Raw genomic sequence first — 284,886 nt, 5'->3', positions numbered from 1 at the left:
AGCATTTTGTAACAAACGTTTTAGGAAATTAACAAATGTAAATTCTGCAAAATATTATCCTTTTTTTAATATGAAAAACTTAATTGTTTGACAAATCGAAATTATGCAGCAATTTTTTCCTTTTTCTAAAAAAAAATTTTTAAATGTTGGGGAAATTAAAATTAGAAAGTAGAAAATATTTTGCACATTTTCTGCTTCTCAATTACAATATTCATAAACAAAGTAAGTTCAAGTTTTAAGTAAAAAAAAATGTTATAAATCAAATTTTGTTTAAAACATTTTTATTTTATTTCGGAAAAAATATTTACAAAATTTCTATTTGTTAAAAACGATTGTAAAATTATTCGAAAATATCAATAACTTCTTTTCTAAATAAATATTTAATCATTATTAAAAATTATTTTCATCATTTTAATTCACCTATTATTTTCTAGAATTTTTAAATAAAATTCTTCATTAAATCAATTATTTTTAATAATTTTTGAAAAAGTTCTTTGAGAATTTTCAAATCCATTTATTTACAATTCAATTTTATGAAATTTCAATTATTCACAAATTCTTCAATTAAATACGTATTAAAAAAATAAACACTTCAAATAATTTCAGAAAAAAATCCAATTAAACTTTTTCAAAATAATTAATTCTACAGAATTGTTGGTTATAAGTATATTTTTAAATCAATTTTTATTAGAAAATTTTACGAGAATTCAATTATCTAATTGCAAAAACAAATAATTTATTGAATAATTAAATATCTCTTAAAATTGAAATCTCATGAAGACGTTTCTCAAAACATTTTTAAATAATTGATTTCTTGTGAAGATTTTTTAATAAAATTGTTAAGAACAATTACATTTTTCACAAAGTTCAATTAAAATTGTATTAAAAATAATTGAATTTCTACAATGAGTTTTATTTATGAAAATAATTGAATTCCTAATAAGAATTTTATTATTTAAGAAAATAATTCAATCCCTGTAAAAAATTTTATTATTTATTGAAAATAATTAAATTATTTTCAATAAATAAATTAGAAATTTATAAAAAATTTGTAAATAATAGAATTCATATGAAATTGAGGGAAATTTTTGAAGATAATTGAAATTTTTCCAAATATTTAAAAAAAATTGATTTTTGGCAAGAATTTTATTAAAAATTCTAAAAATAATTGAATTTCGGAAAAGAATTTGATTACTTTTAAAAATAATTAAATTTATGCAATCATTTATAATTTTTATAATATTCGATTTTTTTTAATTGTTTTTGAGTAAAATTCGTCTATAAATGCACTATTTTTAATAATTAATTAAATATATATTAACAAATTTAACAAATTTCAGAAGAATTTGAATTATTAAAATTTTTCAAAAACTAAGTAATCTTTAAAATTTCTAATAAAATTCGTTTCTTTTGCAAAAAAAATCATTACATATTCCCGTTTCTTAATATTTTTGTAGAAAATTTTCAATTTTCAGAAGGGAATAATTTACATAATTTCTATTTCTTAATTACAATTGTTTTAATAAAATTCAAAGTTTTTTTTTAAAATAAAGAAAAAAAATGTTTATAAATTCTATTTGTCAATTACAAATTTTAATTGTAAATGAAATTGAAACTTTAAAAATTTTTTAAAAATAAAGGAAAAAATGTTAGTCAAAAAAATGTTCTGTTACTTTTATTTACAAATTTCTTTAATTGTAAAATTATTCAAAAACATAAATAACTTCTTTTTTAAATAAATATTTAATTATTATTATTTTTCCATAGGAATAAGAATTTTCAAAAATTTCAAATTCAAACCTTTTTAAAATTAAACAACTTATAAAAGTATTGTTTATAAAACATGAAGATATCAATTGCTCCGAGTCGAAGACTCAGAGTGATTGATTTCTTCATGTTTTCTAATAATTTATAATAATTAAAAATTTATGAAAATAATTGAATTATTGCGAGGAAATTTATAAAAAATTTGTAAATAATTGAATTCCTGCGTAATTTTTATTATTTTTGAAAATAATTAAATGTTTGTGTACAATTTTTTAAAATTCTTTTTTAAATGATTGAATTCTTTTCGGAAAATTTTATTAAAATAGTAGATATTGTTTTCAATATCTTCTATTTGAAATTAGGACAAGAATTTTATTGTCAGTTTTGAAAAAAATTGAACTTGGGGAAAAATTTTGTGATTTACAAAGATAATTGGGATTTTGACGAGACTTTTTTTTTAATTTTGAATATAATTGAATTTTATGAGAAGAATTTTATTACTTTTGAAAATAATTAAATTTCATGCGATTATTTGTAATTTCTTCAAAATTGAATTTTTTTTAGTGTTTTCAACAAAAATTTGAATTAAAAATTTTTAAATTCTATTATTTTTAAAATTGCTAATTATATTTAAAAAATGAAGTAAAAAGTTAAAATTGTTGCTAGTTTGATAAAAATTTTAATTAATTTAAGTAATTTTTAGGCCAATTTTTTTAACCACAAAAATTGGCCAAAAATTGGCCTGAAAATTACTTAAATTAATATATTAACAAACCACAAAAAATAGTAATCGAATTAAAAATTTTAATTGTTTCAATTATTAAAAATTATTTTTTTCAAAACTTCAATAATTTTTTTAAATTTATTATTAATAATTATTGCATTTTTTAAATTTATTTTTGAAATTATTATATTTATAGTATAATAATAATTGACATTCATAATAATTAATTATTAATAAAAAGTTATAAAAAATTATTAGTAATTAATTATTATGAATAACAAAACATTTCAGAAGAAAATTAATTACCAATTAAAATTACATCATCATCAATTATGTATAGAAAAATAATATTTTAATACTGTTATTGGAAATTTTATCATTTTAAGCGACTCTTTTTGTATTACAATATAATATGTGCATAATGAGGCGTTAACAAGGGACGTTAATATTATATTCGCACAATATAGATGAGAGAGAAAAAAAAAGAGACAGAGAAGGCAATATCACAAGTTGAAGGAACATTTATCAATTTGAGGAGCATTAAAAAAGTTATTTAACAATTCACTGCAAGTGCCATTTAAATTAAAGAGGTCATTGAATGATTTAAACTCTACTTCTAAAGTTCATTGCACACAAGGGTCCCCTCTATTCAAGTATACATATCATTTACATTTAAGCTTTAATATACTCAAATATTAAAACAAATTTTCCTAATTTATTATTTTGTTGGGTAAAATTTATATGTCAAGCTATTTTTTCTTTTTGTAATGAATACAAATTTTTAATTAGTATTTTTTTACATTTTAATAAAAAAAAAAATTCTTGAGTAGTATTTTTTTCCTTTCAATAAAAAAAAAATTTAATTCATATTTTTTCACTTATTGATCGGTAAATTTTGAAGTTTCATTCACCACTTGACCTGCAATTTATTGAATTTTTTTTTAGAAAATATTTAAAAGAATAATTACATTCTTCGAGAAATTCGATTAAAATTTATTGTATTAAAAATAATTGAAATTCTCCGATGAGTTTTATTATTTTTGAAAATACTGAAAATAATTGAATCCCTAAGAAGAATTTTTATTACTTTTGAACAATATTTAATTTTTGCAAAGAATATTATTACTTGTGAAAATAATTGAATTTCTGCAATAATTTGTAACTTTCAGAAAATTGATTTTTGTGTATCTTCAAAATCTACTATTTTCATAAAATTTCTCAAAAGAATTCAATTATTTAAAAAAAAATGTAATAGGTATAATTCTTTGTAGGAATTCAATTATTTTCATGAAGAATAACATTCTTTAAAGGATTTCAATTATTTTAAAAAAATGTAATAAAATTCGTTGCAAGAATTCAATTATTTTCATAAATAATAATATTCTTCACAAGATTTCAATTATTTAAAAAAAAATGTAATAAAGATTCGTTGAATTAATTCAATTATTCTCCTAAATAATAAAATGCTTCACAGAATTTCAATTATTTTTAATACAATTTTAATCGAATTCCTCGAAATATGTAATTATTTTCAAAAATTCTATTAAAGTTCTTCAAAAGAATTTTATTATCAATTATTTTTAATAATTTTTGCAAAATTTCCTTTAAAGTTTTCAAATTCGTGTGTTTACAATTAAATTTTACGAAATTTCGATTATTCGAAAATTCTTCAATTAAATAATATATTAAAAAATAAAGTGTTCAAATAATTTCAAAAAAAGAAAAATTCAATTAAAATTTTCCAAAAAAAATGAATTCTACAGAATATTTAGTTAAAACTTAAAAATATGAAAAATTCAAATTTTCAAAGATTTTAATTTGAAACTTTTTCAAAATTTAATTATATCTAAAATTTTAACTATGAAATTCATTTTTTTAAATCAATTTTTATTATAAAATTCTACGAGAATTCAATTATTTAAATACAAAAATAAATTTGATCAAAAATTTGAAAATAACTGTATTCCTTTGAAGAATTTTATTATTTTCGAAAATATAATTGAATTCTTACAATAAATTGTATTAAAAATTAAGAAATAATTGAATACTTCCAAAGAATTTCATTAAAATTTATGGAAAAAATTGAATTCTTTCGACAAATTCGATTAAATTTGTATTTTAATAAATTTTAATAATATTTTTAAGAATTTTTTCGAGGAATTCCATTAAAATTGTATTAAATTTAAAAAAAATTGAAATTCTGCAATGAGTTTTATTATTTACAAAAATAATTGATTTTCTAAAAAGAATTTTACTATTTACGAAAATAATAGAATCCTCGTAAAAATCTTATTATTTATGAAAATAATTTAATAATTGTGAAGAACTTTATAAAAAAATTTGTAAATAATAAAATTCCTGTGAAATTTTGATTATTTTTTGAAAATAATTAAAAGTTTGTGTAGAATGTAATTACATTTTTTTTTTAAATAACTGAATTCTTTTAGAAAATTTTAGTAAAATATTAGATATTAAAAATCATTGAATTGAGGAAAATTTTTAAAAATAATTAAATTTTGGAGAAGAATTTTATTACTTTTGAAAATAATTAAATTTGTGCCAAGCATTTTATTAAAATTTTTGAAAATCATTGAATTTCGGAGATAAATTTTATTATTTACAAAGACAAATGAAATTTTAGAAAAGAATTTAATTACTTTTGAAAATAATTGAAATTTTGACAAGCATTTTATTAAAATTTTTGAAAATAATTGAATTTCGGCGGAGATGAATTTTATTAAAATTTTCGAAAATAATTGAATTTCGGAGAAGATTTTAAAAAAAATTTTAAACATAATTGAATTTCTGCAAAGAATTTTATAAATTATAAAGATAATTGAAATTTTGATAAGAATTTTTGGAAATAATTGAATTTCGGAGAAGAATTTTATTACTTTTGAAAATAATTGAAATTGTGCTAAGTATTTTATTAAAATTTTTGAAAATCATTGAATTTCGGAGATGAATTTTATTATTTATAAAGATAAATAAAATTTTGAAGAGAATTCTTAAAAATTTTTGAACTTAATTGAATTTTTGTGAAGAATTTTATAATTTGTAAAGGCAAATAAAGTTTTAACAGGAATTTTATTGAAATTTTTAAACAAAATTGAATTTTTGAGATGATTTTGATTACCTTTGAAAATAATTGAAATTTTGCCAAGCATTTTATTAAAATTTTTGAAAATCATTGAATTTCGGAGAAGAATTTATAAAGATATAAAATTTTGGAGAAGAATTTAATTACTTTTGAAATTAATTGAAATTTTGACAAGCATTTTATTAAAATTTTTGAAAATATTTGAATTTCGGAGTAGAATTTTTTTTTAATTTTTGAACATAATTGAATTTGTGCGAAGAATTTTATAATTTATAAAAATAATTGAAATTTTGATGAGAATTTTATTAAAATTTTCGAAAATAATTGAATCAAGTAAATCGTTTTCTCATTGTTGCACGTAAAATTATATTCCTAATATACCAGAATAGTAAAAAATAGCAAAAAATAGTCGCAGTTTCGATAAATTCGAGAATACAATTCATTTATATTTTTCTCCCGGTGTAAATAACATTCGAAAAATAGGCAATTTCAAAATGAAGCCATTGCACTGTCTTTTTACATTACTTCCCGTTGTATATATAAAATGACAGTGTCAAAGTGTTTTCTTTTCGTCTTGCGGAAAAAAGAAGTTTCAAGGGCTCCTTAAAGTTAAAGTATATAGAAGGTAAAATCGACATAAAGTGGTTGGGGGAGTTAAGGTCCTTTTTGAGATGGCAAAAAAGGAAAAGAAGAAGAGGGAAAAAAAGATAAGAGAAAAAAGAAACAAGAAAATGAACGAGTGAGGAAGAGAGAGAGAGAGAGAGAGAGAGAGAGAGAGAGAGAGAGAGAGAGAGAGAAAAAGGAAACATCACGAGCTTTCCAACGAAACGAGGCATCGTGGAATAAATTCGTATGCACGAGGCGGCAAGTCTGCGTGTCGTGACGTAAGCTTGTTCATCTTGCGTCTAAAGTGCAGCACGGTCTTTACTCCATAAGTTTTCCAAGCTCTCTTCGACCTCTCGGGGATTATACGTGAGTTGCTATCGGTCCCGAACAAAAGCAACTCGTTTTCGTTCTTACACAGAGAAAATAGATAAAAAAAAAAAAAAAAAATAGAAAGAAAAAAAAGCTATATAGTGAAGTTCCGTTCGAAAGTTCTTGCGCTTGAGGAGCCTTTATATAACATGAGGTTTTAAAGCATATAGGCGCAAAAGAAGAGAAAAAAGCTCCTTCCAAGCGCAGGTATATAAGGAAAGAAAAGAAAGTGATTTCTTTCGTAAGGACCAACCTCACAATTTACAATACATATGTACCATGCCTCTTTTTTACCCCGCAAGCTTTCCTATACCTAAGATATAAAAGTTGCCAAGAATATGAATTCGAGGAAAAATAAAAATACGAACACCATTTCTCCCCTTTTTCATTACACTCATCTTTTTTTTCTTCTTCTTCTTCTTATACAGAAAAGAGGAGTCGACAGCTTGAAGATTCGTGTTAAAAGAATATTTCAAAAATTTATATTTTCTCAATTTCTCCTTTCCTTTCTCTCGCACCTGTGCGAAATATTTCGTTTCCTCTCCATCACTGCGGTAAATTTCTCTGGTTTTTTTTATAGAAAAAAATGGTCAAAAGAAGAAAAAAGAAGAAGTGGTTTTACCGTTTAATTAAATACAAGATTCAAAAATTAGCGTCAAATATGGGGAAATTAATAACAGTGGGGTGTGTAACAGAACTTTAAAACTTTCATTCTGAACATTTATTAATTTTTATTCTCCAATCTTTGTAAATAAAAAATTTAAGAAAATTGTCTATATTTTCAAGATCGGACAACAAAAAGATAATAAAAATTCAGAGTCAAAATTTAAACTCCTGACAACTTATTACTGACACAAAATTTTAATTTTGTTTTTTCCCCACTTTTCCCTCATTTCCAGATAAAATTTTGAATTTTCTGACCTGATTCACTCTAAAAATTATTAGATACTCAAAAAAATTGTCTATTACTTACGAATTTCTTTAATTATAAAATTATTCGAAAACAACAATAACTTCATTTTTAAATAAATATTTAATCATTATTATTTTTCCATAGAAATTAGGTTCTTCAAAAATTTTAAATTCAAAATTTTTTAAAATAATTAATAACTGACAAGAGTATTATTATAAAACGTGATCGAGTGGTAAAATAATTATTTTATAATAAAATTTTTTTTTCAAAAAAAATTAATTCTACAAGAATTGTCAATTAAACGTATGAAAAATTAAAATTTTCTAAAATTTTAAATTGAAACCTTATGAAATTCAATAACAAATAAGAATATTGTTACTGTCAAATTCTTAAAAATTAATTTTTCCATCATTTCAATTCAATTATTATTTTTCAGAATTTATAACAATAATTCTTCTTTAAATCAAATATTTTTAATAATTTTTGACAAAGTTCTTTGAGAATTTTAAAATCCATTTGTTTACAATTCAATTTTAGACGAAATAAATAATTTCAACAAGAATTAGTTTTAAAATTTTTCAAAAAAATTAATTCTACAATAATTCTTAATTAAAAGTATGAAAAATTAAAATTTCCAAAGATTTTAATTTGAAACCTTATCAAAATTCAATTATTTATAAAAATTCACTCTATAATGCTTTTTAATATTCAATTATTATATAAAATTTAAATAAATTAATTTATAAAAAATTCAAATTATTTAAATTTTTAAATCAATTTTCATTAGAAATTTCAACGAGAATTCAATTATTTAAATAAAAAAAAGTAAATAATATATTGAATAATTGAATATTGCTTAAAATTCAATTCTTATAAAGACGTATATAAAAATTTATGAATATAATCAAATATTTTCAAAAAATATAACTTCAAATGTATTGAAAATAATGATTAAATTCTAATAAACAAATGATATTAAAATTTTTTTAATAGAATTGAATTCTTTCGAAGAATTTTAATAAAGTTATAAAAAATAATTGCATTTTTCGAGATATCCATTTAAAATTGTATTAAAATTAAAAATAATTGAAATCCTGTGATGAGTTTTATTATTTATGAAAGTAATTGAATCCCTGAAAAAAAAATTTTATTATTTTTGTAAATAATTGAATTATTGCGAAGAAATTTATAAAAAATTTGTAAATAATTGAATTACTGTGAAATTTTTATTATTTATGGAAATAATTAAATGTTTGCGTACAAAAATATTAAACTTTTTTAAATAATTGAATTATTTTAGAGAATTTTATTACTTTTGAAAATAATTGAATTCTTGTCAAGAACTTTATTAAAATTTTTGAAAATAATTGAATTTCGGAGAATTTTATTATTTGTAAAGATAATTGAAATTTTGTCGCGAATTTTTTTAAATTTGTTGAACATAATTGAATTTTTGCGAAGAATTTTATTACTTTTGAAAATAATTGAATTTCTGCAATAATTTATAACTTCTGCAAAAATTCAATTTTTTTAGTGTTTTTAACTAAATTTCTTCTATTATATATTTATATTTATATATATTAAATATATTATATTATAATATTATTATATTATTTTTAATAAAACTAGTTAAATATATATTAAAAAATTTAACTAATTTCAGAAGAATTTGAATTATTAAAATTTTTCAAAAACCTAAGTTCTTTAAAATTTTCTAATTAAACTCATTAAAAATTGAATTTTTATAAAATTAAAAAGTGAAACCCTTTAAAGTTGATCTATTTATGCAAATTTTAAACGCAACTCTTTTAAAATTCAATTAATTGAAAAATATTTAAGTAAAATTATTCATAAAATCATAAGGTAAAAGATGTTATTTGTTTTTTAAAAAATTAATCGTATTAGAATTTGTGGTAATTTCATAGTTTACTGTTTTGTATTAAAACTCATAATAATTTCATAGTTTATGTAGCAAATAAAAAAAAACACCTAAATTCAGAATTTTCCTTTGAATTCTAAAAATTTTATTTTTTCGAGTACTTTTTTTAAATCCCTGACTTTTCCCTGACCTGTGAAAACCCTGCATTAATTACCCTTTTCACAATTCACCAATTTAAAGAAGTTTCACACAAAGAATCATAATTTTCATGTTCTCTTTATTTTCATGTTCAAAAATTGAAATTTGAAATTGAAATTGAAACTGCAGTTCACAGTTGGAAATTTCGATGAATTTTGATTGAAAAGTGGCTTTATAGTAATAAATTCCATTATGAATGACAATCGTAAATGTTATTACGCAGAGAGAGAGAGAGAGAGAGAGAGGGAATTCGACAATCACAAATTACAAACGATAAAATTGTAGTTGAAAATGTAATTTGAATGCCTGTTCCTTCATTAAGGTTGAACTCTAATCCTGAGTGTCGATAGATACAGCACAATCGGATTGGATGATCAGCGTTGCATGTGTGGTGCGGGCGGGAATCCAATAAAAGCGAGGGAAATGAATGGGGCTTTTGAACGTGAAGCAGATCCGTAAGTGGAGAACGCGAGCACGAAAAGGCTTAATGAAAGTTGCCTGTTGCTTTCCTGAAAATAGCCACAAAATTGATGAACAGAGAAAGAGGAAAAGAGAGCCAGAGAGGGTGGAGGGAGAAAGTGAGTCAAGTCAAGGGAAAAGAGAAGGAAAAAGAGGAAAAAAAAGAAAAACGACAAAGAGAATGAGAAAAAAAGGGAAAGATAAAGAGAAAGAGAAAAAGAAAAAGAAAAAAGGGAAATATAAAGAGAAAGAGGAACAGGAAAGAGCAAGAGACAAAAAAATAAACATGAAAGAGAAAGAAACAAAGAAGAGAGAGTGGGGGAGAAAAGAAAAAAAAGAAAAAAGAACGAGAACAAGGGAAAGACAAAGAGAAACAGAAAAAAGCAAAAGTTGAAGAGAAACAGGAACAAAAAAGAGGAAAGACAGAGATAGAGAGGAAAAAGAAGAGAAAAAAATGAAAGAAAGATGAACAGTAAAGAGTAAGAGAAAGTAAAGAAAAGATAAAAATAAAAAAAGAGAGAGAAAGAGGAGAAAGGAAAAGAGAAAGAGGAACCGATAAATATAAGGAAGAGGCAGAGAAAGAGAGGAAGGAGAAGAGAACAAGAGAAAAAAGGAAGAAAGGTGAACAGTAAAGAGTAAGAGAAATAAAAAAAAGAGAAAGAAATGAAGATGAAAAAAGAAAGAAGAAAGGAAGAAAAGAGGAGAGAGATAGAAAGAAAATAGAAAAATAAAACAGAGAGAGAAAGAAAATAGAAGAAGAGAAAGACAGAAAGGAAAAGAGAATAAGTGAAAAAGAAAAGAAAACTAAAAAAATAAGAAGCAGGAAGAGAAATTAAAAAAGAGAATGAAAAAGAAAGGAAGAAAGAGGAATAGAAAAGAATAAGAGAAAGAAAGAAGAAAAAGGAAACGAGTTAGAAGAGAAATAAAAAAAAATAAGGAAAAAGAAAGAGGAATAGAAAAGAATAAGAGAAAGAAAGAAGAAAAAAGGAAACGAGTGAGAGAGAAATAAGAAAAAAGTGGAAATAAGAAGAGAAAAAGAAAGAATAGAAAGACAAACAAAAAAGGAAGAAAAATAAAAAAAAGAGAGAAAAAGAAAGAAAGGTGAATATAGGAAGAGACAAAAAGCAAAAATAGAATGAGAGAGAGAGAGAGAGAAAGGGAAAGGGAAGAGAACAAGAGAAAGGGAAAGCAAGGTAAAAAGAGAATAAGAGAGAAAAAGCTCCACATATATAAGAATTTCCTTCTAAATATCGTTGAAGAAAATCGCCTTTAGATGTACGACGATATATACGACAGACGATCGCCAAAAGGGCAATCCACCTCCAGACTCACCGAGGGGATTTCCAAAATGTCCACTGAAAAAGAAGACGAAAGGGATTTACCAAAACCGGAAGTTGCCCACGGCTCTCAATAACTTGGTAAACGTAGACATCGTGTATAACATGTGCAAAGAGAAACTCTGTTTCAAACAGATTCTCCATATATAAAGTGTCACACACACTCTCACAATAAAAAAAAGGATTCTCTCTCTCTCTCTCTCCATATAATATATTTTTTAAATACATATTTAAACACTTGGCAAAATTTACAAAATTCCATTACCAGTAATTAAGTGCTTACCAAATTATTTAATAAATTTTATTCAATTTATACTATAAATAAATAAAAATTTAAATTCAATATTTTTGGAAGTCATAAAATTATATTATAAATAAAAGATGTTTTGATTCTTATGTTTGGCCCCTTAGGCCAAACAGAAGAATCAGAACATCTTTTATTTATAAAAATTTAAATGCTATTTTTATTTAAATTAAATTATTTCTTGTAAATAAAAATTATATTTGGTTCAAAAAGAATTTTACTTGTGACAAGTAAATATTTTATTTGACTGACGAAAACTACTTTTCCTTAATATTTAAAATATTTATAATATTGTGACAACAAGAATAATGTTAATAATAATAATGATTCCGACTTAAAAATAAATAAATAATAATAATAATAATAATAATAATAATAAAAATAGCAAAAGTAATAATAGTAATAACCATAATGCTAATAATAATAAAGAATAATAATTAGAGTGAATTATATTATATTTAATATATTAATAAAATTCCATTATCAAATAAAATCATTAAATAAATTAATTTTCGTTCAAATTAAAATTAATATGGTATTAATTTTAAATAATATGTAAAATGATATTAAACTTTGTGATCAATATTTAATAACTCTTTTACATAATACTAATATTAATAATATTAATATCAATAAATGTAATTACATTTGATTATTAAGATTATACATTATTAATAACAATATAAATATACATATATATTGTTGTAATAAATTTTACGAAGCCTTATACGGTTTAAACAATTTTATTCATTTTGACGACATAATACACATAATACACATATGCAATATATACATATACGATATTATTAAAAGTTACTGAGAAAAATAATTTTAAAAAGTTTTTACTTTAGTTTCGCGTTAAACAAAGTAGAAAATTGCGAAAGTTTCTATTATATTAATATCGGAGAATTTCATTGGTATTTCGCGATTATTTTACTTTTTATAAACTTTTCAGGAAAAAATATCATGCTTACATATATATATATATAGAACACATTGGAGAATGTTAAAATCTTTATTACATTATTTATAATATTAATTTACTCTTCATACTTATTTACTCAAAATTCACTGTTTCCATTTCTTTTTATTTGTACTTTATTTAATAATAAACTTATAACATTCTTCTTCAATATGAAAACAAAATTTATAAATTTATTTTCTTCTCAAAATTTAACAGTTAATTAAATTTTTTTAATAATGGAACAATAATAAAATGATTTTTATCATTTTGGGCTAATTCTACATAATTAATTGGTCGAAAGGGAAATAAAAGCTCAAAGTTTAGATCAAAAAGAGAATAAATTTAAAAATTTAGGTCAAGAAGAAAACATTTAAAAAATACGGTGAAAAAGGAAACAAATAAAAAGAAATGGGTCAAGAATTAAATCCAAAAAATTAGGTCAAAAAGGAATCAAATCTCAAAGTTTAGATCAAAAAGGGAACAAATCAAAATTGACCTTAAAATTGACCTAAATTTTAAGGGTACAGGAAATTGTTTGTCAAATGTTGACGTCTAGGTCAAAACTGTCCTCAAAATTGACCTAAATTTTAAGGGTAGCGGGAATTCTTTGTCAAATTTCGACGTCTAGGTCAAAACTGTCCTCAAAATTGACCTAAATTTTGAGAGAAATTTTGACGTCTATGTCAAAACTGTCCTCAAAATTGAACCTAATTTTTGAGGGTAGCGGGAATTCTTTGTCAAATTTTGATGCGTAGGTCAAAACTGCCCTCAAAATTGACCTAAATTTTGAGGGTTGCGGGAATTCTTTGTCAAATTTTAATGTGTATGTCAAAGCTGCCCTCAAAATTGACCTAAATTTTGAGGGGAAAACTACAGGTCAACTCTTGACCTGTAGGTCAAAAAATCTTGAAACAGCAGCGGCGGCGATATCTTTTTGTAATATAGAGAGATATATATATGTATAACTTCAACTAAATTGTACGCTTCTCTATTTTCTATTTAACCTAAATTAAAGTCGAATTTAATATCAAAAATTAAAAGTTAAAGCGAAGTTTAATTTTAACACTCTGTATTTAACTTCCTTGAATAATTTTCAAAACATTAAATATTCTGCACTGTGAAATTTGCTTCAATTAATATTTTCCTCTCGAAATTCTTTACTATTCCCAACTCGATGTTTTAATACTCTATCCGTGTACATCAATACAGATATTTTATATATTTGGAAAACTAAAAAGAATTAAAAAGATCTAAACCTAAAATCTAATAAAAAATTACCTAATCCTCCTGAGAGCCTAAATTTATATTCCTTTTAAAAAAAGAATTTTTCTTTTTGAAAAAAAAAGTTTCACATAACTTTTTTCTAAAAATATTTCGCATCTTCTTTTTCAATCGTTTCACACAATTTTTCCTTTTTTTCTTAAAGTTTCGAATAATTTTTTTTTTTTTTTTAAGTTTTCGAACAAATTTTTTTGATTGTGTGCGCGCGCAAACATTTTTATTCGCTCGGTACTTTGTACATTTAGCAGTAGCAGCAAAAAAAAAAATTTCTCTCTCTCTCTCTCTCTCTCTCAACTCCGAAAGGCAAACACTTTACTTTCAACAATGTAAAACAATGTCATTTCGCCCATAAAAACTCCTCTATTCGCGACTCTCATTAAAAAAAGACACACACACACAGACCCACACATAAATAAAAAAAGACAAAAAAAAATGTGTAATAAATCCCTGCATCACGAGGCTCTAAAAAGCCATAAAGAAATTTCATTATTTAAAAAAGAAAAGAATTTTTTTCTCCCAACTTTCATTGCACCACAATTTTCTTATATAATATGTACACGTCAAAAGAGAGATCATTGTGCGACAAAGTAGTTGGTATACTAATTTACGTTTATGAATTTAATTAATGACATTTTTCGCAGGGTTAGGAAAAAAAGAAGAAGCAGCTAAACCCTCTTTGCTTATTTTCCGTAAAAATAAAAATTAATAAATTAGAAATACTTGTGTGGAAATTTTTCTAAAGTCGCCCAATAATAATGGAATTAAAAATACTTTGAGATTCAATATGGAGATGCCATTCTCCACCTGTGAACGTCAAGGTCACCACTAGATGGCAGTTGACAAAACCAGTTTTCACGCCACCTGATGGCGATCTTGGCGTTCTCAAGTGGAGAAATTAAACCACCGTTTTATCCCTCAAAATAGAAGTTTGAAATTTTTTTTATTTTCCTTATTTAATAGAAGAAAAAATGCAGTAAAGTTATAATTAATAATTGAACGTAATTTTATAATTTTGTATATAACGAATTAATTAAACAAATTAAAATTGTAAACAAAACTGCAAATTCAATGACACAAAAATTTTTGTACACACAGAGAAAACTTTTTTTTTAATTCAAAAACAAGTAGCAAACCAAAAAAATATATTTGAATTAAACATATTTTATAATATTGAATTAAAAGTAATTTTTTTAATCAAAATTATGTTCAATTCAAAAATAATTTTTGGTTATTGTAATTCATCAAAATTATTTTCATCATTTCAATTCAATTATTATTTTCAAGAATTTTTAACTAAAATTCAAGTTCTCTTATTCAATTTTACGAAATTTCAATTATTCGTAAATTCTTTAACTAAATATATATTAGAAAATAAAAACTTGAAATAATATTAAAAAATTCAATTAAACTTTTTCAAAAAAATTAATTTCAAAATTCAATTATTTCTAAAAATTGACGCTATATTGCTTTTAATATTCAATTATTATTATCTAAAATTTTAACAGAAATTTATTTTTAAATCAATTTTTTTAGAAAATTATACTAGGATTCAATTTAAAAAAATACAAAATAAATAATTATTAAACAATTGAATTAAAAATAATTGAAATTCTGCGATGAGTTTTATTATTTGTAAAAATAATTGAATCCCTAAAAAGAATTTTATTATTTACAAAAATAATTAAATTTCTGCGAAGAATTTTATTACTTTTAAAAATAATTGAATTTCTGCAATAATTTATAACTTCTACAAAATTCAATTTTTCTTACTGTTTTTAACTAAAATTCTTCTATAAATCCATTATTTTAATTTTTTAAATAATTTTTGAAAAAGTTCTTTGAGAATTTTTAAATTTATTTCTTTGCAAATCAATTTTACAAAATTTTTATTATTCGACAGTTCTTCGATTAAATATACATTAGAAAATAGAAACTTCAAATAATATAAAAAAATTCAATTAAACTTATAAAAAAAATTAATTTCACAGAATTCTTAGTTAAAAATATAAAACAATTCAGATTTTCAAAAGATTTTACTTTGAAACATTTTCAAAATTGAATTATTTCTAAAAATTCAGGCTATAAAGCTTTTAATATTAAATTATAATCTACAATTTTAACTAAAATTCATTTCAAAATCGATTTTTATTAGAAAATTCATACTAAAATTCAATTATTTAAATACAAAAAACAATGTACTGAATAGTTGCCTGTTTCTTAAAGTCGATTTCTCATAAAGAATTTTACCAACGAATATTAAAATAGTTGAATTCTTTTGACGAATTTTAATAAAATTTTTAATAATTATATTTTTCGAGGAAATCGATTAAAATTGTATTAAAAATAATTGAAATTCTGCGATGATTTTTATTATTAATGAAAATAATTGAATCCCTAAAAAGAATTTTATTATTTACGAAAATAATTGAATCCAAGTAAAAATTTTATTATTTAGGAAAATAATTGAATTATTGCGAAGAAATTTATAAAAAAATTTCTAAATAATTAAATTCCTGTGAAATTTTTATTATTTTATGTAAATAATTAAATGTTTGCGTAGAATTTTATTAACACTTTTCTTAAATAATTGAATTCTTTTGGAAAATTTTATTAAAATACTAGATATTGAAAATCATTAAATTAAGGAAATTTTTTTAAAATAATAAACTGAAATTTTGCCAAGAATTTTATTAAAAATTTTTGAAAATAATTAAATTTCAGAGAAGATTTTTTATTCAAATTATCGGACTTTACGGACCTTTTTGCAATAAAACTGACTTTTACGGACTTCAAGGAAATTTACGGACCTATAGTTCGAGTCCTGATTATTTAAAAACCTAATCATATTTTTTACTTATTCGATTCAATATAGGGAGATGTTACTATTCTTCACCTGAGAACGCCAAGGTCACCGCTAGATGGCAGTTCAGTTTCCAGGAAACAAGATTTCACGCCACCTGGTGATGACCTTGGCGTTCTCAAGTGGAGAAATTAAACCACCATTTTCTCCCTCAAAATAGAAAATTTTTTTATTTCGTTAAAAAAATACAGTAATGATAAAAAATAGTGGAAGAAATCTTTTTCGTCACTCTAGGCAAAATAGTTATTAGAAATTAAAAAAAAATTACAAACTAAAAAACAGAATTGGATTATTTATGCGATGCTCTTAGTCAACCACTATATTTTATATTTATTTTGAGAGTAAATAAATTTAGGATTTGTTTTCAAATTAGTAGAGTTTATTTTTAATAAAATAAAAGTTAATTGGGAAACCCACTTTCGGGCCAGTATTAATTTAGCCCAATAAATTTTTTCACACAGTAGGTGGGAGAAAACATTAAGCCTAATCAATTTTTCCACACAGGTGGGAGTAAATTTTTTTACACAGGGAAAAAGATAGAGAGAGAGAGAGAGAGAAAGATAAAAAAGAAATCTCATTGAGGTTGCAACTATTGTGTGTGACATAAAAACGAAAAAAAAACATACGCACGCAAAGTGTAGAAGAAAAAAATAAAAATGGTGAATGGAGAGAATAAAAAAAAAGAGGGGAGGGGGCGAAGAAAAAATAAAAATCGGGTAAGTATTCTTCTAATGCAAGGGCCTGGACCATAAAAGACAGGGATACCAGTACCTCCAACTCTTACACCCGTATACCAACAAACCATCCAAACCACCACCCCCCCTCCCCACCATATCTACCTAACGCGTCTATGATGCTCGTGAAGGAGCGAGAGGGCCATATTGAACCCAGGTAGAATGGGAGAGAGAGAGAGAGCTTTCTCTCTCACTCTCTGTTTTTCTCTCTCTTAACAGAGAGCAGGAGAGAGAGAGAGAGTGAGTGAAAGAGTAAAAGGGAGAGAAATAGAGAGAGTGAGTGAGAAATAAAGAGAGCGAGAGAGTGAGTGAGAGAGAGAGGGGAAAAAAATAGAAAGTGTGAGAGAGAGGAACAGAGAGCAAGAGAGAAAAACAGAATGAGAGAGAGGGAGAGAGAGAGAAAGGTAGGTAGGTATACGTATACACGGGTAGATACATAGCACAGCTTGCGGAGGGCACAAGTTAGTGTCTATATAGGCAAGAGATCGATAGAGGACAGAATCCCGGGACATCCCCAGCGATCCTGTTCTCTTATTCTTGCAAGAAGCGTCCTAGTAGCGTGGCCCTCGTACCTTTCACGGGCATTGCCGTTCATGTCAAGACACAGGAGTCACTTTGAATTATCGTGTTCCTTGTAACAATTCGCACACACGCGATTATTATATGATTCAAAATGCAATGAGTAATATGCCATGTGTCCCTTTTCCGGTATCTCTTCCCCCTTTTCTCTCTCTCTCTCTCTCTCACTCACTCACTCTTTCTCTCCTACCTCTGTTTTTCCATTTCGCTGCAGAAAATTTATCCCCCGAATGCTGAATCAGCTCGAAAAATTATTCCATTTACAATATATATTAAAGTTTATTTTTTAGAATTTAAATATAGGTACATATATGTAATTTTTTTCTAATCTACATATTTCATGCAAGTGACTTTCTTGATTTAATTCATTTCGTATTGTTGGTACTTTTTATCAATTTGTATATGGGGCATTCCACGCCAAGTCGGACACCTTTTGACTTTTGCATCTCCGATTTTTTTCAAATATTTTTTTTCTTTTAGTGCTCGTTGAAATGAGCTACCATGATTTTTTTCAAATTTTTTCATCAAGCGGTTTAAGAGATACAGGTTTTTGAAAAATCACGTTTTTTACGTAAATTTTTTTCTGAAATGCTTAAACTCGGACAAAAATTGATCAATTTTGACGTTCGATATATGAAAATTTTTGTTTTTACACGTAGTTTTTGATAAAAATATTAAAAAATTTTTTTTTTTAAATTTACCAAAAAAAATTTAAATTTTAAAAATAAAATTTAATTTTTAAGAATGTATGTATCGATCGATTTTTTTCAAAATTTTTTGTGAGAAACTGGTACTAAATTAAGAATTTTTAAGCATAGTCTGATGATGGGCAAACGATGGGATCTATTTGTTTCTGATTTTTCAATTTTTATATTTATAGCTAAAAGTATGAAAAATGAATGAATTATCGTAAGAATGCGATAGAGAAGGACAGACAAAGCTCCTGTCCTCTTCTATCTCATTGTTTTGTTATAAGTTCACGTCTTAAGATTTTATTGTGCGTTGGCCTTTTTCTATTTTACGCGCTGCGTTCATCCGCTACATCTCAAACCTTTAAAATATTTAAACGGTCACGAAATTAAATGTTTTTCTACATATGAATATGCTTTCTCAAAATTACAATAAAGTAATTAATATCCTGAACGTCTTGTAATTCATTTTTCATACTTTTAGCTATAAATATAAAAATTGAAAAATCAGAAACAAATATATCCCATCGTTTGCCCATCATCAGACTAGGCTTAAAAATTCTTAATTTAGTACCAGTTTCTTACAAAAAATTTTGAAAAAAATCGATCGATACATACATTCTTAAAAATTAAATTTTATTTTTAAAATTTAAAACTTTTTTGGTAAATTTAAAAAAAAAATTTTTTAATATTTTTATCAAAAACTACGTGTAAAAACAAAAATTTTCATATATCGAACGTCAAAATTGATCAATTTTTGTCCGAGTTATAAGCATTTCAGAAAAAAATTTACGTAAAAAACGTGATTTTTCAAAAACCTGTATCTCTTAAGCCGCTTAATGAAAAAATTTGAAAAAAATCATGGTAGCTCATTTCAACGAGCACTAAAAGAAAAAAAATATTTGAAAAAAATCGGAGATGCAAAAGTCAAAAGGTGTCCGACTTGGCGTGGAATGCCCCATATATAGTAATTACAATATATTGTTATAATATTATATATTGTTATAATATACTATATTATTAATGTAACAATTAAAATTAATAATTAATAATAATTGTCACGTGTACTGGAACATAAATAATTTTTCGCCTACTATTTACAGAAAAATAATAATTTCCTTGTCAATTTGATTAAAAAAACAAATAAAAAATTATAATTATTACGTGTACTTGAAAATAAGAAAATAAAAAATTGTACAGCATCTAATATCTACAAATAAACAATTAAAAAAATAATTGACTTGTCAATTTGATGATAAATAAAAAATGACAACAATAATAATATTGTTGTCGTGTACTTAAAAATAAAGAAATAAAAAATTGTAATAATATTTGATCGTCTATCTACAAATAAACAAAAAATAAATAATGTATTTTTAAAATAAACATTGAATCATTATTTTTCCATAGGAATTAAGATTTTCGAAAATTTCAAATTTAAATCTTTTTGAAAAACTTTTTGAAATTCAACAACTTATAAGAATTTTGTTATAAAACATGAAGATATCGATCACTCATCCGAGTCTTCATTATTTTATATTAAAAAAATACTGTTGCTATAACTTCTTCAAAATTATTTTCATCATTTCAATTTAATTATTATTTTCTAGAATTTTTGACGAAGATTTTTCTTTAAATCAATTATTTTTAATAATTTTTAAAAAAGTACTTTGAGAATTTTTCAAATCTATTTGTTATTATTTACAATTCAATTTTAAGCAAATTTCGATTATACGGAAATTTTTCAATTAAATATTATATTAGAAAATAAAAACTTCAAATAAGTTTAAAAAAAATTTCAATTAAATTTTTTCAAAAAAATTAATTCTACAGAATGGTTAGATGAAAGTATGAAAAATTTAGTTTTTCAAAGATTTTAATTTAAAACATTTTCAAAGTTCAATTATTTCTAAAAATTCAAGCTATAAATGCTTTTAATATTAAATTATAATTTAAAATTTTAACTGAAATTCATTCTTAAATTGATTTTTATTAGAAAATTCTACTAGAATTCTAGTAGAATTATTTAAATACTAAAAACAATAATTTATTAAATAATTGAATGTTTCTTAAAATTGAATTCTTATAAAGAATTTTATCAACAAATATTTGAATAATTGAATTCTTTTGACGGATTTGATTAAAATTGTATTAAAAATAATTGAAATTCTGCGATAATTTTTATTATTTATGAAAATAATTGAATCCCTAAATAGAATTATTTATTATTTAAGAAAATAATTGAATCCCTAAAAAGAATTTTATTATTTACGAAAATAATTGAATTCACGTAAAAATTTTATTATTTACGAAAATAATTGAATTATTGCGAAGAAATTTATAAGAAATTTGTAATTAATTAAATGTTTGCGTAGAATAAAAATAAAAATAAAATAAAAAAAATGTTATCATTAAATCGAGGAAAGTTTTTGAAAATAATTGAAATTTTGCCAAGAATTTTATTAAAATTTTTGAAAATAATTTAATTTCAAAAAAGAATTTTATTATTTATAAAGGTAATTGAAATTTTGAAGTGAGAATTTAAAAAAATTTTTGAACATATAATTTATTGAATTTCTGGGAAGAATTTTATTATGAATGAAAATAATTGAATTATTGCGAAGAAATTTATAAAAAAATGTGTTAATAATTGAATTTTTGTGAAATGTTCATTATTTATGAAAATAATTAAATGTTTGCATGGAATTTTATTAAAATTTTTTTTAAATTTGAATTTTTTTAGAAAATTTTATTAAAATAATAGATATCGAAAATCATTGAATTTCGAAAAATTTTTGAAAATAGTTGAAATGTTGCCAAGAATTTTATTAAAATGTTTGAGAATAATTAAATTTCGTAGAAGAATTCTTTTACTTTTGAAATTTTTGAAAATTAATAATTTCTAATTAAATTAATTCAAAAATGAAATTTTATAAATTTTTAAATTAAGATCTTGTGAAGTTCATCTATTTATGAAAATTGTAAATACAACTCTCTTAAAATTTTATTACGTTCGAAATATTTAAGTAAATTTAAATAAATGAATTTTTTTCGGGCATTTTTTTCGGGAAAATTAAAAAGATTCGGGTATTTGAATTCGGGCAAATTTTTTTCGGGCAATTACATTTTGGTCATGTGTTTTTGGATTTTTTTTATCTAGAATCAATGTAACACTTCTTAAAAAATAAGAATGTTAATTTTTTTAAACAACAATTAATTATTAATTTTTCACTAAACGTGAAAAAAATGTTTATACAGATGACAAAGAAATATAAAAATGTATCAATGTATAAATACCTTCTTTCCACCTACGATGCTTTTACTCTCCTGTAACAAAAAGAAAAAAATTTTATTTAACATAGTAATAATTTCCCGGTTTAAAAAAAGGAAAAATTACCATAATTGCTTGTTTCCATTTTTCATTAAAGATATTCAATAAAAATAATTTGCTTAATCTGTATTCTTGAAAGATTAACTGAATTTATAAATATTTTAACAGTTTGAAATTCTGTAATTAGTAAAACAAGCTTACAATTGAAAATAAACTCAAAGAAAAATTAAATAATTCAATTGTCCTTTCTCCTCTGAGACAAGAGACGCGCATATATATATTGTTAAAGAAATTCAATATTAAAAATCATACACTCAATTTGGGTAAATTCAATTATTCATGCTTGCTTTATCGCAGAGACGTCATTGTTTATTGAGGAGTCTCGACATTAAATTTTTCAATGTACTTTTAAAATTTGCATGATTAAATTATCAAAAATCCTATATATATATATATATTGTCCCATGAACGTATATTATATACTAACCGTCAAAAAATTCAAGTCACGAGAAAAAATACATTTTACTTTTACAATATTTATCAACGTTTCCATTATAGTGTATTTTACATTAAATTTTTAACTTAAATTTAACAAACTTTAAATTTTACAAACCAACATTTTTTAAAAAGAAAAATCTTTTCTTCAGAATAAGAAATTATTTTTTAAATAATAAATATTTTTTATTAAACAAAAATCTCTTCTCTATTATTTTTTAAACTTTTAAAAAAGGATTTTGATTATCAGTTATTATAATTATTTAAATAAAAGTCAATTATATTCAATTGTTAAAAAAAAATTGTTAAATTTTCTAATTAGTAGCAATGCTTTTAACGATAATTTTTTTTTATTTCTTTAATTTTAATAATTAAAACAAATAATAATTATAACAATTAAAGTAAATATTAATTACAATGAATAATAATTAAAACAATCAAAAATTATTATTATTATTATTATTATTATTATTATTATTATTATTATTATTAACAATTCAAACAGGAAAAATGTGGAATAAATCACAATGTACAAAGAAAATAATAATCGACATAAATTCGAATGGATTTTTTTCTATTTAGAATAAGATTTAGGGGATTATTTTCAGTTTCTCCCCTAAGGAAATCCGAAACTAATTCGTAAATCTTCTAAAATATTAGTTTGACATGTCGTAAGTGGTTCGTTGTTTTCTTTAAGAGGGTCTTAATCAGCCCCTCATATCCTCTTGAGAAAAGCATATGTTTAATGTACAGTGTCAATTAGGGTACTTAATGAAAAATAAACTTGACTAATTTGAAAACAAATCCTAAATTTATTTACTCTCAAAATAAATATAGTGGTTGACTAAGAGCATATATCATAAATAATCCAATTCTGTGTTTTAGTTTCTAATTTTTTTTTCAATTTCTAATAATTTCTAATAATAATTTCTGTTCAAATTTATTAAAAATTTATAATCAAATTTAGAGAGCTTGACAATTAATATAAATGAATTTTAGTTTGGAATTCACTTTAATTTGCTATTTAAAAATAGCAAATTAAATGTTTTTCATTGCATGATAGTCTAATATTTTTAGGTTTATTTTTCTCTTAGAATTAAGTTGTGAACTAAATTGAAAAAATTTTTTATTCATCAAATTTGAATTAACTCTTAATTCGGATCAAATCAATTTTGACTTGACACACTGGTTCATCCCATTGTGTTAGAACTCATTAAATAAAACAAACTATTTAATAAACGAATCTACAGTTATAAATAGTTGAAAAACCTATACTAATTTAGATTTAGAATCAAGAGGCTGAAAATTTAATATCGTTTTATCGGAGATGTGTTTAGTTTTGAGGAAAATGAAAGCAAAGTTCCCACGTGCGGGTTAAAACTTGTGTGGGATCATGGGTGTTGATAATATTTCGGAGAAGGTCTCTCTTATCCCGTGACATCTTCAACGAGTAATGAGCTCGAAGGTTGCACACAGAAGGTAATCTCTCCTTCGGTTATTATATACCGGCACCTAAGCGCTGAGAGAATCTCGGCACTGAGTTTATGCCATTTAAATTATCCCTTCCCTTATATACATGTACATATATATACAGAGCGAGTCTCCTCGTTCTAATCTCGTTAGGGTGCTTCGAGGGCAAAAGCATAGTGGAGGCCTCGACATCCAAAAGCTAAAGCATGAAGCCTACATTTCCTTGCAGAAAACAACCCTCTCAGCATCATACTAATATATACGGATATATATGCATACTTAAATGTGTGTTTAGTTTCTCTCATATACATACATATATAAAACCTCAATTCTGTGGTTCCTTTACTTCTGTTCCTCGTAAATTTTCCAACTTGCTGGAGAGAAAAAAATTTAACTTCACTCTAAAGGAGAAGGAAGTTTTTTTTACAACTTTAAGGGAAATGTACCTATATTTTCAACATATTCTTAGTCATTTGCAAAAATACGTATGGAGCTATTTTTCTTTTTGTCTCCCAAAGGGACTTTTGATTTTTAATTGAAAAAATTGGACATTCCTATGCTTTAATTTAGCATAATTCATAATTTATACTACAAGGGGAAAAAAAATGCAGGCCTTGGATTGAATTTGAAAAAATAAAAAATAGTATCAAAAGAGTAATAAGATAATAAAATATTCGTAATTTAAAAATAAAATTGTGGTTCAATTTATTCACTTGAGAACGCCAAGATCGCTACTAGGTGGCGTGGAAACTGGTTTTTAAAACTGCCATCTAATAGTGACCTTGGCGTTCTCAGGTGGAAAATAGCATCTCCATATTGAATCTAAAGGTGTTCATCAATATTCGTAATTTTATTATTTCTTCTTTAAATCATTTAGTTTTCGAAATTTCGGAAAAGTTCTTTGAGAATTTTCAGATCCATTTATTTACAATTCAATAAATTATACAAAATTTCAATTATTCGGAAATTCTTCAATTAATATTAGAAAATAAAAACTAGAAATAATTTTTAAAAAAATTCAATTAAACATTTTCAAGAAAATTAACTCTACAGAATAAATCAAAAATTTCAACTGAAATTCATTTGTAAATCAATTTTTGTAAGAAAATTCTACGAGAATTCAATTATTGAAATTTAAAATTTTAAAATACAAATATATAAATAATTTATTGAATAATTGATTACCACTTAAAATTGAATTTTGATAAAGAATTTTATCAACAAATTTTTAAATCATTGAATTGCTTTTACAAATTAGAATAAAATTTTTAAGAATAATTACATTTTTTGGAGGAATTCGATTACAATTTATTGTATTAAAAGTAATTGAAATTCTGCGATGAATTTTATTATTTATAAACTCTCTAAATTTGAATCAGCGAAAAGTCGCTGATTCACCAGCCCAGAGTATGCAGCTGATGAAACAGCGTATATACGCTGGAAAATCAGTGCATATACGCTGTTTCATCAGTGTATATACGCTATTTCATCAGCTGCATACTCTGGGCTGGTGAATCAGCGACTTTTCGCTGATTCAAATTTAGAGAGAAAAGAATTGAATTCCTAAAAATAATTTTATTATTTATAAAAATAATTAAATGTTTGCGTATTTTATTAACATTTTTTTAAATAATTGTATTTTCTTGGAAAACTTTATTAAAATAGTAGATATTAAAAATCACTGAATTGAGGAAAAATATTGAAAATAATTGAAATTTTGCCAAGAATTTTATTAAAATTTTTGAAAATAATAGAAATTTGAGGAAAAATATTGAAAACAATTGAAATTTTGGCAAGAATATTATTAAAATTTTTGAAAATAATAGAAATTAAAAAAATTTAATTAATTTTGAAAAGAATTGAAATTTTGACGAGAATTTTTAAAATATTTTGAACATAATTAAATTTCTGTAATATTATTTCTAACTACTCTATACATAACTTTTAGAATAATTGAATATTTATTAAAACATAATTTTGATAAAGAATTTTATGAACAAATTTTTAAATAATTGAATATTCTTGTGACAAATTTTAATAAAATTTTTAAAACTATTACATTTTTTGAAGAATTTGATTAAAATTGTACCCAGGCGCGAAAGACCAATGCTGACGATGGATTGAAGATTTATTGAGCCTTGAACGCCCAGCCTGGGTAACCCAGTGTTGAAGCAGTCTTTATACCACTGTCACTCAATGTTGATTCAGCATTGGACACCAATGTTCGTTCCATGCTCGATTCAAGACTCGGTCAATCTTCGTGAGTGAAGCTCGAACATCTGATCTTAATTCAAGCCTGAATCAATCTTGACAGTTTATTTATTGACGTGTGCACTTAAAAATATTAAATATAAATATTTATAATTTATAAATTAATTAATATTAAAATATTTTTTATGATAATTTTGTATACTATTTAAAAATTATTATTAATTATTATTATCAAGATATCAATTGGTAAATAAATATTAATATTTATTTAGTGTATAATATTTATATTAATTATTAATTTATTAATAATAATGATTATTATTATTATTATAAAAAAATATTAAATTAAAAATAAATATTAAATATTATTATTATTATTATTATTATAATAATTATTATTATTAATTATATAAGATTTATATAAATAAAGTTAAATTATACATTATTATTTTTTTCTTGCACAGTGTCAAATAATTGTATTCAAAGTTCAAGAGTTTCGTTTGTCTGAAAAATTTTTAGTGAAAAAAATGTTTATTAGGGTGTAATAAATATTTATGCCTAGTAGTTTTACACTAGGATTAACTGTTTAGTAAATATGTATTATCAAAAAACTATTTTTTGTCAAACGCGTGCGATTAAACACAAATAACCTTGAGACTTTAGCATTGCCAACTCAAGAGTTTAACGTATGTGTTGAGTTGGTAATGCTGGAGTTTCAAGGTTATTTGTGTTTAGTCGCGCGCGTTTGACAAAAAATAGTTTTTTGATAATATTTACTAAACAGTTAATCCTAGTGTAAAACTACTAAGCATAAATATTTATTACTACCTAATGAACATTTTTTTCACTAATAATTTTTCAGATAAACGAAACTCTTAAACTTTGAAAATAATAATTTGACACTGTACAAGAAAAAAAATAATATATATAATTTAACTTATAAAATTATCATAAAAAATATTTTAATAATAAATAATTTATAAATATTGATATTTAATATTGTTCAGTGCACACGGTAATAAAGAAAGTGAATATTGTATCAAGATTGACCGAGTCTTGAATCGAACATGGGACGAACATTGGTGTCCCATGCTGAACAAATATTGAGTGACGCGCCGTATATACAGAATATACGGCGCTGGCATTGAAATAGTAGATTAGGCGAGGTGCCTTCCAGCCTTCTGTGGCCGAGCGGTTTAAATGCGTGCGTTTAGGACTTCCGGTATGCGTTAGGGGCGGGGTGCGTGAGTTCGATCCCACATGCGAGCGAATATTTTTCATTCTTTGTTTTAAGCGTTATATCTAATAATAAAATTGTGTGTTGTGTTGTGAATAAAAAATGTGAATATGTTTGTAAATAATATTAAAAAGTCTGCTGAAAAATCGAGAAAAAAATGTACCGATTAACAGAAAAATTGTTTTCTCTTACTAAAATTATTTTTTTAATATTACTATTTCAAATGACATTTATTGTTAGTAATATAAATTATTTATATGATAATAATATAATTATTATAATAGTAACTTAATGCCATTAAATTAACAAACGCATATAATATGAATAAAAATAATAACAATAATATTCATTACTATTATAATTATAATTATTACTATTATTATTATTATATACAATTCATATATCCATATTATATTGAATGAGCGCGAGAGACGCGTAAATTTGGGAACAGTGGAAGCAGCCTTGTTTCAGTCCTGCATTATAGGGTTCCGCAGCATTGATTGAACATTGAACGCCAATCTACAACAAAGACTGGAGCGTCAGTCTTAAATAAGTGTTACATTATAGCTAGAAGCAACCTTCGTTCCGCCGTCCCACCAAGGCTTGATCAATGTTGACCAAGCCTCAACGAAGGTTCCGTAAAGCCTGAATCCAGCGTCAGTTCTCGCCTGGGTATTAAAACATTAAAAATAATTGAAATTCTGGGATGAGTTTTATTATTTATAAAAATAATTGAATTCCTAAAAATAATTTTAATATTTATATGAAAATAATTCAATCGCTGTAATAAATTAATTTTTTTTATTGCGAAGAAATTTATAAAAAATTTGTAAATAATCGAATTGCTGTGAAATTTTTATTATTTATGTAAAAATATTTGCAAAGAATTTTATTATAATTTTTTGAAAATAATTGAATTTTTTTGGAAAATTTTATTAGAATAAAAGATATTAAAAATAATTGAATTAAGGAAAATTTTTGAAAATAATTAAAATTTTGCCAAGAATTTTATTAAAATTTTTGAAAATAATTGAAAGTTTGCCAAGAATTTTATTAAAATTTTTAAAAATAATTGAAATTTTGCCAAGAATTTTATTAAAATTTTTGAACATAATTGAATTTCTGCGAAGAATTTTAGGGGCCGTCCATAAATTACGTAAGACATTTAGGGGGGAGGGGGGGTCAGCAAGATCTTACGAACAATAGAAAAAATGGCGCTAATGTATGTAAAAAATCTTACGAGGGGGGAGAGGGGGGGTCAAATTTTCCAAAAAAATGTCTTACGTAATTTATGGACAGCCCCTTATTACTTTTGAAAATAATTGAATTTCTGTAATGATTTGTAACTTTTTCAAAATTCAATTTTTTTAAAATGTTTTTTTTTTAAATGCTTCTATAAATTAATTATATTTTTAATAATTAAATAAATATACATTAAAAAAAAATTCAACTAATTTCATAAGAAATTAAATTCTTAAAATTTTTCAAAAGCCTAAGTTCTTTAAAATTTCTAATTAAATTCATTCAAAATTGAATTTTTATAATATTTAAAATTGAAACCTTTTGAAGATCATCTTTTTTTGTGACAGTTGTAAACGCAACTCTTATAAAATTATTAAAATTCAATTATTATTTTATAAATTTTCTAGTAAAATTATTCATTAAATAATATATAAGTAGTAATTTTATGATAGTTCTTTAAGAATTAAGTTATTTGAAAAGAAATTATTCACAGAAATTGAAAAAATTGAAGGTTTTAACAAAATAAAATTTTACTTGAACAAATAAAATTTTACTTGAAATAAATAAGAAGCTCAGTGGACTCTGATTTATACTTTTTTCTATGTAAAGAACAGAAGAAGTAATTTCTAATTAGATGACAAAGCATTTAACTATAGTTTTTAAAATCATTGTTCGAAAATATTTTCAAAAAAAAATACTAACATTAATTAACTTTAATTAAGATATAAATTAAAAAAAATGTAATCCATAGTAAAATTATCAGCGACTGTAATTTAAATTAAATATTTCCTCTTCATCACATATAACATACACTTTTCTCGATATTATTTAATCAAAAAATTGATATTATATATCAATATTTCGGAAATATTCAACCAAATAAATATAAAATAATGATTTTTAAGTGTATGCATATATATGCGTATATATAACAATAAGCATCGTTGAGTAAAATATGCGGATCCAATGTATACAATAATTGACAAGTGAATTGTCAATTGATGGACATTGACGAGTACGAGTTTTTATCAAATAAGAGCCATTCACATGATAATTAATCCCTTCTCTCAAATAAAAAACATCATTCGTTTTACAATAAAAAAAATATATATATATTTATATATAGAAGCTGAAGTATTTTTTAACTACGATTTTTGTTAATTAATTAAAAAAACGAATGATTGAATACTTCCTATTCATATATACAAATACACATATATATATATATATATATATATATATATATATATATATATATATATATATATATATATATATATATATATATATATATATATATTTACTCATTTTATTTCAAAATAAAAATTTAAATATTAGGTACAGTTTTACAACAATTAAAATTTTCTGCCATTATTATTATTATTATTATTATTATTTATAATAGTTAATAAAAAACTTATAAGTTATAAAAAATATAACTATTATTATTAGTTATAAAAAACTTTTGTAATTACTATTGTAATTTTATTCTTTTAAGTACTTTTGTACGAAAGGGCATGTCCCGTTTATAATGGTAAATAAATAAATAATTTATTATTATTATTATTATTATTATTATTTAACGAAACATTTTATTAAATTAAACCTGTACTAAAAATTTAAAAAAATTTATAAACTTTGAATCAAATTATGATCTCAAGAGAAAAAAATGAGAGAGAGTTGTGGGGGGGAGAGAAGAGATTCAATATATGTATATAAAAAAGAAACGTTACACGAAAACTGTTTGGAAAATAAAATAGGTAGAAGTTTTACTCTGATTAGAATTGAATGGGGGCATTTATTAAATCCCCGTTGATCTTGGTTCAAACGTGCTTTGGAAAGGGGGTGGTAATTCTTACCCATTAAAAGGATCAGGATTATAAATAGACCAAATAGTGTTCTTTAGATGAAAAGTTATTTTCAACTTCTTTTCCACTTTTCTAAATTTCAATTCTATTTTACTTTTTTTTTCTTTTTTTTTCGAAGCTCAAATTTATATCTATTGAAATAATTAGCGCGAAATCGTATTTTCAGAAATCAATTTTTCATTATTACTATTTTCAATTGAAAAATTTACAACGGTTGATGAATTTTTTTAAGAGCTAAAAATATATTTTCATTTCGAAAAAAAACGCAAATTTTTCCTCAGAAATAAAAAAATTGATATTTTATGAAATTATATTAATTTATTTTGTATTCTAAAAATATAATGCAGAGTCCATAGAATCATAAATAGTTTGTTTAATTAAAAAAAAAAGAATGATGGAAAATTTCCAGGACAATTTGTGTTTTAAATTGATTTTTAATTTAATTAAAAAAAATTTATATTTACCATCACATTGAACTGCAGAATCAATCCGGGAAAAATAGAGAATCATCTGAAACAAAATTAAATTTTTTTTTATTAGACATTGCGGGTGAATAAATAATAAATAATTTTTATTTAGTTATTTAAATAATATATATTTATTTATTGTAAATTATACGAACTAACAATTTAATTAAATTTTTTAATATACACTTGAAATAAATTTAACACATTTATTAAATTATTTTAATCCGAAATAAATGTAACAATTTAATTAAATTAGGTACTTAAATTTAAAATCATTTAAAATTTATTTCAATATTCAAAGTGAAATAAATTTTAACAGACTTCTGCACTTTAAAATTAAATTATTTAATAAATTAAAATAAATCTAACAATTTATTTATTTTATTTACTTTATTGATTTAGTTTATTTTATGTACTTCATTGATTTATTTTATTTATTAATAATTTAATTAATTTAATTAATTTGATTTATTTTAATTAATTTAATTACATAATTTTTAACAAATTTGAAAATAAAATTCTCTCCTCAGTTTTATATGCGTAATTACGTGACCTAAAAGAGATATATATATGTGTACCAAGTTAAATGACATTAAAAATATGTTGCCAGAGGCGTCAAAGAATAACACAGAGTTGTACGGTAACTAAGGAAGAAAGGAGGAAAAAAGAAAAGAAAAAAAATATTTTAACGAGTGAACCTTCACTTTCTTATAGCCTTGATGCTGGGAAGGATGCGTCGTAAAGGGAAATCTAATTTGAATAGAAATTTGCTCACAGATTTTATGTTTTCTGTAAAATAATCTCAAGATTTTCTTGTTTATCACACTATTGTGTGCCATAAAAATGATATAATGTTTCTTTAAAGAAAAATTACAATATCTTCTCTTTAAAAATTACACCAAACTTTAATTTGCAATTTCTTTTTCTTTTCATACTTTTGAGATAAAGTTTAATTTACACAAAAAAAATATTATTTTTTTTAATCCAATTTAATTTAATAAGAAACGAGAGCAATAATTACTGATTGCTAATTATTAATTACAGTGCGTGTACTTTCGTCATTATTTAATATTATATAAATGTATTTAAAATTTTAATTACGTAAACGAATGTAAATTAATTGAAAAACAATACAATTGATAAAGCTAACTTTTATTGTTGAAAAATAATTTTTATTATTGAAAAATAATTTTTAATACAGAAAAATAATTTCTTTTCTTGAAAAACATTTTTTTCAATTTAAAATTAATCGTCACAAAATAAAAAAAACTAATTTCTCTTAAATTATAAAATAATTTACAATTAAATTTTTCTTGCCATTAAATTTCTTTGAATAAATTACAATATATTAATTAATTAAATAAAAATCTTATCATGCAGTTAATGACAATTAATATTATACACCATAGGCGCAAAAAAGTAATAAAATATGGAGTATATATAAAAGTTTTTAATGAGCTGACTAACAAGCTTTTAATCACTTTTTATCGCCAAAAGGCTTTCTAACATTTTAATCATATTATTGACTTCGAGATTTGAAGTGCCAAAGTTGCTTCCACAGTTTTAGATTTAACTTTTTATAGCTCCCCCTCCCTCCTTCGCTTTAAACCTCCAAAACATATAAACTTTCCACTTTTATGGCAGAAATTAACCCCGAAAATACTCCAATTTCCAAACTTGAAAATAGCATCACGTATATACAACCAATTTAATTCTAACTCTATTGTTAACCCTCAATTTACTTGAATTTTCAATTTACTTAACACACTCATAGGCATTGAATATTTTAATTAGATATTAATTAATTTTACGCAGTGAATATTTCCTCATGATTCTATTATTAATTACTTTATAATAAATATTTCACAATATAAGTAAATTATTAATTCAATATTAGGTAATTAATTCATAAATTAGATAATCATTTAGATAATCAATCAAGGAATCAATCAATCAATTAATTACTTAACTGTTTAATTAAAAATATTTTAGAATAATTTATTTATTTATTTAATTAAAAATACTTTTTAATAATTTAATGATTAATTATTAATATTAATAATATTGGAATTCAGTTATTGTCATTAATAATTGATAAATATTAATTACATAATAAAAAAGTTAATAAATCCGAAGAAATTCATTTTCAAATATAAAAACTAAAAAGAATTATTCTAAAAAAATAAGTAGTAAAAAATAATTTTGTGGAATATTTGAAAACGAATAAATGTTTAAAGGGACTATTTGAAGTCATTCAATAATTAAGTGGTATAAAAAAAAGAAGAAAGAAGCGATTTTTTCCCTTTTCTTCAATCGTACGAATTGGTTTGGTTTTGATTTCTCAGCATTCGCGAAAGGAAATGACTCTTTTTTTATGGCTATTCAAGAGAAGATTTAAACCCTGCGTATTAGTGATCGATAAAAAACACTTGGACGAACGTTATATATATACACACACACTTTGTTTTATCGTATCTAAGAGAAGAGTAAAAGACCTCTTTTTATGTAATTTTTACCTATATATATCGTGCGTAAAAGACATTTCTAAATGGTATACCATTATAAATACGGTAGGGAAATTTATAGCAAATATATACTTTCCAGAGAGTATAATTTACTAATAATGAATAATAATTTAAACAGTTGTGATCTCTTTTTTTTTTAATGCGGTACAATCAAATGCTTGTTATATTTTATCATAATATTATTTCTTCTATTTAATAATTTAAATGCTAATATTTTTTTTACATAAATCTACAAAATTATCAAAGTGACAAAAAAGAAATAATAAAAAAATATTTCTAATTATGTATGTAGCAAGGTATTTATATTATTATTATTATTATAGCACTGAGAAAACGATTAAATTTTGTTTTTCTCTGACTTTTCCCTGATTTCAAGACAAAATATTGACTTCTTCCCTGACCCTATATTCTGATTTATTTTCAAAATTATTAGATATAGATATAGATTTTATAATAATTAAAGATGACCGAGTGTTAAAATAATTATTTTATTATTATAAAAATATTGTTATTTTATAGAATTTTTAACTAAAATTCTTCTGTAAATCAATTATTTTTAATAATTTTAGAAAAAGTTCTTTGAGAATTTTGAAAATCATTTTATTACAATTCAATTTTAGGAAATTTCGATTATTCAAATATTCTTAAATTAAGTATATTAAAAAATAAAAAATTCAAATTAAAAAAAATCCAATTAAACTTTTTAAAAAAAGTTAATTCTACAGAATTCATAGTTAACAGTATGAATAAAAATTCAGTTTTTCAAAAATTTTAATTTGAAACCTTTTCAAAACTTTACGAAATTTCGATTATTAAAAAGTTCTTCAATTAAATATATTAGAAACTAAAAAATTTAAATTATTTAAAAAAAATTCAATTAAACTTTTTCAAAAAAGTTAATTCTACAGAATTGTTAGTTAACAGTATGAAAAATTCAGTTTTTCAAAGATTTTAATTTGAAAAATTTCCATAATCTTATACGAAATTACGATTATTCAAAAATTCTTCAATTAAATATATTAGAAAATAAAAAATTGAAATTATTTTTAAAAAATTCAATTAAACTTATTCAAAAAGTTAATTCTACAGAATTGTTAGTTAACAGTTTTTTTATTAGAATTTTTTATAGAAAATTTTATAAGAAAATTCTACGAAAATTCAATTATTTAAATACAAAAATAAATAATTTATTGTTTTTAAAATTTAATTCTCACAAAGAATTTTATCAAATTTTTAAGAATTATAATTTAATTATTGCGAAGAAATTTATAAAAAAATTTGTAAATAATTGAATTGCTGTGAAATTATATCATTTGTAAAAAAAATAATTAAATGTTTGCGTACCTACAATTTTCTTCAAATTTTTTTTAAGAATTGAAATTTTGCAAAGAATTTTATTAAAATTTTTTTAAATTAATTGACTTTCAGAGATTAATTTTATTATGTATAAAGATATTTGTAATTTTGACGAGAATTTAAAAAAATTTTTAACATAATTAAAATTTTTGAGATAAATTTTCTTACTTTTTTTCTATAATTAAATTATTTTTAATAGTTAATGAAACATATATATTAAAAAATGTAACTAATTTCAGAAGAATTTGAATTATTAAAATTTTTCAAAAATCAAAGTTCTTTAAAATTTCTAATTCAATTCATTAAAAATTGAAATTTTATTTATTTTCAGATTAAAAGCTTTTGAAGTTCATCTATTCATGAAAATTGTAAACGCAACTCTTTTAAAATTCAATTAATTTCGAAATTATAAGTAAAATTATTGACTAAATAATTTATGAGTAATAATTTAATAATAGTTCTTTAAAGAATTAAGTCATTTAAAAAGAAATTATTATCAGAAACAGAAAAAATTGAAGGTTTTTTTAGAATTCGGAAATTTCTACAGTTAAATGACAAAGCAATTGGCAATTTTTTTTAAGTCAAAAAAGTAATTTAAAGTAATTATTGTTTAATTTGAAACGATAAAAGTAATGTATAAAAATTAGTCTATCAAAAAAATCCAATACAAATAATCTCTAAATAGATAATCAATAAACTAAAAATAATTTCCAGTTTAAAAAAAAAGTATTTTCTTCTCCACCACCACACCTGCTCTTTTGAACTCTATTCCCTTTTTAAGTGACTGGTTCCACTTTTTTTTTTTAAATAGTATTTTAACTTCATTTCTCGCTAAAATGGCAGTTTCGCTTTGAACAAAGAAAAAAACGAAAATTGCGAAAAAAAAATCCCTCTATTTAAATTTGTACACATAATGAAATATGTTAGGTAATTGAAAAAAAGGAATATAATAGAATAAAGTAAATTGCCCATAAAAATGAAGTTTAGAAAAAAAGAAATAGGAAATAAAAATGCAAAATACAAGGGAAGAGTTTTAAAGCTTATTTGATTTGCATATGTATATACCACGGTAATTTTGTCAAGGACCATGTATGTAATACGTGTTCAAAAAAAAAATTTGCGTATATAAGGAACATTTTTTGATGCACACGGAAGATAATAATATAATAGAGATTTTTTTCTGAATTCCAGAGGAAAATCATTCGAAAAACATATTCATTTTTATATGGGTCATTGTTCTGATAGTGCTGCTTTTGTACTTCGATTTATTTTTTTTTTCGAAATTATATTTTTTCTTTTTATATTTTTTCTCCTTTTTTCAAAATTTTTTATTTCTTTCTTTATTTAACTTTTTTTCTCATTTGATAATTTTTTTTTTTTTGACATAGAGAACAATTTTTATATTATTATTCTTGTTTGGAAAATTTCAATTTTGATTCGTCGAATATTCCACAAGAAATATTGCTGAGAATGAATAATTTGTGACCTAACGAACCGGGTCATCCTTAATAAATAATTTTTTTATTTAAACACAAAAGACAGCAAATTAAAAAAAAAGTTTTTTAATTTCTTTTTAACTAAATTTTGACTTTCAAACAATTTTCAATAATTATTATCGAGTGGATTTTAAAGAATTAATCAAAACATCAAAAATGTCACTTTCAGAAAAGAATCACGCACACAGGGATTTGGAGGACTTGGCATATTCACGACAGATTGAAATATGTAACTTTTCTTTCAAAAAAAGGAGATTTCAACGGTTTATCACTAGACTGACAATTATAAGATGATTGACAAGATAAAACTGTGCACGAGCTTTAGTTTTAAATTTCTTTTTTTCCCTTTTCAAAAAAGCTGGATGCATAATTGTATAAAATGCTTATACCAATTAGACTAACAGTGAAACGCTTACAGTGAAACGCTTCAACATTTATAATAGTGGATATGACAATTCATATAGTATATATATGTGAATATTTTTTTTCCGTGTCCACCGTACAAATACAGACACGAAAAATATCCAATTTTCAGATTTTCAAAATAATAAAAAGGAGAAATAAATTTTTTTTCATCTCCTCATTCCCCTCTACTAAATGGATTAAAAAGATATATTAAAAATTGTTTCCGCTAGTGAATGTCTCTTGAAACTCAATGAAAAAAAATCACCACCGGAAATTTTCTACTATAATTAAAAAATGTTTGTTTCAAAATTTCTATTTTTTTCACGGTTACGACAAAAATTTTATTTTATTTTTCCTTGATTTTACAGACGAAATTTTGATTTTTTCCCTAATCCTAAAGAATATTCTGATTCACTCTAAAAATGATTAGATACTCAATTGTAATTGACAAAAAACAATAAGAATATTGTTACTGTCACTTCTTTAAAATTAATTTCATCATTTCAATTTAATTTTATTATTTTTTAGAATTTTTAACTAAAACTTTTCTTTAAATCAAATATTTTAAATAATTTTTGACAAAGTTCTTTGAGAATTTTAAAATCCATTTATATACAATTTAATTTGAGACGAAATTTTGTTTATACGGAAATTCTTCAATTATTATAAATATATTTTCAAAAATAAAAACTTCAAATAATTTCAACAAAGAATTAGATTTAAAATATTTCAAAAGAATAAGTTCTACAGAATTGTTAAATAAAAAAGTATGAAAAATTCAGATTTCAAAGATTTGTGTTTGAAACCTATTCAACTGCTATTTTTTGTCATTTCGCTAAAATTACAATTTTTAAAGAATTTTTAACTAAAATTCTTTTATAAAACCATTATTTTTAATAATAATTAATTAAACATATATTAAAAAATTCAACTAATTTCAAAAGAATTTAAATTATCCAAATTTTTCAATATCCTAATTTTTTTAAATTTCTTATTAAATTGATTAAAAATATAAATTTTCTAAAAGTCAAAATAGTAGAAATTCTGCAAAAAAATTTATCAAAATTTTTTAAAATATTTGAATTTAGCTATTTTATTAAAATAGTAATGAAAATAATTTATTTTGTGCAAAGAATTTTAAAATATTTGAAATTTTGCAAAAAAGTTTATAAAAAATTATAAAAATAATTGAATTTTTTTTTAAGTTGTATTAAAAATAATGGAATTCTGCTAAGACAGTTATCAAAACTTTTTAAGAAATATTAAATTCTTTCAATAAAATTTCTAATTAAATTCATTCAAAATTCAAACATTCTAAAAGTTAAAATAATAGAAATTCTGCAAAAAAAAATTATTAAAATTTTTAAGAATAATTGAATTCAAAAATTTTATGAAAATTAATAGAAAATATTTAAATTCCTACAAAAAATTTTAAAATAATTGAAATTTTGACAAAAGATGTATGAAAATTTTTAAGAATAATTGAATTCTTTTGAGAATTTTTTTTTTTTCATTTTTATTGAAAATAATTAAATTCATGCAAAGAATTTCGAAATAATTGAAATTCTGCAAGTAAATTTATCAAACGTTTTATGAATAATAATTGAATTATTTTAGGAAATTTTTTTGAAATTAATTAAACTTATGCAAAAAATTTAAAATAACAGAAATTCTGCAAAAACATTTATCAACGTTTTTAAGAATAATTGAATTCTGATATTTTATTAAAATTGTATTGAAAATAATTGATTTCTTGTAAAAAATTTTAAAGTAATTGGAATTTTGACAAGAAATGTATGAAAAATTTTCAGAATAATAATTGAATTCTTTTGAGAAATTTTTTAAAAAATAACTGAAATTCTGCCAAGAAATTTATCAAAAATTTGTTTAAATTATTACATTTTTCCAATAAAATTTCTAATTAAATTCATTCAAATTTTCAAAAATTTCAAATTCATTTATTTATTTATTAAATAAAATTCATTTACTTATTAAAACTGTAAACGCAACTCTTAGAAAATTCAATTATTTTTTAAATTTTCAACTAAAATTATTCATTAAATAATTTCTAACTAACAATTTTATGATAGTTCTTCAAGAATTAATTTACTTAAAAGAAATTATTGTCACAAAAATTCAGAATTTTCTTATGAATTCTAAAAATTTAATTTTTTTCCAGTACTTTTAATAAAATTCCTTGACATTTCTCTATAATTTCCCTGACCTATAGTATCTCAGTTTTTTTCAAAAATTTCTTTTCCTCTTTTTTGGAGTTCTGATTTTTTCTCCTTTTTTCTGAATAAATAACAAATTCCCTATTTTTAAATTTCTTTTTGATAATTCGGACTTGCAATGAAAAAATCAAGACAACTTTCTTTAGACTTTTTCTGATTTAAATTATGTAAACTAAATTTCGTACAAATTTCAATTGCGTACAAATTGTTATGAGCCAACATTTATTTTCTTTTCTCTCTCTATATATGTTTTTGTACTTTTTAAAAAGTTTTCCTTTCTACAATAGAAGAAAGTTTTCTTTAGAAAAACTTCATCAGGAGTTATTCTACTGCTTGTGATTTATGCTTATATACCTTTTGGTACACACAAGCTTTTTTCCAATAAACAAAACAAAATATAACAAAAAAAAAAAAAAAAATGGAAAAAATGGAAAAAAACCAGAAGTCTAAATAAAAAAGTTCGAATAAGCGTTTCCGAGTTAGTAAACAATCAGCACAAGAAAGAAACATTCAACGTCGAATTTGAAAAGTTTTACACTCCCCTCTCTCTCTCACTCTCTCTTTTCGAGTTAGGTGTATGAAATCACTGCTTCAATAAGGTGCACAAAAGTTGAGAAACTGTATATAGGGGCAACCGACAAATTCGCCAGGGGAGCTTTGAAAACTGAAGGCGCCAAGTGGTCACGTATATTTACCACAGCTGTGCCACTATTTCGGACTTATACTTGCTAAGTCATTGTGAAATACAGTTATTTGTGTATATTTTAACATTTTCCGGATTAATATATACCGCAAGCCGTTGTACACAAATTTTATTGCATATATGTAAATCCTACCTCATCTCACCCCTTCTCACACACACTTCATGTTTATTCGAATAATAAACGAATAATTTCAATGTTTCGTTGCCAATTTTCACGAAAATTTAAAATTATTGCTCTTTCACTAATTTAAAAGTAATTTGCAATTTTTTTTTACTTTTGCTTATTTTTCATACTAATTTTTATTGAAAACCAAAATTATCGTTTTGTAAAGAAAATTTAAATGTGGGGAAAATATTACTAGAAATTCAGTCATTATTTTAAAATATAATAATAATAATAATAATAATAATAAATTCGATAATTTCAACTCTATTATTAAACTTTTGCCGAGTGATAGCTTCAATCATTATTTAAATTATAATAATAATTTTTAAACCTGATTTTCCGAATTTTATATATTTTTTTCACTAAGCAATAATTTTTCTGCTTCGGACAAAAAAAAATAATTTTTTTGTTTTGAATTAGTAATTCAACTGTTACTATCAAATAGAATGTTAACTTGTGAGTTTAGTAACTTTTTCTCCCAAACAAAACATTTCATTTAATTTCATTCATTTAAATAAAAAATAAAACTGATTAAAAAAATATTTTATTCGAAAATTACTCGTGTAAATAAATAAAAAAAATATTTTTTGTCAACCATTAGTAAACAATCAAATAATTTCTTTAAATCAAATAAATGTATATTTGTCTCATGAAGAAACATACTTTTGACTAAAACATAAATTTAATTTCAATTGAATTCATTTTTCTGACAAATTAAAAAATTTAATATAATTTATTTTTAGACTATATTTATTTAGACTCTTTAATTTTTAATATTAATTTTTTTTAACTCAAATTTTATTTGGTTCAAATAAATTTCACTTGGTACAAATAAATTTCATTTGCTTCAAATAAATTTTATTTGTTTCAGATAAATTCAATGTGCTTCAAATAAATTGAACGTTAACTTGTGAGTTTAGTAACTTTTTCTTCAAAATAAAATATTTTTTTTATTTCATAAAAATATTAATAGTATACTTTTATTTAGCTCAAAAACATTTTTATTTGATTCAAATAAAAAAAAATTTTCTGGGTGTGCTTTCTAAATCTGAATTGGTTAAAAAAACATTAGTAGAGAGAGAATAACTAATTATAAGCAGAAAATAACTAATTATTAGTAGAAAGTAATTAGTTATTAGTAAATAAATAATTAATTATTAGTAGAAAATAATAAACTATATAAAGAAAAATTTTTCTAAAGTTTTGAACGTTCGAAATTTTAGGGAAATGTTGAAAATAATTAATTATTAATAGAAAATTACTAATTATTAGTGAAAAGTAACTAATTGTTAGTTGAAGAAAGCTAATTATTAGTTGAAAATAATTATTCATTAGTAGGAAATAATTAATAATTAGTAGAAAATAAACAACTATTCGTAAAAAAATTTTCCTAGAGTTTTAAACTGTCAAATAAAAAAAATATTTTTTTTCCTCTAATATTCTAAGAATTTCTAGACTGCAATTAAAAATATTTTACCTAATTAAACAATTATTTAGTAAAATAAATTTGGAAATAAAATTCAAATAAGAAAAAGAAATAAGAATGTTGTCATTTATTTGAATTTTCGAAACTTTAGGGAAATATATAGCAAATAATAAATTATTAGTATAGAAAGCAACTAATTATTAGTAAATAAATGGCTAATTATTAGTAAATAAATGGCTAATTATTAGTAGAAAGTAACTAATTATTAAAAAGTAAATAACTAATTACTAGTAGAAAGTAACTAAAATTTCGTAGAAAATAACCAATTATTGGTCAAAACTAACTATAATTATTAATAAAAAATAACTAATTGTAAAAAAATATCTAATTAGTTTCATTTACTCTCTAAATTTGAACGAGTAAATTTTTGTAATAATTTAAATTAGTGGTTTTTTTCTTTTGTATATAAAAATTTTACTAATAAATAGTAAATTCTACCAATTTATTAGTAAATTTAACTAATTCAAAAGCAAAACGTCAGTTACTAATTCAAATTAGTGAACATTTTTATTAATTTATATTTAGAGAGTAATTATTTAACTAAAATATCCATTATTAACCATTTGATTAGTAGAAATTTTACTAATTGAAAGAGAGAAAAATTTTCTTTAATAATTACTAATTATTATTTTAGTAATTGTTAAGTAATTATTATTTTAGTAGTTATTAAGTAATTATTATTTTTGTAATTATTAAGTAATTATTATTTTATTCTCTAAATTTGAATTAGTAAAAGTGTTTACTAATTTGAATTAGTGACTGACTTTTTGCTTTTGAATTAGTAAATTTTACTAATAAATAGTAATTTCTACTAATTTATTAGTAAAGTTTATTAATTCAGAAGCAAAAAGTCAGTCACTAATTCAAATTAGTAAACATTTTTACTAATTCAAATTTAGAGAGTAGTAATTATCAAGTAGTTATTATTTTAGTAATTATTAAGTAATTAGTAATTATCAAATTAGTTATTCAACTAATTCAGAGATTGCAGAAAAATTACTAACTCTGTAGAAAAAATCATTTTTTGATTTTTTCAATGATTTTTTCAATGATAAATATCTTTTTTTTTTTTGAAAAATTGTCCTTACTAGACACTAGTAGGATTTGTCAGAAAAATTTCTCCTTATAAGTGGAAAATTCTACACTTTAGAAAATGATATTTCTCTCCCCCTAGAAAGAAACTTTAGATTCCTTATCCACTTGAAATCGAACAAATCCTATGTGAAAATGTCAGAATTGTTCCGAAAGCAATATTGGACAGTACATAGACTAAGAGACATTTAATTGACAGAGAATAAAAGGGCATAAGAGGTTTTAAAAAAAAAACTAAACGACAAAAGTACCAACTTATCACACGGAAACACTAAAATTTTATTCCCATGATTCTTCAGGAAATTTTTTAACATTCTTCCAATTTTATGTCTTGAACTTTAAATATAATTTTATTCTTCCTTATACTATTTTTCTAAATATTTTTAATAAATATTAAATTTTTTATATTTATACACTTCTAAATATAAATTAATTTTTTATAAATATTTATGATTTTTACTTAAATTCTGTTATATTTTACTGAATATTTTTTGACTTAATTTTCAGTGGTAATTTTACTGAATTACTTCAGTCGATAAATTTTCCCTATTTCACCAGTAAAAATTCACTGAGATTTAAATTTAGAGAGTATAAATTTTCCTAAACTGATAAATTTTTCTCTATAGTTTTTTTTTCTCATATTTCTTAATTTTCTTAAATGTATTAATTTTTCTGAATGTATAAATTTTTTTCACACACATATAAATTGTATTGTTTTTGTTACACTAAGAATTTTCCGATAAAAAGAGAGAAAGAGAGAGAGGGGGGGGGGAGAGAATGAGATGGTAACAAAACGAAAAGGTTCTCCATCTCCATTACTTTCTCTCCATTTAGTTTTCTAACCCTTTTGTCTTTGTTCTGTTACGTATATTTCAATATCTTTTCAACATCCGCAAAAAAGCACGTGTTGAAATTCACTAAAATTCAATGGTGCGTTAACCAAGTTCAAAAGAGATCTACTTTCACATCAATTTTCGACAAAAGTGTCAGGAGAGATTCCTCATCTTTTTATTATTTTTTCTTTCCTTTTCTTTCAAGAAAACCCAACACATTCTTCATGTATAACCCCCGTGTGCTGATATCAGGACAGACAATAAAACTTTTTATTTTTTTATTATTTCTCGCACATGAATCTGTCATTCTTCAAACTCTCTTTCGTCAATTTTTTTTCTCTTTCTTTTCTTCACTCAAAAATTATTTTTTATTTCTATACATAATTTATTTTTGTTAATATTTTATATCCATTATTTTTGTTAGAGGAAAGATAAATTAAATTATTCTTACATTTTTTTGATTATAAAAAAATTTTTGAGGAAAAATGGTGGTTTAATTTCTCCACTTAAGAACGCCAAGATCGCCACTAGGTGGCGAGGAAAAAAATATATTTGACTCAGAGTCAACTGGACTTTTTATTTGTTGACTCTGAGTCAAATAAATTTTTGTTTGGGTAATAAAATTTCTTTTTCATAATTATAATTATTTAAATTTACTCTATTATTTTTCTTCCATTTTAGCCTATAGGCAAACGATGAATTATTAATCTCGAATTAATAATTAGATATTATAGAAAGAAAAATATTATTCCCTCACAGGTAGAAAATTAATGAGAACTAAAAGACATATTTCCGGAACGATTCGGCTTAAAGTGTCGACTGTTACCATGTAAAAAAAAAAGAGAGAATAAGCGAGAAAAAGAGAGATGTGTGTTCACTTCCGTAAATACATATATCTGCAATTCAGTCGGGATTGAGGTTTTTAATCACGGAAATGTCTCTCCGCGTCATAGCTCATGGGCAAATCTCTCGCGGCCACGTTTATTACAAGTAAAAAATAACAGGGCGACGTATCGAAGAAAAAAAAAATATATATCTATATATTCCTTCAAAAATTGACATGAATTTTTTTCCTTTCTTTCTTTTCATCCCGAGAAGACACATGAAAAAAAAATGACAATTTTCATCCTATGCACATGTTTTCTTAAAAGAGAAAAAAGAGACAATTGATTTTATACTCCCGAATATTTATATTTTCTCATAATATTATTTTTTTTTATTTTTTCCTTCCTTTTTATTTATTCCTTTCTTTTTTTATTTAATAATAGATAATACCGTTTTTATGCGGCACAACGGTTGCAAATATATATCAAAAAATATTTTCCACCATATTTTACCAAAAAAAAAGCGTTTCCCGTGACTCTACGAAAATTTACTGTGGAAATTGAAAGTGCGTTGTGCTCGTATTTTTCTAGCCAGAATATCGAATGAGAGAGTAACTTTCATTAAAAAAAATTTTTTTTTTTATAAAATCCCATTTTAAGTATTTTTTCTATTTGCTCTTTTTAATCTCTTTTAATTTTACGGGAAAATTTTCTTAAAAAAAAATTGATAAAATCTTTTTTGCATATTATTTTAAGACCACTTTTTTCAATGAGATATTTTGCATTTATTATACATATCCAGCAGGATAAAATTGAAATCAGTTAAAAGTGTGACTAATTTAAAAGCGAACGGTTCACTCGTTTTAATCATTTTTAATTTTATATGGGATTTTTTAATTAGAATCTGTTAATTAGAGTTTAATTAACATTCTCAATGAAATCGAGTAATATTGTTCATTTCTGATTAAATGATTTCTAATTAATTATTCATTCATCTTTAATTTTTTCCCCATTAACTTAACTTTTTTAAACTAAATTTTTAATAATTTTTTCCATCTTTATAGAATTTTATTTCTATCCTTTTTGCATATTGCATTTTTGTTTTAAAAAAAAGGGCAGACGGTCCATATACTCTCCAAATTTGAATTGGTAAATAATTATTAATGAAATGGCGAAAAGTCGTCTACCAAATGATTTAGTGATAATTTTACGTAGCAATCAAAATTTTATTTCAATCAAGTATAATTTATTTCAATCGAGATTTCAGTTAAATAAAAGTATATTTGTCTCAGAATCTATTAAATTATTTATTTGTTTAATTTTAAAATCGACAATCTAATTCAACGCAAATAGAAATTTTATTTGCAACCAAAAAATACTGTTAATTTAATTATATTCTTTGTACAAGATAATTAAATTTAAGAAAGTATCAATGAAAAATATTCACTTTTTCAATTCTAAACTTTTCTAAAATTCAATTATTTTTCAAATTTTTGGTTAAAATTCTTCAAAAATACGATTATATTTAAAAATAATTTTTAAAACTAAAAAAAAAAATTCTTTAAAGTTTAAAATATAAAATTTCTTTCAATAAAATTTGTCAAATCCAAAAATTAATTTAATCTTTTTAAATTATTTACGAAAAATTAACTATAAACAAAAAATTTTCGTTACAATTTTCATAATTTCTAAATTAAACTGTTCAAAACTTATAGAATTTTCATTAAATAAATATTATTAGTTTTACAACAATTACAATTTTCAAAGACATCAATTTAAAAATCTATTGAAATTTATTTATTTCTTAAATAATTTAAACTATAACGCTTCTTATATTCAATTATTATCTAAAATTTTAACTGTAATTTATTTTTAAATCAATTATGATCAGAAAGTTCTAAGAGAATTCAATTACTTAATTCAAAAAATAAATAATTGAATTATTTCGAAAAATATTAATAAAATTTTTAAGAATAATTACATTTTTCGAGGAATTTATTTCAAATTCTATTAGAGTTTTTTATGAATAATTAAATTCTTTTGACGAGTTTCTTTAAATATTTTGCAAATAATGTTCTTTTAATAATTTTAATTAAAAATTTGGAAAATAATTGAATTTAAGTATTTAACAAAGAATATTTTCAATTTTTAAAAATAATAAGAAAAATAATAAGAATTTTACTATTTATAAAAGTAATTGAATCCTTCCAAAGAATGTTATGATTTATAAAAATAATTGAATTCTTGAGAAGAATTTTATTAAATTTTTTGAAAATAATAAGCACTAATAATTAATTATGTATTGTAATAAAAATTTAATTTGCTCAAGAAAGAAGTAAATAAATATCAATAATATAACTTTGAGAAGCAAAAAAATTGTTTTAAAACTTTATGAGGGACTTTATATTTTAAAAATAAAATTAAAATTACGGTGACTAACTTTCCTTGATTATTTTCGAAAAATTAAAAAAAAAATTCTTTAAAAAAATTTAATTATTTTTAATAGAATGTAAAGAAATTTAAATTATTTCAAAAATTAACTATATTAATCTCCGTTTTCAATTATTTGTTAATAAAAATTCAATTATCTTGAAACAATAGAATTGAAAATTTTCAAAAATCTTATTTTTCAGAATTTTCAAAAACAATTTGCGAAAATTCAATGTTATTAAAAAATTTTAAATGTAACTGATAAAAATTTTAATTATTAATCTTCGCACTAAGAAACATGAATACATTAGATTGTGATATAAAATTCAATTATTAAATTAAAATAGTTTCAAAATTCAATTTGTTAAAAAGTTTTTAATGAAATTCTTTAAAAAATTTAATTATTTTCAGTTGAATTTCACAAAATTTCAAAATTTAATTCGATAATTTTTTTAAATTTTATTTACATAGGTACTATATTTGAATCAGTGACTGATTTTTTACTATAAAATTAATTATTTTCAACTAATTCAAATTTAGAGAACCGTATAAATATCTATAAAAATTGTAATAAAAAGTAATTTTTTAAAAACAAATTAAAATAATAAAACTTTTTTTAATTTGGTGAAATAATTCCCGGTTTGGCATAAAATTTCTAGCTTATTCCCGGTGAAATTAAATAATTAGTTTTCCTCGATTTTCTTTTATGGTATTGTAATTTTATACTCATATATATTGTGTTATATTATTTTTATTATTATTATTAATAATTTTAATTATTATACATTATGTGTTATATTATTTTTATTATTATAGTATAATAATTAAAATTATCAATAATAAAAAAAAAATAATATAACACAATACAATGAGTATAAAATTACAATACCATAAAAGAAAATCGAGGAAAACCAAAAGAAGAGTGCAAAATACATTCGCAAGAGGATAACAAGAAGATGAGAGAAATAGCAGAAAAGAAAATAAAAATAAAAAAAGAAATTCGTGCTTCCATATTGCATTATTATTATTATTATTATCAACATAATCATTACATTCACAATTTTCCTCCCCACACAATCTTTTTCCCTTTATAAAAACAAATTTCAATATATTTCTTTTCCTCTCCTAGAAAATTAGTGTAATTTTCTTGATCCCGCAAGATATTTCGAGAAGATGACGCCATTATAAGAGAAGCACTATTCTTATATACTCTGATATCATGACATTAGAATATAGGACAACATCTGTTGCATTTACATGAAAAATTGAGTAATTTTCTACAGCCCCTCCTGTAGGGATGGTGGGGGGGGGGGGAATGGTGTTTTTTTTTCGAAAAAAGACAAGACTCTTTTTTTTTTTACACTTTTTTTCCTCCGCATCTGTCGTGTGAAAATTGGCACATAAGAGTTAAGCTTTTTTGAAAGGGCAATGATCCAATTTTCTCTCACTAGGCATTTAGCATTCAGTTCAGGATACGATTTGTGGTGAATGTGTGTACTGGACAATAACATAGGTGTAAAGCTAAAGATAAGCTGAGGAAAATACGCGCAGTCACGTATTTTATGAAATATATACACGTCAGCCGGATGTGTATGTATGAAATTTCGATAGCATTAGTACATCGTTGAGAACGATAAAGCGGACACGTTTGTAAGATCGATCGTTTCCGAAAGAGTGAGAAAGAAAGAGTGAGAGAGAGAGTGAGAGAGAAAATGAGTCTTCTAGGATCCGAAGCTTAAGATCGTTTCCTTTTCTATTTTTTTTTCTACCTTTCCCTTTTGCAAGTCTACATATAGTCTTGGGACCCCCTGCATGAATATTGCAACAAAGTATTTCAATTCGATACATTTCATCACCTCTCGCAAATGCATATATCGGATTTTAAAGTTCATCGACAGTTTTATTTCAGGAAAAAAGGAAAATTCTCAGTGATTTTATTTTAGATTGCAATAAATGAAAAACTCTTGAGGAAATATTTCTTTTCTTCCTTGAAAAAGTTGAATCAGTTCAAAATAATTAATTGTTAATAAAATCCTAACCGACTTTTGGATTCAGCAATAAAAAAATAACTGATTATTACAGTGGAAAATAACTAATTGTTAAAGTGAAATCTTAGCCGACTTTTAGCTTCATCAAATAGTAAAAAAAACTAATTATTAGCTAAAAGTAAACAAATTATTAGTAGAATTATAATTAGTATAAATTTACTGAATCAATTAGTAAAAGAAAACTAATTATTAGCAAAAAGTAAACAAATTATTAGTAGAATTATAATTAGTATAAATTTACTAATCTAGTAGTAAGCAACTAATTATTAGTAAACAAATAATTAAGAAAATAGTCAAGTTTGACTAACAGAATTGGTTACCAACAATTTTAGTTATCATAACATAACGTAAAAGTTAAAGTCACTATTTAATCATTATTAATATTTACAAATTATTTTCATAAATTATTATTCAATGATTTTCATAAATAATCAAATTTTTTAAATAGATTCAATTATTTTCATAAATAATAAAACTCATCGCAGAATTTCAATTATTTTTCATTTTTAATACAATTTTAATGGAATTCCTCGAAAAATGTAATTATTCTAAAAAGTTTTATTAAAATTCAGCAAAGAAATTCAATTATTTTAAAAACTTTTGCTACAATTTATTTATTACAATTTAAGTATTATTTTAAATAAATTTTTAATTAAATTTCTTCAAAAAATTGAATTATTTTCATATAAATAATGGCATTCTTTGTAACAATTTTTTTTGTAACAATTTTTTTTCAAAATAATTTTCATAAAATTCTTCGTAGAAATTTAATTAATTTCAAAAATTTGTTAAAATTCAATTATTTTCAATGTCTACTATTTCAAGAAAATATCAAAAAAGAATTCAATTATTTAAAAAGAAATTTTAATAAAATTCATCTCATGAATTCAATTATATTTTTAAAAGTATTATAATTCTTCGCAAAAATTCAATTATGTTCAAAAATTTACAAAATTTCAATTATCTTTATAAAAAATAAAATTCCTCTCCGAAATTCAATTATTTTCAAAAATTATAATAAAATTCTTGGCAGAATTTCAATTACTTTAAATACAATTTTCATCAAATTTCTCGAAAAATGAAATTATTCTTAAAAAATACAAATTTTATTAAAATTTGTCAAGAGAATTAAATTATTTAAAAATTTTGTTGATAAAATTCTTTATGAAAATTCAATTTTAGGAAACACTTAATTATTTAATAAAATATTTATTTTTGTATTTAAATAATTGAATTCACGTAGAATTTTCAAATAAAAATTTATTTAAAAATGAATTTTAGTTAAAAGTTTAAATAATAATTGAATATTAAATCATTGTAACATACGAATTTTAAGAAATAATTGAATTTTGAAAAGGTTTTAAATTTAAAATCTTTGAAAAACTGAATTTTTCATACTTTTAATTAAGAATTCTGTAGAATTAATATTTTTCGAAAAGTTTAATGGAAGTTTTTTTTAAATTATTAAAAGTTTTTAATTTCCTAATATATTTAATTGAGGAATGTCAGAATAATCGAAAAATTATTTTAAAAAATTGGTCTAAAGAAGAATTTTAGTTGAAAATTCTAGAAATGAATAATCGTAATGATGAAAATAATTTTTGAAGAAGTAATACTTAATTAGACAATAAAGCTTTTTTAATTACCTAAAATTTATTCGAAACAAACAGAAAAGAATTTACAGTCATTTCTTTTTAATTCGATAAATAGAAAATAATAGTAAAAAATTTCAGTTATTTTTAACTAATCTATAAATAAATAAATAAGAAGAATAAAATAAATTTGATTAAATTTTTAAATAAATTTCATTCGATTTTAATGAAAATCTGAATTTAACTTACAAAGAGAATTTAAAACGAAATTTAATTGAATTTACTCATAAAAAGAATTTAAAAAAAATTAATTTTGTTACCATTAACAAGCTAAAATTGAATGAAGATTAAAAATAAAAAAATTACAAATAAAAATCACTATTCCAGATTAAATAAAAACGAAAATACAAAGTTAGACTAACTTTTGATTTCGACTGTATCTTCAATTCCTTCTCAAAAATTCAATTTTAACTTTAATAAAGTTCACAACATTTACAATCAACGATATAAAAGAAAAAATATATTTTTCGAAGCAAAATTTTAGTAAACTTTTGTAAACAAAAACAATTTTATGAAGTTTCTAAATCTAGCATTTCCAGAAAAAAATTTTTAGTATTTTCCTTCTAGAGATTTTTTTCTAATCGTTGATCAGAAACTTTCACAGAAAAAATAATTTATTTCATTCAAATAAATCGATTTTTTGATTATTATTATTAAGTACAAATTATTTGATTTAATTTTTTAAATATTTTTAATATTTAAATATTTAAAAAAAATTTTTTTAAATATTTTTCAAATATTTACTTAAATCAAATAGTTTTTATTGAAGTCAAATAAATTGTATTTGTTTCACTAAATTATTTGTTAAACAAATAATTTCATTACTTGAAAAAAATACAATTTGATTAGATATATAATAAACAAATATAAATAATAAACAAATATAAATAATAAATAAATAAATCAAAATTAAATAAATAAACAAATAAACATTTATTTATGTAATAAATATTTTATTTCAACAAGTAATCGTTTATTTAAACCAAATAAATTTTCCTTTTAGTATTGTGAAATTCACTTTCATCAATTTTAAACAATTCCATCCTGATAAAATTTCCATTTACCCTAAATTTCAAAATTTTCTCATTAATCAACAAAATAACAAATTTCCTAAGGTGCGAAGTGTGTAAAAATATAAATGGAGACAAATTAAAAAAAAAATTTTTGTTTTGTTTACAAGCCCGCATGAAAAATTTGGTTTAAATTTGCTGACTATCGAGTGCATATTCAGTGACGAATAGAAAGTAATTCATTCACGAGATAAAAAACAGAAAAAAGGAAAAAAAAATGCTGAAAATCAATTCATTGCCGAACTGGTAAATAATTTTGTCTCTTGTTTCTGTTTTTTTGAAATATTTCCCCATCACGAAAGACGATTTATAAAACAAATGTTTGCCCTCGATAAATATAAATAAAAATGCAAATTCTTTTTTTTTTTTTATATAAAAGTGTAAACGTTTTGGAATATTTGCGGCTTTCAAGTGAATTGAAAAGAAAAGTTATTTTACCGCGGGGAAAAATCTCTTAATACACACTTTTTTCGTTTGATTTCTTCATTTTTTTTGTGCGGTTGTAAAAAAGCAAGTTATTTCCGAAAAAAATCTTTTAGAACATTTTCTACGTTTTTGATTCTATATCTACGTTTTTGTTGATGAATTATTATATCATTTTATATCATTCTATATTATATCATTTTATAATATTTTCTATTATTTTCAAAATATTTTTATATTTATTTCTTTATTTCCTTTTTTATTAGGAACAGAAAATTATTCAAAGTAAAATAAAAAATGCTAAACTTTACCAAAATTTAAAAATATTATTAAAATATTTACTTTTTAAAACCATTTTTTTAATTATTATGTAATGAAAGGCTGAAACACTATAATTTTACAAATTTCGTATTTGGGACATTTTATTATAAAATTGTTATTGAAATATAAATTTATTTTTTAATTAATAATTTAGTAAACTGTGACAATTAATTATAATCATAATTAATAAATACTTTTTTCTTTTTTGATTTAATGGCTTTTTGCAAAGCAGACAGCCAAAACTAAATACTAATTTTTAATTAATAATAGTTTTAGTCCATCAGGACAAAAGATAAATAGAATTTAAGTCAAAAGTGACGAAAAGAGCGCAAGACATAGAGAAGCGGTTCCCCACTACCAAGGAGAAGAAGAGGGGGAAGCTTCCAATGGTGGGGAGCCGCTTCTCCCACTCTCGACAATCTTACGCAGAACTAACATTTTCTTTTCTACTAACCAACTGTAAAAAACTCCCCTTTTTTCTAATTTTCATAAATACAAAATGATTTCCAAAATAAACAAAAAGTACAAAAATTACAAAATTACTTTTCTTTTTAACAGCAAAACTCTCGCTGGAGAATATTTTTCGTTATACATTTTTGGACTGCGCAATTTTCCCTTGAAACTTCGTTTACATAGAGAGTAAAGGAAATGTTGTTTAGCCATTGTAATGTGCGTATATCAAAATGCGAATAATAAAGTTTTTGAAACGTTTTTCCGGACATGGTAATTCATCAGAATTTCAGAAGTAGGGAAGTGTCTACGTGCTTGGAAAAATGTATTACGTGTATATATTTTCTCTCTCTCTGTCTCTTTCTGTATATATTCTCTCTCTTTTTTATATATATATATATATATACATATATATTTGCGCTTTGGAAAGTAGAATGAATTCTCTCGTCGGTTTAAAAATTTTTCGTGCTTTTTCTATCTTTTTCCGATAACGCGGTCCGTGATTCTCGGGATATTTCCATTTGTAAAGTAGTCTTTTTATAGTTTTTCACTACAGAGGTAAAAAAAAAGAAAGAGAAGAAGAGAGCGAGAGGGACGAGAGGCAAAAGAAAAGGAGAGACAGTAGATTACATCCCACGACACCGGGTGCATTTCTCTTCCGCGACTGAACGTGCACGTAAGCACGTTCCGTTTAACGACACGGGGGAATCCTTTTTCTTCACGACTTCCGGTAGCGAAAGTTACGACAAACACGTTCCGATGTCGAAGCATTGAAATGTTTATACTTGTATTAAAAAAAAAAAAAGTAAGGAGGTTCAATTCTCGTTATAGTCTTCTCCCCCCCACCCCTAAAAAAACCCTTTTTTTCTACTTCTTCTTCTTCTTCTTCTTTAACCTCTTTAAAGAAACTCAAGTGTCCTTTTGCGGGTGACCAATATATTCCAACGCTAACAAAACAAGTTAAATGGACCACATTTTTTACAGAGTATAATCGAGCATGAAACCGGGATAAGTGGATCATAAGTTCGCCACCAGAAGGTGATAACTTTTTCTTCAAGTGGAAAAGATATTTTTCTCCGCTCTTTTTTATTATCCAACTTTTATCTGTTTATCTGTATTTTATTTACTGTAAATTACATTTTTCAAGGAGAGTGAATTTCGTATCTGGACGGGAAATTTCTTTCAGCTTGTTTTGAGATTTAATTTTTTTTCCTCCATCTTTTTTTTTTATATTTTTCGTTTAATTTTTTCCCCTTTAATTTCATATTATTCTCTGAAGATAAAAACAGAAAATGCAATACGAATTTCTTCGCAAACAGTATTAAAACTAAAAAAATAGTATATTTCGTAACGAGTGCGAGCAGTTGTCAATTTTTGAATGAGCCCTTTTTTTGGAACAAACTGTAGGCGAAGTGCTCGTTCAAAAATTGGCAACTGCTAGCACTAGTTACGAACGATATTTTTCATAACAAGGTGCAAAAAAGTGCCCTTTTTTGCACCGCGTTATGAAAAATTATTTTTTTCCTCACGATATTAAATTGAGAGAAAAATAATAAAATTTAAAGAAAATAATTATCAATCCTTCAAGTCAATATTATTTTTATTCTTGTAAATCTTGTAAATAAATAAATAAATAAAAAAAATACTTTTATCCGAATAATTTTTAGAAACTTTTTTGTCAAAATTTCCTCTTCAACATATCGATAATAAAAAAAGGGATATAAAATTGAAAGAAACATTTTTCACCCCTTAGTATTTTTTCTCTTATACATAAAAAAAAATATAAAATTTTCCACTTCTTTGATTTTCCTTTTTTTTAAATTTGACATCAAAAGAGTAGAAACTTTAGTCTTGGAATAATTTTTTTAAGAGACTATAAAACGTAATAGAAAAAAAAACAGCATTCAAATATAAGAGTTATCCATTTTGAAATATTGAAAATATTCGACTATATATTTTTATTGTTTAATGTGCGCATATATTGAAAAAAATGTCATATTTTTTCCGTTCAAGTTTCTCAGCTTTCCGCACACTAGTCGAAGTACATTATTCGCGCGCGCAAAAAAAAAATATATAAATGTTTGTAAAAACGAGAAAGTCATTTTTCGAAAAAAAAAATCCGAGTAGAAATTCGTGTTCACAAGAGAAAAGTACGATTTTTATAGTTATTGGAAACTTTTACGAGATCCAACTTTCATCTAGATCTGTTTATTATACTTGTTTGCAAAAGAAAAATATCCATTCATAAAATTACGTTCTATATAAATATTTTTTTTTAATTAATTAATACATATTTTTTAATTTATACATTTCTATAAAAATATATAAAAAATAGTATAAAAAATAAAATAAATAAATAAAAAATTTATTTAGTTATAATATTTCTCTTATTTATAATTATTTTACAATAAATATATGTACATAATTTAAATTACTTATTAAAAAAAAATATTTTTTAAACGTTAATAAAAAAAATTTCTCATAAAAATTTGTCTGTTTTTCTTATAAACTTCAAAATTGTGTAAAGAGATGTTATATAATAATACACGACGTAAAAATACTACGGAGGAGAAAAAAAAAATTTTTTCCGGAAAAATCTTCGGGTTTCTTTTCGCGAAAGCTGGAGGAAAGCTTTCAAGATATTAAAACAATTTTATAGGAACGATTACAGTATTGCCAGGAGCTACTCACAAATCTCTTGCACAGTCTCTCTTTTCTTGAAAATCCTTTAAATTTTCTCTCCGGATATTGAGCGGGAAATATTGTATATAAAAAACTTGAAGAATATTTTCTTTTTTTCCCGCGTCAAATTTACAAAAATTTCACACCATTTTATTTTTCTTCTCTCAATTCTCGTTTATAGGGCAAAAAAAGGAAAAAAAAATAACACAAATTTCTCTCTCATTACAATTAACAAAATTGATGAAAATTTCCTCTTCTTTCAAATATATATATAATTTTTTTTTTTAAAAAGAAATAAAAATAAAGAAAAAATTTTATCTGATAATTTCATTTCATTTATTGTAAACGGGTCATACAAATTGTTTACAATTTATTTATTATTGTAATTTATAATATTCATTTTTTATAATTGAAGCGAAACAATTTTATCTTACGATTATCATTCGTGTACTCTATTCGCTTTATTCCGCTTGTGAGAGAACTTTCATGCCATCTAGGCCAATTTTATTGGCGCCAAATTCAAAAAAGGAAAAAATTAATGCAATCACAGTTTTTCTAATAATAATATCAAATTGAGACAAAAAACGAATAAAAACTTTGCTTCGAAACACTTTTGATTTGTTTTTTTTTTGTTTCAATTTGATATCCTTAGAAAAACAGTGATAAAAAATAGTTTAATATTTAATTAATTAATAATAATTTCTATCTAATATTTACTAGAATTTTTGTAAAAATTATAATTAATTGTTCGAGCGAAGAAACATTCAATTATTCAATAAAATAATAAAATTCTTTGCAATCATTCAATTATTTTTATAAATAACTTTTAATTCGTCTCAGGAAATCAATTATTTTCAAAAAATTTTTAAGTAATTCTGCATAAGAATTCAATTATCTTGTTAAATAACAAAATTCTCCCCATAAAATCAATGATTAAATTCTCGTAGAATTTTCTAATAAAAAATTATTTAAAAATTAATTTTGGTTAAAATTTTAGATAATAATTTAATATTAAAATCATTATAGCAAAGATTTTTAGAAATAATTAAATTTTAAAAAGGTTTCAAATTGAAATCTTTGGAAATGTAAATTTTTCGTTGTTTTAAATAATAATTGATTTAAAGAAGAATTTTAGTTAAAAATTCAAGAAAATAATAATTGAATTTAAATGATGAAAATAATTTGGAAGAAGTTAGAAGTAACAATATTCTTATGTAGAATAATAATTTTATCCCTGGGTTATTATCGTTAATTATTTTTTAATTTGAATTTTTTGAAGAATTTTAATTTCTAATGAAAATTAATAATGATAAATAAAACAATTGTTTTCGAATAATTTTACAATAATTGAAGAAATTCGCAAATATTCGAACATTTTTTTGAGTTACTAATCATTTTTAGAGTGAATCAGAATATTCTTTAGTGTCAGGGAAAAGGTGAAAATTCTGTCTGGAAATCAGGGAAAAATCAGGGAAAAAGCAAAGTTAAATTTTTGTGGCAACCCTGAATTGTGTTTTTATTATTTTAATATTTGACTTAATAATAGATTTTCCTAAAATTTTAAATGTTAAAATAAACGAAATTAAAATTAATTTCAAAATTTAAAATAATTTAAAAAAATTCTTTCGTTGAGTTTCAATAAAATTTTTAAGAATAACTGCATTTTTCGATGAATTTATTAAAAATATTTAAAATTCTGTTGAGAAAATAATTGAATTTCTAAATTAAATTTTATTATTTATAAAAAGAATAGAACACTTGAGAAAAAAAGTTAAAAGTTATTAAATTTTTTTTAATAATTGAATTCTTGTCAAGAATTTTATAAAATATCTTTTTTAATAATTGAATTTCAGTGAAAATTTTTTATTTATAACAATACATGAAATTTTGCAAAGAATTTTTTTTAAATTCCTAAAAATTCAGAATTTTCTTATGAATTTCAAAAATTTAATTTTTTCCAGTACTTTTAATAAAAATCTCTGATTTCCCTGACCAATTTTACTTCCCCTGACTTTTCCCCGAATCCCCTGATTTCCCTGACCTGTGGCGACTCTGCAATTTTAACGTTTCGACAAATATTTTATTTGCATTTTTTTTATTTGCCATGAGAAACAAAAATAATTTTTAATCATATTAATTAGTTTTTAAAGCTAAAAAATACTCAAAATGAATCGAATAATCGTTTTGATTATTATTTACTGAAAAATTTATTTTTTCTATTATTTGTTTATTATTTAAAAAAAATTCAATAAAATTGTACGGAAACATTTAATTATTTTCATAAATAATAAAAATTTTCACAGGAATTCAATTATTTACAAATTTTTTTTTATTAATTTCTTCGCAATAATTCCATTATTTTCATAAAATATAATTAAAACTTCTAGAAAATAATAATTAAATTCAAATGATGAAAATAATTTTGAAGAAGTTACCTACAGTAACAATTTTCTTTTAATATAAAATAATGATTTTATCACTCGGTAATCTTTAATTATTATAAAACACGAAGATATCGATTGCTCCGAGTCGTAGACTCGGAGTGATCGATTTCTTCATGTTTTATAACAATTTTTTATAAATTCTTTAATTTCAAAAATGTTTGAATTTGAAATTTAAAAAAATCTTAATTCCTATGGAAAAATAATAATAATTAAATATTTATTTAAAAAAAAATTATTTTTTTTTTGAATAATTTAAAAGAAATTCGTAAATAAATGTAACAGAACTTTTCTTTGAGTAAAATTTTTTCCTTTATTTTCTAAAAATTTAAAAAGTTTTCAATCAGGTTTAAGGCTCGTCACAATGAGAGTAAGAAAGAAGTCCCAGTCCCTCTCTCTCGCTCTCATTGCCCCCACTCTCGGACTTAAGCCGTTTACTAAAATTCAATTTAAAATCCAATTTAAAAATACTCTTTGCTCGAAATTTCCAAAAAAACAAACCTTTAACTAAAAAAGCTTAACACCAAGCGTTAAAGAACATTTTTTTTCAATTCATTAAATTCAAATTTCCACTCCAAAATATATTATTAAGAAATTTTCTCGCTAAAAATTTAAAATTTCCATTTTCTTTCTTTTCAGATATTTTTTTTTGCAAGATAAAAATAAATATATTCAAGGACTCAAAAAAAAGAGAAAGAAATCAGATATAAAAAACCAAGTGTGCGGTAAAAAGGATAAGAAAATATTGTCTGCTGAAAGAACGAGTGAAATATAATGAAAAAGCGAATTTTCAGGTGGGATTCTTTTTTCAAGGGGGAATAAAGAAATCCGTTTGAGAAAAGCCAGTAAATCCCGGGTAGATGTGCGTGCTCGGCACCTTTGATCTAGACAAGATGTGCAACATCCGGTACAGGGATATCACTCCCCCCCCCCTCCCTCTCTCTCTCTCTCTCTCTCCATCTCTCTCTCTCTCTCTCTCTCTCTCTCTTTCTCTCACTCACTCTCTAGCAATAATTCGATAATCTTTTATCAGGTGTTACATCTCGTCTTGTGGCACGTATTTGCGCCGACGAGGTGGGTACACATGCATCACGAAACAGAGATAATAAATGGAAAATTATATCCAGCACCGGAGAAACGGAACATCCAGGACCTGCGCGGGACGAGCAATTTCTATAGTAGGGCGTCCCGACGCTCACCGTCGCGATCAACTGACACATCAGTACACGCGTCTCGACGCCCGGGAATGCGTCTCTCCTCCAAAGGGAAGCTACATACTAACTAATTCATAAAAACCAAAACAAAAAAAAAAAACTTCACCAAATTTATATTTCACAAAAAAAAAAATTTTCAAAAAAAAAAACCCCCCATTTTTCCTTTTCAAAATAAGTGAATTTACAAGTGGTTAAAAAAAACGTGTGTAATGTCTCGTGCGGATTTTGGCACGCGACTATAATGCTCCATTTGGCAGACGAGGTAAAATAAATTTTTGCTTAAATAAACATTACGCAAAAAATGTAATGAAAATTTGTATTTTTGTGCAAAAAAAAAAACAAGTGAAACAGAAAAATGGTGCTTTCGAATACAAGATAAATGCGTTTACAATAGAGAGAGAGAAGAAAAAAAGGGAGAGAGAATGGGAAAGAAGTGACTTTTTTAAACATGATCCTTCGATTGTTCGGCCAACTCACTGCCCCCCCCCCCACTCTTTCCACATCGGCCGATGAATAATCGTGCGCAATTCGGTTAACCCGACTTTTCCGACAGGTAAACCGGGCGCGAGTTACAATGTTGTGCAAAAATAATGGATAATAAATATCGCGAGCGATTTAGAGGCTTTTTTCCCCCCTTTTTTTAATGCTCTGATTTTTTTTATCCTCGCACATTATTTTTACACACACGCATTTTTTTCCCCTCTTTCACTATAAAAGCAATAAAATGTTTGTTTGTCTCTCGCTTTTACTATGAAAAATGTTTGTTTTTCAAAAAAAAATGTTTTGATTTTGTCTTCCTTTCCTTTTTATTAAACAAAAAAATATATTGCTTTTCTCTCTCTCTCTTTATTCCTTTTTCGTTTTACTTTCGTCTCTCTTTCCATTTTCCATTAGTAAAAAATTGTTTTGTCTTCGCCTTTTTCTACAAGCAAAAAATTGTTATTTTTGTCTCTCTCTCTCTTTGCATAAGCAAAACAGTTTTTTTTGGAAAAAGAAAAGAGTCAAACATTTTTTGATTGTCGAAAAAAATTTTGACTCTTCTTTTTCCTTGAGAAAAAAATTGTTTTGCTTTTGCCTCCTTCTCTCCTTTTTCTACAAGCAAAAAAATTGTTATTGTTTCCCTTTCCTTTTCCTATTTTTGTCCCTCTCTCTCTCAAATAAAATGTTTCTTTTTCGTCTCTCTTTCTCTTCTTTTTTCAAAACCAAAAAATTGTTTCGCTTTAGTCTCTCTCTCTCTCTCCTTTTTCCAAAAACAATTTTTTTCGTTTCTCTCTCTCTCTCTCTCTCTCTCCTTTTTCCATAAGCAAAAAAATGTTTCGTTTCCTTTTTCCATAAACAAAAAATTCTTTCTTCTCTCTCTCTCTCTTTTTTATCCATACGCAAAAAAATGTTTCATTTCCTTTTTCCATAAACAAAAAATTCTTTTCGCCTCTCTCCTTTTTTTTAAATGTATTTTTTTTTCATGCAGACAAATTTGTGAGAAGCAATTTGTGATGTTGAGTTTAAAACAAGAGGGGGAAGAGAGGAAAATAATATAGATCACACAGTGAGTGACCACCCGCAGCGATTTATATTCTATAGTGTTGGTTACATTTCAAAAAATAAATAAAAGGATTTTTGCTAGAATACAGTTTCTATGTTGATGTATATGTATATATGTGTATCTCTTTCGTGTTTCGAAGTAAACAAAATACTATTTGTGCACGGAATTTTTGTCCGCTCAGTTTCATTCAATTACCGGGCTAAATGCGCGACGCGAACTCCACTATCTCCTACTGTACCCCGGAAATAATAATTTATTTCCCGGTTGTTTACACAACTATCGCATTCTCTCTTTCTCTCTCTCTCTCTCTCTCTCTCTCTCTTTCTATATATACATATACATATACATACAAGATTTCACATTCCTCGCATTTTATAATAGCGCGTCACGAAATTAATTAAAAATTCAAAGTTAATTGTGAATTTCAAAATACTTGAAAAAATTTCATTTTTAAAAATAGTTTTTCTATTATTAAAGTCATACAAAGTGGGAAATTTTGTTTTTTACTATTTTTACTATTTTTTTCGAGACAATAATAGAAAATCTATTTTATTATTATTATTTCTTTTTAGTTATAGAAAAAAAGTTTATTTAATTCAAATAAATATTTACTTGTATCGAGTAATTTTTATTTGAGTCAATTAAATTGTATTTGCTTCGAATATTGAAATTATTATAGTTCAAATATGATTTATTCTCTGTATTTGAAAATTAAAAAACTTTTAGTTTTCAAAACAACTAAAAACTAATAAACTAATAACAAAAATTAGCTAAATAAGTGAAAATTTGAATGAGTAAAAATGTTTACTAATTTGAATTAGTGACTGACTCTTTGCTATTAAATTAGTAAATATTTTAAATAGTTATTTCTACTTATTTTAATTTATTTAATATATTTCATTTATTATAGAAAATTTTACTAATAAATAGAAATTTCTACTTTTTTATTAGTAAAATTTACTAATTCAAAAGCAAAAAGTCAGTCATCATTTCAAATTCGTAAGCATTTTTACTCATTCAAATTTACAAAGTTCGAATTAATTAAAAATTATTTAAATAAAGTAAATATTTATTAATATATATATACTTAATAATTTAAATTTATAACAACAAAATTTTATTAATTAATAAAAGCAGTACTTTAATATAAAACATATTCATTAAAATCAAAATAAATTGTATATTTGAACCAATAACTTTAGTATTTGAATAAAATACCATTTATCTGAATTCAATGAAAATTATCTGATATAAATAAATATTTACTTGAAAATAAACAAGAAATCATTTATTTTGATGAAATAAATGTTTTTAGTGTATTTTTAATTAATAATAATAATAATATTTATTTATAATATTATTGACAATTGTTTGTGAATAATATTGAAATACTATTATTGTAACTATTTTAATATTGAAATTTATACCAATTTTTAAATTATAATAATAATAATGTGTAACATAATACCTAAAAAAGTAAAAAAAAATAATAATAACATTGAAAAATATTATAAATTATAATTATTTTGCAAAAAAAATAATAATAAAATAGTAATAAATGTCCAATTTATTTTTGTAAATAAAAAAAAAAAATTAAAAAATAGCAGTAGTAATAATAACAGCAGTAATTAATAAATTTCCTCGAAAGAATTATTATAATAAGTAGCTGTGACTACATTTTTCTTCTTTTTTTTCAAAAAAAAAAAATTCGAAGTGCTATATATACACATTTAAAAAAATGAAAATATTAGAAAAACAAGGAAATTTGTCTCTTTCTCTTCTTTCACTGCTTTCCTCCGTACAAACATCAAAACATCCGAGTGAAAAATTGTAAAAAAAACATGAAAAAAAGAGTGAAAAAAAATAGAAATGCAGAGAAGATGTCGCCTGTCCAAGTGACAAACTTTTCAAAGGTGAAATTTACAGAAAAAAAATAAAATGAAAATACATATGCGACAAAACTGAACAATTACCGTCATCATAAAACAGAGACGGAGACTTTAAAAAAAAAGAGAGAGTGAGTGAGTGAGAGAGAAAAAATTATATTAAATTTTTTTTCACGCAATTCCTCCTTTGAAAACATGGTGTCAGGTGGACAGAGAAAATATTTTTATATTTTTTTTTTGTTTGCACTGCCTACTATTTTATTTATTTTTTTTTGTTTTTATTTTTTAAATTTCACGGTATGTTTTGGAATGTGTAAAAAGGATGTAGAGAGAGGAGGTTTTTAAAAAGAAGGAAGGAAGGAAGGAAGGAAAGAAAGGCAAAGTGGTTGGTAACATTCTATTTTCCTTTCCTTTATTTTCTTATACATTTTATTTGAGAATTTTTCGTTTTAAAATTGTCTAAACTCAACTCCTTTTGTCGTTTACTCTCTTCTTTTACTACAAATGCACAAAAGTACACATGCACACATATATACAATATATATTCGATTCAACAAAGAGGAAAACATTTATCTTGTCAAAAAAATAAAGAAATGTATTTTTTTAACGATATATTTTTTATTGCGAAATATTTTTATCAAAAGTAAATTATTATTTTTCAAAAATTCTATTGAAGATAATTTTCTTTGTATAGAAAAAATTCGATCAAAAGTAAATTATTATTATTTAGAAACTTTTATCAATGGTAAATTATTATTGTAAATAATAGTAAAAACAATTGTAATCTTTTTATTGTAAATAATAGTATAAAAAAGTTGTGATTTTTTTTATTGTAAATAATAGTAAAAATAATTATAATAATTATTTTTTATTGTTAACAATGGTAAAAAGAATTACAATAATTATTTTATTATTTAAATTTATCATTTAATTTTATCTTTTTAAATATAGCTGTGTGCTTTTATTTTTTGAAATCCACACTTTTTATTTATATTTTTTTAATCTTCTGTATATTTATTTTTCATTTACAATTTTTCACTCTGATGTTTTGACATTTCAGAGAGAAAATAAGAGAAAAATTAATAAATAAATAAAAAAAAAATAAATAAAAAAAATAAATAAAAAAATATAATAAATATATAATAAATATATATATATATTATAATATATAATATATTATTATATATATTATTATATTATATTATATTATTATTATTATTATATTATATTATTATATTATTATATTATTATTATTATTTATATTATTATATATTTTATTTATTATATATATAATAAATAAAATAAATAAATTATTAATAAATTAATAATCTATTTTGCATATGACAATAATTTCAATACTTCAACTTTTATTCTATTATTATTATTATAATTATAATTTAAATAAATAAATAAACAATATATTATTTTACGAAATAATAACTAATAACATAAAATATATAAATTATTTATATACTTGTAAATAAATAATAATTCAATTAAATTTTTTCTCTTTGCCAATTTTTTAATAATATTGTACTTAAAAAATTAAAAGAAACATTTTTTTTTAATAAAAAATAATTTATGTTTTATATATTAGGTATAAACAATTTCCGTTTTGTTTTGAAATATTGTTTAAAATTGAAAATGCAAGATGAATAAACTGATAGTCATGTAGAACAATTTCCTTTCAATAAAATATATATATATGCATATATATAATATAAAATCGATTTGCATCAGCGGTTGCAAGATTGACAATCGGCAACTGAATAAATTTTGAATATTACTAGGAACTCTCTTTCTCTCTTTTTCTCTATACATATATTTATATGTAACCACTTTATCGAATCATCCTAATGGAAGCTTAAAATTAAAAAAAGATAAAAAGTATTTCAACTTTTCTAAAATGCACAAAAGATAAAAATGATTTTCTCTTTATTATATTTATGCTGCCTGATGAATAAATAAAAAAAACTATCTATACGAAAATTAATCTTTTAATTGCATTATAGTTCGATATGAATTTTTTTTACTTTTAATTTCTTAAAATTCAAGTTTATTTTTTTTTTAAATTTATTTACTAACAGTTCCGTATTTATTTATTAACAAATTTTCTAATTATTAATTAATTTTTTTTTATTTATTTCTATCTCCTTTTACAATATTGCTAATGACCATTTTCTCCCACTTTCATTTCATTATTGCTAAAAATTACCATAGGTAACAAATGCGCCTAAAAATTGGAAAAACTAATTCCCTTTTTTCTTTTTTTTTTTTTTTTGCGAGACAAATTTACACATCAATTACGAATTCTAATCACTTGTGATTTTGTACTTTCGAAGTAATTAACCAACAAATTGCAGACAAACAAGTATCTAGTTACCCGTAATCTAATTTCCATCCACAAAGCAATCTGTGACGTAATTACATTCAACAAATTCGATTGAAAATATACTCGCAACTTGAGGATGAAGATTGTATCATAAATATATTTAGTTTTCCCTTTGTTTATGACTTTTTCTTATTCAATTTCCTAATCAAGTTACTGCAAATGGAGAAAATCTGCATTATATTAAAATTATACTCACAATCAGACAATGAAAGTGTAATTTAATAATATGTAGTTATTTATTTAATTTGTACAAAATTAATAAATATTATTATATAATTCATTTGGTTTTCTGACCTACTTTCGTTCTGAACGTTCAAGAGAACGAAATTTAATTATTTCTTCTTTACATTTTTATTTTATATAATAATAATAATAATAATAATAATAATAATATTTTCACGCATTAAAAGATAATAAAGACATAAAAAGTAATTAATAAAGTTTGAATTATTTTTGAATTAACATTTAAAAAAGTTGAATTTACATTCCTTTTATTCCAGTCAATAATTTTCGAAAATATTTACTTTAAAAAAAAGTTCAGAAATTTTCAAAATCTTCAAGATTACATTTTTAATGTTAATTTGTTTTAAAAAGAGAAACAAGACAGAAAAATACCGCCGCAAAAAAAACATCCCTTCTCAAAAGTATATATACCTACAAAATATAAATCTATAACTTTTCATGAGGAGTTAATTAAAAAGGACATTTTTAACTTTATAAAGTAAATTTTCAGAGAAAGGTCTTGAATAAATTAGAGTCTTTACGAGTCTCTTTAAACTCGTGACTTCATTAAAGGTAACGCCAAGGAAGTTGAAACTGTATAATCAATTTACTACTACCTATTTAGCTTCTAAACGCGATAAGCTGACTCTAAAGTTTTCAGATTGCTGGGCAGAAGAATATTTTCTCTTATATTCTATACATATATATATTTTACTGTATGTATATATATATATATATATATATATATATATATATTAAAAAAGTCTTGGAGAACTGAGAGCGAAAAGTGTGACAGTAGTTGAAATATTTCAATCAAACAGCTACTTAAAAACAAAAGTTTTCCACGATTAAACTATTTAAAAGTTTGCCCACTAAATAAAATTCGTGTTAAAAATCCTCTCAAGCGAAAACTTTTTCGACTTAGTGTAGGGATGTAGAGCGCGTGAAAGAGACTATACTGTGAAAAAGAGAAGGATAGAGAGAGAAAGAGAGAGAGATGATGAAACACTATTATAATGCTTAAAACATTAGAGCTATGATGATGATAATTATTATCATTGCGCGTCTTATTATTTTTGAACACACACATATATATGTTATACATACATACAAACATCTATATAAATCTTGGAAAATTTTCATACTTTATCAAAACAATTCTCAGTCAAGAATGAAAATTTATTATTCAACTTTTCAACTGAAAGACCAATTTTGAGGAATTTATTATTATTAATAATTTCAAGAAAACGTTACAGTTACAATTACTTTTACAGAAGAAGAAATTAAATTTTTTTCAAGTCAATTAGAATTTCATTATTTTACTCTCTAAATCTAAATTTGAATTACAGGACTTGAACCACTCTATAAATACGAATTAGTAAAAATTTTCAACTAAAATTCTACTTTAGATCAATTATTTCTAATAATTTTCGAAAAAGTTCTTTGGCTTCGAAAAAGTCCAATTGTTTCTAATTTTTTCAATTAAATGTATATTAAAAAATAAAAACTTCAAATAATATAAAAAAAAATTCAATTAAACTTTTTCAAAAGAATTAATTCTACAAAAATGTTTGTTAAAAATATGAAAAATTAAGAATTTTAATGATTTTAATTTGAAAGTTTTTCGAAATTCAATTATTATCTAAAATTTTAACAGAAATTAAATTTTTAAAACAATTTTTGTTAGTAAATTCTACGAGAATTCAATTGTTTTTAAATACAAAAATAAATAATTTATTAATTTAATGTTTCTTAAAATTAAATTCTCTTAAAAAATTTATCAACAAATTTTTAAATAATTAAATTTTTTGGACGAATTTTAATCAAATTTTTAAGAATAATTACATGTTTTGAGGAAATCGATTAAAATTGCATTAAAAATTTTGCAATTAGTTTTATTATTTATGAAAATATTTGAATTTCTAAAAGAATTTTATTATTTACGAAAATAATAAATTGAATCCCTGTAAAAATTTTATTATTTATGAAAATAATTGAATTATTACGAAGAAATTTATAAAAAAAATTTGTAAATAATTGAATTCCTGTAAAATTTTTTTACTATTTATGAAAATAATTGAATGTTTGCGTAAAATTTTATTCAAATTTTTCTTAATAATTGAATTCTTTTGGAAAATTTTATTAAAATAGTAGATATTGAAAGCATTGAATTGCAGAATATTTTTGAAAATAATTTAAATTTTGCCAAGAATTTGATTAAAATTTTGTAAAATAATTAAATTTCAGGGAAAAATTTTTATTATTTACAAATAATTGAAATTTTTACGAGAACTTTTAAAAAATTTTAAACACAATTGAATTTTTGCGAAGAATTTTATTACTTTGGAAAATAATTGAATTTCTGCAATCATTTGTAATTTCTCTAAAGTTCTTCAAATTATATCGAACAATTTACGAACTTTTGTCCTTTTGCGATCAAATTACGGACTTTACGGATCATTTTTCAAAAAAACTGATGACTTTTATGGACTTGAAGCAAATTTCAAATTGGAACCTTTTGAAGTTCATCTCTTTATGAAAATTGTAAATGCAACTTTTTTAAAAATTCAATTAATTTTGAAATATTAAGTTAAATTATTGATTAAATAATTTATAAGTACCTAATAATAATTTTACAATAATTCTTCAAGAATGAAGTTATTTAAAAAGTAATTATTGGCAGAAATAGAAAAAATTGAAGGTTTTGCATTAGAATTCGAGGTAATTTCATAGAATAAAGCTTTAAAGTTGTACAACTTGAAAACAATTGTTTTTGCGTTTTTATAATTAGTAACATTATTTCTATAACATAAATGATACACATGGAGGTTAAAAAAATTAAAAGAATAACCTATCAAGGAAAACCAGGGATATCGAATTTTGACCCACTTTCCCCCATATATTTCTCTTACAAAATAAGAATAAAAATATAATACAGGTCAATTAATTTTATTAAGAAAATTAATTTTTAAATGAAATTAAATAATCATTAGTCTTTTTAAAACTAAAAATATCTCTTCAAAATGAAAATTAATAATTTTCTTTTTAAAATTGGCACAAATGTAATTAACTTGGAAAGACAAGAATAAAGAAGAAATTATGCGGATATTAAATTCAGAATAATTAAAAAATATTATATAGGTATATATATATATATATTCTTTGTATGTACTATATTGAGATTTTTCAACAATGACTGGCAGTGGTGGATACGCATAGAGATTTATTGAATTATGAAAAAGCTCTATGAATAGAATAAGAGAACACAAGATATATAGTGAGTGTAATCTGATTTAGGAGATAATTGGATGATATCATTCTAACGAGCTGGTTAGCAGTTAATTATGTGAAATTTTTTTAGAATTTAATGACCATGTAGGTCCTCGAGCATTCATTAAAGTAGCTAATTTCGAAAATTTGATAATTATTATTCACTAACAAAATACTTTTTTTTCAAATATGATCAAAAAATTTACAATTTTTTAATTGACAATATAAATAAATAAATATATAAATACAATACATACATAAGTTATAATAAATAAATAATTAAATAACAACAATAGTAAATAATTATTTATTATCATAATTATGTTCCTTAACTATTGAATATTATAAACAAAGTAAACCAATAAAATGAACCAGTCCTAATAGTAATAAAAAAATTAATAAAAATCGTAATATAATAATAATAATAAAAATAATAAAAATACTAAAAATACTAAAAATACTAAAAATACTAAAAATACTAAAAATAATAATAATAACGAAAATAATAATAATTATAATGGTAATGATAGTAAAATAATAATGACAGGGTGGCCACATGTCAGTAAAGTCAGTAAAGTCAGTAAAGTCAGGGAAATGTCAGGAAAAATTTTTTTGTCAGGGCAATTAAAGAAATTAAGACGGTCATGCAATACATTTTTTGCTCTAAACAAAAAAATTTTTGTCAGGGAAATTGATAAAGTCAATCTTGCGGCCACCCTGAATGATACTAATTATACATAATAATAAGAAATAAATATAATTATAAATAATAATAAACATATAACACATAATAGTAAAATATAATTTTACCGCAAGTATAAATTATTCGTATTATTATAATATAATGAACATTATTTATAACATTGTCAAATATTAATTAGCTTCTCAAATTATTTATGTCAAAAGCTTTTGTGTAATAATTTATTGAATATTAAATTTTATTTTAATTTGTCCCAATATTTTACGAATAAATATTATAATTACTAAATGTATTAACTTTCCATTTGGAAATAAGATCAAGAGGAGATAACAGAATCACAAAATTTAGGTCAATTCTCATAGGTCAAAAGTTTTAAGATAAACATATCAAATTTAGGTCATTTATTAGAATGATTCCCACAAATAAAATAATGATTTCAATCAGATTAAATTTTTTTTATTAATTTATATTAAAATCAAGTCACACAGGTAGACGAAACTAAAAATTTTTACCCATTTAGAAAAAATGTAATTTAATATAATTATTTCATTTTTATTTCATCTTATTTAAATAAATCCCTAAAGTTTTGAACATTTAATTAAACGTAATTTATTTATTTCATTTGCAAGTTCAAATATTATTTTTAAAAAAGTAAATATTTGAAAGAAAAACAAATAATTTCGGTAGTTTTACGTTTATATATAGAATTGCAATGTATATATAGATATATAGATATAGAAGAGCATTGATTGAAATTCAATGCAGCACTTTCAGTTAGTAGTTCAATTAGTTCCTAGTTAGAAAAATAATTTTAAATGGGTTTTCAACCAGGAATACGAATGAATTCAAAACGTCAGCCACAAGCACTTACGTCTCGAGAAAACCCCTCGTTCTAGGTAAATATCCCCTCTATAGTATTAAAAGCAGATTGTTGATTGTTCGATATTTTTTCAATTCCTGTTTTTGAAATCCAAATAAACTATTTATTCTTTTTTAAATTAAATATATTTCAATTCACTTTGCTTTTAATTAAAAAAATTTATCCATCGAATTCATTTGTCCTTTTTTCTTGAAAAAATTAATTCTAATAAAAATAAAGTTTTTTCGAAAGAGGAATAAACCGAGTTCTGTTGAATGTATATTTAAACGAATGAATAATTTCAAAAAGAGATTAATTATTTTTGGAAAATTGTATTTTTAAGGAAAGATTAACATATTCTTTTTCCATGGCATAAAAGTGCACCATTTTTTTAGATGCATATATAGAAGAAGTAAAATTCATTATGGCAATAAAGAAAAGATATGAATTGTCATTAAAAATCTCGTTAAGAACGACACTTTAACATGAGAAACATAATATTTTAATGATACAGATGTTTCCAATATTAAAAGTAAAATAGTAGAAAAGTAAACCATAAACTTTTATTCATAAAAAGACAAACGATCGATATATTTTAGTTTTATATCTATATATAATATTTAATATAAGGAAATTACTATTGATTGTATAACATTGTATAAATAATTTTTAAAAAAATTAAAAATTAAAAATTGCCTCTAAAATCCAGTTTGAAAAAAAGAAAATAAAACATTTTTATTTCTTTATACTGACAAAGAGCAATATTAATAAATTTAACAAAAAATTTCCTGTAATCTAATATTTAAAAAAAATGTTCACAGGCAACACTTCATATTCTTCTTTATTTATTTATTTACCTATTTATTACTATTACTATTATTACTATTACTATTTTCACTAGTGTTACAATTATTACTATTACTTTCGTTACTATTATTACAATTATTACTATTAATCATTTATTTTTCTATTTCTATTTATTAGCATAGTTTCAAACTTTGTATAATTGAATCATTCAAAATTTGCAGGAAGCGAAAATAAAATATTTTTCTTTAATTTTTCACAAAACTATATTTTGAATTTTATAAATTAAAAAATTAAATGATTAAAAACTGTTTTTTCATCAGTTTAAAATTTAAATATTTACTTTCGATATAATGCATAAAAAATACGTTTATTACAATTATCGATCTCTATTATCATGAAAGTAATAATGTCACGAAATATTATCGAATTACAGATTTCCTGTGTACAATAATGCTTTACGTTTTGAACGAATTCGCTAATATATATCTATACAAAAATATTGAAAGAAATAAAGATTATTTTTAATGTATTGCATTTCTTGCATTAAAAAGACAACAAACTATCATTTCTTGGTAAATTGGACTCATTTTACATATTGTGAATAGTGAAACAAAAAAGAATATTAAAAAAAAATATTGATAGCTTACGTACCTAATATTTGAAAGTACCGATGATATTTGATAAAAATTATTGAAAAACTGTATAAATGTAAATATAAATAATAAATGTATAAATAAAATAAATGTAAATATAAATAATATTATTGCTATTATTGTTATTATTATTATTAACTTATTTATCATTATATTATTTATTTTAACATTAGATCTTAAAACAAATAAATTTTTTTTTATAAAAGAAAAACTCCATTATTTGCTCGGAAAAATGACTTTCCTCAAATGTTTACAGCAGCACAACAAAGTTCCATGTGTATGGAATTTGGCATTAACATAACAGTAAATATATAACTGAAATCTTTTTTAATTTTGAACTTTTTAAATTCGATATCGCAATGTTGAAACGAAGTATAAAGCCCGAAACTTGAACCAAGAAATATCGGAAGGAAACAAACTTTTTCTCGTTTTAATGTCAAAAGTTTACTTCGTTTACTTTGAGCGTGAATATCAGGTAACATATCTAAAATATTTAAACGATTCTCGTCCCGAATGGATAGAGAAAACAAAATTGGTTAACAACAAAAAATTTCAACCATTTTTAGTTCGAATAGAACAAAAAAAAAATAGACTTTATACATTTAACTAAACACGCTTAAGTAAATCTCCATAGTTTTATGAAAACATTTCTAACGTAAAGAAAAATAATAATTGTCACTTTTAATCTACAATTTTAAAATCGAAATTATTTATTAAGTTTCTACACTAAATTTTTAATTATAAACACACGAGATCGAGATTTAAATTCCAACAAATAACAGTTTGTGCATATTTTAAATTTGAATTCATTCTTTTCGTTTTTTTAGAGAGAGAGAGAGAGAGAGAGAGAGAGAGAGAGAGAGAGAAACAGAGGCTGACAAAATTGGAAAATGAGATATTTAAATAAAGAAGAGCATATATATATATGCTTATGTATGAGTATAATTAATGGGGAATACTTGTTTAATGAATTTCTAATGAAAACAGCCGCTATTTTAAATAAATCAATACAAAATGTCCTGAAATCTTTTTAATATAAATTATTAATAGCGAATTATTGAAAGTACCATTTAAACAAAAAGCATTATATTGATAATAATCAAAACTAATAATTCTATGAAATTATTCCAATAAATTATGTGTTACATTTAATGAGCTCATTAAGTAAACTCGCGCGAATTTAGTATTTTACGTTATATATCATGTACAATGTGTATAGTATGTATATATACGAATTCTCTATTTATTCTAAATTAACCCAATTAAGGAATGTATTAATGCACAAGTATATACCTGGATACTTTTCAACGAGTAGCATATTTTAGCATTGTTTTACAATAAGATTAATTGTATAGTCGACCAAATATTCCCACTCTTCTTTAATTATAATTTCAAGAATACGAATTAGTGTCAATTAGATACGAATGCAAATTAATAATAATGCAAATTAATATACGAATACGATATTACTGCAAATTCAAAAGCATAAAAATTGATAAAAATTATAAGAATACGAATATGAATTTTTAAAAATTAATAAGAGTACAAATTCGTACGATTTAATGCCAATTGAAATTAATACTAATAGGAATTAATAAAAATTAAACGAATACTAACACGAATTACAAGAAAATTTTACGAATAGAAATTTAAAAAAAAATTAATTCCATTAAGAAATACTAAAATCAATGCGAATAGGAAATTAATTAATATTAATACAAAAATTAATCTAAATTAATTAATACGAAAGACGAAACTAATTGCTAAAAATTTATCCGAATTTCTAACAACTAATACAAATATTAATTACGACAAGTGCTTATAATAAAAATTAATACGAATTCGATTTAATACAAATTACTAAGAAACCGAATTTCTAGAAACTATGACGAATACGAATTGATAAAAATAAATACAAATACGAATTAATACAAATAAATAGGAATACGAATTAATACAAATAAATACGAATATGAATTAATAAAAATAATACTTTTACGAATTTTTAAAAATTAATACGCAGATAAATAACTACAATTTAATACGAATAAAAAAATTAATACGAATTCAAATTATCAAAAATAAATAAGAACACAACCTAATTCAAATTAATACGAAAACGACTAATTAATTTGAACATTCAAAACTTGTGGAATTTTCCAAGGGGTCGTCCATATACCACGTGGACAGTTTAGGGGGGAGGGGGGGTTCGCCAAAAATCCACGATTTTCCACGAGGGGGGAGGGGGGGGGGGTCAATACAAATGTCCACGTGGACACAAAAGTTTAATTTTATATCTTTTTTTTCTTTATATTCAACTTTATTATTAGATTATTATTAGATTGTGATCAGACAATATTTGTAATCCGAAATTTATTTAACTGTCAAAAAAACGCCAAATTCTTTTTTAATTTATATTACAAAATCATTATCGTAAATGCACAAATATGAATATATGCAAATTTGACAATTAGGAATACAAAGCAACCTCTACAAACTCTTACTAATTCTAAAAAAAAGAATTTCTATTATTGTTTATGTGTTATAAGGCTCAAAGCTATTGGATTTTAGAAAATTTTTAGATTTGTTACAGAAGAGATTAAGTATTTCTACTAATATAATAATTGAAGATATATTGCTGCCAAAGTCCTCTCTATAATACTAAAAATGGTATTTACCTATTTAATAATATTTTAAGATAATTTAATCTTTATTGAATTTTAAAGAAGTTTGTTATAAAAAAAATTAAAGAATTTTTTAATTGTATTTCTTATTAAATATCTTTTTATTTTTCACTATTTTAAAATAAAAAACCCGATTGTCCACGTGGACAATCAGGGGGGGAGGGAGGGGTTCGTCAAAAATCCACGATTGTCCACGAGGGGGGGAGGGGGGGTCAAAAAGTGTCTAAAAAGTGTCCACGTGGTATATGGACGACCCCCAATTAAATATATGTTCGAAAATGTAACTACTCTCAAAAAAATTCTAATATACATGTCGAGTCTCGCTAATGTCATAATCATTTTCAATATATTTTGAATACGCGATTCCTCATATTTATATTTTGACGACTATAGTCGATTAGAGTAGAAAAGGGACACAGGGGAATTTCCCCACCAATTTAAGGAAAAATTGTAGGACCCGCGCAAACTGCTCATAACCCGTGTAGAAATGGTGGTCGGGTTCTAGTGGGGACCTCACCAGTTTACCCCATTTGAAAAAGGGCTCCAACTAGAGAAACTGGTGGGGTTCTAGTCGATTTTGTCACGCTCTAGTTGATAGGGCCCCGACTAGAAGTTCTAGTTCACTTCTACCGGTTTTAAAAATTATTATTTTTCAACTTAACTTATTTATAATTGAATTCTCCATTCATATTAACATTATTAATGATTGTTGCACACGAAAAATCTCGTGCCTATGAGGGTTCGAACCTTGGACCTTGGGGACACCAGACGGATACACATACCTCTCGGCCATGATAGGTTGGATGGACTTCCGCTTAAAGTACATCCCGTTTGGAAATTCCGCCATTTGTCCCTATCTCTAGTAGGGCTCTCGCTAGATTCTGACTAGAATCTCTAGTCGAGAAAAACTAGTCGGGTTCCAATCTAATTCTAGTTAGATGATTCTTACAAGCATTATTTATTAAAAAAGTTTGCATATTATTTGATTACTTAATTTTTTAATTATTTAAACAAAATCTTTTATTTATTAAGTAAATTAAAAAAGAATAAACCATAAATAAATATTGTAATATATTATTTATTATTATATTATTTATTATTATTATTATTTATTAAAACAATTATAGTAAATATAAAAATATAAAAAGTAATGTAATAAATTAGTTATGTTTAATTTTTCAATAACGTTATAGATATAATTAATTCATAATATTTTGAATTTTAGGGAGTTATTATTCATCACTCTTATTTAACTCTGCATTCCTCATGATAGTTAATAATAATTAATTATGACATTATTGAAAAATTAAACATTACTAATTGCAGTGCTTTTTATATTTACTATAATTATTATAATTATATTATTCAATTTATTATTGTAATTATAATATTATAGCATCTTTTTAATTATTATTAAATACTTGCATTAATTGTGAAAAACATTTTAAAGTATAATTGCACATACATATCTTTTTAAAAAAAAATTATTTTTACGAATAATATTACAATATTTAGGTAATAAAAATTAGTTATACCCACATAATTAATATTTATTTATGTTTTATTCTTTTAATTTACATATTAAATAAAAGATTTTTATTTAATAAAATTGCTTTATTGGAATTTTTTGTAAAAATATTCTACAATATTTAAAATTTTGTTTAAAAAATGTTAAAAAATTAAATAATTAAATAATATGCAAAATTTTTTAATAAATAATGCTAGTAAGTTTTTCTATCTATTAATCTGAATTATTTATATCTATAGAAAGATAATTTATGTATGTCATACTTGTACACTAGTTTGTCTAGTTTGAAATCGATAAGGTCCTAGTGAGTTTTTTCCAGTCTGAATTATCTAACTAGAATTTGATTGAAGCCCGACTAGTTTTTCTAGACTAGAGATTCTAGTCAGAATCTAGCGAGGTCCCTACTAGAGATAGGGACAAATGGGGAAATTTCTACACGGGAAGCGAATCAGTGTTTGTACGACGGCAAAGAAAGTTAGACGCATTTCTGTAATTTATACTAAACGACTCAAATATATATTATTGCAAATAGTTGAATAATTATCAAAGAGTTCAATTATTTCGAAGAGTGAAAAATACTCTTTAAACCTGTTCACAAAACATCACAATACAAATTTTTCAAAAACTAAATTCTTTATTTATGATTAAATTTTATTTTAAAAATATAAAATTCTTAATTTATAATTAAATGAAAATTAATTACAAATCAAATTTTCTATAATTTCAATTTGAAACCTTTTGAAATTCAATTATTTACAAAAATTGTAAACACAACTCATTATTTAACTCATTATTATAAAATTCTATTATTTTTTTGTAATCTTTTTAAGTAAAATTAATCGTTAAATAACTTATTGAAAATTAATTAAAACTCAAAACATTTTCTAAAATTTCAATTTGAAATCTTTGGAAATTCAATTATTGATAAAAATTGTAATGGCAAACTCTCTTAAAATTCAAGTATTTTCGGAATCTTTATTGTTAAATAATTTAAAGAAAATCAATTCAAATTCAAATTTTCTAAAATTTCAATTTGAAACCTTTTGAAATTCAATTGTTTAAAAAAATTATAAAGGCAACTCTTTTAAAAGTCCACTATTTTTGTAATCTTTAAATAAAATTAGTCGTTAAATAATTTAATTAAAATTAATTATAATAATTAATTAATTTATAATAAGTATGAATACTACAATTTAATACGAATAAAAAAATTAGTACGAATGCGAATTATCAAAAATAAATAAGAACACAACCTAATTCAAATTAATATAAAAATGACTTATTAAATTATAAAAATTGTATCAATTGAAATATAGAAAACTAGTGAAGAAAAATTACTTTCTGGCAACAGTTTCTAAACAATTTCACTCAACTTTTATTACAAAACATATTCAAATTCAAATTAGGAGAATTAAATGAAAATTAAGCAATAAATTAATAATTAATTAGTTCCGTAAGAAAAATAGTGTTTTGTATATGCAAAATCCGTGTGTAAAAAAAACAAATAAAAAAATACTATTAAACAGAAACATTGATTTCTCTTTAATATTATACATTTCTAAATTCTACCTTAAAAATATGTTTACGTTAAAATATTCCCTAATTAAACGAATAATAGAGGTAATTTAACGTATGTAATTATTTGCAGGATGAGGGTGGCATGGCTGATATTGTGCTACGTACTTCTCGAAAGTTACATCGACATCGACGGCGTTGTCAGTGCAAACCAGATCACGCGACACGATTTCTCCTTAGCAACGAATTTTCCAACGTCCGACAATAGTGAGCAATTTTTTATTCACTTTTTTTTAAGTTGAAAAAAAACCCTATTCACATTTTCTCGTTATATATATATATTATATACTATATATGTGTGTGTTGAATTTCCATTTATTTATTTTTTTTTACCATTTACTATATTCCATCTCTCCCAATATTTAAGCTTATGCATCGATAAGTTTCAGGGTGTTACCGCACGTGTACGAATGCGATAGACCATAGATTTATCGCATAAAATTTTCCCGCCCGAATTTATATGAAAAAAAAAAAAAAGAAAGAAAGAAATGGTTCAAAGCGCTTCCATACTCGCATAGACATTACTTTTTTTCATTTTATTATTACACTTTTTTTGGAAATTTTGTAACGTGGAAATAATTTTTTCTGTCCTACTTCATTTTTATTTTGGTCATTTCCATTTTCGGTTTTCATTTCATTTCAATCCGTATTAAATTAAAAAAAAATGTGAATTTAATTGAAATTATAATTCGAATTAAATTGAAATTAAAACTTGAATTAAATTGAAATTAAAATTAGAATAGTAGGTAATAAAACAAACGAATGCATTCGGACAAGTGGTTTTTAATATAAAAAATTATCCTACGTTTCGAAGTCAATACGAAATTAAAATTAAATTAAAAATCCAAATAATTAATTAAAATAATATTAATTATTATTTCTCTAAAGTTTTGAAAAATGAATTTTTCGATGAAAAAAACCTTACGCGGCCAAATTCAAGGCCTTAATATTATTTATTTACCTAAATATAAAAAAGAGTCCAATAAACAAATATTAAATATTACGATGGAGTAGCAAAAAAAAAAAATCCGAAAATTTATAGAAGCATTAATTATTTGGATTCTTAATTTTTTTGTCAATAACATTTTTATTTGAATTTGTTTCCTTTTAAAATAAAAAATATATGACATAAATAAAATAGATAAAATTCTGGGTCATATGAGAAAAAATGATACAAATTCAAATATTCCCGTGTGGAAAAATTTTAGGGCGCTGACCAAGCGCTTAATAGACTGTCTAACGTCTTTCTAGACCCAGGGCAGACGGTCTTGTCGAGCGGCTGTTCAGAATTGAAACGAAACTTCCACGCTATCGTCTAGAATAGACCAGCGTTTCTGGTCTGATCAGCAGTGCTAGTAAATTCTAATCTACGTCTATTAAAAATTTCTCATTATATGTTATGACAACTATTCTTAGAATGATAAAACTTAATTATATTTGAAATAATTTTGATGACTTTTTTTTACATAAAAAGTATAAAAAAATATTTTAATTTTCTGTATTTTTCACTTCAACTTTCTTTAAGCGAAAGGCTTTGTGTCCCTCCCAATCTTTGGCATTGGAGATATAGTAGTCTTTTTGTAAAATAAAATTTACTGCAAATCAAAACAGCCGGATGAAACTAGCAGTCGTACTCAGCACCAATCTTTAGGCGTCAACCACTAATTAATGAAATTAATAAATAAAAACTTACTAAATTTGCTATTTAGTGTACAATTTATTCTCAAATAACAATATTCGATGGTTTTTTAAATCATTAAGTATTTCTAAATTTGAAGGAGAGGCATATTTTTAGATGACGCCTAAACATTGATGCTGAGTACGACTGCTAGCTTCAGCCGAATAGTCAAAACACATAGAAACACATCAAAATCTATTTTTTCAGTGCACATTTAAAATTAAATTATACAGAAAACAGCAACAACATAGCACATTATTATTCACATAAAACAGAAACCACAACGAATACTAAAATTCACAAAGAAAATGCACCATTCGCTGACTGATCTAACGACGCCAAACGACGCGACGCCATTAGGCGCCATGTTACTTAACAGCTGGGCATACATCGACGCATGCGCATATAAAATCCTAGACCAAATCTAGACGGTCTTTATAACACCGTACTAGGCGGACATATTTGACTTAGATTTTTTCTAATAAGCCCTTTTTTAAGTCACTGATTCGGGACTTGATGGACCGTCTAGAATTAGACGGACTTGATGATTGCTAATCGGGAAATCATTGGACTCTAGACTGCCACAATATTTTTCCACACGGGTTAAATATATTGAGGGACTGAAAAACAATTACCGTGGAAAGATATTAAAAAGGGGAGAGCATAAGAGTCCGTATTATTGCTTCAAAATTATTTTGATCTTCAGTCTAAAACCGATTGATCAATAGGAAATGGATATTCACTTGTATCGAGTAAAATTAATAGCAGAGGGGAAAATTTAATTTTATAAAAGTATTTTATAAAATTCTATAAAATTTTATAGAAAGTAGGGTAAGTGTACTAATTCCTGCGGTATTTTGGTCAAGACGTCTTTTAACTATAAAATATAATTTTTATATTGATCAAATTGAACTTATGTCTTATTAAATTTGTAGTTTGTGTTATTAAGATATGTTTACAATAAATAACATCTCTAAAATATAATTTATTTTAATAAATTTAATGAATTAAAAATAATATTCAATGCGTTTAATTCTGCGCGTTTGAGTCAGTTGCTGCGCATCAGTTGCTGCGCGAATTCAATTCCTGTGGGTCAGTTTCTGCGCATAATTTCGTGTTTACTATGAAATCAAAATGGGACAATGATTTTAATCAATGTTTAATTGAATAGAATATAAATTTATTAAAAATAAATATATATCATATATTAACAAAAGTAACAAATAATTTCTGAATTATCACATTTTTGAAACATTTAGTTAAAACTTAATAACAGAATTCTTCCTTAATTAATTTATGTATTTATTAAATTTTCTTTAGTTTTTCCTCCATAATCTTCATTTTTTCTTTCATTTTCATAATTTTTTCTTGCTCTTTTTCAAAATAGATAGTCTATTGTAACCAGTCTTAGTTGATTTTCTGAGGGCGCAGAAATTAAATCAAGCCCAAATTCTGTGTTAATTACTACTCTTAAAAATAAAATATAATAACAGACAAAAATAAAGTAAAGTTTAATTTTTCTTTTAAAACAAGGTTTTCTTTATCTAAAATCATCATAATAATAACCACTTTAAGTCTAAAAACAATAATAAAGCCTTTTTTATGTAGGTATTTTTGCACCGCCAGCAAAGTTAGCAATGAAAATAAATAAAACCTTGAACACGTCAACTTTTAATTAAAATAAAATACATAAATATTAAGTTTTGGTATATACTTCCTATATCTATTTTAAAACTTACATCGTTAAGTAATTTTTAAAAAAAATTTCAAAATTATTTGTGCCCTGAACAAATGTATTCACTTAAATTATTAAAATGCCGCAGAAACTGAAGCACCCGCAGCAATTGACGCACTTACCCTATAAAACTTTTATAAAAAATTCAAAAGTATAAAAATTTTGAAAATTTACTTATGAAAATGCTTTTATGTAATTAAATTTTATCTTAATAACATTGTATTAAGTTTGCAATTTAATGTATATTTAATTTTTAAATTTTTAAATAAAAAAAAAAATTTTTTTTAATTTTTTTTTAATTTTTTTTAATTTTTTATTTTTAATTAACTTTGTAGTTAAATTTGTCTATTAAATAAAAATTCTTTTAAAAAATACTTATAAAGATTTCTCTCACCTTTGCGTCGGCAAAATTTAACCATAATTAAATTCTACTTAAAAAATATAGTAAACTTACAGAAGTCAACCTCGGTCCGGAATTGTAGAAGAGTATTTCCATCTTTAGGGCACAGCACAAAAAAACACTAGGGTTGCCACAAAAATTTTGCTCTTTGCTGATTTTCAGACAGAATTTTACCTTTTTCTCTACAGACTTGAAATAATTCTAAATATTCTAAATTCTAATTCTAAACTCTAAACATGCACTCTAAACATAATTAGATAGACAAAAAAGTGTTTCTAATACATTTCTTCATGAACATCCATAATTGAAAAATTATTCGAAAACATCATTTAACTTCTTTCATAAATAAACATTTACTGATTATTAATTATTTTTCCATAGAAATTAAGATTTTCAAAAATTTCAAATTTCAAACCATTTAAAATTCAATAAGAAACAAAAATTTACCAAAATTGCTACTTTAACTTTTTCAAAACTATTGCACATTTCAATTCGATTATTTTTCAAAATTTCCAACTAAAATTTTTCTCTAAATATAATAATTTTTTTTAATAAGGTTCTTGAGAATTGAATTATTTAAAGAAAAAAAGAAAGTTTTTAAATAATTCTGAAATCCACTTGTTTAAAATTGAATTTTGCGAAATTTTGATTATTCGTATATTTTATGATCTTAAAGTTACTGGACGTTTGAATGAATGAAATTTATTATTTCTTCTTCAAATTAAATTTTTATTCAAATAATTTTACGTCTATATTAAAAAATTATTTATAAAGTTTTTAAATGTAAAATTTAAAGTTAAATTTAAATTTAGGTTATTAATTTTTATTGCAATCAGAAATTTATGAAAATATTTTTAATAAAAGAACATTTTTCTTCATTTGAACGTTCAAAACTTGAGAAAATTTTCCAGTTAAATGTATATTTGGAAATTCAACTAATCTCAAAAAAAAATTTTAATATACAAATTTTTCAAAAACAAATTTCTTCATTTATGATTAAATTTTATTTTTAAAATATTAAATTTTTAATTTATAATTAAATGAAAATTAATTACAAAATCAAATTTTCTATAATTTCAATTTGAAACCTTTTGAAATTGAATTATTTATAAAAATTGTAAACACAACTCATTTAAAATTCCATTATTTTTTGTAATCTTTTTAAGTAAAAATTAATCGTTAAATAATTTATTAAAAATTAATTAAAAGAAAAAATTTTCTAAAATTTTAATTTGAAACTTTTTGAAATTCAATTATTGGTAAAAAATAGAGTGGCAATTCTCTTAATATTGAACAATTTTTAAAATTTTTATCATTAAATAATTAAATGAAAATCAAATAAAATTCAAATTTTCTAAAATTTCAATTTGAAATTCAATTATTGGTAAACAATGGAGTGGCAATTCAATTATTTATAAAAATTGTAAAGGAAAATCTCTTAAAATTCAACTATTTTTGGAATCATTAAGTAAAATTAATCGTTAAATAATTCAATGAAAATTAATTAAAATTATAATTTCCTAAAACTTTAATTTGAAACCTTTTGAAATTCAATTGTTTATAAAAATTATAAAGGCAACTCTTTTAAAAGTCCACTTTTTTTGTAATCTTTAAATAAAATTAGTTGTTAAATAATTTAATGAAAATGAATTAAAATTAAAATTTTCGAAAATTTTAATTTGTAACCATTATGAAATTCAATTATTTATAAAAATTGTAAAGGCAAATGTTCTAAAATTCAACTATTTTAAGAATTTCTATGTAAAATTATTCGTTAAATTAAATTTAAATAATTAAACCTTTTTAATATTTTCAAATGTTTCTGGATACCAAAATCCAGAATTTTGTTAAAAATTCTAAAAATTTTATATTTTTTCAGTACTTTTATTTAAATTTCCTGACCTGTGGCAACCCTGAACACTCACTCCCGAATCACTTGTTATCTGTAAAAAAAAAAGAAAAGACATTTTGTAATTATTTGCAATCGCTATTCTGAAAAAACTTAAAATTTAAAATTTTTACAATTATTTTTTACAAAAAATATTAAGTAATTATTATTAATGTATAAAAGTTAATGTATAAAAGTTCTCTCACAAGCGGAATGAAACTCTCTTTATCGACAAAATATTGAATAGAATTCTTGTATAAAAATTTTACAAAATTATTCTAGTAAAATTCTACACAATGTTGATTATAATGAAAATTTTTCTAAAATTATTCTATAGAATAATTCTCGTAAAATTCTATAAAACTTTCCCGCCTAAGAAATTATAATGCGTGAAAGATACTATATATATATATATATATTTTTTTAGTATAAGCTGAGATAAATTTAAAAAAATTAAACTTTATTTTGTCATCATTTTTATTTCGAAAAATATGACGAGAATTATAGGCGCAAAGATATATATTTATTTTTTAAATGTATGGTTTTATTAAAGATCGTAAAACTCTGTGCGTAAATCCGACATTTATACTTAATTTAGCGCTCAAGATTTATAAGTTTTAGCTCTATAAACTTTTTATTTGACGCAAAGCATTTCCGTTTTCTTTATTGTCATACCAGTGTATTGTAATTCCCAACAGTAGAGTGTGGATTGAAAAATATTTTAAATTTCATTACCATATTAATCTCAATTTTTTTTCTCACTTTAATTATACATAATAATTCATTTTCAAGAATATAAAAAAAAGAAACGAAAAAAGATTAATTCCTCTTGAATAATAAAAATTTTCTCATATAGAAAAAAGCTGCTTGCTGTGCATAATTCTTCTCTTCAAAAAGAAAAGTCATTTTCAAAAAGAAATTTCTACTTCAAGAAATACGTTTCTCAAAAAAAAAAATGAAAATGACATAAAGAAAAAAATGACAGAAATTTAACTACGTCTGAGTATGAAAAAGTTTTTTTCTCTCTATGCAAAAATGGTTTTCATTTTTTTCTTCTTTTTTTTCATCTTTTTCGGGGAGTGTTAAAACAGATTAAAAGATATGTTTTCGCTCAAAATGAAATAGCTTAAGTTTTCAAAGTTAAGAGTTGAAGTCTGAAAGTGTTGAAGTTAAAAGAAAATTTTTCTAGAAAGACTCTTCTAGAAGTAAAATCTAGTTATGCCACTCTATCATCCAACTTTCAAACTCCTCGATATCCAGAAAAACTTGGGAGTAAAGTATGTTTTCAACCTCTCAAGAGAATTCACCTTAAATTTTCTAAACCCTAAGAATTAAAGAACGGAATGGAAACCGATCCAAGAATCATAAGGGCAAAAGAAAAGTTTATTTTTCACTTTGGATACCTATAATACATTATATATATATAAGTGCGCGAGCGCGCTTCCTGCACCTTTTCTTATAGAACCACAGAAATTCATCTACTTCACAAAACTTAATGTAATAACTGAAAGAGAATTTTCAAAATTAATTATCTTCGTTCAACTCTCGCTAAATAAATTCGAAGGCAAATAAATTCCACTAGGAAGTAACTGGCGAGCAGAGAATGAAACCACATAAAAAAATTTGTAAATTTTAGTGCAGAATTTGTTAATATACTTTAAATTAGTTACTTTAAAAAAATATTTATTGCATTTTGATTTATGCAATTTACTATTTCATTTATACAATTTATTGTTTTATTCATGCATTTTATTATTTTATTCATGCATTTCATATAATTTAATTCCAATCATATAATCTTTTACGCATTTGCTATAAAAAATTTACTTTATTAATGTTTAATTATTTAATTTACTTCACTCTTCAAATTCAGTTACGTTGCTGGAAAATTTCATTCTTATTTTTCCCTAATTTCGAAACAGAATTTTGAATTCTTCTCTGAAGTCCGATTATAACTTATTTTCATAAAACTCAATTAGTTTAAAAAACTTACAAAAACAAAAACTCGATTATTTAAAAACAATTTTACAAAATTATACAAAATTATTCTAAATAACAAACTCCTGTCAATGGAACTACGAAATTTAAAGTGTTTGCGGAAATTTGTCTATAAATATGATCCACAAGTTCAGATGAACGAAATATTTTGTATTAAAAATATTTTCATAAATTACTGATTTGAATAAAAATTTAAAACACAAATTCTACATTTAAAAACTTTAAAAATTAATTTTTTTGATAGTGACACAAAAATATTGTAATAAAAATTGAATTTGAAGAAAAAATAAATAAATTTCGTTCATTTGAACGTTCAAAACTTTAGGATCATCTATAAATTACTAACGATGAGAATTAACTTATTTCCAAAAATTTAATTTCAAATTTTTTCAAGTATAAAATTCTTCGAAACTATTGAATTTTTATTAATTTTAAATCTTTTGAAATATAAATAATGTCAAAATATTAATTGTAACTCCTTCAAAATACAATTATTTTTATATACAATTTGTGGCTGTTCATAAAATTTACTGAATTTTTATTTATTTTCTCTTTCAAAGTAAAATTTTGTTAAATCTTTAAAATTTCAATTTGTTTCAAAAACTTTAATAAAATTATCTAACAAAATTCGTCTTTTCAATAAAAATTTATGAATTTTTTTTCAAAATTTGCCTAATAACTTGTATGTACACAAGTATTCAATTATTATCTTAAAAAAATTAAATTAAAATTCTTTAATCTAATTTCTTTAATTTTCCAATAAAATCCTTTGAAACTAAAATTACATTTCAAGTTTTCAATAATTTTATTATTAAAATTATTAAAAATTTAATTAAATTAATTAATAAATTTAAATTTTCAAATTAATTTTGAAAATTTAAAAACTTTAAACTTTAAATTCTTTTGAAAAAAATTAATCAAAATCTTCTCGAAGATAATTTAATTTTTGAATATATTACATTAAAAAAATTTGAGAACAATTAAAATTCGGTTTATATTTAATGTAGGGAATTTAAAATATTTTTTCCTTGAAAATAGAAAATGTTCTTGAGACTTATTTCCCTGGAAGTGTCTCTCTTATGAAATATAAAGAACAATTTTTCATATAAAAAAGACACTTTTTTAAAAACAAAAGGGCTTCTTTCCGAAAAGGTGTAATACGAAAAAACGGTTTATATTTAATATAGAAAATGTAAAATATTTTTCCATGAAAAAAGAAAATGGTCTTGAGACATATTTCCCTGCAAATATCTTTTTTATGAAATATAAAGGACAATTTTTATATAAAAAGGGCACTTTTTTTTTTTAAAAAAAGGAATTTCATTTCTCTGAATTTTATACTGAATAATTCAAATTTCTTAAAATCATATTAAAATTGGAAAATAAGTTTTCCAATTCATTCCAAAAAAATTTTTGGAAAGATCCACAAATTGCATCTAAAAAGTAACTGAATTTTTAAAGATTAACAATTAAATTTTTTGACATTAATCGTTTTATTTGAAAAGATTTAAAATTACTCATTTTAAATATTGTTGTAATTAATTATTTAAACAGACATTTTTTATTTTTTCACAGCACTTTTAATTTTTAAAACTTTTATTTTATAAAGCTTCTAAAAATTCATATATTTTTAAAAATTTATAAATTGAACTTTTCAAAAATACAATCTTCTCTAGAATATGTTTAACTAAGTTTCTTCTTAAAATTAATTATTTTTCGTACATTCAAAATTGTTTTTTGAGAATTTATTTATTTAAAAAATTCAATTCAAATATGTCCAAAATTCAATTATTGGCGAAAATAAAAAAAAAATTCTTTAAATTCAGGTCTATTTCAAAGTTTTTAATATTAAAAAAATTCGAAAGAATTTTAAATATTTAAGATTTTTAATTGGCACTAAATACAAGAATTTTCGTAAATTGTCTATGGAATGAAAAAAATTTTGAAATAGTTACCAATAAAGATAATTCGAAATAAAGCAAGAACTATAAACTACACAAAAAGCAACAGACATTTCGCGCTTGTTAGTTCAAACCCAGCCACCAGATGCGCTAGTTTAGCTAAAATCCAAATAACCGTAAATTTCGACAATTCTAAAAACAATTATTGTTTTTGTTTCGAAATTATCTCCAAACTAGAAACAATTTCTCCGGAGGTTATTAAGGAAGAATAAAAAGAAGAAGAAGAAGAAGAAAAGGAACAATTTCACACCAAATGAAGTGAAATGCGATAAAAAAGGATACTCCAAAAAAAGAAGTAATGACAAGAAACGCTTGAGGGACAAGAAGGTACACAAAGTTTTGTTTCTTTTTTTTGCTGTTTATAATTGAAGGTGTAAGTTGAAGGAAAAATTGTATAACGTCTAGCGAGTCATTAAACATTTAGTGAAGAAAAAAACGAACAAGTGGGCGCATATACACGTATATATTTCGAAGGCGAAAGAAAAGTGAAGGAGTCAGAGTCGCGGCGACCCAGAAGTTGAAGTGGTTTGCCTGGGACTTTACCAACTTTTTCTCCTTTGAAGATGAAAGATATTAATTAAACTGTCACGGCCACGAGGACCAACTTTATTTTACCACTTACAAGTTTACCACTTTGCTTTTCTACAAGCAAACCTCTTACAAGTCTAAAAGTCTTGCGCGCGCGATTCTGTTCATGCATTATTATAATATTCTCTCCTCCCTTATTTCTTCCTTCTATATCGCTTTTCCTCCTCATCCTCATCCCCATCGTCGTCGTCATCATGCGCAAAAGGTGGTTTCTCGCTTTCAATCCGTGACTATTAACCCTCGTCGAATTATTACTGGTTCCGCAAACTCCAAATGAAAATTATACCAATTGTGAAACGGACCGTAAAATATATACACGAGAAAGGTTAATATTCGCGGTCATCTGTAATCCCTTTACGAAATGTTATCGTTTATCACCCATTTCAACCTTGACCGAGATAATAAAACATCAAAATTTAATTCATATACACCTACCAAACTAAATTTCTACATATGAAGGAACATCATTTTAAATCGCAAATACAATTATTCATTACACTTGCAATTACATTGCAATTAATGAAAAATTAAATAAAAACTATTTTTCTTTTTATATATTTGTAGTTATTTTATAATTTTACTTATTATTCTTTTTTCTTCAAGGTTGACAAAAAAATTTAATTTTGTTTTTCCCTGACTTTTTCCCGATTTCCAGACAAAATTATAACTTTTTTCCGTGACCTTAATATTCCGATTTATGTACTTTAAAAATAATTAGATACTCAAAAAAATGTTCTATTACATTTGTTTACAAATTTCTTCAATTGCAAAAATTATTCGAAATCATCAATAACTTCAGTTTTAAATAAATATTTAATATTTTAGTCATTATTATTTTTCCATAGTAATTAAGATTTTCAAAAATTAAAAATTCAAACCTTTTGAAATTCAATAAATTATAAAAATAATGTCATACAATTTAAAAATATCGATCACTCAGAATCTTCGACACGAAGTTATCGATTTCTTCATGTTTTATAATAATTCAAAGATGACCGAGTGAAAAAATCATTATCAATTATAAAAATATTGTTACTGTAATTTCTTAAAAAGTATTTTCATCATTTCAATTTAATTATTATTTTCTAGAATTTTTAACTAAAATTCTTCTTTAAATCAATTATTTTTAATAATTTTTGAAAAAGTTCTTCATTGAGAATTTTCAAAACCGATTAAGTTTACAATTCAATTTTACGAAATTTTGATTATTCACAAATTCTTCAATTAAATATATTAGAAAATAAAAAATTTTAATTATTTTAAAAAAGATCTATTCTAAAAAAAATAAAAGTATGAAAAATTTATATTTTCAAAGATTTTAATTTGAAACCTTTTCAAAATTCAATCATTTCTAAAAATTCACGCTATATTGCTTTTAATATTAAATTATTATCTACAATTTTAATAGAAATTAATTTTTAAATCAATTTTTATTAGAAAATTTTGCAAGAATTCAATTATGTAAATACAAAAATAAATAATTTATTGAATAATTAAATGTTTCTCAAAATTAAATTCCGATAAAGAATTTTATCAACAAATTTTTAAATAATAGAATTCTTTTGAAGAGTTATAATTTTTAATAGAATTTTTAAGAATAATTGAATTCTTTTAGGAAATTTAAATAAAATCATAGTGAAAATAATTGAAATTCTGCGATGAGTTTAATTATTTATGAAAATAATTTAATTCCTAAGAATAATTTTATTATTTATGAAAATAATTAAACTCTTGAAAAGAATTTTCATATTTATGAAAATAATTGAATTATTGCAAAAAGTTTTATAAAAATTTTTAAACAATTGATATTTTTTGAAGAAATTTATGAAAATATTCTATTTTAAATAATTGAATTTCTGTGAAAAATTTTTATTATTTTAGAAAATAATTGAATGTTTATGCAGAATTTTACCAATATTTTTTCTAAATAATTAAAATCTTTTAGATTAGGTTTATTAAAATAGTAGATATTGAAAATGATTAAATTAAGAAAAATTTTTGAAAATTGAAATTCTGTTATGAATTTTATTACTTTTAAAAATAATTAAATTCTTATGATATGAATATTATTATTTATGAAAATAATTGAATTTTGAAATGAGTTTTATTGAAATTCCTGAAAATAATTGAATTTTTGGGAAGAATTTTAATAAAAATTTTTAAAAAATTACATTTTTCGAGGAATTTGATTAAAGTTGTATTAAAAATAATTGAAATTCTGCAGCTTTATTATTTATGAAAATAATTGAATTCCTAAAAAGACTTAAATGCCTGTAAAAAATTTTATTATTTATAAAAATAATTCAATTATTGTGAAGAAATTTATAAAAAATTTGTAAATAATTGAATTTCTGTGAAATTTTTATTATTTATGAAAATAATTAAATGTTTTTGAGAAGAATTTTATTAAAATTTTTGTTAAATAAATTGAATTATTTTGGAAAATTTTATTAAAATAGCAATTCACTTTTTTTTTGGATTTTTAACTAAAATTCTTCTATAAATCCATTATTTTTATTTTTAATAATTAATTAAATATATATGAAAAAATATAACTAATTTCAAAAGAATTTGAATTTTTAAATTATTAAAAAATCTAATTCAAAATTTTCTGTGAATTCTAAAAATTCAATTTTTCCAATACTTTTAATTAAATTCTCTAACTTTTCCCTGATTGCCCTGAACAATTTTACTTTCCCTGACTTTTATCTGAATACCCTGACATATGGCAATCCTGTTCTTTATTCTTTTTTATTTTTTTTCATTCTCTTATTAATTTTAATTTTACATCTTCAGTTCGAATATTTGTTTTTAATAAAAAAGTTCAATTCATTAAAAAAATTTCCATAAGAAGAAATTAATCACTCTTCCTTTCGGGAGGAGAAATTTTTTCATTAAGGTCATGTTATTCAGTGGTCACGTGTTCCCATAGTAAAGTATATGGAGCACGTGACCACTGAATAACATGACCTTAAGTACTGTGTATAAGCTTAAGGTAAAAACAAAATTATCAGAATGCAAAAATTCCTTTCGATGAGAAGATAAAGAATGTAATTCAAATTCCTAACATTCGAGACGACGCGACGTTGAAAATTCCAGTCTCTATTATTTTCGAGTATCTAATTTTTTTCCAATACGTCCCTCTAAATAGTTTGTTTCATGAAAATAATGTAATTACAAATCTTTCAAAATTGGATAAAAATTATTTTAAGCAATAAAAACTCTACATCAATCATTAATTAAAAAAAAAAATAATTACAAAACAGTAGTAATAAATCAAAAATATTACAAATTAATGTTAATTAATTACTAATATATTAATATATTGATAATTACATAATTAATAATATATAATTGATAATTACATAATTAATAATATATAATTAATAATACATAATTAATAATTTATAATTAATAATTCATAATTAATAATTTATATATAGTTAGAAAAGTTAATAACAATACAAATTATTAATTAAATAATTCATATTAAATATTAAATAAAATGTAATAGACATCACAAAAACAATAATTAAATTATATAATTGTGTATTAAAAAAAAAAATTAAACAAATTAAAGTATTAATTTTGAATAAACAATCAATAAAGCTAATTAAATTAAAAAAGTTGTGTACGAGAATTCAAAAAGAAACATAACGCTTTTTAATTTGAAAAATTTTTGAGGAATGTAGAGGGTTTCTTACAATATAATAAAAAAGTTATTTGTCAGATAACATCGAAGTGAAAGATATTTGAAAGTTTCTAAAGAGGATCTTATGCAAATTTATCTCAAGTTTTATAGAATGTTTGATTTAAAAGTAGATTAAAGCCCTTTTTGGATCGTGTTATTTAAGACCTTGCTTCAAAAGTTTTAGCATGAATCTTATCCAATTCTTTTCAAACTATTGAAGGCTCATTTGTCTCAGTTCATCTTCATTTAAAATTGTTTTGTTCTCAATTTTCGATATGAGCTTTGAAAAACTTTTTCAATGAAGCTAATAATTTTTAAAGTAATTTTTTTTTAAATCAGAATCAAATAATTAAATAAATAATAATTATATAATTGATAATTTAAAATAAACTTAATTAATAATTGAACAATTTTCATTCTACTTAGATAAACAATTGATTATTCACCATCTGAATGGAAAGATGTTTGAATGAAATAAAACAGCAACTTTAAATATTAATTGAATATCGAATTCAATTGAATTTAAATAATTTACACACTTCCGTGTGTTACTAACATTCTAAATTTATATGTATCGCTGTTCTTACAAAATTTATAGAAATTGAATTTTTTAATTTTAAATCATCATTAATTAAATTTCCTTTGCAAAAAATGATAAGAAATATTTTTCTTTATTCTTTTATTTTATAAACTTGAATAAGTTTGAAGTAAATAATTAATTATTATTTGTGTTATTTATTAATAATTTTATTACTTTGTAATTATAATATTTATTTACTTATTATTTACTAATTGATAATTATTTTTTTACTCGTTATTACTTTATTTTATAATTATTATTTACTAACTATTAATAATTATAATAAATTAATATATTAATTTATTATTAAATCAATATTTCAAAATTTGAAAGATTATTACGCCGGATGTTTATTATTTTAGCTCATTTAGAATATAATCCAATGACGTTACGTTTGGTCATTTAAATTTCAAATATTGGCAATTAAAAATCAATATTTTAATTGTTTATGTTTTTACGTATGTAATTAAAAGAAAGAAATATAATAAAAAAATAGTAAAAATAATAAGAAAAATAGTAAACAAAAAATGATAAAAAAGAAGTAAAAAAGTAAGAAAAAGTAAGAAAAATAAATAAGAACAGGCACTAATTGTAGTGAAAAAATAAAAATATTTCAACTTAATGAAAAATAATAAAAAGTTAAGAAATAAAAAACAAATTAAAAGTCTATGTGTGTGTAAAAGAACGCATATAAATAAATAATTAACTTAAACTTTTGACTGTAAAAGATTTTGACAATAAAATGTTTTGATTGTTTCGTGTAAAAGTGTTTTGAATACAAATTGAAATGTATTCTGGCTGAGAAATAACGTTGAATTTTCAGTCTTAAAACAGCTTTTACAACTGATCTCGTGCTGGCATTCCAGCATTTTCTATTCAGATCGTTTTTTCAGGACAAAAGGAAATCCGACGAGTTGCGGTTTTTAGCTTGAGGCCATTTAAAGTGAAAGGCTCAACGTCAGATATGAATAACATTTTATCAGTTTTAAGATAATTAAATACCCCTTTGCAAAAAAAAAAAACAAACAAAAATGTTATTATACATCTTGTTTTTTTGTTTAACGGTAAAAGAAGAAGAAAAATTATAATAAAGTATAGAAAAGCAAAATATACTTGTAAAGGTGAAAATAAAGAGAATAATTGTTTCGAAAACAATAGATACACATTGAATGGACTTGATACTTGTAAGAAAGTTGGTTATTTATGAAAATTTATATTAAGAGATAGATATTGGTTCTTTAATTAAGAGTAAATTTTTCATAGTTATTTGTATTTTGTATGAAAAATAAAAGAATCTGTTAATTATTTACTACGCTGAAAATTTTTTATTTAATTCAAATAACCGATTTTTTGGAAGCATATACCGATTAATTGTTTAAATAAATTTTGTTCAGTGTATTAATTATAATTATTATTAATTATTAATTTGAATGAAAATTGTTATTCCCATTCAATGCAATATAATTATTTAAAAAATGTAATTTTATTAAAAATAAATTAAAATTAAATTATTAATAAAATTTTCGAAAAATAATAAGAAATGATAATTATTAATTTCAATGAAAAATATTATTCCCATTAAATGGAATCAAATTGTTAACAAAATTTATTTTATCAAAATTAAATTAAATTTAAAAAAAATTAATGTAAATTTTTGAAAAATTAGAAAAAAAATGTATAATAATATTTACAATAATAATAAATTATTATTAAATATTAATATTGTAATTATTATTGTTTATTTGTATCAAAAAAATATTGTTTTGCATTAAAAGCACTTTTTATTTGGAAATTATGCCCAGGGGTTGACTATCTAAACGTACGGCACTGATAATGTTTAAATATTTTTATTCCCATTCAATGCAATAATATTGATAAATTTTTGTGATTTTATTAAAATTAAATTGAAATTAAAAATAAATTATTAATAAAATTACCGAAAAATTACAAGAAATTACGATTATTAATTTAAATTCTAATTAATTAGTTTATAATTATAATAATTAATTAAAAAAATTAAATCCTATTCAATAGAATCGAATTATTTATAAAATTTAATTTTATTACAATTATATTAAATTTAAAACAAAATTGAAAAATTAGAAAAAAAATTTTATTGAAAAAAATTATTATTATAACATTATTATAATAAGAAATATATTAGGGGAATGTAGTCAAGGTTGGTCTACTGTCTAGGTAGGCCATCGCGATTTTTTGGACAAGTTCACTAGCGCCACCTACGCGCATGCTTGTCGAAGCTTGTCTTAGTGTAACCTAACTTTTTGTTCAATTACATTTTCGGAAAATCGAAAATTGTGTTTTCTGTGACGTCGGTACAAAAAAAGCTCAAAAAAAGTTTTGTGCATAATGTGAAAAACCATTAATAAAAGATAAAAAACAAATTGAATCGTCAAGGCAAGTATGCAGAAAATTTGTGGGACTCATGGTTGAAAGAAAAACAAAGTAAAAAATCGAATCCCGAAACGTATTTCTTTATGGTTACAACAATTCGGTAATGTTACTTACTGTCAAGGTCGGCCACTATGTGTTTAAAATGCGCAAAGATGAGGACGAGCTACTTCATTTGCAAAAACTGCAATTCTGTATAACTCATAATATAATTGATCATCTTATTAATATTTTTATTTAATTTTATTAATATTTTAGTGCAAAACTTTTTTTTATTTATATTTATTTTTTTATATTGTTTATTGTTATTATTTTGTTATTTCATTAAGTTACAAACTGTAAACAATAAAGAATCAATTTTCCGTAACTCCAAACATGTTATTTTATTTTTTAACGATTAATGCCCTTTGAATTTTAAACATGGCCGACCTTGACTGTAATGGCCAACCTGGACTACAAATTTTTTTTTTTTTAAATCTTTATAACTTTTTCATTTTTAAACCTGTCAATTTACTTTGTACAGAAAAAATGTTCCTATTAAACAGGACTTTCCAACCATATACTTCAATTGTCCAAATTCATTTTTAAAAAAAAGTTATAAACAAAAGTCAAAAAGGTGGCCGACCTAGACTATGTTCCCCTATAATTGTTAAATATATATATTAAATATACTATTTATCAAATATTATTGTAATAATAAAATTATTCTTATTTATTTGTATCAAAAAAAAATATTATTTTGCATTAAAAGCACTTTTTGTTTGGAAATTATGCCCAGGGGTTGCCTATCTAAACATACGGCACTGATAATTGTTGAAAATTTTTGTTCCCAATCAATGGAACCGAAGTATTAAAGAATTTTTAATTTTATTAGATAGAATTAAATTAAAAAGAAAATTATCAAAAAAATTTCATTGTAATAAAGAATTATTGTCTTTTGTCAAATTGAAATATTATTATAATATTATTGTTATTGAATATATATTAAATAATATATATAATATATTAAATATTATTTTAGTAATATAATAATTATTTATTTGTATAAAAAAACTCTTTTTATTTTGTGGTTATGTTAAGGGGCTAAATATCTATATATACGGCACTGGTAATTGTTGCTGTCAACATATGTGGTTGGAAAATCACTAGAAACAAAATTCTTATCACGATTGTTTAATGTAAATTAAATAAACTTATAGGAAATAAAATTAAAAAACCTGGAATTTATCTAGTTATATTATAGACACGCAGGAGAAGGGGGGGGGGGAGTCAGAGAAAAAACACCACTTAAACGATTGGAATTCAGAAACAAATCTAAAAAGAATCAATTATCCGAAAATTTCACTCTAGTGGGCGGAAAAATATCACAGATTCATTAACGATTAGGAGAATAATTGACTTTTCAACATTTGTCTGCATTTGTCGATGCAATGTGAAACAATGAATCGACGCATATTTCTGTAATCAGATCTAAAATCTGAGAAAAGCAAAAAGAACTTACGGAAAACTAACCTTTTTTAATCCAAGAAAGGGCAACAGGATTTGTTTTTCTTCTTTTTCGTTTTCAAAATAAAAAAAAAGAAAAGCAGACACAATGCTGCGACTTCTGATGTCACGACTAATAGAAACAAAATGGCCGTCGACTGTAGTGTAGCTTCCAAGCGGCAAATTTCAGAACTAAATACTAAATCGATAACCACGGTCGATAACTGTTGTAAAGTACGGAATTGATAATATCATTAAATACTTGGCGGTGAGGGGGGGGGGGGGGATCAATATTGTTTTGTGTTTTTTTTCATTATTAAATTCACTGATTTTAGAAAAATAAATTAAAGAATCTAGAATTTAGCTCAATTTATTGCTACTCGGCGGGAGGGGGAAAAAGAGGAAAAAACCATTTACACAATTTACTCTAAATAATAATTAAAATGTTAAATTTAAATAATTAAAACAAGAATAAACAAAATTTCCTCGCTATTGGATGGAAAAATAAGACAGATTAATTATTAATAATTAGGAGAATAACTGACTTTTCAATATTTTGTCGATGCAATGTGAAACAATGAATCGACGCATATTTCTGTAATTAGATCAAAAATCTGACAAAAGAAAAAAGAACTTACTGCAAACTAACCTTTTTTAATCCAAAACAGGGCAACACGATTAGTTTTTCTTTTTTTCGTTTTCAAAATAAAAAAAAAAGAAAGCAGACACAATGCTGCGACTTCTGACGTCACTACTGAAAGAAACAAAATGGCCGTCGACTGTAGTGTCGCTTCCAGGCGGCAAGTTTCAGAACTAACTACTAAATCGATAACTACGGTCGATAACTGTTGTTAAGTACGGAAAAAGAGGAAAAAATCATTTACACAATTTACTTGAAATAATAATTTAAACAAGAATAAACAAAATTGTCATGTCATTAGATGGAAAAACAGCACAGATTAATTAATGATTAGGAGATTAATTGACTTTTCAATATTTTGTCGATGCAATGTGAAACAATGAATCGACGAATTATTTCTGTATAATCAGATAAAATATCTGAAAAAACAGAAAAAAACTTATGGAAAACACTAACCTTTTTTAATCCAAAGCAGTACGATGCATTCTTGACTTTATTTTCGTTTTCCTTTTATTATACAATCAAAAAAGTTGAGAGTAGATACAATGCTGCGACTTCTGACGTCACGACTGAAAGAAACAAAATGGCCGTCGTTAGTAGTGTCGCTTCCAAGCGGCGACTCTCGGAACTAAGTACCAATCGGTAACTACGGTCGATAACTCTCGTAAAAAATATGTTATCGATAATTGATAACGTTTCTATCAAATTTTAGGGGGAGGGGGTCAAAATTCGCACTACAATATTAATAATTTTCAAACTAATTGAACTAAGGAAATTTAATTAATGAAATCTAGAATTTAGCTCAAGTCAGCGCTACATTGTTGGGGGAGGGGGAAAGCGTAATTTTAACAATAATTTTCATCAAATAATCTTAAATCGAAATAATTAAAGCAAGAATTTATTAGAAAAACACTTTTAAACTATTGAAACAGGGTAAAATTTACACGGATTGATAAAAGATTCGGAGCAAAATTGACATTTCACTATTTGGTCGACGCGACGCAATGTGAAACATGTCATTATTTCTCAATTATATCTAAAATCTGAGGAAATCAGAAAAAATTTATAGAAAACACAAACCTTTTTTAATCTAAATCAGGACATCATGATTCATTCTTGATTTTATTTTTGTTTTAATTTGCGAATCAAAAAACGTGAGAGTAGGAACAATGCTCTCACTTGTGACGTCACGACTGGAATGAACAAAATGGCCGTCGTTCGATAGTTCGATACTCTGTTTTATCGACAAAATTGAACTAATGGCGGGTTATTTGAATTGATTTTTGAATTAATTTAGAAAAAGCTCACTAAAAATGCAAGTTTTTAAAAGAATATTTTATAAAAATTATAGGCAACATGTTAAAATTTGTTAAATAATAACTTTGCAAATTATATATATTAAATTTTTCAATTGAATAAAAAATTTAACAAAAAATAAAATAATCTTAATGCGAAAAAAATAAAATAAAAAATTTAACAAAAAGTAAAATAAAAAATTTAACAAGAAATAAAATAAAAAATTTAACAAAAAATAAAATAATCTTAATACGAAAAAAATAAAATAAAAAATTTAACAAAAAATAAAATAATCTTTATACGAAAAAAATTAAATAAAAACTTGAATAACTTTAATAAAAAATAAAAAATAAAATAATTTTAATAAAAAAATTAAATACAAATTAAAATAACTGTATTAAAAAATTAAATAAAAAAATTAACCAAAATAGCAAAAAAAAAGGAATAAAATTTACAATTGTAAAATGAAAAATACCTGAAGGCAAAATAAATAATATAGTAAATATTTGAAATAAATTTTTTTGAATGCACTGTTTAAATATTTCGCTTATTGCTAATTTCATAATTATAATTTTAAATTTAACAGTATACTCGATGACATAAAATTCTCTTATGGGGATTCATTGTTATGTGAATATAGAAACCAATTTTGTGAATAATTATTATTTCGTTTCACCGGAAGGCAGTAGATAAACGAGTCATAAATAAAAATGAAGAGTCAAAAATCTATGCATAACAATTTACTCCAGAGAATTTTTTTTTAATTACTAATATTGTTTTAAAAAACATTTCAATTTCTCTGTCAAGGAACAATGTTTTGAATATTTAAAAAAAAAATTTTAAAAAAAATGGTTCAATAATTAATAAATATTTGAGTCATAAATTATTTGGTAATAAATATTTAGATATTTATTCATTTATTTATAATAAATTTTATATTTATAATTTATAAATTTAAATATTTAAAATATTTCAAAAGGGGCCATTCAAAGATGCATAAGATGCATAAAATGTCTTACATATAAGCCCATAGTTAACCTCAAAACCTTTTTCCCAAAAAAATATGATGAAAATGTGTACGAAGATACTTTAAACATCTTAAATTAAGATATTTCAAATAACTTAAAAGTGACTACCAAAACATCTTAAATAAGATACTTCTTTTTGCAGTGTGGTCCCAAAATAAGTAATATGAACTAAAAAAATTTATTTGAATCAAATAATTTTCATTTTCGTAAATAAAAATTTAATTAAATAAAAAAACAACTCCAAAAAATATATTAAAAATTAAATAGTGATTAAAAATATTAAATTAAAAAAATATTAATTTCCTTTTATACTTATTATTTGTTAATTAATTAGTAAAAATTAATAAATAGATAAGATTCTTTAGAAAAAGTAGATAAGTATTAATAAAATTCTCCAGTAAAATTTTAAGCATAATTTTTCATTAAAAAGAGTGGGTAATATAATTACATGGAATTTCTTGTAAGATTTTCTTTGGCAGAGCGGAAACACGAAATAGCAGATTTCATGAGGCGCGCGAGACTGTGCTAATTTTCAGTAATTACGATTTTCCTCATTCTCGTTGCACTAAAATCCCAGGAGATAAAAAATTTAAACTATTTTTTATCTTAGTCAATTAAAAATTTGCAATATTACTCAATTCAATATTCAATAAAAATTAGAAATAATTAAGTCAAGAATTATGAAAACTTTGTCAAATTTAAATAATAATTTAATAAAAAAAATTAAACATTAATAAAAAAGAATTATTTTTCTATTTTTAAAAATTTTTATAAAGGGTATTTAAACCATTACGATTATTTATTATAATCAAGTGATACTCAATAAACGATAATTCAAGAAAAATAATAAAAAAACAATTTTTGAATAAATGGAATTTGATAAAAGAATTTATTTAAATCAAATAATATTTATTTTCATAAATTTAATTTCATAAAAATTTCATTTTAATAATTTGGTGATTATTTACTTCATTTATTTATTTCTAACAACAATTTCAATTTAATAATATATTTATTTAAATAAAAATATTTATTGTAATTAAATAATACTAAATAATTTTTGAATAAATGAAATTTAAATAAAAAATTATTTTATTCAAATAATATTTATTCTTTAAATAAACATTCTTGTAAATCAATAAATAAATAAAATAAATGATTATTTTCATAAATAAAAAAATACTTAAAGCAATTTATTTTTTAGATAAAAATTTATTTTAATCAAATAATATTTATTCTTTGAAGAAAATATTTTTGTAAATAAATAAAATAAATAGATTTATTTTTCTAAATAAAAATTTATCTAAATTCTAAACAAAATAAATTCAGTTAATTTGGCTCTTCACGAGACAAATATAAATTTTTTTCTAGAATGATAATACATTTGACATTTATATTTCTCGCAATTTTTCTTTCAACTCACGGCAATTCAATTTTCTTCAAATTTAAAGTGAATCCCTCATCTATATATATATATATATATATATGCATACCACTTTTACTGTTCAAAATGTAATATTCATAAAAAAAGGAAGAAATGCATTTTTTCCAGTAAAATGATCCTTGCAGTTAAATTCTGAAAAAGTATATCTATATATATATATATGTATCTTCAGCGAAACACGAGTTTCAGTTTTGATGGACTGTTTCAACCGAATGGCCAACTGAAACGTGCGAGTAGACGTTCGGAAAACTTTATTTCAAAGTTTTTTTTTCTTTTTCTTTTCTTTTTTTTTTTTGTCAAAAGTTTTTGATCACTAGTTGTATTAACTCGTGTAGTTCTGTTCACCAAGATCTAGTAAGTGCTAGTATAACAAGTATCTAACTTTTCAGTGGATCTTAAGTATCTAGCTCTTACTAGCAGCAAAAAAAAAATAATAATAATAATTATTTATTTTCAATTTTATGTAATTGAAATTTAAAAAAATATTTCGGTATTATTAAAATTATTTCAATTATTCAAAATTAATTCAATTTTAAAAGAATTGCGCGTTTACAATTTTTATAAGTAGATGAACTTCAAAAGATTTTGATTTAAAATTTTGTAAAATTTTAATTTTAAATGAATTCAATTAAAAATATAAAAAAACTTAAATTTATAATTAAATAATAAAGAAATTAAAAAAAATTTTTTTTTTTTAGATATTATGACAGTAGATAGGAAATAATTATTAAAAAATAATTAATAAAGTAAAAGTAGAATTTATAATAACAGAATTCAAAATATGAAAATTAATCAAAATTAATATATTAAATTATTAATTAATTAATTAATACTTTTTTCAATTTTTTGTTTATGTAATCAAGAGTATAACCCGTTGAACTTGTAATAAATAAAAAAAGAAAATCAAATTTGAAATTAATGTACGAGGTATAAAAATTAAAGAGAATAACGTTTATATTCTTCTCAAGAGGATATAAAATCCACGAAAATAATTGCAGGAGATAAAAATGACAAAATGTGGCAATAATGTAATGAGACACTAAACAAAAGACTTTCAGCTAATTAGAGACAACTTTTTTTTTCCCCACACACAAAAGATTACAATTTCCGTCTTCTTAAGATAAAAGCATTGAAATTCAATTTCTTTCTTTTTTTTTCTTTCACTCTTTTTTTTTTTTGTTAAAATATAGCGGCTAATTTCAAAGAAGTTACTCGATTTGTCTGTGGAGAGTTTTCAAAGAAAGAGAGTAAAAGCAAACTCATCAAAGTTTGATTAAAAAAAAATTTACTTTTTTTTTGACATCAAAGGCCGGAGATTCAATTTATTAAAAAATTACGAATTTGAGACAAATTAAATTATGTCAAAAATCTTTTTCTCTTGTTTCAAGGAATTATTAAGTATAGAGGAGAGAGGAGACAAATAAAGAAAGTTTCTATATGTATATATAGAAGATACAGTGTATATATATTTTTCCTGACAAATAAAAATTAAATGATTCATTTCCTTTTAGCGGTCTTATATATAAGAAACTTTTTGATTAATTAATATTCTTTCTCTTTTTTATTTTCTTAATAAGAGTTTTTTTTAAAGTAACGAGAACATAGTCGATCATGATTAAGAGGAGTTCATTTTATATATATATGAGGGAGGATTATCCTTTTTTTGAAAAATTGAAAATGTAATTAATAACTTAATAATATCTTATAACTTCGCATTTGTCTCGGAGCGTAGTTTATAATCCTTGAGGGAATAATTATTTTCAAGTAGACATAGAATAAATTATTTATTATCTGCTTTAGAATTAATAAATAGTAAAAATTAATGATCTCGAGTATAGTAAAAAATAATTAACTGATTAAAATTGACGGAAAAGAAAATTTGAAATTCGAAATAATTGAAAATAGAAATAATTTTAGTTTATAATTTTATTTTAGTATAGATAAAATTAAAATAATTATTAATTATTAGTGATTTTCATTTATTGATGAAATTTTTATTTTATAAAATAGTTATAGAAAAAATTATTACAAAAATTTAGAGAAATTATGAAAATTATAAAAATTATTTAAATTAAAAATATTGGGAGGGAATTGCAATTTATTTTTAAATAAAAATACACAACTCTAAAGCAAAGTAAAGTAAATTATTTATCTTTCTATTTGACGGGAATTTTTTTTTTCGTATTTGAATGCGAGTATGATTTTTAATAGCTCGCTTTGGAAAGCGGATGCACAATTTCCGAGACTACTTTATTATTTATTAACTTCAATTTCCTTTTTTTTATAATATGTAAAAATATGTAAAATAACAAAAAATATATTAAATTCAAAGAGAAAAAATTTTAAACAATTATTATTAAGTTTTTTAATTGAAAAAAATTCTCTCTAGTATATTTATTTATTAAAACCATAAACAGAAACATTTATTTTCAGCATTCTGTTAATTTATGATATTTAACTTTTTCTATTTCGTTTAATTTAATTTAATTTCGTATATAGTTAAATAAAAAGAATGAAAAAGAGAAATGTATGAGAAAATAAATAAAGAAATGAAAAAAATAGTAATTTAGGTCAGTTTTAGTCAAACTGGCATACTTCGAATAATTATATTTAAAAACAATTTTAAAAATTCTTACTTTTCCTTCACTCCAAAGAATATTTTGATTCAGTTTAAAAATTATTACTCAGAAAAATATTCTATTACTTCTTTTTTTTAATAAATATTTAATGATTATTATTACCTATTTAAAATTAAACAATTTGAAAAAAATTGTTATAAAACATGAGGAAATCGATCACTCCGAGTCTTCGACTCGGAGCAATCGATATCTTCATGTTTTATAATAATTAATTAATTATTAAAGATGATCGACTGATAAAATAATTATTTTATATTATAAAAATATTGTTACTGTAACTTCATAAAATTTATTTTTATCAATTTAATTCAATTATTTTGAACTAAAACTCTTCTTTAAAATAATTATTTTTAATAATTTTTGAAAAATTTCTTTGAAAACTTTCAAATTCTTTTGTTTACAATTCAATTTTACGAAATTTCATAGATTATTCGGAAATTTTTCAATCAAATATATATTAGGAAATAAAAACTTCAAATGATTTCAAAAGTTCCATTAAACTTTTTAAAAAAAATTAAATCTCCACAATTTTCAGTTAAAAGTATGAAAAATTCAAACTTTCAAAGATTATAATTTGAAAGCTTTTTAAAATTCAATATTACTTCTAAAATTAAATAAATTAAATTATAAATTAACTGTTAAATTAGCAGAAACGACTATTTATCAGAAAAATCTGTATATTCTAAAGCAAAAAGTCAATCACTAATTCAAACTAGAAACCATTTTTACTAATTGAAATTTAGAGAGTAATTTAGAGAATAATTGAACATTAGTTCAATTATTATTTAAAATTTTAACTGAAATGCATATTGAACTCAATTTTTATTAGAAAATTTTACAAAAAATCAATTATTTAAATACAAAAATAAATAATTTACTGAATAATCGAATGTTTCTCAAAATTAAATTCTGATAAAGAATTTTATCAACAAATTTTTAAATAATTAAAATTCTTTTGACAAATTTAAATAAATAATTGAATCGTTGTAAAAAATTTGATTGAATTGAGAAAAGTTTTTGAAAATAATTGAAATTTTGCCATGAGTTTTATAAAAATTTTTAAAAATAATTGAATTCTGAAAAAGAATTTTATTATTTATAAAGATAATTGAAATTTTTACGAGAATTTTTTTAAACTTTTGACTATAATTGAATATCTTTGATGAATTTTATTACTTTTGAAAATAATTGAATTCTTGAGACGAATTTTAATAATATATTTCTTTTTAAAATAATTGAATTAAATTAAAAATTAAAATTGGATTGACAATAATAATTAAATGCTAATAAATAAATTATAGAAAGGCTGTTTAAAATAATTGAATTTCTTTGATGAATTTTAATAAAATTATTAAGGATAATTACATTTTTCAAGATATTTCATTAAAATTGTATTCAAAATAATTGAAATTCTACCATGAGTTTTATTATTTATGAAAATAAATGAAAACCTGTATGGAATTTTATTATTTATGAAAATAATTGAATTCCTATTAAAAAAAATGTTATTCTTTATGAAAATAATTGAATTATTGTGAAGAAATTTATAAAAATTTTGTAAATAATAGAAATCCTGTGAAATTTTTATTATTCAATTCATTCATTGAAAATTGAAATTCGAATTAAAAAAAAAATTTCGAAATTAAATTAAAATTTTAAAATTGAATTAAAATTTCGAATTAAAACCTTTTAAAGTTCATCTATTTATGAAAATTGTAAACGAAATTTTTTTAAAATTCAATTAATTTTGAAATATTTAAGTAAAATTAGATTTCAAGAATAAGCACAATTAGAAAACAATTTTCCAGTATTCCGATCAAAATTCCCTGACTTTTCCAGGTTTTTTCAAGATTTATAAAATTCCCTGACATTTCCAGGTTCTCCAGGTTTCTAGGTTGCGTGGCAACCCTGGAATTGAACTACTGATTTGTGAATAAAAAAAACTAGAGAAACGGTCTGTCTGACTAAAATTGACTTGAACTACTGATTTACAAATAAAGAGAATATTGAAAAGGGCTGCCTGACTGAAATTGACTTAAGCTACTGATTTACAAATAAAAAACTATAGAATAGGGCTGCCCGACTAAAATTGCCTATTGACTATTGCAAAATAATGTCTGACTAATATTGACTTGAACTACTGATTTACACATAAAAAAACAAAATAACAAAATAATAATAATAATAATAATAATAATAATAATAATAATAATAATAATAATAATAATAATAATAATAATTTGTTACAAAGAAAAAAAGCAATAAATAAAATAAAAGTTTCTAAGAAATGAAAATACACCTTTATTCTCAACATGTATGTATATATACCTAATCGTTTGTAGCCATTTTGAAAACTATAAATTACAATCTGAATACCCCGTAGACTATAATTATATGTAATGTAAGTTATGCTATCATGCTATATGTATACAAACTCGTTCGAGAAAGTTTAAAACAGAATTTGTAATTATAAATCAACATTCGAAATATAATCAAAGAGAAGTGATTTGATTGGGAACTAAAATAAGCTTTCGAAAGCCGCAAACTATACCAATAATGGTTTGTTCAGGTTGAACCAGCGGATTTCCCTCTGAGAGTGCAACGCTGTTGAACTTGAAGCGGATGTTCTCTGCGGGACAGGAAGTCTAAAACTAAGTTCAAGTATATACCATAGCACGCGAAATTACATTACACAGTAGTGATGTCGTCGTCTAATAATTGCAATAACGTACAAAGTTTTCTCTCTCCCCCCCCCTCTGCCCCCCTATCCTTTCGCCGTTACTGGGCAAACTAAAGCTCTAAAGTCAAAAGGTCACTGCTGTAACTCTTATTGCACATTGAGTTCCTCAAATGTATATACAAGAGGAGAAAGATCATGGCACGTGTCTCAATGTCTCGCGACTTTATGTCTATATGTGTTTTTATACTATATATACGCTTGATATTATATATATATATATCTATATATCTATATTATATACCTCTCGAGGAAAACAGCGAGTTGCAACTTAAAAATCTTTTCAGTCCTGCATAATACCATCATAGCTATGCAAATATGAAAGCAGTACACAGAACCATAAAGACACAATTGACCATTCCTATGCTAACTTAACCTGCACTCCTATTCATCCAACTTTGATAAATAATGATTCGTCTTTTTTTTTCTTCCTTTTTCTTTTTGTAAGGAAAAAAAAATCTCCATAGCATATGTATTATCCTGGTTTAAAGCTCGCCATCTTCATTTTGTTCTTTCTTATCCGTCGTATATATCTTGTTTCCGAATAAACAGGTAATATGTTTTCTTTTAACTTTTAAACTTCCCTTTTTTTTAAACAACTTCTTCATTAACACAGGAATAACTTAAAAATTCTTTTGTAAAAATATTCTCAATATTTTTTCTTACAATAAGAGGAGGGATATTTACATAGGAAAAAAATAAATATTAGGTACTGTCTAAATCTGAATTAGTAGTTTTCTATACTAGCAATTAGTAATTTTCTACTAGAAATTTGTAATTTTTTTTACTAATAATTAGTCAAAACTGTTACTAATTTAATTGGTAAACGAATTCGCACAATTACAATAGAAGAAAACAACAAATTCAGATTTAGAGCAGTACAAGTGTTCAGGAAATATTTAGAAAAATATTTCTTTGACTAAAATTGATTAAAATAATTAATTATAACTAAAATTGACTTGCACTACTTCTTAAAAAATTTTTAAAATATGGAAAATAGATGTCTGACTAAAACGGACTTAAACTACTGATTTTCAAATAAGAAGACTGTAAAAATGTTTGTCTGACTAAAATTAACTTGAACTACTGATTTACAAATAAAAAACAATTAATTGTGGTCTGGCCATAATTTTCTTAAATTACTGAATTTTTAATGACAAAGGTATAAAAAAATTTTGTCTTTTACCAAAATTGTCATAAACTAATGAATTTCTAATGACATTCGTCTAAAAAAGATATGTCTGACTGAAATTGACTTGAACTACTGAAATTAGAAATGTATTTCTTAAAAAAATATATGTCTGACCAAAATGCACTTGAACTACTAAATTTTTAGAAATATTCGTTATAAGAAAAGTTTTGTCTGATTAGAAAATTTTTTCATAGAACTTTTTGTCTGACTAAAATTTGCTTGTACTACTAACACTAATATAAATAGTAATTTTTTATTGAGATAAGTATTTAGAATTTTTTTTATATAATTATACTAACTTTCTTGTACAAAAATTATTGACGCTAACTATATTTTCAATTAAAACAAAAATTGCTGAAAAAAATATTTGTCTTATACTAAAACTAATTTGAACTATTAATTACCCAATGAAATGCAATCAGTAAAAGTTTTATTTGAATAAAACTCATTTTAACTTCTCATTTCATTGAAATTATAATTCACTTATATCAAAGCTGTCTAGAACTTTGTTTTATCAATGATCCATTTTCAAATTTACTGCGCGTATAATGCGTATAATTTTCAAGCGTATCTTCATTAATTTATTTTTGTTTCTTTCTTTATTTAATTTCTAGTTCTTTTATTTATTCTTTTTCTTATATTTATTAATTTTTTTACACGTACACGCAGTAAGGATTTTCTAAGGATATCAAATTGAGACGAAAAACAAATTAAAAGTGTCGCGAAGTATGTGTGCGAAAGGCAGTCAATCATTTTCAGAATTTCTCGCCCGCAAAGAATTAGTCCTTTGTGAATCTCACTAATTTCCCGAAATCGATTTCAACCAAGCTTTTTGGATGGAGGGTGGGGGGGGGCAGAGAGGGTGGTGACACCATTAATTAAAGTTCGAATTTGCTTATTGGCCACCGCGAGGGAAATGGAATTATTGCACACGGTTTACTAATAGGGAAAAAGAATAATTGATGAGACTTTGCGGGAAAGTAGAGATTTTCAGTGGTGTGAGAGAAGAATTACGGATGTTAGTGGTATTCGTTAAGGAGACGAGGAGGGAGAAGAAAAATATGGAGAAAAAAAATTAAGAAGAAAAGGGGAAAAAAGGAGAAGAAATCTCTAAATCTGAATTAGTAAAATTTTTAAACTACTTTTGCTTTTGAAATAGCTTAGGTTTACAAATTTACAAATTCTAAATCTCTAATCTAAATTAATATAAATTTTCACTATTTTTTGCTTTTCAATTGGGAATTTTCCTAAAGTCTAATATTTTTATTGTATTAACTAAAAATCACTAATTTCTAAAGGATATTTGTTTAAAATATTTTTTTTACTGAAACTAACATGAGCAACTAAATTTCTAATACGAAACTAGTTTAGAACAAAATTTGTATGACTGAAATTGATTAAAACTTAATTTTTAAAATATATTTCTTTATTATTAAAATGATTTTTTATGGAAAATAATTGCTGAATCATTAATCAGAGTAAAGTTTACTTAAACTACTGTTTTTAAATAAAAAGACTGTGAAAAACGAATGTCTGACTAAAACCGACTTGAACTACTGATTTACAAAAAAAAACTGTCGAAAAAAGATATCTGACTAAAATCGACTTGAACTACTGACTTCTTAATAATATTCGTTTAATAAAACATTGTCGGAATAAAATATACTTTTACTACTGATTTTCAAATGATAATAATTAATAAGAGACCTTTTTAAAGTGCAATTGACGTAAATAAAAGATTTTTAATTGAAAATAATAGCGAATCTGTTTGTTTAACTAAAATTGACTATAGAACTACTGATTTACAAATAAAAAACGATGAAATAGGAATGTCTGACTAAAATCGACTGAAACTACTGGTTTTGTCAAATAAAAAAACTATAGAATCCGTTTGTCTGACTGAAATTGACTTGAACTACTGATTTGCATATAGAAAAATTACAGAAAAAAATAGTAATAATAATTACGACTACTGCTTTGCAAATAAAAAAACTATAGAAAAGAGCTGACTGACTAAAATGACTTCAATTACTGATTTACAATTTAAAAAAGCAAACAAGGTATGTCTGACTAAAATTGACTTAAACCACTAATTTAAAAATTAAAATAACTATAGAATAGAGCTGTCTGACTAAAATTGATTTCTACTACTGATTTACAAATAAAAAAAAGTATAGACAAGTTCTGACTGACTAAAATAGATTTAAACTACTGAATTCGAAATTGTATTCGTTTATAAAAGTTTTGTCTAAATACAATTGACTTAAATTATGGATTTTAAATTATGTTTTTTAAATAATATTTGCCAGACAATAATATTGACTTGAACTACTGATTTGCAAATGATAATAATTAATAACAGACTTATTTTACAAATAAAAAACGATTGAATATGAATGTCTGACTATAATCGACTTGAACTACTGAATTACAAATAAAATACTTTAGAATAGGTTTGGCTGACTAAAATCGTCTTGAACTACTTAATTACAAATCAAACAACTTTAGAAAATGAATGTCTGACTAAAATCGATTTAAACTACTGATTTTTACAAATAAAAAACGATAGAAAAAGGCTGTCTGACTATAATAGACATTATCCACTGAGTTATTAATAATATTCGTAAAGAAAAGATTTGTCTCTAAATAAAATTAACTTAAACTCCTAATTTTCAAATTATATTTTTTAAATAAAATTCCACAAACAATATTATTGACATGAATTACTAATTTTTAAATGAAAATAATTGATAATCAGTAGGTCATATTAACGTTTGGTCAGAGAATTATTTTCAAAATTCTTTTCGTTTTTTAAATTAGTGGAAGAAGGCGATTTTTGTTTTATTTTTTATTTATATTCGTATATGTATAAGTATAGTTTTAATTAATTTTAAAGTCAGCCAAAGTTTTCTTAGAAGAAAATATAGTTAGGAATTTTTTAGTTCAAAGCAATTTCTGTCTGCTATTCTGCTTTTCAGAAACAAATTTTACTACGAATTTAGAAACTAGAGTATATTTTAGTGAATAAAATATTTTTTTAAAAATTACTGATTTGCAAATGATAATAATTAATAAGAGACTTATTTTGCAAATAAAATTTATAAAAATCGATAGAATAAGAATGTCTGACTATAATCGACTTGAACTACTGAATTACAAATAAAAAAACTATATAATAGGTTTGTCTGACTAAAATCGGCTAGAACTACTCATTTACAAATAAAACAACTTTCGAAAATGAATGTCTGACTAAAATCGACTTATACTACTGAGTTTGTCAAATAAAAAAAACCATAGAAAAATTATGTCTGACTAAAATAGACTTGAACTACTGAATTCATAATTATATTCGTAAAATTGTTCGTATATTGTTAATAAAATTCTACTATAAACCATCAGTGAATTGTCATTAATTGCTGCGGTAGAATTAATTCTAAATTATTTGGTGATCAATTATTCTTCATTTCATTAGTAATTTTTTACTAATTTAGATTTAGAGAGACTATTAATTTAGAGATGAAGAAGAAGAAGAAGAAGAAGAAGGGAAGAAAAAGAAGAAGTAGAAGAGGAAGTAAAAGAGAAAGAAAGAAAAAAAGAAAAAAGACGTAGAAGGGGGATGAGGTGAAGGAGGATGAGAGTGAGTTTTAGGGAAACGGTGATGCTGGGTCCAAGGAGTAACAGCTTGCGACTTAGCTCAAGGTGAGATATATATCTGCGTCTACTCGAAGAAAAGTTTTTGGGGGTGCGACGAAGGACTTGAAAGCGGCGATGTTGGGTTTGCGGAGGTCGCGAGGTGGTGAGAAAATGAGAGAGGAAACGAGAGAAATAGAAAGAGAGAGAGAGAGAGAGAGAAATAAGGAGACAGAGTGAGAAAGAAAGAGAGAGAGAGAAATAAGGAGCCAGAGTGAGAAAGAAAGAGAGAGAAAAAATAAAGAGAGAGAAAAATACTGTCAGAAAGTAAGAGACGAAAAGAGAGAAAAATAGAGAAAGAGCAAAAGAGTAAGAGAGCGAGAGAGAAAGACAGCGAGAAAGAGAGAGAGAAAAATATACAGAGAGAGAAAGAGGGAGAGAGCAAAAAAAAGAAAGAAAGATTAGGAAAGCAAAGGAGAGAAATACGGAGAGCGAGTAAGACAGGAGAGACAGAAAGAGTAAGAGAGAAGGAAGTTAAGAGCGAGAAGAAAAACAAACAGAGGCAGAGAGTAAAGAGCGAGAGAGAAAGGGAGAGAAGAAATAAGAGAGAGTGTGGGAGGGATAAAGAGGTGGGGGAAATTTAAAGTCGCAAATTCTCCTGGTTTATCACCCGACGACTCTTAATCTTTTGGGGTGGCGTGTGCGCTTCGATATAATCCTCTTACGCGCCGCGACGACCAACAGCATTTCGACGCTTCATGCACACACGAGGAACGAGGTAATTACAATTGCAACCGTGGTACGCCGCAAGCGTTACACTGTTATATACACAGGGTGTACATGACAGTGCGCATTTGTATAACAGTCAACGTCGAAAGTGTGCGAAATTAACGTCCAAGCATCATGGAATTTCATACCATATCGCCCGCTCACGTATTTTCACTCTACATTTATGTATGCACATCTACACATGTACTTATGCATTTCACACTCATGCATTATGTTTAATACAAGAAAAAAACACTTTTGACAAGATAATTGTATAAATGGATTCGCAATAATTACATAAAGTGAAAATTTACAAAATATTATTGTTTTTTCTCATATATTTACCATATATTCATGAAATACACAAAAAAAAAATGTTTTCAATTATTGCACTGTAAAATGAAAGGTACTAATTTAGTACCAGTTTTTGTACACGCTAAAAAAAGTTCTACTAAAGTAGAGATAACAATCACTATAATAGCTATAAGTTTCACTGATTTGGCTCCATCGATAATCCATTTACGCTGATCTAGCGAAAATGATATTTCTTGCGTTACCTTTTGAAAACAACATAACCTCAAAATAACACTTGAATGAAAACATTTTTAAATTAATGTTCAAAGTGTATATTCAAATTCTATTAATTATATTTTTTATATTCTAACTAATAAAATGTAAAATTAGTAAATTAATACGTATTTAGAGGTAAGAAATGTAAATTTGACATTTGTGATTTTAGAGAAATTTCTATGAGAATGGTAAACTGTCAAATATTTCCAATATGGCTGACCAGTGAAATTCATTTTCTCTATATCAGAGAAACAGTTTGACTACTGCATTGGAAATCATTCACTGAATTAGTTGAATAGATTCTTTATGTTATTTATTTTTGAAATTAACTATTACCCACAGTAAAAATTTTTTTCCGTGTACTAAATCGTAATTTTGTTCTATTTTAATACTCTAATTTAGAACCTTTTTTTACATGATAGATAAAATATGTAAAAATAATTGTTAAGCGGAATTTCCTTCTTACTTTGAGATTTTTTTTTCGGCGTTTTCTCAAATCTTTTAAATAGAGCTTCTTTTCTATACTTTTTGTAATAAAAAGAAAACTTTCAAAAATTATCTCCTATATAGGAATGAAATTGGAAAAGATTTGAAACAGTCTGACCAAAATTGACTTTAACTACTAATTTCCAATTTTCAATATTTGCGAAATTAAATTTTACTTAAATTAAACTGGAAAATTAAGAAAATGATTGTCTGACAATATTTGACTATTACTACTGATTTTCACAAATGAAAAGAGTTTATAAAAAGATTTTATGACTATAAACTTGACTTCAACTCTGCTAATTTTTATTTTTTAATAAATGAAAATTATGATAAGGATTCTCTAACTAAACATGACTTCAACTAGCAATTGAAGAAGTGAAAAAAAATTTTTTTTTAAAATATTTTATTCACTAAAATATACTCTAGTTCCTAAATTCGTAGTAAAATTTGTTTTTTCTGACACTAATTTAAAAAACGGAAGGGTCAGTCCATTATATTTCACCTGAGGCCTATTCTTAAAAAAATCTCATAATTTGTAAAAATGATGTTTAATATCCATACACTGTAAAAAAAGGGAGTTAAATTTTAACTCCCCCGGGGGGTCTATAAAAGTCGCACCCATTGGAGAGTTAATGCCAGGGGAGTTAAATAAAGAGAGTTAAAATTTAACACCCAAATGCTAACTCCCCATGGAAAAAATAACTCGCGCGGGTGTTGAATGAAGGGAGTTAGAAATTAACTCTCTTTTGGAGTTGATTTTTAACTCGAAAAATTTAACTCCCAACTCCCGAGTCCGTTAACTCCCTAAATTTTTTACAGTGTAATGTAAAGTACTTGATTTTAATCACTTATTTCTTCTCAGGTGCATGACTAAAAAATCCAATTTTTGTCTTAATATTTAAGTTTGACCTTCTTTTCCATTCTATTCAATTTTGGTGATGGAGAACGAGCTACTTTTCAGTTTAAATTTAGTTTAAAAGTACATTGAAAGTACTTTACATTATGTAGTAATAAATTTTTTAATATTTATAAACATTTTAGAAAAATTTATATAAAATGTAGTGACTTTTGACATTTCATTGTTAAGTTTTAAAATCAATTTTTATCTATTATTTTGGGTATGTTTACATAATAATCTATTTATTCAAGTAAATTAGCTCATTTTTAAAAAATATCATTTAAGAAATTTGTATTATCTAAATTATTTCCATGCTTTTTTATTAAATTTTCATAAGTGTCAATCTAACCTTTTTTCTGTGCAACTCAACTTAAAAATTAAAATTCTAAGTTAAATTCAAAAAATTTTATAAAATAATTCTCAAAAATAAATTTTATTGATATTAAACATCATTTTTACAAATTATGAGATTTTTTTAAAAATAGGCCGCAACAACTTTAGATGAAATAAAATGGACTGACCCTAAAGAAATTTTGAAAATAATTGTCTGACTAAACGTTAATATGAACTACTGATTATCAATTATTTCCATTTGAAAATCAGTAGTTCAGGTCAATAATATTGTTTGTGAAATTTTATTTAAAAAATATAATTTGAAAATCAAGAGTTTAAGTTAATTTTATTTAGACAAGTTTTAATTGCGAATATCATTAATAATTCAGTAGATGAAGTCGACGTTAGTCAGGCAGCCTTATTCTATAGTTTTTTTATTTGTCAAAATCAATAGTTTAAGTCAATTTTAGTCAGACATTCATTTTCTAAATTTGTTTTATTTGTAAATCAGTAGTTCCAGTCAATTTGAGTCAGCCAACCCTATTTTATAGTTTTTTATTTTGTAATTCAGTAGTTCAAGTCGATTATAGTCAGACGTTCCTATTCTATCGTTTTTTATTCGTAAATCAGTAGTTCTAGTCAGACAGACATTCTCTACTGTCTGTTTATTTGAAAATCAGTACTTTAAGTCCGTTTTAGTCAGACATCCATTTTCTGTAGTTTTTTAATTTGAAAATCATTAGTTCAAGTCAATTTTAGTCGGACAAATATATTCGCAATTATTTTTAATTAAAAATCTTTCACTTAAGTCGATTGTACTTCAAAAAAGACTTTTTTAATTATTATCATTTGCAAATAAGTAGTTCAAGTCAATACTATTGTTAATAGTATTGATAATAATTAATAGTATTGAATAAAATAATATATTATTTTAAAAACATTATAATTTTAAATCAGTATTGTATTTAGATCAAGCTTTTATAAACGAATATAATTTCGAATTCAGTAGTTCAAGTAAATTTTAGTCAGACAGAACTATTCTATAGGCTTTTTTATTTGTAAATATACAAATATATTTTATATAGTCTTTTTATTTGGAAATCAGTAGTTTATGTCAATGTCATTCAAAGAATGTTTTTTAAAATGAATATCATTATGAAATCAGTAGTATAAGCCGATTTCAGCCAGACCTTCCTTTAATCCTTTTCTATGGTTTTTTATTTGTAAATCAGTAGTAGAAGTCAATTTTAGTCAGACAGCCCTATTCTATAGTAATTTTAATTTGTAAATTAGTAGTTCAAGTTAAATTTAGTCAGAAAGATCTTTTTTTCGTTTTTTATTTGTAAATCAGTAGTTGAAATCATTTTTAGTCAGACAGCTCTTTTCTACAGTTTTTTTCCTTTGGAAATCAGTAGTTCATGTCAATTTTTGTCAGACGGACTTTTCTATAGTTTTTTTCCTTTTGAAATAAGTAGTTCAAGTCAATAATTTGTTAATGAAATCTAATTTAAACAATAACAATTATCGAAGAAAAATACTCGAAAAAATTGCTTGATTCACTAAAATATAATTCACCTCCTAAATTCATAGTAAAATTCGTTTTAGAAATTTCTGTCTGACATATTAATAGCTTTAAACAACTTGTTTTCTAATTAAGTTTCTTTTAAAATACTTTGTCTGGCTAAAATTAATTTTAAACTACTTATTATTGGCTTTTTATTGTTTTTGCCCTTTAACTACTTATATAGAAAAAAATACAGAAATAAAAATCATCTGACTAAAATTGATAATAACTACTGATTATCTATTGAAAGTAATTGAAATAAATTTTGTCTGACTAAAATCCACTTGAACCACTGAATCTCTAATTATATTTGTTTAAAAAAAGATTCACCTTCTACTAAAATTGCATTTTACTAAAAAAATTTTAGAAAACAATTGTCTGACTAAAGTCGACCTAAACTACTAAAAATCTATTGAAAATAATTACTACACATTTTCTGCTAAAAATTATCTATATATACTGACATCATAGTAAAAAAAAAACACTTTGAGGAACTATTTTCCGTATTTATTTCTCCATAATAGAAATAGAAATTAAAAATCCGTCTAATTGATGAAAGTAAATAATTTTTATTCAACCTGAATATTAGCTTTTTCTTCTTTGATGGTAAAAAAAGGAAGGAATTATAAAAGGAAAATAAAAAAAAAAGAAAAAGGTATACATCTCAATGAAAGATTAATTTACGCTGGGCAATGTATATATATATATATAAGTGAAATCTCAAAAGGTCGTAAAAGTGAGTGAACTCTCATTAAAATTCAAACTTCTAATTGGTCATTCGTGTTTCTATAACTTTTATTTAGTTATTTGTTTGAGTTGGAGTTAAAATTTCATTTTAACAGAAATTAGTGCTTCAAAAGCGTTTATAAAAGGCGGTATGAATGGGTTTTTCCCGTTTAAAATATTTTATCCCTTCGACTCTACATCTTTTGCCCGAGCATCATATAATTAGATAGATACAGCGAGCGAGCAACGGAGAGAGAGAGAGAGAGGATATAAGATAAATATACAGTTTCCAATATCAACAATATCATTTTGATTCTCTTTCATTTGAATTAACATTAAATGATTTGACATAATCCGAATTATTAGAACATTATTTACGTTTCTTATTTATTTAAAATTTCGATTTTCATTCTTCACTGTGTTTTTGATTTTTTTCCGTATTTTAGGATTTAATTAATAAAATATTACTGCTTTCTTTAATTAAATTTTACAATTATTTATTATAAATATATTGTTATTGTTATTATTTATTTATCGTATTCTCTTTATATCTTTTAATTTGTTAATTATAACATTATTTAAAAATTAAGTGAATTTAAATATTTTTTAAAAAATTAATTTAATTTTAATATTATTTGAAAATTAAGTTAATTTTATTATCTAATAATTTATTTAAAATTATATCTTTTAGAATTTTATAATTGTAAAGGGTTAGGTACCTAATTGTAAAATAATTTAAGTAGAAATTTACTTACATCGTGAATAATAAATAGCATTACTAAATAAATGGAGAATTTTGAAAATTACGTGAACATTTACACTCCAAAAGGATGGATGATAGCTACACTGGAATTACAAATTTTACTAACATATATTATAAAATCATGTTTATTTTGTTGCGGTTGACTCGGCAGACGCGAACGTTTTCGAATGAAAGTACGCTTCTGAAAATTAGATATTCCATCTCTTCTCGGTTGAACCGTAAGTTGATTTAAATAAAATTTCATCCTGACATATATATATATATATATATATATACGTCAGTATGAAATTTTATATATATGTATATATAAATAATGTATATGTATATACATGCAACATCATACGCAATAGATTTAGTTCATTTTGCAGATAAATTTAATTTTCCATTATCATATCAATTTATTTGCTGAATATTTCACATCAAATAAATATTATATAATTTATTCGACATAATTATTTTTTTTAAATAAATAAAAGAAATAACTTTTTTTTATTATATAACTTTTTTCCCCACCTTTATCACTTTAATAAGTAAAATTTGAAAAAATTGAATTTAACAACTTTTTAATTAAAAAGACACTCGTTAAAAATACATTTTTAAAGGAGTTTTCGAACTTTTGTGAAAAATCGGAACTTCTGATTAAAAAGTTTTACTTGCAATAAAATAATATTCGAATGTTATACAATTTTAATGGAGAGTGAAAATTTTCCTGTGTTTCTGGACACAAAAATTATTATAAAATTAAATAAAAAATTTAAACATACGAATATTAATTATTAAAAGCTAAACTTAAAATTAGCATCTGTGTATAAAACTATAAAATATAATTAATTTTTAGTGCAATTAAAAATTACGGCTCAAAATTCGATAAAACTTTCTACCAAAATAACTTTTAAGATAATTGATGAAGAAAAATAATTTATTAATTGAAAAATGTCTGATGGCACAAATTTGTTTTAAGTATAAAGCTGTATGAAATATAATTTTCTATTCTTGTAAGTTCTATTATTTAATTATTCAACGATTCTAAAAAGTATAATTACTCTCGTACCACTTTTACATACTCTTTATCTATACATCAGGCAACGTTAAATTATTATTACTTATAAAAACGAACTTTCCTTTCATAAAGTCTTCTTAAAAATTGTAAATTATTTTCAATATTTAATTTCGCAAATGGAAAGTTTTACTACATAGAACATAGCTGTCTTTATAGAAACCTTTTACAATTTTACTGTACTACCTCACAAAGAAAAGAAAGAGATAAAAAATTTTCTATAAAAATTTTTTTGATTAAAATTAATTTTCCTTAAAATTTTTTTAAAAGAGAACTTTTTTTTTTGATTAATTGCTTTTACGAAATTTGAAATTTGAATAGTTTTAAAAACAGGAAATAATTTTTTTAATTGTAATTATTTTATTTTAATACCATTATTATTCAGCATTTAAATAAATAAAGAATTAGCTTAGTCTTTGATATCGAAAAAGAGAAATTTAACTCTAAAGTTAAACAGAAAAAAGAGAAATAAAGTTGAATAAACGTATCAAAGTATACATCGCGCGGCTTTTGGTCAAAGGTTAATGTTTGCCGGAAGTGTCTTCCCTTTTACGCGCACACTGGACTTTAATTCACTGAGTTTCTCATTCGATAGAAGAAACCTGAATAGTCCGCATCCCTCTCAAAACGCCCTCTAGAATCAGTAAAATTTTTCTTTTCACTGAATTTCACAGAATACTCAGCTTGAATTTCCTTTGGTATCTGTATATATACTTTTTATATATATATATATATATATATTTTTTTTTTTAAACAGTAAAAGAAAATTTCTTTGAGTCCACCATCATTTGTCTATTATTAATTAAATATTTACTTGAATCAAATAAATTTTATTTAAATCAAATAACTAAATTAAAATAAACAAATAAATTAAAAAGTTTCTTCTGACTAAAATCTATTTGAACTACTTATTTAATATTAAAATTAATTATTAAAATTTTCGTCTGACCAAAAATTACCTAATCTACGAAATATTACAAAACAAGGATATAAAATCAATAACCTTAGTCAAACAATTCTCTTTTCCAGTAACTATATTCGTTTATTCAACTATAATATTGACATCTTTTCTGACATGTATATATGTACAATTTACTTATACATATGAATAAAGGAAAAGTGCACTCGAACCAATGGCATACACTTTTGCGACTATAAGGATTTCCTGAGTGTCGTTGAGCACGTATCTTCAAGAAGTGTGTGTGTATGTGTGAGAGCGAGAGAGAAAGAAAGAGAGTAAAATAAAAAAAACGGATCAACCCCCGGTTTCGCATACTTTGAGATTTTATTCGACGCACGTTTATCTTTCGTTACTGTGAAATGTACTGTGCAAGAATTAAATCCACCTTGATCGTGACGCAGTTGTAAACGATACTTCGAATTTACGATGAGAGAGGAGAAAAAGAGAGAGAGAGAGGGGGGAGGGGGAGATGAACTCAATCAAATACGTGAAAATAAGAAGAGACAGATGAGAGTTAAATTCTTGGGAGAAAAACAATATATTCTTTTAGTCCCCCACATTCAACCTCTATAGATATAGTATATATCCCTAATTCGAGGAAATGTTTATTTTATAGGGTGCTAATCGTTTTATGGTGTTTTCTGGATTTACGTGGATAATTGTCGGAAAACGTTTTTCCATTATAATTAATTGTCCCTTCTCCCCATTACACATATATATATATATCTAATTGACTCTCTCCCTCTCTCTATATCCCTTATGCTTAAAACAGTACTTAAACAAATCACATCTTTTCTTTTCAATAAGAAAATTGTTTTTTTCTTTTTTTTAAAAAAAGTTGTTAAATATCATTAAAAAAAAATTTTTTATTACATTTTAGACATTTAATAATTCGGTTAATTATTATATTATTTTATTAAATCTTGTGTTTATAATTTATATAAAGAAATATAATAGTAAATAACACATAGTAATTAATAAATAACAATAAAATTATTTATGGTAGTTCATTAAAATTCTGTTCTTATTTTGCTTAAATTTATTTTTAATTATTTTTGTTTTTCACTTTATCAATACCGTCAACTGGGGCTATTTTGTGCATCCGGGGGCTATTTTGTGCACGCGAGTTTTTTGATGAAAAAAATTATTAAAATGAATTATTTTAATCTGCTATTTTGTAAAATGAAAGTTTGATTACATGACAATAGAGAGCACTAAATGTTATTATTTAATTCTTTGGCAATTAAGAGAAAAAAATTCCTAAAAACGGAAAATTTGTTTAAAAAATTTTGAAAGTTCGGAAAAATTATACCAGATCTTCTAGAGTTTTAATGTGTCTCATAAACTGTGTTAGATATTTGTTTTCAATTGTGTTGTGATGATACATACGTAATGCGCTAACTTTTTATTCATTATTTTAAGAGAAAAGTGGAAAAAACTGAAAAACCAGGATTCCATGGGGCTATTTTGTGCACTTAAAAAAATAAAATATTTTTCATAAATATTTTATTTAGTAAGTAAAGAAGATTCTGTTTATCATTTTTATACATTTTTGTCTTACTTTTCTGTCAAAAAACTGTAAATACGTTAATTAAAATCATTAAAACGATTAAAAGCTCTACCGGTGCACAACGTAACCTCAAAAAATGAACTTTAATTAATATTTATAAGTTTTTCAAATTAGTTTTAAAACTATTTTCTCGTTTCTCTTAAAATAACTTGAAAGTCATATTAGATATTAAATTGTTATCTATTTATCCTTAAAAATATTTATTTCAAGTTTTTTAAAAATATCATTCAAAACCATTAAAAAAGCTCCTATTGAAATGATGTTTTAAAGTTATTTATAAGTGTTTAAACGATCATTTTATAATTATATTAGTATATTATTATAAAATATATATTAAAAAAGAAAAAAAATTTATTTACTATCTGCGTAATATACAATTGAAGCATTGGGTGCAAGAAGGGCGTATCACAAAAAACCTTAAGTTTTTAAACTTTAATAGCTCAAAAACTGTACATGCAAATTAAATATACTTTTTTTTAATTAATTAGTCCACTATTGAACTATCAAATTCAAGTGTAAAATAAGGGGAAAACTGTAATTAAATAATAAATAATAATGTTTTTCAAAAACGTTTATTTAGCTAACGCCCTTCTTGCACCCAATGCTTCAATTTAAAGAAAGATTGTTAATTTTTAGTAAATCCAGATTTTAGCAAAATTTTAGTGCTTTATTTTACATTTTTTGTATAATATATCTTCAAAAAAAATTTTACTAGGTCATTCTTTTTTTAATTTACTCTCAAATATATACACAAAAGATTTCATGAAGCAGAAACGATTAAAAAAATTGTTTACGCAACATTATAGAAAAACAAAGTTCGATGCACAAAATAGCCCCATCCCGGGAGTTATTGTGTTCACGACTTTCAATGACTATAACTAAGACAAAAAAATTTTTTTCTTTGCAAAATTTATAGGAAACCTTCAGAAGGATGTCCACAACATATATCAAAAGTTGATTTTCTTTATTCTCTTAATTCTGAATTTAAATAAATCTTTGAATAAAAAAAAAACTATTTGGTGCACAAAATAGCCCCGGTTGACGGTATTACTTTATTTTTAAATTTATTACATAAAACTTTTATATTCATGATTTATTTCATTGTTACTTTTAGATTATTATTTATTTTAATTTTGACAACAAAAATTTAAATTTGTTTTTCCCTGAAGAATATTTTGATTTAGTTTAAAAAAATTATTACTCAGAAAAATATTCCATTACTTCTTTTTTTAATAAATATTTAATGATTATTATTACCTATTTGAAATTAAACAATTTAAAAAAAATTGTTATAAAACATGAGGAAATCGATCACTCCGAGTCTTCGACTCGGAGCAATCGATATCTTCATGTTTTATAATAATTAATTAATTATTAAACATGACCGACTGATAAAATAATTATTTTATATTATAAGAATATTGTTACTGTAACTTCATCAAATTTATTTTCATCATTTGAATTTAATTATTTTTAACTAAAACTCTTCTTTAAATTAATTATTCATTCATTTTTAATAATTTTTGAAAAATTTCTTTAACAACTTTCAAATTCTTTTGTTTACAATTCAATTTTACGAAATTTTACAGATTATTCGGAAATTTTTCAATCAAATATATATTAGAAAATAAAAACTTTAAATAATTTCAAAATTTCCATTAAATTAAAAAAAAAATTAAATCTACACAATTTTCAGTTAAAAGTATGAAAAATTCAAACTTTCAAAGATTATAATTTGAAAGCTTTTCAAAATTCAATATTACTTCTAAAATTAAGTAAATTAAATTATAAATTAACTGTTAAATTAATAGAAACAACTATTTATTAGTAAAATCTGCATATTCTAAAGCAAAAAGTCAGTCACTAATTTAAATTAGAAACCATTTTTACTAATTCAAATTTAGACAGTTTAATGTTCAATTATTATTTAAAATTTTAACTGAAATGCATATTGAAATCAATTTTTATTAGAAAATTTTACAAAAATTCAATTATTTAAATACAAAAATAAATAGTTTACTTAATAATCGAATGTTTCTCAAAATTAAATTCTGATAAAGAATTTTATCAACAAATTTTTAAATAATTAAAATTCTTTTGACAAATTTTAATAAATAATTGAATCTTTGTAAAAAATTTGATTGAATTGAGAAAAGTTTTTGAAAATAATTGAAATTTTGCCAGAGAATTTTATTAAAATTTTTGAAAATAATTGATTTCTGAAAAAGAATTTTATTATTTATAAAGATAATTAAAATCTTTACGAGAATTTTTTTATACTTTTGACTATAATTGAATATGTCTTTGATGAATTTTATTACTTTTGAAAATAATTGAATTCTTCAGACGAATTTTAATAATATATTTCTTTTTAAAATGATTGAATTAAATTAAACATTGAATTTATATTGACAATAATAATTAAATGCTAATAAATAAATTATAGAAAGGCTTTTTAGAATAATTGAATTTCTTTGATGAATTTTAATAAAATTATTAAGGATAATTACATTTTTCAAGCATTAAAATTGTATTCAAAATAATTGAAATTCTGCGATGACTTTTATTATTTACGAAAATAATTGAAAACCTGTATGGAATTTTATTATTTATGAAAATAATTGAATTCCTGGTAAAAAAAATGTTATTCTTTATGAAAATTATTGAATTATTGTGAAGAAATTTATAAAAAATTTGTAAATAATAGAAACGACTATTTATAAGTAAAATCTGCATAATTCTAAAACAAAAAGTCAGTCACTAATTCAAATTAGAAACCATTTTTACTAATTCAAATTTAGAGAGTTTAATGTTCAATTATTATTTAAAATTTTAACTGAAAGGCATATTGAAATCAATTTTTATTAGAAAATTTTACAAAAATTTAATTATTTAAATACAAAAATATAGTAGATTGTGCAACGAGTGGAGAACAAGGGCGATTTCTCGCGAGCTCGAAGTTTGCTGCGCAAGCGTAGCGCGCGCAGCAATCGAGCGAGCGAAAATCGCTGTTCTCCACAAGTTACACATACTATTTTGTCCAACAACTGCAAACAATTTTTTTTATAAATAATAAATTTAAACTATTAATTTTTCAAAATTTGAAGTTGAATTTACTCTTTATTTATCGAAATCAAAATATTACAATGATGTTATAGCAATAACTGAGAGTGAAACAAAATCTAATTTTGAAAAAAATTTTGAAAAAAATCTAAAAATTTGAAAAAATATTTTGGAAAAAAATTTTCAAAAATGAATGTTTTGAAAGTGTCCCCAAAGATCCCCAAAGTGTCCTCAAAATTCTGTTTCTAAAATGTTCTAATTCTAATATAAAATAAAAAATCGATTAATCAATTTTTCATTCCACCACCAGTGGGGAAATGACTTCATTCCTCCACTGGCCAAACCACCAGTGGGGAAATGACTTCATTTCTCCACTGGCCAACCCACCAGTGGAGAAATGTACTACTTTCCTCCATTGGTGCCTAGCGTACAATAGTTCTATTTCCACGAAGGCGTTGGACAAAATAATTTACTGAATAATCGAATGTTTCTCAAAATTAAATTCTGATGAAGAATTTTATCAACAAATTTTTAAATAATTAAAATTCCTTTGACAAATTTTAATAAATAATTGAATCTCTGTAAAAAATTTGATTGAATTGAGAAAAGTTTTTGAAAATAATTGAAATTTTGCCAATAATTTTATTAAAATTTTTAAAAATAATTGAATTCTGACAAAGAATTTTATTATTTATAAAGGTAATTGAAATTTTTACGAGAATTTTTTTAAACTTTTGACTATAATTGAATGTCTTTGATGAATTTTATTACTTTTGAAAATAATTGAATTTTTGAGACGAATTTTAATAATATATTTCTTTTTAAAATAATTGAATTAATTTAAAAATTAAAATTGGATTGACAATAACAATTAAATGCTAATAAATAAATTATATAATGGCTTTTTAAAATAAATGAATTTCTTTGATGAATTTTAATAAAATTATTAAGGATAATTACATTTTTCAAGCATTAATTACATTTATTTATGAAAATAATTGAATTCCTGGACTCCTGGTAAAAAAAATGTTATTCTTTATGAAAATAATTAAATTGTGAAGAAATTTTTTAAAAATTTGTAAATAATAGAATTCCTGTAAAATTTTTATTATTTAATTAATTCATTCAAAATTGAAATTTTCTTAAACTTCGAATTAAAACCTTTTAAAGTTCATCTATTTATGAAAATTGTAAACGCAACTCTTTTAAAATTCAATTAATATTGAAATATTTAAGTAAAATTAGATTTCAAGAATGAGCACAATAACTTTAGAAAACAATAATTTTCCAGGATTCCGATCAAAATTCCCTGACTTTTCCAGGTTTTTTTAAGATTTATAAAATTCCCTGACATTTCCAAGTTTTCCAAGTCCAATTAAATTGGCATTTACTACTTATTTACAAATAATGAACTGTAGAAAATGGTCGTCTGACTAAAGATGGTTTGTACTACTGAATTCCTAATGATATTCGTTTAAAAAAGCATTGCCTGATAAAAAATGGTTAAAGCCACTGATTTACAACTGAAAATAATAGAAATTATGTTTGTCTGACTAAAAATGACTTAAACTACTGGTTTACATATAAAGAGAATATAAAAAAGTGTTGTCTGACTAAAATCGACTTGAACTACTGAATTCATGATGATATTCATTTATAACCCTAGTAGAAATTTGTCGTGGCATGACTAGATTTATTCAAGTTACTGTACAGTTTTAGTCATGGAAGTTTAATCTAGCTTAACTGGCGAATTACTAGACAGCTACTGCATAACACTGTTAAAGAAAATATAAAGTTGAACTTGATTATTACTGCATAGAAGTCCTGTACAGTTATTTTCATGGCACTGTCGAGGCGTTCCGAGAAATGATGTTCCAAAGTTTGTCGTGGCGTTAGCGCTACCGCCAGTTTCAGTAACTAAACAGTTGTGTATTGACATTTTCGAAATATTTTCTATAAAATAAATCTTTTGGTTTTACAGTTTATAGTTTTTATAATTTTAATTTTGTTCTTTTATTTTACTGTTGACAACTAAATAACAAATTTTTTAAATTATTTAATATTAAAATTTTGATTTAATAATAAAAATTTCTTTTCAATCAAAATTTATTTTTAATGACAATTCCTTTAGAAAAAAAAAATTTTTTTAAAATTCGCTTCAATTAATTGAGTTAATTAAAATAACTAATTTTTTAAATTCAGAAGACAATTTCTTTTCAAGATTATATACTCTTATTATATGTATAAATATTAATTTAACAAACCTGTTACATACAAAAAGTTAGAATTGGTCCAATAAAGTGAGGTTATGTTTTACATTGATGAATTGACGTTGACATATGTATAGCTCTCCAATCTGAATAACAGAACTGTCTATAATTAATGACAGTAGACAGTAACAATTTATTACTAATTCCTTACGGAAAAAATAGACATAATTCTAGTTACACCCGCGAATTATTTCTTTCAGTGTATACTCTGATGTATTTATGGAAAATGTCTACACAACACTGTTCAGTTGCTGGACTGACGGTAGCGCTAACGCCACGACAAACTTTGAAACATAATTTCACGGAACGCCTAGACAGTACCATGAGAATAACTGGACAGACAGAACTTCTATACAGTAATAATCAATAAGTTCAACTTTAGAGTGTTATGCAGTAGCTGTCCAGTAATTCGCCAGTTGAGCTAGAAAAGATGAAAAAGGGAACTGCTTTACCTGCCGGTAGAGTATGGTTCTTATTTTTCCGGAATCGTCCATCGACTAGAACGGCCGTGATGCGTAAAGCGTGCGTTTAGGTATTTCGTCCCAGTGTGACCCGAGTTCGCTCCCCGAAACCGCTAGATATTTTTCGTTTGAACTGAATTAATTCTTCATATTAGGGTTTACTTATAAGTTTGTAGTGTGATAAAATAATAATATTTATTTCAGTGTTGTGCTTAATTAAAGGAAAAAGTGAATGTTGTTTAATGTAAAAAAATGACATGTGTTCAAGAATCAGTAATTTTTATATTTTTTTTTAATTATGTAGTTATTTAAAAATAATTTTACAGATAATTTATTATAAATCATTTATTATACGGAACAATAGATACACCAACAGTAAAAATATAGTTTCGTAAAATTTTAATTTATTTAATTTGTTGACAAAAAAATTTAACGTTATATTTTCAAATTTGTACGTGTTTAATACGTAACGTCAATATAAAGAAAGTTTTGACATTTCCAAGTGAATTATTTTGTATAGTTTTTCTACAGGACTGATGATCAGAAACTGTAAAATTTGACTGGACAATAACTTGAAGAAATTAGCGTGACATCACTTTATAGTTTTTAGCCAGTTTAACTGTAAAGTGCCTCGAAATTTTCCAGTGGAACTGTCCAGTGCCCTTAAAGATACTATGACAAATTTCTACTAGGGAAAGGCGCATCGTCTTAATAAAATTTACTTAAAGAACTAATTTTTAAATTATATGTGTCTAAATACTTAAACTATATACTGATTTGAGAAGTTTCCATTGAAAATAAATAATTGCAAATATTTGCCTGACTAAAATCGACTTGAACTACTGAGTTCTTAATAATAATTTACTTTAGTAAAACTTTGTTGGAATTACATTGACTTAAACCACTGATTTCACTAATTTTTACATTCAAAAATCTAAACACATCAAAATAAAAATTACTAAAAAAAAATTAAAAAAGGGAAACAATTTGTTGTTTTATTTTCACTTTTATTATTGTTACTATGCTTATTATCCTAATAAAAATTTAAAATAATTCCCATCATTAATATTTATCGCTTCGCATGTTTATCATCATATATATAAAATATTGCAAATTTCAAACCTGACGTTGAATTGTATTTTTAACACGTTATTTGCTAAAACATGTAAATTTAGAAAGTTGCTGCTAAATTATACTTTTACTATGTAAAAAAGTATAACTATAAAAGCTGCAGTATCGCCTCAGGAAACTCAGAGGAACTTAGTTACAAGTACCACTTGTCTTTTTTTTTTTCTTTTTGGGTGAAAGTTTCTACCGAAGTAAAAATCCTTTTTAAAGTTTTCTCACGTCTTTAAATACTCGGTGAGAAAAAAAAATTTTCAAGTTAGAAAAAATCAAAAAGCAAGAAGCTTGGATTTCTGGAAAAATTTATTTTTGTCTCTCTCGCTATCTTTTTTTTCTCTCTTTCCCTTTTTTTTGTCCCCTTCTCTGCAGAGTAATATAATTAATATAATGAAACTTTAACACAGTCAACAAGTTTAATTAATTTTTTTCATTTCGATCTCATGAAACTTTATTGGCATTGCAATTTGATTCGGAATATGATTGTTACTTTATAATTTTCTAAGAGATCCAATTATAGAAACGATGAACAAGTGTTTACGTAATGCGACATTATTGCGTGAAATTAATTAAAGAAAAAAAAAAAAGTTTTCATATAATTTATTAAAGAAAATTAACGCGAGGAGAAGGAAATTATAAAAGAAAAATTAGAAGAAAAATAAATTGAAAGAAGAAAATTGAAAAAGAGAGCTTAGAGAAAAAGAAAAACTGAAAGAAACTGTATAAGATGAATGATTTGTTTGAAGTTTCTTGAAGGAAAATTTTTTCGAAACTCTTTAATATTTTTAGCCTTTTGTTATACATTTTCGTTTATAAGCTTATGAAGCCGTAAGGAGAACGAAACGATATGATGTAACCACATTGCAGGGTTGAGAAGTTGAGATCAAAAGTGGTTGATTTTGTGTGTAAACGTTTGCCCTCTCTTGTTATATACGTTGAGAGTAATGGGACTTTAAAGGCACCGTCGTGCACAAGTGGTACTCTCAACAAACAAGATCTTCTTAATGAGTATAATCCACAAATAATTATCGTCCATATAACATAATGCATCTTAAGGGAAAATGCAGAATTTGCCTCTCTCTCTCTAATACTTGTGAAAATGTAACAATTCTATCAAGTCAAACTTCAAAGCAACCAAATATATACTATATATATATATAAATAAAAGTGAATAATGAAAAAAAGTATATAATATATATTTTTCCCAAACGAACAAAATTTAAGAAAACTTGAGAAACTTTTTAAAAAGAAGAAATTGCGTCAACAATTTTCTAATGATTGTAGAAAATCTCTCCTTTCGACAATACTACTTGAAGAATCATATAGAAGAAAACGTTAAGCCTTGAAGAAAAGAAAATTCTCAAGGAGAAGAAGAATGACGAAGAAGAAGCAGGTTCTATAAAGAAAACTGTAAAGTTGAGGAAAAAAATCCCTAAGAAAAATTGTGACTCTTCGAAATCTTGAAGGCTATGAAAAAGCACACGTTTCAAACGAAAAAGCGTCAGTAAAAATTCAACAAAAGAATTTCATTTCTAAAAACGGAAACTGTGAACGTGTGTCACTGAACATGTTCTTAAAATCGAATACTTCGTGCTTTTTTATATGATAAAAAGAAAATAATTTCAATAACAATTATTTAAAAAAAAAAAATTACAGTGAAGTAATATTTTTATTTGTTATTTTATTTTTATTTATTATTGGAGAAAATATTTTATTTATTATTATTATTATTATTATTATTATTATTATTATTATTTATTAGTAAAATTATGTATTAGTAAATTTTTGTATTATTAGATTTTTTGTTATTAGTGTTTTTTTTATTATGAACATTTTTGTAATAAATATTAATTTTATTTCAATTAATGTTTTTACAATTAGTATTTTATTTAAACAAATTTTAATAATAGTCGAGAACAATATTTGTGATTAATTGCCAATGAGAAATAAGTAGTAGCAGACAATTCTAGTCAGACACTTATAATCAACGAAACATAATTTTAATTTCTAATTTTTCACTCTATTTCTCAATTCTATTTATTCCTAAATTAGAAGTTAAAGTCAATTTTAGTCAGACAATTAAAAAAAAAAATTTATTACACGGAAAAAAATATTCATCTGGAACAGGTACAATTTTCACTAGATTAGCCAAATTTTGTAGTTGTTTCAGTTAAGACATTCGCTATTTTAGAGAAACTTATAGCTGTTCCAGGTAAAAATTTTTTCTGTGTATTAAAAAATTAGTATTTACAGTCAATTTTAGTCAAAACATCAGTTCTTCTAAACTTTTTTTTAACTAGAAAATTAGTAGATTAGGTCAATTTTAGTCGGGCACTCCTTTTTCTAAGTTCTTTTTTAATTCGAAATCAGTAGTTCAAGTCGATTTTAGTCAAACATTTATTTTTCTCAATTCTTTTTGTTTGAAAATTTTTTAGTATAACAGATAAATTTATTCAGTTGATTTTAATAATAAATTAGTAGTTGAATTTGGTTTTAGTCAGACTAAAGTTTTTAAATTTTTGTAATTGGAAAATCAGTAGTTATTGTCAATTTTAAGTCAGACACCCCTTCTTCCAAACTATTTTTAACTCTAAAATTTTAATCAAGCATTTATTTTTCTTAATTTTTTTGGTATTTATTATTTAATAATCAGTTTTAACTGAAAAATTAGTAGTTCATGTCGATTTTAGTCAGACAGTCCTTTTTCAAAGTTCTCTTTAATTCGAAATCAGTAGTTCAAATCAATTTTAGTCAAACATTTATTTTTCTTAATTCTCTTTGTTTGAAATTTTTTTAGTAAAACACAAAATTGGTAGTTGAATTTGGTTTTAGTCAGATTAAAGTTTTTTAATTTTTGTAATTAAAAAATCAGTAGTTATGGTCAATTTTAAGTCAGACATCCCTTCTTCAAAAATATGTTTAACTCAAAAATTAGTAGTTCAGGTCGATTTTAGTCGAGCACTCCTTTTTTAATTCCATTTAATTGAAAATCAGTAGTTCAACTCGATTTTAGTCAGACACTTATTTCTAAAAGAATTTTCTTTCAAAATCAGTAGTTCAGGTCGATGTTAGTCAAAAACTTCTTTTTGAATTTATTTTAATTCAATATTAGTAGTTCAAGTCGATTTTAGTAATTTAGGTCAATTTGGATGATGCTATGAAAAAAATGTTTTTAATTAATTTTTTTAGTGGAAAAGAGCAGTTGTTTATTTATAATTTAAATATTCCATTTCAAAATAATATTCTCCGAAGTGAATAATTGCATACGGAACATTTTGTTACTGGCATATGTCTATTTATATAATTAAATTCTTAATAAATTTTGCCCTAACTTTAATAAATATTGAAATCAATTCTTTTGTTTTAATTTTAAAATTCTTTTCATACACTACTTTATATTTGACGACCTTATTAACTTGGTACAAATTTAATATTGCTCAATAATTTGATTGTATATCGAGAGCTCAGTATAAATTCACTTATAAAATTTTATATATAAACATTATAAAATTTCATTTTTTAATTTCATTATAAAATTTTATTTATAAATTTTATCATAAAATTTTATTTATAAGTTGCTTTATAAAGTACACGGGAAACAAAGATGTGTTAAAAAAGAGTTGCAGCTTAAATTAACACAAAAAATTATTAAATCAATCAATTTTTGGATTGATTTTTATATTTAAATGTACCTTATCTTATTAGTAAGGAAGTGATAATAAAGTTTATAATTGTAATTCAAATTCGATAAATATTGATGTATTGAATCAATTTTAATATTTAAATATACCTCGTCTCATAAGTAATAATCAAGAAGTAAGAAAGTTCATAATTGAAATACATATATTTTTTAAATATCTATTACATTCCTCTCACTTTTCTTTTCTATTTTTAGATTTTTAAATAATGTATAACTTTACCTATTTATATAACCTTTTTTTTACAATGTATTATAGAAATCAAATAATGAAACCTCTGAAAAGGAACATTTTACAATGTTCCATTTTAAAAATTTATTATTTCAAGCGTAAACGTAATATTTAAAAAAATAGAAAAAAAAAGAAATTAAAAAATTTACACATCGCGTATGAAATTTAATAATATAATACAAGAGAAATTTCCCTCTTTAGAGATAAACCATATAGAAAATATATTCTAAAGAAATTATATACGCGAGAACAAGTGTAAAATGCTTATATATGAATTAAGTAGTGGTTGACAATATAAATGCCTGGTTAAATAGCAACTTGCTGGTGGAAAATTTAAATTCAAAAGTATATGAAAATAGGAATGAGGCGTTCTGTATTTTTATTTTTTTTTCGTTTTTTTTTTTTATTTTAAACGAGCAACGAGTCTAACAAGCGATACAGATTCATGGGATGACAACTGGAGCGAGCAAGTACGTAATTGTCAGGATGTGCTCTCTCCGAGTACATTTAATGGAACAACCTTAGCGAGTCAAAGGCTTGTCAGAATGTCTCTTGTGGTTCATAACTGTCTGGTATTAAATGCTTCAAATTTCAGTTGAAATTTGTCATTTACAATATATACGTCTATGTATATATTTCTGCATATTTCTCTATCTCTCTCTCTCCTCCCTCTCTCGCTTTCTCTCTCTTTATATATATATACCCAAATATGTATCTATATAATACGATTATCAATTATTGTAATCAACTAAAAATATTTTTATCATTTTACTAAAAAAGCTTTTAGTATTAAAAAATTTTGAAAAAAGAATATTCAACTTAAATTGACTTTAACTGGTAAAATTTTTTAGTAAAAAAAAATGTGGAAAGACGTCTGACTAAAATCAACGTGTTCTACTGATTTAAAAAAAAAATAAGTGTTGTCCGACAAAAGTAATTCGAACAACTGAATTGAAGGTCAAAGAATTTAAAAACGTCTGACTAAAATCTGCTCGAACTACTGATTTCGAATTAAATAGAACTGAAAAATGGAGTGTCTGACTAGAATCGACTTGAACTACTAATTTTGAAGTTTTAAAAAAAGTTCAGTAGAACTGATGTCTGACTAAAATTGAATGTAATTACTGATTTTTTTAATAACAATAATTAAAAAACTTTTGTCTGACTAAAGTCGATTTGAACTACTGTTTTCGAAATAAAAATAATTTAGAAAAAGGAGCGTCCAACTAAAATCGACCTAAGCTACTAATTTTTGCTGACTAAAATTGACTTTATTTAACTATATTAATTTCGAATTAAATAGAATTGAAAAATAAAGTGTCTGACTAAAATCGAACTGAACTACTAATTTTAGAGTTAAAAGTTGTTTGTAAGAAGAGATGTCTGACTAAAATTGACAGTGACTACTGGTTTTTAAATAACAATAATTAAAAAAGATTTTGCTGACTAAAACCAAATTAGCTACTATTTTATTATTAATATCAACTTAAAATATTTATGTTTTGATACAAAAAATTTTTCAGAGCAGAATAACTTAGAAAAATAAGTGTCCGACTAAAATCATCTTGAACTACTAATTTTCTACACAAAAGTGTTTGTAATAACGCATGTATTACTAAAATTGACTATAACTTTTAATTTCTTAATATTAAAAGTTTAAAATCTTTTGGCTGACTAAAATTTATTTTAACTACTGATGTCCAATTAAAAAGAATGTAAAAATGGAGTGTCCGACTAAAATCGACCTAAACTACTAACTTTCGAGTTGAAAAAAGTTTTGACGAAATATTTTCTTAGACTGAAACAATTTTGGACCACTTATTAAGTCTGACGAAAATTAAAATTTAATTAACTTAAACTACTGATATTGAATTGAAATAAATTTAGAAAAAGTTTTCGGCCAATATCGACCTAAAGTACTGATTTAAAAAAAAATTAATTCAGAAGGGATGTCTGGCTAAAATTAAAAAAAAATATTTTTGGACTAAAATTGACTTGAACTGACGTCTGACTAAAAACTACTTAAACTACTAATTTAAATAAAAATTATTTGCTATTTATGGCTAACAAAGTTATTTTGAAAATTGTATGACCAGAATTGACTTTAACTACTGACTTCCTTAATCATTAATTTACAAAAATAAAAGTACAATTGTTAAAAAAAATTGTCTAACAATGAAAAAAAGACAGAAAAAATCAAAAATTTAGAAACAGACGCTTTTAGTTTAAATTTAATTTTTATGTAACGTTTTAAAATAAATCCACTTACATTCAGGATTGTTCTCCTTATATATTGGAAAGTGTTTACAAAAGATTTGAAACCAAATAAAATTTAAATTCATTGTAATTTCTTTAGAAATAATTGAATTAAGATGTAAATTTATTGAAATCTGTATATTTAAATTGTAAATTTATTAGATTTTAAAATTCACGAAACTTTCTAAAGAAAATCAAAAAAAAAAGAAAAAAAAAGAAAAAAAAAGAAACGAGAAAGGGATTTTCATAAATGTTAATACATCCAAAGAAATCTTTTTCATTTACTTTTTATTTGTGGTTAGAATAAGGAAAATTTAAAGGAGATTTAACTGCTATCGTATAATAGATAAATAGAAAATGGATTCAGGATATAAGGTTGAACTCGGTGCTCTCGATAGTTATAAAGTTAAAGCAAAAGGAAAATGCCATTTCACCATCGGTGACAGTGATTAATTGAACAAACCGCACAAACTACCGACTTTCCTTACTTAGCTTATCCAAAATTTAACACAAACGATCTAACTATTTTGTATTTAATGTCCACATCGTTAACTAATCGTTTTAAATTGATAATGAGGCAATTTTACTCACTTAATGAATTAAAAAATGAGCAACTTTTTTTTTTTTTTGGTGAAAAATTCTCAGTTTTGTGACAAAAAAAAACAGGAATTTGTAAAGTAAACGAGAATTCTTTAAATGATTAATTATAATTAATTATAGTTGAATAATTAAATATAGTTAAAAATTGACTGTAATTAAATAATTAATGTTAAAAAAAATAAACAATGTGAGTGGAATTTAATTAAATTAATATCAAAAAATTTCCTACCTTTAACGCCTTTACTCGTGGACCAAATCTCCTTCCAGAAAAATTTCTAACCATAATAACTGGATACACTGAAAAAAAAGAAATACACACATTTTACTCAGAAGAACGATTTTTAAATACTTAATATTTAATAATTAGTAGTTAAAGTCAATTTTAGTCAGACAAAAGTTTTAAAAAAAAATTACTATTAAAAACTTAGTAGTCACAGTTAATTTTAGTCAGACATTCCTTCTTACAAACAATTTTTAATTTTAACTAGAAAATCAGTAGTTCTGGTCGATTTTAGTCAGACAGTAAATTTCTCAATTATATTTCATTCGAAATCAGTAGTTCAATTCAACTTTAGTCAGACATCTCTTTTAGAAAATTTTGCAAAATTCTCCGAATAATTTTCAGAAAAAAATAAACAGAAATGAATAAAATAAAGTAAATTAATACATTTTAATAAATGCATGAGTAAAGTATATTTACCAAAAAATATAGCAAGTAAATGAATTGATAATTAAAATAAATAAAAAATAAATTAAATACATAAAAATAAATTAAAAATAAAATAAATAAACAAATTTTTATTCATTTGAATAGGTAAATTGAAAAATTTTGAAAATGCAAGGAAAAAGTTAGAACACAAAGCAACAAAAGATCATTGCCCAGCATTCATTCTAATATCAATTAATTTCTCTTCAATGAAAATAAATTGTATTTTTTTTTTTTTATTCAATTATCGACAAAGTGGATTTATTGTCATCGAGATTGTGATTTACTCACTCAATTAACGGGTAAAAAATAAAAATTTGAAAAAAATTTTCACAGCATTAAAAAGTGAATAAGCAACGAAAAATAGCAGAAGTAAATAAATAAATAAAAAAAATAATATATTTTCCCAATATTGAGTACTTAAAACCTGTAAATTTCACTTTATCCCGTGTAGAAATTGCCCTACTAGGGCCATAGTAAGGAATGAAACGCCGCGCCCGGTCAGGGCCAGATCGGGGCGACAAGAAAATGTGGATTTCCTGATCAGGGCCACATCGGGCGCGGCGTTTCATTCCCTAATAGGTCGGCCCTATCCGGCCCTGATCAGGGCCCCAGCGAAATTTCTACACGGGATATCAAACATTCAATCATGATTGAAAGTGTCAAAAGTCCTTTCCTTTGATTGAATCAAATCGAATTTTCATATAAATACGCTGATCAAGATTTGAATAGAAAATACATTTACAGTTAAATTTTTTTTATCCAACACACACACACACACTTGTGTATATAGATTTGAGAGAGTACAAAAAAGAGAAAAAAAATTTTAATTAAACTCGAGAAAAGAGTTTTTTTTTTATTTCTAAAGAAACATTTTCTATTTTTTCATTCGTTAAACTATTTTTACAAATAAGAAAATGTACTAAATAAATGATTAAAAAAATATTAAGCATTACATACAAGTGTAAAAAATTATTTTCTTCTTTCTATAAAAATAAGAGATAATTTTAGTTAAAGAATAGTCTGCGGATGTTAAATTTACTTTTTTTTAGCTTCTAGGTCTTAAATTAAGAGGTAAAGATTCAAAGATAATCCTCTGTAAATTTAAGATTTTTTCTCTAATATTTCTAGATTTTGCGCGCAACCAGTGAAACGTATATTGCATAAAATAAATATATAAAAAAAATATAAATATATTTTGCACGCAAAGCAAAAAGTATTGAAATTCTACTCTAAATTTATTTTTGAAAAAAGTAATATTTAAGAATAGAATGAAAAAAGGTATTAATAATTAGAATAATTTAAATTAAATTTTTATTTAAGATTACAAACTTTTTTCTAGATAGGAATTTAAAGGAAATACGATTTGAATATCAGTAGTTTCAGTAAATTTATGTCAGACAAAAATATATTTTTAAACAAATATCATGTAAGAAAGTTTAATGTGACAATTTTCAAAAAATTCACATTAATTACTGATATTTTAATAACAATTATTTAAAAACTTTCGTCTGACTAAAACCGATTTGAACCACTGATTTGCAATTGGAAAAGAAGTAAAGAAAGTTTTGTCTGACTAAAACGTGCTTAAACTACTGACTTCTAAAATGAGATCTATCGAGAAATTCCTTATTCAACTAGATCTCAATTTTATTTACATAAAACAATGAAAGTGAAAATGTTAATAAAAAAATAGAATTTTTAATTCTATTTAATTCGAAGTAGTAGTTTATAGAGCAATTTTAGTCGGACAAAATGTTTATAATTTTATTTTATAACTAGCAAAACTATAGGCGCGTAAAATTTTTTTTTTTAAAATTAAATCCTGGTAATAAGTTTACTCTAAATTTTTTAAAAAATTTTTTTAAATTTTTTTATTCAATATCCACGATTTTAATAAAATATTTCCCAAAACGAATTCAATTATTTAAAAAAAATTTTAATTTGAAATTTTAGAAAATGACAATTTTAATTGAATTAATTAAATAATAAAAATTTCAGAGGAATTCTATTATTTACAAATTTTTTATAAATTTCTTCGCAATAATTCAATTATTTTCATGAAGAATAACATTTTTTTAACCAGGAATTCAATTATTTTCATAAATAATAAAATTCTTTAGGTATGTAGGTTTTCAATTATTTTCATAAATAATAAAAATCATCGCAGAATTTCAATTATTTTTGGTACAATGTTAATGGAATTTCTCGAAAAATGTAATTATTCTTAAAATTTTTATTAAAATTAATTGTCAAAGATTTTAATGAAATAATTTTTAACAATTCGATTTTTTTTCAAAATAATTTGAATTAAATTCTTCGTAGAGTTAAATTAATTTCAATAATATCAAAATTCAATTTTTTTTAATATCTACTATTTCAATAAAAATTCACAAAAGAATTCAATTATTTAAAAAGAAATATATTATTAAAATTCATCGCAAAAATTAAAGTATTTTTCATAAATAATAAAATTCTTCTCAGGTATTCAATTATTTTCAATACAATTATTGAAAAATTCGATTGTATTCAATAAATTAAAGAAATTTTTCAAAAAAATTCAATTATTTTCCAAAAATTGTTAATAAAATTCAAGAATTAATTGCTTAATTTCAATTATTAAGAAAGAGGATTATTATAAAAACTTGAAAGAAATTATTCATATAGAATTCAATTTCTTTGAAAACTTGTAATTAAAATGATTAAAGAAAGTCCATTATTTTAAAGAAACTCAAAGAAATTCTTCAAACGAATTTAATTAAGATTATGTAAAATTTTAATAAAATTCTTCCTTAATTCAATTATTTTCATAAACAATAAAATTCTTCGAAGAAATTCAATTAGTATCAAATTTTTTGATAAAATTCTTTGAAAAACTTCAATGATTTGCAATTTTTTTCGCAATAATTCACTTGTTTTCATAAACAATAAAATTCTTCGAAGAAATTCAATTATTATCAAATTTTTTGATAAAATTCTTTGCAAGAATTCAATCATTTGCAAATGTTTTATAAATTTTTTCGCAATAATTCAATTATTTAACAAAACAATTAATAAAAGTTCTTCATAAGAATTCAATTATTTTTAAAAATTTTAATAAAATTCGTTGCAAAAATTCAATTATTTTAAAAAAGTTTGATAAAATTCTTCGAATCAATTCAATTATTTTGAAAAAATTTGAAAAAATTCTCGGCAAAAATTTTAATTAATTTCAAAAAATTTCCTCAATTCAATGATTTTTATAATATCTACTAAAATTTTTCAAAAGAATTCAATTATAAAAAATTTTATTGAAATTCTGCGCAAACATTTAATTATATTCATAAAATAATTAAAATTTCACAATGAATTCAATTATTTTCATAAATAATAAAATTTTTTAAGGAATTCAATTATTATTTTCATAAAAAAAAATTTTTAATTCTAGAAAATAATAATTTAATTAAAATGATGAAAATAATTTTGATGAAGTTACAGTAACAATATTCTTATAATGTAAAATAATGATTTTATCTCTCGGTCATCTTTAATTTATTAGAAAACATGAAGAAATCGATCACTCCGAGTCTTCGACTCGGAGCAATTGATATCTTCATGTTTTATAAACAATACTTTTATAAGTTGTTTAATTTAAAAAAGGTTTGAATTTTGAATTTTTAAATGTCTTAATTCCTGTCGAAAATCCTGTTCCAAAGATTAGATTAAAATATAAATTGTGCAAATATTTCTCTTCTTTTTCTAAAACAAAATAATAATTTTCTTAAAAAAATTGTGATTCAAAAAGAAAATAATGGAAAATAAATAAATTTTCTATTTCTTAATCACAGTTGTTTAATAATTTTCTAATTTTTTTTCAGAAGTAGAGAACAAAGATAATTTCAAATTCACAAAACATATTATTTAACAAAATTTTAGTCTTTTAATGAAAAGAAGTAAAAAAAATACTGATGATTTCTATTTTCTATCTAAAGTTAACAAAAAACAAAAGTATAAACAAAAGACAACTTCAGAGTGTGAGGGACAGAAAAAGTGAATGAAAGAATGAAAGAACATTTAAATTAATATAGTTAATTATGAATTGTTTCATTTTATTGGGATTAAAAGCTTATGGATTTACTTAAAGAAACAAAATTATAAAAAAAATTACATTTCTATTTGATTAAAAGTATTTTTTCTTGGTGTGGAAAATGGGAGATTTCTCCAATCTACACATACATATTGAAAGTACTACATTCTGTGTATAGTAAAATTTACGAACGGCTTGAAAATTTAGTAAAAATAGGAAAATTTCATTCTATTATATTCCACAAAAAAGAGAGGAAATTCTCATTTGTATTTTTAGAATACAATCTGGTTTTATGCTTATACATACGTATAGGGTTATATTCTGTATATATATATAAATATAGTATAAATATAAATTTTTTTTGTATATATATTTTTATATATATACATATACCTACATATATATATATATATAGAGAGAGAGAGAGAGAGAGAGAGAGAGAGAGAGAGAGAGAGAGAGAGAGACTATTTTGGCAAAGATGGAATTATTTCGCAGAGGAATAATTTGGTCATAAAATAAAAGTGCTTTACTAGGGGATATCGGTATATAGGCAGGGAGTTTGTATTACGCGGATGGTCCTTCCTCCCCCTCCCCCCTTCACATCTTCTCGTTTCCTTTCCAATTTTCCTTTCTCCCTTTAGTTCATCTTGAACTCCGTTTACATTTCTTGCTCTCTCGCCTATCTATATCTCTTCCTCTATATCACATCACTCCTTTTTCACTTCTCAAACCCCTTTTTTCGTCTCCTCCACAACCCCTTCTTCCACCCCCTACCCCTATCCTTATCCCCTTTAAGTCAAGATCAAGCAGCTATTTTCTTTCGGCGTTTCCTTATATTACCTCCTAGAAGGTACCCGGAAAGCTGAAAATTCCACTCACTCTCTCTCTCTCTCACTCTCTCTCTTTTTCTCTTTCTCTCCTTTCCTGTTTCTAGCAGTGTGAATATCTTATCATAATCCCCCACAGTGGGACTTTTCTTCTCGCACATGCTTCAGAATAGATCAACGCATAAGTAGTTTTGACGTATCTCCGAATACCAACCGCACACACTAACTATATTATATGTACCTCGATATATAGATATAGATATATGCAATTTTTTCTTTACAACCTTATCGCGATAGGGGGCTTACTTCTAACACTCCTAATTTTCTTTTTCATGTTTCTTTTCCCCCCATGAGCGTGAAAAACGTGAATAAAAAAAAACTTGAAAGATGAGGAAATCGTCAAATCAGCGCAGCAGTTGAGGGAATGTTGTAATTTTTTATATAATTTTTCTTCTCTTTTTTTTACGGGACAATTCATTATCAGACAAGTGGGAGAGAAGCATTTCCCTTTTGAAAAATCACTACCATTTTCAACACTGTATAATGAAAAAGTGTGGTATATAGATAAACGTAAATGGTAAATAGTAAATAATGAAAATTATACTAAAATAGATTACAAAAATTATATGAATTATTGTTGAATTAAATATTATAATTAAATAATATTATATTATAATTATAAATTTATATTATAATAATTTATTTAATTATAACTTTATATTACAATTATTTATTTAATTATAAATTTATATTATAATAAATTAATAACATAACCAGCATAACTAAAGGCGAGTAAAATTTTCCAGATTGTTATGTAGTTATAAAAAATAATTTTTCAAATTTCATAATTGGTTCAGAATTCGTGAAATTTTCACGAAAAATAAAAATTATTTTTTTTTTAACGAAATGTTGAAAAAACATTTCTGTTTGGCCTTAGGAATGTGTCCACCAAAGAACATAGAAAATTTTTTTTTTATAAAAAATTATTGCAAAATGAATTTTCTTGCAACTTTTTAAACAAAATGTTATTTCTCCTAAATAAATGAACCGATTTAAATGAACCAAGCGGGAATATAAAGGGAATAAAATATACTTTCGTTTAAAATTATAAAAAATTTATTTTTTAATAAGTCTTTGCACTCGATAATTAAGTTTAAAAAAGTAGAAACTGACAAAAATTCCATTCTATATTTTATTTTCTTGACTTTTCCCTAATTTTCATCGAAAATATTTACTTCTCTCTTATCCTGCTAATAAATTGAATTCTTGCAACGAATTTTATTAAAATTTTTAAATAATTGATTTCTCTCGACTAATTTTATGCAAATTTTAATTCAAATAATTGAATTCCTGAGAAATTTTAATTATTCATAAAAATAATTGAATGCTTACGAAGATTTTTACAAAAAAATTTTAAATAATTGAATTCTGTTTGGAAATTTTATGAAAATAGTAGATTTTAAAAATCATTGAATTGCAAAAAGTTTTTAAAAATAATTAAATTTAACAAATAAATTCAATTAAAATTCTTGCGAACGATTTTATTAGAATTTTTAAAAATAATTTAATTTTCAAGAAGAAACTTATTACTTTTAAAAATAATTGAATTCTTGTAATGAATATTGTTATTTATGAAAATAATTGAATTTTGCAAAAAATTTTATTAAAATGCCTCAAAATAATTGAATTTTCAGGAATAGTTTTGTTATTTATGTTTCGAAAAATTATTTATGTAAATAATTGAATTCTTGGGAAGAATTTTATTAAAATCTAAAAAAAATTGAATTATTTCAAAAGAATTTAATTAAAATTGTATTTATAATAATTAATAATTGATTTTTTTCGAACAATTTCATAAAATATTTGAAAATAATTGAATTCTTGTGAAAAATTCTAATATTTTTGTAAATAATTGAATTCTTTCAAACAATTTTAAAAAAATATTTTTTTAAATAATTGATTTTTTCGAGCAATTGAATTTTTGATCAATTACTGTAGAATTGTAAATAAATAATTGATAAATACATAATAAATAAATAATAAACTATACAATAAAATTGTTATCCTGCGATGAATTTTATTATTTACGAAAATAATTTAAAAGTTGCTAAGAATTTTTTTAACATTTTCAAAAATAATTAAATTCCTGAGAAGAATTTTATTATTTATGAAAATAATTTATTATTGCGAAAATTTTTGTTAAAATGTTTAAAAAGATTTGAATTTCTGTGAAAAATTTGGTTATTTTTGAAAATAATTGAATTCTTCATAAGAATTTTATAAACATTGTTTTAAAAATTAATTTTTTTTTTTTGAAATATAATAAACGTAATGAAAATTTTATTTTAAGTAATTGAATTCATGTGGAAAACTTAATTTGTGAAAATAATTGAATTTTTTGAATAATTAATTTAAAATAGTATTTAAAATAATTGAAATTCTTCGATGAGTTTTATTATTTATGAAAATAGTTGAATTCTTGTTTAGAATTTTATCAAAAATTTTTTCAAAAAATGGAATTTCCATGAAACGTGTTATTATTAGGGAAAGTAACACTGTAAAAAGAAAGGTACTAATTTAGTACCAATTTTGGGTACTAAATCGTCATTTGGTTCTATTTTAATACCGAAAATCAGCTCTAATTTAGAACATTTTATTTCAGTGAATTGAATTATTATGAAGAATCGTATAAAAATTTTGTTAAATAATTGATATTTTCGAAATTTTTTTTGAAAATACTATTCTAAATTATTACGAAAATTACGAAAAAATGTAATAATATATTATTAATTATATCATTATTAAATATTAAGTACACAAAAAAATTATATTACAGTAGAAATGAAAAAAATTAAATAAAAAGCAATAATAAAATAACAATGTAAAATATCGAAACTAAAAATAAATATTGTCTATATTTAAAATTTTCACTGCACTCAATGTTTATAAATAAACTAAAAAAAATATTTTTGTAATTTCTGTTTCAGATTTTCCGAGTTTTGTTGTGTCCATTACGAACGTTACGGCTGCCATTGGCAAAAAAGCAGTTTTATCTTGTACAATTCGAAATTTAGGTCATTACAAGGTAAACGAGAGTTTTCGTTTTTTTATTTATATAAATTTTATCTTCCCGCAAAAAACACGAAATATATTTTCCTAACAACTAAATTACACTTTGTGTCAGTTATATACACACGAATACACCGAGAATATATTGATAGTCAAAGTTACACAAAATTGTTCATTAATATTTTTTTTTTTTGCAAAAAAAAAGTTTTTATCTAATATATGTACCGGAAAATAAAAATAAAAAAAAAGTTTTTAACATACATCAAAAAGCATGCATTTGAGAAAAATATATCTAGCATATAAAGATAGAATTTCACAAACAATTCTGGAAAAAATAATAATTTATTTATAAAATTATACCTACTTAAATAATTAAAAAAACTATTTTTAAAAAGAATTTTTTAAAAAATATAATTTTTTTAATTATAAAAAATTAAAAATCATTTTTACAGTTTTCTATTAATAATTTTCATAATTTTCATAATAATTTTATTTTTTAATAAATGTTTTAACTTTCAATAAATGAGATATTATATATAATTACATAATAATTATATTAATTAATTACATTACTTTAATTATTCTGTAATTATTTTAAAATAAATAGAAATGACTCAATAAAGGACAAATGTTAACGCAATTACATATATTGAAAATAATATTAGCAGTTTAATGTATGACACTCTAATTTTTAATGTAAACATGAATTTTCACGTATCACTTCAATATCTATATATTTGGCATATTTCTATATAATTATCGTTATTTCCTTTATATCCGAACAATGTAATCGATTCAATCAATTCCTAATTAATTTCAAATAATTGAAATATCTGACATAAACAATATACATATATACAGTGTATTAGCATAAACTGAAATTACATCCGTGAGTGACAATGAAATTTTAAACTTTGCTAATAAATTTACGACTCTTATGAATTCTTTTAAAGAATTTATTATTACAGACATATTTGAATTTTATTTTTATTTTATTTATTTAAATGAAACTTAATCTTTAATCAAATAATACATTGATTTTAGTTGATAATAATTAGTGTATTAAATTATAAAATATTAATAATAATAATAATAATAATGTTCGACGTTTACTTTTCTTCGAGTTTACAATTAAAAAAATATGTAAAAAATATTTACAATTGAAAAACAAATCGGACAGATGAAAAATTGTAATTAAATTCTTGAAATATTCAGATTTAATTAATTAAATTAATATTGTCATTATAAATAAATATTTTGATTCAATTTAATATTGTAATAATTTAATTAATATTGTGATTAAATTATAATATTGTCAGGCATTAAATAAAAAGTATTTTTAGAAATTAAAAATACTCGTCTCTTTGAATTGCTATACTAAATATACCAAGTCTGTGATTGTACCAATTTATTGCGATGAGAAATCCGCCTTTCGTTTGTCGGATAAAACCTACAAATTAAACAAACAGCTCACCATAAACTCAAAAAACTTTTCTTCAGAGAAACACGTAAACGAAAATTACGACCATATCTCTCTCATTCTCTTTCTCTCCCTCTCTCTTTCTCTCTCTCTCTGTTTCTCTCTTTCTCAACTTTCTTGTAATTTCCCGAAAACTTTGTTAATTATTATTTTCCAATTAATCAACTATATCCAATATTAAAGTCGTCTGTTTCCTTTTATATTTATTATTAAAACGATTCTGTACATGTATGACCTAAAATCTCTTTGATTTAATTCCCAAATATTTTCTTTTATGAGCTTTTATTGTCAGTGAAAAAAAATTGATTTTTCATCCAATAATGTTTAATCGAATAATTTTTAATTAAATATTTTTATTTTAATATTTTTACTTAAAATATTTCTCATAATAATTATTTTTATATTTTTTATAATAATAATTTTTATTTAAATAATTTTTATTCAAATAATATTTACAAATATAATTCTATTTTTATTAATATTAATAAAATATTAATAGTGAATATTTTAATTGAAACATTTTATATTAAATTAATTATTATTCAAACAATTTTGACTCAAATAATAATTCTTTCAATAATTTGTATAATAATAATTATTTTTAATTCAGGGTTGCCACGCTTTTGCTCATTTCAAATTCCCTGACTTTACCAGGTTTTCCAGGTTAAAAAACTTAACTTTTCCAGGTTTTTAAAACTACATTTGTTGACAACAAAAATTTAATTTTGTTTTTCCCTGACTTTCCCTTGAATTCCAGACAAAATTCAGACTTTTCCTTCACTCTAAACACTCTAAAGAATATTTTGATTCAGTTTAAAAATTATTACTCAGAAAAATATTCCATTACTTCTTTTGTAAATAAATATTTAATGATTATTATTACCTATTTGAAATTAAACAATTTAAAAAAAATTGTTATAAAACATGAGGAAATCGATCACTCCGAGTCTTCGACTCGGAGCAATCGATATCTTCATGTTTTATAATAATTCAAAGATGACCGAGTGAAAAAATAATTATTTTATATTATAAGAATATTGTTACTGTAACTTCATCAAAATTATTTTTATCATTTCAATTCAATTATTTTTAACTAAAATTCTTCTTTAAATTAATTATTCATTCATTTTTAATAATTTTTGAAAAATTTCTTTGAAAACTTTCAAATTCTTTTGTTTACAATTCAATTTTACAAAATTTCATCGATTATTCGGAAATTTTTCAATCAAATATATATTAGAAAATAAAAACTTCAAATAATTTCAAAAGTTCCATTAAACTTTTTTAAAAGAATTAAATTTACAAAATTTTCAGTTAAAAGTATAAAAAATTCAAAATTTCAAAGATTATAATTTGAAAGCTTTTCAAAATTCAATATTATTTCTAAAATTAAATAAATTGAATTATAAATTAACTGCTAAATTAGTAGAAACGACTATTTATTAGTAAAATCTGCATATTCTACAGCAAAAAGTCAATCACTAATTCAAAATAGAAACCATTTTTACTAATTCAAATTTAGAGAGTTTAATGTTCAATTATTCTTTTTAAATTTTAACTGAAATGCATATTGAAATCAATTTTTATTAGAAAATTTTACAAAAATTCAATTATTTAAACACAAAAATAAATAATTTACTGAATAATCGAATGTTTCTCAAAATCAAATTCTAATAAAGAATTTTATCAACAAATTTTTAAATAATTAAAATTCTTTTGACAAATTTTAATAAATAATTGAATCTCTGTAAAAAATTTGATTGAATTGAGAAAAGTTTTTGAAAATAATTGAAATTTTGCCAAAGAATTTTATTAAAATTTTTGAAAATAATTGAACTTTGAAAAAGAATTATATTATTTATAAAGATAATTAAAATTTTTACGAGAATTTTTTTAAACTTTTGACTATAATTGAATGTCTTTGATGAATTTTATTACTTTTAAAAATAATTGAATTCTTAAGACGAATTTTAATAATATATTTCTTTTTAAAATAATTGAATTAAATTAAAAATTAAAAATGTATTGACAATAATAATTAAATGCTAATAAATAAATTATAGAAAGGCTTTTTAAAATAATTGAATTTCTTTGATGAATTTTAATAAAATTATTAAGGATAATTGCATTTTTTAAGAAATTTCATTAAAATTGTGATTCAAAATAATTTAAATTCTGCGATGAGTTTTATTATTTATGAAAATAATTGAAAACCTGAATGGAATTTTATTATTTATAAAAATAATTGAATTCCTGGTAAAAAAATGTTATTCTTTATGAAAATAATTGAATTATTGTGAAGAAATTTTTAAAAAATTTGTAAATAATAGAATTCCTGTAAAATTTTTATTATTTAATTCATTTATTCAAAATTGAAATTTTCTAAAATTTCGAATTAAAACTTTTTAAAGTTTATCTATTTATGAAAATTGTAAACGCAACTCTTTTAAAATTCAATTAATTTTGAAATATTTAAGTAAAATTAGATTTCAAGAATAAGCACAATAACTTTAGAAAACAATAATTTTCCAGGATTCCGATCAAAATTCCCTGACTTTTCCAGGTTTCCAGGTTGCGTGGAAATCCTGTAATTATTTTTTTTATTCAAATAATTTTCATTTTTCATTTTTAAAAATTTTTTTTTGGTAAATTTTAAACAAATATAGATTTTTAACAAGTAATATTTTGGCACCATTCAAACGCTTTTTTTAAAATTCAATAAATCTGAAGTTGAAAATTTAATAATTTAATTTGAATAATTTTTATGTTAAACCAAAAATTTAGTAATATTGTCGCTTCAATAATAATGATTATTAGAAAAATAATATTAAATTATTATAATAATTAATTTACAATAAATATTAATAAAAATTCAACGTTATCAATTTTCGTATTTCTTTCGATTTCTTTTTTCTCGCTAACAATGCGCGAAATCTTTCAAAAAAAACTCGAAAAATTGATAAATATTCTCAATAAAAAAAGGGACAAGTCTAATGGATATATATTTATCACTTATATAGAATGAAAGAAAAAAAATTTGATGAAAACGATTACTTTTGAATTGATAGGAAATTTTCAGCGTTTCTCAAAGCAGCAATTTAAAAAAGTTTTTTTTCCCCTCCCGCATTGCGCGCGCTTTTTAAAAGTAGAGAAAAGTTTTAAAAATTTAGAATACCCAGCTCTCCTTTTATGTGGAGACGTTGACATTTTTCACTGAACCTGACAAAAGGAAATGGCCTTTGTCGGAACTGTAATCTTGGGTAAAGAGAAGATTAATTGCTCGACTGTAAGTCGTCAGAGAAGCATTTTGGTATTCCGTAAATGGTTGAATCACAAGACTGTGGGTGTTGCGCATCATAAATTTCTTCCTTAAAAAGGAGCCTAAAATTGTGCTCGGTGTTGATCATTAAAAGCATCATGATACTGAGAAAAGATCTCTTTATGTCATAATTTATAAATATCATACCAACATCATTCTTCTTTTGTACTCTAACAATAGGAATTTATTTTTTTGTTTACAAAATATTCTCGAAAATTACTAGAAAATTTATATATTATAGTAATTTTACGAAACATTAATTAATTTAAAAATTATTATTTAATTAAATTATTATTCTTTAGAAGGAAAAAAGTATTTAAAAATTTCTGTAACTTATAATCAGTATAGGTACAGTCAATTTTAGTCAGACAATAATTTTCTCCATCGTTTCTCATGGAAAATCAGTGGTTTAAACAGTTTTTCGTCAGACGAAATATTTTTTAATACATTTAATTAAATAATTATTAGTTAGAACCAACTTTGGTCAGACATAAATTTTTTTGGTTTTTCGTAATGAAAAATCTAATTAAAAAAATTTATATTATTAATTTACTAAAAAAAATTATTTTCATAGTAATTAACTATTAAATAACTAAAAACTTAGTATCAGTAATTTTAGAAACAATTATTTTTAGTAATTGTCATAAAAAATTAATAGTAGTAATTTTTATTAAAAAATTTGTATACATAAAAGCTAAATATGTTAATTTTATCTTAATTTTATAATTGAATGAAAAATGATATGAAATAATTTCAATAAAATAGTTTATAAAAGTGGTCTCGATAATAAAATTATCAAATTATCAAATTATTTAAAAATACTGAATTCGAACAAGTTAATAAAGCTGGAGAAATATATTAGTGAATTAATATAAAATGTAATTTTGAAATAAATGGAAAGGAATTGATTACATCTACTTAATTAAATAAAAATTTTATTTTCAATTTAATCTCATTAACTTCTTGTTAGCGACAAAATTTTCCGTTTTTGATTAACTATTTCCAAAGCGCAATACTTTAATTATAAATTTAATAATCTGTTTCTTGAAATTGTTAATTTTTAATTAAATATGAATTAAAAAAAATTTTGCCCAACTAGAAATAATTTTAACTATACTAATGATTTTATTACAAAAAAAGTTGGAAAATGTTTGTCTGACCAAAAATTGACATTAACTACTTATTTTTAAATTGCGAGAGTTTAAAAAACTTTTTTCTGCTTAAAAAATATTTTAATCCATTAGGAAAAATAAAAAGCATTTTTGTCTGTCCAAAGTTGACTCTTACTACTGATTTTTTAGTTACAAGTATTTAAGAATATTTCGTCTGACGAAAAACAATTTAAACCACTGATTTTCCATTAGAAACGATTGAGAAAATTCTTGTCTGACCAAAATTGACTGTAACTACTGATTATTTAATTACAAGAATTTAAACAAATTTTTTGGCTAACTAAAAAGTATTTTAACTACTGATTTTCACATAGCAAGTTTCAAGGAAGTTTCCTTCCACTAGAAAAAAGAATTTCCTCTACTTTTGCACATGTAGTTTCTGCATAAATATTAAGTTTATATTACAAATTTTTCTCTATTTAAGGAAAACGTTATTAATTTGATTTGATGCTAATAGTTATATACAGTAATCAAACTAAATGCCTTGATAAACATTTAACTAAATATTTGATTAAATATTTGATTTCCATAATCAAATGTTCATTAACGGAAATTATTGCAGAGTTTACATTTATATTAAGTATTAACTGATTCAAAATTAAATTTAATTAATTTGTAAAATTATAATGGTGAAAGGGGGCACAGTTTTCAATTATTGAATATTTCATTATTTTATTTTTTATCGTTTTATTATATAGTAGTATATCATTATTTTCCAATTTTGTTATTTTACTGATTTATCTAATTATTTTTTATTCATTAATTGTGTCATAATTTCGTTCTCTTAGAAATTAGTAGTGAAAGTCAATAATAGTCGGCCGGTGCGTTTTAAGTAGTTAAAGTCAATTGTAGTCAGACAATATTTTTTACAATAATTTTCTCCTAGAAATTAGCAGTGGAAGTCAATAATAGGCAGATGATGACTTTTGATTTTGAGTAGTGAAAGTCAATTCTAGTCAGACGATTTTTTAAACCTGTCTTTAATATAGAAAGTCAGTAGTAAGAGTCAATTTTAATCAGACGATTCTTTTTTTAAAACTGTTCACAATTGAAAGTCAGTAGTTTAAGTTAATTTCAGTTTGACAATTTTTTTCCCAATTATTTTCTAGTAGAAATCAGTGGTTAATATCAATATTAGTCAGACGATTCTTTTTGAAAATATTTTCAATAGAGAAAGTCAGTAGTGAAAGTTAATTTTAATCGGACCCTTTTTTCAAATATATTTGTATTGAAAATTTAGTAGTTACAGTCAATTATAGTCAACCGATTCTTTTTGCAATTGCTTTTTAAAAAAATATTTTTATTAAAAATCAGTAGTTGAAGTCAATTATAGTCAGTCGATTTTTTAAACAAATATTTTAGTTAAATTACCAGTAGTTAAAACCGATTCTAGTCAGCCGTTTCTTTTTTAAAATTATTTTCAATTAAAAATTTAAAAGTCAGTTGTTAAAATCATTATAAGACTCTGAATATTTTTTAACATGAAAATCAGTATAGTACAAGTCCACTTTCGTGAGAAGAGTATACTATTCTTGAAATTAAGGTTTAAATTAAAATCATAACGAAAAAATTTTTTTTTAAAATAGTTTCATCTCAAGAGTTGAATGAAAATAATAAAGTAAATAAATAAAATAGTGGATTAAATTATTAACATCAGATACTGTAAATAAAAAATAATAATAAACAAAAATATATTATAAAGAAATACAGAAGATTTTTAATGATAAGAAAATTTTATGTAATTATAAGAAAATTATATTTAGAATGTATAGGTTTGTTTTTGTGCGATATAAAATTCTTCTCCGACATTCAATTATTTATTTAAAAAAAATTAATTAAAATTCTTGTCAACATTTCAATTATCTTTATAAAATAATAAAATTCATCCTAGAAATTTAATTATTTTCATAAGTTCTAATAAACTTCTTTGCAAAATATTCAATTATTTTCAAAAGTAATAAAATTTTTCGCAGAAATTGAATCATTTTCAAAATTTTTTTTTTAAATTCTCGTCAAAATTTCAATTATTTTTATAAATATCAAAATGCTTCTGCAAAATTCAATTACTTTTAAAAAATTTTTTTAAAAAATCTGTTCAAAATAAAATTCTTCTCAGAAACTCAATTATTTTCAAAATTTTTTTTTAAATTCTTGTCAAAATTTCAATTATCTTTATAAATATCAAAATTCTTTTCTAAAATTCAATTACTTTTAAAAATTGTTTTAAAAAATTTTTCATAATTTCAATTATCTTTATAAATAATATAATTCTCTTCTAAAATTCAATTATTTGCAAAAATTTTAATAAAATTGTACGCAAAGACAATTAATTATTTTCATAAATAATAAAAATTTCACGGAAATTCAATTACTTACTAATTTTTTATGAATTTCTTCGCAATAATTCAATTATTTTCATCATAATTTTCATCTTTAATTATTATAAAACATGAAGACATCGATTGCTCCGAGTCGAAGACTCGGAGTAATGGATTTCTTCATGTTGTATAATAATTTTTGTATAAGTCCTTTAATTTCAAAAATGTTTGAATTTAAAATTTTTAAAAATCTTAATTCCTATGGAAAAATAATAATAAATTAAATATTTATTTAAAAAAGAAGTTATTGATGTTTTCGAATAATTTAAAAGAAATTCATAAATAAATGTGACAGACCATTTTGTTGACTAACATTTTTATTTGTTCCTTTATTTTCCAAAATTAAAATTTAGAGAGTAGAGAATAAAAATAATTATCACTTAAAATTTAGAGTTAGTTTTAAGATAAAAAGAAAAAAAATTTTTTTTAAATAGTTCCAAGTCAAGAGTTGAATAAAAATAATAAAGTAAATAAATTAAAAAAGTGGATTATACAAATAAAAGATTATTAACATCTGATACTGTAAATAAAAAATAATAATAAACAAAAATATAAAATAAAAAAAGAAAATTTTTAATGATTAGAAAATTTTATGTATAATTACAAGAAAATTATATTTAGAATGTATAGGTTTGTTTTTGTGCGAAAAGAGAAATTAATTAAGTGACAAATATTTCCTATTAGACATGAAATTTTGTTGAATAAAAAAATCACCAGTGAGATTAATTGCCCCGGTAATATACATGCGTTTTTGGTGTTGTAATTAGTTGATCAATTTTGAAAGAGCGCGTTTATTGGCAGGTTAATTAAATTGTTTGAAAAATTTCCCTTTTTTATTTATTTGTTATTTCTTCTATTATTTTTTGTGCATTTTCTTTTTTAATCCATACGCCTATAAATCGTATGTAGACAGCTTGTTTTGTAAAATACGACGTAATCAAATGTCCATCAATCAAATAACAGATGGGAAAGAGGGAACAGTTTCTGTTTTATTTAAATTTTCTCATTTCTCTCTCGCTCTTTGATTTCTTTTTTTTTTTTTTTTTTTTTTTTGTCAATCTTATTTTGCGTGTATGTTGGCAATTAGTAATTTTTAGATTATACTGCATATATTGGTAAAAAGTGAAACGAATAAAATCGTTCTATCAAAAAAATACGACGAGGCGCGTATTGCGTTTATATATATGTATGGTTTGAATTTTAGCTCGATTAAAAATTGTCGGGCAACGCGCAACCCCAAGCAATATCCTGGTTTGAATTTATTTATTTGTATACATTTATACACGCCAGTAGCAGGCATAGGGCGAGAACGAATATCAGCACATGTCACAAACTAATTGGCTTATCGGCAACTGTTATTAACGTTGCCGGGTGGTAATCGTGGATTTTCTGCAGGGGCTTGTGTGAATCGTTCCCTGTGTTGTTATACATACAAATATGGTTTTCTATAATGACTCGAGAAATTAGCAAAAAAAAAAAAAAAAAAAAAAATCAAAAAAGAAAGAAAATAAAAGAAAATGATATGAAAAAGACGAGAGAAGCAGTTAAAAAATTTTTTTTGATGCTTTTCCTCGAGGCACTTTTTGTTGACATTTTAGTTCACTCACTCTCTGACTCTCTCTCTCTCTCTCAAAGGAAATTTCTGTCTTCAAACATCTCGCAAACAACCAGCTAAGCAATCCTGGCAATCATGATTAAAATGCTCATTTCACTGACTAAATTTCATGTTTGTTTACTTTGGAAATTTTTTTTTCCTCTCTCTTTAATGTTTAGTAAGCTAAATTTTCGTTCGCGTTTTCGCCCAGATTTATTAAATGAAGATTTTTTTGGGGGAAAATATTTTTTATCTATAAATAGAAGTATAATTTTTAGACTCTATAAATAAAGTCTATATTAATTTATTAAGTGTTAAAAGATTTTTAAATAATATTTTAGTTGTAAATAATGTTATTATTGTAAATAATATTTTAGTTGAAAATAATATTATTATTGTAAATAATATTTTAGTTGAAAATAATATTATTATTGTAAATAATATTTTAGTTAAAATTTTAAATACAATTTTTTGAGTGTTAATTAACAAATATTAATAATAAATAAATTGATAATTTTATTTGTAAATTTTATTTGAATACTTATTTTTTATAAATAAAATTAAAAATTTAATCAGACTGACGAAAAACTAAAAAAGTCAGGACTTTTTAAAGTCAAATTGTAGTCGCGACAATATTTTTCACAATTATTTTCTCTTACAAATTAGTAGTGCAAGTCAATAATAGTCAGACGATGCTTTTTAAGTAGTTAAATCCAGTTACAGTCAGACGATTCTTTTTACATTGTTTTAGAATGAAAATCAGTAGTTAAAGTCAGACAGTAATCAGTAATTATAGTCAGACGATTAAAAAAAAAAATTTAGAATGAAAACCAGTAGTTAAAGTCAATTATATCCAGTTTATTTTTTTTCAAATTGTTTTCCATTCAAAATCAGCAATTTAAGTTAATTTTAATCAGTCACAGTTTTAAATTAAAAAAAATTTTTTTAAAATTTTTTCTGTATATTACAATAGAAAATCAATTATTAAAATAGTTTTTTTGGTAATTAAAATAAGTTTTATTCGGACGAAATTTTTTTTGAAGTTCTTGTTATTAAAAAAATAGTAGTAACAGTTAATTTTAGTCTGACAAAATTTTAGTCCATTATAGTCAGACGTTAATCTTCGCAAGTATATTTATTTCAATATCATTAGTAAAAAATCATTCTTAGCAAAATTTTAATTAGGTATTTTTAACATTTTATTAAAAATTCTCTTTAAACTATCAATTATTTTTATAAGTAATAAAATTCTTCTCTGAAATTTAATTATATTTAAAAATTTAAATAAAATTCTTGTCAAAATTTCAATTATCTTTATATAATAATAAAATTCTCAGCAAAAATTCAATTATTTTCAAAATTTTATTTTTTTAAATTCTCGTCAAAATTTCAATTATCTTTAAAAATATTAAAATTCTTCTGCAAAATTCAATTACTTTCAAAAAATTTTAAAAAAATCTTTTCAAAATTTCAATTATTTTTATAAATAATAAAATTCTCTTCTAAAATTCAATTATTTTCAAAATTTTTTTTGAAATTCTCGTCAAAATTTCAATTATCTTTAAAAATATCAAAATTCTTCTGCAAAATTCAATTACTTTTAACAATTTTTTAAAAAATTTGTTCAAAATTTAATTATCTTTATAAATAATAAAATTCTTTTCTAAAATTTAATTATTTTCAAAATTTTTTTTTAAATTCTCGTCAAAATTTTAATTATCTTTATAAATATCAAAATTCTTCTGCAAATATTCAATTACTTTTAAAAAATTTTTAAAAAATCTTTTCAAAATTTAAATTATTTTTATAAATAATAAAATTAAGTATTTTCATAAATAATGAAAATTTCACAGGAACTCAATTACTTACTAATTTTTTATAAATTTGTTCGCAATAATTCAATTATTTTCATAAAAAATAATTAAAATTTATTTTTTTGTACAAAAAGTCTTATAATATAAAATAATGATTTTATCACTTGGTCATCTTTAATTATTATAAATCATGAAGACATCGATTGCTCCAAGTCGAATACTCGGAGTGATCGATTTCTTCATGCTGTATAACAATTTTTGTTGTTTAATTTCAAAAAGGTTTGAATTTGCATGTTTTAAAAATCTTAATTCCTACGGAAAAATAATTATAATTAAAATATTTATTTAAAAAAGAAATGATTGATGTTTTCGAAAAATTTGAAAGCAATTAGTAAATAAATGTATCACCACATTTTTTTGACTAAAATTTTTTTCTTTATTTTCTAAAAATTTTAAAAGTTTCAATTTCATTCTCAATTAAAATTTCTAATTGACAAATACAATTTATAAACATTTTTTTTCATTTAATGAAAAATCTCGAAAAAGTCGATTTTAAATTATAATCAGTAGTGAAAGTCAATTCTAGTCATCCAATTCCTTTCGCAATTATTTTTGAAATTAAAACTAATAATTTTTCTTGTCAATAATAATTTTATTTGTCAAATATAATTTGTAAATAAAAACATTATATAAAATTTACATTCAAAAACATTTTTTTCTTTTTTTCGGCTTATTTTCAAGTATTTTGTTTGTATGCAAAAATTTTCTGAAGTAGAATATATATAGAGTTGTGTATAAAAAAAGTATAAAGCGAAAAATGGAGAATTTTTTTAGGCTTATTTTTTTAACATTTAGAGAAAAAGAACTCGATATTCAATATCTATTTTTCCATTCTCTTGATAATACAGGTACGTTGACTATATAGATATAGATATGAAAACGAAAGAAGAAATAGAAGAGATGCTCTGGGTAAAGATTGGAACTTTAAATCATAGGATGGCAAAAGTACATATATTCCATTTTCTCTTAGCAAACAAAATGTTTAAACTGTTCTTTTGATACTTTAAACAGAATTATATGTTTTTTAAGGAATTTTTTTTTTGAGTTTGAATATTTTATGTTTAGTTTATTTTATTCTTTTTGTTTCACAATTTTTATCGACGTCGTTATTTTACGTTCTTTTAGATTCGAGGAAAAGAATTCCTCTCAGTTTTTATTTAAGTATTTATATCGTTCATTTTTTTTATATTTATTTTAATTTTCAAAGAAGCAATTTAGATTTTTAATATTAGAGGAATTTTTTTGTAATACTTATTCTTTATTCTACTATCTATTTTTTATTCTTTTTTTAAACTTTCAGTTTTTTTCACAATCGTACTCCAAATGTTTTTTAAAATTCTGACGCTTTTCTGTATTATTTGATACAAAAAGAAGTTTTTTAAAAGAAATTTGAATATCAAAGAGAAGAAGTAAAAAATTTTTTTGAAACATTCAAATGAAGATGCAACTGGAAAATTTTTAATTAAAATAGAAATAATTAATTTTACTTAAAACAAATATAATATAAAGAACGATTTTTTTAAATTTTGTCTGATTGTAACTGATTGTTACTACTGATATTTTAATTACGAGGATTTTACTATTTTAGTAGCATTCGCCTGACTAAAACTTACTAAAACTACTGACATTGATTATAAAGACATAAAAAAAAATTTCTCTCACAAAAATTGACTATAACTACTGATTTCTTAATTACTACAGTTTAAAAATTTTTGTCTGACTAAAATACTAGTTTAATCACTGATTTTCCATTATACAGAACAAAAAACATTTTTGCCTGACTAAAATTAACTGTTACTACTAATTTTTTAATGACAAGAATTTTTAAAAATATTCGTCTGACTAAAACTCATTTTAACTACTAATTATTCATATCAAAAAAATTTAAGAAACGTTTCTCTTTCTTTCTTTTGATAAAAAAAAGACGAAGTTTATAACAAGTAAAGATTAAACTTTAAAGAGAAAAAGTTATAATTATTTTTTCCAGCCTCAACAAGACGATGGGGTTGGAAATTTTTTTTTAATTTAAAGAAAAATGTATGTAATTTTAAATAAGCCAAATACGAAATTGAAAAAGAAAATTAATTTTTAATAAATTAAAAACTCTTCACTGTGGAATATTATTATTTCCAAGTAAAGTACAAAAATAGAATATAGATAATTCCTTCTGTTTTTTTTTTTTTTTTTTTTTTTTTGTAAAATCTACATTAAGAAATGAAACTAAGAGGGGAAAAAAATAATGGAAAATAAAAAGTATATAAAAGTTAATTAAAACAAGAAGAATGAAAATTTGAGAAACTTATTTTTCCCACGGATGAATCTATTAAAATTTTTTATTTTAAAGCAATTTTTCTTCCATCATTTCTTTTCCCGCAACACTATATACATATATATTTTGGTATAATTTTTCTCATTTTATGAGAATTTTTTCGCCTTATTGCATGGATTCATTTCATATCTGAAGGAACCATTCTGTTAGCTAATTAACTCGAATTTTAATTTAAATGTTCAGTTTAAAGAAAAAAAAAGAAGGAGACGAGAGAGAGAGAGGAAGAGACAGTAGATTGAAAAAAGTCGATATCTCGTTAATTATTTTTTAAATTAGAAGACAATTCAAACGCGCTTTGATGTTATAAAGTTTTGTTTGCGTAAAAAAATATATATATATTTATAATTACTGGAAAAATTTCAAGATTTGATTTTCCCTTTTTCGTGTTATTGACATTTTTAGGACGATCGATTATTTTTAAAAATGAGAATTCTTTGGAATAAATTTGTCTGACTAAAATTGATTTAAACTACTGATTTTTTACAAGAAATTGTAAAATAGCAATTGATTTAATTAAAATCAATTGCAGTCAGACGATTTCTTTTTGCAATTAATTTAGAATAAAAATAAGTAGTTACAATCAATTCTAGGCCAAAGATTCTTTTCGAAAATATTTTAAGTTATAAATCAGTGGTTAAAGTCAATTATAGTCAGACGCCTCTTTTCAAAATTATTTTAAATTAAAAGACCCTAGTCTCAGTCAATTCCAGACAGATAATACAATTCTAAAATTTTTTAAATATCAAAAATTAAAAATCATTAGTACAATTGAAGTTCAATCAGTCAAATTATATTTTTATTTCGATTAGAAAATCAAATTTGATATTTTTTTTGAAGTGTAGGCAATATAACTGTATACATAAATGTTTGAGGGTAAATTGCTAAGTTTAGATAAACGTAAGTTTGAACGGAAAGGAATTAGAATCGGATTTAGAGTTAGACAGAAGGTAAGGTGAGATATGTTGTTTTGGACGTGAGGGAGGTTAGAATGGTATGTGGTTAAATGCTTTAGGAAGATAGTAAAGGGAAAGGATTGACGGCATGAGAGAGGTGCATTAGAGTTGAAGGTAGTGGACTCCAGTCACTATAGAATAGATTAGGGTAAACTCGAATGAATTAGAACGTACACGAGCGTATCCAATGTAAACATTTTTCAAGAGACTAATTTCTTGCAACAACAACGAAAAAAAATGTATCTCAAGTGACTTATGTCTCTTTTCTAAGAAAACATCAATTATCGTGTCCGATTACCAATAACTTGAAAAAGAACTCATGTCAATTTAACCCTTGTATCACAACACAAACGAAAATAACACAATATCGTAACAATATAGGAACATTTTTTATGAAAATATTTTTAATATTTTTTATAATATTATTTTCTTCTTCATTTTGAATGTTTAAAAAACTTTTACTATAATGATATTTAATTGAAAATAATTCTGACTATAATTGACTTTAACTACTGATTTAAAATTTATAAATTAAATTTTTCAAAAGTCATAACTATAAAACATGAAGATATGGATAACTCCGAGTCTTCGACTCGGAGTAATCGATTTCTTCATGTTTTATAATAAAGACGACCGAGTGGTAAAATTATTATCAATTCAATTGATATTTAAGAATTTTAAACTGAAATTCTTCTTTAAATCGATTATTTTTCATCATTTTCGAAAAGTTCTTTGCCAATTTTCAAATCCATTTGTTTACAATATTCAATTCCACGAAATTTAAATTATTCGACAATTCTTCAATTAAATAAATATTAGAAAATAAAATTCGAATAAGAAAATATTTATGTACGGGAAATGTAAAAGGCCGAAAGGTCATACATATGAATCCAATAAAATATATAATAATATATTAGAAAATAAAAACTTAAAATAATATTTAAAAAATTCAATTAAACTTTTTCAAAAAAAATAATTTTCAAAATTCAATTATTTCTAAAAATTCAGGTTATAACGCTTTTAATATTCAATTATAATCTAAAATTTTAACTGAAATTCATTTTTAAATCAATTTTTATTAGAAAATTCTACGAGAATTCAATTATTTAAATACAAAAATAAATAATTTATTTGAATAATTGAATGTTTCTTAAAATTAAATTCCCATAAAGAATCGTTATCAACAAATTTTTCAAATAATTGAATTCTATCAACGAATTTTAATACATTTTTAAAAATAATTACATTTTTCGAGATATTCGATTAAAATTGTATTAAAAATATAATTGAAATTCTACAATCAGTTTTATTATTTATGAAAATAATTGAATTCCTAAAAAGAATTTTTATTATTTACGAAAATAATTGAATCCCCATAAAAATTTTATCATTTAAGAAAATAATTCAATGATTGGGGAAAAATTTATAAAAAAATTTGTAAATAATGAAATTTCTGTGAAATTTTTTATTATTTTTTCAAAATAATTAAAAGTTTGTGTAGAATGTTATTAAATTTTTTCATAAATAATTGAATTTTTTTGGGAAAATTTTATTAAAGTAGTAGATTAAATAAAATTTTTTAAAACAATTGATATTTTGCTAAAAATTTTATTGAAATTTTAGAAAATAATTAAATTTTGGAGAAGAATTTAATTATTTCTAAAAATAATTGAAATTTTGACAAGAATTTTAAAAAAATTTTGAACATAATTGAATTTCTGCAAAGAATATTATTACTCTTGAAAATAATTAAATTTCTGCAATAATTTGTAAATTTTCCAAAATTGAATTTTTTTCGTGTTTTTAACTAAACATCTTCTTTAAATACATTATTTTTAATAATTTTTTAAAAAGTTCTTTGACATTTTTCAAATTCATTTGTTTACAATTCAATTTTACAAAATTTCAATTATTCGTAAATTCTTCAATTAAATATTTATTAGAAAATAAAAACTTTAAATAATTTCAAAAAAAAAATCCGCAATTAAAGTTTCTTAAAAAAAATTAATTCCACAGAATTTTTAGTTAAAAATATGAAAAATTTAAATTTTCAAAGATTTTAATCTGAAACATTTTCAAAATTCAATTATTTCTAAAAATTTACGCTCTAATGCTTTTAATATTCATTTATAATCTAAAATTTTAACTAAAATTCGATTGTATTAAAAATTAAAAATTGTATTAAAAATAATTGAAATTATTCAATGAGTTTTATTATTTATAAAAATAATTTAATTCGTAAAGAGAATTTTACGAAAATAATTGAATAACCACAAAAATTTTATTATTTAAGAAAATAATTCAATGATTGCGAAAAAATTTATAAAAAAAAAATTTGTAAACAATGAAATTCCTATGAAATTTTTATAATTTTTTAAAAATAATTAAAAGTTTGTGTAGAATGTCATTAATTTTTTTTTATAAATAATTGAATTTTTTTTGGAAAATTTTATTAAAATAGTAGATTAAATAAAATTTTTAAAAATAATTGAAATTTTGCCAAAAAATTCATTAACATTTTTAAAAATTATTATTGAATTTCGGAGAAGAATTTAATTATTTCTAATTTTCTAAAGATAATTGAAATTTTGACAAGAATTTTTAAAAATTTTTGAACATAATTAAGCTTCTGCGAAGAATTTTATTACTTTTGAAAATACTAGTTCGAGCCCTGCTACTGATATTTATTTTTAAAATATTTACGAAAATAATCGTCTGACTATAATTGACTTTAACTACTGATTTCTAGTAGAAAATACTTGTAATAAATAGTGTCTGTTTAAAATTAACTTTGACTGCTGACTTTCTATTGAAAACAATTTTAAAAAGAATCGTCTGACTATTATTGACTTTAACTACTGATTTTCATTTTAAAATAAATGTTGAAAACAGTCGTCTGACTAAAATTTATTTAAACTACTGACATTCAACTTAAAATACATGTGAAGAAAATATTTGGCTTTAACTACTGATTTTCAATTTAAAATAATTGCACAAAAAATCGGCTGACTATAATTTACTTTTACTACTGAAAAAATTTCTTTAAAAGAATTAACTTGAACTACTAATTTTTAAATAGTGAGAATCATTGTACAGAAGATTGCCTGACTAAAATGTACCTGAACTACTGAATTTTTAATGTAATTCGTAAGAAAAATGATTGTCAGTCTAAAATTTATTCAAACTGCTGATTTTCAGTTATTTATAAAAATGAAAATAATTATTTAGTTATAATAATAATAATTATAATAAAAATAATTACTTTTGCTTATTAATTCTATTTGTTTTGTATTCTCCGCTGTATAATTTAATTTAAAAAAATTATTAAAATTGTTTTCTAAACTAACCATAAATCTAAATATAAATAAATATAAACACAAATATAGAAAGATTTGTCTTCTTACCTTATTGTTTTGAAGAAGAATCCTCTGTCCCGAATGAGAAGTTATATTGTATCTGTAACAAAGAAAATAACAAACTTTATTTGAACAGAGGTTTTTTATTTCAGTTTCAAAAAATATATATCAAACCATTTTTTAACAAGTAGTGCAAAGTTTGATGATAATTAAAAATAATATATTGATAAATTAAATAAATTAAATAAATTAAATAAATTAAATAAATTAAAATAATGAAACAAATTAAATTAATTAAAATAATGAAACAAATTAAATTAATTAAATCAAATAAATAAAATTAAATAAGTAACAAAAATAATAAATAAATATTTCAAATATAAAAATTAAAAGAACAAAAGCCTTGAGTTTAATTCAGTTCATATTTCACGTCAAGTAAAACAACAGAAAAATTGTTTTCTATCAATTTATAATAGAATGTAAATCATGCGGTGTATTATACTATAATAAAAAAAATAATAACACTCATAAAACAAAAATCTGAGAACTTTTTTTAATCTTTTCTCTCCATATAATAATCGAGAGTGACGAAAAACTGTGTGGGCTGTCGAATTATTTTGAGGGGATGGATTTCATTTTATCGAGAGGGGAAGATTTTGTGAGGGAGCAATAAAATTCCACGTCTCTTGGCAGCGTGCACAACCTTTGCCGTAATCATATTTTCCTATTTCAATCCAGAATGATTTAAACATGCAGGAAACAAAAGTTATATATGGTAAACATAGCGATACCTATACTCTTGCTTTGGGATTTGATTTGTTATCTGCAGGGGATTTAACTATATATGAATAATAATAACAATTTATAATGTTTTAATAACGTAATATTCCTCCCATTAAACATCTCTCTATATATGTCAAAAAATAAACTTATTTAATAAAAAATCTGTTGAGCTAATTTAATTGAAAAACGAAAATTTATTTTTCCTTTTATTCGATATTTATAGATATATCGAATTTTTTTTAAAATTGGTTTTTAAAACAAATAATTGGAAAGAAAATATTCAATGAATTCTTCAAATTTCTATACTCTCTAACTGTATGCAATTCAATTTTACTGAATTTACAATGTAAGTAAATACATTTTATTATATTCTAGGGTTTATTTTTTTCATTTTACTTCCTCATAGAGGAAGTATTGTAATACCAAAATTTTTCGAGTTCGATTTTTTGACATATCTTTATGTTATTTGACCTCAGGAGTTCAAAAATGACATTTTTAAAAAATGTCATTCCGTATGTGTGTGTGTGTGTGTGTGTGTAAACATCACATTTTCATAAATATCTCTAAATCATGAAGAGCATTTGGGTTGAATTTTTTTTTAAATTGTAGATCTCACCTGCGGACATAAAGCGAGAGTACTTTCTGATATATTAATAAAGTTTAACTAAATTTTTTTTTGATTTTTAATTTTGCAAAAAAACGTTTTTTGCCCATAACTTTAAAAAAATGTTAGGACACCTATAAATGTTTTTCCATAATTTTGTAGAGTTTTTTTAGACGCATCTTTTGAGCCCTAACTGAACATTTTTCGTCCATATTAACCAGAGATTTTTAACTTTTAAAAATCAAAAATTTTGGAAAATAAGACTTTTTTGAAAATTTTGTTAAAAAACGTAGAAGTAACTTTAAAATTATCATTATCAACTTGTAGAGCATTAAAAAAATGTTCGATTGACTTATTTTTGAACCTAATTCGATAATAAATTTCGAAATTATTGGTATTTTAAAAACCAAAAATTGTGAAAAATGACATTATATCAACTATTTGTAACTATCTTGTAGGGTATTTAAAAATACATTGATTGGCCCGAAATTCAATCACTTTTACCATATTTATAAAAAGTTATTCATATATATTTCTATTATTTTTATCTTTATGAGGAAGTAAAGTGTTCATGAAATGAGCACCAAAATAATAAAAAAAACATACAACTTGGCAGCGGTTTTTATTTCCTTCCAATTTAGATCAAGTTTATGTTTAATTTTCTTATAACTAGATAAACAAAACTTTTTTCTAAAAGTACAATTTTAAATAATTTAAATTCAGCATTCGGTAGATTAATCTTGAAAGAGAAGGTAATTTTTTATTTACTTAATTGCTGAATTTTACATACGTCACTTTTTATTTAACGATTCACTAATCAAATTTGAATGATCTTCATTTCATCAATCACAAAAAATGTAAATTTTAATTCACTAGACTATTAAAATTTTAATATACAATTTTTCATTCAATCGGATATTTTAAAGAATACAGAAAATCTTACTATCCATTAATTTTCAAGAGAAAAAGATTTCAAATGAATGAATTACGGTGAAAAACTATTTTCATAGAAGTATAATTTTTTTTACGTATTTTATAAAATTTATACAATTTTTTTTAAATAAAAATAATTAAATAAAAAATTGTCTCGTTAGAATTGACTTGAACTACTGTTTCTTTAGTCAAAATTAGTTACGAAAAGATATGTCTGATTGAAATTAACTTGTACTACTTATATTTTAAAAAAATCAGAAGAGAAATGTCTGGCTAGCACTGATATTTACCACTGACTTTGAAGTTTTCAACTGAACATAATTTTGAAAAGAATTGTCTGACTATAATTGACTTTAACTACTGCTTTATAATTTAAAATATTTGCAAAAATAATATTTGGCCTAGAATTGACTGTAGTTACTAATTTTCATTCTAAAATAAATGCAAAAAGAAATCGTCTGACTGCAATTGATTTTAACTACTGATTTCAAATTTAAAAATAGTTACAAATAGAATTACCAGACTAATTATAAATTGCATTACTGATTTTCATTTTAAAAATTTTGTTTACCCCAAATTGTCTGTTTAGAATTGACAATAACTACTGATTTTTTATTAAAAACGTATTGAAAAATAACAAGAAATGAGTCGTCTGACTACAGTTGACTTTAAGTACTAATTTCCAATTAAAATTAACTATAATTTTAAATTAAATTTTATTTTACTTGAAAATAATTAAAAAACAACCGGATAATTAGAAATTAGAATTGATTTCAACTACTGATTATAATTTTAAATTAATAGTAAAAAATGAATCGTCTGACTAAAATTTACTTTAACTACTGATTTTCAATTAATATTAATTTCCAAAATAGTCGGCTGACTGCAATTGGTTTTAAGTTTTAACTACTGATTTCCAAATATAATATAATTGCAAATAAATCGACTGAAAATATAAGTGACTTTAACTACTGATTTTCAATTTAAAATAAATGCAAAAAGAATCGGCTGACTAAAATTGGTTTTAACTACTGACAATTATTTCACTGAAAATAATTGTGGAAAAAATCGTCTTACTACAATTAACTCAACAAAAATTTTGTTTACTGATTTTAAATTAAAAAAATTAGTGATTCAATACGTTTTTCGTCATATTTTAGAAACATTACAAATGATTGCAGGAATTCAATTATTTTTAAAAGTAACAAAATTCATCGCAAAAATTCAATTATGTTCAAAAATTTTTTAAAAACTCTCGTCCAAATTTCAATTATCTTTAGAAATAGTTAAATTCTTCTCCAAAACTCAATTATTATTTAAAAAAATTTTAATAAAATTCTTGGTATAATTTCAATTATTTTCAAATATTTTCCTCAAATCAATGATTATCAAATTATCAATATCTACTATATTAATGCAAATTTCCAAAAGAATTCAATTATTTAAAAAAAATTTTATTAAATTCCACGCAAACCTTTAATTATTTTCATAATATTATAAAAATTTTACAGGAATTCAATTATTTTCATAAATAATAAAATTTTTATAGAGATTCAATTATTTTCGTAAATAATTAAATTCTTTTTAGGAATTTAATTATTTTCATAAATAATAAACTCATGGCAGAATTTCAATTATTTTTAGTACAATTTTAATCAAATTCCTCGAAAAATGTAATTATTCGTGAAAAATTTTATTAAAATTCGTCAAAAAAATTCAATTATTTAAAATATCTACTATATTAATAAAATTTTCCAAAAGAATTCAATTATTTAAAAAAAATTTCATTTAATTCTACGCAAACCTTTAATTATTTTTATAAAATAATAAAAATTTCACAGGAATTCAATTATTTTCATAAATAATAAAATTTTTACAGGGATTCAATTATTTTCGTAAATAATTAAATTCTTCTTAGGAATTCAATTATTTTCATAAATAATAAACTCATTGCAGAATTTCAATTATTTTTAGTCCAATTTTAATCAAATTCCTCGAAAAATGTAATTATTCGTGAAAAATTTTATTAAAATTCGTCAAAAAATTTCAATTATTTAAAAATTTATTGTTAAAATTCTTTATGAGATTTCAATTTTAAGAAACATGCAATTATTCAATAAACTGACTTTTTTATATTTAAATAATTGAATTTAAATGGATTTAAAAATTGTTAAAGAACTTTTTCGAAAATTATGAAAAATAATCGATTTAAAGAAGAATTTTAGTTAAAAATTCTTGAAAATAATAATTGAATTGATAATAATTTTATCACTCAGTCATGTTTTATAGTTATGAAAAATTTAATTTATAGTTTTAAGTAAAATGTTCTCTTATTTGACTCGGACTGGTTATATTTTTGTCAGTAATTGGTCCGTATAGTCCATATTTTTAAAAACACTTTTACTAGCTCTAGCCCTGATATTGTCAAATAAATAAATAAGTATAAGTATAAATAAATAAATCATTAAAGTCAGTAGTTTAAATAGTTTTTAGTCAGACACATATAAACTTATAAAAGTTAAAACAAGTACGAAATTTCACTTTATGAATAAATGAAATGTCACTTATTTTTAATGTATATTAAATTATTAATTGAGCTCCCGCGTCCAATAACTCGATCTGCGCTTGAACTGAAAAATTCAAGCCAGTCAAGCCGGCAGAAAATGGAAAAAAATAAAAGTCGGAATTTTAAATTTTAAAACATACTACCGTATAGAGCATAAAAATGCCCAACTTTTTTGTCTTTGAAATTTTTCTGTAGAACTTTTATTTTTAATAATAATGGACAAAAACTGAATTTTTTTTATTCTTCAATTTCATTGAATATCAAAACATAAATCGACTTTTCTCAAACAAATCTTAATGAAATTAATTTAAAATTGATATACTTACTTATCAGGGTCTACCGAAGACGATGAAGTGATTGAAACATTAAAAAAAGTTTATTGCAAAATTATTTGTTAATATAAATACAGACCTGTCAATAAATACGTTTTCTCAACTTTGACGAGAAAAAGTGTGCGGTGAACTTTCGAGTTGACACAACTTCCAGTGAGACATTTGTTTATTAACATGTGAAGAAGTTTTTTGGAAATTTTTATTTAAATCGGATGAAAAATAAAGAAGATACATAATGTTTAAAAAAATATGCGTCGTGCGGTGTTTTGACATTTCGACGCAAGAGGAGAAAACTATTGGAAACTAACAGTGGTCGCCTTTTAAAAATGGCTGCTTGAACGTAAACGTAATTTCAAAAGGATTTTTCTCCTAATTTGGACAGTTATTGCAAAATAGAAAAAAACCAGTTATCCTGAAAATTTGCTTTTTCATTTGTACACAAGAAATTGAAAATCCAATATAATACACGACGTTAGGAAGTAAAATATGAGAATTAGATATGCCCATTAGGTGCTGCCCTCTGGTGGTAATTTTATGCATCGCGCATTTGTTTAACTTTTTCCTATTTTTCTTCCTGTCGTTGTAAATCTAAATAAATCTTTTACTGCCTATCATATTATAAATGTATAGAATTGTTTTTATTTTAAATATAATACATGAATAAACTTATTTTTAAATAAATCAACAGAAAATAGCAATAGTTTCCAATAGTTTTCTCCTCTTGCGTCGAAATGTCAAAACACCGCACGACGCATATTTTTTTAAACATTATGTATTTTCTTTATTTTTCATCCGATTTAAATAAAAATTTCCAAAAAACTTCTTCACATGTTAATAAACAAATGTCTCACTGGAAGTTGTGTCAACTCGAAAGTTCACCGCACACTTTTTCTCGTCAAAGTTGAGAAAACGTATTTATTGACAGGTCTGTATTTATATTAACAAATAATTTTGCAATAAACTTTTTTTAATGTTTCAATCACTTCATCGTCTTCGGTAGACCCTGATAAGTAAGTATATCAATTTTTAATTAATTTCATTAAGATTTGTTTGAGAAAAGTCGATTTATGTTTTGAAATTCAATGAAATTGAAGAATAAAAAAAATTCAGTTTTTGTCCATTATTATTAAAAATAAAAGTTCTACAGAAAAATTTCAAAGACAAAAAAGTTGGGCATTTTTATGCTCTATACGGTAGTATGTTTTAAAATTTTAAATTCCGACTTTTATTTTTTTCCATTTTCTGCCGGCTTGACTGGCTTGAATTTTTCAGTTCAAGCGCAGATCGAGTTATTGGACGCGGGAGCTCAATTAATATGACTTATTTTTTTACTTGGAAGAGTTTCCACTTATTCAGTTTTAGATAGAAAACTGTCCATTTTTGGTTATAGTAGATTATATAGAAAATTTACCTGCGACATCCAAAATGTCATAAAAGAATCAACCATTGTACACGGAGAAAAATATAAAGTAACTTTTACTATTTTTATAGTAAAAAAATTTCCGGTAAAGCATTTCTGGTAATTTTTACTACTTTTGGAGTAAATTTTGCTGCGTTCGATGTAAATTTCACTAATTTTTACAAATATGTACTACGAACGTAGCAAAATTTACTCCAAAAGTAGTAAAAAATTACCACACAGAAAAAAATGCGAATGGTAAAAACAACCACATTTGTGTAGTTAGAAAAAAAGAAGTTAAAACTACCATATTCAGCAGCATTTTAACTACACTTCCTCAGTTAGTGGAACCAAAATGAAGTAGTTGGTTTTATGTAGTTAAAATAACTACTTTACGTAGTTGAAATAACTAACAGATGCTTGTAAATGGCTCAACTATAGTGTAGTAGTAAAAACTATTGTTAAAAATAGTTAATTTTACTATTGTGGTAGCAAAAATAACTATTTTGTATTAGTTGCAAACAAAATGAGACTTATTACTGTTTTTATATAGTAAATACAACCTCTGAAAGTTGTTACTTTTATGATTTATGTAGTTAAAACAACTATTTCTTACTAGTTGCAGAGAAAGAAAGAAATTTACTGTTTTCATATAGTAAAATCAATTGTTGAAAATAGTTATTTTTACTATTTATGCAGTTGAAAAGATCATTTTTTTCTACAGAGAAAAAACGTGAGTGGTTAAAACATCCACATATGTGCAGTTAAAAAAATATAGTTAAAACTACCATATTCAGCAGCATTTTAAGATTTTAACTAAACTTCCATAGTTAGTGGAACTAAAATTCAATAGTAGGTTTTATGTAGTTAAAATTACTACTACACGTTATGATTGTGAATAACTCAACAATAGTGCAGTAGTTAAAAGTACTGTTAAAAATAGTTATTTTCGGAATTTCTGTAGTAGAAATATCCATTTCTTGCTATTTGCAAAATAAATTAAAATTTACTGTTCCAAAGAGTAAAAACAACCGCTGGAATTTGTTATTTTTGTGTTTAATGTAGTTAAAAGAACCAATTCTTACTAGCTTTTAATAATTTATCTCTATGGTGGTAAGAAACATTTATTTTTGTAACTACAAAAGTCATAAAAGTAACAATTTTTATGTTATTTTTACTATATGAAAATAGTAAGTTTAATTTTATTATAACTAGTAAAAAGTGGATGATTTTACTACAGAAATTCTGAAAATAACTATTTTCAACAGTACTTTTAACTACCGCACTATCGTTGAGTCATTTAAAATCATATGCTGGCTACATTTCAACTAAGTCCTTGAGCTTAAAAAATTAGTTACTGCAACTAAACGGAGTAGTTATTATGACTGAATCTAAGAAGAATGTCCTCAAGTACAATGCCAGTCATCGTAGCGTGCGAGCGTGGTTAGGTGGTTAGGTTATCGGTTTGCGAATGTTAGGGTCGTGCGTTCAATCCCCGGCGTTTGGGGATTTTTCTCTGTTAGGTGTATAAGAATTTAATATATAAATTATATATGAACAAAAATAGGTAAGAGAAAATATAAAAAAATGGACCTCAATAATAATAAAAAACAAATAAATAATTTCATTTTACTACTTTAAATAGTTAATTTAACTATTTTTTACAGTTGTTACAACCACAATTTGTTACGGGCGCCTATAGGAACTATGAAAATTTAGTTACTGCAACTAAATGAAGCAGTTAGTATGACTAACAGCAAATAGTTAAGATAACTGTTTTAGTAGTTAAATTTACTGTAAAAATGGTATTTATTACTACATTTTACAGTTAGACTAACTATTCTTTCATAGTTCATTTTACTAAATAATGTTACGGGCGCCTATAGGAACTACAGAAAATAGTAAAAAAGTAGTCAAATTTACCATATTTTTTTTGTGTGCAGAAATGCTTTACCGGAAATTTTTTACTGTAAAAATAGTAAAAGTTACTTTATATTTTTCTCCGTGTATATGTTTATATTATTTATAAATATATATGTACATATATCTGCATATTCCGGAAATATATACATATATAGGTATATCAATAAAATAGCAACATTGTCACAGTAGCGATCGCGTATCCTATAGTTGGTTCGCGTGACAATTTCCAACACGAGCTTTTCGTTTCCATTAAGCATCGATGAGCACCGAGGAACTATTTTCGAGGGTGAGAGAGAGAGAGAGAGAGACTCGGTGCGGGTATAGCTGCTCGCCGGGATCGGGAGAGGTGTTTCCCCAGGGTAGAGCACGAGCATATACTTGCCCGGGGCTTATTCAGACAAATCGGTGATTGCTGCGGAGGCGAGTGAAAGGGTAGCCCGCAACCGGCGAGGCGACTGTCAGATGAACAGGGACAGATAACGATTCAGTCTCTTTACGGGAGCGAGAAAGGCAGTTGTAGATATATAGAGAGATAGGACTCTCTCTCTCTCTCTCTCTCTCTCTCTCTCTCTCTCTTGCTCTTCCTTCTCCTTTCTCTCTCAATCCCTTGCTCTTACTTTCTCTCTATCTCTCTTGCTCTTCCTTTCTCTCCCTCCCTTGATTTTCTCTCTCTCTCTCTCTCTCTCTCTCTCTCTCTCTTGAATTTCTCTCTTTCTCTCTCTCTCTATAGTAAAAGAGAGAGCGAGACTCAAACCGAACAACCGGAGAAGAAAAGTGAGAGAAAATGGATGTTGGAGAGAGAGAGAGAGAGAGAGAGAAATGATTGTTTCCATGATTACAATGGAACGGAAGAGGAAAAGGGAGAGAAAAGCTGGCATAGACGAGGGTATGGGGTCCAGCAATCTCTTAGCGCTAACGTGAATTCGTGGCCCAGGGACTCTCGAAATATTACACCGAAGGGTATAACCACACGTGTATATACCCACTCCACTCCACCCCCTCCCCCTTCCACTCTTGTACAATTCGAAAGTATGATCTTGATCAACTCCTCTGAATCGCCCCCTTCCACCAAAAACATTTTTTTTTTCACCAGCAATTTTTTTTTTTTTGCTCCATACTTCACCCAAAAAACAAACTACATATACGATTAATACCCCAACATCAATATTATAAGCCCTTTTGTTTTTTTTTTCTCTTTTATGGTGAAAAGAGTATTTAGAAAAGTGACAAAGAGAGAAAAAAAAACTCTTGTATAACAAGGGTGAGAAACATACTTTTTAAAAGGGATTCACTGAAGGACTTAGAAAAATGTTACCTTGTAGATAAAGAGAGCTGAGTGCAAAAAAATATCTTATCATTTTTTTTTTTTTTTTTTTAAACACAGGGATCAATGTTCTTAGAGAGAAATAGATCAAAGTTAGTTTTATGGAGAGTTTTAGAGATCAAAGTTATTCGAACAAACTGGATCAAATGATTTGAAGGATAGAGAAAATGGATCAATGGTTATGGGAAAAATGGGAAGTGGGAAGAAAAACAAATTGTATCAAATTTAACAAAGGGGGTAGAAAAAAATTTATCAAATTTTCTTAGAAAAATATTCCTTGAAAGAAATAGATCAAAGTTGTGTATTCAGAATAAGATACAAAGATATGAGTTTGGAAAAAAGGTATATTTTCAATTTTGTGAAAAAAAAGTTTGAATTCATACTTTTGTGTATGAAATATATAATTTTTTTAATAATATTATTATATTATTAAAGTTATTATTAAAATAATTAGAAGAATTATTATAAGTAATAAGAAAATATTTTTCAACTTCTTATTAACAATAAATTATTTACTAAATATTATTGCAATTATTAGAATAAAGTGAGACAAAACTTTTGAGAGTTCTGTTTCACAAGGGAAATCAGTGGTTCAAATGAGTTTTAGTCAGACGAAATTTTTCTTACTTCTTTGCCACATAAAAAATAAGTAGTAAAAATGCATTTTAGTCAGACAACATTTTTATTTACTCATTTACGATTAATCAGTAGTTCAAGTAAATTTTGAAACAGACAAAATCATTTATAAATTCCTTTCATTTCAAAATTAGTACTTAAAGTAATTACGTTAGTTAGACGAACCACTTTCATTCATTTAGAATCAGGAAATCAATGGTTCAAGTCAATTCTGTGGTCAGACGATAATAATTTCAAGATAATTTCAAGATAATAAAGTCAGATAATAATTTCAGTTTCACAATTATTATTTCCTGTATACAAATTTTTTATAACATCAATTTCAGTCAAATAAAACTTTATTAAACGAATTTCATTATGTATTAACACTGTTAACTTAAAATTATCAAATTGCAACGAATTGATACCAAAAGTGCGGATCAAATTATAAATTAATCCAAATTTTTGTCATTAATTTGATGCACTTTAGTATCAATTTGATACTTTTGAAAAAACTGTGAATAGTATTATGTATAGTACTTTTTTAATCAAACAGATTTTTTCCTAATTATCTATAATTTAAGTATACATAAATATTAAAGTATATTTAAAAATAACTATCGTGACAAATAATTTTTTATTAAAAATAATATATAATTTTTTATACAGTGAGAGAGAGAGAGAGAGAGAGAGAGAGAGAGAGACAGAGCGAGAAATATACATGTATAGAAATCTACTACGATTGACCTCTATCCGCTTCACTGGATTTGTTCGTTTTCATTCATCCCCAGTATACATGCAACATGCCCTACTCGACAATAACTGTATATAACCAGTATCAAAACACCTGCCGAAGTGGTTCTATATATATAGAGATATACACGGAAAATATGTAATTTGACAGAAGTTCTACATTACGGTTTTAAATAATTCATGAATATGGTAAACAAACTCCCTGGTACTCTTCATTTAAACTAATAATATAATCGTATAACTCAATTCCTTTCCTCTTGTTTTTTTTTTTTAATTTTCAAATCTAAATTAGTGGTAAATAAATTTTGTAACATTCCACAATCCCATAAAATATGAATTCTGTGAATATGTGCATGAATATTGAACAAACTGTTTTACATATAGCTCATAAGTATTTCATTTCTTTTTTACTTGTTGCTTTTATAGCCTGCAATCTCTCTGTACATATATAATATTATAGAATAGAAAAGAAAATGATATAGATATATTTCTTTCTTAAACTACAGATGTCATATGATAATATTTATTTTTAAACATATTAGTCTGACTAAAAATTAGTTAAACTACTGATATATAAATAATATTTATTTTTAAAAAATATTAGTCCGAATAAAACTCACTTGAACTACTGCATTTTTAATAACATATCTGCTGAAAAGCATTTGCCTGACTAAAATTTGTCTATACTACTGATATCTAAATAATATTTGTTTAAAAATAGACTTGTCTGACTGAAACACACTTTAACTACTGATTTCTTAATAACATTTTCACTAAACAGAATTGTCTGACTAAAACTTTGGTTACACTACTGATAACTGAAGAATATTCGTTGAAAGAAAGACTTGTCTGGCTTATACTTACTTGAACTACTGATTTCTTTATGAAATCTAATAAAAATGATTTGTCTAAGTAAAACTCAACATGAACTACTGATTTTGTTAATAAAAATTGTCTGAAAAATGACAGTAGAAGTCTTATTAAAATTGACTTGAAATACTGATTTTCAAGTAGCCAGAAAATGGAGAAACGTTTTGTCCGACTAAAACATATTTTAACTACTTATTTGCCTTAATACCTTAAAATACTAAAAAAAAAGTTTTACTTTCAGCCTATTTTTGAGGCTGAATTTAAGATGTAAACGGAGTCAGCCCCGTTAAACAAGGACAGACTTATGTGACATACATGGGCTGAATTTAAGGTGTAAACGGAGTTAGACTTTTTTTTCCTGTGTAAGAATTTTAATACATTCGTCTGACTGAAACTGACATAAACTACTAGTTTTTACAAGACAAATTTTTTAACAAATAAATTTACTAACAATAAATAATTGCTTGAACCGAATAATTATTTATTAACGAATAAATAAGAAAAGTAAAATAAAATAATGATTTATTAACAAATTATTATTTACATTAGCAAATAAATAATTATTCGTTCAGAATTATTAGTTATATTAACAAATAAATAATTATTCGAACAGAATTATTATTTATTAACCAGTAACTAATTACTTGGACCGAATAATTTTTTCCTTTAATAAAACCACCGTATTTCGAACAAACGTCAATTAAATTCATCTGAAAATAATATTTAATAAATCCTAATAAAGAAAAAAATAATTAAATTACAATAAAATCAATAAATAAACAATTTAATACAGAAAGGAAAATATAAATGAATAAACCTTCAATAGGTCAGCAAATAATTAAAGAATCATCAACTTTAATTAATGAAAATACAATTTTACATTGAAATTTATGGAACTTTGTACAAATTTCACAAAAAATTTATTTTTAATTTAATTTCAAATTTAATGATTCTGCTTTTATTATATTTTACTTTAAATAACAATTATAGCAGGGTTGCCACGCTTTTGCTTATTTCAAATTCCCTGACTTTTCCAGGTTTTCCAAGTTAAAAAACGTAACATTTCCAGGTTTTTAAAACTACATTTGTTGACAGCAAAAATTTAATTTTGTTTTTCCCTGACTTTCCCTTGAATTCCAGAAAAAATTCTTACTTTTCCTTCACTCTAAAGAATATTTTGATTCAGTTTAAAAATTATTACTCAGAAAAATATTCCATTACTTCTTTTTTGAATAAATATTTCATGATTATTATTACCTATTTGAAATTAAACAATTTTAAAAAAATTGTTATAAAACATGAGGAAATCGATCACTCCGAGTCTTCGACTCGGAGCAAACGATATCTTCATGTTTTATAATAATTAATTAATTATTAAAGATGACCGACTGATAAAATAATTATTTTATATTCTAAGAATATTGTTACTGTAACTTCATAAAATTTATTTTTATCATTTCAATTCAATTATTTTTAACTAAAACTCTTGCTTTAAATTTATTATTTTTAATAATTTTTGAAAAATTTCTTTGAAATCTTTCAAATTCTTTTGTTTACAATTCAATTTTTACTAAATTTCATAGATTATTCGGAAATTTTTCAATCAAATATATATTAGAAAATAAAAACTTCAAATAATTTCAAAAGTTCCATTAAACTTTTAAAAAAAAATTAAATGAAATATTAATAATAAAATATTCAATATTTTAATTAAATCTACACAATTTTTAGTTAAAAGTATGAGAAATTCAAACTTTCAAAGATTATAATTTGAAAGCTTTTCAAAATTCAATACTACTTCTAAAATTAAATAAATTAAATTATAAATTAACTGTTAAATTAGTAGAAACGACTATTTATTAGTAAAATCTGCATATTTTAAAGCAAAAAGTCAGTCACTAATTCAATTTAGAAACCATTTTTACTAATTCAAATTTAGAGAGTTTAATATTCAATTATTATTTAAAATTTTAACTGAAATGCATATTAAAATCAATTTTTATTAGAAAATTTTACAAAAATTCAATTATTTAAAAACAAAAATAAATAATTTACTGAATAATCGAATGTTTCTTAAAATTAAATTCTGATAAAGAATTTTACCAATAAATTTTTAAATAATTAAAGTTCTTTTAACAAATTTTAATAAATAATTGAATCTCTGTAAAAAATTTGATTGAATTGAGAAAAGTTTTTGAAAATAATTGAAATTTTGCCAAGGATTTTATTAAATTTTTTGAAAATAATTGAATTCTGAAAAAGAATTTTATTATTTATAAAGATAATTGAAATTTTTACGAGAATTTTTTTAAACTTTTGACTATAATTGAATGTCTTTGATAAATTTTATTACTTTTGAAAATAATTGAATTCTTCAGACGAATTTTAATAATATATTTCTTTTTAAAATAATTGAATTAAATTAAAAATTAAAATTGGATTGACAATAATAATTAAATGCTAATAAATAAATTATAGAAAGGCTGTTTAAAATAATTGAATTTCTTTGATGAATTTTAATAAAATTATTAAGGATAGATACATTTTTCAAGAAATTTTATTAAAATTGTGATTCAAAATAATTGAAATTCTGCGATGAGTTTTATTATTTATGAAATTAATTAAAAACCCGTAAGGAATTTTATTATTTATGAAAATAATTGAATTTCTGTTAAAAAAAATGTTATTCTTTATGAAAATAATTGAATTATTGTGAAGAAATTTTTTAAAAATTTGTAAATAATAGAATTCCTGTAAAATCTTTATTATTTAATTCATTCATTCAAAGTTGAAATTTTCTAAAATTTTGAATTAAAACCTTTTAAAGTTCATCTATAATAATTATAATTATAATTATATAATAATAATATTATATTATATTATATTATATTATATTATATTATATTATATTATATTATATTATATTATATTATATTATATTATATTATATTATAATATAATTATTATTATTATTATTATTATTATTATTATTATTATATTTTATTTATTTTATATATATATATTTATATTTATGAAAATTGTAAACGCAACTCTTTTAAAATTCAATTAATTTTGAAATATTTAAGTAAAATTAAATTTCAAGAATAAGCACAATAACTTTAGAAAACAATAATTTTCCAGGATCCCGATCAAAATTCCCTGTCATTTCCAGGTTTGCAGGTTGCGTGGCAACCCTGTTAATTAAATTTTATTAATTAAAATGAAAATATTCCAGTTATTCTTTATATATTAATCCGCATTATTATTTATTACAGAATACGTCATTCAAAATATTCTAAATATTTTTTCATCAACAATTCAATTTTACTTTGATGTAGAAAAATTTTATTCTATACTATTTTATTAATATCATATTAAATTTTCATTCAATCGAATTGACATTTTTTCGTCTCAAATCTTTATTTTCAGCAAATTATTATCCAATAATAAATTAAAAAACTATTACCTCTTGCCAATGTCAGAATGAAAATAGGTACTTTTTATTTCATCCAATGCTATTGATACATTAGACTTATTGATTTTATATATATATAAATAGAGGAAGAAGATAAGAAATAGAAATGTCAATTTATTTGATAGTATTGGCTTTTTAGAAATGTACATCTATATATATTTGTAAGTGAACACAATAAGTGGCTTTTGGACATTTGAAATATATTTTGGCGTCAGTTAAGTTTAACGAGTGATCAGTTTCGATTGAAATGGGATAAGAAAGATTTAGGAAGTTGTGTTTCTTGAAGTGTTCGATTATTAACATAGACTGGTGACGTTTCCGCGGAAGAGGAAGAAAAAGAGGAAAAAGAAACGGAAGTGAGAGTATCCTTTGAAAACTCACGATGCGTTATTGATTCACTTTACTTGAGAGAGAGAGAGTGAGAGAGAGAGAGAGAAAGAGAGCAATAGCACTATCCTGCCTCGTTTTTGTCCTTACTGTTCTTCCGTCTGAGAGTTCCTCTTTTACTCTGAAAAGACTAGCAAACTATTTCTCTCAAAGTTCGTTAAGCGATCTTAGAATGCTTTTCTGCAACGTAGCTGAGTCATAATTATCTGGAAAGCCCTTCAAAACTAAGACTTTTGACAGGTTAAGGATCAGCAATACTAGAAAATTAAATTTCTAATCTCTCTAAAAACACCTTGATCATTAATTTTATCATTGTTATTAATATTTTTATTCATTTTATCATTGTTATTATTTTTATTTATTTTATCATCATTTATTATATTTTAATATTTTAATCATGGCGAAAGATTTCCGGAAGTACATTTTCCCTGACATTTTCGGTAGTGATTTCAGGAAATTTCCCTCAATTGTGCATGCAAATTTCCGGAAGTCTTTCAGAACAGGCACTGTTCCTGAAATCTTTCCAAGTGGGCAATTATTTTTGTCTCACTATAATTGAATTAAACTCCTTCATTCTGCAATGATTTTTATTCAGAAAGTATTTTGACGAGTTTCCTTAAATTTTATGAAAATAATGTTTTTTTTTAATAATTTTAATTGAAAATGTAGATAATAATTTAATTATTTTCCCAAACAAAGAATATTTGCTTAAAAAGTATTTGTATGACTTACATTTACTTTTTATTATTAGTATTGTTGTTGTTGTTGTCGTTGTCGTTAATTTATAACCAACGCGCAATTATTTATTATTATACAGAATAAATAATGTTATTTTTAAAAATATGTTTTATTATTATATAGGTATCGAAAAAATAAATTATTTTAATAATATCATTTTTCAAAATGAAGAGATGTGCGTAAGGGAATTGGATATTTTTTTTTTTTTTTTTTTTGAATGATTTTAAGAATTCTTTATCAGAAATATTTGCTTTCCGATAATAAATTGTTAACGCAAGGGGATTCAAGAATCTCTGATGCATTTAATGATTGGAAACATATTTTACTGATGAACGATTGCAGTAAACAGAGGGTGCGATTTTTTATAAAGTTATATACGACACTTATTTGATACAATATTTTTTACCACGATATTTTCTTTTTTTTTAATAAATAAATTAGAAAATTTTTGTTATTATAATTTTGAGAGTCAATTTTCAAACTCAATTTGTTAGATACTTTTTACTTATTTATGAGAATAAATTTAAATTTATAAATTTACAATTTTTCAAATATAAATTTAATTTATAAATTTATATTTTCCAGATATAAATTTAATTTATAAATTTATTATTTCCCAGATATAAATTTAATTTATAAATTTTTTATTTTCCAAATATAAATTTAATTCATAAATTTTCTATTTTCCAAATATAAATTTAATTCATAAATTGATATTTTCCAAATATAAAGTCATGTACCTATATTTTATTATAATTATATTATTATTTTCATTTATACTTTAATTTTACTCTTTTTTTACAAAAAAGAACCAAAAAGAAAATTATTCTAAATATAATAAAAGTTGCTTTTTCTAAATATTATATAAATATTATCAAAAATACGACAAATTTTCGATATAAATGCACTGTAAAAAGAAAGGAACTAATTTAGTACCAATTTTGGGTACTGCATCGTCATTTGGTTCTATTTTAATACCGAAAATCAGCTCTAATTTAGAACTTTTTATTTACAGTTACAGTGTGTTAATGAATTTTACATTGTAAACAATAAAAGTTACTTTTAGTTTATTTTCTTCCTATCGTGTATTATAGGGTCAGAATGTTTTTGATCATTTGTTGTAAACACGCTTCTTGAGAAGCTAAAGTATTGGAAACAGATATTTCAATATCTGCTTTAGACTGTTGTCAATGGTAATTAAATTTCAAATAACAATCTGTTCCATTTGTTAAAGACGTTTCAAAACTTTTCTTCAGAATTACATTCTACAAATAGGCAAAAAAAATATAAGCAATAAATTCAAGATTAAAGCACTATTCACAGGGAGGAATTCTCTCTAAATTACTATAACAATAGCGGGATAATAATTAATTTATACAAACTATTAGAAATCCTGCTTTTTATCGGAAACAAAAAAATCTAATTGCTCTACTTCTTTTCACTTATAAAAGAAAGTTTAGTAGATTATATTTTGCAAAAAACTATTATTATTATCATTTCTATAATTATTATTACTATTATAATTATTATCATAATTATTATGATTATTATTTTTTTTAATTTTTATTATTATTATTTTCATTATTATGATTGTTATATTTACTACAATTGTTACTGTTATTATAATAATTTAATATCATGGAAACTTTTATCAATTCGTACCAATCATATCCATTTGTACTTTTATTTATTATTTTTTTCTTTATTATTGTGAGAGAAAAATTGGACCGCACTTAAATGCTGAATACGAGAGAAATAGTATAATGTCTATATACTCAACAAAATAGAAACATTTTCAGAAACAATTCAAAAAAAAAAAATTTTCTATATTATTTATCAAGAGCCTTGAAAAAAAAATTGAAAAGAAAAATATGCACTTTGGTAAACATCTTTTTCTGATAGCCATAATAAATTAGAAGTGTATAATGACAGGATATGAAAAAAAAATTTTTTTTTCATATTTTCCCTTCTTCACTCACGAATAAATATATATATATATATAATTTTTTTTTCTCTCTCAATCATCTGTTTTCTTCCCTGCACCACCCATTACCATTATTTTTTAGCTCTTTTTTCTTTTCGATTTCTCGCTCTCCCGTTTACTCACTCGGTGGTATCTCTCTCTCTCTCTCGCACTCACTCACTCTTTCTTTGTCATTTACTCGCCTCACTGAACTCCATACATCTGCAACTCGCATCCGGCATCCCATAGCATTGTGCGGGTGAATTTGGACGGGAGAAAAATTTTCTGTCGAGTTGAAAAATTCTTCTTTGAATAAAAACGTTCAAGTTGGTAAAACTGTATTCATCGAATTTTTTATTTTTACAAACAAAACAAAAAGAAAAAAATATTTCACCAAACATTGCTATTGAAAATGTTGTCAATTATGACGTGATATTCAAGCTTTTCTTTTTGTTTTTTTTTCTCTCCTCTTTTTTTTCCCACTGAACATTTGAATACTGCTGATCGAACAAAATACATTTTACTGCTCATCAAAAAATAATAAACGCAGAAATTTTACTATCTAGTATTTTTGAATATTAAATTTCACAATTTCAAATTAGAATTTCGATATTGAGTTGTAACTTTCGAATTGAATTTAGATTTTTAAAATCTAAATCGAGAATTAGAATTTTAAATTTCGAATCGAATTAAGCTTTCTAAAATCAAAATCCAGAATTAGAATTTCGAATTGAGATTTTTCCAATCTAGAATTAGAATTTAAGATCTTGAATTTAGAATTAAAATAAGTTTCAGAAACAAAAATTTACAATTAGAATTATCAAATTAGTAAAAATGTTTACTAATTTAAATTAGTAAACATTTTTGCTAATTCAAACGTAGAGAGATAATTTACTAATTTAGAATTAGAATAATAATAATTTACCAATTTACAATTAGAATTAATACAACTTTTTAATTTAAAATTTAGAATTCTTTCCAATTACAATTTTCATGAAAATAAAAAAATAAGAAAAATAATTTCGGACAAGCAAAAATGATATGAAATGAAAATTCCATCATTTAAAAATTCAACTCAGTAAGAGTTTTGATAGAAAAAGAATCTGACGGGCAGTAAAAATAAAAGTTAATACAATGTCATAATTTCGTGTTTGAGAATAAAAAAAAAATCAAATGAAAATTTAAATTCCTCTTTGTGTCAAAGGATGAGGATAAATACATTTTTTTTTGACATTTTTAAACAATTAAATTTTTAAACTTTTAAATAAAAATAACAAATTTTTTCAATATGGAAATTTTGATAAATTTCAGTAGAGCTATTAAAGTGTAAGTTAAATTATTAAATTTGTTATAGTTCTTTTACGTTTAATAATCTCTTATTAAAAAGCGAATTAAAAATTTTAAGCTTTTATTAAATTTAAATTACGAAATAATAGAATTGAAATACTTTCTGTTCCTATTTTTTGTCGAGAATTCTTTCTTAATAATGATTCATTATAAATTAAAAATCCGTTTAAATAGAAATGATTTTAAGTCGAAAATGAAAATTAAGAAGAAATTCTCGTTAATGAAAAAATCAGTAGTGTAAGTCAACGTTAGTCAGACAATTATTTTTAATAGCAATTAAAAAATCTGCACTTTTAGTATAAATCTATTTTTTAAATAAATTTCAAGAACGAAACTTTAACGAATATTATAAAATCAGTAGTGCAAGTCAATTTTAGTCAGACACATTTTTGAAAACCAAAATAACAATATTAAAGTTGAAAGAAGTTAACAATTTTTCCAAATCAATCTCACAAATAAATAAAATCTCTTTAAATAAATTATTTTAATTTAAGATTAAATAATCTGAAATAATTCTTTGTTATTTTAATAATCAGTAGTGTAAGTAAATTTAAGGCAGAAGATTTCTTTATAATTTTTTTTTTTTTGCAGTTGAAGTAAACTTTAATCATACAAATTACTTTCTAAACAAAAATCATTACGCAATCAGTAGTTCAAATCAATTTTAGTCAGACAAATCTCTAGTTGAACAAATATTAGAAAATCAGTAGTGCAAGTCAAATGTAGTCAGACATATTTTTTAAAAACAAAATTTACAAAACAGTAGTTTTAGTAAATTGTAGTCAGACAATTTTATAAAAATTCTGTATTATTTTATTACTCAGTGATCAGTAGTCTAAGTGAATTTAAGTCAGGTAATTTTTTTCTAATATTTTTTTAGCAGTTGAAGTAAAATATTTTATCATACAAATACTTTCTAAACAAAAATCATGATTAAATCAGTAGTTTAAATAAATTTAAGTCAGACAAATTTTTTTTTTACCAAAGGCAATCAAAATATCAGTAGTACATGTTAATTTCAGTCAGACAAATTTTTCATCAAAATCGTTTTTACAAACTCTCTTTTTCACTAACATTAAAAGTAAAATTTCTATAAATATTCTAACTTATAAAATTATAATTTTTTATAAATTCATTCCTATATCTGTTTATATAAAAATAAATCCCTTTAATGCTCAAAATTTGTCAAGTACAGAGAAAAAAAAGAAAGAAACAACAAGACCCGAAAATTCTTTTTTTCTCATTGAGAAAAAAAATCTCCCCCCCCCCTTTTTTTTTCTTTTGCACAATAAAATATCAGTTTGTGAGGAGTAGGTATTTATTGAAAGCTACAGTTCAAATCGAAGTTCATGACCTCCTTGAAAGAAAAAGCACGTTCAATACATTCAGCCAGATAAATCTTTATCGAGCACATGATATGAACATTGTAGCAAGAGCAGCTTTTTTCTATGAGGGCTCTTCTTTTTTTTTTAATACGAACATATATATATATTTTTTTTTACCTGAAACAGAAAACCTGTCGAGTACCTATTGTTCTAGAGAGATCCGGGGGTTTTAGCACGGATGTCCTATACCCAGTAAGAACTTTTCCATTGAAGGGCTTCCACTAAAGTAAAATGTTATCGAGTCGTGATTTTCAGAGTCGCAGAAATGAGCATAGCGCGAAAGATAAATTTATATACTATATACTACTACTACTATACTACTACTAGTAGTAGTTGTTGTAGTACTTAGTATACTATATATATATATATAGTAGTATAATACTATATATTACAAAATACTTTAATTACTACAAGTACTAGTATTATAGTATAATAGTATAATACTACTATTAGTAGTATAGTATAGTAGTATAATACTACTATTAGTAGTATAGTATATTAGTATAATACTACTATTAGTAGTATAGTATAATAATATACTACTACTAGTAGGAGTACATTATAGTAATATACTACTAGTAGTAAGAGTATAGTAGTATAATACTACTACTAGTAAGAGTATAGTAGTAAACTACTATTATACTAGCAATAGTATAGTAGTATAATACTACTAGTACAAGTATAGTATCAGTAGTAGTAATATAGTATAATAATATATAGAATACTATATATATATAATATAATATAATATATAGGTTTTAAATATCCTTGTGAAAGTTTTGCTGTGTAGTAGCAACGATGAGAGAGTGTATAGGCCCTTAAAGAGGGCTTTAGATTATTATCAAAAAGAAAACGTTCTCCTTTATCTTGTGATAAGAAATTACTCGACTCTTAAGAACGAGATAAAAAGAAAAAACTTTCTCTGATGTTTCTCTCCTTTCTCTCTTTCTTCCTGACGTTTCTTAATCATCCTTTTACTCCAGACAGACAATCTTTTCCGATTATCACCAGCAGAAGAATTATTTCTTTTATGTACTATTTCAAATGCTCCAAATCCTCACGTCTATTTTAAGAAGAAAAAATTTTTTTAGATTTTACAGACAAAACATTTCTAAAGGCGTATGATTAGAAAATCAGTATTTCAAGTAAATTTTAGTCAGACAATTTAAATCGGATTAATTAATTTTCTTTATTTGAAAATTTGTATTTGTTTTTTTTTTCTTTTTAAAAAGACAACCAGATGCAAGTCATTGTTAGGCGCGGATATTACATTTCTAAATAAATATTAGAAAATAAGTAGTATAAGCACAGTTTAGTCAGACAAGTCCTTTCTTAATTCTCTTAATTCAGAAATCAAATAATTAATATAGCTTTTTAGGTCGGTTAAAAATATCCAAAAACTATTATTGGAAAAAAGTAGTTTAATTTAATTTTAGTCAGACAAAGAATTATCTGTCTCTTGATATTAAAATATCATTGATGAGGGTCATTATTTCATCTATAGAAACTAAAATTTCTTAATATAGTACAACATTGATTATAGTTATTATTTATTAATACTAATAAAATTAAATTTCACCTCACATTTTATTTTTATAACAAAAATTGAATTATACATTTTTAAATTCTATCATTAATAATAATAAAGTACATATTATACGGTAATCTGTTCGCAGTTTGAAGCTAGTTGCTGTTTGCTTTTTTTATTTCCTAGCTTTTTTATAATTTTTCTTTTCAAATATTTTCAATTTTAAAATGAATGTATTGAAAATCATCGAATTGTATTGCAAAGAATTTTATCAAAAAATTTGTTAATATTAGAATTCCTTCAAAGAATTTTATTATTTAGGAGAATAACTCAACTCTCGCGAAGAATTTTATTAAAGTTTCTAAAAATCCTAATTAAATTCTTTTGAAGAATTTCATTGAATTTTTTTTAAACTAATTGAGTTTCTTTAATAATTTTAATTGAAAATTTTGAAAGCAATTAAGCAATTGAATTTTATTAAGCGAAGAATTTCATTAAAATTGTATTGAAAATAATTGAATCCTTGCGAAGAATTTTACTATTTATAAAAATAATTGAATTATTGTAAAGAATTTTACTTTTTACAATAATAATTAAAATGATTCGAAGAATTTATTAAAATTTTAAAAAATACTTAAATTTTTATGAAGAAAAAAAAAAAAATGAAATTTTTTCGAGAAATTCTATATTTAAGAGAAATTTTATTAAAATTTTAGGCAATATTTGGAATTTATGAAAATATTTTAAAATATTCGAATTCATCCGAGGAATTTAATTAAAATTGTTTTGAAAATAATTGGATTTTTGTAAAGATTTTACTATTTAAAAAAAATAATTGAATTGTTTAGAAGGATTTATTAAAATTTTAGAAAATAATTGAATTCTTTCGTGAAATTTTATTAAAGTTTTTGAAAATATGAACAGTAATAATTAATTTTGTACTTAATAAGTGAATTTCTTAAATTTTGATTATGAAGTTATTTTAAAAATTTATATTTAAAAATAAAAAATTTTGTAATTTACATAACAATAATAAATTGAATATCTCGTTACGCGCGCGTAATATTTGCTAGTGTTATATAAAATAGTAATTAAAAAGTTAATCCCACGCGAATTGTTGTTAATACAACAAAAATGTATATTTTAATTTATTAATTAATTTATTAATAAATTAATTAATAACTAGTTAATTAAAAATTTATAATTAATTAATTAAAAATGTAAAATTTAGATATTATACTCTAAGTATACAATCTGAAAATTTTTATAGAAATTGTACTGAAATTTTTCGACCTGAGAAAAAGCAATTCACCGCAGTAGATGACTTTGCTTTCGCGTGGAAACACTTTGATATCTCATCAAAATATGTATCTATATATATAATAAAGACATAAAATTATAAGATGAAGAATAACTTCAAGAACATACTCAAGCAAGTTTGCATGAATTATGTCTTTCAGAGAAGGAAGAACCTTTCTATGTACATATATATATATATACACAGGGAATATATGTTAAATTACGCCCAACAGATTTCAAGTCTCATCTTCCTCCTCTCTGTCTCTCACTCACTCACTCTCTCTCTCTCTCTCTTTGAACTCGTGAATTTGTATTCCCTAACGTGTACTACACAAAGTCTGAGACAAAAATGTTCTATTTAGATCAAAGAAAAATTGTGGTTTACAAAGGAAACTGCCACACAGTGTTTGTAATATTTATATCTCAATATCCTGTCTTTCTTCTTTTTTTCTTTTCTCTTTATTTTGGAAAATAAAAATCTATTATATAGTCATTGTACTTAAGGGAATTAGTGTTCGTGCGTGAAAATTTTCCCAAAGGACAATCTGGACCATGTTTGGATTCCCATTTAAGAAAAAATAAAAATTGAAACTTTGGTTAATTAGATTAATATTTAAATAAATTATAATTATAAAGAAATCTTCTTTTATTGAATGTCATTAAAAAATCAGTAGTACAAGTCTATTTTAGTCAGGCAATAAAGCTCTTTATTTCTTTTATTCCAAAAATAGTAGTTCAAGTAGATTTTAGTCAGACAATTGTTTAAAAATAATATAATATAATATAATATAATATAATATAATATAATATAATATAATATAATATAATATAATATAATATAATATAATATAATATAATATAATATAATATAATATAATATAATATAATATAATATAATAATATAATATAATGTAATAATATAATATAACTACTCAACAACAGTAATTAATCATGATAAAAAAAATTGTCTCTTGAGAATATATTCATAAATTTGTCAAGAAAAATTAATTATTTATTGTGATAGCAAGGAGAGAAAGGGAGAAAAAAAAATTGAAAATATTTGCACTTTCTATAAAAATGGAAATGATATGCAATAAATACAGGAATGTTTAATATTCATAATAGTCTGAAGTGAATGCGGGGTTACCGTTTATCATAATATTCAATCTCAATTACACGAATGATTAATCAATTGATTAATTACCCACTCAATAATAATTAAAGGTTTGATCGTCAGCCGTGTCACAGATCTTATTGTTTCATTATATTATCTACAATTTCAACATGTACGTCTATATACATGTCGGATTGCCTATTGTCCCGCTATATACCACATGAGATCAATTCGCAAGTTATGCCAATAGTGGATTTTGACCTTTTGTTATATACAGTCAAGAGAGTTGCGAATAAAGGTGCGCGCGCATACGAAATCACTTTCAATATATATGCATTTTAATATAATATAATATAATATAATATAATATAATATAATATAATATAATATAATATAATATAATATAATATAATATAATATAATATAATATAATATAATATAATATAATATAATATAATATAATATAATATAATATAATATAATATAATATAATATAATATAATGTAATGTATTGTAATATAATATAATATAATATAATATAATATCACTGTAAAAAGAAAAGTACTAATTTAGTACAAATTCTACTTTTGTTCTATTTTAATACTGAAATCAGCTCCAATTTAACAATAGTATCAAATAATAATTATAATAAAAAATAATAATTATTATAAAACTTTGAAAATTAGTTGTCTAAATAATATAAATTGTTTTTTTTTTGGCACAATTTTAATATAAAATTACAATTTAATTGCACCGAACAAAAATCTGTTGAATTGTCTGACCATAAAGCTTTTTGACTACTGTAAATTTCAAGGAACGGGTTTAGGGGAATTCGCGGTATTCTGAAATATCTATGAGCAGAAAGTTTCTTTATACCAGAGTGAAAATTGAATGAAAGGGAATGTGAATATAGTTGAAAAGAGAATTGTGATTTTCAGTTAGTTGTTTGATAAATATGTTGCAAAAAAAAAGATTTATTTTTATTTTAAAAATTATAGATAGAAAATTAGTATTTTACGTATAGTTAATCGGAGTATAAAAATAAGTAGTTAAAGTCAGTTGTGAACAGACAAAACATTTCTAAAGGCGTACGATTAGAAAATCAGTAGTGCAAGTAAATTCTAGTCAGACAATGTCTCATTAAATTCTTCGCGTTTAATAATTAAGTAGTTCCAGTAAATTTAAATCAGACAATGCTTTAATTAATTTTCTTTGTTTGAAAATCTGTTGTTGAAGTATAAATGTTTCGTAAAAAAAAAAACATTTTTAAAGTACATCTCGTCAACAATATGATCAGTAGTTCAAGTCAATTTTAATCAGACAATCCTCTATTTTATTTCTTTTCATTTCCCAATCAGTAGTTCAAGTCAATTTTAGTCAGACAATTTTCTACCTATATCATAAGCAGTTTATCTCTAATAAGAACAAGTAGTAAAAGTCAATTTTAGTCAGACGATTATTTTCTCAAATATTTTCAGGACGCCCCTTTTTTCATGAATGGAAAAATGCTAAAAACGTAGAAAATAAGAATTGTTATTTTTGTTATTTTGAATATAAGTTTTTCCAAAATAATTTAAAACTGTGAAAGTCGGATAAAAAAATTTTGAATAACAGATTGACACTTTTTCAAAAAAAAAAAATTTTTTTAATTTAATAATTAAGTAATTAAAAAGCTTTTTTGAATTTTAGTATATCTATTAAATGAACTTATTTTACATTGACCTTTTTGACACTTTAATATTCATGATAATTTTTTGAATTTTTTTAATCCTACTTTTACGGTTTCAAATTTTTTTGGAAAAATTTATTTCACAATACCAGTTAATAATTTAGATTCTACATTAAAAAGAGATTAAAACAAGACCAAGAGCGCTAATAAAAGTTAATTAGTTTTCGAGAAATTAAAACATTACGAAAAGCATGCAAAATCCAGTATTTTTTCTATATCTGACAGAATAGTCAACGAAAACTCCTCGATCAGGTGTCAGTCTTTTCATTATTTCATTAGCTTTCAGGAAAAAAATACGAAAAAATCTTTTCATTCTCATTTTCTACGTTTTAAGCATTTTTCCACTCATGAAAAAAGGGGCGTCCTGATACTCACGGACGGTAGTGTAACTTCAGTCACAAAAATAATTTTTAATCAAACATCATAACAAATAAAGTAGTTGAAAGGTAGAATTTAATTAAAAATCAATTTTTGGTCAGTTTTTTTCGGGTTAAGTAAATTTTAGTCAAAAAAAATAATTTCTAATAAAAAATTATAACAAAAGAAACTCGTTAATATAATTAAGTAGTTTTACTAAATTTTAATCTGATTTTTAAATAATTGTCTTCGTTTGAAAATCAGTAGTTCAGGTCAATTTGAATCAGACAATAAATCCTTTTACAATTACTTTTAGTTGGAATTTAGTAGTTAAAGTCCATTTTAGACAAACAATTCTTTTTTTTAATATTTCAAAATAAAAAATTAAAAATAAGTAATCGAAGTAATCTGAAGTAACAAAAAAATGTTCTAAAAGAAAATCATTATGAAAACAGTAGTCAAAATCAATTTTAGTTAGACGAACAAAAATTTGAAATTATTTTTAATAGAAAGTATGTAAATAAAGATGTTTTTTTAAATCATTTTTGAAAATCAGTAGTATAAGTTAATTTTAAGCAGACGAAGTTTTTATCAGTTTTGAATTAAATATCAGTAGTTAATGTCAATTTTAGTCAGACAATACAGTTATTATTTGTCTCTTATATGAAAATAAGAACTTCAAGTTGGAAAAATTAATTATAATCATATACAAAAATTATAATAATTAATAATATTAGAATTGACAATTATAAATATCAGTAGTTCAACTTTATTTTAATCTAACAAGCTTTTTATCAATTTTCAATTTAAAATTAATAGTTAATTCTTTTTTTCTACTTCTTACAGTTTTTCTAAAGGATATCGAATTGAGACAAAAAATGAATCAAAACGTTGCTTTTATAACAAATCACAAATTTTAATTGAAAATGAAATTCAAAGTTTTTAAATTTTTAGAAAATAAAGGAACAAATTTTACTCAACAAAAATGTCCTGTTACATTTATTTACGAATTTCTTTAATTGCAAAATTATTCAAAAACATCAATAAATTCTTTTTTAAATAAATACTTAATTAATATTTTTCTATAGGAATTAAGAATTTCAAAAATTTTAAATTCAAATCTTTCTAAATATTTAAATTTAATAACTTATATCAGAATATCTTCATGTTTTATAATAATTAAAGATGACCGAGTGATAAAATCATTGTTTTACATTATTATAATAATATTATTACAGTAATTTTTCAAAATTATTTTCATCATTTTAAATCAATTATTATTTTCTACAATTTTTTAATTATTTTTAGGAAAATACTTAAATTCCTTACAAAACATTTTATTATTATAAAAAAAATTGAATTATTGCGAAGGAATTTATAAAAAATTTTGAATTCCTGAGAAATTTTTATTATTTATGAAATAATTAAATGTACTTTCTAGTGTACTATTTTTGAAAATTTAAAATTGATTTGAAAATAATTGAACTTTGGGGAATAATTTTGTTATTTATAAAGATAATTCGGATTTTGACAAGATTTTTTTTTAAATTTTCAACATAATTGAATTTTAATTCTTTTGAAAATAATTGAATTTCTGCAATTATTTATTTACTTGCAATTTTTCCAAAATTAGATTTTTTTTAGTGTTTTCAACAAAAATTTGAATTACAAATTTATAAATTCTGTTATTTTTAAAATTTGCTAATTCTATCCTAAAAAGTTAGCCGCGCGCGCGCGCGAATTGTTGCTAGTTTTGGTAATAATTTAAAAAATGGTTTTAAAAATTTGATAAATCAAACATATTTTATTAGTCAGTTTGTAATATTTTATTTTTGAAAATATCCTATTGAACTTAAATAATTAAAATAAAGTATTAAATTGAATTAAAATAATCCGTTTTTAAAATAAATAAATTTAAATATTTCATTAATAAAAAATTTTAAAAACTATAAAAATAAATAATAAATATATTTGTAGTTTAAGTAAATAGTTATTTTATTATTGAAAGTAAAGAAAAGCGGTAGAAAAGTAATTAAATCAAATATATCTGTAATGCGTGACAGTAAAAATTTTCAATTACTATTTTTTCGTTAACCAAAAATACATTTATATATTTTTGAACTATAATTCAAAATTTTAAGTTTTTTTCTCGACAAAACGATGAGAGATTCTTAAGAGGGGAAGAGTGACGATAAAAAAAAATGTCAGTAAGAAACTGTTAATAATGACAAGGATAGATTGAAAATAACTTGACCTAAATATTGATGTGTATAAATTTTGCAATTGGGGTAGGGGGGGGGGGTGAAAATTGAAGTTTGAAATGCGCATAAATACGCAGTAGATCTGTAGGCAGCATTAAGCAGGGAATGAAGTCATTAAAAAGCGAGATTACAGCGATTTGTCAGAAATACAGAGTATTCCATCTCGACATGAGTGTCCATTCAGAAGCACGAGTTCCCCATTATTTTTCCCAATGCCGGACACTCAAACTGGGTTTAAATTTCAAATCCGCGCTCGCCGATCGTCGAAGAAGCTTACACTCTCTATATACTATATATTATCGATTAAAACTCGACTCTTACCCCCAAAAGTCTCTCTCCTCTCTTTTCTCTCTTTTCTCTCTTTTTTCTTCTCTCTCTCTCTTTCTCTTTCTCTTCTCTTTCTTTAATTTATTTTTATCATTTTTCCTCTTTCTTTAACTCGAAGCTATTCGAAAATGAACGAATAAACGAAACGAAGAAATGATTCAGACTACTATATATGTATATATAGAACAGAATCGTTAAAAGGAAATTGCTTTCAATTCGACAGGTGGGATGGCTGCGCCTTGGGGATCAGACGATACTGTCAATGGGCGAGAAAACGGTAATTCAATCGCCCCGTTTCTCAGTAACACTCGAGAATGTCAAGACAACGAATCAAACGCCTTCGAGGGAAGAGGAAACAACATGGCGTTTGAATATTCACACATTAAAGGAAGATGATCGTGGTTGCTATATGTGTCAACTCAACACCAACCCTATGTTGAATCAACTGGGGTGCGTGGACGTTCTAGGTATGCTTAATTGCATGGTGCACATTCCTACAACATAGTGCACGCTTGACAGATAGCTCGGTGTGCCATCGTTGCATAGGTTTCGATTAGCTGCGATGAAAACGTGTAGCACTGCACAGAATTACATGTTACAACCGCTTCTCACTCTCATTGCTCTATCTCACTCTCTCACACACACACACACTCTATATATATTCACAACATCTCACTCTCATCCATTTAGAGATATATATGCACGCACTCTCTCTCTCAATGATTCGCACATACAGATGTTACGCTGGCATTTAACCAGAATGCGTAAATCACACAGTATACACTAAATAATTATCTCTCTATATATATAATAATTGCATGCAAACAATGAATAGCCTAACAATCCTGTTTTCAAAACAAAAGAGCTTGTTATCGGCTTGGAAATTTTAAGAATTAAAATTCTAATTTTCGTGAAAGTTAGTAGTTTGGCTTTTGGCATGATATTTTATTCACATCTTCATCAAAATTATTATTTTATTTTTATTACGCTAATATTTCGTATTAAATGCTAATAAAGGTTATTGTTATTCTCACCTAAATGATAACTATTGACCTCGATTTCATTTCAATAGAAGGTAAATGATCTAATTTGTCGAACCTGGTTAATTTTTCTCTACTAAACTCCAATTCGCTTTTCTTACTTTTATTAAACAATTTTTTATTTTTTAAAAAAGAAACTGATTTTTAAATATTTGCCCCAATTGAATACAATTTTAAAGTTTTAAACTCACGTATGATAAATGTTACAAATTTTAAAGAAAAAATTTAGAATTCAGGGTTGCCACGCTTTTGCTCATTTCAAATTCCCTGACTTTTCCAGGTTAAAAAACCTAACTTTCCAGGTTTTTAAAACTACATTTGTTGACAAAAAAAATTTAATTTTGTTCTTCCCTGAGTTTTCCTTAAATTCCAGATAAAATTCTTACTCTTCCTTCACTATAAAGAATATTTTGGATTGGTGGACAATTTTCACAAAATCCGTTTCCCAAAAAAAAACTTTTCCCAAAATATTTTTTTCCCAATGCTGAATTTTCCAAAAAATAATTTTTCCAAAAAATTTTTCCAATGTTATATTTTTTCCAAAATGTATATTTATTGCCAAATTAGTAGTAAATAATCACATTCGAAACGTAATGTCCAAGTGATTGTAAATACGTAACAAGTTTGAAAAAATAATAGTTTGAGTAAATTCTAGTTTGAAAAAATATTTGAATAAATTCTAGTTCGAACTAATAATAGTTCCAATAAATTTTATTTCGATAAAACAATAGTTTGAATAAATTGTGGTTTAAAAAATTACAGTTTGAGTAAATTCTATTTTGAACAAATTTTAGTTTAGAAAAATAATAGTTTGAATAAATATAAATAGTATTTTGAAAACATTCTAATTTCAATAAATTCTATTTCGAAAAAATAATAATTTGAGTAAATTCTATTTCAAAAAAATAATAGTTTCAATAAATTTTTGTTTTAAAAAAAATACTTTTAATAAATTGTAGTTTGAAAAAATAATAGTTTAAAGAAATTATAGTTTGATTGAATTCTAGTTCGACAAATTAATAGTTTCAAATTTCAAAACAAGACTAATTTAAATAAATTCTAGTTTGAAAAAATAATATAATTTGAGTAAATTCTATTTCGAAAAAATGATAGTTACAATAAATTTTTGTTTCAAAAAATAATAATTTGAATAAATTGTAATTTGAAAAAATAATAGTTGGAGTAAATTCCAGTTTGAAAATTTTTTTTAATAAATTCTAGTTCGAACAGATTGGTAGACAATGTTGGATTATTTTTTTTGGGAAATAAAAAATTGGAAAAAATGATTTGCTTGGACAAATTTTTTTTTGGGAAATATAATATTGGGAAAAATTTTTTTTGGGAAAACAAATTTTTGGGAATAATTTTTTTTGGGAAAAAAATTTTGGGAAAATTGACCCCCCACCAATATTTTGATTCAGTTTAAAAATCATTACTCAGAAAAATATTCTATTACTTCTTTTTTAAATAAATATTTAATGATTATTATTACGTTACCTATTTGAAAATAAACAATTTTAAAAAAATTGTTATAAAACATGAAGATATCGATCATTCCGAGTCTTCGACTCGGAGCAATCGATATCTTCATGTTTTATAATAATTAATTAATTATTAAAGATGACCGACTGATAAAATAATTATTTTATATTATAAGAATATTGATACTGTAACTTCATAAAATTTATTTTCATCATTTCAATTCAATTATTTTTAACTAAAACTCTTCTTTAAATTAATTATTTTTAATAATTTTTGAAAAATTTCTTTGAAAACTTTCAAATTCTTTTGTTTACAATTCAATTTTACGAAATTTCATAGATTATTCGGAAATTTTTCAATCAAATATATATTAGAAAATAAAAACTTCAAATAATTTCAAAAGTTCCATTAAACTTTTTTAAAAAAATTAAATTTACCCAATTTTCAGTTAAAAGTATGAAAAATTTAAACTTTTAAAGATTATAATTTGAAAGATTTTCAAAATTCAAAATTACTTCTAAAATTAAATAAATTAAATTATAAATTAACTGTTAAATTAGTAGAAACGACTATTTATTAGTAAAATCTGCAAATTCTAAAGCAAAAAGTCAGTCACTAATTCAAATTAGAAACCATTTTTACTAATTCAAATTTAGAGAGTTTAATATTCAATTATTATTTAAAATTTTAACTGAAATGCATATTGAAATCAATTTTTATTAGAAAATTTTACAAAAATTCAATTATTTAAATACAAAAATAAATAATTTACTGAATAATCGAATGTTTCTCAAAATTAAATTCTGATAAAGAATTTTATCAACAAATTTTTAAATAATTAAAATTCTTTTGACAAATTTTAATAAATAATTTAATCTCTTTTAAAAAATTTGATTGAATTGAGAAAAGTTTTTGAAAACAATTGAAATTTTGTCAAGAATTTTATTAAAATTTTTAAAAATAATTAAATTCTGAAAAAGAATTTTATTATTTATAAAGACAATTGAAATTTTTACGAGAATTTTTTTAAACTTTTGACTATAATTGAATGTCTTCGATGAATTTTATTACTTTTGAAAATATTTGAATAGTGAACATTTTGTAAAATTAAATTAAAAATAATTAATTTATTTCAAGTATTTTGTTACAATTTTTAAAAATCAAATTTTGAATAATTTTAAATGCAAATTTTGAAAATAATTAAATTATCAAAAATTTGACTAAAAATTCTTTAAAGGTAAAATTAAAAATGAAAATAAGCTTCTAATTTTTTAAAATAAAGTATTTTTAATATTTTCACTTACATATTTCCGAAAATAATAACATTTTACAATTATTTTTAACATTTTGGAGAAAACAATAAGGTTCAAAATTTTTAATTAGAATTCATCGAAAAATTCATTAGTTTTTTTTTTAAATTGTACAAAAATTCTTTTAAGAAATACAATTATTTTTGAAAAATTACGTTAATAAAATATTTTTAAAAATTAATTATTAGAATTGTTTTGTAATAATTTTTTAAGATTCAAAATTTACTATTTGGACTTATCAAAATTTTTGAGAAATCATGGTCATGTTTATAATTAAAATTCTCGAAAAATTTGATCATTTTTATCTATACTTTTCAAATTTCAATTATTATTAAAAGATTGTTCCAAATTTTTATTTTTTGGATTAAAAAACTATTATCGTTCAAAAACTATTTTTAAATATTTTTAAAAAATTAATTGTACCTATAATAAGAAATTCTTTCTTATAATTTTTTGAAAAAATTATACCTTAATAACCTCAACTACTGATTTTCAAATTAAAAATATTGAAAAAATATTCGTCTGATTAAAATTGACTTAAACTACTGATTTTCAAATTAAAAATGTCGAAAAAATATTCCTCTGATTAAAATTGACATAAACTACTGATTTGCAAATTAAAAGTGTTGAAAAGATATTCGTCAGATTAAAATTGTCCTAAATTAATGATTTTCAAATTTTATAAAATTGAAAAAATAGTCGGCTGTCTAAAAATGACCTAAACGACTCACTTTAAATTCAAGTTATTTACAAAAGAAATCATCTTTAAAATTTTAAGACTAAAAAATTAAATTTTCATCAGAGTTATTCTGAAACTATATTTTATTCATTTTTCTATCAAACTAAAATTAAATTACTCTCATTTTTCGTATCAAATACAAATAAATAGGTTATTCTCCAGGAAAAAATAACTATTGACCTCGATGTTTTCTTTTTTAAAGGTAAATGCTCCAATTTGTCAATTGGTATTAATTTTTTTTTATTAGAAAAAAACGAATTCACTTCATTTACTTTTAATAAACGACGAATTTTTTATTGTTTATAAAAGAAATAAATTTAAGATATTTGCTCCAATTAATTACATTTTAAATACACGTATATATATGATTAAGGTTCTAAATAATTGAGAACTACTAAAAAATTTACAATATTAAATTATAAAACAGATTCATCCTTTGCAAAAGCAGTAGTTAAAGTCAGCATTAGTCAGCCGATGTTTAAAACCAATATTTAAAGCCTCAAATTTAAGAAAATAAACAGTTAGAGCGTGTTTCAGTGGAACAAAACATTTCTAAGCACTTTTCATTAGGAAATCAGAGTAGTTAAAGTCAATTTAAAGTTTAATTGACGAGAAATCTTTTTCAAGCGAATGTCATTAAAAAATCAGTGGTACAAGTCTATTTTAGTCAGACAATAATGTGCTTTATTCCTTTTATTTGAAAACTAGTAGTTCAAGTAAATTTTAGTCAGACAAACTGTTTTCATATAAGTATAATAAAAAATCAGTAGTTCAAGGGAATTTTAGTCAGACAAATTTCTTTAAACAAATATAATTAGAATATCAGAAGTTTAAGTCAATTTAAGTCAGACGAATATTTTTAATCAAATTTCGATAAGTTTCAGTAGTTCAAGTAAATTTTAGTCATACACATGTTCTAAAAGTTTTAAAAAATAAGTAAATAAAAGCTTAGTAAAAATAATTTTAAGTAAATTAATTAAAGTATATAAAAAATAACTCAAACTAGATAGTAACTAAATATTCTTTAATTTATTGAACAATTAAATCTAATTTCTATAAAAATAAAACGAAATTCTATTTTTACGTGATGAGAATAAAAGAAATTAAAAATATATACTTGAAAAAAGGACGATATAAAAAAAAGTTGGCTATTGTGAGTGAAGCTTTTAAAAATAAATGCTACAGACATGTTTAGATCCTTCACCTTATGTGTGTAATCTCTACAACTGGACGACGTATATACCTTTGTGTACGTATAACACGGTTTAAATGTATATATTCATACACATCTTGAATTGTATATTTCAAAGACGCTTTTGCCACAATACTGTCCACAAAACTCGCTACAATTTTAACTTTAACTCCAGATTTAGCTCGAGATTCTCAAAGGAAACAGGAATCGTTTCAAAGACGCTTAAACTATCTAACTAGACGTACAAAACAGAAAGCAAAAAAATTTTAAAAAAGCAAAAAATAAAAAAACAAAACAAAAGGAACTATTATACAAGTTTTATGAAATTAAAATTAAATCTTTTTCTCTAAGGCTAAAGAAAGCATCGTTCAGGAATAGTCTGATTTAAATTGTTTTAAAAAATTTTCAATCATAGTAATATTTTTATAAACTGAATTCAATTTCAAGTAAATTTTAGTCAGATAAACTGTTTTTTATACAGTTATCGTAAAAAATTGGTCTGACTAAAAATTTATTTTAACTACTGTTTTAAATTTTAATTATAATTTTTAATTAAAAATTATTTCTGTGACTAAAATTTATGCTTTCAACTTTTAAGTAGATTTTAAAAATTTATTTTTAAAAATATATTTTCAATAAATTTTTATATTTACAATTTTCTTCTTTTCTATAGAGGTTACATTACATAAAGAGAATTAAAAAAAAAATTTAAGAATAAAAAAAAAATTAATTCTGATATAAATCCCAAGAAAATGCAAAATTGTAAAATAAGGGGAAAATAGAGAGAAACTTTTCATCAACACTTTCATTTTGAAAAATTAATAATACTACATTTTAGTTGTGTTAACTTTGCGCGTATGTTTTTGCGGATAAAATAAAGTTTTTAACTCGACTTAATTTATACACCTTTCTCTTTTTAATTAAATTCTTCTCAGTAATCTCAGACTGTTAATTATTATGTACTTCCTTCATAATTGTACAGTAAACTTAATTTGTCCCATTTCCATATTTAACTCTCAGAAAATTCCGTAGTTCAGGTTACCAACTTTTACTCTTCCTTAACATTCTTTCTTTTTCCATATACATATATATATATAAATATATTCTCGAGCAATGAAAATACTTTCTTAGAAGGAAAAATTTTCTTTTTTATAAGTGAGGAAGAAATTTTTCAAATGTGAAAAAAAGAAAGTTTTTCTCGAATTTCAAGGTAAAATTTTAAGTATTTTAACTGACTTCGGAATTATTAGTCATTTCGTTGCTTATTGCGGCAAATTAAAATGTATTTTCACAATTTTCGATATAAATTTCAAAGAAAATTAGTAAACTTTATTTCAGACTTCGATAAACTTTGCTTTAGACGTGGTACTAAAATTCACTTTAAAAATAGTAAAAGTCGAAAATGATTTGAATTTCATTAAAATTTATGAAAATAATAGAATTTTGTTTTGAAAAATTTTATCGAAATTTTTGCAAATAAGTGAATTGCTTCGAAGAATTTAATTAAAAAATCCCTTGACAGCAATTGAATTCCTTTGAGGAATTTAATTAAAATTGCAATGAAAATAATTGAATTCTTATGAAGAATTCTGGCAGAATTTTTAAAAATAATTAAATTCTTTTAAAGAAATTTATTAAACAATTTTTGAAGTAATTGAATTCTTTCGATAAATTTTATTAAAATTGTATTAAAATATTTAAAATCAATAAAAGTCGTGTGAAGAATTTTATTAAAATTTTCATAATCTCATTATATTCTTTCGATAAACATTGAATTAAAATTACACATCAGTAAAGAATAGAATTTTTAAAAACAAAATTTTCTCAAAATTCTTGAAATAACAATTAAATTCTTTCGAAGAATTTTATTAAAAATTTTGTATAATAAATAATAATTGAATTCTTGCAAAGAATTTTATTCAAAATTTTTGTTAATAATAAATAATAATTTTTAATTTTAAAATTAATGTATTGAAAATCATTCAATTCTTGCAAAAAATCTTTTAAAAAAATTTGAAGAAAATAATTGAATTCATTCGGAGAATTTCTTTATTTATGAAAATAATTGAATTTTATTAAAATTTTTAAAAATTCTAATTAAATTCTTTTAAAGAATTTCTTTGCATTTAAAAAAAATGGAGTTTCTTTAATAATTTGCCTTAATTTATAATTTGAATTGAAAATTTTGAAAATAATTGAATTCCTGAAAAGAATTTTATTATTTATAAAAATAATTGAATTCTTGCGAAGAATTTTACTATTTATAAAAATAATTGAAATGTTTCGAAAAATTTATTAAAATTTTAGGAAATAATTAAATTGTTTGAAGAATAGTATTTTTTGCATTTTCAGCCTAAAAACAAAGTTTCATTTTCAAAAAAAAGCTTCAAAAATTGTATAAATAAATTTTTTCATTCAGTAATTTTTTTGTAGATACAAAAACATATTTTTTGCAAAATTACGAATGGATTTCAAAATTTGCCAATTTTTAAGAAAAATTTAAATTCAAAAAGGGTCAAATTATTTTTTGATATTTTTATTAAAATTAAGTTTATTCTAAATAATTGAATTCTTCAGAAGAATTTTATTATTTTTTGAAAATAATTGAATTCTTTCAATTTTTTTGACGAATATATTACAAAATTGCATTGAAATTAATATTTAATTTTCATATAAAATTTTTTAGAAATATTTTTATAATAATTGAATCATTTTTAGAGAATTTTAATTTCTTGTTAAAATTTAATTTTATGAAAATTTTTGAAAATAATTAATTTTTTTCGTGCAATGTTATTTAAATTGGATTTAAAAATAATTTAGTTTCTGCAAAGAATTTTAGTATTTATAAAAATAATTGAATTGTATCGAAGAATTTATTAAAAATTTTAAAAATCCTAATTAAATTCTTTTGAAGAATTTTGTTTGCATTTGTTTAAAATAATGGAGTTTCTTCAATAATTTTTATTAAAAATTTTGAAAATAATTGAATTCCTGAGAAGAATTTTATTATTTATAAAAATAATTGAATTCTTGCGAAGAATTTTACTATTTATAAAAATAATTGAAATGTTTTGAAAAATTTATTAAAATTTTAGGAAATAATTGAATAGTTTTGAAGAATTTTATAGAAATTTAAAAAAAATAAATTCTTGCAAAAAATAGAATTAAAGTTGTTTCGAAAATAATTCAATTGTATCGAAGAATTTATTAAAATTTTTAAAAATAATTGAATTTTATGTAAAAATATTTGAATTCTTCCGAGAAATTCAATTAAAATTGTTTTGAAAATAATTGAATTCCTGCAAAGAATTTTACTATATATGTATAAAAATAATTAAATTCTTGTGAAGAATTTTACTATATTTATAAAAATAATTGAATTGTTTGGAAGGATTTATTAAGATTTTAGAAAATAATTGAATCTATTCGAAATATATTAAAAAAATTTTTTAAAGATTGAACTCTTCCGAGGAATTTAATTAAAATTGTTTTGAAAATAGTTGAATTCCTTCCAAGAGTTTTACTATTTATAAAAATAATTGAATTATTTCGAAATATTAATTAAAATTTTAGAAAATAATTGAATTCTTGCGTGAAATTTGATTAAAATTTTGTTAAAAATAATTTAATTTTCCAAAAAATTGTACTATTTATAAAAATAATTGAATTCATCCGAAGAATTTGATTATTTATATAAAAAATAAAAAAAATTGAATTCTTGCGATGAATTATATTAAAATTTTTGAAAATATAAACAATAATAATTATTTGTTTTACTTAATAAGTGAACTTTTTAAATATTGATTATGAAATTATTTAAAAAATTATATTTGAAAATAAGAAATTTTGTAATTTGCATAACAATAATAAATTCAATACCACGTTTCGTAATATTTCCTAGTAAAAATATAAGAGTAATAAAAAGAAAGCCAATTTTTTAAAAACGGAAAAATGAAAATAGAAAATAATTAACTATTCAAGGAATCAAAAAAAAATTGTTTCGTAAGCAGACTAGTTCCTGAGTATGTATATACATTTCCTAATTATAGATCTATGTTCCCAAAACACGGAATTGAAGATTAGAATTTTCATCAAGAATCTGCTTGAATAGCTTTATAGAGAAAATTTCCAAGTCTATATAATTAGAGGCGACAGATGATATTTGGTATTTTAAGAACTTATGTCGAAAGTAATTTACTATAAGAATGCACTAAGCTTTAAAGGCTTTTCAATTTCAGCAAAAAAAAAAAAAAAAAAAGATGGAGAAAGAGAATTAAGACTCTGAAATTTTCATTTTGACGATCCAAGAGAGAGTTGATTATAAAAAAATAAAAACGAAGAAAAGTAGTTGTAGTAGTAGCGGTAGTAGTAGTAGTAGTAGTAGTAGTAGTAGTGAAAAATTAGTTTTACGCCTCTGTTATTGTGAAGAGAAGGAGACAGTATTGAGAAAATTACATTGTACTTCCTTGAAAATGGAATGGAAGGATAGGGGTGGGTAGAGTGAGGGAGAAAATTTGCCCTCGCATTTCCATCGTTTCGTCTGTTTTCCTTTTACGTTTCACTAACACAAAATCGCTTATTTGCAGTTCCTCCTGATATACTAGCTAACGGAACCTCACCGGGAGAGGTTTCCGTCGCGGAAGGAGAAAATGCGACTCTCTCATGTAAGGCATCCGGACGACCAGAGCCACGAATTGTTTGGAAGCTCGAGAATAATAATAATATTGTTATGAGAGGACCTGCAGATAAACCGATGAATGGTAAGAGATAGAATTTTTATTTTTACTATTTACTTATTCAATATTTACATATATAAATATATTCTGTATAACAATAATAAATATAGGTGCATTTTCTGAAAGTGACACTTTTCCCTACTTACTTCAATTTTTTAAAGCGAATTCTTTTTATAAATTCTCTTTAGAAACTTATAGATTTTTCTTTAAAATATATTTGTAAATAATTATTTTTATATTATCAAAATATTTTATTATTATTATTATATTATTATAATTTTTATATATTATTATAAATAATTTCTCCAACTTGAAGTACTTCAGGGTTGCTACGAAAATTTAATTTTGTTTTTCCCTGACTTTTCCCTGATTGCCAGACAAAATTTTTTCTTTTTCCCTGACCCTAAAGAATATTCTGATTCACTCTAAAAATTATTAGATACTCAAAAAAAAAATGTTCTGTAATGCTTTTAATGTTCAATATAAAATTTTAACTGAAATCCATCTTTTAATCAATATTTATTAGAAAATTCTACGAAAATTCAATTATTTATTTCTTTCTTTATTTTACAATCAATTAAATACAAAAATAAATAATTTATTGAATAATTGAATGTTTCATAAAATTGAATTCTCGTAAAGAATTTTATTAATAAATTTTTAAATCATTAAATTCTTTCGACGAATTTTTAATTTTTAATAGAATTTTTAAGAATAATTACATTTTTCGAGAAAAAAATTGAATTTAATCAACGTTTAAAATTGAAATTCTACGATGAGTTTTAATATTTATGAAAATAATTGAATTCGTAAAAAGAATTTTAATATTTTCGAAAATAATTCAATCTCTGTAAAAAATTGTATAGTTTATTAAAATAATGGAATTATTACGAAGAAATTTATAACAAAGTTGCAAATAATTTAATTCTTGTAAATTTTTACTATTTATGAAAATAATTACATATTTTCGTAGAATTTTATCAAAATTTGTTTTAAATAATTGGATTCTTTGGGGAAATTTTATTAAAATAGCAGATATTAAAAATCATTGAATTGAGGAAAATTTCTGAAAATAATTGAAACTTGGATAAAAATTTTATCAAATTTTTTAAAATAATTGAATTCAGGAAAAGAATGTTATTATTTATAAAGATAATTGTAATTTTGACAAGAATAATGTTAAATTTTTAAACAATTGAATTTTTGCAATCATTTGTAACTTTTTCAAAATGGAAATTTTTTAGTGTTTTTACATATAATTCTTCTATAAATCCATTTTTTAAAATAATTAATTATATATATATATGTACAAAAAATTTAACTGATTTCAGAAGAAATTGAAATATTTCAATTTTTCAAAAATCTATTAAAAATAATTTTAAAAAGGTTCGTCTGACTAAAAATTGATTTAGTTATTCGCGACTAAAAATTGATTTTAACTACTGTTTTTTTTGTTACTTAAATTCACGTCGACTTCTAATTTGCAGTTTATAATTTTAATATAATAAAAAAAAAGATTTGTCTGACTAAAATTAACCTTAACTACTGACTTTCAATTAAAAAACGCAGAAAAAATCTTTGTTTCACTAAAATTGACAAAAACTACTGATTTTTAATTCAATTTCAAAGTGAATAAAAAAGTTTGTCTACCTAAAAATTGATCTTTAATTAAATTTGATTTTTAATTTTAACTACTGTTTTTATTATGATTTTTGATTAAAAATTATTTCTGCAACTAAAATTTATATGAAAATAAAGAAACAGTTGAAAAAAGAATTGTCTGACTACAATATTGACTTTAACTACTAATTTTTAACAAAAAGTAATTGCAAAAAGATTTATTTTACTATAATTAACCTTAACTATTAATTTTTAAGTAAATAAAAGTAGAAAACATTTTTGTTTATACGTACATTTGATAAAATACCTACTAAATGAACTAAAGAAAAAACTCGCAAAAAAAAAGTGGAAGTATAAGTTAAAGGGGAAATTACAGACATATATTATATGGACAGAGAAAATATCAAGACCTTTCAAATAAAAGCTGCGCGCCTTTCTTTCTCTTTCAAGATCCCAATAACGAAAACACCAACCTAAATTTCTCATATAAAGCTGAATTGAGAAGAATAAATTTCCCTTTTTTTCTTATTTCCTCATCGATTCAAAAAAAACGAACAAACAATTCTAGTTCTAAAGACCTTCTCTATTTTTTTTTTTTTTTGCTTGAAACTAATTCTTTTCTTTAGAATTATTCCTCTGAAAATTAATTCAAATTATTTTTAATCACAAAAACTTTTAAACATTATTTATTATTTAAAAAAAAAAATTGCAAACCAAGATAAAAAAAACATTTAATTAAATAAATAGTTACTATCTATAAGAGAGAAAGAGTTCAAAAAAAAAAACATCGAGAGAATGAATAAAGATAAAAAGTACAGTATACATTTCTGAATGTGAATCGAAAAGGTGAGAGATAAATGAATGAGGAAGATTAAAAGATAGAATGGAATGAGAAGTTAAATTGATTGAGGAAAGGGAAATTTGTTGATGAAGCCGGAAAGGGCGAAAATGGAACGGGAAACTGAAGTCCAGACACTGACGGATTTTATAGTTTATAGTTTACTAGTTAATAGTTAGTAGTAGTTGTAAATAGAATTGTGACAGGATAGAATCAACTTTGTGATAGGTTATTTGTTTAATATTTTGTATAACTATATATGAAAACTCAAAACTCGAATATATTCTTGGCAAATTTCGTTGAAAAATTATACAGATTTTTCAAGGAATTTCTTTATACAGTACCGTCCGAAATTGTCAGTCCACCCATTTTTAAAGGAATGAAAAAAATTTGTTAACATAAAATTCATGAAAACTAAATTTTTTTTTGGTTTATATTTTAAAAGACGATCAAATTTTGAAGAGAATAAGACCTTACAGAAGTCATTTGGCCAAAATTTGTAGAAGATATTCTTAAAAATCGTCATTTTCAATGTTTCACAAAAATTTGAATAACTTCTAAAATAATGAACGCTTTTTAATAATCTTAGGCTTATTTTAAAGGTCATTTTCTACGGAATAAGAATTACTTATAGGCATTAACCTGTAATTTTTTACTTGGAATAAGCATGCCGTCAAAGTTGGACAAAAAAATTCAAAAAATTTGAAACAATATTATTAAAAGAAAAATAATTTTTGAAATTCAAACATATTTTTTTATTAAATTTTCTTGAAGAATCTACACCATATCATGTTTTATATATGTTCTAGAATAGTTTTTAGTACAAAAAATTTATTTTGAATTTTTTGAATTTTTTTGTCCAACTTTGACGTCATGCTTATTCCAAGAAAAAAATTACAGGTTAATGCCTATAAGTAATTCTTATTCTGTAGAAAACGACCTTTAAAATAAGCCTAAGATTATTAAAAAGCGTTTATTATTTTAGAAGTTATTCAAATTTTTGTAAAACATTGAAAATGACGATTTTTTAAGAATATCTTGAAAAAATATTTGCCAAATGACTTCTGTGAGGTCTTATTCTTTTCAAAATTTTATCGTCTTTCAAAATATAAACCAAAAAAAAATTTGAGTTTTCATAAATTTTATGTTAAAAAATTTTTTTCATTCCTTCAAAAATGGGTGGACTGACAATTTTGGCCGGTACTGTATAGCAAATATAAAAAATAAAATTAAAATATTAAAAAATGAGTAGTTCAAGTCAGTTGTAACCAGACAAAAATTTCAAACAATATTTCTTAAAATGTCAGTAGTTAAAGTAAATTTCAGCCAGACGGTTCAAAATTTTTAGGCATTAAAAACTGAGACTTTGGTTAACATTACAGAAAAAATTAAACTTTTATTTGATATAATTGTCAAATAAAAATCAGTAGTAAGAGTTAATTTTAAGTTATACAAAGATTTTTTTCTAATTTTTTTTTAAAAATTGAAAATCAATAGTTGAAGTTAATTTTAGTCAAACAAATCTTTTCGCAATTTCTTTTAGTTAAAAATCAGTAGTTAAAGTCAATTTTAGTCAGACGATTCGTTTCTCAACTATATTTTTATAGTTTTAACCAGAAAAAAAAATCTCAAGCAATATTTCTTAAGAAACAGTAGTGCTAATTAATTTTAATCAGGCAGATCTTCTATGCAACAAAGATAATTAAAACTATAAGTAGTACAAGTCAATTTTAGTCAGGCAAATAATTCTAAGCCATTTTAATTTTAAATAATTTTTCCAATTTTTCTAATAACTCTTTTCGAAATTCAATTATTTCTCAAAATTCACGCAATAGCAATAATGCTTTTAATATTCAATTATAATTTAAAATTTTCAGTGAAATTCATTTTATTCATTTTTTAATCAATTTTTATTAGAACACTTTTCAAGAATTCAATTATTTAAATAGAGAGATAAATAATTGAATATTTATTAAAATTGAATTTTTATGAAGAATTTTATCAAAATTTTAAAAAATATTTTAATTCTTTCGGCAGAATTTAAAAATTAATTTTAAAAATAAATGCAATTTTCTATAAATTTACTTAAAATTGTATAAAAAATAATTTTAATTCTGCGATAAGTTTTGTTATTTATGAAAATAATTGAATTCTTGCAACGAATTGTATTAAAATTTTTTTTTAAAAATTGAATTCCGAAGAAAAATATTATTATATTTATGAAAATAAGTAATTTCCTTGTGAAGAATTTTATTCAATTTTTTTTAAATAATTGAATTTCTCAGAATTTAAAAAAAAAATTATGAAAATAATTAAATTTCAATGAGAAATTTCATTAAAATATTTTTAAAAAATTAAAATGTAACGAAGAATTTTATTCAATTTTTTTTTAAATAATTAAATTATTGTGAAAAAATTTATTTTTGAAAAGAATTGATTTCTTGGAAAGAATTTTATTAAAATTTCTTGAATAATTGAATTGCTTCGAAAAATTTTATTTTTTACGAAAATAATTGAATTGTTAGAACATTTTTACAAACGTTTTTGACAATAATTGTATTCTATCATCAATTTTATTACAATTTTTCAATTTTATAAAGCATTTTAACAAAACTTTTTAAAATAATTAAATTCTCGAGAAAAATTTTATTATTTACGAAAATAATTGAATTCTTAAGAAAAATTGTATTGCAAAAAATTGAATTGTATAGGAAAATGTTGTTAAAGTCACAATTTTATTAACTAAATCTTGTAAAGAATTTTGTTAAAATTTGTTAAAATAATAGAATTTTTAAAAGAATTTTATTTAAATTTTTCGATATAATTAAATTGGTGGGAAGAAATTTATAAAAAAAATTGGTAAGTAATTGAATTCCTGTGAAATTTTTATTAAAATTTGGTTTAAATAATTGAATTCTATTGAAAAATTTTATTAATTAATAGTAGATATTAAAAGTAATTAAAATGAAAAAAATTTTTGATAGTAATTGAAATTTTGCCAAGAATTTTATTAAATTTTGTTGAAAAGAATTAAATTTCGGAAAAGAATTTTATTATTTATATTTATAAAGATAATTGAAATTCGGATGAGAATTTTTAAAAATTTTTGAACATAATTGAATTTAAACGAAGAAGTTTATCACGTTTAAAAATAATTAAATTTATGTAATCAGTTATTCTTAAAATTCCTATTTTCTAAAATTTCAAATTAAAACCTTTGAAGTTCATCTATTTATGAAGATTGTAATTGCAACTTTTTTGAAATCCAATTAATTTTGGAATTTTTAAGTAAAATTATTTATTCAATAATTTATAAGTAATAATAATGGAAAAGAACCTTGTAGTAGGTTCAATAATAAAAAATTAGGTCATTATTAGTCAAAATATTTACAAATAGTTCAAAAACAGACCAAAATAGATCATAACAATAGGTCACATAATCGCAGTATTTTTAAAAATAGGTCCAAATAATCCTAAAATATTGAAGAACACACTACAAAGTATAGGTCATAATTGGTCTCAAAATAGTTACAGTATTTCAAAGAATAGACCACAAAATAGGCCAGAATAGGTCAAAAACTCAAAATAGTCATTGTATTTTAATAAAACAGGTTGAAATAGTCAAAACCAATTTAATAAACCACAAAATAGCTCATAATATTCAAATTTTTAGAAATGGACCAAAAATAGGTAGTAGAAAAAGTAAAATTCCAAGAAAAGGTATACAATATTTATAAATGTAAATTTCGTGTAAAATTTCGAGATTAACTTTTTGTGTCGATATTATATAATTCTACACATGCGACAAGGTCCTGACCGAAACACCAAGATTGGCTTGCAAGTACTGAAACAATGGAGCAACGATGGCCAGTTGTGAATTTCACCTTCTGGCTGGCTATGCCACATACGTGTAAAGAGTATATATGTACACATATATATATGTATATACATGTATGTATGTACGAGGATTGAATGTTGAGTATGTGAGCATTGTTCTTCTCCAGCAACCACAAATTCTCTCCTTGTAAATGCTATAGAAATTCGCACAAAGAACGTTGAAAATGCAGTACTTATTAGCAATATACATAATGGAAAAACAAGTGAACCCTAATGTAATTCGAGCATACATAAAAGAATGACCTATATTTTCTTCTAGATTCGAATTTCTTTTTTTTATTTATTATTTGTTTTCATTGTACTTTTTTCTTTTTCAATAAATATTTGTGTGCAATGATAATTTTTCTATATTAATTTTGCTTTCTATACTGAAAGAATATGATAATAAGAAGCTAAAACAAATATATTTTTCACTAAAATATCAACTATTCTATTGAGATTTGAGAATAGTTGAAAAAAAAATTTATCTGACTAAAAATTGATTTTAACTACTGTTTTTGATACTATTTCTGTGACTACACTTCACTTAAAAGTAAAAACACAATTAAGAAAAGAATCGTCTGACTAAAATTGACTTTAACTACTGTTTTCATAGTGATTTTGTCATAGAAACTATTTTTGTGGCTTAAATTCACTTCGACTACTAATTTCCAGTTTTTCAAAAATTAAAAAAAAAGAATTGTCTGTCTAATAATTATAAGCTATATTAATAAAGAAATCAGTAGTTCAAGTAGATTTAAGTCAGACTTATGTTGTGTTAAACGAAGAAATTAAAATTATCAGTAGTTCAAGCTAATTTTTGTCAGACTAATAATTTTAAGCAATATTTCTTCAAAGATCAGTAGTTCAAATCAATTTTAGTCAGACAAATCTTCTATTAAACGAAGACATTTAAAATATTAGTAATTCAAGTCAATTTTAGCCAGACAAAAATAATCTCAAGCAATATTTTTTCAGAAATCAGTAGTTCAAGTAAATTTTAGTCAGACTAATCTTCTTCTATTAAACACAATATTAAAAATATGAATATTTCAAGTCAATTTTAGACACAGAAATAATTTTAAGCTACGAAGAAAATACATTTTTTTCTTACTTCTCCTTCTCTTCTCATTTTTCGTAAATTAAGATTTCTTCATTTAAATAAAGAACAAAAAAATAACATTTAATAAAAAATTTCATATTCCCGTATACGTCAACTGCTTAATTAGTTTTTTTTCTCCTCTATTTTCCGTACTCTCAACGCTTGAGTTATTTAAAGAAAAAAAAAGAATTTCAAAAAATAAATACAACTACACACAACAAAGAAAATGCAATTTTTCTTATTCATTCCCTCATTTGTTTCTTTGTTAACATTTGATGTAATTTAAAAAAAATTCAATTCACATAAAATTTAAATATCGTTAATTAAAAAAGCATTTAATAATTACAAAAATATAAATATCAAATTTTCTCAAATCGTAGGTATAATAATTTTTCTTTTTTAAATACAATTTTTTTTTTCATTTTCTAATATAATATATAAAAAAAATTTTTAAAAAAACTATACCTTAGCTGTGGGTTAAAAAAAAGTTATTGTCATTGGAAAGCAATAATAATTTTAATTGTGTTTCAACCGTAAAAATAAATTGATGAGATAGAATTGGATTTTACACACTCATGCAGAAAAATGATTACAATCATATATCTAGAAAGAAAACTCGATCTAAAATAAAATAAAGGATATTTTAACTGTATTTCTCGTTCGACTTTTTTCGAAAAAAAGGAAAAAACCAAGAAAAAAAATATGAACAATTTGATAAAAATTTTACTCGAGGGTTTAATTTTTCTCTTTCAACATTTTTTTTTACTAAATTGTAAAAAAACATTTCTACAGAAATTAGAAAATAATAATGTTCTCTAAATTTTTCAACAATTTTACAAACATTAGAAAATATTTTTTTCTAATTTGTCAAAAAAAATTTCTTCAAAAACTATAAAACAGGGTTGCTACGCTTTCGCTCATTTCAAATTCCCAGACATTTCCAGGTTTTCCAAGTTAAAAAACGTAACTTTTCCAGGTTTTTAAAACTACATTTGTTGACAACAAAAATTAATTCTTTTTTAAATAAATATTTAATGATTATTATTACCTATTTGAAATTAAACAATTTTAAAAAAATTGTTATAAAACATTAAGAAATCCATCACTCCGAGTCTTCGACTCGGAGCAATCAATTTCTTCATGTTTTATAATAATTAATTAATTATTAAAGATGATCGACTGATAAAATAATTATTTTATATTATAAAAATATTGTTACTGTAACTTCAGAAAAATTTATTTTCATCATTTCAAATCAATTATTTTTAGCTAAAACTTTTCTTTAAATTAATTATTCATTCATTTTTAATAATTTTTGAAAAATTTCTTTGAAAACTTTCAAATTCTTTTGTTTACAATTCAATTTTACGAAATTTCATAGATTATTCGGAAATTTTTTAATCAAATATATATTAGAAAATAAACACTTCACATAATTTTAAAAGTTCCATTAAACTTTTTAAAAAAAATTAAATCTACATAATTCACAGTTAAAAGTATAAAAAATTCAAACTTTCAAAGATTATAAATTGAAAGCTTTTCAAAATTCAATATTACTTCTAAAATTAAATAAATAAAATTATAAATTAACTATTAAATTAGTAAAAACGACTATTTATTATTAAAATCTAAATATTCTAAAGCAAAAAGTCGGTCACTAATTCAAATTAGAAACCATTTTTACCAAATCAAATTTAGGGAGTTTAATATTCAATTATTATTTAAAATTTTAACTGAAATCCATATTGAAATCAATTTTTATTAGAAGATTTTACAAAAATTCAATTTTTTAAATAAAAAAAATAAATAATTTACTGAATAATCGAATGTTTCTCAAAATTAAATTCTAATGAAGAATTTTATCAACAAATTTTTGAATAATTAAAATTCTTTTGACAAATTTAAATAAATAATAGAATCGTTGTAAAAAATTTGATTGAATTGAGAAAAGTTTTTGAAAATAATTGGAATTTTGCCAAGAATTTTATTAAAATTTTTAAAAATAATTGAATTCTGAAAAAGAATTTTATTATTTATAAAGATAATTGAAATTTTTACAAGAATTTTTTTAAACTTTTGACTATAATTGAATGTCTTTGATGAATTTTATTACTTTTAAAAATATTTGAATTCTTAAGACAAATTTTAATAATATATTTCTTTTTAAAATAATTGAATTAAATTAAAAATTAAAAATGTATTGACAATAATAATTAAATGCTAATAAATAAATTATAGAAAGGCTTTTTAAAATAATTGAATTTCTTTGATGAATTTTAATAAAATTATTAAGGATAATTACATTTTTCAAGAGATTTCATTAAAATTGTATTCATAATTAGTGAAATTATGCGATAAAGTTAATTATTTATGAAAATAATTGAATTCCTGGTAAAAAAATGTTATTCTTTATGAAAATAATTGAATTATTGTGAAGAAAATTATAAAAAATTTGTAAATAATAGAATTTGTGTGAAATTTTTATTATTTAATTCATTCATTCAAAATTGAAATTTTCTAAAATTTCGAATTGAGACCTTTTAAAGTTCATCTATTTATGAAAATTGTAAACGCAACTCTTTTAAAATTCAATTAATTTTGAAATATTTAAGTAAAATTAGGTTTCAAGAATAAGCACAATAACTTTAGAAAACAATAATTTTCCAAGATTCCGATCGAAATTCGCTGACTTTTCCAGGTTTTTTCAAGATTTATAAAATTCCCTGACATTTCCAGGTTTTCCAGATTTCCAGGTTGCGTGGTAACCCTGATAAAATAATTTTTTCTAATTTGTAAAAAACATTTTTACAAAAATTAGAAAATAATTTTTTCTAATTTGTAAAAAAAAAATGTTCACAAAATTAAAATATAATTATTTTTTCTAAATTGTAAAAAAATTTATAAACTTATAAAAAACAAAATTGTTATTAAATATAATATTCTCTGTAATCCGAAAAGGCACCTTTTTGAAGAATTTACATTAAATATTTGTTTCATTTAAATAAATTTAATTTTTACAATAATAAATAATAATAATAATGAAAAATTAATATTTGGTAAAAGTGGTAAAGCCATTTAGTACCTATATAAATTAGATAATAACGTTCGAATCTTCCCAGAAAAACCCCTTTTTAATTTCTCAATAAAAAAAAAAGATTTACGATTAAAAAACTAATTTTTTTTCATATCTATTTTCCTCACACTATACGTATATTATTCTCAAGTGTTTCATTCCTAAAGTAAAGATCAAGGAGAGAAATTTCTGCAATGTGGAAGGGGTACACAGGGCGGAGGAGGGAGGGTGAAAAAAAAATTGTGAGAAACGAGATTTCCAATTATTTGAAGAAGTTCCATTTCAAAATGTGATCCTTAGTCTTTCAAACGAAATAGACGATTCAAAGTGCTTGCAAAAAAATGAGTTTGCGGTGTTCATTTCACGCTTGAAGGAAGAAGGAACGAGTTCAATCGATCCCTCAGAAAATGAGAAGAAGATATATGGGTCTCTTCCAATGTGGATTTTTGGTCTTGTGATCTTTCGAATTTCCTATCATAAAAGATAATATACTTTAACTTTAAAAGTTTTCATAATTGAGACATTCTCACGATTCTTTTAAACGGATATATTTGGTTTTTTTTTCTTGAAATAAAATAATCTTGAGTCTCTAATTGATGTGCCACTTTTTTTCAATAATTCGCTGCGATTTGTTAAATAATTAATTTGATATAAAAGGAAATTTTATATCAATTAATTATTTAATAATAAATAATTAAAAACAATAACAACAATAATAATAATAATAACGAAATTGAAGAATAAAATTACCAAAAATAATTGAAGAAATAAAAAAAATAAATAAAGTGTAACGAAATAAAAATACAATTACATATTATTGTTCTGTTTGCCGATTATAATTTCAAGTTGAATTAGGTTGCATAATCTAAAATAGGAGTCTAATAGGGGTTATTCAAATATGCATTACGCTCGAAGGGTAGCGAGAATCAGATTCGATGTTGCCAACCATTATAATAGGGTTACAGAGAAATGCATCATAATAGGGAGAATCAGATCCAAAGATCTAAATCGAATAAGCATCCTATTAGCTACTTTATTAATTAAGAGAAACGTATTAATTTCAAAACTACTTTAATCAAATGAAATTTCAATTACAACTTATAAATTCACACATTACACTTTCAATATAGATGAAATAATTAATTTCTCCTTTTATTATTTTTTTTTCTATTATAGTTTAATTAAAAATTCTAATATCTAACAAAATAATAATTAAAACTCGTAATTAACAATCATAATGTAATTGCATTAGCTATTGCTAATAGCAATGCAATCTAGCTTTATAACACTGGGTTACAAAAAAATGGTCATGTCGTGTTTATTTAAAATTTACTGTGTTTATTGAAAGTTTAGGTGTCACAGAATAAGAATATACCAGAAAAACTTTTTTTCATTCGGTCATTCCCTTAAAAAACGAGTTTAAAGTCTCAAAAAACCGTATTTTTAGCACTTTTTGAGGCAGCGTAACAAGAAAATGCAACATGATAAAAATCTCTACAAAAGCTTAAATAAAAGCTTAAACCTTCAACTTTAAGGCTCAGAACTGAAAAGTACTTAAAGAAGCACTGAAAACCTGCAGTCACTATCTGAAATTATCAAAAAAGCTGGGTTAGGTAGCACTTGGTAAAAATCGATTTCCCTAACCGGATTCGGTTGCAAATTGTTATTTTAGGTTTTTTGAGGTTTCTAATGACGAATTGGAACTTAGATTTAAAAAATTTCAAAGTGGCGGACTCAATTTTTTAAAATTATCAACGCAAATTTTGAAAAATTGAGTGAATTCATTATTTTCAGTCCGCCATTTTGAAATTTTTTAAATCTAAGTTCCAATTCGTCATTAGAAACCTCAAAAAACTTCAAGTAACAAGTTGCAACCGAATCCGCTTAAGGAAATCGATTTTTACCAATTGCTTCCTGTTCTAGCTTTTTTGACAATTTCAGGTAGCGACTGCTTGATTAAGGAGGTTTTTATTGATTATTTAAGTACTTTTCAGTTCTGAGCCTCAAAGTTGAAGGTTTGAGCTTTTATTTAAGCTCTTGTAGAGATTTTTATCATGTTGCGTTTTCTTGTTACGCTGCCTCAAAAAGTGCTAAAAATACGGTTTTTGACACTTTAAACTCGTTTTTTTAAGGGAATGACCGAATGAAAAAATGTTTTACTGGTATATTCTTATTCAGTGACACCTAAACTTTCAATAATCACAGGAAACTTTGAATAAACACGATATGACCATTTTTTTGTAACCCAGTGTAATCTAACTTATTCTCATTCTTCCTACGTGTAATAATTTGTAAATAAATGAATAAATAATTGATTTAATTAATTCATATGAAACTATAGTCAGCAAAAAAATAATCAAAATTGATGAAAATAATAATTAAAAAAAAATAATATAAGCAATAGTAATAATAACAATATTAATTGAAAAGATTAGAAAATAGTGATTTTGATAAAGTATACAAATATCTCTTTCCTAAGCAATTTTCTATAATTACCATCAATTTATCCTGTGGAAAAAATTTGATCTCGTTTTATTTTTTTTTCTTCCTCTTTCTTTTTCTTTCTTTTTGGCGAATTTAATCGTAAGCTGAAAGGAATTTCCGCTAAGGGAACGTGCCATAAACCACGCGATGGAAAATGTGGTGGCGAGTTGAGGGTAGATCAACCTCCTTTTTTTTGCTTTTAGTCAAGCTCCTCCTACTTCTTTTTTTTTTTTTTTCTTTTTACAGCTCTCACCCTTTATGTTAATTCGCGTAATCAGTAGTATTGGAGAGGTGAAGAAGATTCTACAGCTCGTGTAAAAAGTTTCACCAAACCGCCTCTCTTACTCGTCATGGCAGGAGGCTAAGTGCATTATAGCTTGTGATTACGAGCCACTGGGCTGTAATCAAAGTCATTAAAATTGCGGAAAATTCAAAATGTGCATTCCCATTTACCAAATAATCCTCTCCCTCTCCTCACTCTCTCGTATCTTTCTGTTTCTTTTTTTTCACTTATCATTCTCCCTCTTTTTCACTGTTCCTCTTTCTCTTCTTCTCCATTTCTTCATTTCTCTTTTCCTATTTCACCTTCTGCTTCCCTTTCTCTTTTTCTTCTTTGTTTCCTCTTTTTCAAATAAATTTATACTTAAAGCAAATTCATTTTATTTGGTACAAAAAATTTATTTTTTTTTAAATTAATAGTTTTTTTAAAGTTTTTTAAATGTTTTTTAAAGTTTTTCTAAGCTAATAAAGTTTTTTTGATCTAAACAAAATTTATTTCAACCAAAAAAATTTCTTTGATCCAAACAAAATTTATTTCAACCAAAAAGGTTTATTTGTACCAAATATAATTTACTTGAACCAAATAAAATTTATTCGAACCAAGTAAAATTTATTTGAAACAAATGAAATTTTTTTTGGAATAAAATCGATTTGAACGAAATAAAATTTATTTGAACCAAATAATAAAAATTATCAGTAGACTCTTTTTTCTGATGGTGAAAAATTTGTCAAAAGGGAGAATTTTCGAAAAATAAAAAATATATGTATGTATAATATGCTTGTTATGTGGAGATGAGAACTTCATAGAGAAAAATTATTTGACATTACAGTGTCCACCCTGTCAAGCGGGAGATTGGAATTAAGCAGGGTGAACAGGCATCAAATGGGAGTTTATCTTTGTATAGCAAGCAACGATGTCCCCCCAGCAGTCAGCAAGAGGGTTCATCTCAGAGTAAACTGTGAGTATTTGCACGCCAAAGAGCTTATATTCTGACAAAATGAGTTGACAACTAATGCGGTCCATATATACATAGACGTGCCCGAGAGTGTGACAAGAATTTCTAATTGTCTGTCACAAATTTTGACAAGCTTATCAATCATTATATTCACATATCACTCGCCAAGAAGGTGAGAGTGAAAGATATTTTAAAAGAGTTTTTCAAAAAATTTTCAAGGCAAGTAGTATAGCTAGGAGAGATCTGGGACAGGTTCTGATCTCGGCTAAGTACCCTCGGTCGGTAATGCAGATTTCTACTTTATCAGTGGTTGGTAGGGGTGTTCTACCTTACCGACCGAGTGTAGTTCCTGCTGCCACCGCTAGATGGCGCCACTTACAAATTCCAAACCCCTTGGCGGGAAATTTAAAATTTTAATTTCAAACTTTCGAGTGGCTTAGAAGGGGTTCTCTGTTTTACCGACCGAGCGTAGTTCCTGCTGCCACCGCTAGATGGCGCCACTAGCGAATTCAAACTTGCTTGGCGGGAAATTTAAAAATTTTATTTTGGAAATTTAAAGTCTATTGGAAAGGATGTTCTGCTTTACCGACCATTGAGTTCCGGCTGCCTCCGAGAGATGGCGTTACCATCGAATTCAAACCGCGGGAAATTTAAAAAATTTATTTGAAAAATTCAAACCGCTTGGACAGTGAGACGCCATTTTGTTTTACCGACAGAGTGCGGTTTGAGTGTTGTGCCGAGAGATGGCGCCACAACTGAATCGTTTGTATTTCGCGGGAAAAGATGGCGTCATATTGTATACACTAATAAGATTATTAAAATTTTAATAGATGGCGCTTGTAAAAGTTGTTGAAATCTATTATATTAAACATAACCTTAAAATCTATTATATTAAACATAACCTTTAAATATATTGTATTAAACATAACCTTAAAATTTATTTCATTAAACATAACCTTAAAATGTATACCTTATTATCTAACGTAATACTAATGAAGGTATTTAATTAAATACAGTATTAATAACAGTTCATACATTTATTACATTCAATATACAATATTTACACTTGTTTAATTTTAAATTCAATATGGTTGTATGGACCACCAATATACTTCAGCCGTAATTGTCCAGAACTAATAGCTTCTTGCATCTGATCCAAGCATATAGAGTCATCAGTGAACATTGGTACAAATCTTGAAGGTAGGAATGTATTGAATTTTTTATCCACCTCAACGACGACCTTGACTCCATACCTGGTGTTAACGACCTGGATCTTCGTTATAGGATACTTATGTCCAGGAGTCAGCTCGGATAGCGGCTTCGTAGGTAGGAAAGCATCCATGCGACCAATGGCGTTGATTTTGGTTAGATCCATCTTTTCTTAGAGATAATACTTTGTGAAGTTACAAAACAGAATGAGCTTTACAGCTCAAGGTGCCTCTATTTATACCCAAATATCACGCATTATCCCCACCATTACTTTTACGCATGCGCAGTACCCCTACCACTATTTTACGCATGCGCAATAGCTTTTTATGTTTGTAAAATACCCCCACTTTTTATTATTGAGCCACGCCCACTTTGTGACGTCATAAGACAAGTCTAGACTAGTTTTAACATGTTTAATAGTTTTACACATGTGTAATAAAGATAATAGGATAGGGAAAGGTTAATTAAAGTAAACATTAATAGACATTTAATACATTTATTCATTATATAGGAAATTTTCACAATCATTATAAAAATCTTTCAATGTACAATCATTGTCAACTTCATTATTATTTTCTATATTATTTCGTAGTACATTCGATGGTTGTATCAACCAATTTCGTAGATTACATACATTTTTAACAGCGCAATTGCTAAAGCTACGTGTGTGATTTGTACATGTAGATGAACTGTCTACACTTAAACTTTTTAGCGACGGACATTTAAAATCATCTAAATTAAACACATTCAATGTATATTTTTCGAACCATTTTTGTTTTTCTAAACCTTTTACATAAACGGTAGGTGTACCTATTAGTACTTCTTTTATTATAGGTTGTAATTCTTCATAACATACGTCACCAGCAGCCCAATCGATACCATGATAATTATTTGTAAGCCATCGATTCTCACATTTGTATCTTGCAGGCAATCGACTCCAGGCATATGGCGGCTCGAAGAGGTAGACCAATGGATGAGCATCTTGTTGAAGTGGTAGAATCGCCAACTCTTTGATGACAAACTCGTTGTATGGTCTCTTGAAGCACTGAATATCTACGACGTACGCCATGGTATCTGAAATAGAATAATGGCTCAAGCCTTAGAGAGACGCTCTCTTTATAGCCTTTCCCCCACCACTCCAAATACCCCCACTACCGATGTCGTGTACGATTGGTCATTATTTCTACCAATCACGTTACTTTTTTAACAACGCCGCTGATTGGTGTATACTGTATAATGCGGTCGTGAATTATAAGGCAATATGCAGCTGTATTGGCTGGAAAATTTTCACTTGCTTCAAATTCCAATCGCACATCTACAGATGCTTGTTTTAGAAATTCGTTTTGTTTTGAGCAATCAATAACAGCCAATGGTGCATAATCTTTAAAGTTATTTCTAGTTAATAAAGGTTCAGATTCTTTTCCATAGTAGGACGGTTGAAAATTACAATACATTTCATATAATATGGAAAATTTGTTTTGAGTAAAATTTAAATTTAAATTTCCATAAGGATAGTACTGTGAGTTTAAGAAAAGTTTAACATTGAGAAGATTGCAGGTATCAAATAAATTTGCATACCTTTCTTGATCTTCTTTTCGATTTGTTTGAAAACCAAGAATAACATATCGAGGTTTTTCAACTTGTGTTGAAGTTTTTACAGTCCACACATGCTTTTGAGTGGCAGGAATCATAGGATATTCATACAAATCCCATGATCTAAAACTCATTGTTATAAGTGAGTCTTTTTCAATGAATTTCAATAATTCAATTTTTTGTCGATCATTTACCATTAAATATGGAATCAACCATTCAACTTTATTAATAATAATTTTAAATTCTTCACGCTCTGCTGCTTCAATGTTTACTACAGCATTTAGATCAGTACGAGATCTTGTTAAAATAAGTTCATGTTTTGCATTTACAACAATCTTTCGATAGTCTTCAGCAAAACCAATAATCATACTTAGTGGAATATTTACATCAAAATATCCAGCATCATTTGTTACTCTGCTATCATCATCATCATAAGGTAGATAACCAGCATTTTCAGAGTAAATCATTTGATTAGGTGTTTGAGAAATTATATTTTTCATTGTGGTTGTAATACCAACATTTTTGGAGCGATCAATTTCAACACCATTTAATTCATAACGAATCTCATTAAACAGGTAGGAAATACCATTGCTAATTAACTTTGTATTAGTTACAAGCGTATTGTTAGGCTTAACAATTCTTCCAGTGACGTGTAGAGTACTTTTAGAGGGAAGAATGTACAAGTCTTGATGTTGAACTGCAATTCGAATCTCGTCACTGTTATTAAATGCTGATGACACGTATGGTTGATGTGCATGAATCTCATAGTGTGCCACAGAATTATCAAATTTTACTGGACTTAGAATGTTTAAAATCTCTTCCATTTTTGTTACAACAACAAATAAAAAGTATGTGAAAAATTAATTTTTTCCCTTGTTTTCTTGATAAACTCTTAGGCCGAGCTGCTTCAGAAATAGTATGTTCTGAGATGTTAGTCTCTTGCGAACTGATTGAGGAATGAATGACTTCTGACATGGTAACTCATTTATATAGCTTCCACCAGTTTTTCTATGAAATACAATTCCCATTACGTTGATTTAACGTGTAATCGAATGGTTATAGTTTCACCTCTAAAATTTATTAAATCTCCGTCTTGATCAACGATTCTTATTTGAATATTATGTATTGTCTTCACGGCGATTGGAAGGTAAATGACGTGAGATGGAACTTCCACAATCTTATATCCAGCTGGTACAATTGGAAAAAATTCGTGAATTGTGTGTACCTTTTTATTATTTATGTATGCACCAGTAGTAATGTTACATTCAATTCTGATAGCATTTACCTTAAGAATGGCTACTGGTACATCTGACGTATGAGGTATATTAGCTGTCAATATTCGTGGAGTAAATCCTAATAATTTACCAATTGAATCGTTTTGTTCAAAACTCACTTCAAGGCTGCTTGTTATTTCACTACGTAAAGTATTATTGTTAGGTTTGATTCTTACAATTTCAGATCCATTTTCAATAGAGTTTTGAATATATTTTTCAATATCTTCAATTTCATAGCTTCCAGGGGGTATAGTAATCACTTTATCACCAATATAAAATTTATTTTTACCTTGATCAATATTAGGAATTGAATTGAAGGTTAGTAATTCAACTAAGCCAAGTACATAATTTTTATTAGATAATAATTCTATCGGAGGAAAATATTCTGCCTCCAGGACAGATGAATTGCCTGAGATAGTCAGAGTAAAAGATTCTTCCATGTTGATGACTTTTTATAAACTGATTAGGTGGAATGACTTACAATCACTTATATAGAATATATTTTTGAGTTATTTCAAGCTGTCCACATAAGAATTTTAGACATAAATGACCACAATTAAAACTATTATAATCTTGATAATTTTGATGATTATACTGTATTAAAGTATTGTAACCTAAGTAATTGACAAGTTCATAGGGTGGTTGAAGATTTCCAAAACTATCAAAGTATACTGCTTTATTATTAACTTTTTTATATGCAACCCAATGAGTTCCAGAACCATCTTTATCATCTAAATTAATAATGGCGGATTCATTTTTTCGAGGACCACTTATAGGTAGTTCATTTCGCATATAAACTCCTCGAAAATGGGAAATTTTCATTTCTTTAGCATATTTAAGTAAATCTAGATCTGTAAGTGCTCGTTGAGGTAGCTTTAAACTTTTTTTTTTCTACATCGCCTCTTAATACCTTGTCCTTTAACGTATGGTTTCAAATGAAGTCCCAACCCTTGTCGGTATGGTTTTAAATGTAGACCTTTGCCAAGTGCCACTGCTTCCAACTCTCTATTATGACGCTGAGCTTCCTTCAACTGCTCTTTTGCTGCACTTGCATCATTAACAGCTTTTGCTACACCAGCAGCTCCCCCAGTAAGCGCTCCAAGTGCACTTAGACCAGCAAAAATTGGAATTAATGGTAACAGACCACCAACTTTTGATGGAACAGGTAGAATACGAGGTGTTAAAACCTTTTCTCTACCACCTGCTTTCCTTACAGCTTTTCGAGCTGTTTCAATAGCTGACTTTATTGTTGATCGAGCATCATTACCAGGAATTATTGATTTTCTTGCAGCATCCACAATTTTTCTAAGATTTACTCGTTTTTTTGATTTTGTCTTCTTTACTCGTTTCTTTGACTTTGTCTTCTTCTTCTTTACTCCCATTCCAAATTTTGATTTTGCTTTCATAGCGTTTGTTATTGCGTAAGCTGCAGCTCTTTCACTATATTGTGCGTCTGGAGCAAATACACGTTGCCACGCTTTGTCAGCTAATACTCTATCAGCAGCGTTTCTTTCTTCAACGTTTTCTCGATTTTTCGAGTAAGCAATATCGTGCTCTTTACAAGCGGCGTCTAATGGATTAACACCTGGATCACCTCGGTCTAGACGTTTTGCTAACTTTGTGCCTGGTCCACAATATTGATAACCTGGCAAATGTAATTCAAATGGTAACTTGTTTATAAGTTTATTAATTAACCCTTTTCCTTGAGAGCGATGATGTATAATCATACCTTACTCTGTGAAAGTTAAAATTAGAATGACTTGTGAGCTATATAAGCGCTGTATTTATACCTTTAGCGGCAGTCTAAATCAGAATGCGGTTCAAGGAACAACTTCACAAGCTGCCAGTCGTCAATCTAGACTCGATTGTTGAACAACAAGAGAAGAAAGTGAAGCGTCATGGTAGTTTATTTTCCGGTAGTATTCGAGCTATTTTTTGTGGACCATCAAATTGTGGAAAGACAAATGTACTCCTTTCTTTAATTTTACATCCTAATGGTCTTAGATTTGATAATATTTACTTATACTCAAAGTCTTTACATCAACCCAAGTATAAATTCTTGGAACAAGTTGTTAATAATGTTGAAGGAGTAGAGTATTTACCATTTAGTGAGCATGAAGAAGTCATTACTCCTAAAGATGCAAAACGAAATTCAATATTTATATTTGATGATATTGCTTGCGAGAAGCAAGATAATGTAAGGGCATTCTTTTGCATGGGTAGACATGTTGATGTTGATTCTTTTTATCTTTGTCAAACATATGCCCGCGTTCCTAAACATTTGGTACGTGATAATGTTAATTTACTAGTTCTTTTTCGTCAAGATGAGAAAAATTTAAGGCATGTTTATGATGATCATGTTAATACTGACATGACATTTAATCAATTTCGAGAACTATGTTCAACATGTTGGAATTCAGACAAATATGGATTTGTAGTAATTGATAAGGATTCTGATTTAAATGATGGAAGGTATAGAAAAGGATTTGATAGCTTTGTAACACTATAAATATAGGATCATCCCTAAAATATTGTTAGTTCAATATGAAACCTTGTAATAATAACATGTTTCATAAAGAAAAAGAATATCTTCATCAAATTGCTAAAGCTAGCGAGGCAATTAGGCGAAAACATCGTATGTTAAAATTAGGAAAAGAAGAAGCTGAAAATGTGCTGACTGAAACTTTTAAACCGATAGTTCAACCCTTACAAAAAATTATTAACTTGACAGACACTGAACATGAAAATATCAAGATTGAAAAGAAAGAGCAGAAGATGGATGATAGCATATACTTTGAAAGTGAAACTGAAAAATCTCCAGATGATGATAAAATAAGTAATAAATTTCTATACTTATTAAATCATAATAGAAAGCAATGTTTAGATTCAACATACGGCATACGTAAGCTAAGTGATGGATCACTTATGATTGGTGATTCACCAATAACTCTTGAAGATCAGCATGTAAAAATTGGTAATAAACGATATCTTCAAACGCTTGGATTACTTGAACTTTTATTTAAAAGTAAACCTACTACATCGCTTATAAGTGAAGATGATGAAAGAAACTATAAAGAGATTCTGATTGCTACTAATGCACACAAAAAGAAGTATAGTTCCTCTGAATCTATACGTTCGGATAAGAGTTACAAGTATTTGAATTTTATATCTCAATTCTTCCCTCGAACACCTACCAAACGGTCATCTGTAAGCGGTAGTTCATTACCTAAATTTATGATTACAAACAAAAATTTTCAACGAGAATATATCTATTGGGATGATCCAAATGAGTTGGTTGACCGTCTTAGACTATTAATGGCTTCTCAAGCTGCTGGAAATCCTAGTCACAATAATGAAATCATGTCTATCATTGAGGAACTACGTGAAGCTAAAATTATATATTAAGATGTGTTTTAGCAAATATCATTCATTTCAACAATGAGCATTGACGTGTTCGGACATCCTCTCAATCAAAGAGGAACAGCAAGACGAGGGCCTCCTGGAGTTGGTTTTAAACTTAATTCTCAAGGTAACTTTGACGTTGAAGGAAGAAAACTCTCTAATCTTGCTAACGCTGAAGAAGAAAACGACGCTGTCAATTTAAAACTTGTACGACATATGATAAAACACGAAGTGCGTTTATTGTATGAAGCTAGTGCCTCACTTAGATCAGAGGTGGACAATAACAACTTATTTCTAAAAGTTCTTGAAGACTCTATTACAGAAAAAATAAAAAATTTTGAAAAAGATATAAATCAAGACTTATCTTATCGAACAGCTGAAATTATTAGTGAATTGGATACTCGCTTAAGTGCTCTCGAGAATGAACAACAAAAAATTAACAGTAGTGAATGAACTTCATACCCAGTCTAGAAAAAATTATCCTCGACGGCGAGTTGAAATGCGTGATATTGATGAGACATGGCAAGCAGATTTAGTAGAAATGATACCTTATTCAAGAATAAATAAAGGTTTCAAGTATTTACTAACAGTTATAGACATATTTTCGAAATATGCTTGGGCTGTTCCAGTAAAAAGTAAAAATGGAAAAGATGTTTCTCATGCAATGCAATCTATATTTGCTAAAAAACGCATACCAAAAAACTTGCATAGTGACAAAGGAAAAGAATTCTATAACTCACAATTTGAAGCATTAATGAAAAAGCATAAAATAAATTTTTACTCAACATACAGTAATATGAAAGCTTCCATTGTTGAACGGTTTAATCGAACACTAAAAAGAAAAATGTGGATGCAATTTAGTTTACGAGGAAATTACAAGTGGTATGATATATTGCCTACTCTTATTTCCAACTACAATAATACAAAACATAGAACAATTGGAATGAAGCCTAAAGATGTTACTTCAGAAGACGTTGAAATTTTAAAAGAAAGGATCTCTAAACTGAGAAAAATTCCTTTAAGACGACCAAAGTATAAAATTGGTGATAAAGTTCGAGTAAGCAAATATAAAAACGTTTTCGAGAAAGGATATACACCCAATTGGACAACAGAAATATTCACCGTGGATCAAGTTGTATCAACTCAACCAGTGACTTACAAGCTCAAGGATTACCAGGATCAACCCATCAGCGGAGGATTTTATGAAGAGGAACTTCTTAAAGTAAAATATTCAGATATTTATCTTGTGGAAAAAATTCTCAAGACACGTGGAAACAAAGTTCTTGTCAAATGGCTTGGCTTTGATAATTCTCACAATACGTGGGAAGATAAAGCAAATGTATAATCTATTATTCGCAAATCGTCCCTAGTAACTTAACGCAAATGTCAATCAACCAGCAAATCAATCAAAGATTAATGTTAGCGTAGAACCTCTCTATAAATCAAAACTACTTCCAACAACAGACCTTTACACTGCCAGTGCCAAATTTAATTAACATTAAATCAATAATGAATCAATAATGAATCAACAATGAATCAATAATGAATCAACAATGAATCAATAATGAATCAATAATGAATCAACAATGAATCAATAATGAATCAACAATGAATCAATAATGAATCAATAATGAATCAATAATGAATCAATAATGAATCAACAATGAATCAATAATGAATCAACAATGAATCAACAATGAATCAATAATGAATCAAATCAGTTGGCACTGGCATTGTGAAGGTCTGTTGTTGGAAGTAATTTTGATTTATAAAGAGATTCTACGCTAACATTAATCTTTGATTGCTTTGCTGGCTGATTGGCATTTGCGTTAAGTTACTAGGGGCGATTTGCACATTTAAATTAATATAAGTTTTAATCATATGTTATTATGTATATATGGAAGGATTTTTTAAATAAAAACACATGGAAATTGTATATATAATTGCATTATTTATTAACAAACCTTTTATTTTTTTACAATCATGTTTTACAAAATCATTCGTCGATTTTAGGGATCGCATAATGTCCCCACGGTAGAGTGTCGGTACTCCCCGGTAACAAATACCGTTTGTCGTCTTGCGGACTTAAAGCTACTTTAATTTGTTTTACAGTCTCGAGGTTATGTAGTCGCGATCTTATATTATACTGTGTTCGAGTTTGAATGTCAAAATCTCGCAGACATTTTACATAATCATCAAAGTGAATCGATTTTTTCACAACGCCGGATTTAATGCCTTTAGCTTTTTTAATAAAATCTTTACCTTCAACCCGTACGCTGTACATCTTACTCCGCAAGCCAACAAATTCGGTAACGATCTTGCCGTTACATTCGTCTTTCATTAGACCGAGAATCTTTTTGTTGGCTTGCGGAATGCCGTACACGTTGTTTGCGGGATAGTCTGACGTATCGAACTTTTGGATGTCATTTTTCATATCATTGTAGACATCTTTACATTTAATTTCATAGATTAGACTGTCTGTATCGGTATACATCAGTTTACAATTGTCGCCGTATTTTTTTAACATATACCCGTAGTGAAAATCGTAGATTAGCGTTTTGGAAACATCGAGCACACTTAACCCCACATAGATTGGTTTGTTGAGTAGTACCTCGGTTTTACGCAGTTCAATGGCAACCAGATTTTCGTCGAATATTGCTCGACTATGGAAATTGGGGCGAGAAATAAGGGCTTCAGCTCCATAGCGGCCAAACCATTGGGTGACAAGCTTAATGTCGACATGTTTACGGACATTTTCCATTGTTTTACCGTATACCGCATTGTTCATGAGCTTGAACAAATTTTTCTCGAACTCATTCTTGGCGTTGGTTCGCATCATCGTATTATAGTCTATATATGGTTTAAGCCATGTTGATTGCTTAAACTGTAAGACTCGATGAATTTTAACAAGCTTAATGCCGTTGGCGACAACTTGTTTTAAAGTGCGGTAGTGGATCACATATTTTTCTTTTGGTTGGAGAGTTGTTAATAATTTCTCCTGTTTCGAGAGGGGTGGTTTCGCATTTTCTGCGCAAAATGGCATATCTTTGTGAGTATCGTGGAGATTTTCAGGATACTCCAAGTCAACTTCGAGTATGTACCCAACAGGTGAATCGTCAGGCACATTAAAATCGAAGGAGTTGTCGACATTATCAACCCATTTGAAGCCGCCATAAGGGAGCGCTTGAGCCATTGCCCAGCCATATAAATTGTTGGCGTCAAAGTACATGATGTAGCTTGTATCTTTGCTATCATCGAAATTTTCCATATATCTATTATTCGCTATAGTATATCGGTTGCAGCATTGACTTATGCCACCTCTAATACCAGACTCAACAAACATAATCATATCGATATCGGTTATTAGTTGCAATCCTATGCTCGTGTACTTGAGCATAGCATCCCAAGTTAAACCGGGGGTCGTATAATAGTGAGCAGGATCTAACCCGTACGCTTTAACACATTCTTTTCGAAAATTTTCAAAGACATCCGCAAGTAACAATACATCTGTTTTCATATACAAATGTACATAGTCGTAGAGATTCTGACAGTCAAACTCGGTCCATACTTTCTGCGCATGCGCATACTCGTCATCAGAAATACCGGCATCATAAAGCGTACTATAAAATTTCTCGATCGGGGGCAATTCTGTCTCATCTAACTTACTTTTCGAGTCAAAGTACTCATAAGGGAATACACCCTTGCGCGTCAATAATTTAATTTTTTCCGGATCTGTCACCGTACTGGCAAAAACGGAGTTGACGATTTTGTACTCGTCTAGGTACGATGCGAGTTTCTCTAGAGATGCTGCCATAAATCGCAATGAGTCAATGAATCGAAATTTGACCTCACTCCCCTTGACATGTTTAGTAAAAGAGATATACTTCTCTTTGTTAATGGGGAGGAGGTCAATTTTTCCTTCAAAGCTCGTCGAAATCGCGTGAATTATAAAATGGGCGTCATAGCCACTTAGGTTGTGAAATACTACGGGGATCGTTTGACAATCTTGATAGTTTAGATTGCACGATTCATGGGCAGCACCCCTATATTTGCCAGTAAGGTGACAGTGATCACGGACTTTCTTTTCGCTTGCCGGTATTTTCTCATTACAAATGTGACATATTGTCGCTCGCTTGAAGTCACTGATTTCTTGAGGAGTTAAGGCATTCATTGGTATCGGATTTTTGAATACATTATCAATTTTTTCAGATAATTGCCTTAATTCCTCAGTAAACCATTTGGCAGGGTCGGATTCATTTTTCGGACATGGTACATATTTACATAATGATTCATCGTAGCTGCATTTTATATAATAGCCTATGCTTAACAATTTGTGACGCTGGAATACCTCAGTCTTACTTAAATTGTCTACATCTTCATCGGCGGGAAGAAGTAGACTTTCACAGTCAGCGTAAATTACATATGGCACCTTTTCTTTATTTTTATAATTTTTAAATGTAATCAGACTCTTGTCAGGTTTTGGTAACGTTACTTTACACTCATTCACTTTTTTACAATTTTCAATGTGTGCATTCAATCTATCTACAGATGAAAAGTAGTGTAAGCATCGGTCACAGATATGTTTTTTACCATTTTTAGCAGACAATTGTTTCGAAACAAGATGTGACAAATTTTTTATCCATACATAATGGAAATTCATAAAACCATCATCGTCATACAATGCATTACTGTCAACACTTTCATCCGCATACATGTCGGCAACATACAAGAGATTTACATGCTTATCTCTTTTTTCCGCAGTGAGATGGAGAGGATGTGTTGAGAAGTCCCCATAGTATTTTGATAAACCATAGACATTAATTGAAATATCATTTAATTTTTCAAATTTCGGGACATTTTTTAACGTTACTGGGAAATCTATTCCGTCAAAATTTAACTCATTTTCAAATTCTTTATAGTTAGAAACACGATCACTTCTCACGACATTTGGATGTAAGGCTGACAGTACCGCCCACTTAAAGCACTCGTTATCTTTGTTTTGCACGTTAATACAGGCTTTCTTTCTTTTAATTTGTGAAGGTAGATCAATGTATGAGCTCGCACGCATTGGATTGTATTTGTTTACATTCACTTCAAGTCTTATAATAGACTGAAGATTCCAATTTGATCCCTTTGCGTGAAACTCTTCTACACTGCGCAAGATTGGCTGCTTGATGTTCTCATCAAACCAATCATCTAAAAGGGTTGTGGGGAAGATGCTGTTAGCCTTAGTTCCAAACGGAATTGGCTTAGCTACTTCTTCCTCATTCTCAACCCTTTTAAAGTTGGCAATGAGAACACCATACACCAAAATAGGACCATATTTGTTTATAGCATCTCTAATGCGGTCCTGAAAAAGTCTAGACGCATCGTCTAAAAACGCGCTTATATCAATGTGCACTAGATTCAGAATCACATTAGTGTACAGTCTACACGCAAACGCACTCTCACATTCTTCCCAGCGAACACGTTTATTAATGTCTGGGTCACCGATTCCAGCGCCATCTACTACGTGGGACTCAAATAATGCGCGAAGTCTAATTATGGATTGTAGAATGCTCACACATCTTTTCTTTTGATGTGTAAAGTACATCGACTTGAGAATGCTCGATAACACGTTTTCATGTTGTGAGCATTCTACAATCCATCTCCCAACGAATGAACGTCTTAAATTGACGTCGTCTAAAAGAGGAATCAACTCTAGAGCCTCCTTGATGAGAGTAATAGTTACGTCACTCTCGTCGAGAATAGTACCGTAATTCGGATACTTACGTGGTGGTCCATCGGTGGTCTTCGCCTTACGCTTCATCTCTGCACCTGAAATTAAACACTTACAAGCTAACAAAAAAGAATAAAGAACACACTTACAAGCTAACAAAAGAACACACTTACAAACTAAAAAGAACACACTTACAAACTAACAAAAGAATGAACTTACAAACTAAAATACTTATACTAAACAAAACGAACTTACAAAGTAAAGAACTTAACCTACAAACCAATACAAAGTAAATGCAATAAACACAGTAAATGTAACAAAAAAGACAGTAAATATAACAAAAAAGACAATTAGTAATGGCAAGGGGAATCTGCTGATGCTGCTGCTGTTGGAACCGCTGAATCTGTGAACAGAACAGCTACTGACTAAACTCGCCAAAATCCCTGAATATATACCCCGAAATCCCCACTCCTACCTTTCACGCATGCGCACTAGACCATTTACCCTCACTCCAACCTATCACGCATCCCTACTCTTAAATTTTCCCCCACCTATTCACGCATGCGCAACACTCTTACTCTAACGCAGTCGTAACAATTTCTATACAGGATACGCAAAATAAATATACTAATTTACAAAAAAAATAAAAAATTTATTGATTATTAAAAATAAAATTCAGAGTTAAATTTAAAGTTACGCGCCGCCGTCGATGGCAGCGACGCCGACCGTGAGCGGGCGGTGGCTGCGCCTCTGGTGGAGGTCCCGCCGGCTCTCTCTCCTCTACCCTGGGCTCGGGGGACTCCACCCTGGGTATCGGTGACCTACACCGTGGTGGACTTCCTGGCGGAGTTGTAGGCAGCCATTCCACCGGTGTAGGCGACCTGGGTGGAGTCCCCAACTGAATGAAGGGTGGGGGAGACTCCGGTTCCATCCTGAGTTGAGGTGGTGTCGGCGGTCGTTCCACCAACGCCCAGGGTGGTGAATATGGCCGCCACATAGGATACATGGCGTGCAGCGGTGACAGCTCCGATGTCGGCGACCTGACGTCCACCGAAGGTGGTAGCGGATTCACCACCTGGTACCACGGTGACTGGGACGGCCCTGGAGGAGTTGCGGGAAGCGGGAGTTCATTCCCTTCATTCTGCAACTAAACAAATTAATTACATTTAAATAATTATATTTAATTAATTATCTATTTACTCAATTACTGAATTACTAATACTCACATTATACATTGAGATCGCTCGCACCTGACACTCGTAGCAGCTCTCCATCGCGACCTGCTCAAACTGCTGCTATGAGCCGAATGAGCTCTCTGCCGTGTGCCGGTCTCCCTTGTAGGTCTCTCTCCCCACCATGTGGTGTCCCCCACCATTCACTTTCGCTACATGCGCTACACGCGGTAGTTAAAGGTAACTGAGATGTTACTGATCATCCGTAGGTAAGGCGCGAAATTTGAGTTCGAAAAATGAAAATTACTATAAAGTTATATATTTATTATACCATATTCTATTAATAAATAAAATAATTAAAAGTAGTAATATTAAATTATTAATATTTAGCAACAAGCAAGAATTAATAAATTAAACTAACCTTAATTGATAATTAATTATTAATATTATTGTGAAAAAGAAATTATTGCAAATAAATTTTTGTTATAATAAATTAATTATACTGAATATTCATATTTATTTAAAATTCCAGTTTTAATTGTATGTTTATGTTGTAATTAAATTATTTTAAAAAAATATTAGTGAAATTTTCCAATTTTTTTTAACCTAAATATTACTAAGTATTTAAATTTTACTCAAATATTAGTGAAATTTTCCAATTTTTTTAACCTAAATATTACTAAGTATTTAAATTTTACTCAACAAGTAATAATTACGTTTATTAACATTATTTAAAAAAGATTCAAACTTATTGTTAATGGAAAATTTAATGAAACAAACACATTTTAATAATAGCTTATTTATCTTTTTTATTTACATATTTAAATGCTTACAAAAAAATATATATATAAACATTTTCGTACAATTTGTATAAAAATAGTAATATTATAAAACGTTTATAAAAACATAATAAAAAATATTAAAAGAAACAAAAAAAGCAATAACACTTTTTTTTCATGCAGGAAAAAATGATTATAAAACCTATTACAATCTGAGATCATAAAACATAAATACTTTGAAAGAAATAAAAACAAAACAATAACACTTTTTTTTATTAAGGAAAAAAACAATTGAAAAACCTATTAAACTAAAAAAAACAAAAAAAACATTTTTTATATAGAAAAAACCGATTGAAAAAACTATTAAAGTAAAAATAATTTAATTCTTTGAAAGAAATAAATAACTAAAAAACACATTTAAAGAAAATCTAGTTGAAAAAAATAAATAATTTAATTCTTTAAAAGAAATAAAAAAACTAGAAAAACTTTTTTAAAGAAAATAAAATTTAAAAAACTATTACATTCTGAAATTATTTAAATAAAAAAAATAAAAACATTTTTTATATAGAAAAAAAACCGATTGAAAAAAACTATTAAAGTAAAAATAATTTAATTCTTTGAAAGAAATAAAAAATTAAAAAAACATTTTTAAAGAACATCCAGTTGAAAAAAAAAACAAATAATTTAATTGTTTAAAAGAAATAAAAAACTAGAAAAACTTTTTTAAAGAAAATAAAACTAAAAAAACTATTTCATTCTGAGATTATTTAAATAAAAAAAAGAAAAACATTTTTTATATAGAAAAAAACCGATTGAAAAAAACTATTAAAGTAAAAATAATTTAATTCTTTGAAAGAAGTAAAAAATTAAAAAAAAAACATTTTTAAAGAACATCCAGTTGAAAGAAAAACAAATAATTTAATTGTTTAAAAGAAATAAAAAAACTAGAAAAACTTTTTTAAAGAAAATGAAATTAAAAAAACTATTTCATTCTGAGATTATTTAAATAAAAAAAACAAAAACATTTTTTATATAGAAAAAAACCGATTGAAAAAAACTATTAAAGTAAAAATAATTTAATTCTATGAAAGAATTAAAAAACTAAAAAAAACATTTTTTTATATGAATGTAAGTTGTAAATTTAACATTAAAAAAGTTGAAAAAATAAAGAAAATGATAAATAAATATCAAAGTGGAGAATTAGAATGTAAAAAAATTAAATGAAAAACTAGCGTCTTTTTTTTGTGAATGCAGTAGCTAAGTTTTTCATTGATCTTGAAATCCGTTGGCGTGTTGTTCCACGTAGATTGCGTGGTGGGATCAAAATAGAACGTCTTGGGGCTGGAATTGGCGCTGGTGCTCGAGGTGCTGGAATTGGAGCTCCTGCTCGTGGCACATGAGCGATTCGACGAATTACTCGTGGTGCAGCTTCTCTTAGTGCCGGCACTGGTGCTCGAGGTGCTGCGATCGGGGCAACTGCTCGTGGCACATGAGCGATTCGACGAATTACTCGTGGTGCAGCTTCTCTTGGTGCCGGCACTGGTGCTCGAGGTGCTGCGATCGGGGCAACTGCTCGTGGCACATGAGCGATTCGACGAATTACTCGTGGTGCAGCTTCTCTTGGTGCCGGCACTGGTGCTCGAGGTGCTGCGATCGGGGCAACTGCTTGTGGCACATCAGCAATTGGTTGAATTACTTGTGGTGCAGCTTCTCTTGGTGCCGGCACTGGTGCTCGAGGTGCTATAGACAATTGGGGTCGAGTCCGAATTCTGATCCATGGTTGTGGATCCCCTGTTGGATCATATACAAATGGAATTATTGGATTGATGATCTCCAATTGACCATCTTGTTGCGCTGCAAGGTCAATGTTATTTCGCTCAACATTTTGATCTGGAACGTTGTTTGGTTGCTCATCCCAACGATTTCTTCTTCGAAGAAACAACCCCGGCTCTTCGGGATTGTACTCAACATTCTCCATGGCTGCAAGTTCGGCGTTCAAATTATTCTAAAAACAAATATTTATTACAATATTGAAATAGGAAATAAATAATTTATTACACTGAAAATATTTTTAATAAGGTATTATCATTGCAATAATATAACAAATATTTTAAAAGAGATTATTGATTAAAAAATTGATTTAACAAGAACATTTCTTTGGCAGGTTAGGTTTTGAATATTATTAAGAAAGTAAGAGGGTACATTAATTAGACAAAAATAAAACTATTGATTAAAAAAATTGATTTAACAAGAACATTTCTTTGGCAGGTTAGGTTTTGAATACTATTAAGAAAGTAAGAGGGTAAATTAATTAGACAAAAAAAAGATTTCTCTGACAGGTTAGGTTTTTAAATATTTGTAAAGACAGTGAACATTAAATGAGAAAATTTATTAGAATAAAATAAAACTATTGATTAAAAAAATTGATTTAACAAGAACATTTCTTTGGCAGGTTAGGTTTTGAATACTATTAAGAAAGTAAGAGGGTAAATTAATTAGACAAAAAAAGAATTCTCTGACAGGTTAGGTTTTTAAATATTTGTAAAGACAGTGAACATTAAATGAGAAAATTTATTAGACTAAAATAAAACTATTGATTAAAAAAATTGATTTAACAAGAACATATCTTTGGCAGGTTAGGTTTTGAATACTATTAAGAAAGTAAGAGGGTTATTAATTAGAAATTAATTTAGATTAAAATTAATTAGACAAAAAAAAGATTTCTCTGACAGGTTAGGTTTTTAAATATTTGTAAAGACAGTGAACATTAAATGAGAAAATTTATTAGACTAAAATAAAACTATTGATTAAAAAAATTGATTTAACAAGAACATTTCTTTGGCAGGTTAGGTTTTGAATACTATTAAGAAAGTAAGAGGGTTATTAATTAGAAATTAATTTAGATTAAAATTAATTAGACAAAAAAAGATTTCTCTGACAGGTTAGGTTTTTAAATATTTGTAAAGACAGTGAACATTAAATGAGTTAATTTATTAGACTAAAATAAAACTATTGATTAAAAAAATTGATTTAACAAGAACATTTCTTTGGCAGGTTAGGTTTTGAAAACTATTAAGAAAGTAAGAGGGTAAATTAATTAGACAAAAAAAGATTTCTCTGACAGGTTAGGTTTTTAAATATTTGTAAAGACAGTGAATGTTAAATGAGTAAATTAAAAGAATAAGTAATGAAGACTAAAAATATTTTTGAGACTTACAATTCTTTGCTGTAGATGATGAAGTCTACAATTTGGTTCTCGGCAGTTGCAAATCACTCTTATTTGAGCTGGATCCTATTTAGAAGAAAATATATTAATTAACGTTAAAATCTATAATAAGTAAGGAAAATGTTTATTAGTTTCACTTACCATTATGATATTAATACAATTATACTTAGACGTAACGATGCTTTATGATTTTAAAATCCAGTCTGTTTGTTAGAGGTTAGGTTAGTTGTAAACATGGCGGCTGCATAGTTCAGGAGCGGTTTAATTGAACATTTTTTAAACAGTTTTCACAATTTTTATTATTTAACTTTGTTTTCAGTGATAAAATTTTAAAACTTAGTTTATATACACTATAAATGTTAATAAAATTTTTATTTATTTATAAAAACAGTAGGTATATAGTATTGAGTACAATGAAAGTTGAAAATTCCCGCCACACACTAAAGTTGTATAAAAATTAGTAAATTACAGAAATAAATTTTTGAAATAAATTCAAATATATACTTAATAGGTATTTATAATAAAGATAATTCATTAATTATTAAGTAAATATTATTAAAGTTTATAATAAACATAATATTTTTTTAGATTTTCATAACAAACCATAAATAAATTTTTTCATAAAGGAATTGACCAATGAGAACGTTTCTTTCAAGCTTGTGGAAATTTGATTCGAGTGTATTGAAAGCAGCGCGACATTAACTCAAATTTAAACGTTTTTTAAATGATAATAAAATAAATTGATGTTTTAATAAATTAGTTATAAATATTACTTACCTTTATTAATAAATAATTTTATAAAAAACATGACTAACATTTAATTCATTATATAAATACTTAATAAATATTTAAATAATTTTCGAAGAGTTGGTAAAACTGTTTAATTAAATATTTTTAATAAATTTAAATAATAAATATCACCATTTGTTGTAATAACTATAAGGAATTAGCTGGTAAATTACATTTAGTAAAAAAACTTACTCAAATATTTTAATATTAATAATTAGTTACGCCATCATTTATCACCACTATACATATTCTTTGTTAAAATAAATTTTTATTATATATTAATTAGTGGCGCCATCTCTCGGGACAACACTCAAACCGCACTCTGTCGGTAAAACAAAATGGCGGCTCACTGTTTAAGCAGTTTGAATTTTTCAAATAAATTTTTAAATTTCCCGCTAAGCAAGTTTGAATTTGCTAGTGGCGACATCCATCGGCGGCAGCCGGCATTAAAAAAATCGGTCGGTAAAAAAGAGAACCCCTTCTAAGCCACTCGAAAGTTTGAAATTAAAATTTTAAATTTCCCGCCAAGGGGTTTGGAATTTGTAAGTGGCGCCATTTAGCGGTGGCAGCAGGAACTACACTCGGTCGGTAAGGTAGAACACCCCTACCAACCACTGATAAAGTAGAAATCTGCATTACCGACCGAGGGTACTTAGCCGAGATCAGAACCTGTCCCAGATCTCTCCTAGCTATACTACTTTTAATTATTTATAATTCTTTTTTAATCAAAGTTAAAAAATTAATACACTTTTTTAAAAAAGGACGTTTATTTTCTTATTCCGTTGCTGCACATGATCTAAATCAATTCAAATTCTTCCAATATGACAACCAGATAGTTACTAAAGCATAAAATAATTTATTTCAATTGTTATAAACAATATACAGCCCAACAACGCGCAGGGGCGGTGGATTGCAGAAGTAAATGTTTATTTTGACCAGTTAAAAGTTCTTGTCCCACGTTTTGACCTATACATTTTTTTTAGGAAAAAACCTTCTCTTTATGATAAAATTTTATTTAAAAAAATAAAAACTGTCCATTTGATAAAAAAATGAAATTTTATTTTTTAATTTAATTTTTCAAGGTCAAAAAATTTTTTTTCTCTACATTTGTTTACACCATTAGAAAGTGTTGAAAAACAGCTGAAAAATCCAAAATAGAAAACGTATTTTCGTTTTGTTTTAAAGAAACTACAAATTTTTCAAATATTCGACGTGGAACCCGTCAAATGGGAACCGCGAAATAATGCTTCACTATTCGGTCTATAATGAAGCATCTTTTTGCGGTTCCCATTTGCGTAAATCAATATAAATTCACATTTTCTTTATGGAAATGGCGAACTAAAGTATCGAATTTGGTTACTAAACTTTGAATAACTGAAAAAATGAGAAAACCACTGAGTATCATTCAAAACCAAAACTGAGAATGCATTGACAGCACCATGCGAAAATGCACATTTTGTTTTCGACTGAAACTTATTTATTTTCGCTTTTTTATCAGCTATGCAAGGTTTAGTAACCAAATTCGATACTTTAGTTCGCCATTTTCATAAAGAAAATGTGAATTTATATTGATTTACGCAAATGGGAACCGCGAAAAAATGCTTCATTATAGACCGTATAGTGAAGCATTTTTTCGCGGTTCCCATTTGCGTAAATAAATATAAATTCACATTTTCTTTATGGAAATGGTGAACTAAAGTATCGAATTTGGTTACTAAACTTTGAATAACTAAAAAAATGAGAAATCCACTGAGTTTCAGTCAAAAACAAAATGTGCCTTTTTTCATGGTGATGTCATTGCGACCTTGGTATGGTCTGCGCACGCGCAGCGAGCAACAGAGTTCACGTCGCGAAAAATTAAACTGTTTGACTATATCAACCGCACGGACGATGAAGAAGTTTTTACCCTTTCTCTTGTAATTTCAAGGAGGAAAGGGAAAAATTTACCCTTCCACATGTTGAAGGTCCAATCGCTGACATGGAACTTCTTCATCATCCGTGCGGTTGATATACTCAAACAGTTTATTTTTCGCAACGCGTCAAAAATGCTGGTTTACAGGTCATTTTAATTAGTTATTTTACTAATTGCTTTTTATTGCTCATAGCCAAACATGATATTTTTGGACATTTTGAAACTCTAATTTTCCATTTTTGTGGAGAAAGTGTAAAATTATTATTTTTTGTGGGAGAATTGGCTGTCGAAAAATTGCGATTTTAGTGCTGGTATAGTAACCTTTTGGTTTGTTTACATTTCACAACTTGGACATAGCCTTAAAAATGATGTTTTTTGAGAAGTTGATAGTTGAATTGACAGATGTCAACTGTCAAATTGTCAATTTAACATCATATTCGTAATGAGCTGCCTCGAAAACCCTTACAAACATGTATCATTTATTGTTGTCATTTGGAAAACTTAGATTATTTTTTCTATGTTTGGGAATTTTGTTATTAATTTATGTAAAAAATTATTAAAAATTTTTTTTCATTACTAGTATGTTTTTTATTTTAATACTGTGATCCACACTGAAGAAAAAAGCCAAATTTGATTAAAAAATATTAATATTTAAAAAAGTTACAAAGGTTTTTTTCTAAGTTTAAACTTTAACTGCTGTTTTCGCACGTAAGGTCCCTTTTCATAAACCAGGTTATATATAGTTCCATGTTTTTTCATATTGTAATTTAAAAGTTATTTTGGAAATTATTTGTAATAGAATTTTTCTACATATGCTGCTATTTTAATTTTCCAGGTTTGCAAATTTCTACAAAAGTATTAGGTAGTTATGCAGAAGAAGGACTTTTCCCAATTTGAAAAATAAATTATTAATTCTTTCTGGAAAAAAGCTATAGTTTTTGAATAATTAGGTGGGGGAAGTCGAAAAAGTCGATTTTAGGAATGCCAGGGATGGGAAACAAAATTAAAATTATGGTATTTTGCATAATATTTTATGTACATGTTAATAATTAGCTTACTATATTGATTGTAACCATTTTTTCATTCATAATTAAAAAAATTTTCTATTTTATTTATTACAAGGGATTATAACTTTTAACCTTTCTTTAAAAGACCCGCTGGGCAGAGCGCTTGCATTGTAATCTTTAGGAATTTTTCTCAAAAACAAAAAATAACGCCAAGCTAAAAATTTCAGAAAATTTTTATTATATTATCAATATTATTCATAATTTTTTTCAGACCTAAGAAACAGGGAGAAAGGGTTGAAACATTAAAAACAGATTTTATTATTTAAACAAATTAACCTAAAATTAATAATTTTTATTTTATTTCAATTGAAAATGTGAGTTTGCCCTTCTATTCACTTTTTACATTGTAAATGCTCATTTTTTTATTTCGATATTTTCGACCTATTCTCGCAATGTCTTTTTTATACAAGGTTATAGTAAGTGTCACTTTGAGCTGATTCGTTTGGATAAAATTCGATCAAGAGAAAATTCGAAACAGAATCGCTCTTCTGCCAACATCGTATATACAAAAGATGCCGACATTATTCTTATCTCCTTCGGAGGTCAAAACACGCCAGGAAATATTTCGGTGCACACCGTTCTAAATGATCCGGAAGAGAGTATACATATATAGTATAGTGAAGCCACTGTACCTGCATTGTCCATTGTTTTAAACTGTCGATCTGATTCCCATCCTACAGGTGAACCTGGGAGGCATGTCGAAGAAATTCCAATAATTTTGCTTCCTCGTGAGGAAGCTTTGCAGTCGTTTAATTTACAAAATTTTTAAAAATCCTTTTAACAAAATTTCTTATATATAGGACTATGTTATATAAGACCCTGAACAATTGTCCGGATGTATGTATGTATGTGTGTGTGTGTGTGTGTGTGGATCCCGATATTTGTGAACACGATAACTCGAAGAAGTTTTAATGAATTTGGCTAAAATTTGCCAGGTATATTTATCATAAAAATATCTCGAAATGGATTGATAGACTTTAAAAAATTCTCAAAAAAAATTTTTTTTTGACTTTTTTCTAAGAAAAATTTTTTTTCAAAAAAATTTTTTTAAGTTGTCTATTGAAGTTAATATATAATAAAATCTTATTCTTTGCATTAAGACGAATCGATTGGTATATACAAAGTATAAATTGTATGAGAATTTACAGAGTTAATCACAATTAAAGCTGAAAAATTCGCATTTTTATCAAAAAATGAGTTCTTTCCGCAAAATTATGTTGCTGTATAAGAAAATCTTACTCATTTATTTCTAAAATCTTATTGTTTGTACCAAGACCGATCGATTGGTATATATAAAGTATATATTGTATTCAAATTTATAGAATTAAAACCAATTATAAACAAAAAATTTGCACTTTTAGAAAAAATTTTTTTTCTTAAAAATCATTTTTCTGTACAATAAAATGTTATTATTTATTAAAAAATAAATAAAAAATTTTATTCTTTGCATCAAGACGAATCGATTGATGTATATAAAGTATATACTGTATTCTATTGAAAATTATAGAATTAATTACAATTAAAGTTGAAAAATTCACTTTTTTACTAAAAATTTTTTTGTTTATTTAGATTCATATTACTGTATATGAAAATTTTATTCTTTCTATTAAGATGAATGAACTTTTTTTTATAAATGTTAAATTGTATTAAAAATGATTTAAAAATGAAATATACTTATCGTAAATGCTTCCTCCACGAGGAAGCAAATTTTTTTTGCTGATCGTAAAGAGGAAGGCAAAATGTTCATGTAATGAACATCTGGATTTACAACTTGTTTTTTTGTTAGTGAAGAAACATTTATAGGAGCTGTTTTAAACACAGTAAATTGTAAGGTATTATTTTAACATAAAAATGGATTAAAATAAGATGCAACGTTTTAATCCATCTAGAATGAAAATAATCCGTTAAAGGATTATTTTTCAAAAATGTCATTTCAACTTAAAAATTTTATGTTTACGATATGAATAACGAACATTTAGGCCACATTTAAGGCTCTTTTTTAACGAATATTAAATTTTTGATGAATATTACAACGCCAGGTCGACAACAAGGTACACCCCGATGCCTGAGAGTCAGGTGAACATCATCTTCATAGGATTCTGGGTTCCATCGAATAAACATAACTCTAGACTAACACCAAACTAGATCCTGGCGTCTATGAGTCAGTTGAACATCATTTTTAGAGAATTACTGTCTCTTAGACTCTATCATCTCCTGGATGATTTTCAATTGACTCCTAGGCATGCGGGTATTTTTTAGTGTTATTCTGGAAGCATGATTACTTGAGAGAAAACAAAATTCCATGAAGATGATGTTGAGCTGACTCCTAAACATCCGGGTGTTCCTTGGAAGCAAAGTATCATTCATAGTAAAAAATAACACCAAAAAAGATTATTTATGGTATTAATTTAATCTGCAACGTTTTTTAATACCATATAATTAATCTGAAAATTATTTTTGAATGATAGTAATTTATTTTCCTGTTTTATTAAAATTTGTTTAATATGTGAAGAGTAAGCGGGAAATGAATGAGACGATTTTTTCTATACTTGATATTGAGTTGACAAATGTGCTAAAAGAGTTGTTTTAAAAATTGTCACTTTTTGTTCATAGGGTAATATTAAGAAACGGAATTGTTGAATGTAAAAAGAGTTTTTTTAGAGACGTCGCCTCTCGAACATTATGGAGTTACGGGTTGTCCACTCATCTTGAAAGTACCTTTTAATATTGCTTGCAACAAATGCAAAGCCCGAGGTGACATCACGAAAAGATGAAAGCCAAACACTGGACTATATCTATATGGTGAATGCATGAACGTAAAAGCGACTACCTGCGCTCATGTTATAGTATATATTATAAAAGCAGTCGAGGAGCTTCGTGGCACCACGAAGGAGTATTTAATAGCCGGTCCTCATGGCTATTACTCGGCGAATTCTTTGAAAACCCTTCAACATCCACCGAGTCAGTAGTCATCGTTTATGCCCTCTGCCACTGCTACCAAATGCCTGCCTCTTACTTTTCTGTTTAGTGTCTACCACATTTAATGTCACACCATTCAATTTCTACCAAAATAACAAAGGTATATATTTTGTACCAAATTTCAGTTCTCTAGATTAAAATGGCTGAGCTTGGAGAAAAACACAAGACGGATACAATAGTGAACCGTAAGAGTATACAAAAATATCCGGCAGATGTTTACCCATCAATTTGTTTTCGAGTTTCCTAAAAAATTTTTTAGTGAAAATTCTTTATACTTCTTTTAGTGATTAAACCTTTTAGCACCATTTTGGTGCTAAATTTCTGTCCAGTAGGTAAAAATGGACAAGAATGAAGAGAAAGAACATAGGATCGAAAACACCAGTGAAACCAGATGGATTCATCAGCAGAACCGTAAATAATAATAAGTTTATTAAGAATTTTGAACCAACTTTTAGTCCTCTAGATCAAAATAGCGGGGCTGGAAAGGAAAAATACAAGAACGGATACTATATGGGAACCGGAAAGGTTTTTCTGATCTCAAAAAATAGAGAAATTTAGAAACAAAGTTAAAAATTGTGTTCAAAATTTAAGTCCTAAAGATTAAAATAGTCGTGCTTGGCGACAAGAAACACAGGGTTGTAGAGAGGGGGGAAACAGGGATGGTTGCATTACTGGGCCCCTAAAGCAATATAAACACTATAGTTGTGTAGCGTGATCATTCAGCCCTCTAAAGACCGCTAAAATTGTATCTCTGCTCTTATAACAATCATATTATTTACCATCTTTCAAAAATTTTGAAATCAGTTTTACTAAAGTAAAATAAATATATATATAAATATTTTAAAAAGTTAATAAACACTGTAAAAAATATGTCTCATTTCAGGCCTAATTGCAACTAAAACAATAACTTACATTACTTCATAAATTTTGTCTTAATTTTAGAGTAGGAAACTAATTTAAAGACCTAAAATTTTAGATCTGTTTTCATAAATCTGTAAAAAAATGTGTTCATTTAAGAATTAATATACATAAACAATATTTGTTTTACGAATACCTTTTTTGTATGGAAAAATTGACAATAATAACTTCAAAAGAGATATAATTCGATGTGAAATAGGAGCAAGTAGAGTTTTCTTCTTATAAAAAGATAATATGTAAAAATAAATTTTATATATATATGTATACATGCATATATATATATATGAATTATGAAGGATTCGAAGTCAGGCAAAGTGAGTCGGGATTTCGAAAAGACTTTTTTCTTCTGGAGATGTGCGTTGTGAGTGATTTATAACGAGACAATGATTAGGCAATGCTCAACGTTAAACATCGCCTTTATGATCTGCTTTCAAACCTCCCGGCCTGAACCCCCATGATTGTCGTTTCAATCATTAATCAGCTTGATGCTATTTACCTTCCGGACTACCTTTTCATACAGATGTTCTTCTATATCATACAAAATAAAATTTTTAAACAGTAAAAAGATTTCATTTCACACATACGTCAACTTGTCATTATTATCTTACCAAGATCATGGATTTTTTTAAAGAGAAATTTCTCTCAAAATAATTTTGTAGGAAAAGGCATATCTTAAATATGTAGCAAACTATTTTTTCACATTTATGAAAGTATTAAAAGTGTGGAAAACCCGAACGAGATGCTATGTTGAAGACGGAGAGTTTCGTCCTTTCCCGGAGTTTTATTATAGGGACGGCTATTGGGCCTCTATTGAGCCGGGCCAGGGTAGATTACATTTGGGATTCGTACCAAGAGGTCTCATTTTCTGCAGTACGGAATATAAGATTTAACTGTTTGGTGTTTCGTGTATTCTGAGACCAGCTTCGAGGAATAAATGTCTTATTTATTTAAAAGCTGTGTTTAATTTATTTATGTATATTAAATCGTTGTATCGTTGTTGTTATTATTTATTTACTATTATGGTAAAAATAACTTTACCACATATCAGAAGTTGGATACACACACGTGCATGTGTATCTAATTTTAAGATTAACAATGAACTGGTTCCGCTAAAACAAAAACAGTGTGATTTTTTAAGTGCAAAAAGTGACTAAATATTAGAAGTGGAAAATCACAGATGAGCAATGGGGAAGCAGTTCCGATGAGAAATGATGACAGGATCATCATCGGCGTTATCATCTTTTGACTGGTCGAAAACAACAGATGTGACTGTTTCGAGGAAGACCTGAGAGATGATAGTAAACTGAAGGTTGTATAAACCTGAAATAAGGTATGGCGAACGATTCAAAAACAATGCTATAATAAATGACCGATAAGTTTGATATCTGCTAATTGACTAGTGCTATTGAAGTTATCCATTTATATTTGAATATTTGAAACAATAAATAAAAAGATTGTATTCTTTAATAGAAGAAATTGCAAAATGTAATGAATTGAAAAGGATTGTTCTTTATGTTAATGTCTATGGTTAAATGGTTGCATTAGTTAAGTTTGATTAATCAGTTTTCTAGTTTGAAGTGAAGTCTAGAAATCTAGAATCTGGTGTGTTATTTTATTTGAATTTTAGTTTGTCTTAAAATGAGATTTTTGCAGAGAAAAAAGTGATTTTATGAAATATTACTGAGAAAGCAATAATTAATTAACAGGGTGTAAGGATTTTTGAACAAAAATGTTTACCTTATAATTGAATTGTTTGTTGCTTTTGCATTAATTTTGTATAAAGAAATAATTTTTATATCATTTAACGTTTATTCAAATAATTGTTTAGAGTTGTTTTATGTACTATAAACTATGTAAGTTATGATAATCTTCTTATGATTATATCACTGTTGTTGAAAGGTTCATCAGAAATATTTACTTCAGTTTAAGTAAAGTTTACAGTAAATATTTATTTGCTATTTATTAAAGTTTTGTTCTGAAAATTGGGTTTGAGAAATAATTAGAAAAAGAAAATTAAAATATTGCTTTTATTTTAATAAATGCATAAATGTTAATTTATGAACTCAAATAAGAGTGAAACATTTATTTATCGTTATAAGAAACATTGTTATTTCTCTTAAACTAAAGTAAATCTAACTGTTAATTGAGATTGAAATTTTCAATTATTGTTTCGAAATAGAACCGAAATAAGAAATTGATTTCATGTAAAGACAGAATTTTGTTGTGCCAAATGTGCATAGTTGAAGGAAATAAGTCCTTTTGCACAGCGGGGAACCGACAGCTAGGGAAGTACCGGGTACTTAGAAAAAAAGGGACATCTTTTATGACTTTATGAGTATGAATATCGTTGGGTATTCTACTCTAAAAGATTCTTCGACCCGTTTTTTCAAACAGATGAAAAAAAGAGGTTCTCACAAATCTTGAAAATTATTTCCCTGGTAATATTTGTTAAAGTTTGAAATATCTCAATTTGGTTACATGAAAATTCTCTGGGAAAATTAAAATTGTTGAAAGCATTTTGTAATGCGGAAAATTTGTTTTAAATGTTGTTAGACATGTTTCAAATATTTCGTTATTATCACGATATTTGTCGTAAGGTTTTAAACGAGACACATGTTTTTCTTGCTATGTAGTTGGGGCAAATAAAACATGTCGGTAAAACTTACGAAAAAGAGAAGGAAGATGGTAGTTTTTCTGCTATTATGGTTACTTTACTTAATACCGTTTCACACTGAGATGAACTTTAATTGATATTAAAATGACTGTATGTTAAAGCAACGCTATCTTCGATGATTTTGGAGTATTTCCTTTTTCTTAGTTAATGTTGGAGTTTGTGTATACCACAAAGTAAATTGTGTGGATGATTAATTGTTTGCATTGAGGGATACTCGAGCTTTCGAGTCTGCTGACATAATTTTTATTGTTTTGAATTTTGTTTGTTTAATTTGTCTGATTGGTACGTAAATCAAATAACCTTAAGTAGGTTATGGTTGATTCATAATAACCTATGTGTTGCCATATGTTTGGCTCAAATACTCAAAAGGTTTAATAGAAAAAAGATCATGACAAAGTGTCAATACAATGTGTCAAAGTCCCTCAAAATTATGGCAGTGAGAGCAATGAGTTTCTTTTGGTGTACTGATTTTATTCCTACAATGGTGGTTATACTCATGTTAGTAATTTATTCTTTGTTTGTCTACTCATAGGGGTAGTAAAGTTTGAACTCAGTCAAATTTTGAGTCATTTAAATTTGAGCTGATTGAATTTTTTTTTCGAAGTTGAATAACTCAAACTTCTTTTCTGAACTATTTGAAAAATGGGTTTCTCTATGTTGATTATGAATGATTTAATTTTTAGAATTAAATTTTTGTGAACATGAAAGAAGAAGGTTCTTATTTATGTATATATTGACACCGGTCACTGTAGAGGGGAGTAACTGAGTCAAAGGCCAGTTTGATTCTTTAAATAAAATTCAAATTCACAAAAATTAAATTAAGAATAAAAGGCTCGAATTGAATAACCATAGCGGCGCAGTTCAGTATTCACGTTGTGTGTGGGTGTGTGTGTACTCTAATATCGAGGATATCTAACTCAACGTTGAAAGATATCGAGAGGCAACCAGCTCGATACTTTCCGATAATTAGAGTTCCGAGAGGCAACCAGCTCGGAGTACTCTAATATTGAGAAGATATCCAACTCAATGTTGAAAGATATCGAGAGGCAACCAGCTCGATACTTTCCGATAATTAGAGTTCCGAGAGGCAACCCGCGTCGAAAAGGAAGTACGGGCAAAGTCCAGCAAAGTCCATCAAAGTACAGAATAGTATGGGCAAAGTACAGTAAAGAACGGCTAATGAGCGTTTCCCATACTTTGGAATGTGCATGGTTAACAACGATATTTAAAGTACGGGGACAGCTCGGCAAAGTACGGGATCAAGAAAATAGGTTTTTCGGGAATATTTTCGAATAGAGAACTACACCAAAGTATTTGAGGCCAGCTTTTTGGGATATATTAAATCAGAAAATTCAAAATCTGAATCTTTAGAGTTCGGCAAAGTACGGGAAAGTACAGCAAAGTATGGGAGAGTAAAAAAAAGTTTTTTTTGAAATATTAAATATAAAAATTAAAATTCTGAATTTTTGGAGTTCGGCAAAGTACAGAAAAGTACAGCAAAGTATGGGAAATTTAAAAATTAGTTTTTTTTGAAATATTAAATTAGAAAATTTTAAATCTGAATTTTTGGAGTTCGGCAAAGTACAGAAAAGTACAGCAAAGTATGGGAGAGTAAAAAAATAGATTCTTTTTGATATATTAAATTAGAAAATTTTAAAACTGAATTTTTGGAGTTCGGCAAAGTATAGCAAAGTATGGTAAATTTAAAAATTAGTTTTTTTTGAAATATTAAATTAGAAAATAAAATTCTGAATTTTTGGAGTTCGGCAAAGTACGGGAAAGTACAGCAAAGTATGGGAGAGTAAAAAAATAGATTTTTTTATATATTAAATTAGAAAATTTTAAATCTGAATTTTTTGAGTTCGGCAAAGTACAGAAATGTACAGCAAAGAATGGAAAATTTAAAAATTAGTTTTTTTTTGAAATATTAAATTAGAAAATAAAATTCTGGATTTTTGGAGTTCGCCAAAGTACGGGAAAGTACAGCAAAGTATGGGAGAGTAAAAAAATAGTTTTTTTTTTAATATTAAATTAGAAAATAAAATTCTGAATTTTTGGAGTTCGGCAAAGTACGGGAAAGTACAGCAAAGTATGGGATATTTAAAAATAGATTCTTTTTGATATATTAAATTAGAAAATTTTAAATCTGAATTTTTGGAGTTCGGCAAAGTACGGGAAAGTACAGCAAAGTATGGGAAAGTAAAAAAATAGATTTTTTTATATATTAAATTAGAAAATTTTAAATCTGAATTTTTGGAGTTCGGCAAAGTACAGAAAAGTACAGCAAAGTATGGGATATTTAAAAAATAGATTCTTTTTGATATATTAAATTAGAAAATTTTAAAACTGAATTTTTGGAGTTTGGCAAAGTACAGAAAAGTACAGCAAAGTATGGGAAATTTAAAAATTAGTTTTTTTTTTAATATTAAATTAGAAATAAAATTCTGAATTTTTGGATTTCGGCAAAGTACGTGAAAGCACAGCAAAGTATGGGAGAGTAAAAAAGAAGTTTTTTTTGAAATATTAAATTAGAAAATTTTAAATCTGAATTTTTGGAGTTCGGCAAAGTACAGAAAAGTACAGCAAAGTATGGGAGAGTAAAAAAAATAGTTTTTTTTTTAATATTAAATTAGAAAATAAAATTCTGAATTTTTGGAGTTCGGCAAAGTACGTGAAAGCACAGCAAAGTATGGGAGAGTAAAAAAGAAGTTTTTTTTGAAATATTAAATTAGAAAATTTTAAATCTGAATTTTTGGAGTTCGGCAAAGTACGGGAAAGTACAGCAAAGTATGGGAGAGTAAAAAAATAGATTTTTTTATATATTAAATTAGAAAATTTTAAATCTGAATTTTTGGAGTTCGGCAAAGTACAGAAAAGTACAGCAAAGTATGGGATATTTAAAAAATAGATTCTTTTTGATATATTAAATTAGACAATTTTAAAACTGAATTTTTGGAGTTCGGCAAAGTACAGAAAAGTACAGCAAAGTATGGGAGAGTAAAAAAAAGTTTTTTTTGAAATATTAAATTAGAAAATAAAATTCTGGATTTTTGGAGTTCGCCAAAGTACGGGAAAGTACAGCAAAGTATGGGAGAGTAAAAAAATAGTTTTTTTTTTAATATTAAATATAAAAATTAAAATTCTGAATTTTTGGAGTTCGGCAAAGTACAGAAAAGTACAGCAAAGTATGGGAGAGTAAAAAAATTATTTTTTTTTGAAATATTAAATTAGAAAATTTTAAATCTGAATTTTTGGAGTTCGGCAAAGTACAGAAAAGTACAGCAAAGTATGGGAAATTTAAAAATTAGTTTTTTTTGAAATATTAAATTAGAAAATAAAATTCTGGATTTTTGGAGTTCGCCAAAGTACGGGAAAGTACAGCAAAGTATGGGAGAGTAAAAAATTATTTTTTTTTGAAATATTAAATTAGAAAATTTTAAATCTGAATTTTTGGAGTTCGGCAAAGTACAGAAAAGTACAGCAAAGTATGGGAAATTTAAAAATTAGTTTTTTTTTTAATATTAAATTAGAAAATAAAATTCTGAATTTTTGGATTTCGGCAAAGTACGTGAAAGCACAGCAAAGTATGGGAGAGTAAAAAAATAGATTTTTTTATATATTAAATTAGAAAATTTTAAATCTGAATTTTTGGAGTTCGGCAAAGTACAGAAATGTACAGCAAAGAATGGAAAATTTAAAAATTAGTTTTTTTTTGAAATATTAAATTAGAAAATAAAATTCTGGATTTTTGGAGTTCGCCAAAGTACGGGAAAGTACAGCAAAGTATGGGAGAGTAAAAAAATAGTTTTTTTTTTAATATTAAATTAGAAAATAAAATTCTGAATTTTTGGAGTTCGGCAAAGTACGGGAAAGTACAGCAAAGTATGGGATATTTAAAAAATAGATTCTTTTTGATATATTAAATTAGAAAATTTTAAATCTGAATTTTTGGAGTTCGGCAAAGTACGGGAAAGTACAGCAAAGTATGGGAAAGTAAAAAAATAGATTTTTTTATATATTAAATTAGAAAATTTTAAATCTGAATTTTTGGAGTTCGGCAAAGTACAGAAAAGTACAGCAAAGTATGGGATATTTAAAAAATAGATTCTTTTTGATATATTAAATTAGAAAATTTTAAAACTGAATTTTTGGAGTTTGGCAAAGTACAGAAAAGTACAGCAAAGTATGGGAAATTTAAAAATTAGTTTTTTTTTTAATATTAAATTAGAAAATAAAATTCTGAATTTTTGGATTTCGGCAAAGTACGTGAAAGCACAGCAAAGTATGGGAGAGTAAAAAAGAAGTTTTTTTTGAAATATTAAATTAGAAAATTTTAAATCTGAATTTTTGGAGTTCGGCAAAGTACAGAAAAGTACAGCAAAGTATGGGAGAGTAAAAAAATAGTTTTTTTTTTAATATTAAATTAGAAAATAAAATTCTGAATTTTTGGAGTTCGGCAAAGTACGTGAAAGCACAGCAAAGTATGGGAGAGTAAAAAAGAAGTTTTTTTGAAATATTAAATTAGAAAATTTTAAATCTGAATTTTTGGAGTTCGGCAAAGTACGGGAAAGTACAGCAAAGTATGGGAGAGTAAAAAAATAGATTTTTTTATATATTAAATTAGAAAATTTTAAATCTGAATTTTTGGAGTTCGGCAAAGTACAGAAAAGTACAGCAAAGTATGGGATATTTAAAAAATAGATTCTTTTTGATATATTAAATTAGACAATTTTAAAACTGAATTTTTGGAGTTCGGCAAAGTACAGAAAAGTACAGCAAAGTATGGGAGAGTAAAAAAAAGTTTTTTTTGAAATATTAAATTAGAAAATAAAATTCTGGATTTTTGGAGTTCGCCAAAGTACGGGAAAGTACAGCAAAGTATGGGAGAGTAAAAAAATAGTTTTTTTTTTAATATTAAATATAAAAATTAAAATTCTGAATTTTTGGAGTTCGGCAAAGTACAGAAAAGTACAGCAAAGTATGGGAGAGTAAAAAAATTATTTTTTTTTGAAATATTAAATTAGAAAATTTTAAATCTGAATTTTTGGAGTTCGGCAAAGTACAGAAAAGTACAGCAAAGTATGGGAAATTTAAAAATTAGTTTTTTTTGAAATATTAAATTAGAAAATAAAATTCTGGATTTTTGGAGTTCGCCAAAGTACGGGAAAGTACAGCAAAGTATGGGAGAGTAAAAAATTATTTTTTTTTGAAATATTAAATTAGAAAATTTTAAATCTGAATTTTTGGAGTTCGGCAAAGTACAGAAAAGTACAGCAAAGTATGAGATATTTAAAAAATAGATTCTTTTTGATATATTAAATTAGAAAATTTTAAAACTGAATTTTTGGAGTTCGGGAAAGTACAGCAAAGTATGGGAAATTTAAAAATTAGTTTTTTTTGAAATATTAAATTAGAAAATAAAATTCTAAATTTTTGGAGTTCGGCAAAGTACGGGAAAGCACAGCAAAGTATGGGAGAGTAAAAAAGAAGTTTTTTTTGAAATATTAAATTAGAAAATTTTAAATCTGAATTTTTGGTGTTCGGCAAAGTACGGGAAAGTACAGCAAAGTATGGGAGAGTAAAAAAATATATTTTTTTTATATATTAAATAAGAAAATTTTAAATCTGAATTTTTGGATTTCGGCAAAGTACAGAAAAATACAGCAAAGTATGGGAAATTTAAAAATTAGTTTTTTTTTGAAATATTAAATTAGAAAATTTTAAATCTGAATTTTTGAAGTTCGGCAAAGTACGGGAAAGTACAGCAAAGTATGGGAGAGTAAAAAAATAGATTTTTTTATATATTAAATTAGAAAATTTTAAATCTGAATTTTTGGAGTTCGGCAAAGTACAGAAAAGTACAGCAAAGTATGGGATATTTAAAAATTAGTTTTTTTTTGAAATATTAAATTAGAAAATTTTAAATCTGAATTTTTGAAGTTCGGCAAAGTACGGGAAAGTACAGCAAAGTATGGGAGAGTAAAAAAATAGATTTTTTTATATATTAAATTAGAAAATTTTAAATCTGAATTTTTGGAGTTCGGCAAAGTACAGAAATGTACAGCAAAGAATGGAAAATTTAAAAATTAGTTTTTTTTTGAAATATTAAATTAGAAAATAAAATTCTGGATTTTTGGAGTTCGCCAAAGTACGGGAAAGTACAGCAAAGTATGGGAGAGTAAAAAAATAGTTTTTTTTTTAATATTAAATTAGAAAATAAAATTCTGAATTTTTGGAGTTCGGCAAAGTACGGGAAAGTACAGCAAAGTATGGGATATTTAAAAAATAGATTCTTTTTGATATATTAAATTAGAAAATTTTAAATCTGAATTTTTGGAGTTCGGCAAAGTACGGGAAAGTACAGCAAAGTATGGGAAAGTAAAAAAATAGATTTTTTTATATATTAAATTAGAAAATTTTAAATCTGAATTTTTGGAGTTCGGCAAAGTACAGAAAAGTACAGCAAAGTATGGGATATTTAAAAAATAGATTCTTTTTGATATATTAAATTAGAAAATTTTAAAACTGAATTTTTGGAGTTTGGCAAAGTACAGAAAAGTACAGCAAAGTATGGGAAATTTAAAAATTAGTTTTTTTTTTAATATTAAATTAGAAAATAAAATTCTGAATTTTTGGATTTCGGCAAAGTACGTGAAAGCACAGCAAAGTATGGGAGAGTAAAAAAGAAGTTTTTTTTGAAATATTAAATTAGAAAATTTTAAATCTGAATTTTTGGAGTTCGGCAAAGTACAGAAAAGTACAGCAAAGTATGGGAGAGTAAAAAAATAGTTTTTTTTTTAATATTAAATTAGAAAATAAAATTCTGAATTTTTGGAGTTCGGCAAAGTACGTGAAAGCACAGCAAAGTATGGGAGAGTAAAAAAGAAGTTTTTTTTGAAATATTAAATTAGAAAATTTTAAATCTGAATTTTTGGAGTTCGGCAAAGTACGGGAAAGTACAGCAAAGTATGGGAGAGTAAAAAAATAGATTTTTTTATATATTAAATTAGAAAATTTTAAATCTGAATTTTTGGAGTTCGGCAAAGTACAGAAAAGTACAGCAAAGTATGGGATATTTAAAAAATAGATTCTTTTTGATATATTAAATTAGACAATTTTAAAACTGAATTTTTGGAGTTCGGCAAAGTACAGAAAAGTACAGCAAAGTATGGGAGAGTAAAAAAAGTTTTTTTTGAAATATTAAATTAGAAAATAAAATTCTGGATTTTTGGAGTTCGCCAAAGTACGGGAAAGTACAGCAAAGTATGGGAGAGTAAAAAAATAGTTTTTTTTTAATATTAAATATAAAAATTAAAATTCTGAATTTTTGGAGTTCGGCAAAGTACAGAAAAGTACAGCAAAGTATGGGAGAGTAAAAAAATTATTTTTTTTTGAAATATTAAATTAGAAAATTTTAAATCTGAATTTTTGGAGTTCGGCAAAGTACAGAAAAGTACAGCAAAGTATGGGAAATTTAAAAATTAGTTTTTTTTGAAATATTAAATTAGAAAATAAAATTCTGGATTTTTGGAGTTCGCCAAAGTACGGGAAAGTACAGCAAAGTATGGGAGAGTAAAAAATTATTTTTTTTTGAAATATTAAATTAGAAAATTTTAAATCTGAATTTTTGGAGTTCGGCAAAGTACAGAAAAGTACAGCAAAGTATGAGATATTTAAAAAATAGATTCTTTTTGATATATTAAATTAGAAAATTTTAAAACTGAATTTTTGGAGTTCGGGAAAGTACAGCAAAGTATGGGAAATTTAAAAATTAGTTTTTTTTGAAATATTAAATTAGAAAATAAAATTCTAAATTTTTGGAGTTCGGCAAAGTACGGGAAAGCACAGCAAAGTATGGGAGAGTAAAAAAGAAGTTTTTTTTGAAATATTAAATTAGAAAATTTTAAATCTGAATTTTTGGTGTTCGGCAAAGTACGGGAAAGTACAGCAAAGTATGGGAGAGTAAAAAAATATATTTTTTTTATATATTAAATAAGAAAATTTTAAATCTGAATTTTTGGATTTCGGCAAAGTACAGAAAAATACAGCAAAGTATGGGAAATTTAAAAATTAGTTTTTTTTTGAAATATTAAATTAGAAAATTTTAAATCTGAATTTTTGAAGTTCGGCAAAGTACGGGAAAGTACAGCAAAGTATGGGAGAGTAAAAAAATAGATTTTTTTATATATTAAATTAGAAAATTTTAAATCTGAATTTTTGGAGTTCGGCAAAGTACAGAAAAGTACAGCAAAGTATGGGATATTTAAAAAATAGATTCTTTTTGATATATTAAATTAGACAATTTTAAAACTGAATTTTTGGAGTTCGGCAAAGTACAGAAAAGTACAGCAAAGTATGGAAAATTTAAAAATTAGTTTTTTTTGAAATATTAAATTAGAAAATTTTAAAACTGAATTTTTGGAGTTCGGCAAAGTACAGAAAAGTACAGCAAAGTATGGGAGAGTAAAAAAATAGATTTTTTTATATATTAAATTAGAAAATTTTAAATCTGAATTTTTGGAGTTCGGCAAAGTACAGAAAAGTACAGCAAAGTATGGGATATTTAAAAAATAGATTCTTTTTGATATATTAAATTAGAAAATTTTAAAACTGAATTTTTGGAGTTCGGCAAAGTACAGAAAAGTACAGCAAAGTATGGGAGAGTAAAAAAATAGATTTTTTTATATATTAAATTAGAAAATTTTAAATCTGAATTTTTGGAGTTCGGCAAAGTACAGAAAAGTACAGCAAAGTATGGGATATTTAAAAAATAGATTCTTTTTGATATATTAAATTAGACAATTTTAAAACTGAATTTTTGGAGTTCGGCAAAGTACAGAAAAGTACAGCAAAGTATGGAAAATTTAAAAATTAGTTTTTTTTGAAATATTAAATTAGAAAATAAAATTCTGGATTTTTGGAGTTCGCCAAAGTACGGGAAAGTACAGCAAAGTATGGGAGAGTAAAAAAATATTTTTTTTTTAATATTAAATTAGAAAATAAAATTCTGAATTTTTGGAGTTCGGCAAAGTACGGGAAAGTACAGCAAAGTATGGGAGAGTAAAAAAATTATTTTTTTTTGAAATATTAAATTAGAAAATTTTAAATCTGAATTTTTGGAGTTCGGCAAAGTACAGAAAAGTACAGCAAAGTATGGGATATTTAAAAAATAGATTCTTTTTGATATATTAAATTAGAAAATTTTAAAACTGAATTTTTGGAGTTCGGCAAAGTACAGAAAAGTACAGCAAAGTATGGGAGAGTAAAAAAATATATTTTTTTATATATTAAATTAGAAAATTTTAAATCTGAATTTTTGGAGTTCGGCAAAGTACAGAAAAGTACAGCAAAGTATGGGATATTTAAAAAATAGATTCTTTTTGATATATTAAATTAGAAAATTTTAAATCTGAATTTTTGGAGTTCGGCAAAGTACGGGAAAGTACAGCAAAGTATGGGAGAGTAAAAAAATAGATTTTTTTATATATTAAATTAGAAAATTTTAAATCTGAATTTTTGGAGTTCGGCAAAGTACAGAAAAGTACAGCAAAGTATGGGATATTTAAAAAATAGATTCTTTTTGATATATTAAATTAGAAAATTTTAAAACTGAATTTTTGGAGTTCGGCAAAGTACAGAAAAGTACAGCAAAGTATGGGAAATTTAAAAATTAGTTTTTTTTTTAAATATTAAATTAGAAAATAAAATTCTGAATTTTTGGAGTTCGGCAAAGTACGTGAAAGCACAGCAAAGTATGGGAGAGTAAAAAAGAAGTTTTTTTTGAAATATTAAATTAGAAAATTTTAAATCTGAATTTTTGGAGTTCGGCAAAGTACAGAAAAGTACAGCAAAGTATGGGAGAGTAAAAAAACATTTTTTTTTTTAAATATTAAATTAGAAAATAAAATTCTGAATTTTTGGAGTTCGGCAAAGTACGGGAAAGTACAGCAAAGTATGGGAGATTTAAAAAATTGATTTTTTTGAAATATTAAATATGAAAATTGAATTTCTGAAATTTTAGAGTTCGGCAAATTGCGGGAAAATACAGCAAACTATAGGAGATTGAAAAATAGATTTTTTTTGAAATTATTAAATTAGAAAATAAAATTCTGAATTTTTGGAGTTCGGCAAATTACGGTAATTTACAAAAAAATTTCATTTCACACCCTTACCTCGCTGTACTTTGTAAAACATTGACCATACTGCACACACGGAAACTTAAATTTGATTTTAATTCTTTAACACACCATTTTATCAAGCAATAAGATTCTTCTACATTTTGACATATTCTTTACGAAAATCCAAAATTCCAAAATTTAATTTTATGAGGTTATATTTTACGAAAAACCATTTATTTACTAGCCCATAGTTTGCTGCACTTTTCCGTACTTTGCCGAACTCCGATATCCAGATTTTAAATTTTCTTATTCAAGATTTTCAAAAAACCCTTTTTTACTCTCCCATACTTTGCTGTACATTTCTGTACTTTGCCGAACTCCAAAAATTCAGATTTAAAATTTTCTAATTTAATATATAAAAAAATCTATTTTTTTACTCTCCCGTACTTTGCTGTACTTTGCCGAACTCTAAAAATTCAGATTTAAAATTTTCTAATTTAATATATAAAAAAAATCTATTTTTTAAATATCCCATACTTTGCTGTACTTTTCTGTACTTTGCCGAAATCCAAAAATTCATATTTAAAATTTTCTAATTTAATATTTCAAAAAAAACTAATTTTTAAATTTTCCATACTTTGCTGTACTTTTCTGTACTTTGCCGAACTCCAAAAATTCAGTTTTAAAATTTTCTAATTTAATATATCAAAAAGAATCTATTTTTTTACTCTCCCATACTTTGCTGTACTTTTCTGTACTTTGCCGAACTCCAAAAATTCAGATTTAAAATTTTCTAATTTAATATTTCAAAAAAAAAACTAATTTTTAAATTTCCCATACTTTGCTGTACTTTTCTGTACTTTGCCGAACTCCAAAAATTCAGAATTTTAGTTTTTATATTTAATATTTCAAAAAAAACTTTTTTTTACTCTCCCATACTTTGCTGTACTTTCCCGTACTTTGCCGAACTCTAAAGATTCAGATTTTGAATTTTTTTGATTTAATATTTCCCAAAAAACTGGCCTCAAATACTTTGGTGTAGTTCTCTATTCGAAAATATTCCCGAAAAACCTATTTTCTTGATCCCGTACTTTGCTGAGCTGTCCCCGTACTTTAAATATCGTTGTTAACCATGCACATTCCAAAGTATGGGAAACGCTCATTAGCCGCACTTTACTGTACTTTGACCATACTATTCTGTACTTTGATGGACTTTGCTGGACTTTGCCCGTACTTTCATTTCCACGCGGGAACCAGCTCGGAGTACTCTAATATTGAGAGGATAACCGACTCAATACTGTGCTATGTTTAAAGACGGCGGGGGGGGGAGGGGTGCATGCAAATAAATGAATTTAATCGAGTCAAAAGCATGTAAAATTTCAAAGATAGTTTATTTTCAAAAGTACAAATCGATGAAAAAGTTTAAGTATCGGAGCTCGGACGAAAATATTCTAAGTTCAAAGTTAATTGAAATTATTCTAAGTCCGAAGTTTGACGAAAATATTTTAAGTCCAAAGTTGAACGAAAATATTCTAAGTCCGAAGTTGGACGAAAATATTCTAAGTTCGAAGTTGGACGAAAATATTCTATGTCCAAAGTTGAACGAAAATATTCTAAGTCCCAAAAGTGGAAAATAGTTTAAGTCCCACAGTAGTGTTAGCAGTAGGCAAGGCTAAGGAGAGGAGGCAACCAACCTCTTAGTGAGCTCTGAGAAGAACTGACGTTTTGGTCCAGTGCATCGAGCTCCCTCGATCGCCACTTCCCAAAATGTACAGTGGGAGAATTTCTCTAAGAGAGAGGGCAAGATCGCGTCTGCGCTCCCTATCTCTGACACAAAACGATGCGCGTACGGTTCACGCGTTTCGCTTGAACCAGAGGTAGAGTCGCGCGTCTTCTCGCGAGTTTTTCCTATATCTCAAAGAATTCTCTTAAAATAAAATTACTTAGCCTTTCCTAATTACTAATTAACTAAATTTACTTAACTTCTAATTAAAACTAAAATTGTTAGTGAATGTTATTTACTAGTATTGCTTCGAAAAACCCTTTGTTTAAACAATTTGCCGCGAAAGAATGTCTAAAAGAAAGACTAAAAAGTAAACTAAAAATGGTATTACAATTTTCCTTTAGGATAGTAACATTGGCTCGGCCAAGACAATGCGGGAACGAAAAATAATGTTTTGTTTTTTTCCCCTACTATTTAGTGACCTGTATCAATATTTCTGTTCTGTTCTTTAGCGTTTGGACATTTATTAGTTATTATGCATAAATTTTATGTTTTGGCATTTTGAAATTGATTGATAATTACGTCAATCCGTATTTTTCGGGAATTATTATTCCGTATGTATAAATAATAGCACTAGGTCAAGTCAATAGCAATAGAAAATAAACTATCTCGTATTGTACGCATTGGAGCCATAAGGTTCAACTGCTGGAGAAAAATTTAGAAAATAAAGAGAAACAATGTGGCTAAGTATTACGAGTATCAAACAAGGTTGATTCTGTAAAATACTGGTACAAAATTGTTTATAATATTTTGACTGTTCACAGAATAGTTGCACCTTTGACTGCTGAAGTTGATGGTAAAGAGACATCAAGCTTTTGGCGAGAGAGGTGATCGGTATCCATGATCAGGGCATTTGGAATTGCTGTAGTTATCATGGGCATGGACCTACTCAAGGGCTGTGGTGCTTGCAGTCAGCGGAAATGGGTCATGACGATACTGCTGCTCAGTAAGCTGCGTGAAATTACGACATGTTGAAGTCTGTACGTGGTCAACGCGTGAGACTGTTGGGCTTTGGGTCTGAGCAGAGTAGGGCAAACTTGAGCTTTGCCAGGACGTGGTCAGCGGGAATTGTTTCACCGCTGCACGAGAATTATTTTCTGAATCGTGGATTGATGATACAGATTGTAGGTCTGCATCTTACCAGGTTCTAGTGAGCACGTGGTTGTAACAGGGCTTTAGCATGGCTAAAGCTAGGCAACTTGCTCAAGACGAGTTAGCTAGGCACTCATGGGAGCCGAAGTCTGCTAGGCAGATGTGCTCAGTGGGGTAAAGCCCTAGGCTATCTCGGGTAGGTCTGTGCAGGTGCCCTTGATGAGTGACACTCAAAAGAGTTGCTCAAAGGAATAAAGTCCTGACAGATCCAGATAGAACTCACTAGGCATCTGTAGGAGTGATCTTGTAGTGATGCTCTACAGAGTAAAGCCCTAGGAAGTTTTATTTTCTATATTTTATCTTCCTTGATTTAGAAAAAAAGAAAATGTAGAACCAAGGTGCTCGCTTAAAAGGCGAAATAAAGTCATGATGATTCTGGCAGATTAGATTAGATACACGGAAAAAAAAAGTTCCCAGATATTTCAGGAATTATTTCCTAACTCTTGGATACGTGGTAACAGCTCTGAACTAGCGTCGAACATTCAATGGTAATCAATGAATGTTTGAAAGAAATTCGGGAACTGTATTAGAAAACGCTGTAAATAGTCCAATAGTCTTTTTTTCATTTCTTTCTCATGTAAAGTCCATGGCACTGGCCGCAACTGTTTCTGAAATTTTCGGGAACTCGTCAAGGAATCTTGGTGCGCAGAAACTGTGCGCACCAGTCTCAACGTCAGTAAGACTTGCGTGCCTTATATATTTATTTTATGCTGAGGTATTTAACGCTCCTGTTTAGCTCACGTGGATAAGACGCCGGACTTCTATTCCTCGGGTACGCGAGTTCTGTTCCAGCCGCCGTCGATTTTTCTCTCATATGGTTTTTTCTATTTCAGAAACTTAATAAAAAATAAAAATTGTATGTGATCTTCAAGGATAAATGTGTGTGTGTGTGTGCGGACGTGTCAAGGAGGGGAAGTGGGAGGGGGGAAGCAGAATCCATTTTTTCTTGCATTCGCCTAACTTTTCGATTTTCTTGAACAGTTCCCGACTTTTTCAAGAACAGTTTGCCGAGAAGTGGTGAAATAGTTATAATTTGTAGAGAAATAGTAAATGACATATTTAAACGAGGCAACCTTTAGTTCTCTGTGAACTACCCGCCGTATCCAAGAGTTAAGAACGAAGTTCCCGAATAATCTTCGAACTTTTTTTTTCCGTGTAGACGATCATGGGAGTTGATTTTATATATAAAATATTCCATTGATTGATAATCTAATTAATCTGATGAGATAATTACTGATCAGTCAGTATAGGCCGAGCGTGGTGTTTGTGGGAGTTGATTCTCTTATGAGGTATTCCATGAAATAATGTCCACGCCGGTTTAATTTTCTTTACCCCGTTTTTAACCTATCCTTGAAATGGATCACAAATTGTACGATTACTTACTCATTGAGAAGTTGGCCACTCTTTCGGATAGTAGATTTTCGAACAATTGCGTGTACATTTGTTTCCGAAAAAAAAATTTTATTGGGTGAAAATAATTAAAATGAATATTATCTTCATAACTTTCAGATTGGCAACAAGAAGATAAAGTCAAGGACGTCTTTGGTGGTCAGGAAGGTCGTCTGTAGCAAACTATTTTTTCACATTTATGAAAGTATTAAAAGTGTGGAAAACCCGAACGAGATGCTATGTTGAAGACGGAGAGTTTCGTCCTTTTCCGGAGTTTTATTATAGGGACGGCTATTGGGCCTCTATTGAGCCGGGCCAGGGTAGATTACATTTGGGATTCGTACCGAGAGGTCTCATTTTCTGCAGTACGGAATATAAGATTTAACTGTTTGGTGTTTCGTGTATTCTGAGACCAGCTTCGAGGAATAAATGTCTTATTTATTTAAAAGCTGTGTTTAATTTATTTATGTATATTAAATCGTTGTATCGTTGTTGTTATTATTTATTTACTATTATGGTAAAAATAACTTTACCACAAATAAAAAAATTATTTTTTCATATACAAATAATTTCTGTTCAAAAAATTTCCTTTCTAAGAGAAGTATTTCTTAAAAAAATAGAAACAAATTTCTCTTCTCATGTTAAAAAAAAGAAAATTTTTTTCGTTCCATTTTTCAGAGATCTATTTTAATTCACTTAGAACTTTTAAAATTCCATAATACTCTAGAATGTAAGAAAGCAGACTCACATTTATTAATATTTTGAAATGGATACAGAGTAAATAAAAAAATTAGCACTTGAATAATTTTCGTTGGTCCTATTATCGCAGGTATGTCTGCGATTTTACGCGCATGAGTGAACATTTTTGTATTCATTAAATAGGCACTTACAGAGGATTTTATTTACATTGGAGATTAGAATTATATTTGATGAAATACTTAGTCGTACTTAAAGCAGTTTTTACTTGTATACTGTGCGTATTATAACGCCAATGGATTTCTGAATATTGTATGTGTATACACATTTAACAGCTTCCCTAAAAAGTGCGTGAGCCGAAAAGGGCCCATTATTTGCTCTGTTACTTATCGACAATTCTATTGTAAAAGTAACACCAGTGTCACTTTCGATGGATAGGAGATCGACTTTTGTGTACACACACATGTTTGAGAATCGAGTTTACATTTTACGAGCTCAAGAGGCACGTACACGACCCCCAACAAGTGTCTTTTTGATTTATAGTTTATTCTCCTATTTTCTTTTTATTTTATAAAAGTATGCGAGAGAGTGTTTTTTGTATTTGAAAGCAACAAATAAAATGTTTTATTACAAAAGTATGACAGAACGTTTTATATTTTATTGGTTTTTTAAACTGTTTCAAATTTAATTGCAATATTACGAAAAATAATAATAATTTAATAATAAAATTTTAAAGGTTGAAGCATTTTTAAATAGTAATATTTTATATATGAAGTAATTTTAATTAGCAATTAATACGTGAGGCATTCTTTCTGATCCTTACCACGCCATTTGTCCATTTCAAATTTTAAGGAAAAACCTTCAATAGTAGTTTAAATTAAAGCTAAAAATGGCACCTTTTTAATGCAGTGTGGGCCTTTTTGAAATTTTAAAATCGCAAACAAAATAAGGATGATTAACCGACACACTGGATTTTCAAACTTCTACATATGAGGTCTCCAACAATATTAATGTTGATTCAGCAATAAAAAAATTAAGATATTTTTTAAATTCAAAATGGCGGATACCTACAATATGGCGGACATTGAATTTGAATTTAAAGGCCACTGATTACGAATTTAACGTCAGTTTTTAAACATTAAAAATGTCGGATCCAATATGGAAGACATTAAATTTAAAAGAATTGATCAATTTGAAAAAATTGGTATTTAAGGGATTTAACGGCTACTAATTTAGAATTTCTAGCAAGTTTCTGGTATGTATGAGTACTCGTTTGGCCTAAACTATATCGCCAAACTAAATAAGCGATGATTGTGAATTTAACTTGACTGTACATTCTCGGCTCAAAGCAGCTGGCCAAGTGTTTTATTTAGAGATGTGAATGTTCCAGTTTTGAATTACAAGCGAATATGCTATAAATTTTAGTGAACTTTTTTATTCCCAAATTTTTTGTGCTCCTGTTGACAAATCATCACTATTATTCATATTATTCTTTACAATCGTTTCTCTTTCAAAATCTTTAATCAGTGAAAGTGCTTTACTATCTTAAAGGAACATTCGAGGCAATTATAAAGATAATGATACTAGCGGAGAAAAAAGTTATAATAAATTTAAGATTAAGTGTTCACAGAAAAAAAAGGTGGTATAAATTTTGTTGTGGGGAATTTTAACCAATGCTAATCCACATAAACAGTGGAGCCCTCACTTAGGAGAAAATTTGTTGCAGGGAATTTTTACCCCAAAATCAGGTTAAAATTTATATATTTTTTCTAGTGTTTAATAAAAAAGGATGAGTGTCAATAAATCCATTTTTGGGCTCAGATAAAATCAGCTTATATTATGAGAAATCCCATCTTTTAAGCATGCTTGAGAATACCCCAAAACCGTTTTTCGGTTTGTCAAGAACAAAGGAAAATAACTCAACTTAAAAATTGCAAAATACATGGGTTTTTCGAAATTCTCAATGAAAATATGACAACTTTTCAAAATATTTTTTGAAATTTTTTCATTACACGGGGGTCACTCATTACGTATCTGACATCAGATTTTCAAAATTAAAAATTTTATCGTGGTCCAATTTTATCGGAGCCCAAAAAGAAGCATATTGACACTCATCCTATACTTATAGTTTATAACCATAATTGGCAAATAATATGTGAGAGGAAAATTCTCTAAAATCAAGACTATTAATTTTGATACCTACGTCAAAATGTTCTATGGCGATTTTTTAGCCAAAAAGACAAGCTTTCTAACGCGATATTAAAATTGAAAAAACCTATTTTAATAACTGCCTCGCAAACCAAAATGTGCCGTCTTGGCTGCCTCGCCCCATTCTCCTCTACTTTACAATTTTATTTTTTTTCTGATTAGATTTTTAGGCCATGTATGGTAAAATTCAATAATGCGGCTATAACTCGGCGAAAAAAAAAAAGATCGTAATAAACAAAAATTGATTCGAAAGTTGAAATACAGCACTTTACTGTCAAACTTGAAGCAAAACTCAAAATATATTTCGTTGACTTTATAAACATTCAAATATTTCCAAAACGGCCTTTTTCGCACATTTTGATTGGAATATTTTAAAATCCTGACGTGAGTGATAGAACAATTTAAATGTCATTTTTAGATTCAGCGTAAAAAATGTATTAAAAATAACTATTCCAGTTTTCGTGGATCTAAAATTTGTAGAACTGTGTTATTAATGTGGTATTTTACAGTAGTTTCAAAGATTCTTTTAAGCTTTATTTTATTATGAAACCGTATGCAACTTCATGCATTTACCGCAGGACTGTTTCTGTACGACTGACGAAAAATTTCAATCCTGAGTGGGGCTTAGGTAATTCATTTTCCTGATTCATAAAAATTGCTGACAGGTAAATTTTGATTTTCTACCCATAAACCTGTAAAGCCCATGCAAAGCCTTATTTTACATCAAGAAAAACATGACAATTTCTATAAGGGTCTGTGTTTACATACATAGGACTTTTTTCAATAGTTACAAATTGTACCCCTTTTCGAAAATAAAAAATATTACTCGGGGGGGTTTGAATTGAGAAAAACTAGCATCTGATTCGTAATCAGCTGTCCTAAAAACTCCTGAGTTACCAGCTTCAAGTGAGTCTCTCGGTTTTTAAAAAAATTGGCAGATTGGATCCGGCATTTTGAATTTTGGAAAATTAATACTAAATTTGTAATCAGCGACCCAAAAACTTCCGAGAAATTAGTTTCAAGTAAATCTTTTGGTCAAAGGCATCAAGCAATATTCCTGGCCAATTACACTTAAAGTTAGGGTTATATGTTTTGAATGCCCAAAAATCAATAAAGAACGATGCTGAAAAATGTTCAAAATATGCCCCCGACGGGGATTGTAAAAGAAGTATATGTTTTTATAGATTTTGACCTGCTGAATCCAAAAATGACCCTTAGAAAGTTCTATACCTTGGGGAAAGGGTTGAAAAACCACCCTTAACTCAGAGATACCGTTTTCAATAAAAAACAGTAAAATGTGAAAAAAAATTTGTAAATAAGAAATGTTTACACTATAATTTAATAAAATAAGTAATAGCAACCGCATAGTTTAAATCACGATTACGACCCTTGCAGTATAAAAAACTACCCCCTCATACATCAACCCTTATGCCAAAACTCCAAAAAGGTATAAAACGTCAATATATTGATAGATAACAAAGCAATAATTAATTCTTCAAAAATAAACATCGCTTACCACTGCTGTAGAAATATCGGCCACCCCTGAACAACCAAAAACAGAAAAAAATTCGAAATGTCATGGACTAAGATTCTAATGTTTTTGTTAAACAGTTATACCTATCAATAACAAATAAGCAACTATTGTTACATCCACCATTAACTCAACAACCCTTAATCATGATCAGAAACTACCCCTTTATCATCCCTAAAAAAATTACTTCCGAAGTTACAAATTAAAAACCAAGTTATTTTGCTATTTATGACACTTTAAATAAATATTTGATATGGTGATAATCAATTTATTTCAATCAATAAAGAAAAAACATAAAATATTCAAACCTTGAAGGTAAAGTCTTTGCTTGTCCAATCATTAAAGATCAGGGCTAAGGGATCAAACCACTAAAGGTAAGATACATTGTTGTCCAATCAATAAAGAAAAGGGTTATCAGGTCCAACCACTGAAGGTAAGAAACATTGTTGACCACTCAATGAAGATCAGTGTTATCAGGTCCAACCACTAAAGGTAAGAAACATTGTTGATCAAACAATTAAGATCAGGGTTATCAGGTCCAACCACTCATTAGACAACAATGTTTCTTACCTTCAGTGGTTGGACCTGATAACCCTTTTCTTTATTGATTGGTCAACAATGTTTCTTACCTTCAGTGGTTGGACCTGATAACCCTGATCTTCATTTATTGGACAACAATGTATCCCAGTGGGAAATTTCCAACCGGCGCGGATCCTCGCCTGTACCGACGCCGGAGTAGTGGTACTGGCTGGGAACCGCCTGCCTACCGCCCGAGAACTGGTATTCTACCAAAAGATGACTTGGCCAGGAGCTGGCTGGCCATCCGTCTCGGAACTGGCATTCTACCGCCCGGTAACCGGCCGCGAAGAGCCGTTCCGTGTATAATTTAACCGGCTGGGACCCGGCACTGTACCGACTGCGGATCTTTTATTTCCTAGCCAGATGTGCGCTGGCAATGCTGGCATTCTACCGCCTGACAACCGGCTCGGATCAAAATAATAATTTCAACAAATATCAATAAAAAATAATAATTAATTGCAAAAGATAAATACGGATGACAATTCATTGATAGTTCACTTTACACATTTTTTTATACACTTAACGGTATTTTTTTATATTCACATTTGAAAAATCCTAACGCTTGGGGGTACGAACCTACGCTAACTGAATATTTACGCACCGAAATCTCGCACGCTAACCACTATGCTACGCTCGCATGGAACTCTCAAACCTTAAATGCTTTCAAGTCTCACTAGCTGAAATAAAAATTGTAAAATTACTACGCGGCAATAGGCAATTTGGAAATACGAACTGATGTAATACCGCTATATTTTCAATACTTTACTGAATGTGTATTTATGAATATTTCAATATTTAGTTTAAAAAAAAATGTTATATTTTTATTATTATGTTTTTTAATATTTTATTACATAATATATCGAATAATATGAACATAACTTCACTGCAAAACAATTTATAACATATAAGTAATAGTATTAAATTGAATAAAATTTTAATGCACAACACATTTTTTTAATTATTTAATTTGCAGAAAAGTGTCAATAAATAATTACTTAATATATTGTTTAAATTAAAAAGAGATTATTAATTAATTAATAATAAACTCTTTTTTATATATTGTATTTAATATGTTATTTATTGTAGGCATTATAATATATTAATCACATTTTCTTTCAAGTTAAATATATTTTACTTCTTTCAAATTAATATATTATTTATTAAAAATTATTTATTTAATTGAACATTAATAAAGTTGGATTTTTATATATAAAATGAAAAAATTAAGTTTCTTATATTCTTCCTTTGCATGAATACTATTAATTTATTTATTGGTTAACTAATAATAATATTATATTATATAACCCTGATCTTCATTGATTGGACAACAATGTATCTTACCTTCAGTGGTTGGATCCTTTAGCCCTGATCTTTATTGATTGGACAACCAAAGACTTTACCTTCAAGGTTTGAATATTTTATGTTTTTTCTTTATTGATTGAAATAAATTGATTATCACCATATCAAATATTTATTTAAAGTGTCATAAATAGCAAAATAATTTGGTTTTTAGTTTCTAACTTCGGAGGTAATTTTTTTAGGGATGATATAGGGATGGTTTCTGATCATGATTAAAGGTTGTTGAGTTAATGGTGGATGTAACAATAGTTGCTTATTTGTTATCGGTATAGGTATAACTCTTTAACAAAAACATTAGAATCTTAGTCCATGACATTTCGAGTTTTTTTTCGTTTTTGGTTGTTTAGGGGTGGTTTTTTAACATATTTAGGGGTGGCCGATATTTCTACAGTAATGGTAAACGTTGTTTATTTTTAAAGGATTAATTATTGATTTATTATGTATCAATATATTGACGTTTTATAACTTTTTGGGGTTTTGGCATAAGGGTTGATGTATGAGGGGGTAGTTTTTTAAACTTCAAGGGTCGTAATCGTAATTTAAATTATGCGGTTGTTATTACTGTTACCTTATTTTATTAAATTATAGTTTAAACATTTCTTATTCACATAATTTTATCATATTTTACTGTTTTTTATTAAAAATGGTATCACTGAGTTAAGGGTGGTTTTTCAACCCTTTCCCTAAAGTTTAGAACTTTCTAAAGGTGATTTTCGGATTTAGCAGGTCAAAATCTTTAAAAACATATACTTTTTTTACAATCCCCTTCGGGGGCAAATTTTGACCATTTTTCAGCATCGTTCTTTCTTAATCAGAACGAAAAGTTTTATAACTAGTATGAGCTTGTATTAAAAGAAGTATTTTTATATTTGAAAGATTAAAATAAAAACATAATTAAATAAAAATATGATGACTTACCTATTCTAGAAATTATATAAAATATTTGCATGTTTTTATTTATTTTTTTTACTCAAAGAGATAAATTACCAACTATAATAATTAGATAATTATTTCTAAATTACTATTTCTTTACATTTCCATATGTTTTATTTTTTCTAAAAAAATTTCGGATAAATAACGAAAATAATAATAAAAAAAGAATCATTTTCCCGATATGTGCTAGGGGACAATTATTTCTACCTGACAAAAATGTAACAATATTTTCGATAATCTTCTATTCTGTATATCGAAGAGCAGGTGTTGTTGGCACATTGAATATATGATTTTGACATCAGAGAGTCTATATGTGTGTATATCGTAGCACATATTATAAAAGCGATATTCAAAGGGAGAAAAATCGGTGAAAGAAAAAGGAGGGATCGAAAGGTTTTTTTTCTTCTTTCTTGAATGGCACCGGTAAAACGGGCAAAAGGGGAAAGCGCGGGGTGGAAAAAGTGCAAGCGATTCGTCACAGATATTATTTTTGAGGACCCCTTCCCCGCTTGGTTAGTACAATACAAGTCAACACGGCTGTCTGCGTAATGAAGTAGTTTTCGAGGGGTTGGATATACTCGGAGAGAGAAAGAGAGAAATAGTGGCTCTCTGTCGAAAGAAAATCCAAGGGGAGCCCAGTAATTGGGGGATAGCTCATACTCTTAGCCGCAACCCCCAGTGGGCCTTGCAAAATCCCCAGCATATGCTTTCATCCCCTGCCCCATCCCACCTCATCCCCCCTTTTGCCGCGATAATCCCTACGATTTGATTTAAGCCGCGTGTAATAGATAAATAAAGGTCGTGTTTTCCGCCGATCGACGAGCATTTCCCAAATTCTTGTAACGAGCTACTCAAAAAAAAAGAAAAGAAAAAAAGACAATCCCCGGGGATAAAATGATAATAAATTTCTTTTAACGACCTCTATTGAAATCAGTTTAAATTCTTATTGTGCAGAAAAAATTAAATCGGTTTAGACAAGTTCTTAAATTTTATTATTTTTTTCAAATTGGGGAAAGTGTATCAATTACTGCGGATATTACAGTCAAGATGTGTTTTTTGATGGAAAAAATGGAAATTAAAATAAATTATTTTTATTAAAAAAGGCTAAGAAAAATAATAAACAAATTAGATTAATTATGATTATACAGTATATTATCGGAATATAATAAATAAATATTAATAAATAAAACAATGTATGGGTAATTTTTCTAAAAGTGATTTCATTTGGAGTTTAGATAATTTTATGAAATTTACTCGCTAATAATTACTGACAATTTTCTAAGTAAAGATTTTACATTTTCTTAATTAATCCCCTTCTTACTGTCTTTGTCCTCCACAAAGGTCAATCCAAAAATTGGTATTTTCCATTAATATTAATAATATTAATATGTGAAGCTAAATTTATATAATAAATTAAAATAATTTCTTCTCTAAAGCCTTGTTTTTTTATTAAATAACTGAATAATATACAAGTATAGGTAATATTAACATTTTAAAAATATATATTAATAATGTTTTGTTTTATATTTATTGTGATTTTTAATTGGGGGTGTCGTTCACTATCTAGGTGTCGGTCACTGTATCCGTTACCCTACTAATTGATAATTTTGAATTAAGGAGTGAAAACAAAGACTGTGAATCATAGAAGTTTGAAACATTAGTCTATTATTAAAACTTAAATTTTTAAAATGAACATGAATCTTTATACTATTAATTGATTTATTTGGACTTTTTCTTTATGTTGGAAGTTTTGTCCTAAGGGCTTTATTATATTTGGAATTTTTAGTCTTTGGACATATTGACTTTTGGAATTTTAGTCTTTGGACCTATGGACCTTTTGTCTTGAACATTTTGTACTTTGGACATGGTAAATATTGGACGTTTTAGTTTGGACCTTTTGTCTTGGACATTTTGGTTTGGAAATTTTGTACCCCAATCCTTATACTTTGGTTTCAAAATCGTTTTCAAAGATACGTAGTTTCTAATCTGTACTTAAAACATAGGTTGTTTCCAAACTGTCAAAAAGAAGTGAGTTTATTCGACTGGGGTGAACGATACATACTTTTTTGTTAACATTTATAAAATTCTTACTACTCCAAACACAGAGAAAAACTAAACTCAAAATGAGTCGTAAAAGTGACTCATTATGAGCTGCAACAAAAATGAACCTCGCAGTTGGCGCCACGTTCTATGTCATTTAACATAGACTCATTTTGAGTTGCAACAAAAATGAGTCCGAGTTTTTTCTGTGAACGAAAAATTAAACGTGAATTTACAGATTCTAAGCAATGTACGGACAAAAGTCTGATTTTATATATATATATGAGAATATTAATAATATAAAATTGATGTAAAATAGTTTAATATCTACATATTTTATAAAAAACAATTTTCTAATTGGGCCCTACACACAAATATTCAGTCACATTTTTGTTGCAGCTCAAAATGAGACAATGTTAAACACTACTACTAGGTTTTTCAGTGTACCTAAAATTCATAAAAGTTAGAAAAAAACTTACGGTTTTCAACTTCTAAACCTTATTTCCTTGAATATACGAGTTTGTCTGAGGATTTTAATATTTTTAAAAGTCAATTTTGATCATCCCAGTGGGAAATTTGCAACCGGCGCGGATCCTCGCCTGTACCGACGCCGGAGTAGTGGTTCTGGCTGGGAACCGCCTGCCTACCGCCCGAGAACTGGTATTCTACCAAAAGATGACTTGGCCAGGAGCTGGCTGGCCATCCGTCTCGGAACTGGCATTCTACCGCCCGGTAACCGGCCGCGAAGAGCCGTTCCGTGTATAATTTAACCGGCTGGGACCCGGCACTGTACCGACTGCGGATCTTTTATTTCCTAGCCAGATGTGCGCTGGCAATGCTGGCATTCTACCGCCTGACAACCGGCTCGGATCAAAATAATAATTTCAACAAATATCAATAAAAAATAATAATTAATTGCAAAAGATAAATACTGATAACAATTCATTGATAGTTCACTTTACACATTTTTTTATACACTTAACGGTATTTTTTATATTCACATTTGAAAAATCCTAACGCTTGGGGGTACGAACCTACGCCTAACCGAATATTTACGCACCGGAATCACGCACGCTAACCACTATGCTACGCTCGCATGGAACTCTCAAATCTTAAATGCTTTTAAGTCTCACTAGCTAAAATGAAAATTGTAAAATTACTACGTGGCAATAGGCAATTTGGAAATACGAACTGATGTAATACCGGTATATTTTCAATACTTTACTGAATGTGTATTTATGAATATTTCAATATTTAGTTTAAAAAAAAATGTTATATTTTTATTATTATGTTTTTTAATATTTTATTACATAATATATCGAATAATATGAACATAACTTCACTGCAAAACAATTTATAACATATAAGTAATAGTATTAAATTGAATAAAATTTTAATGCACAACACATTTTTTTAATTATTTAATTTGCAGAAAAGTGTCAATAAATAATTACTTAATATATTGTTTAAATTAAAAAGAGATTATTAATTAATTAATAATAAATTAATTAATAATAATCTCTTTTTTATATATTGTATTTAATATGTTATTTATTGAAGACATTATAATATATTCATCACATTTTCTTTCAAGTTAAATATATTTTACTTCTTTCAAATTAATATATTATTTATTAAAAATTATTTATTTAATTGCACATTAATAAAGTTGGATTTTTATATATATGACGGGTTCCATGTCAAGTGACCCAGGTCAAAAATTTACATGGAATATTTGAAAAATTTGTAGTTTCTTTAAAACAAAACGAAAATACGTTTTCTATTTTGGGTTTTTCTGCTGTTTTTCAACACTTTCTAATGGTGTAAACAAATGTAGAGAAAAAAAATTTGTTGACCTTGCAAAAATAAATTAAAAAATAAAATTTCATTTTTTTATCAAATGGACAGTTTTTATTTTTTAAAAAAAAAAATTTTATCATAAAGGTGAGGTTTTTTCCTAAAAAAAATGTATGGGTCAAAACGTGGGACAAGAACTTTTAACTGGTCAAAATAAACATTTACTTCTGCAGTGCACCGACCCACAGTGGAATTTTTTTTACAATTTACTATTTAAAAATGTCTACAGCTTACAATTTTTAACCGATTTAAGTGTTCTTTGTCTTAAATTAAAGGGGAATAAATTCTTAAGACATCCTTCGAGGACAATTTTGGGGATTTTAATTATTTATCATTTTTTTTTAATCAAAGTTAAAAAATTAATACACTTTTTTAGAAAAGGACGTTTATTTTCTTATTCCGTTGCTGCACATGATCTAAATCACTTCAAATTCTTTCAATATGACAACCAGATAATTAGTAAAGCATAAAATAATTTATTTCAATTGTTATAAACAATATACAGCCCAACAACGCGCAGGGGCGGTGGATTGCAGAAGTAAATGTTTATTTTGACCAGTTAAAAGTTCTTGTCCCACGTTTTGACCTATACATTTTTTTAGGAAAAAACCTCACCTTTATGATAAAATTTTTTTTAAAAAAATAAAAACTGTCCATTTGATAAAAAAATGAAATTTTAATTTTTAATTTAATTTTTCAAGGTCAAAAATATTTTTTTCTCTACATTTGTTTACACCATTAGAAAGTGTTGAAAAACAGCAGAAAAATCCAAAATAGAAAACGTATTTTCGTTTTGTTTTAAAGAAACTACAAATTTTTCAAATATTCCATGTAAGACCAAAAATTTAAACTTTGACCCCCTCCAGTTTTTATATTTGTTTAAATAAATTAATAATATTTGATATTTTTTATTGTATCTAATAGGACTACTGTTTGTGCAAACTTTTTATCTGATCCCAAACATTTCAAATTTGGACCTGGGTCACTTGACGTGGAACCCGTCATATAATGAAAAAATTAAGTTTCTTATATTCTTCCTTTGCATGAATACTATTAATTTATTTATTGGTTAACTAATAATAATATTATAATAAATGCAATTATATAGTTATTGTAATAATTAATTATAATAATAAAATAAATTTATGATTATACTGATAATGTAAACTATAACAATAAATGACGAGATCCTCAGTCGGATCCGCCCCAGCACCGAGCCAGTACAGACCTAACATCCGTCATTCTTCCGACGCGCGTAGAAGAATGAAATCTGCAGGCGGAACAAATCCAGTACCGCGCCAGTACTGACGAAAGTAGAAAGGCGGATCCAAAAGTCGGAGCCTAATCTGTTCCGCGCCGGTTGCATTTTAGGATCCGAATCGGTACAGACCATCGGTGCTGGCGGTCCGTACGGGCGCGGATCCCAGGCGGTTGTATAATCCGACATTCGTCCGACTTTTCCTCCTGGGATCTTTAATTTTGCCTTTTGAATGAAAAAATAATAATTTCGCAAAAAAAAATTAATTGAAAAATCAAAGTACTAAAGTGTCACTTTCAGTAATTTCATCTATGTATAATAATAATTATAAAAAAGTCAAAAATATTTCTTATTTTTTTTGGAGACAGTGATTTAATGAGGCAACTGAAAAAAGGTGTCTGTCGACTTTTTCCCCCTTCTAAGTTTAATGTAACCCTTCAAAGCGATTTAACAACCCTTGGAGAATACTCACCATGAAATGAAGACATTCAATAAATTTATTGCCACCGCAATTATATGGAAACATATGCTAACATATTTAGTTTGTCTTTTTTACCCGCAAGTACTCTCTATTGTATTTTTAATTTTCAAATAGCATAATTTATTCTTCATCAAATGTCTAAATAAAGTAAACCTAACTTTGCGGTTTTCAACCCTAATTTTAACAACTCTTTCTTGAATGACAAGCTGTTATTTTTTCTCCAAAAAAATTCGAATAATTCATTTTTTTAAAGAAAAAATGCAAAACTTTTTTTCAACACTTAATTAATAATAATTTTTTTCTTCTACTTCTTGAATTTAGGAGTTGCAGTGTTTTTTTCTCACAGTTTTTTTTAAATTTCTGCCACCTCTCGTGTAAAATCGAATGAGATTGTTGAGACGAGTGGTTGGTTAAAAAAATAAAAAGAAAAAATTGTACATAACGAACGTGTTCAAGACGTCAATGTATCGTTGCGCGAGATTTTGTCGAGAAACATTTGAACTGCACACGAGAGTGCTATCATGAAAAATAAAAAAACACGAGGAAGGAAAATAACCGCCGCGTCATTCGCGACGACGACGCCTTCCACGTGACTTCCATGCGCTCGTTAGCGTCAGTTTTAGGTGAAATCGAGAGCGTCGACGTCATAGAAAAAAGAAAGAAAAAAAAAATTTTGTAGGAAGGGAAACGTCGAGCTAGTGAAGTTCTCGCTAATTGGAATTTTTGCTAGTGTGGGGTGAAAATCGAAGCCGGCGACCCTTCTAGATATATAAATATATGACTGATTTCATCCCTGTCGTGTGTACTTTGATGTTTAAAGATAATACGATTTATAAAAAATTTTACTGAAACACTTTTTTTTATTAAGATTGTTTAAAGTTTGTAATTTTATATTAAACAAGAACATAATGTCAACTTTCAAAATTATGTCTGATGATTAAGTTTTAATTTTAACTCTTTGTAATTTTACAAAGAGTTCAAAAAGTTACGTCTGACTACAAATTTCTTTTACTACTGATTCATAAATAACCAGATTAAGCAATAAAATTTGTTATATGAAATTGACTGACAGTAAATTATAACTAGTTATCAAAGTAATATTTATTTTCAGAAAACACTACACTGAGAGAAATGGATGGTTAGATTTTTATGGTAAAAAGATGATGTTATCCGGTACCGTCAAAAATGTTTCAAAAATATTGTTATGTTACCCACTACAGTCAAAGAAGTACTAATGTCTGACAGAAAAATTCTTTTACTACTGATGCAAAAATAACAATAACTCCCAATTAGGGGAGAATGGGATAGCCATTTGTATCTATATTTTTGGAATATTAATTAAATTGTTGTATTGCGATGATCAATTTTTTTTAATGTTTAATATATTAACATAAATAGGTATATTAAAAATAAAAAAATAAAGACTGTTTAAAAATGTAACGCGCTCCTTTAGCAGTCACTGGTCAGATTATCTGGAAAGTGACTGCCAAGTAACTGACCAGTAACTGGACAGTTTTCTGTTCAAAATCTACAATAAAATATAATGTTTCCTGGCTCTTGGTATTTTATGTATAATAATAATATATTTATTTATATTTTTGTGTTTATTCAAATAAATTTATTTATTTATCGACAGCTGAGTTCTAATGGTATGTACCGGGCAATAATCGACAATGCACATCATTATACCTCAATTTCAATTAAGTCTGCAAATATGCTTTTCCTAGGGAAATCTTCAATCCGTGATTTGTAGTTTGTTGTATTTTTTCCTTTTTTTATTTACATTTTTATTTGTATTTATTCATGTATTATATTTTTAAAGCTTTATTTAAGTTTGTTTGTTTTTATAAACATTTTTATAGTAGTGATAAACACCGGGCCAGATCCACATAGCGCCGAGAATTTCCTGATACTTAAGAGGACCTAACCAGGCGAGGTTAGAAATATTGAGTGGCGAGACTCATAGAAGACTCTACAGCTACTAGAAGGAAACAAATAATACTTGACAAATTTCTACCTGGGTACTTTAATAACAGATAATGGTCGTTTCAGAATAAATCACAACACCATTATACCATCCGCAGTTCAATCCAGTAGAGCGCGTGAATCGAAATCTTGAAACAGTGGTCGTTAGCCTTTTTTGAGACCATTAGCGCGAGTGGGATATTGTTTTGGAAAAAATTCAATTTGCCTTTAATAAGAAAGTCAATTTCTCTTTAGGTGTTTCCCCAGCGTTCTTAGATTATACTTGTGAATTAAGGCGCAGCAGTAAATAATTACAACACGACTACTGACGTTACTGTCCACGACTGGATTGAACGATTAAAATAGACAATAAGCTAGAACTTATTGTTCAATATTTGATTAATTTATGAAAAAAATACGTATCACAAAATGTATTAAAAATATTTAATTTATATCGATACCTCAGTGTAATCAGTCCTTTCTTCTGGTAAAACTTAGAACAGAGCACCTTTCTAAAAAATTTTATTTTTTATTGCATGTAAACATCTGGGTCCGTCGGACCTACCTCAGTCGCGGAGTCCAAAAAACGAACTCGAGCAAATCATAAGCAAATAGTAGAGGTGTGCATTTAATCAAGTCGAACCGGTCATTAATCGACTCGACAACAGAAAATTCGAATCGGAGATAATTCGATTCGAACTAGTCAATTCGAAAAAAAACTCGGTCTACTTTCTATTCGAATCGACCAATTCGAAGTTGCGAATTGCACAACTCGACTCAGTTAACTTTCGATTCGAATCGGACAATTCGAAGTTTTGACTTTCAAATGGCACAACTTGGTCCGATTTTCGAATCCAGTCGGCCAATTCGAAAATCGAAGTTAGACTTTCGAATTGCTATGTAATGTGCTATGTTGTGTATGCAGTATAAATGTTGTACAATTCGAAAGTCGAAACTTCGAATTGTCCGATTCGAATCGAAAGTAGACCGAGTCGAGTTTTGCAATTCGTAATTCGAAACTTCGAATTGGCCGATATGAATCGAAAGTAGACCGAATCGAGTTGTGCAATTCGAAACTTCGGTTTTCGAATTGGCAAGTTCGAATCGAATTTTTCTTGATTCGAATTTTGCACACCTCTAGCAAATAGTATATATGTTAGTTAAAATCTTGACTCCAACTATTCAAAGTGAAATCTGTTAGTTGTACAATTAATAGAGATCAGGAATATTGTATCCATTAACTATTAAAAGTAAAATATATTGGTTGCTCAAAAAAGATTAGGAATATGAGATCCAACCATTGAAGTGAACATATATTGGTTGATCAATCGATGAGTCTCAGGAATGTTAAATCCAAGCATTGAAGGTAACATGTGTTGGTTGTCTAATCAATGAATATCAGAAATATTAGATTCAACCATTGAAGAAAAGATATATTGTTTGGCTGATCAATAAATATCAGGACTGTTAGATCTAACCATTGAAAGTAAGGTGTGTTCCTGGACTAATCAATAAAGATTAGGAATATTAATTTCAACCATTGAAGGTTATTGGTCTTGAATGAAGATCAGGAACATGAGATACAACCATTAAAGGTAAGATATATTGGTTGCCGATTGATTGAGGTACCTTCTATTGGTAGCTTACCTTCAATAGTTGGATACGTAATATTTCTGATCTTCATTGATTGGGCTTCAAAAATATCTTATATTGAACAGTGGGATCCTATATTTCTGATCTTAATTTCTGTATTTCAAATTAAAATATTTATAAATTCAAGTGATATAAATTGTAATAATTTACAAAAGAAGTTTTCCCAAAGAAGCATTCCTATATTATTAAAAGACCTTTTTGTTTATGGGTTAATATAATTGCATAAAATGAGTAGGAGCGAAAGAGAGGCGAATATTATTATTATATCTATATATACAGTAAGAGTATCTGACTATGAATCACCCCTAAGCGTGAGTGCGAGTGAGCGCACATTGAACGCGGCATAAGAGTGTCCTCTTCGCACCCGTGGACTGACTGGACTGACAGTATTCTTACTGTATATTAAGTTAGTTTTTCGTTATATATTCTGTTCGCAGTGAGAGAAAGAGAGGGAGGGAGGTATTGTCTCTGCTTTTAGTTTAGAGTAGGAGCGAAAGAGAGCCGAATAGTTAAGAAAGTAAAGCCTACTTTTTGGGTTTAGAAGGGGGTATCATGTTTTCACCAATTTCCGTGTCAGGTAGAAAGAGAAGAACAAAATTTAATAGGGGAAAGAAAATTGAGGAATTTCACTTCCAAGCCAAAATACGAAAAGGGCGTCTTATTTCCTTATTGGCTAATTTTTTTTCTTTTCTCACTGACAGATAGATTAAGGAGTGAAAGAGAGGGAGATCGAGAACGAGGTATGAGTGAGAGGTATAAATTTTATCGTTGTTCCATAAACCAAATGGACAATTTTTCACCAATTTTTCACCCCCACCCCGCCTCCGGTTGTGAACAATCGCAAATATTTTTAAAAACTAATTCGTATAATTATTTAAGATTCAATTATGTTCGAACAATGTAAATAAAAATTTATGAATATTTACTTTTTATAAATATTGATTTTTTTGAGAAATTATGGTCCTGTTTATAATTTAAATTCTCCAAAAATTTGATCATTTTTATTAATATTTTTTAATAAAAATTCTAAGTATTATTTTTAATAAATTTTACCAAATATTAATTGTTTTCTTTAAAAGAGTTTTTGTATAATTAAAAAAAACTAATTAATTTTTATTTTCCGAATCTTTATTTAATCGAAATTCTTTTTATCTAATAAGAATTAATTATAATTTCTTTTAATCGAAAGAATAATTGTCAAAAACATTATTTTTTTGAATGACTAATTAACAGAATGTTTAATACTGCGAAAGAAAATTTTTTATAATCTTTAAATAACTGAATTATCATTTCTAAAAATTATTATTTTTTATATTTCTTATTTACACTAATATTTTCATTTTCGAAATGTCAATTTTGATAAATATTATTTTACAGATTCGTTAATAATTATAATAATTATATTCCCAAATTATTATTCAACATAATTCAAATATTACCGAATTACCAATTCTTAAAAAATTAATTGTTCCTAATAATATTTTTTTATAATGTGTAAATGTTCTAAAGTCTCTAAATTTTATTTTTTCGAAATATCATTTGTTATAAAACTTTTTTCTTATAAATGTTTTTCAAAATAATTTTAACTTTTTCGAATTAACATTACTCATAATTTTCTTTACTTTTAATCATTCTTCTTTATAATTACTATATTTTCTAACATGTATTTCTTGTAACTATAACTTTACCGAATTGTCACTTCTCATAATTATTATTATATCGAAATATTATTTTTCAAAATTTTTGTAATATCTAATAATTTTTTATACTAATTTTTTTATTGTATAATAACCAGTTTTTATAATGTTATTTTGTTCGAATAATTATTTCGTATAATTTTTTTCTTACCGAAATTAAGTTTTAAATAATTTTGTTTAATCGATTTTTTATTTTTCCTAATATTCATTTTTCCAAATAATTCTTTTTCATAATTTTTATATTTCCTAATTCGTATTTCACATAACATATATTTTTTCTAAGATTTAAATTCTCTAGGTAATTTATTATTTTCCTAACCTATAAATGTCATAATAAGAATCGCACCGAATACAGTGAGTTCTCGCGAGTCGTTCAACTCACGAGTCGTTCAAACTCGCCAGTCGTTCAACAGCTGATCAGTGTCCGATTCACGAGTCGTTCAATTTCTAGCATGCGCGCGCCGGTGCTCAGTGCTGTGTAATTTAAACGGACCAAAGTCATTGAATATTGTGTCTTTCGGGGCGATAAATATGTTTCACACATCCCTGATATCGCCTTGGAGGCGTGGCTTATGCGTTGAACGACTCGTGAGTTTTATGATCTTAAAAATTTTCGAGAATTGAACGACTCGCGAGAACTCACTGTAGTTATTTCACCTACAGAATATACGGTTTCGACGTTTCCCATCTCTGAAGAATATGGCGCCAAATTTGAAAAAAGTTTATTATTTTATTATATAACATATCATTTTCCCTAATGATATTTAGCGTAGTTAATTGTTTTAAAAAATATTTGTAATAATTAATATATGTTATATAATAAAATAATAAACTTTTTTCAAATTTGGCGCCATATTGTTCAGAGATGGGAAACGTCGAAACCACGGGGGTGAAACGCTTAGTGGAAGGGGAGCATTTTTTGTGACGTCACTGCCGCGCAAAACTGCTGGAGTTTTGAAGATACTATTTTCTTAATTCTAATGGTCGCTTGATGACTCCAGCAGTACAATGGTGGATAAAGTACATAAACAAGATGTCACAACAACATCACAACAAGGTAACAAGATACTTGAGATACTTATAAATATCTCACCTGTGAAATTCGAATAGTGCTTTTACGTGCAAATATGAAAAAAATTTGAGGTTAATCAATGGTAAGTACCCCAAGCTTATAATTAAAAAGTTTCCAAAAAAATTTAGAAATAATTAATGCATGTTATGTTTTTGTAGGTTAGAATTATAATTCAGCTTGATTGTTTTTTAAATTTATTATAATTTATATTACATATATAAATAAAAGAGTGATTATTAAATAATATAAAAAATATTAAGGAATAAAATTGAAATAACTTTAAGATTTCATGAACTATACTAATTGTTTACTTTTCCTTTCAGCATTATTTCACAGTGCATGAAGTCTATAGAGGCAAAAATAATTAATTCATGCCACCAATAAGTATGACCGCTATAGCGGCATCTAAAAGGAAAATCTCTGTGATAAATGAAATATGAATATCAATGAATATTCTAAAGTTTTTGCGGTCGCTAAATCCGAATCTTTGGTTAGAATTAAAAAATTCAAAATGTCGGCTCTAAAATGTCAAACAAAAAAATTTAAAATCCGTAAACTTTGAAATTTTTGATCGACATTTTGAATTTTTAAATTTTGATCAAATATTTGGATTCAGTGACCCCAAAAATTTAAAGATGGCGGACCAAATATGACGTCAAATATGAGGGAAACTTTGAATGGGTTGGTCACTATTTTTCAAAATACCAAAATGTAACAAAATTCGACTAAGTTTTCTTACTCGAAGGCTTTTGGGGTTGCTGATTACGAATTCAATGTTATTTTTAAGAAATTCAAGATGGCGGTTCCAATATATGGGACAAACTTATTTAAAATTTATGCAATTGACCTTAATTTTGTCACTCGGGGGTTTTCGTGGTCGCTGATTACGATTTCGATTTTAGTTTCCCATATATCAAAATGGCGGATCCAATATGGAACAAAATTTTTACTTTATTTATTTATTTATTTGGAAAATCACGGGACAAGCCCTTTTGTACAAAGTACTCATAAAACTAGTAAATACAATATGAAACAAATATAAGCTTAAATGCTAGGTAGCCTATGTCACATTTATGCAATTAATCTTAATTTTGTCACTCGGTGGTTTTTAGGGTCGCTGCTTACGAATATAATGTTTGATTGTTTGTTTTTAAAATTTCAAAGTAAGCGCTCCTAGGACATTTACAGCTGCCTGACTGGTATTAGAACTCTCGAGTAACAAAATTAAGATCAATTGTATAAATTTAAAAGAAAATTCTGCCATATTGAATACACCATTTTAAATTTATGAAAACTTACATCAAATTCGTAATCAGCGTCCCTAAATACCACCGAGTGACAAAATTAAGGAAAATTGCATAAAGTAATAATTTTTGTTCCATATTGGACCCTAAGCTTATACCTCGGCTTATATCATGACTATCAATAAATCTCGGTGTCAATGTTTTGACAAAGAAGGAAGAATATTTCAATAAAATAATTCTTCTTATGTATATAATGAATTTTTATAAAGTTTTTCTATCGCTTGACTGAACTAATCGAAACAAAAACCATTATTTTGTAATTTGACTTGCTTGGTACTTTGAAACGAGACGCATGAATATTTCCCAAATGACAAGTAACCTAACTGTCATTTAACCGAAATGCATGTAACCGACCTGTCATGTAACAGAATTGTCATTTGACAGAACCGTCATGTAACAGAATTATCATTTAACCGACCTGTTATGTAACAGAATTGTCATCTGACAGAACTGCAATACGAAAGAATCTACAAACATCAGAATTGTTATTTGACCGACCTGTCATGTAACAGAATTGTCATTTGACCGACCCGTCATGTAACAGAATTATCATCTGACAACTGACATTTAACATAATTGTCATTTGTCCGACCGTCATGTAACAGAATTGCCATTGAACCGACCTGTCATGTAAGAGAATTGTCTGACCGAACTGTTTCGTAACAGAACTGTTTCGTAACAACCCTTTTCTTGGAAATTTACAGGAATTCAGAGAAATTCATACAAATTTTTATGAAAAGGGTTGTTACAGAACAGTTCTGTTACTTGACAGTTCGGTCAGATGACAATTCTGTTACATGACAGGTCGGTTAAATGGCAATTTTGTTACATGACGGTTCTGTCATATGACGATTCTGTTCCATGACAGGTCTGTTAAATGACAATTCTGATGTTTGTAGATTCTTTTATTGCATTGCAGTTCTGTCAGATGACAATTCTGTTACATGTCAGTTCTGTCAAATGAAAATTCTGTTACATGACGGGTCGGTCAAATGACAATTCTGTTACATGACAGGTCGGTTACATGCATTTCGGTTAAATGACAGTTCGGTTACTTGTCATTTGAGAAATATTCATGCGTCTCCTTTGAAACGTCTCGCAACGCCGTATTTCTTTAGTCTTGTTGCAAATGTTTGGTATGACTTGATTACATTTAGTTTTGAGTAGAAAATTGTGTGCAATGTTGCCAGACGTTTAAACAACTGTTCAATATACTGTATAAAACATTAAATATTTTTACAAATTAATTGAGGGCTCGGATCGTAGAACCGACGCTTTGCAATGTTCTGTGCGTTTACAAGCGTCGGTACTTCGATCCGAGCCCTCAATTTATTGCAACTCTCACAGGTACCTAATGACACTTTTTTTAGCAGATATTTAATCAATATATCTGTCTCGTATTGAAAAATGTTTCAATAATTTCTTAATGTTAAGTACTTTATGGTGAGTAAATATGTTTGAAAATGTACTCAATTCCCACAAAACTCAATGTTAAAAGTTAAAAACAAAGACGCTGATAATTTTTTTCACAAGTACCAACAGGTATCAAAAACTTAACTACATTTTTTTAAAACCTTCATCTAACAGTGGTGCAAATTTCAACAAATTGGTAATGTTAATTCTATTTGCGAAAAAACCTCCTTGTCATCTTGAAAAAGATCTGTAATTGCCTTAATGTTTTATAAACATTTTACAATATAGCATAGTTTATACGAGTTTAAAAAAAGGGAATGTTTTGTAACTGACTTTCAAATTTTTTTGCTGATAACGAACTCTTGAAATAATACAGTTTTCCAGAAAACTGACAATTAAAGGAAATAATTATAAAAATAAAAAAATATTATTATATTTATGTCGTAAAACTGCTCAGTGTGTTAAATTTAATTTTTGGTTTTCGTGTTTTATGTTTTTTTTAAATTCTTCAAAAAAATTTGTAATCTTTCTCCAATATTTCAGAAGAAGAAAAAAACGGATCATAAAGTCTTAGTCACATTTTTATATACACACAATAAAATAAGGTCTTGAGTATCATAAGACAAGAACAGAAATATCGCCCGCGCGTAGCTCTGCTAGTATTTTTAATAAATTTTGTGGTACATTTTAAATAAATTAAACTGTATTCTTATTAAGCAAAGGTTTATCTAATTTTTTTTTATAAATTAATAAAAAATTGCACAATAATTTCTAGCTTTTTATATATATTTATAAGCTAGGTCTCACTGACATTTTATAAATAAAAATTATTAAAAATGGATCAAAACGTGTATTATTACGTAACCAAGTTTAATTTAATGGCGATTTTATAATAATATTGTCTTTAGTGGAAGTAGATCAAAAATACTTTCTTGAGGTTGTTGAGTTAATAGCAGATGTAGTAACAAACGTTGCTTATTTGGAATTGTGAAATATAATAGTTTATCAAAAATCATTGCCTACTTAATCCATAACATTCCGAATTTTTTAGGTTTAGGTTGATTTAGGGGTGGTTTTGCTATCATATTTAGTGGTTGATAACATTTTAACAGTTGCAGAAAACTTATTGGTATAGGTGTTAAATCGTGATATTAACTTTCCGGTTGATATTGTTGTTACTTAATTATTAAATTATAGTGTAAACATGAATAATTTACATAAATTTATCAAATTCTACTATTTTTTATTAATATCCCGTGTAGAAAATTGAAACTAGGATTTCGTAAGGCCCTGAATAGACGCCCTTTTGTTTAGTGAGGCGCAAAATAGGAAAATTATTCAGAACCCGTCTAACTTCGTCACGCTTGAAATATCAGGTGATGATGTGGAAAGATAGAGAGGTTCTAACTAGATCGCCCTGTCACTGCCTGAATAGAAAAGCAGAATGTGGGGATTTAACTAGAGGTCCTCTTTAGCGCCTCATTATTTTTTCTAAATACCCAAGCAAAAATTTACGACCGGCGCAATATTACGCCAGAAAAACTGAACAAGTCACTGAACAAACACACATGTAAACAACACTGTTTTGACTAATCGACCTGTCACTATCTTAACACTGACACTAACGCATAACTAACACTAACTCGCTCGATATGAATCTACTTTCTCTTCGTCCTTATATACTAAACAGGATATTTCTTTACCGCTTGTGAGAAATAGTGCAATATTTTGAAATTTAAAAATCTCAAACATTTTTGCCCAACTAGTTTTCATATTTTAAATAGTATTTTAATATGCATTTAGAACTATTTTTTTCATTTATTTCATTGCTTATTATTTAGAAATTGGGATTTATCAATGAAATTAAAAATTAATTCAAATACCTAATAGAGGCATAAATAGATACCAGATAGATTTCCCTGTTTAGACAAAAAGATTGTATTTATTAACAATAATAGGAGACAATGTTATCTCTAGTTCTAATAGTCTAATTGAAATAAATCAAATTGGAAGTTGTAAATAATTAATCTTTTTATTATTTTAGCTGATTAAGAAAAACGAAATTCTTCTATTAATTACATTTTTCAACATTTATTTGGACAGTTTTTTTTTCTTGAGAACAAGTGTAAAACGGTTGCGAAAACCCAATTTTTTTCGACAAAATTTTAACCCTGTCATAAATAATACTACGAACTTCTCCAAAATGTGGACTCAGAACAAAGCTTAGAATTTTTTTCACATAGGCACTCAGATATATACACTCTGAAATAATAAATTTTTTTAAAAAAGCGCATCAATTGGTACACTTATCCACCTTTTATCTGTATAGCTAAAAATGTTTAAACCTTAATATTCGGTGAATATTTTTCTGCAATTCAAATGTGTACCAAATTTCAATCATTTGTCTAAAAAACCTAGGAGAGGGGGAACTAAGGACTGAATTCACTTGTGCAACAATAAGAGTAGAAACGAAGCCCTAAAATTTCCCTTTTAAAAAAATCGAAAAATGTATAAAAATGAATAAACTTTATTTGCTATAACGCAAAAGGAGAGGAAATGGATAGTTTAAAAAGGAAGAAGGTCAAAACTAATTTTTTTGGCGTAGTTTGCCAAATTCTGCAATTGATACAGTTCCATAATTTCGAAGAAGTTGCGTGTCATATTATATATATATATATATATAGAAGAAAGAGGAAATTTTTTTTCTTGAAAAGCCCATCGCAGTGTGGCGGACTACCGTTTACGCCACAGGTTCCTAGAAAGTGCAGTGGATAATAAGCGGCATCGAGAAAGCAAAGATAAAAAGTGGGCGTAATGATACCCAAGATATGTTCAATTACAGTGCGCGCCGTTGCGTGTATGTGATTCCAATGTGTCACTGCTATACTTCGCGTAAACGAGACCATAAGGTAGTTTTTCATTTCTCCTTTTCTTCCTCTCTATACTTTAATTCTTCGGTAGAAAATAATACTTTAATTGTCCTTCAAAGCGCCGCCATCAAATTGTTTTTTTCAATTTCAAAATATTTTATTTACAGAACCAATTTGTTTAAAACAAATGTATTTTTGTATTTCTAAACCGACTTCTTGATTTGTATTTATTCAATTTTGTTCAATTTTTATTACATTTTTTTAATTTTGTTTGTAATAAGAAAAATTACCTAAATAAGAATCCAAGTAAACAAATTGGTTGTTTATTAAAAACAAAATATCAAATTGGTATAAGAAATAAAAATGATCAAACAAATTTAAATTCTCGTTAAGATTGTCGAGTGATTGTGAAATAATTTTCTTGTTATTTTAAATAAAATAGTATAAAAATTTCCATTCTATATATATGAAATGAATGGCTGTTGAAATTTAAAGGAATATTAGTTTGGCGAAGATAAGAAATGAAGTAGATTATTTATGGTATGTGCAATTTGAGACTTTGTATATAAATATATAAAAGAGAAGAAGCATTGGGATGTTGTTTGTGATTATTATTCAAACCACATCATGCCTCGTGCCAAAGAGCCTCTTGATTTTTGCATGCATATACACACATCTAACCTACATGCCTACATATGCGTTATGTCTTGTGTCATATGTAAATTTTCTCATAATGGCTTCAAAAGTTCTTCTCTACACGATTCTGCTGCCAAGTTTGGCATAAATCGCGTGGGATATAGAGGCACGCACGAGGTACAATATTCTTTTTCATTTATCTCAATCCAGATATAATACTGCAATAGTTGCCATAAATTATTTATTTAATAATAAACGGTAATGAATATTATAATAAAATCATAGTTAAATTTAAGTTGAAGAAAAAAATAATTTATTTGCAACAAAAGTAATACCTTTTCATGTGATGAAAATGTAAAAATTGATATTAATAAAATTGAAAGTTTTTTAACTACTTCACTTCATAAAATATGGTTTAAATAATTTTAAGAAATAAATAATTAAGAATTTTAATGTTGAAATTCATTAAAAACTAATATTGAACTCCGAAAATTAAAATCCTGAACTTGTCGTCGTTGTCAAGTGGGAGAGATTAGTGTATGCGCCGCCCGAATCTCAAGATCAAGGGGCAGGTTTCGATTCTTTAAAATTGCAGATTTTTTTAATATTCCCATAAAAATACACTCTTAGTCAATTATTTATAATTAGATATTAAAAATAATTTTTATATTCCATACGGTCAAAAACAGAAAAGTCTAAAGTAACTTTATATAAAAATTATGATCGTTTCAGTGTCACATTACCAAAGTTGTAGTTATGATAAGTTACCATCTAGTCACCGTGGCTGCGTGGTAACGCTTATGCGTTGTGCCTCCAGGGTCTAGGGTTCGATTCCCCATGCTTG

General features: G+C 24.9%; 4 protein-coding genes and 1 long non-coding RNA gene across 5 annotated transcripts; 2 read left to right on the top strand and 3 right to left on the bottom strand.

Moving 5' to 3' along the window:
• The first annotated feature begins 58,820 nt into the window (after positions 1–58,820).
• LOC122501185 (neurotrimin-like) lies at positions 58,821–215,529 on the top strand. The gene is made up of 6 exons (XM_043610483.1): positions 58,821–59,197; positions 77,128–77,261; positions 142,060–142,157; positions 190,832–191,075; positions 200,958–201,131; positions 215,210–215,529. The coding sequence occupies exons 2-6, from the start codon at positions 77,129–77,131 to the stop codon at positions 215,371–215,373; spliced, it is 813 nt and encodes a 270-aa protein (XP_043466418.1). The 5' UTR covers positions 58,821–59,197; position 77,128; the 3' UTR covers positions 215,374–215,529.
• Positions 82,703–133,774, bottom strand: LOC122501225. The gene is made up of 3 exons (XR_006301552.1): positions 133,703–133,774; positions 96,564–96,676; positions 82,703–82,810 (listed from the first exon to the last, which is right to left on the bottom strand). It is a non-coding gene; the product is annotated as an uncharacterized LOC122501225 (long non-coding RNA).
• A 6,426-nt stretch (positions 215,530–221,955) lies between the features above and the next one.
• Positions 221,956–222,816, top strand: LOC122501250. Its single transcript, XM_043610583.1, has one exon. It carries the CDS (start codon positions 221,956–221,958, stop codon positions 222,814–222,816), a length of 861 nt encoding a protein of 286 aa, XP_043466518.1.
• A 1,912-nt stretch (positions 222,817–224,728) lies between these two features.
• LOC122501291 lies at positions 224,729–229,908 on the bottom strand. Its single transcript, XM_043610642.1, has 2 exons — positions 229,759–229,908; positions 224,729–229,679 (listed from the first exon to the last, which is right to left on the bottom strand). The coding sequence occupies exon 2, from the start codon at positions 228,620–228,622 to the stop codon at positions 224,810–224,812; it is 3,813 nt and encodes a 1,270-aa protein (XP_043466577.1). The 5' UTR covers positions 228,623–229,679; positions 229,759–229,908; the 3' UTR covers positions 224,729–224,809.
• LOC122501237 (vegetative cell wall protein gp1-like) lies at positions 229,112–229,806 on the bottom strand. The gene is made up of 3 exons (XM_043610559.1): positions 229,759–229,806; positions 229,230–229,679; positions 229,112–229,132 (listed from the first exon to the last, which is right to left on the bottom strand). Exons 1-3 carry the CDS (start codon positions 229,804–229,806, stop codon positions 229,112–229,114), a joined length of 519 nt encoding a protein of 172 aa, XP_043466494.1.
• Positions 229,909–284,886: the final 54,978 nt, after the last annotated feature.

Source organism: Leptopilina heterotoma, unplaced genomic scaffold (assembly GCF_015476425.1).
Source record: "Leptopilina heterotoma isolate Lh14 unplaced genomic scaffold, ASM1547642v1 Lhet_103, whole genome shotgun sequence".
NCBI lineage: Eukaryota > Metazoa > Arthropoda > Insecta > Hymenoptera > Figitidae > Leptopilina > Leptopilina heterotoma.
This window is presented reverse-complemented; position numbering and strand designations above follow the sequence as displayed.

Coding starts and splice junctions, on each gene's coding strand:
- LOC122501185 (XM_043610483.1), top strand. CDS start 77,129: ATGAGGGTGGCATGGCTGATATTGTGCTACGTACTTCTCGAAAGTTAC. Junction 77,262..142,059: donor TTTTCCAACGTCCGACAATA/GTGAGCAATTTT, acceptor TTTCTGTTTCAG/ATTTTCCGAGTTTTGTTGTG. Junction 201,132..215,209: donor TGCAGATAAACCGATGAATG/GTAAGAGATAGA, acceptor TTGACATTACAG/TGTCCACCCTGTCAAGCGGG.
- LOC122501250 (XM_043610583.1), top strand. CDS start 221,956: ATGAAACCTTGTAATAATAACATGTTTCATAAAGAAAAAGAATATCTT.
- LOC122501291 (XM_043610642.1), bottom strand. CDS start 228,622: ATGAAGCGTAAGGCGAAGACCACCGATGGACCACCACGTAAGTATCCG.
- LOC122501237 (XM_043610559.1), bottom strand. CDS start 229,806: ATGGAGAGCTGCTACGAGTGTCAGGTGCGAGCGATCTCAATGTATAAT. Junction 229,680..229,758: donor GAGCGATCTCAATGTATAAT/GTGAGTATTAGT, acceptor TAATTTGTTTAG/TTGCAGAATGAAGGGAATGA. Junction 229,133..229,229: donor GCTGCCATCGACGGCGGCGC/GTAACTTTAAAT, acceptor TATCCTGTATAG/AAATTGTTACGACTGCGTTA.